The sequence below is a fragment of the Manacus vitellinus genome, unplaced genomic scaffold (genome assembly GCF_001715985.3).
Source record: "Manacus vitellinus isolate BGI_N305 unplaced genomic scaffold, ASM171598v3 scaffold_16_pilon, whole genome shotgun sequence".
In the NCBI taxonomy this organism is placed as follows: domain Eukaryota; kingdom Metazoa; phylum Chordata; class Aves; order Passeriformes; family Pipridae; genus Manacus; species Manacus vitellinus.
The window spans coordinates 3,495,816-3,761,379 of record NW_021939189.1 but is presented as its reverse complement, the minus strand read 5'-3'; the positions used below and the strand labels follow the sequence as shown (position 1 = coordinate 3,761,379).

Here is a 265,564-nt window from a genome sequence, read left to right as displayed (position 1 = left end):
AGGTGTTAGAATATGTGCAAAATGACATGTCTTTTAGTTACATAATTGAGAGGAATTGCAATAAAGGATGTAATGTTGGCACTTTTGTTCACTAAAGGGTATAATTATTAAATGATATTTTAAAATTCTGTACTCGTTAAGCCAGCAAAACATAAACGAGGGAATGGAACAAATTGTCTTGATGTTAAGGGATTATAATGGAGCTGGGCAGCTGGAGAGGAGCCCTTCTGGATTGAGGGCATTCAGTCTGGAATTTCGGAGGGAAAAGAACCCAGTGCCCTGGGCAGTTATTTTTCTCCTCCACAGTTCCTCTCTAAATCTGTAGCTGTCGTGGTCCAGCAGCAGAGGAGGATCCTCGGGAAAGGAGGAGAACCCTTCAGTGGCAGGGACAGCACAGCTCTGGTGCACATGGAGCCCTCTCTGTGCCTGTGCAGCTCATCTAAACCAGTTTTAATGTTCCAGCATTCCTGTGATTTATTTGTGAGCAGGCATTTACAGGTTATAGTGGGAATAAATGAGCCTTTAGCTTGTTCTGCTCCATTTTCAAGTGTGTCTTCAAACCCATGTGGTCACTGCTCCCCTCTGTGAGTGACAGGGCCCATGGAATGCTTTGCATAGGAACAGATTATGGATTTAAAGTCCTGTATTATGAGTTTCTTTCTCTTTGAAACCACAGCTGGAGAAATAAGTGAATGTTGAATTTTAGATAAATTCATCTTTAGAATTGAGTCACGTTGGACCAGAGCGATGAGAAGGACGTGGCCAATTGAAACCTGAAATAATTCTGGAGGATAAACCAGGTTATTATGGCAGAAGACTCATCTTACTTAGAAGCCTTCTCTGAGCTTTAGTGTGTGTGGTTTACCTTAAACTGGTTAATGTGGGCAGCAAGGATTTTCTGGGTTTATTTTAGAGCGTTGGCCAAGTTTCTCAGAGAACTTGTTGATGTCATTCCGCGTGTGCCGGGCCCTGGTGCTGCTCCGGGGAGCCTGGAGGCACCACTGCTGTGAGCAGGGCTGTGCTGCCTGGGCTGGAACAAAACACAGCTGATTAATTCTCCAACAGCAGGAAAGCAGTGAGGTATAACACTGTGCAACATGCAGATCTGTATTAGTTGGGGAACTCAAGTTTTCTTCCGAAATAAGAAATATTTCGAATTAGTAATAACTTGTGCCTTGCTTGAGAAGAGAGCTCTGTGGTTTTTATTTAAATTAAAAAAAAATTTTTTTTCTAAAAATTAACATTAGCACGTTTTATTCACCTCACCAAATTCCTAATTTTTGTTTCTAAAGGCTGCAGGATTAAATACTCTGTGTAAAACTTGGGCTTTGGGCCTATTCAGCCATGGCAGCAGCCTGGGAATGTGTGCAAAGCACCAGGAGCTGCTTTTCCTTCTCATTGAAGCAAATCTTACTTGGAATTAATTGGAACATCATGTGGCAGAGTATGTGCTGAGGAACTTCTTAATGCACAAATCACCTCGAATTTCACGTTTCTTGTGTTGGGAAGGCATTATTTCACATGGCTAATAATGTGTTCTTCAGTTGATGGAATAGAACAAAATCAAAATCTCTGTATGTGGCAATAGGGGTGAATTTGGTGCCCGTTGTCTTGAGTTCAGATTTGATTCCTTCAGCTCAGGTGGAGTAACCAGGGAAAACAAATGCACCATTCCCTTTTTCCTGTGTGCTTGGCTGTCCCAGTGCCATAATTACCTGAATGGACTTGTCCCTGTGTCACTGAGGTGGTGCAAATGTGGGGTCAGTTTAGCTCTTTCTCCTGTCAGTGAAATGAGTAAAGATTGGAAGGGGCAGTCAGGTCTGAAATAACTAAACACAGCTCTGGCTCTTCCCCTGGATGTTTGGGAGGTATTTTGGGTGTCTTAGGAAGTTTGTAACATGACAGGAAGACCTTCTTTTGCTTTTCCCCCCTAGGTCAGTTTTGTTGACCTTCCAGTAAAAAACCTCAGGAGTTTTTTTTTAACAGCTGATCAAAATACATTTTAGGTCATGATACAGTGTCCAGTTAACAAAACAAAATCCTAATAAGACAAAATAGTAACTTTACTAAGAGTTAAACCCAGCCTTGAGCTGTGTAACATGACAGTTACCCTCCCCCCCAGCAAGTGTTCTGTGGTAGGGCACCAGCTAATAAAGAACGAGTTTGTAGCCTGCAATAATGTATTTGGCTTTTTTTATATGAAAATAAGTATCTGATCTATCTTTCTACCTCTGACCACCCCCCTCATATGGTGCATTCTTATTTTAACACTTGATCTTTCAAGTTACTGCTGAGGGAGTGGAAAGGAAGGGATTTTTCTTACATATCAAGGGACTAATTTTTTTGATCAGTGCATTTTTTTGACTTCTGTTTGATGGTTCTGCAAGAGTTTTTCTAGATTTCTTTATATTTAATGTATAACTTTTTCTTTAGGGACATAAACCCCTGTACTCTATACTCTCATTTCCATTTGACACTAAAGAGGAATTAATATCTTGCAAGACAACTCTGTTCCTGAGATTTCACTCCTGCCCCTCCAGGACAGTCACTGAGTTGGAATATTTTAAATTATATATATGGTGTGTATGTATATCTATCTATCTTTTTCCTTTTATCTTTAATCTGAGGCTGCAATGAAGAATTAGGAATTTTATTAGAATCAGGCTAAATTTTATGAGCAGTCTTTTCTTAAAATTTTGATGCAGGGGCATATAGAGCCTTTTCCATGGAGAACACTGCTTTTTGTTCCCTGAGTGTTGTAGCAGCACAGACCTGCCTCTATGATGAGAAGAAAATACATCCTTCTTAATAAGAGTGTGATTAATTGAATTATTTTTCAGGGAATTAACTACTTTATATTCAAAATGTTAGTGATGCTTAATTAGGTAGGTCTCCCACTTATATTTGTCTCTGTCCCTGGAGAGCTTTTGAATTCTGCCAAAGTCCTTGTGGGCCAACCTGGAGACTTAAAAATGCATTGTGATTTCACCAGGAGTTACTCAGTGTGGTTGCATTCCTATTTTAAGTATAGTAAGATAAAAAGTAAGTGTTGGGAATTATCAGCCAAGCAGAGTTGTGGAAAGGTGCCTGCTTTAAGTGCCTGTGCACCAGGCATTGATGACAAAGCATCTTTTACTTTTTTCCCTAATCAAGAGCTAATTGACTCGGAGAAAAATGTGTTGTGGCCAGAGATCACCTCAGAGGGGGGTTAGAATGGATGGGTTTGTGCTCCTGATAATTTTATGATGATAACAGAGGGGAAGAAGGATTTTTTTTTTTTTTCCATTTACTTCAAACCCCTTTTGAGTGTTTTTGAAACTCACTTTCATTTGAAAATCAGATTGCATCTGACAGTGTAATTTAGGATTTCATGGGCTGGCCTAATGTTATTTTTATTGTTTGAAAGCTGACCTGTGAGAATATGTAAAGCAGGTGTGTCACTGTTACCTGCAGTGACACTTGCAGGCTGTGGTTGCTGTGGGTGTTGGGTGCTGGGCCAACCCACATGATCTCCTCATGTTCTGTGATCACTGACAGTGCTGGGAAGGTCAAGGGGGTTCAATTATTAGACTTTGAGCTCTGTAGTTGTGTAAGCACATCTGTCACTGAGCTGTGCTGTGGAACATTTCTCTCCTGAACACACTGGCACGGAGAGTCGAGAGAATTCAGAGGGGAGTATTTCAGTGTATCTGATGATATGGAAGAGTTACAAACAGTTGTAAGAGAAGAGCAAGTGAGTGGTTGAACCTTCAGAGGCTCAGAGACACACTAAAGGTGAGGGGTCACAAAGGGCAGAACAGCTGTGTCTTGGCAGTGTCCATTAGAGAAACCACTGGAAGGTGTCAGGATGATGTGACTTCACCCCCTGTATCACCCAAAATCTGCAATACTTGAGTCAAGAGCTGAGAAAGAATTGAAGTTTTTTTCCCCTCAGATACCAAAAGAAGTGACAGCGTTTTTAAGCACATCCTTCTCCAGATGTTTTGAATTGTATTTAATTGACTGTCTTATTGTGAAAAGCTTGTCTGGTAGAGCTCAGGAACATTGGGTGAGGTTATCAGCGTTAGGGACATCTTGTTTTTGGTATCATTCTTTCACAGCAACTGCCTCTTCCTGATATGACTGAGTGCATCCTGTTTGAAAGGCTGTGAGCTGACAAGAACAGCTCTGAAGTTGGTGTATAGGGCAATTAAAAAATGTTGCTTTTTCCAGTGTGAGCGTTCAAAGCAATGAGCCTTCTGAGAGTATCTGAGAAAATGGGATGGTCCCTCATCATTTTGCTTGTATTATCCTGTCAGGCACTGAGCTAAATTTTTCAGAATTTTTATTTTTCCTTGAAGCTATTAAAATTATTGTGTAATGATACTAGGTTTTAATTATAGTTCAGGTGTCTTAAATTTATGCTCAGAATCCCCTTGCTTTCAGGGTAAAAGAGGGGAAAGTCAAAGGTAGGGCACGAAATACCTTATTTTACCTGATGCCTACAAAAAGGGAGAGCACTTTCTGCTGGAATTTTTGAGCCTACAGGCTGTCAAATTGTGTTTGTTAGTCTGAGTTTAATAATACACATATTTACTTGGATAGTTGGCTTTTGGGATTTGAAACTTTTGAGTGGAGAAGGAGGATTTCCTCTGAGGGACTTCCTTAATATCCTCCCGTGTTTCTTTTGAAGTGTTGGGGTTTTTGTGGTTTGTGTGTTGTTGGGTTTTGTTACGTTTTGTCCTCTAGTTCTCCTTGTCTTTGTTCATAACATCCCAAATGGTGGGGTCTTAACTTTTTGTCAGAAATGTGTGTGAAGGTCTTTGATTTGAGAGCTGCTGGGCTCGACTACGAAATAAGTGGCAGCAGTAAAAATATTAATGCTGTCCATTAAATTAGAACTCCTCCTTCATGAGAAGGAGACAAAATCATGGATGGCTGAAGAGAGATCAGTAGACAGGTAGGAATTCACTGAATATTTGGGATATGAAATATGGGTGTATTTTCAGAAATTGCAGTTATTAACAATTCCCAAGGCGTGTGTGGAGCATGGAATGGCTTTGTTGGATATCACAGAATAATACTGAGTTTTAAGTAGGTGCTTGTTGTTTTCTTTGTCACAAATATGAAAGCTAACTGTCAAAAAGAAATGGGAAATTATCAATTGAATTAACTGAAATTTAAAACCTCTTTTGTTTTATCACTTGCTCTCAGAGAAGGACAGGGAAAGTCAAGAAGACTCCCAGGCTTTGTAATGGTCTTAATAAGAGCTAAAAGTGGAAGGGAGGGCAGAAACAGCAATCATAAGATAATTGTTAAATGATTTTCTTTTTCCTTAAAAGAAAAAGCTCATGGTCAGTGTTTCTGTTTATCATTGCTAACGCAGCATCTCCAAGGAACTAGGAAGATGTGGTGGTCAAATGATTGCCAGTTCTGGATTTTAAAACATAAGTGATTAATGTTCCTGAATACTGGAGTCGTTTAGATGCTTTATGCAAAATAGGAGGAAAGTACCTTAAAAGACGAATGATTTGTCCAGGAGGTGAAACAGGGTTATGGGACAGTTGGGAATTTCAGCTCCCGTTCGTGTCCTGGCATTCTGATGCTCCTGGTGACTCCTGGTTGAATTTTTTTCTTGGGCTTATCTACCCCGGAGCCTTGAACTGGCGGCAGGATGGCTGTAACCTGATATCCCCCGTTATCCCGCAAGCTGCTTTGCTGTAAATCTTCCTGCGGATCCTTTGCCCTCGAGAGGAAGCGTCTCCAGTTCCGTGGGTCCCTTCCTGCTCCATTTGTAGGTTCCGCATCTGTGTTTGCCGAGGAGTTGGACTCCTGGCCTGGCAGGTTAAGCCCGGTGCTGACGTGCTCGTTTTTATGGTTCCCTTTGGAGGATGCCCTGGGATTAGTCCTGCGCCCTGTTGTTGTCAGGTACTCCCGGATTTACAAGCAGTGTGCGAGCACAAGGTGCTCGTGTCAAACCCGCGCCAGAGCCTACAGGAAATGAGAGTCATTCCCTTGGGAAACGGCGGTGGGAGAGGGGATCCAAACGTTCCGGTGCTGAGAGAGCCGAGTAAAACGCTGCTCTTGTTCAGAGCTGCGGGAAGGGCTCGCCCCGTGCGAGGAGGTTGCGCTCCAGCCCCAGGTCCCCCGTGCAGCCCCTGCAGCTCCCTCTGCCGATCCCTCTGCCGATCCCTCTGCCGGTCCCTCTGCCGCTCCCGCCGGGCCCGCGCAGCGCTCGGGGTTTCTGGGGCTTTGGGATGAGCGGAACCCCCGGGTCCTGCCGCAGCCCCGAGGAAACACTGCCCAGCAAGCCGAGGCTGCGGCCAACCCGGTGTTACTCATGGGTGATTCTGGGCTTTGGTGCCTTTTATTTTATTTTTTCCCCTTCTTACCGTCTAATTTTTGTCTCGGGGGAGATGGGAGTCGTGAAGGGGTCTGTGGACTGCCCTGTTAACCCCGGCTCCAGGCAGCAGAACCAGTGCGATTGCAGGAGATAAAAGGATTCCAGCTCCATGCCTCGGTTGCTGAGGAGCAAGTGAAGCATCGTAGGGGGAAGAGGGAAGAACAAAGACAGGGTGTATATGAAAATTTTTATTCTGTGTACTAAAGCCCTTTTTGTTTAGGATATTAAAATATGTCTTGGAGAAATGGTGGAAGTAAATTTAAAAATAGTCTGAACAATAATAGTAGTTTTGCAGATAGTAGAACTTACAGAATTTCCACTTGCTTTTTTTCTCCCCAACTCTACTGTTATTCCCTGATCTTTCAGAGTATCCCATCTATACAGTGTATTTCCCTTCAGTTCTGGAAGTATCTTAAATGTTGTGCCAGCTGTGGGTGGGCGGAGTGCAGGTACCTGCTGCCTCTCTGGTCACTGCAGGGCACTGCTTTGCCCTGGGGGCTCTGCAATTGCCAGGGCAAAAATTCTGCAGCACTTTTATAAAATCTCAAAAATAATTGATACATTTGTTGTGGCAGCTGGTTGAAACTGGCCAGTTTAATCAGAAGCTTTTAATGAGGGAGAATAGACTGTGGTCACATAAACCTCATTTTAATAGAAAAGGAAGTTTAGAAAGCTGTGGGGATAGACAGTTCTGTCTTCAAGATTTTAGTGCCATCGTTGATAATGCCCGAATCTTACATCAGAAAACTGTTATTTTTTTATTTAATTTTATGAAAATAAAGGTAGGATGATTTAAAACTCTACACCCAGTTTTTTAAATTGCTTTGTTTTTAATTTTTTTTTTTTTTAAATCTAAATGTCATATTGGGCTGGGATTCATTCATTCAGCAAAATAAATGTGTCTTTATCTTGATGATGCCTGTTTGTAAGTGCATGGGAAGATGGTTGTGTAGAGCATTTGGGATTTCCTCCTGCCCAAAGTGTCTGGTCAGGAAGCTGTTTGCAAAATTAAGTGATGGTTTGGAGATTTTTGCAGGGAATTGACTGTCCAGCAGCATTTGTACAAAGGATTAGATTCTTGTGGTCTAGAATGGAAGCTCAGTGGGTTGTCACTGCAGCTGCCTGTCCTCTGCTTTTCCCTTCCCTCTGGACCATCATAGTTTGTAGTTTTGGTCTGGAGGTCGGGGAAGAGCTTTCTTTTTTAATATGTTTTTTTAAGGCTGAATTCTTCTGTAATAAAATGTATTATTTTCTTACATGATATACCTGAAGATACAGACTGACTAGTTCTCAAAAGAGGTTTCTACCTGCTTTTCCATCATGCAGCCCTTTAATGAAATGTTAATGAGAAGATGATCTGATAAACTTCTTGAAAACATTCTGTGCACCAAACTCATAATTGAGGATTTTTCTTCAGATCTGTTTCTTTTAAGACACCTGAGTTGGTTTCTGGAGCTGTCTGTCTTGCCTGCATGGAGATAATGCCTACAAGCAAGCCACAGAGATTTTGGTGTGTTGTTTTTTTGAGGCTTGAATGACTAATTTTCTGAAGGTGGAAGGAACAAGAGCCTTTCATGTGAAGTTCCTTTTGTGCTTGTTACAAGTGTTAAAAGCAGGAGAAAGTAAGCACAGGCTAAAATTCAGAGTTGCAGTCTGATGAGGAATCCTCCAGGCTTCTTATCTGGAACAGCTGAGATCATAATTCTTGCTTCTGTCTTACCTGCACTTTGCTGCCTTTAATTCTTCATGGTCTCTTCTGCTTAATCTTAGTGGCTTATAAGATTCTTCAGTGGCATAATTAGCTTATCTTAAAATAGTCTGATCTGTTGGGACAGTGAGGGGACAGCCAGCCCAGCCCTGGGTTTCAGGTATTGGCCCACAGGGATGTGTTTGGCCCCTGGGGAAGGAAGGAAGGAGTAGGTGAGAATGTTTTTGCAGCTATAAGTGGATTTTGAACATGAATCCTTCAGCTCACCTGTGCTGGGATTTACAGATGTTTTCCTTCAGGAATTTGACAACAGCCAAGTAAAGAGAAAGCAGCTTCTGCTTTGTTTCAACCAAGACACAAGTGGAATGAGGATACAAAATTCAGTTCCTTTGCTAAGGTGGTTTTTTGTATTTGTAGCTTTAGTGTGTCTGGCTCCTTTTTTATTCAACCCTTATGCTTGGGGGAGTGTGAGCCTCCTCATCTTACCTCAGACTCCTTGTTTCAAACATACCAGTGTTTCTGGTCTCACACCTTTCAAGAGTCCAACCATTAATGTCTGTACTTCCTCGAGACTGATTGTCTGGGTTTGATACTTCCTAAAATTGTCTTGTCTTCTTTTTCGTTTTTCATTTCTTTAGACAAATACAGATTTGGACAAGGACACAATGACATATATTAAAGAACAAGATTGTTGTAGATACATCAGTTCTGAGGGGTAACTCTGCATTTCAAATGTGTATTCTTGGAAGAGCTTGTGGTGGTTGTTACAATCATGAAGAAGAGAACTGAATACTTTTGTCCCAGTGCTGGGGAAGGAACTCCCTATACAATACATCCAGGATGTTGCTTGGAATGTGATTTATTCTGCATTTTCTGGAAGATGTCTTTTCATTTGAACTTTTGTAGAAAAGCACTTCTTTTTCTGAAGTCCGTAAAAACTTTAAAATTATGTGCTAAGTTGCCATGCTTTTTGTTGATTAAAAATGGATTTCAGCATTTTGTTTGCAATTAGCTATTTGGTGAAATAGTAGCTCAGTGGCTAATGCTGAGCATCCTGATACTGGCTGCTACTGACTTCAGGGAGAAAATGGAGTTCTTTTATTTCAACATGTAAAATGCTTTTTAGGGAAAGTTTGTTCTATTTTTGGATTGATAGCTTTGCTCATTCTGGGGTTTTATTAAACTTCTACGTTGATGCTTTTAGGTCCTGTGTTTTCATCTCTCAAACCCTGCAAAAAAACCCCTTGAAAGACATGTTTTGTCAGGTAGTGTTTGAGTTTGCAGACCTTCATTGAAGAACTAATTTGGACTCTGCAAGACAGTTCAAACATTACCAGGAGAAATTTTTAGTTCTGCTTCCAGGTGGATTTTATGGACTACCTGGGTGCAGGAAGTGAGAGAAGGAATTTTAACTGTACACGAATGTCTTTCCTACACTGCAAGATTCCTTGAGCCCTGGGCAGTAACCAGGCAAGTCCCACGTGTAGTTTAATGTTTAACTTTAGTTTTATTTTGCTGGTATTGCTGGGGCTCTTACTCATACAGATAGAGTTGCACTATAACTGAGACTGGGAGGTGGAACTTGCCTCTTCCTGTTACATTTTAGTACAGTTCAGTTTGTTACAACAAAATTATTCCAGTGAAACTTCCAGACCAGATGAGATGAAGTCACCTTACAACTGGGTTTGTGACATTTCTTGCAGCACTTGGTTCTTTGTGTTGTGACTGGAGTTGGGGTTTTTTCCCCCCTTTTCTTTTTTCCTGGTTTCTCCCACATTCATTACCTGTGCCTACAATGAGCTTGCAGTGAATCAGTGTCAGTGTTCCAGTGAAATCCTTGGCTGGGTTGATGACATGAGTGGTGGGGATCTTACTCTGTCTCCTGGTGTCTGTTAGAGCTATTTAGATGAAAATGCTGTAAGCTGACATTGCCTGTGTGCTTGTTCCCTGCTCTAATATTAATATTTATGTCTAAGAAGTATTAGTGGGGAAATTATTAGGAGAGGAAGTTTAGCACAGAAAGGCTTCCTGTGGATGACTTGCAGTAGTGGTAAATTCTGACAGGGTTCCCATGGCAGTGAATGTGTTTTCTTTAATACACATTAGTCAGATCTTGCTATTGTCTTCTTAATAATACAGCACTTTGGCTCTGTTGTCAATACACAAGTTGTCTTAGCAAAACCTTTTGAAGCACAATAAAAAATATGTAAAACCATGTTGGGCAAAAAAATGCTGAAGGGTTCTAATGAGTGTGCAGGGAACAGCCTTTTTCTCTTTTGGCATTTACATCAACTTTCTAATCCAAGTCTTTGTCTCCTTCTCCTCTGCCGTATTCCCATACAAAATTCAATTATTTAACTTTTATTTTAGCAATAGGAGACAATTTGAGCATAATTAATGCAACTGTCTAAATGAGTGATACCTAATTGGATTGTCATTGTTTGGAGAATGTTCACAGTCATTCATTGCAATCTGTACATTTCTCTTTTAGAGCTACAATAAATATTGAAGTCTCACTGTTCAATCTGATGAATGTAGCTTTACATCTGCACTTTCACTGCCACTCTCAATTTCCAGGGTGCTCCAGTGGGTTGAGATGCTGCTCTGGAATTCCTGATGTCAGCCTTACTACCCTGGGTTCATACCCTGCTCGTGGGAAGGTGCACTGGATCTAGAGATGCTGGATTATGTGGATGATGAGAGCAGATAACTCCCATATAGGTTTTTTTTTAAAGGTGTTTTGAGTTCTAGTGCTGTTTACCTGGTCTAAGGCAATTTATGTATGAAATCTCCTAATCCAGAAGGTTCTTTACCCAAACTTCAGACCTGTGTATCCAAAAGGTGTGTGCAGTGTGCTGAGGTCTGGTGCAAGCTTATAGGCCTTATGTACAGGCTTCATAGTTCCTGTGCAGCAACCTCTTGGCTTATCTTAACACTGTCATTTGAAAGACTTGAAACAGCATATGGTGGGAAAAATATTACTAATTAGATCTGTCTTCTGGGTTAGTCCAAATTGAGGAAGACACTGTGTGAGTCTGTTCAGCTGGAATTCCTCAGATCCCCTCTTACATCAGTGGTAATGTAAGACATACATTTTTGATAAATGTCTGTAGATAGATGTATACAGGGCACCTTTAAACTGGTTTAATGTCTCTGTCAGTCAGGGACACGTGAGGCAGCCACACTCAGAAAGCATTTCAGTTTTTATCATTTCACAAAATGCTCTTTAATTGTGGCACCTAAATGGGGCAGAGCTGTTTCTTGATGGAGTAAAAAAAGTGAAATCTTGTTTATATGTTTAATTTAGGTGATTAGACTACAATGATTGTGGCTTTCAGCAAAACTGGCTGTTCTGAAATTCGTCTGTGGTTTAGATTGATGCCTCTGTTCTGAGAGGAAAGTTTTGGCTTGTGTGGCCTTTCACAAATCAGGAAAGCTGGGGAGGCAATGATTTTATTTCATTTTAGTCTGTCCATGTGACACAGGCCTCTGAACTGCCCAGATACAGGTGGGGTGGTGTGGTAATGGTGGGATGGTGATGGTGGCAGTTTCTGTCTGTTGTAATTTGTAATTTGTAATTCCATCAGCTCTTGCTGGTTACAAGTATGGAAGGTAAAAAATTAGAAATAACTTTCTATTGCAGGTGCACTTTTGCATTTGTTTTCAGTTCTCCAGTTGATACCAGTAAATTAAATTGTGACCTGGAGAACTTTTGTGCCTCAGGCTTATCTGCTAATCCATTACTTCAACAGCAAATGTTATTTTTATTGGCAGACCTTGCCTTGTTTTGAGTGTTTTGCTGTTGAGGAAATTTAAGATTGGTGCCTTGCCTTTGAGTTAGTTTATTCCTCGCTGACCCTGGTGCAAATGCCTTAATCTTTGTCTGCCTGCCTGGGTGGTTGAACAATCTCTGCTGTTCTCTGTCAGTGTGACAGTGCTGTGTGCAGGAGGAATGGCCTGACAGGTGCCTGGGCTGAGCTGAAGTGCTGCAAACACTGTTGGTGTGAGGAGCTGCAAGAGTGAAGGTGTCAGACTTCAGCTGTTTTATTCTTTATCATTTTTTTGAGGTAGTTGCAAGTAAACAAATATTTCTACCACACCCAGTTCTTGTCTTCCTCTGCTATTTTTTTGAGCTTTCATTCATTTTACTTCCTAGTGGGTAGATGGTGAGATTTCTGTCAGATTTATCTACTCAAGTGCAAGTGGGTTTTCTCCTGAGAAAGTCTCGTGAATTCTACTCTCAGCAAGTATCTCCTTTTTTTCCTTATCTTAATATCTTTCCTTCCATTTCTGGTTTGTCATCTGATGTTCTCGTAAATAAAGCTCCAGATCACTCAACTGGGTTTGTTGCATGAACATGTTTTTATGTTTGGGGTTTTTTTTCCCACATTGAGTCTTGAAAAGCAGATGCTCCAAAACTGACCTGTTTTGTACCAACACTTTTGGAGAAACAAAACAATTACTCTGCTCTACAAGTCAGAGCATCTGCATAACTTTACATTATGCCAGCTCAGCTTTCATTGATAATCGTGTTGGGGAGGTTTTGATTTCTGTTGTTGCTGGGTTTTGTTTGCCTCTGAAATAAGAGTAACCTGTAGTACGTCACATTTGCAGATAATTTAATTCCAAACCCGTCACCAAGGTCAGTGGGGTTTTTTTTTTATTCTTTGAGCATTTATTGTGCTTACTCCAGACTCATTTGTGTGATCTGTGAGAGCATAACTTTTCTCTGTAGCCCCTTAATATTATTTACTTGCAGTACAAACACTGTTTGCTTAGTTTTTACTGCATTGATAAAACTTGGAAGCTGCATTTTTGAACGGTGCAGTCAGAAACATGTTCTTTAGGAAGGTGAAAAACATGTTTTCCAGAGACAAGTTGTGTTTATGGATTCCCCTTCCTAGTTTTGTCTTCATATTGAAGTTCATTGGTTCAGTTATTTCATTCCTTTAATGTGTTTTTTTTAATCAGCGTAGCTCTTGGTTTTAGTTCTGTTTGTTCTCTTTGCAAAAGGAGTCTGGTGCGTGTGTGTTAACTATTGAGTACTTCTAATTGTTAATTAATTATTTCTAATGTGCTGGGACTTCTGATGTTCTTCAGTGCTGGGACTTGGCTAATAGCAGGTCAGAATGGTTTGCAACTCTGAAATCATCAATATGGAAAAAACCCTTCAAATAAGATGTAGTGAAAAAATGGCTTCAGGTCTGATGCAGATAAAGAACGATGGATTAAATATCTCAGCAGTACCGAGTCAACTGCCAGGTTTGGGACGTGATAATTGGGGTTTGTGACAGCTCTGCAGAGGTGAGGATGGTTCCTGAGGAGGGGTTTTTGTCTTGGCTCCTTGCAGCAGTTTGTGGCTCCCCCCGGGCTGGGGTGGGGAGGGAGCTCTGGCAGGAACCTGGGAGTGCAGAGATGGCCCAACTTGGCCGGGAGGGCTCCAGGCAGCCTGAGAGAGCACTTGGGCCATGTGATGTTTGACCGGATGGAGCACCTCAGTCACGGGCTGCTGTGTGACACCGGGTGAATGCACATCCTGTGGGTCTCCTGCTTGGTGCAAAAAAATAAAACTCTGCTGTAGCAGACATGATTTTGTGCCTCCAACGTGATGCAGAAGCTCTGATGTCAAAATGAAACCTGGTCAATATATCAGGACTGTACTGTTGACTTTCTGTGGTTTGTACTTAACCTTTGAATGACTGAAATCACAAGTGTTAGAATAATTGTCTTTTGAAAAAATGTGGTAATCTGTGTCTTTCTGTCAGTGTATTATTTGATAAATGCTGGTGTGCTCTGCAGACTAATTAAGGAATGACCCGGAATAATGATCTAGTGTAAAGAATCATCTCAAAATCTAAGTATATCTGTACTCTGCCTCTCTCTGTTCTCTTGATGTGCCTGTGGCATATCTGTGTGGTGGATAACTTGGTTACCTGTTGGTAGCTCTGGTTTCCAGGTGTCCCCAGCCAGTGGAAAGGAAGGACCAGGGGTTTATGAACCACCTCATGAAGTTGTTTAAGAGGAACAGTGTCAGGATGAGCTTATGGGATGCAGCAAAGAAGGTGCAACAGCAGTTTAAGGAGGTGTATGAGAACTTTAATGTAGCCCCTGTGCATGTGGTTGCACCAGAGCAGCAGCAGTCTGAGATTTTGATGTGGGCTCTCTGCCAAAATATTTACCCAAGCTCTATGTGATTTCCTTACCTCCAACCTTGTGCTGAAGCTGATTGTGATTTCACCCCTATTGGGAAGTGTGTGAGGTGGGCTTTGCTCTATGCTGAGGCAACGAAAAGGGTTAATATGTGTTCTTCCACCAGAATACAGATAATTTTCTCATCTCTCTTGGCCTCTGTGATCAAGTCTCTTCCCTTTTTATCTTTATTCTCCAGGTCACCAATCTGAAGCCATGAAACACATGATCTGAAACATCCCCCTGTGTTAGTCCAGAGGCAGCTTTTAGGAGAGTTTTCCTTCCTTCCCCCATTAGGCTGGGATTCTCTGGAGTGTGCCCTTTCTTGTAGTGTGGCATAGGAAGATAAAATATTTTTAGCATGCGCTCCATTAATTTTGCCAACTCAGATTTGTTTGTGCTTTTCCTATGCCAGTGTGTGTATTTCTAGATATGTCAATATATGTGGAGACAACGTGTGGGGTTTTTTAATGTGTCACTGTCTTTTATGGAGAACATCTGCTATGGGATTGTTAGAACAATAGGCAGTGATGCTTATTTCAAATGTGTTCTAGGAGTTACCCTGTAGCCAGGCTGTTCAATAAACCAGTACAAGATATCAAATATAGTCAAATATCCTCCCCAGTTAATAACACTGCTTGGAATGTCATCAGTCTTGCATGTCACATATTACAGACCACAATTCTGTGACCTTTTCCTTCCATTTTCACAGCAAGAGACCACGGCAGAGCCGTTCGCTTCGGAGTTCTGGATCTTAAAAATTCATAATGTAGAGAACACAAATGCAAGGCTTGCATGTGTGTGTTAAAATAGTAAATGGGTTAAAGTGGCACAGGCATACTTAGGACTGTGTTGGCATAGTTCTCCCTTCAGATGGTAGTTTGGAATGTGAAGCCTCTTCCTCTCTCTGCTGTAGCAGAGCTGAACTCTAATGTCACTTATAGGAGAAATTTAATACAAGCAGCTTGTGCAGAACTGACCTGCTGCCATGGCAGCGTGGAGTATATTTAGCATGCATGTGTCTGCTAACCACAAGTGAGTAAAACAGTGAAACTCTCCAAAGTTAACGTTTCTCTGAACGTTTTCAGAGTTCTGTTGGTCTAATCAAATGTTATCAAACTATTTGAAGAGACTCAGTTTGTAACTGAGATGTAACCGACTCAAAATTCAGAATGCTGCAGCACTGTCTCCACAGATCAGTGTAAGAGAGACACGATTCAAAAGGAATTGGATTTTTTAATCCACCATAATTTTTTTTTTTTTTTGGCTGTTCTGGTTCAGTTTTCTGCTGCCACAAGGACTAAAGATTAAAGTTTAAATGAAATCTGCAAATAGCCATCTGATGCTCAGGTACTTCATCTTTAAGAAAAACCACAAATGTGAGTTTTTGGCAGTGCTGTTATGTTGTCAGAATTTCTTGGTATCATCTGTGCTTAAAAGCTAAAGTGTCAGCTCCATGCCTTCTGCAGATTTAATGGGACACCATTTGGGAGCTGATAAGCAGGGAAAAGTGCCACACATAAGTCTTCTCCCAAGACAACATTAAAAAGTGGATAATCTCTTTAATGGAATATAATCTCGCTTATGCAAAATCTTAATAAAGTTTAATATTTTCTCCACAGAAAGTGTGATATTGGTTTACATTGTAAGGGGTTTTTTTTGATGTCTTGTGCAGAGCAGGAGTGGGATGACTTGCTCATCTCCTGTTAGTTGCAGGATCCCATTTTCCATGGTGGTTCTTGCACAGCCGTGGTTCCAGACGAGGAAAAATGTCCTGGGTTGGACCTGAGCACCAGATGCAGCTTTAATGCTGAATATGGTGCTTCTGACAGCCCAATGCTGGGGGATTTACTTAGACTAAGGCTGCATTCCATAAGCTTGAAGATTCCAGAGGGTTCTGGATGCTTTGGCAGTTCCCTTCTTTCCCAGGGGTGGTCACAGGTTGTTCCAGTGAGTCTTGGCTGAAAGAGAGGAACTGAGGGTTCCACCTTCCCCCAGCTGTCATGGGGACTTGTGCATCTTCCAGCTGGGAGCTTTTCCCACCTCTTCCTCTTGGGAAGTCTGTGTAGGCATTTCCTTCTGGAGAATGGGTTGTTGGATTTTGGGGTTTGATGGTATTTTTCTGGATGCACTGTCATGGACCACTGAGCTCCTTCAAACATGGAAGATACTTCCCATCAAGTTCTGTAGTTTTGGGAGATGCTGCACTTGCAGAAAAATTGCAGGACAGCCCAGTGAATTTTTTTTGAAGTACTTGAAGGACACACATAGTAAGGCAGTGTTAAAATAACATTAAACATAAGAGAAGTGAATTTTATTCCATAAGGCATGACAGTGTGGTGTACTCAGAGCTCTGTACCTCAGCACAGCTGCCTTGTCCTGGCCCTGCACAGGGCAGTTGTGTTGGGAGCTGTGGTTGGTCGTTTCGAGTGTTTCAAAATATCAATAATCCTCCTGCCCAAGCTCCTGAATTAGTAACACAGGAAAACAACAAGTTCCATTTAGAATTCCCATTTTGTTTTTCCATAGCAGGGCTGGATCTGAGACACTGCAGAACCACCAGTGGAAACTCAGAGCTCTAGGAAAAGCTGCAACCTGTTTGTAGTGGGTTTGTCAGTGCTATTGGCAACTATTTATTAATTCCAGCTTCAAGATTTACCTTTCTTTTCCTTATGACTCTTCTAAGGAAATTTTTGTTGCAAGAACCAAGTCTTGTGCTTAATTGATTTCCCTTTCAGAAGGCCAAAGAATCCCATGTGCATCCTTGAAAGACCTTCCCTTAAGGTGAAATCCTCAAAAGTGAATGAGAACCAGTTTCTTTTTAATGTCTGTTTTAATCTACTAAATTTAAAAAGCCAGGTCTGTGTCTTTGTTCTACACTGTGTGGCATCAAATCGGATAAAATGTCACAGATAAAACTCCCTACAGATAAACTCTTCCTGCTGCTGTCCTCTGTCACACTCTTTCCTCTGCTTTTGGGGACTTGCTCTTCCCTTTAATGCTCTTCTTCCAGCTGTGTGGGGTGGGCACTTCACTGAAGGAACTCGACTCCTTCAAAAAAGAACAGTGAGACTTGAGAGCATCACACCTCCATATGGGAAGATTTTAGGGAATATTGCCATCCTGCTCAGGAATATTTTGGCTTCAGTTCCACCTACTGAAAGAGTTAGGCAAGGGCACCCAGTTGACTGCAATGAGGTTTTGAATCAGGATTCACTGGATGGAGTAAATCTGCCTTTCCAGGGCCCGGCAGACGGACTGGCCTGGCAGCATTCGGGTGTGAGAGCAGAAATCTTGGTTTGCTGTGTTTAAACCAAACCTCGGTGATGCTTTAAATGTTGCTGTTCCTGTGCATAGACCCGGCTCATGCATCTCTGACTGAACTCTGCAGTTGTGGTGGCCCGAAAATTTTGTGTAGTGCTGTTTGTGATGCGGAATATTAAGGGGTTTGTGTTTGTTTAAGCAAGTGCTGCATTCAAAGGGGAGCGGCTGCCGCCCCTGAAGGATTCTGAGGTTGTCAATCAGATATTATCATCAGAATGAAGCCATTCAGTGGCAGACAAAGAGGAAGGAAATCCACCCGAAGCTCTAGGGAAGAATCCCCACAAGTGTGGGGTTGATGTAACATGCTCGAAGTACAGGGTGAGCTTGTTTTGATCCCGATCTTCCTTTGAAAGCAGGAGTGTTTACAGTGCGGAGCGTGTCCCCACCCCGCCCCCGGCGAGCTGAGTGCCCGAGAAAATGATGACACTGGATGTTGGGGAATTCTTACAAATCTAAACATAGCCCATAATCATAGGTGTGTCTGTGCCGGGTGAAAATGTGCGAGCTCCGGAGGAAACCATGAGCTGAAGTTTTGACAGCGAGGTCCAGCTCAGTGCTCAGTATTCCCGGTTACACCAAGAAGTCTTTGTTTCAAATCTTAGTTTAAAAATCTGTTGGCTTGGCAGCAGGATGGAGTCTGCTAAAAAATCAACTAGTTCAGCTGGATGCAGAGGGAATTTCTGGAAAGTTCCGTTTCTCCCAGTGGGAAGACAGAACTTTGTAGTCTTAATATTTTGTTTTCAGTTTTCCTTAAATACCTCTGAATGCATTTCCTTACAGCTCCTGGATCCTACCTCAGAGCAGAGGAGATTAGAACTGAGAGAAGTAGAATTCAAATCATCAGTCGAGTTTCTTAATTAAAATCCAGTTCACTAATTCTTGCTTCCATTTCTCCTGTGCTGCCAGGAGTATCTCATATTTTGGCATCCAGCTGTTGCAGTGTTTGCTCTGACTGCTTAGTTTTTATTAAGCAACGTGTGGCCTCATGTGCAAGACTTGCAGAGCATCCTGTAAGAGCCTGGCAGGATGGAACTGGATGCTGAAAGCCTCTTGCAGCGTGATTTGTGGAGCTGTGTTAATTTACACCTGTGTTGCAATGCGGTTTAATAGATAATTCAGATTTTCAGGGTGGTCTAGAAAAGCAGGAGTGTTCAAAGGTGTGTTTGAGGGGAAAACACACCTCCAGTGCAGGCAAAAGCAGCAATATCAGAGATGAACAGGCCTGGTTCTGCTGCCCCTTGCAGGCCGTGCCTGTGCTGATGAGGTGAAATCGGAGCTGGAGCTCAGGGATGTGCTGTTTGCCAGCTCCCTGTCAATATTTATTGCTTCAGCTGCTGCAGGGCCTCCAGTCAGCAGGGAAAGGCTTTCATGTCCTGAAGGCCCAGAGTGCCCAACAATGAAGGTTTCTAAGAGGAGTTAGGATTTCTTGCAGGTGCAGGAATGCTTCTCAGCAGGTTCCTGAGGGCTGTGTATGAACTGTGTGCCAGTTTGGTTCATGTAACCCCATATGATCATGTTCATAGGTTATTTACCTAGAATAAATAAAATGAGGTCATGTAAAATAGTTGTTAGCATCTGATTCTGGTGTGCAGAATCCACTTTCAGGAATGTATTTAATATCTAATGTATCAGTGGTGTTTTTCTTAGGGAAGTAAGTACATAGGGGTTTTTTTCAGGGAGACAGAATGCTTTATTTATTGCCATACCAGAAAGGAATGGGAAAGGTTGCAGATTCTTGCTCGTGTTCTCAAGTGATACTGTTAGATAAAGAAAATAATTGCTATGTCTAAATAAGTCTATCACTTCACATGAGGCAGTTTAACACTGGTTTTAACCACTCACCTCCAAGCTGAAAGGTCTGAACTTACACATTGCACACCTTCCTCTCCCTGGGTTAGGGGCAGTATCCAGGTTTTATGGAGGGATGCAACTGCTCTGTGCAAAATATACCTTCAAGGAGTCATTCACAGCTGACTGCCGTGTGTTTGCTTTGCTCAGATGTGGTTCCTGGGGCTCTCAGCTGGGTTTTTGTCAGAGATGAGGCAGATGACAGCATGGGTGGAAGGGATCCAGCAGTGTGTGCAAAATAGACACTGTTCTGTGTAATTTTCTGAGCAGGTTTCAATCACTGATGCAATAATTAAATGCTGAGATGTCCACTCTGACCATGGAACAGTGCAGGAGATCATGCAGCCTTCTCTTCTGAGGCAGTTTCAGGGCTGCTTCTTTGTATTTCTGGCAGTTTCTTTGATAGTGAGGATAATTATTTCTCCTTTCTTTTTCTTTTTTTTTTTCCCATTTTTAATGCATAATTGCAGGTCTGGATGGGCAGCTGTATTTGTAGTGTCTGATTCCTGATGGATCCTGGTTATTGTCAGGTCTAGGCAGTCGTGGCATCAGATAGTCCTTGGCTGACTCAGTAGAGAAGATGAAGATGTTCCCTTGCACTTTCAAACAGCTCCAGTTTGCATCTAATGTTTCATGTCAAAGGTAAACCAATATACTTGTTTAAATGTAAGAGATTTTCAGGAGGGGAAGTCTACAATGATCTGAGCCTGTCCGGGCTTCTGCTTCAGATTCTTGGCTACTTAATGCAATTGAAACTAGGCCAGCTGCCCTTCAAATACATTAAGATCCAACTTGTGCAATATCTTGCTTTTCTCAGTATTCCTTGCTCTGGTTGGGCAGCTCAGTGATGCAGTGCTTTATTTGTGCAGGAGTTTCCCAGAGGGGCTCTGTGTGTTTGTGTGTGGGTCACTGACTGGTTCTTGCCTGGGACCTTGGTTCAAGTTTCTCTGGGCCTTCACTGTAACTGCTCTCAGCTGCCTCTTCTCCCTCAGACCTTCTTGGTGTCTCTGCTCATGTAACCTGTTTGTCAGGGTTTGTTGACAGGAAGAGAAATTGAGATGTTTTTGAAGGTTTGAGGATTCCTGTTTGTCATACAATAATGGGAACAAATGGATGAGAATGCTCTCTTCTATTTATAGTCATGGAGTCTTTCACTCCAGAAGCTGTTAAATGAGATATTTTGATACATCTGGCTCTCCACCACTTGAATCACGTACTTTGCTGTGAAGCAGTGATGTTACTTAGGGTCAAACAACTTCATTTTCTATTTGCAGCAATCTGCAAGAAAGGTGAAACAATTAGCTCTTATCATTTGCTCTGTCTTGCAGGTATGGCAAGTAATAGAGTTACTGTAGCAGCCTGAATTTCCACTTACCAACTAAACCATGTTAACTGTGTCTGCTCTTTTCTTGCCATTGCTAAGGAAAAAATAGTTTCAAAAGTTAACTTTTAGAATTAGGTGTCTATTCAGATTCCAGTTCTTCCCTGAAGAAGTCAATGTGCTGTTGTCAGTGTAGTTTAGGTGACATTTTTGCAAGAGAATCCAAGTGGCTGGGTTAATGTTAATGACATGTGAATGCCCAGACTACCAGACATCACCTGCCAAAAAAGATGATTTATATGCAGAAGTAGAAAACATTCTGAATAATTTTCTCACTTCTTTTCTTAGTAAAAATTCAGTTTACCACACTAAGTTTAAGTGTTGGGGTATTTATATTAATGTACTAAACTTCTGGTGTTAATGACTTGCCCTGTACTCAGTTTGGACAGTCTTAGCTTGTGACTGATTTTAAGAGTATAGATATCCAAATGGAGGGCAGTAACAGTGTTGAGAGGAGGGTTATGAGGTACCTGGATCAATACAATGTTTTGGATCATAAGGAGTTCCCCCCCAGTTTGCTTTTAAAATTGGCAGCTGCCACTGGGGAGCTGGTGGGAGTCAGACACGAGCTCTGCTCAGCACCATCCTCCCCAGCCTGTTGGTGTTGCCTGAGCTCTGCCTGGGTAATACAGCCAGCTTTTCAATATATCACAGCTGAGATGTAGCTGAGTGGCTTAATCTCACTTGTACATCATTTTATTATTTGCTACTTTGTCTGCCTTGGGTTCTGAAACCTTTGGATTATTTAGAAACTCTCTCCATGGATGTCTGGAGAGGACCTGCCCTTGGCTCTGCTGTGGCTCCCCCACCAACAGTAATGGGGATTTATTTTACTTAAATATAATAGGATTATTTACTTCAAAGGATTCAGGGAAGGGAGTAACCCATTGAAATTTGGTTTTAATATCTTACAAATACAGTATAGTTTAAAAAAAAATTATTTAGAAGTTTGAACTGGTGGCGTATCTGAGTTTTAACAGCAGAGATTGAGCTCTGCACAAAGGCTGTGGCAGCCCCAGAGAGAGAAACTTGCCACTGATCTTGGTTAGAAACACGTGGGCGTCTTTCTGGTTTGCTGAGTGTCTTTGTGAGCCTTGCAGGCTGTTTGAAGCATTATGTTGTCGTGTCTGTCTGGTTTATAATTGTTGCACTTCAACAATATGACTGCGTGCTGTCATTTAATCAGACGTGGAATAAATTATCAAGAAAGCTTTCTGGATAATTGTTCAGTGATTTAAAGCTTCTTATAGATTCTTTGATGTGTGATATCTTTTTTGTTTTTCTCAATTTTCTTGTCCTGCTCCTTTTAAAAGGGGGGTGGTGGTGCCTGTATTCCGTGGAATCCTCTGGAATACTGCAAATGTGTGTTTGGTAAGGAGGAGAAATGGTGTGGAGAGAATCTGTCACAGCAGGTAAAGAAAACCCAAACAGAAAAACCACAAATGGGAGTTGGGCAAGAATGTTGGAGCCTGCGGGTTGTGCAGGGCAGGAGGAAAGCTGATGTGGAGGATCAGGAAGAAGCAGATAAGTGAGGGTGAGCAAACCCTTGGGAAGAGGTTTCCCAAGTGTGAACAGGAGCACACGATGCTCTGCGTCACAGAGCCACTGCTGAGGCCAAACTTGGAAGCCAAACCCCTTCATGTGAGGGCTCGACGTGCACGAGGAAGAATCTTGTTTATAATCCTTCAATTTTCCATTCTCTCATCTCCTCACACTTGTCCCCTGCTGAGAACTTCCCTAAAATCTGGCACTGTTGGGTTGGAAGCCTGACTCGAGGACACTCTGTAGGACGAGGTCTAAGCCCAGAAAGCTGTGGCTGCCTCTGGTCCCATCCCGTTCCTGAGCTCAGCTGGAAGTGTTTGCTCAGGAACATGTGCTGAGGTTGCTGTCCTGCATTACCTCAGCAGTTTGTACTTTGGAGGCAGTGGACTCTTTGTAAAAAAGTAAGGAATAATTTCTATAAGTGTAGTCACTATAAGTGTTCAGAACTTCATGGAATTGTGGAACTCCTGCTCCACATCAGAAAAATCAGTTTGCTGAAGTACCAAGCTTTCTACATTAGGTGAACTCTGTGTTAAATAAGATTCCCTCATAATTTATATTCTGTGGGGTTTTTTTCCCATTAGGAGAAACTGAAAAACAGAGGCTAAAAAAAAAAATGCCTTTTCTATACATCTTTCCTATGGAGATATCTGCTCGAGTTTCTACTCTGGCCTTGGGAAACTCTGCTAGTCCCACACCAGTCAGTTCTGATACCCTGAGAACAGACACTGTTTTACCAGACTGGAGAGTTGCTTGGTTGGCTTTTGCTACAAGGAAACTGAAGTGCAGCCTGCAAAATTTGAATGCAATTTTAAAGAGAGTATTTGAAGGATAAGGGTAATAAATCTCCTAACGTTGCCCCGCAGCATGTGCTGTGGTCTGAATATTTTTTTCTGCTTGTCTTGATTTTTGTAAACCTAAGTCTTATGTCAGGATGGTGTTTGATTTATCTCCGTTGGCACCTCGTTTAATTTTGGACCATGTGTAAAAGTTGTACACTGTATTTGTGTTTTCCTGATGTTGCTTTCAGGTTTTTGGGTTTTTTTGCAAGATAATGTGGCTGTGATATGGGGTTATGGCAAATCAGAGCTGATATAGAAAGGGATATTTTTGTCTAGTTTTGGTTTATGAATGTTCAGTTCTTTGTATTTAGGTTATTTGTTGAAGTTCTAAATTATTGTAAAATAAGTACCTGCCCAGAAAAGCACACAGGAAAAACTTTAGGACTCCTCTGAAAAGATAATCTACTGAAATCATGTTCTCAGAGACAAAAAGGACAGTGCTCTTTATGGATGAGGATGTCCATGTAGAAATGGAATCTGGATTAAGGTCTGGATCCTGAATTCAGGAATCTGGATTAAGTTTGCTTTGACATTTTGCTGCTGATGTTTAAAGTGCTACTGCCACTGTATTAAAAAAAAAAATCAGAGCAAAACTTTAAATTGAATTATCTATAAAATGATGAAAACGGTGAGTCACCACACATACAAAAAGCCCCCACGTGAAGCAGCTTGTCTCGAATTTCAGAGCGATCTGAGCAGATGAAGTCAGGACTTGGGAGCTGAGCTGTGGAAACGTGTCCTGTCCCTGCAGAGCGAGCAGGGCCGGGGACAGCGAGTGCTCCGGGAGCTCTGCCGATCCCCCGCGAGATAAAGGCGATGTGGGACAGGGGTTGGGGGATTGCGAGAACCCGGAGATAACGAGCTGCGCCCCTGCCAAACGCTGTTGCTATGCAAAATACGATTATCTGTGTTCTCTGATCTGGTGATAGACTCACGTGGAGGTGGGAGAAGTCCCGAGCCCAGGCAGCTGTAATTAAAGCTGCAGTGTCACTGTGGCAGCTGATGAAATAGGAAGACTTGGGGAAGTAGATTTCCCAATGATAGTTTTCCTTAAAGCCGTGACTTAACGGGTATGAAACACGTTTTAGGTGTTATCTGCAGATGCATCAGTGAGCCTGAAGATTAATGAAGTGTTAAGATGTTGCAAAACCAGAAGAAAGTTCCATTCTGGTTGGTAAACACACAAATAGGAAACTGCACAGTCCTACACAGTAAATGCGTTTTATTTATTCTCTTACTGTAAGATGAAGAAAAACATGAAGATGAGCCTTTGAATTGATGACACTGTGAGGTGCTTGTTGTTGAGTTCATCACCAGAGCATGTGAAGGTGCCTGTTCTCACTCTTGGAGTGGCTTTAAAGAAAGAAAATTAATTTCCCTGCTGAGAAGAGCAGCGAGGTTTTGGTGATCCCCAGCCCAGGATTAACAGAAGAAATGAATTTGGCAGGGTTTTGTCTCCCGTGACAAAGGAGAGCTCTCCTGTGGCAGCTCGTTGTTGTGGGTGAAATGATGGATGATTTAAAGCCATCTCCGGTGGACATGTTCTTATCAGCGTTTTGGGAGGCACAGCTGGGGACTCGTTTGTTTGGGCAGAAAGGAGCTGGGACAACACAAGTGGCTCTGTGCCATTTTTTTGGCCACCTTGGAGCCGAGTTCCTCTGCCATTACAGGTTCCTGATAACGTCCAGGCAAATGCTTTGTGATCTCAAAAATACATTTAATGTATTTGATGTGTGCATTTTGCTTCAGGAAAGAACCCTTCCTTCTGCGGCTGGTGCTGCCCAGATGGCTCCGGGTTTAAAACCCGGGTTTTAATTCCTTCAGTGGCACTTTGAGCTCCTCGTGGTGAAAGTTCTGAAACACCTAATGAGTTCTAAACAAATTAAATACCTCCAAATGCCCTTCTGCTTTGTTAGGGAGCAGTGGTATCTAAACTGAAGTTTAGATTTCTGTATCTGATTTTTAATAGCACTAATTTTCCAAGAGCTGTAAATGGAAAAAAAGAAAAAAGGGTTTATCTGGTTAAAAGCTGTGATCAAACTGACAGAGTTGTAAAGGCTGTGGTTCATTCACTAGGAAATGAGGCTTTTTGGCCACAGCTTTTTAATGCTGGGGTTTGTTTTGTTAACAGTGTCCCAAATCATCTTTGTTTGTGGCTATTTTTGTATCCCATGGAAAAGTCACTTCTTTCAACAAATTACATGACAAATTAGGAACAAGTTTCTTGAGAAACTCTCTGGAGCATGTTTTCCAGACAGCTATTCAGTCATGCAGTTATTTTCTTAATCTGTTTGTAGAAGTCTGGCAACAGAATTCTTGTGATTACTTAATAATTTACATTCTGCTTGTATCTAAAATTGGGTTTTAATCCAGTATTGAAAGTTTAGTTCTCTTTCTGTGGTTTTTCCCCACTGTTGGCTCAGCAGTTCCCAGATCTTACTTTCTAACGCGTTTTTGAGAATGCAAAGATAAATTATTGTAGAAAATACCAGAACCACATTTATGGATGGGAATACTAAAATAGAATTTAATGTCACTTGAAAATACAGAATCAAGATGTATGATTTTTTACAGATAGCTTAGCAATGGCTGTTTTGTTTCTGGAGAGTATAAATTAAAAATGCTCAGAATAACATGATACATATTTTTTGGACTTCAGCAGTAGGACAAGAAAAAGTTCATAGTTTGAGGGTTGACTATTATTGAAATCTTAACCCATTTAATTGAAAATAACTGGAGCAGGATTCTTGGCTGTCCCTGATCCTGGACAAGGCCACTTCAGTCATGTTATCCAGGAGTGCCTGTGCTGTCACAGGTGATGCTGAGAGCTCTTGAAAACTGGTCTGTCAGCTCAGGAAAATGTATCTTTTTTAAAAAAATGTGCATTCTAGGAGTAATAAAACTCATTTTTGAAGCAGGCACTTGAATTTTAATCCATTCTTTCTTGCAGCTCAGATTTGTGTGGTTCTGTTTGCAAGAAAATACAGTCATTGCTCTTCATCTTAGGCAGGACTTGTTGCATGGAAGAGAATATCAGAAAAGGCCTTTTGAGCAACAATAGATCTAAATGGCACTTGAAGGTGCAGTTCTTCAGTAAGACAATATTCCTCAAAAATACTTCATGATTTTTTTTCTATTATGCTTTCAAAACTTCATTTGAAAAGCTGTGTAACTTAGAAACCAGAAGCTCCAAAATAGATTTGCTGTTAGTGTGGAAGCTGAGGACCATGTTTGGTTGCAAAACTCCACAAATCTCAGAAGTACAGTTTATTTAAATTGTCTGGTACCAGAGATGTGCCTCGTTCTTCCCAGCTGAAAGAAACAAGTGTTTTATGATGCATAAAACCAGAATATCAATAAAGAATTGTTTATGGCTTCCTGTTTTTTACGTTGTCCCACTTTAAAAAAAAGAAAAAGTTCTTTTGGCCGAGGGTTGTATTATTGTTTTATAACAATGCTTGTGTATCACTGGGTGAGGAGGACCTTGGAGCTGTGAGGCCACTCTCATTTACTGAGGCTCTGCCTGAGTGGAGAAGAATGGCTTCTAAACTGAGGATGGAAAAAGGATTTATTTCCTCAGATTGTGGTGCAGCAAGAAGGGAGAGATAAATGGCAACGTGTCCCCTTGTTTTGAAAGGGTGGCTGTGTGGGATTGTTTTACAGTTAGATCTGACATTCCTTAGAGCAATGTGTGGTGACAGGGCCATGGAAATGTGGCTGTAGGAAACATTTTCATGACTGTTTTTTGCACACCTCTGCAAAAACCCAGCCAGGGTCTGAGTGTGGTCTCTGTTCAGTGCAGACATAAAATACCCAAAGCCCCTTTGCTGGAAATCCTTATTTTCAAATCCAACTCCAAGTGGTGGCACTGGTTTCTGGAGCAGGGCTGGTGGAATGTGCAGTGATAACATCCCATGGCTCTCAGATCTGAGTGAATGTATTTGGGGTCATTAGTTTGGGGTTTAGGAAAAAAAGGTATCTGGACTTGTATAGTTTATCTGGGTTTGCATTCTCTTTGAGGTTCTGAAAAAGAAGTCTGAGAATGGGGTTTGACCTTGCTCCATGAAACCATTAACCATTGCATTAATTATTTTGGTGAAGACATTATTTGACTCCAGGTTTTTTCTGCCTGTTTCACTCAGTGCTGTGGGCAGGGCTGAGGGACAGGGACATGTTTGCAGGTACTACAGGAAAATGAGGTACTCTGTTAGTGTCCAGCAGTCACCACGTGGGCTGGACCTCATCTCCATGTTGCTCTGAATGGGAATATTTATGTTCTGGCAACATAAATGTGGAAAGTGTTGGAATAACCAGCGAGTGTCCTGTCCAGCCATGATTTGGGTGCCCACCAGTTCATGCTTAGGGGCCAAATCTACAAATCCATCTGCACAGGCTCCTCTAAGCCTAAAAAAAGACCTATTAATCTTGCTGTAAGAAAAATGGTCTGCTGTTTAGCACCATACCCAGGGCTGAGCAGGGGGAGATGCATCCCTGCAGATCTGTGTTTCCATGCAAATGCTCTGACGTCAGGACACTCATTTCTTTGTGTGCATTGCAGTAAACGAGCTGTGAGGAGACAGGGGCTGTCACATGAACCTGTAACCACCCAGGGAAAGGGAAGTTTCAAGAAAACAACGAGTCAGAGGGAAAGAAAAGGAAAATAAATGGAAGGAGCAGAATTCTGACACAGTTTTTCCCCTAACCTGTTCTGCCAGGAGGCTTCCAGACCTTGAGCAGCTTTGCACAGATATAATTTGTTTCCACTGAACCCTTGAAGGAAGCTTTTTAAATAGGTCAAATACAGTTTCCTTGCTTTAAAGTTACATCCTCTCTCAGCTTTATGGAACCATCAGCAAACCTGACAGTGAACTCATCTGAATTTCTGCAGCTGTGCAGTTGGGAGGGTGTATTTGTGTGTGTGGCTCTGCTGTCTGTCAACAATTAGTGGGGTGTTTTCACATGTGCTGGGGAAGGGAATAAATCCAGAAAATTTAGAATAGTTTACTTTTAAACAATAACAGAGGCTTTTACTTGGGCAGCTACAAATGCAATTTTTCTTGCTATTATTGCTAGCTGACATTATTTTCTGTTGGAAGCTCATCATGAAGCACATGGGTTTTTTTCCCTTTTCTCTGCTTAAAGTGTTGTTTCATAGATGCCTGAAGTCCTTCTTCAGAATAAAATAATTTTTGCTTTTGTGTGCCCAGGTAAGTAAAGCAAAGCAGCTCTGGTGGCTGGAATTGGATTCTGTCACTTAAGGAGGTAGAACTTTGCCTTCATCAAGGTTATTTCATGCTAGTTCCACGTTTACTTTCAGAAAAAATTGTGTGTCAATCTTTGTCTGCAAGTTTTCCTTTATTTGGGTAAAAGTTTGTTGATAATTTAGATTAAATGGCTTTGTGAATTAAGCACTGCCTGGTTAAAACTTTTGCTAGTTACATTTTTGGGGTAAGCATGTAGTGGGCACAGTCCTGTATCTTCTCACACGGATTTGTTGCCAGTCAGGATAGAAAATAAGCTGCAGCTCTGATCAAGGATTGGAAAATGGAAAAGTCATTGCTCTAAATGTCACATGCCTTTGTCATGGGGGTAACTTCCCATTTGGATGTTCTGAGCAGGAAAAGTGCCTTTTTACTGCAGTTTTCTCTGATTTTGCAGAGTGTCAAGGTCCTTTCTACCCTGAGCTCAGCCAAACTTGTGCTTCAGTTCTTAGCTTTGAAAATCACCTTGTGAGTGGCTGCAGAGTGACAGGGCTGCTGCCCCTCCTTTGGCAAATGCATTTCCAGGTTTCTGGTGTCCATGGCAACCTGTGGGAGAGGGAGCAGAGCTGGCCCTGGGCTGGACAGACGTGCAAATAGGAATTGGGAATTTCTGAGTGAGGAAAGCCTTGAAGGCTGAGGAAAGAAGATCTGAGAGGAGAGGGAAAGTGGACTGTCATAAATGGGAAACAAGTTCATACATTTATGCCTAATAGAACATACTCAAATGACACCCCAAAACTGTAACAAAATGTTGATGGAAATTACTGCCAGTTTTCCTGTTTGTAATGGAACATAGAGCAGATAATAATGTTTCTCTGCTACTGTTGCTTCCATTAGCTCATACCAACCATTTGTGCATCTCTTATTTTATATCCCTGGGTATATATATTGCATAATCTCTCATCATATTGATCTTCCTCTCTCCCTGTTCTCCCCTGAGTTCCTTGTTTTATTCACTGCATAGACTTGTTTTTGAATGTGTTGCAGAAGGCAGAATGACTCCAGAAGTTCCTGATTCAAAAATCACTTAATATGTGGAGAATGTGGTTTATAAATATTGCTTTGAAGTGATATGTGTATTATTACTCTGCTCCTCTGTTCTTCCTTTACTATCCCAGTGATGTTTGCTGGTAGCCAGGGATCAAATGCTGGACCAGATGGATCTCTGGTGTCCTGGGTGGTTGATATTACTGTGTTGTGATGGTGGGGGCTTTGAAAAAGCAAAGGAATCTGGCAGTTCTCTATTCAGAGAACTGTTTCAGGAATACATGGTAGGTTTAAAAAATGAAGCCCTGCACGAAGGAGAAAACCCATTTTAAGGGCTGGTTAGAGCCACCCTTTGATTAGGTGTGTTCAGGGGAGGCGACAGCCAGAATTTTGCAGAGCTAAATTTAATGTGTGATCGTAGCAGGGGCTGAGAATTCTTTTGTTTTCAAGCAAGTGTGGCAGCTGACTTGAGCTGAATGTCTTAGGGAATTGAAGCTTGGAGTGCAGTGGATATTTTTTGTGTGTGGTGTTTTTGTTTTCTTTTAAACAAAACCGGTATAAATCTATTTGCCAGCTGCTGCTTTCCCTGTGAAATATTTCCTGTGTGCTCTTGGTTGTGTAGAGGTCGGTTCATCAGCTCTTCTTCAGCTGTTAATTCTTTCTCAGCAGCACCTTGGAAGACATTTTTCCTGAAGAAGAGGTGTTTTGGGTTGGAATGTTAGAAAGGTTATCAGCTAACACTGATGTTTACCCCTTTTCATGAGCGTTAGGTGGCAATAAGATAAATAAGCTGCACCTATTTCATGCTTTTATGTTCTAGAGGTGATTTATTTTAAATTGTTGTTCAGTTTTCTTCAGCTGATGTTGCCCTGCAATTCAAGCAGTGTGTTTGGAATAAGGCTTAGCAATTTTTTTTCCACTGCAAATGCATTTGAAGTTTGTTAACTATTCCAGTCTGATGGCACACTGGCTTTTCAAGCTGCATGTGCCTTTATCTTTGTAAACATATAAAAAGGAACAGGTGCTGGACTGGTCCTGGGTATTGGCAGATTGTAATTTACAGGTTATTGTAGAGAGAGGAACTGTGTCAAAGTCTTAATTCTTCAGTGGTGTCTTGGTAGCCATGAAACAGTTTTGTTGCAAAGCTGTTTTCTGTGGTCTCTTTTCAGTAAAGAAATTCCCTGTTTCCTTCTCCCTCTTGCTTTCCAATGAAACCCCGAATATTGTTGCACAAAACGAGATGTAATTTAGTTTTAGGAACAGAAATTTGGTGTTCTCATGGCTTTGTTTCATTATCTTTATAATTTTACAAGAGAAACAGGAAACACAAAGTGTTTCTCTTTCAAGTTTCCTGAATTATTAAATGGAATTTACCAAAACTTAGTGGGTAAATGTTTGAAACCTCAATCAAAGCCTAAAGCTTAGAGTGATGAGCATCACCCCTGTGACAGCTATATTTTTAAGGCATCCAATTGGAAGTGTATGGAATTATTGGTCATTTTAAGTCTGTAGTTTGTAGGTAGAAAGCTGCCAACCAGTTGGAGTTTGTTTAATGGGAACAAAGTCTGTGGTATAATATTTTACTAATGAAAATACTTGATTTATCACTGAAATTCTATGATGCCCATGTTTTAAGACCCTACAGGTTTTTAATGGTGCTTCCCCCTTATTAATTTATCAATTAATTTTTTTCAATTCTTTTTTTTAGGTGCTTATAAGAAGAAGTAGGAACCGTTTCTCAAGCTGAAGACAGAGTAAAAGAAAACTGTATCATGTGTTAGAATACTGGAGAGGGACATTCCTTGGATTAGTACATTTCTGGCTTGCAAAGCAAAAGAAAGAGGAGGCCAAAAATGGGGAGGAAGAAAATACAGATCACGAGAATAATGGATGAACGGAACAGACAGGTGAGGAACAAGCAATCTGCATGAACAAGTTCATCAGGAGTCCTAAAAATTAGTGGAAAGTTGGAATACATTCTCTTCTTCTTAATTCATTGTTCTAGAGCTGAGCTTTCTCTTCATCTCTCTGTAGATACCATTGCCAGAATATGAATAGGAAATGTCTCAATGGTGCTGTTTGGGGGAAATTGTTCTTTATAAGTAATATCAATTACTACTTTAAATCATATTGACTGTAAAACTGCTCTTCCTGTTGAAGTGGTACCCTGGGCTGTTCTTCCAGTAGGCTGGAAGAGTGTGTGGAAACAGTCACCTCACTTGATCTAATTGCTGCTGGGAACTGCTGAAGACAGAGAAAGGATGGGGAATTCTGGAAGGATCTGGTGAAGGGATTTACTGCAGCTCTTGGGCAGAGGAGTTGACATTGCTGGGGCAGTGGTGCAGTCCTGAATTGTGTTACCATGATTCTTTTAAAAAGCATTGATTTCTATTTCTTGTAAGAGCTGTTTGCTACAAGAGTCTTCAAAAATGGTCAGTCAGAAGGGAAGAGTGCTCCAAAGGGAGTGTTTTGGGGAAAGCTGCTCTTGCCCTAACAGAGGGCTTGGCAAGTCCCAAAGGTTCATGACTCCAGCAGCAGTGTTTCCTCTTAACTTCTGCATTACTACATGAGATACCAAATACATTTCAGTTTTAAATTGAAATACACAGAGGGATATCTGGAAGCTCCCATTTTCAAGGAAAATTATCCTAGGAATGTGATCTTTAGGACAGTCCTGGTGGCCCAGACCGAAGGTGTCTCTTGTCCTGTGACAGTCCCAGGCAAATCTGTGTGGGCTGGAGGTGCACACGTTACACACTCTAATCCTCTTCCAGCTCCCAACTATTCTTAGCTCAGGGATTTCCTGAGCTGGATGTGGTTTCCGTATATTTAGTAACCATTAATGGATTTTTTGTGTTTGTTTTCCCTGCCCCCCCGCCAGGGAACTTGGTCAGTTCTCCTCTGAGCCCTTAAACCTTGCAGCATTTACACCTTTTGTCCAGAATTGCCTATAGGTCTGTTACCTGTTACTTCAAAAAACACCTTTTCATTATCCTTTGTCTTGGTTCTGCCAGTTCCTCAGTTATTCCACACTCTGGTGTGGAAGAGGCAGCAGTGACTCCCTGTATAGTCTGTCCATGTTCCTGTTGTTCTGTGAACTCTCCAACCTTTGCTTATTTTCTCTTAAAATGAGGTTTTCAGGCCTTGCTTCCTTAGTTGTTTTAATACAGAGTTTGTTCCACACCTCTTTCAACTTATCCCTAAACCTTCTGCAGTTTTACTGTGTTATTTTTGGTGGCCAAAGGGCCCAGAATTCAGGATCCATGGAAAACATGGACTTATGTAGTGGTGTACCCCTTCCTGCTATTTGATTTGCTTTTTTAACTTCTGAGCACCAACTTGTGTTGGGGCAGTGTCAGAATTCCATGAGACTCTCTCACTGCTGACACATCAGCTCGGAGCCCTTTGTTTTGTTTGTGAAATCAGGATTGTTTTCCTCCCTGTATCACTTTAAAGCAATGTAAACTCTGAGAAGTCTAAATATAGCAAGAAAAGTATTATTGGAGTTTGGGGGAGAGCCAAGTATTGTGTTTGAACAGCTTTAATCACCCAGTAACTGTGTGTTTGATGTAGATAAATGTCTTAAGTACACGTAGTAAAGGGAGATGAATTAATAACTTCAGTGCTTTTTGAATCTTGCTCTAAAATTTAAGGGACACTGAAGAGGTGGAAACTGATCCCTCTCATCCCTTTTTTTAAGTTTTTTGGTGTGAGTTGCACAACCTTGGTTTTGTTCAGCTGGAAATAGAAATGTCATTATATTCTACCCTGACTTTGTTGAGGTGTTTTTTTCTTTCTTTCAGGGGGATTTTTTTTTGGTTTTTGAATCTCCATCTCATTGTTCAGATTGAAACAATGGAGAGGAAGAGAATCAATGTATTTGTATCAAATTTTAGCCCACTTGTACCATTGCTGTGACTGAAGCAAAATATGCAGATTAAATTCTAAGTTTTGTTTCTGGCTGGTTTTTGGCCAACATCTTTTTGGGCTTTTTAATGACTAGGAAGAGGTTTTAAGCTGTAACTTAAAAATGGAGTTAGGTTTGCCTTATTTTTTTTTAATGTGGAAACTCAGAAATGCAAACATACTGCATCTTGTTTTTAAAAGTTTTTAAGGAGATTAAATAGGTTTTTTTAGTGGAATCTTATTTTTATGTGTGGAGGTATTGATGATCTTTAACCCCACAGGTGTCCCATGGTTTTGGTAACCACTATATGGAGTTTTAAGGTAATAAAACACCCTGATGCTCTGGGCATTTATAAGATATTTACTGTGAGATTTTTTTCATTGACCCAGATAAGGAGGGAATTTAGAGTTTGTTCAGGTGTGTCCTGTCAGGTTTTCTGAGGCTCATGGAGCTGGTGAGGAGTCACCCATGGACCTGCATGTGGTGTCCTGTTCGGGTGTTTATTATGATGTTTAGGGGTTTCTGTTGGAATATATAAGTAGGAGACAGAGCTTTGCCTGCAGAGTAAGTTCATGTAATTTATGTGGGAAGGAAAACTACTGTTTTCTCAGAAGCATCTTCTTTCTGAGGGACTGTATGTGAGCTCAAAACAGAATATATAGACCATTACTCCAGGGGATTACAATTTGTCAGGAGACTGTCATTGTATTATTAATTAAGCAGCCTTATCTGCTTGAATGAGCTGTAGGACATTTATCTTCATTAAGCTGAAGAGAATCCAGTGCAGTAAATTAGATAGCAAAGGAGCTCGATCTTGCTGCCTTTGCTGTCTCCTCCTCACCCATTTTTTTTGCTAAGGAATATTAAAGTAGTGCTGAGAAATTCATTGACCTGCAATAAAGAGACATATTTTTGCTTTTGGTGTGATCCTAAATGGCAAGGAAAAAAAATTTGCAGAACTAATTTCACTTTTTTTGAGTTCTGAAATGAAAATGGAATTTAAAATAATCCATGAGCCTTCAAGTAAGGCTTGGGGGTGCTGTGGTGGTGGGGTTGGTCCACACACAGCGGGAGAAGTTGATGCCAACTGAGAATGTCACAAGTAAAGCAGCCCTTCAGGAGGTGAGAGAGATACAATTTCAGGCAGGAAATGAAGAGCCCTTGTCTGGGGTTGTACAGTGGAAGTGAACCTTCAGTCCAGTGACTTCTGAAGTTGGTACTGCACACACACATCTCATTATTGGTGCCTTTTTCCTGGCAAACACTGAACAGTGGCACCTCTCTACACCTGCTCATACTCAGGTAATAACCTTTAGGTGTCAGAAGAAGAACAGCTGTACCTGTGCAGCCCTCAGACTGTTGGTGTGGTGGGAAGAAGAGTTTGTATTTCGTGTTATTGATAATATTAAAACAGTAACATGCCTGAGATAATCACCTCAGGGGAAAAAAAAAAGCCTTGAGGTGTGTATAGACAGAATTTTCTTGGTGTACACCTAAGTAATTAACATAAACCATAGGAACCCAAAAAACAGGTTTGATTGTTCCTTGTGTCTTACTTCATTCCTGTCTTGCAAAAGCACATTGAGTATTGTCTGTGAAATGTGGGGTGTGTGGGTCACTCATGCTCTGGGCTGGAACAAGGGGGTGTCACATGCCTTGATACTTTTATAGCCTTAACTGGTGTCTTGTGAAGGGAATAATTTTTTAAACCTTTTTTCTGTAATCAGTGATAACTTTTATAACTGTTTCCTCCTTCCCTGATGGGCAAATGCTCCTTTGTGATGGTCTGTAATGGATTTGTTTCCCCCCAGCAGTTCTAGCAGGACAGAACAATTGTGTTGTGGTGCTTCTAGGTGGCAGAAAATAAGTAAAAAATATAAGTGAATCTGATTAGATGATTTAATAGCAGCAAAATAAGAATATTTCGTAACTTAGCATAATTAAAAATCATATTTCATGGTGACAGTGTTACTTCATTGCTGGTGCTGTTTTCCTCAATTTTATTAGAATTAAGGTTGCAAGTACCACAGAAGAAAATTCTGTGATACTCAGAAATTTGCTGAACAGCAGGAAACGCAGGTAGAGAATCCTACCAAATTTAACTCTCTGTTCACCAGTGGAAAAATTAGGGGGGTGTAATTGTTTAGCTTAGTCCAATACAGATCACTGGGCCCTAAAAGTGACACCAGATGTTGCAGTCAGCTCTTCTGTTAAGCTTGTACACATGACAGTAGGAATAAGTAGTGTAGGCTCAGTATTCCTTGATGACCATCCTTCAAACCCTTGTCACGTGGTTTTACACAATAAACAAATGGTTCTTCTCTCTTCCCCAGGTCACCTTTACCAAGAGGAAGTTTGGATTAATGAAGAAGGCCTATGAGCTGAGTGTACTGTGTGACTGTGAAATAGCACTCATCATTTTTAACAGCTCTAACAAACTCTTTCAATATGCCAGCACTGACATGGACAAAGTGCTACTAAAATACACAGAATACAACGAGCCCCACGAAAGCAGAACCAACTCAGACATCGTTGAGGTAACAATTTGAACAGACCCGTCACTCTTATCTCCTTAGTTCATCAATGTAGAGCAATGGAGAGGATTTTTAGGATATTTTAACCAGATGTTCTCAAGTGATTTAAATACCTTGTCATAAGATGTGAACTGCTGCTTTCAGCCTGGTTTCTCTGAGGCAATAAGTTGTCTTTCCAGCCATGTTGTTTTCCCATCTGCCCTCCGCCCCCTGCCAGTTTCTGGGAAAGGTGTTTGGTTTCAATCACATTTGGCGGTGGAAATAGAGGTGTGAAAGATGGTTTTTCCTCTGGGGGTGGGAGGAGGAGAACTCTTCAAGGTTTTAATTGGGGAAAAAGGATCAATTGGATGGAGAATAAGGTCAAAAGAGTGTCCTCTCTGTTCTCTCTGCCCAACGGAAAATTAGGGTTGGCCCCTTTTCTCTTCTCAGGTAGTAGTGACTTTACCAGTCAAATCTTGCACACAGATCAAATCACCCACAGCCTGTTCAGCCAAGAAAAACCAAACCAAAAAAGAGAATCTATGGAACAAACAAAATGAAATGTGTCCAGTCACTCTTTGTGTGAGTTAAACCAGCAGCAGAGTGACTGCAGTTTCTGCAGTAATAGAATAGCATGAATATATTTACTCAAAGGTATTGGTTTCATCTACTTTTATAATGCTTGTGCTTTAAATAGAAACTCTTTTCAGTACATAATTTCTATATTAGGTGCAGTGGAATTCAAGGATTTTCTTGGCAATTGGAGCCTTGATGTACTGTAACTGCATTTCAGATCAGTCGTGTCTCCAGCAGTCCTGTAAATAGACCAAAACAGGTGGCTGACTTCAGGGTTTCATTTAAATTCTGAAGTTGTCTTCTGAACAAATGCCTTGCTTTTTAGGAATGATTTTGGAATAATGATTAGCCTTGTATAGCTGAAGAGCCTATTGCCAAGGGATCAGAGCACAGGGATATGATACTTGCTGATCTTGTAAATGAGTCTTCAGGCAAGAATTAGATTGACAAAACTGAGATCCACACAAATGCCTTATTTCTCCCTGAGAAGATTCTCTGCTGATTTGTCAGCTGTCTTTTATGATCAGAAAAAAACCCTCCCCAACTTCTGTCTTCAGCACTGAGTTCTAAGAGAGGGATAATACAAGCTGGAAAGAGTTGAAGGCTTATTACTGAGTTACTGGATTAGCATAAATAAGGGATGGCCACTGCAGAGAAGGGGGAAACCTGATTATTTCAGGATGAGCTTTTGATTGTGACAGATGTGAGCTTGAGACAGGGCTGCAAGTCAGGCTGAGTCTTGTTCTGCATCCAAGGCCTCTTTGTGTTGTGACTTGTGGTAAAAGTGCTTCTCCACACCACAAGGACTAAGGACTCTTTCAAAGTAATTCTGCACAGAGGCTGCCTGTATTTTTTTGGGTTCTTTTTGTTGGAGGGGCTTTTTTCCCAGTGTCAAGTGCTTGACCCCTGACAGCTCCATGAGAAGGGCAGTCAGTGCAGCAGTGCAGATGTGCTCGGGGGGAACATGCAAGGACTCATCTGCAGATTCTTTCTAATTTTCCTCTGTGGATTTTCTGTATTACACTAGTGTGGCATTTGGGATTTCATTCCCATTTTTCAAATATAGTGTAATTCAGGAGTGCATCTTCCTGTCTCTTCAGCTTAGCCCTGTGTGCTCTTTAGTCTGGCTGTGAAATATTTTGGTTATTTTTTTTCTTTCTGGATTGGTGGGTGCTTGGAGTGTGACAGAGGCTGAGTTACATCCCCAGCATTTTGGAAACATGCTGGAAGGACAATGTAAAATGGCTTCTCTTTATTGTACTTGTGTAGAAATTCTGCTTTAACAAATGAAAATTACTAAAAAAAAGCCTGAAATCTGTCAAATCCTTACTAAAGCAAGTTGGAATAAGTAATAATAAGGAGCTACAGCTGATGTCTAGATATCAGTTAAGAGTTTAGTAATTCACTTTCCTCCTTGGACGTGACAAATGGCATTTATTGGGATGGGGGCTCCCCTGGAACTGGTGTGGCCCCACTGTGGTCCTGGTGTGCATGAGGAGGGTGGGATTTTCTGGGTTGGAAGGAAAGCTAATTCCAGACAGCCCAGAAACCGTGGAAGGGAAGAAACAAATGTGCTGTTCCTTATTTTCAGTGCAATGTTGTAGATGATTAAGTGAAATCGCTGAGACAACTTCCCCTCAGAGTTGTCTCCTGCTCAGCTTTGGCAGAGGAATTGCTTTTATATGCCCAGAGCTTGGTGTCTTCTGTCGCTGCTGGAATGTTTGGGAAAACATAGTAGGAGGGAGAGCACTGGCATCTTAAATGAATACTATGATTTTTTTTTTTATACATGCCCTTATGTCTTTCACTGTACATGTTATTGTAGATGTGAATGCTCTGTTGCTGTCCTAGATCTATTCTTTTCTAACTTTTTTGTCCTTTGTATGTGTATTTATTGGTCTCATTTTTAATTTCTGTTAGTGTTTCCTTGTCCTCCTTTTTCCCCACTCAATTTCTAAGCACTTTACCCATCAATAAAATGGTGGTTTATTATAGAACCACAGACTGGTTTGGGTTGGAAGGGGCTTAAAGCTCCTCTCTTTCCAACCCCCTGCCATGGGCAGGGACACCTTCCACTAGGCCAGGGTGCTCCAAACCCCCTCCAGCCTGACCCAACCCAACCTCATTTCCTTACCTCTTTCATGTCATGGGTTTTTTCATTACAATTTTTTCCCTTTCGTAGCTACCTGGTACCTAATAACTGATATGGGTGTAAGGAACGTGTTTTTTAGGCAGAATCAGACTTCTGAATAGCTGGAATTGCAAATTAGAATTTAGTTTTAATGCAAGCTTAATTTTCTGATGTCAGTAGAGTACTTGGGAATACACCATTCCCTGTCATTTGCTACATTAAGGGAGAAGATCCTGTGACAGATGGCCTGGAATTTGTGTGGCATTTTGAGCCACATCTCAACCTCTGTGATCCTTGATTTTATTTTATTTTTCTCTGTTTGAATCTGTTTTACAGTGTTGAAAAAACCCACATGAAAAGGGTAAACAGGATTGTTTGAAACACCTCAAATCTTCAGAACATCCACATGTCTACGCAGAAATACTTCCTTGCTTGTCAGGATCAGGCACAATTGGTCTGATGGGTTTATTAGATTAGTTTCTGCATCCCTCTGGAATATGGGAGGTGAGCACAGCTGATACTGGTGAGGACTGTTGTTAGGATTGCTCATCTCCTGCCCTTTTAAAAGGCATTTACTCCAGGGCTGATGAATGTAGTGTTTTCTTTAAGCCTTGTGAAAGCAAAAAAAAAAGGTATCTTCTGTTAAAATTCCAAAATAATCCTTTTATGTGATTTCAGAAATATAAATTACCATTCAAAAAAATTATTTCATGTTTCTTGCTCTTGGAGAAAATGATACTTCTCACATCAGGTGAGAGAGTTTTTGGTCTCTTGTAAGGTTTCATTCATGTTATTTTTTCATAGTTATTTGCATCCAGGGCAGTGCTTTTGCACAGGTTAGATGGATCCTGTAGGGATATGGAAAAAAACCTGAGATTTTTCACTCAGTGTGTGCTTTGAATTCCTGAAATACCAGCATCCATGTATTTAGCTTTACAAACCCACCTTGGCACAGTTGCAGGTTGTTGCACTGAAGAACTGCCTGTGATTTGAAGGACTTGCTGTAGGTGTTAAAGCATTTTGGTGCTTTAATATTCATGGATTTTTTTTTTCCTGTAACAGATTATTCTTGACAAGTAATTATTTTTCCTGAAGAAAGTAGTACTTTTGCAGAGCAAAATGGGAATAGTTTCAGGTTTTATCAGGATTCTGTATCCATATGGTCAACAAAATGTTTTAATGTATTGAAGACAATTGAGATCTTGAGTGTTCATAATTTTTAAATCCAAAGGAAAACTGGGAGATGAACAGACACTTTCTTTAGCTTTTCTTTAGGGTGTGTTAAGGTTATTACAGCTTCGTACAAGGTACCACTTCCATTTTGGCTCCTTCCACCCTTCATGAGACTCTGAGACAGCAGCAGTTGCTCAGTCATTCCCTCTCTTCCAGCCTCCCTTTTCCTGGGAGTCAAGGCCTGAAGATGACTCTTCTTGCCTGTTCAGCTCAGCCTTTTCTCTCTTTTCCATGGTTTGATGTTCCCTGAGTGTTCCAGCAGAACAGGGCTCATTTCCCCTCGGTGTGGCCTGGATGGGCTGTGCTGGTTCCATCACCTCACCTCATCAGCCTGCAGTGAGTGGATTTTTAGGAGCCTGTCTAAAATGTGACCTACTTTTCCAGTTGGCATCTGTGCCCAGGAGAATTCCGGGTGGGTGTCAGTTAATGAGCCTCCTCTGTGCTCTGCAGTTTGATGCTGTTTGCAGTGTGGTGTAATGTGCTGAATAAGGCTGAGCTTGTACCCCAATTCCTCACAGCTGTCCTTGAAACAGGCAGTGATCTGGAGTAAAAACTGGAACTAAAACTATAAAAGAAACCTCTCCTAAACTGTATCATGTAATTATTGCAAACATACTCGGGACAGCAAGTGATTTGGGTGCTTGTGTTAAATATCTTACAATGACTGAGATGGGCAGGAACATTAGTGATGGCTCGGTGTGAGGGTGGTGGTGCCACAGTTCAGACAGAGAGCAGGTAGCAGGTGCTGGATTAGAATACAAAAAAGGGCATTTTCACCTCTGCCTTGTCACAAACTCTTAACCAGGAGCTGTTCCAGGAGCCATCCGTGTCCCTCAGTGCCAGCCATGCCGTGTCGGGGTGGGCTGGCGGTGAGCGGGGCGAGCTCAGCTGCACGTGGAGAGCCCGCAGCAGGAGGGAGCAGATGCATCTCCCCAGCCAGATGGAGCATATGCCAGGAGACAAGTGTGACAGCGTGGGGAGCATAAACACAAAAGTTGGTGTTGAAACACTGTGTTTATAAACCAAAAGCTCTCTGGGTTTTGTTTTTTTTTTTTAATCCAGCTTTCGCCACCTCCTCCCAGCGTTGCTGCTTTTCCAGGCTGGGAATAACCAATATGTGTATTTTGAGCTGTTATTGGTGTGTCACACACAGTGGAGTTTGTTTTGGTGGAATGTGAAATGGTTCATTACTTCTTTTTGTTTAAATATGGGTGGGCTTCCTATGAAATTGAAGATCTGGGAGTTGTATCTAAATATATATGTGGATTAGATGAGAAAGACCTTCAGTTAATTGATTTTCCTTCCTTGGTGGGTCCCTGATGTATCTCATCTAGATGTGGATTTGGCAAGCAAGTTGGGCTTCCATATTTTGCTATTCAGAGCTAAAAATATGATGGGGAAATTGGGTGAAATTCTTCAAAAATACTTAATTCTTTGAAATGTTTCAAAAGACAATTACATGGAAAGCTTTTAACTCTATTTTAAAAAGAAAGAGAATGCCCTACAACCAGCTTTGGTTGAAAATGAAAGCTGATGCTGAATGTGGGTGACTAAAACCTCCAAATTTATGTGAACTATCAACACAGTTTTATAGAACTGAGATGGTGCTGTGAGGTGGGACCAGGAATGCTGATGGTCAAACACACACTGGAGATTGTAGGAAGGTTGGCAGTGCTGATACATGGACATTGTTTTGCATTCCTTCCTATTTGTTGGATGGAGAACTGCCAGAAGTGGGCAAGACTTAAGGAGAGTAAAGAAAGAAAAAAAAGCAAAAAGCTTTTGGGCTGATAGAAGGACATGTATAAGTAGGAATATTATGTGTTTGTGTTGTTCAAACCATTTGACTTGGTCTCCAGTCACTGTGGGAATAAGTGTTACACATTTAAAAGAAGGAGGAAGCTTAAAAATGTTCTCGATGAAGTAAGGAAAGGACTTGGTAATCTGCTCATGATGCTGAGAAAGTGTAGGCATTATTGGGCTTGATTTGCTAAATGATTATGTAAATGTAATTATACTGCATATAACATTTCAAATAACTTGAGATGGCACACAAATGCCTCTGAGACATTTTAAGGAGGTGCTTGAGGAGGATTTATGGATGGTTAAGGACTAAAGTCTCTTTGAGCTTACCTTAAAAAGAGAGAAAATACTTGAAAAGTGAAGTGGTCTGGAATATGAGTCATCAAAAGCTCATATATATATGTATACACACACATTTTTATATATCTGTGTATAGTGGTTTGAATCTATCTTTTTTCTAGTAGAAGTGTTTACTATAAACCTGACTTGTAAACAGGTTATGCCTTGGGGTTTTAGTTCTCACTCCTGGGTTAGGAAGAAACACCTCTCTTGAAAAATTAAACTGTTGTCAAGGTAGCAAGTATGTGTTTTGAATATAGTGACCAAAGAGACCTGTGTATTTTGTACTGAACAGAACAGTTACCACTCCTGATGGTGTCTGTATCTTATTTCTGCCCCTCCTTTTAAATTTGGGAGATTACATTCAACACTTAATCCCCAAAGTAATTGTTCTGCTTTAAAATATTCTTTTAATTCTTTGCCTGTGCTGAAATTGCCTTGGACATACTGGTGACTAATGTTGACGTGCCTTTTTATTTATTTATTTTGAAATGACAGATTGTTGGTGACTTTAAGCAAGCTGACAGTGGTAGAAAAAAGTTCTTGTTCCTAGTAAATGTCATTTTGCATTCCTTCATTGCTGATATGTAAAGAATTGCCAGAAGTAGGATGGACTTTGATTTTTTTTTTTTGTTGCAACCTCTTTGTCTTACCTACAAATACTCTAAAGCTGCACTTTCCATGAATCTAAACCAGTGATTAAATTTAGTGTTTTAGGGTTAAGAATACAACATTTTTTCTACCTCTTATGACAGTGCTGGTGCTTTAAATTTACCATGCTCTGCTGTTATTCTGAATTTTGATGAATTCCAGATTTAGTCACTGCTTAAAGCACACAGACACCTGAAGTTTGTCTAGAAAGCAGCTTTTTATAGAAGTTTCTATTGCTAATAATGATTATACTTGGCTGGTGTTTTACCACCAGGAATTTTGTGCAGTCCAGGTTGCTCCCTGTCCTGTGGCATGACACCAGTGAGGTTATTGTACAGCTGGGAGCTGAAATTTGCTGTGGTGGTCTCATTTTTAATGAACTAATCCCTGAGGTGATGGGGGACTGCCTATGGGATCAGGTGGAATCAGGTGGCTGTGCTGCTGGCAGGACCAGAATCCCAAATCCATGTGAAACACTTGCAGAGGGCCTCTAAATGGTACCTGTCTCCCAAAAACTCTGCAGAATCTGCCCTGCAACAGGCAGTGATTCTCCTCTGTTATGAAATCCTCTATTTACTTCCCAGCTGTGCAAGTGATGTTTTCCCAACTGATTCTGCCCCGTGTTTGGAGAATGTTTTTATTTCTGAAATGAGGGCAGACACACAGAGTCCGGTTCTCACACCCACTGCTCAGGGAACACGTGTCCGAGATTCAGGGCTGGATTTAGCTGCTCTGCAGACCTTGTGTTAAGCAGGATTGAAAATTGACTCCAAGAAAATCTGTAACAGCTCAGAGCTTGTTAGTGCTGGAGTTCATGCAGGCAGCCACACAAAGACAGAATTATTGTATGAACAAGTTCTTCCAGCTGTGCTGGTCTCGTGTGTTCTGCAGCCCTTGTGTTGCTGCAGGATTTGGTGCTTTTGAAATCCTGCATTGACAGAAAAGTGTATTTTTACTGTGCAATTTCCAAGCAAAGACCAAGGCATCTGTTAATGAAGAGTGAGTGACTTTACACAAGCTGTGCCTGGAAAGAATAGCCCCAGAACAAAGCACCTCCTGCAACCACAGTGACATAAAGGACTGTTCTTTCTCGTGAGAGGCTTGATTTCAGTGCAGAGTTGATGTAATCCCAGCTTTCCACTTCCAAGCTCGTGGGTTAGGGAGTGTCTTCTGCCAGGGATTAACCACCCTGCAGAAGGGACAGCAGAGGTGCTGCTGCTTCTCAGTCTGTTCATCACTGTCAGAAGGAGGGACAGTGTCATCTCCAGCTGCCTTTTGGACCTCGGCATCTTTACAGGCTCTGTTCCTCTTGAAGTTCTTAATCCTTTGCTTTCAATTAATGTTTGGGCCTTAAACTGATGGTGCTTCTGCTCAGGGAGTGTGTGGTTTGTTCATTGCCAGGGTTTTACTGCAGGCAAACACTGCAGGACACATTTCCTGTTGATACTTTCACCTGGGATGTTTTGCAGAGTAACTGCAGCTGAATCAAGAAAATATTTATGGTGGTGGTTCTTGTGGTACAGACCTTTGAATCTCCCATATCATAACATATATCACTTCATATCGTGTCATTCTTGGTCTCCATAATACCTCTAAACCAACACACATGCAGGTCATTTTGTGACTTAGTAGGGACAGTTATTTCACCTTATGAATGTCCTGTCATGTGATATTTCATGTTGGAGCTCACACATCTGTAATTTATAGTGCAGACTGTGGAGTGCTAGTCAAGTTAGTCAAATTGGCTCTTAACTAAAATTATGTTTTACTGGAAATATTTATCAGAGAACTTCAGGATGAAGTGAATAACATTTTAAATTAAGAACTCTGAAATTTTTGGGGAATGTGGTGAAGACTTTTAAGATCAAAAAACCTGTTACACATTGTCTGACTGAAAGCTCTTCTAGAACCTTTAACGTTGCCATTTAAAGCCCTGCTTTTCCTGCAAATAACTTAAAATTCAGTACTTGCTGACTGCAGTAAAAAGACAAATAATCCATCACGCCAGAGCAGTTCTTTGTCCCATGCTGACATGAGTTACACATCATAAAGCTTACTCATATTTCACTGATTCCTGTACAGCCTTTTCTCTCTGTCTCAAGGTCCCACCTTTGATTTCCCACCCCCTTTTGTTAAGTCAGGACACCCTTCAAAGAGGTGCTTTGGCTTTTGAATAATTCACTCCAAGTGAAGGTTGTGCAAGGGAAAAAATATGAAGTGTGTTTGACACACAGCTGAGAAGTTCAGGATTCAAAACAGAAATTGTGACACTCTTGTGTCTCCAAGTCCTATGTTCTAATTATTTTAATTCAGTAAAAGTAGAGCTGTATCTGTTGTACCCTCTTTCCTTATTTCCTGCTGTACATCCTGATCTCAGCTGGGGTTTCCAGGTACCTGCTTTCAGTTGTCTTGTTCAACTTGCTCTTTTTTGGGGTGTTTTTTTTGTGAAACAAGATGGCAGTTCTATACAATATTAGCAGTAATTGAAGCTTGTTCTGGTAGACAGTGTAGCCACTTCCCATATTCTTACATGTGAATAGTATTTTAACAATAGTATAAATCCTTAAAATCCACTGAACATTTCTCTGGGAATAGTTGCTTATTTGTGTTGTAATATTTTGATAACACTCAGTTATCTTGGGCACCAAGACTTTGCAATAGTTTCTGTTATCCTTTCCAATTTTAAAGCTGTAAAGAACAATTCAGGACAAGAAATATTTGCAATTACAGCCCTGCATAGGCAGGTGGACCAAAAGAACCCCGTTCTTTTTATATCACAGAATTGTAATTGGAGTTTAGATTTTTTTTTTTTTCCCCTTGGCAAGCTATGAGTAGGAGATAATATTTTTTCCTAAAGAACTTCTAAAAGATTATGAAGGATATTATGCAGATGGATTGCTGCACTTGGAAACTTTTCATGTTCCATATGGCTTATCTGCAGTGCACTGGTGCTGAAAGGAGGCCTTCAGTCGGCTACTGCTGCTGCTGCTTTGGGATTTAACCATTGCAGGCACAGGAAGATCTATTTATTGGAGGATGTGTATGTATATATATGTTATCACTTGGATAAGGACTGAAAAAAACCATTTATGTACCATAAAATATCTCCTTGAATGTTCTGTGTTTTGCTCCGTTTTACCATTAATTTTGTCTGTTGCGTTCCCTGAAAGGACCACAAAATATATTTAATTTATACACTGAGGAATGGTTTCTGCTTCCTTAAGGTGAATATCAGTATATTCTGCCCTTGATTTTTAATAAGATTGAAAAAAGATCAACTTAAACTGGCAGTTTAGTATTTGCTAATGGGAAAATCTAGTTGATGGTACCAGGTAAAATAAAAACCTGCTCAGTGATATAAAATTTAATAATCTCCTGGGTCATATAGAAAGTGAAACAGGCAAATGCATCAGATATTGGACTTTGAGAGCCTGACTTAGCTGTCACTGTGGAAACAGTATTATCAGTGCTAATGGATTACTAATCATTTTAAGCCTCAAGGAGTTCATTTAGGACCGAGCAAAAGCCTGTTTGTGGGTCAGCTTTAGAAGGTCCCGAGTTCACAGATAATGCTTCTCCAAAATCCCAAATCCAAGCACAGCTGCCCTTCCCATCCCTCCTAGTCCAGGGCACTGTGCAATATTCTAGGGGTGAAAAGAAGAATGGGTTTTATAGCCCATAAAATTCTAATTGTGTAGTAATTGCTGGTGGATTATCTGGTTAAAATAACGCTTCGCAGCAAAGATGCTCCGGGCTAGAATTCGTGCCATAGCATGTCTGAAAAACCTTGTGTATGTGTTATTTTATATAAATGAGAGTTTGAATCCTGAGTGCCATCTTTATCATATCTGGGAGGAATTTGACAGCTCCCTCTCATGTTTGGCAGGCCAGGGATACATGTTAAAATTTGCCAGATGCTGGAAGGGCTCCAACATTTGAAACAAGACGGTGTCTTTTCTTGGAGTGGTTTAGAACAGGGACACTGATAAAATTTCAAATCATGAACATTTTTCATCTGTAAATGCTGAATACCTTTGCCTAAAACTGAACATAGAGCGTTGCTTAGAGGGCTCTTTGTATTTTATGGCCTAGTGTAAAGGCAGGCTTATAGTTTTTTTCCTTTGGAAAACCCTGGAGTAAGTAATTAATCCCAAACCTCCTGTTTTCCCTAACAAACTATAATATTTGCCCAAAAGTATAATAAATGTAGCTAGCCTTAAGTACTGCACTCAGAATTTTTGATATCCAGATATTTTTGCATAATATCCATCATTTACCTTTTAAATATCTCTGTTAATTGAGCTCAGGTGTGGAAAATGTCATTTAAGTAAGCTGAAAGCAGAGTATGTCCATTGTTCAGATTTTCTGTGGCGAGCACTGCTGTGGCTGGGGAGCTGCCAGGAAGGCTGGGGAGACCTTGTTCTTTAAGAAGTTAAGCTCTCCAAGTTGCTTAGCTCATGGAAATGTCTGTCATAATCTAATTTGGCCTCCCCTGCGTTTCAGGGAAGTTTTGAAAGCCGGGCACCACTCCTTGCCTGGGCTGGGCTGGGCTGGGCTGCCCGGCTTTGGGGCTATAATTAGAACGTGAAATCCGAACTGATAGCGTGGCAAAATGGGACTGAAAACGTGTCAGGGATCCTGAAAGGAGCAGTACCAGGGCTAAACTTAAGTAGCCTCCCAACTCTGAGGACAGGAAAGCACCTCCATAAGGAAATCTGCAGATGCTTCAGTGATTGGAGTTGAGAATATTAGTGGAGCCTGAGGAAAGTGTATCGAGTTTGTAAACATTACCTAGAACAATCCACTGCTTCTGAGTGTGAAAAAAGGAGTGTCAACTTACAGAAACAAATGTTGAGCTTCAAACACAGAACATTGTGACTGAGTTGATTGATCTGGTTTTTCTCTGGCTGTTCTCTTTGGATGTTTGTACTGTGCTTGGGATTCACTCCTGCTTTGGTTTTAGGCAGTGGTAAATCCGTGTGCCCAGCACTGCAGGGTCAAGCTCCAACTTTGCAGAGCCATGTTGTTACTTTAGAGAAAAGAACCAGAAAAGAACGAGGCTTCTGAAGCCAAACTGACCTGCAGGAAGTTTAAAAACTAAAAATAGCCTTTGGTGACTAAGAATACTCCTCAAATACTTGAATATGTTTTATACATAATAGGGGAGACATGCCTACATCTACAGGATGAGACACTGGGGTATTGTTCAGGCTGATGAAAAGGGAATATTTTGTCTTACAAAAGAAGAAAAACCCAGCTTGCTTTTGGGCTCAGCTTCTTGGCAATAATATGTATCAGGAAGCAAATAATAAAACAGTTGTCGTGGTTTCAGCATGAGTTTTTGCTGTATGTAAAGTGATTGATACATGTGGTTCTTGCCTGCTGAATGTCTCTGCTGTGGGCAGGGAGCTGAGCTGCAGGAAAGGAATATGCCCTGTTTTCTGTCTCTCATGTTTCAGGTATTGAGAGTGAAATCTGGTGCTGCTGTGACTGCTGTGTTTGTCCTTCATTTGGTGAATATCTCAGAAAAAAAGGTGTGGCTTGAAATGTGGGATGTGATTTATCAGAGGTGGCTGCTGCCAGAGAGGACAGGCCATTCCTTCTGCCTCCCCTGGTTCTGTGGTGCTCAGCCCACACCTTGGAAAACCACTTAGTCCTGCTACAACTGGATCCAAACCCAGCAAAAAAATAAGTTAAATAAAGAATGACCAAGGAGAACTTTCTATCATTTTAGTGAAGAAAGAAATGCTCTCCACTAGAGCATCAGGAAACTGTAATTGTTTATCCTTCTGATAGCCATGGTGGAGCTGCCTCCTGGAGCAGCAGTAATATTTGGCAGTACCTGGTAGGACCTTTCCGTTACTTTAGGCCCAAGGAATACTTACACTTTTAAAAATTACAGTATTTAAAAAGGGTTTACTCCAAATTTATGCTGCTTCACAGCTTTTCTGTGCTCCGACTGCAGGAGCAGAAGCAGAACCAGCTACAGGATTTAAGTGAAAGGTTTGCCTTTTCCAAGGGAAATCACTTCTCATTTCAATCTTAGTCAAATTTTGGACATGGTTTTCCTGATAATTTGGGATGAAACACCAGCAAAAATCCTGTTTGGCCAGCTCCAATAGTGAGTGCAAAAATAGAGCTGTTAACATGATCCATGGGAGCTCTGACAGCAGCAACCATTTCCTTTTTGTGTAATATTACAAGAAACCCAACACTCAATGTTTTGAGTGACCCGACACTTTTTTGCACATGAGGTCACCCCACATTCTTGCTTTAAGGCAGAAAAATATTGTTTCCTGATGTGACAATGAGCACAGTCAGATTCTCTGCAGCTCTGCCAGAGCTGGTGAGGAGCCCAATCCCCAGGAGCAGAAAGCTCCCCCTCAGTGGATCTCGGAGCCCAGAACACGCCGACTGCGCTCTGTGAGTCACGAGCAGCGTGTCCCTGGGATCCAAACCAGGAGCTGGGATGGGAGCACAGCTGGGGGTTGTCCTGCATCTCTGGCAGCAGTGATCCACCCCTGTGTGTTGGTTCAGAGTTCCTGGTTCCCAGAGCTGCCCATGCCCATGTCTGGATCCCCTGTGATCCTGTGGGGCTGGAACAAGCCCGGGGAGGTGATGACTTGATCTCACGCTGTGGAGGCTCAGCAGGCTCAAGGCTCCTCCATTTCCAGTGTCTCTGTTGGATACTGTGGAAGGAAGCTTATGCTAATCACACTCTGATGGTTGAGTATCATCTTTGCTTCCTCATGGATCAAGCAATAAATGGCTTTATTGTATTTTTACACTCGTTGATATCTGTATTATTGGTTTCAGTAAAATTTATGTTGAATTGTAGAGAGAAGCCAATTATTCCTTTCTGTTGTTGTTTTGCAAGAAGCTCTTCTGTTCATGATTCTGGCATGATTCTTTCCTTGAATTAGCAAAATGCAGTGCAATTAAAAAGTGCTTTGCATATGTGTGGGGAAGTTCAGGAAAATATTACCATGTGCTTGACTGCAATGTTTAAACCCATCATAGCCAGTCCAGCCTTTCTCATACACTGTTTTCTAAGCTCTGCCATTCAAATAAAAATAAATTAAATATTAATCCAATAGTTATAATATTCACATAATTCAGTTTTACACAGTGGAACAAAAGCAGTTAAAGCTTCAGGGTCGTTCTGCAGTATCAAGATGACCACACCTGTCTAGAACTTGTCACAGAGCTGTATTGTTGTATTTGCTTCATTCTTTTATAAAAAAGGTTTCACACTCGCCTTGGTTCTTCGTAAATGCTTTAAATCGTTTTCTGACTGAAATCAGTCCTTTTCTCTCCTCAGTGCAGTTAGTGCAGTCTGAGATCAAAGCTGCACAATCTCAGTTACTGGGGCACAGTGCAGTGCGTTGGCAAACGCGTTGGAACGATTTCCAGTAATTTCGGCTAAGTCTTAGAGGAAGTGGAAAGTAACAGAGATTAACTGAAAGGGCTGCACATTCCCTTAGATGATCTGGAAAACAAGGCTTCACACCAGAAGGTAACTGCAGTGAGCATCCAGTAGCAAAACTTGGAATTTAATGTTCTTTCCCCCTCTTGCTGTTGTAAGGAAATTATGCCCTATATTTAGTAGCCTCAACTGTAAAAACTCTTGGTTCTATTCTAAACAAGCTCATGTATCACAGCAGAGAAATAAAACTCTCTTCACATTACACAAATTATTTGGTCTCACCAACTGGCATTTTATTTCTCCGAGTCAGTAAAATTTCAGTCCCCACAATAATATCTTGGGAATAGCTCAGAGAGGCGACTGATTTACATTATTTGGAGAAATAACAGATTTTTAGCACAGGAGGATCTGGAGGGCGGGGTCAGCCCTTGTCGATGGCTTTCCCGGGTCCCAGCAGAGCGATTCCCAGCAGCGTGTCCCTCCTTGTTTTCCCTGGAGCAGGGCCTGTTATCGGTGAGAACCCGCGCTGGGCTGGCTCGCGTCCGCCTCGCCTGCCCGTGTGAACAGATTCCAGCATTCCCGGCTCCGCAGCTGGAATGTTTTACTATTGTGTTACTGGGCGCTGATAAACTTCGCAGGCTTTTTATGGTCAGGTCCTCCAAGTGGCACTTGGTGTTTTGGTGATAAGGAGACAGAGCTTTGGCGATCAGACCCGGCCTGATTATCTGTAACGCTGAGCCTGGCTTAAATCCCTCCACAATGACAGGAACCCCAGCTGGAGTGACGCTTTCCAGAGCCTGAAACGGGAGATACTGAGGCATTTTCCTTCCTCATGAGTCAAAGCAGAGTTAACCCCATTGTTAGTGACAATAAAACCGTGCAGTGGCCAAGAGGAAGGAGGTATTTTTGTATTTAAATCTCTTCCTTTTTGTTCCAAGTGGAGCGTAATTTTCGGGCAGATCGGGGGGATGAATTGCCATCGTTACACCTAAAAGCTTTCACTGGATTGCTTTAGACTGTGGAAAGGGGCTCTAATGAAACTCCTGGGCTGCAAGATTTAAATTGCTTTAAGGTGTTTATCAAAGGAGGAGAAGTAACAGTGCGTGGAGTTCTCGCAAGACCTTTGTGGCGTCTGAATCCAGCCGGTAATCGTGTCCCGGGTAAAGACATTTGGATTCTATTTCCAGCCTGCCGTGGGCTGCAGGGGTTAAGTGTAATCCAGATTATACAGTGTTAACATTTTCCCTGCTGATACCGAAGTGCAGCAGCCTGGCAGGCTGACTTGTTAGGAAGGGCTGGGAGAGAGGGAGAACAGGCTCCGACCTTGAGAGGCCGAGCCTTGTATGGCCAAGTCCATTCCCGTGTCCAGCTGATTGGTCGGGGCAGCGGCATCGGCATCGGGGCCGTGACAGGTGCTGGAGGAACCCACACCTGTTTTCCCCCATATGCTGATTTAGTGATTACATTTTTGTGGGAGTTCCAGATACTGTGTGGGATTCGCCGAGCGAGCCAAGAAACTTGAGAAGGAATTACAGCTTCTGGTGAACTGTGATATTAAAGAATTTCAGGCGGCGAATTGGATTCTCGGTTCCTGCTTGAAAACTGCAGGAGAAATAAGCGCTGTTTTGCATATCTATAAATAGTAAAGTCTTAGGCACTTTTTATTGTACTAAAAAATCGTTAGACAGTAAGAAAAAATGCTGGTGAATAGTATAAACTAAAACATTTTGCTTTAGAAATCAGAATTTCAGTGCGTTATGGAAACTGCTTTTATAGGAAAACGTGGAATTTCTTTATGGTGCTGGAAATATCAACTTGCAGATTTCTAAGATCTTTAGGGTTTTTAGTATAAAATTCATGGAATATAAATAATTTCTCACAAGAAGGAAACACACAACTCCTTCATGCCTGTATAGTCCTACTGCTGCCTTATGTACTGATAATGTGTGTCTGTATAAAATTTACACTGCTTTCCTTTTGAAGCTTTTAAAAAAGATTTTTCCACAGGTAATATTTTAAATCTTGTTTTGTTATAAACGAGAACTTGCAGAGAAAGATTTCTGATTGTGTAATAGATGGAAAAGAAAACCAAGAAATACAATTATCTCTTACACTTTGGTCACCAGACCCGTAGCTTCACATCCTTTCTCTGATGCCTGGATTGTAGACAAGTTTGCTTTTTTTTTTTTTTTCCAGGGGATGTTGGTGTGAGTTCTCCATCAGAAAACAGGAAGTAGCCCAATAAAGCAGTTGCATCAAGTTAGTCTGAAGGACTCTGAAAAAGCTTATATTTAGCAAACGAAGTCATTTTAGAGAGGGATTATGTAATTTCTTTTTATACTTTTTTGCAGTTGTTGTTATCATGCAGGATGACAGAAGTGCAGGAAGATCCTGCCTTTGTCAACTACAGAGAGTGTTACATGTATTAATGTCCTGCAGTTGTTGAATTGGAACAAAAATCTTAGCATTGTGTTTCTCAGAATTTTAACTGTGTGCTTCTTAAAATGTGAACATTAAAATTGGGGTGCTAAAATCAATTCATTCAAGATCCAAGATGTCCCTTGTCAGGCACCTTCACTCCATCAGCCAGTGTCTAAAAATGGTTTTCCAGGGAATGCTGGGGAGGTGAAGTGCTTGTAGCTTAAAGTTGCCTGTGAGGTGGCACCTGGAGGAACCTTTTCTCTCCGTGTCCTTTGCCCCTATCTCGAAGGACTAACCCTGTGTGCTGGACAGTGAGTTTTGCCTGTGAAAGTCTGCTGTAGTTTCAGGGGCTCGGATTGATTCAGTGGTGTACAAAAAAAAAAAAAAGAAAAAAAACAAAACTTCATGGCAAGTTAGTGTGATCTGTATGTGAATTTTCCAATTGTATTTCAGACCTTAAGAAAGAAAGGCCTTAATGGTTGTGAGAGCCCTGATGCTGACGATTACTTTGAGCACAGTCCGCTATCGGAGGACAGATTCAGCAAACTAAATGAAGATAGTGATTTTATTTTCAAGCGAGGCCCTGTAAGTACTTTTATTTTATCTCTACTTTTTATTTGTTGATCCTTTTTATTAACTTCATTATTTAGGCTCTGAACAAGAAGGAACACAGAGGGTGCGACAGCCCGGACCCTGACACTTCATATGTGCTCACGCCACATACAGAGGAAAAATATAAAAAAATTAATGAAGAGTTTGATAATATGATGAGGAATCATAAAATCGCAGTGAGTACTAAAGTATGGTTTGTGCTTCTCTTACATGCATGAGAATTTTCCTGGTGCTTGCTTACCACTGAAAACCACTTCAGAGGCAAGAGGATGTGATGACTTGAGAAGGGAACACATATTTTTGAGGAAAAATGAGATGCTGATACTTGATCTTGCTAAAATACATTTTATCTTAAAGAATAAGAAGAATTCTCTCTAGCTCCTGTTTTGCACTTATATCTTGTGAAGATGAGATAACATTTCTAAATTTCAGGAGCCTGGCTGCATTACCTAATCCTACCGAAAATACATTTATAAAGACAGATTTTTGTCGTGGGCTGTAGGATCATTTATTTACATCTTGTAGGTCTTTATCTGTCTGTTGATCAAGATTTTTCAGTCTGTTACAAGCAGGCAAATAAAATTGGACTAAATTTGTCATCTAATCAGTAGAATTTATTTTGTTCAAGTCTGGGTGTAGAAAGTCATTTAGGTATTTAGCGTTCAAGAGTGGTGCACAGTGAGGACCTCAAAAGATTGACATTCTAACAGATGCTTCCTTGGACACTGAAAGATCTTGGAGGATTTTCTGCCCCTTGTGCAGCCATAAGTCACTTGGCTCCAGAACTTCAGGTTGGGGATAAAAGCAGTGTTAATGTCACGTGTTTTTCATGGAGGTGTTCACGATGACATTTAATTCCCACCTACAAAAACCAATTAGTGTTGAGTATTACAGGGGAAGTATTTTCTAAGAAAACTAATACAGGGCTCTGCCACAGCCTTTGAATTTCTTAACCTGGCAAATCTTGCAGCAATTCAAGGAAATGGCCTGGCTGGGACATTTGAGTGGAAATAATTTCATTATTAGAGCAATAACAGCCATGACACCCACCATCACTTCTTTTAGCACTTTCTAGTTGAATGAAGCCAGTCTGTTTTGGTTTTTGCCTTACTTTGAAGCTTTTGATACCCAACATTTCTGTGCTGAGACATCCCCAGGCCTCACCTCCCAGTGTGTTCCAGCTCAGCTGCTCTCCCCTGCTCCTCATGAGCAGCCTCATGTCTGTGTGGACACGAGCAGCAATAAAACAGGCAGTGTTATTTTTGAGCTCTGTGGTTCTGTATTTATAACTTCAATTGGTGCTGTTCTCTTCCCATCCCCTGCACTTGTGGGGCTGTGGAGGAACACAGTTCCCCTTGTTCTCTGCACTCATTGCTGGCAGGGGACAGCAGTGAGGCAAAGCGTGAGGAATTCGGTCGTACCCAAATGAGCACCAGAGATGGGCAGGGACAGCCTTTAAGGTGTGGGGGAGCCTCTCACTCCTTACTTCTGGGTTGAGAAACCTACAGAAAAAATGTCCCAGCTGTTCCCTTCTGCCATTGTGTTCAGCACTTCAGGTATTTCCAGTTTAGTTTGAACTGCTGTTTAAAAACAACCTTTTTTTTGGTAGATACTGAATAGTTTGTTCAAGTAGTTTCTCCTGAAAACAAGCACCAGTGAGGGTTGTCATTAGTTAGATACTGTGAGTTGCTGATGTTACATCGCTGTGCTTCATTACTTTTTCCTTCCATCTGTGCCAAAAATTGATAATTATTCTTAGAATGCCTCAGTGGGGACATTGTTGGCTCTCACTAGTAAGAGATTTTGTTTCTTATTGAGAATGTATTCTGCTCTTTTAATTATATAGTTATTGTTATATTTCTAGTGTTGTCTAGATTTTCATACAGAACTATCATTCTAAGTGATTTTTAAGCTGTATGTGATGAAATTGCATTTTTTTAAGTGTACTTGGTTGGTCATCTATCTTTGACCTCTAAATCAAAACTATTATCTCTCTGTTCTGTCAATAAATCCTACTGAGTTCTTCCCCTTCAATTGTACCTGTCATGGGTTTGTTTCCAGTAATTATGAGAGCTGTGAAAGAAAATAGTCCCTTTTGTTTCAGAAACTCATCCCTGTCAAAGGATAGGAATGAGACAAAGGCCAAAGAAGTTAGTCATGACCAAATGAGTACCATAGATGGGCAGGCATCTCTGCTTTTGATTCAAATAGCTGCTGAATAACAAACATATAGACTGCACAAAAACAGCTACCTCCTAAATAATGCTGTAAAAATTAGAATGTAAAAAAATGAGATGTACAAAAAAGATGGGAGTGGTTATTCAAGCAGGGCTTTGTGGAACGTGAAATGTTTAAATTCAAGTGACTGAACTTTGTGACTTTCTAAAGATCTGTTTATTTTTTTTTTTTTAGTCTGTTGAAAAAGAAAGTTTTAGAGATTAGTAGCAATATTTTGGCAAGTTTATTAATAGAAAATATATATTAATAGAAAATGATGTTACTAACTTTCTCTTTTTTTGTGTAATAACTGACTTTTGTAACGTGCATGTTTATGCTTACATTTGGAAGGTACAAGTCATTGATTTGTAGACATGTTTAGCTTGTCATTGCTTTGTAATAATCCAGATTAACTGGTTAATTTGTTGTATTTATGGGCCTGTGAATTCACATGAATATTTTCAGTTTTCTGTATTTGAACTTGCAGTATTTCAGGAGTTTTGGAACTGTATTTATGTGATGTATAAGAATTTAACACCGTCCTTTACAACAAATGGATGTTTTAAAACTGTCTGCTTAAAAGAGTTTAAAAACTAACATAATTAACTTGTTTTTTTAAAAAAAGAAAACAACCTGATTACTCCTTGGCAAACTTTACTGTGTGTTTTTACCCTGTGCTGTTTCTGCAGTCGATGCTAACGGTGTTGTCTTTGTGTCCCTCATCTTGTCTCCCCCAGCCCGGTTTGCCTGCTCAGAACTTCTCCATGTCGGTCACGGTTCCGGTGTCCAACCCCAACACTTTAACCTACAGCAACCCCGGGAGCTCCCTGGTGTCCCCGTCCCTGGCAGCCAGTTCGTCCCTGACGGACACGACCATGCTGTCCCCCCCTCCGAGCGCCCTGCACCGCAACGTGTCCCCCGCCGCGCCCCAGAGACCGCCCAGCGCCGGCAACGCAGGTGAGGGCCCGGCGGGTTCCCCTCACAGCCCCGCTGCTCTTCGGGGTAAAACCCACAAACACACACCCCAAGTAACCAGTTCTGAGCGGTTCCTGTGCATTTGCACAGCTTAAGTACAAAATGAGCACAGAATCAGAGAATCAGCTGGGTTGGAAGGGGCCTCTGAGATCATCAAGTCCAACCCTTGATCCAACACTGCTGTGGTTCCCAGCCCATGGCACTGATGCCACATCCAGTCTGTCCTTAAACACCTCCAGGGACAGAGATCCACTCCTTCCCTGGGCAGCCCATTCCAATGGCTGATCACCCTCTCTGCAAAGAAATTCTTTCTAATATCCAACCCAAACCTCCCCTGGCACAGCTTAAGACCGAGCCCTCTCATCTTGCTGATCATTGTCTGGGAAAAGAGACCAACCCCCACCTGGCTACACCCTCCTGTCAGGGGGTTGTAGAGAGTGAGGAGGTCTCCCCTGAGCCTCCTCTTCTCCAGGCTGAACAGTCCCAGCTCCCTCAGCCTCTCCTCACAGCACTTGTGCTCCAGTCCCTTCCCCAGCCCTGTTGCTCTTCTCTGGACCTGCTCCAGCCCCTCAGTGTCCTTCCTGAGCTGAGGGCCCACAACTGGACCCAGCACTCCAGGGGTGGCCTCACCAGTGCTGAGTCCAGGGGAAGAATCACTTCCTTGGCCCTGTTGGCCACACTGTTCCTGAGCCAGGCCAGGATCCATTGGCCTTCTTGGCCACCTGGGCACACTCTGGCTCCTGTTCAGCTTCCTGTCATCCAGTGCCATAAGGGGACATGTTGGTTTAATGCTCTTCTTTTGCTCAGGTGGAATGCTGGGGACAACTGAGCTCTCAGTGCCAAACGGAGCTGGTACCAGCCCAGTGGGTAAGTGCAGCATCCTCCTGCCCGTGCTGAAAAATCTTGTGGTGCTTTCAGTTACTCAAAAGCATGTTTTTGTTTTGGTTGTGGGAGAACAAAAGGTTGTAATTTTTTCAGCTGCCTTGGAATTGTCAGGTTTTGTAAATTCTTAGCAGGCATTTTTAACTTTTTACTGCCGTGCCCTTTCCACTGCAGTAGTACTTGTGTTTTTTATTTTAGTGGTTTTCAGCAGCACCATGCTGCTCCTGCTTTTGTGTTTCTCTACAGGTGTAACTGCAGCATTCTAAAAAGATCTTCTTTTGCCAAATTTCTTATATTTGAAAAAGAGAGTTTTAGAGATGAGTAGCAATATTTTGGCAAGGTTATTAATAGAAAATGTTGTTCCTCACTTTTTTGTGTAATAATTTACTGTTTTGTAATGTGCATGTTTATGCTCACATTTTGAAGGTGCTTTTTATGAAGTTCTCTGAGCTTGCTAAACTATTGCACTAAAGACAACTCAGCTCAGTCCCCAGCTTCAGTATTTGCAGGACCTGGATGTTTGATACTGGTATTGGTGCCAATCAAAATGAAGCAAATACAGACTGTATTGTTTGTATTGCCATGTGTATCTTGCTAATTGTTTTCTAGCAGTTCTATGAAGAAAGCAATAAATCTTGGAAGCTGATAGCTGGGGTCTGTCTTCATTTTGGATGATGATCAGAATTTCTTTTGAAAACAAATTAGAGATCTTGCCAGAAATCAAATTCCCCGTATTTTTTGGTCTTCAGTAAAAAAATATGAGGGCACTTTTTCATTTAAATAATATTTTGTCTCCCCTAAATAAAATGTAGCACTCTTGAGAGAGGGCAAGGCAGCCATGGAAATTTAGTATTCCACAGAAAGACCAAATAAATGGCAATTCCCTCACTTTGTTCACGTTCCTCCTGTGACTTTGGATGTCTTGGTGCTGAAGGTCAGTTCTGCAAACACAAGTAACTCCCCTTGGAATGTGTTCATAGCAAGGAATTAGAGAAGCAACTGTTGACCTTTCAGGATTTGCCCACTGGCTACTTAGTGTGGCAACTGGGAAAAAAGTTCTTTGAACATGGGGTCAGGCAGTTGAATTGATGAATAAAAAATGCTGCAGCTCCAAGGCTGAAAGTGCAGGATTGACTTTCCACTCTTTCTCCATCCTTTGGCCGTGTGCAGCAAAGATATGAAATATTAAAGAGTGGTTTCCATCAGGTAAGCAGGATTTTAAATGGAGGAAACTTCCTCAGCTGAAAAAAACATGACTATTTTTAGAAACTGTGGAGGTCAGATGTTGATTGCCATAGTATTTCTCTAGTCAGACTAAATAACTTTATTATCAGGCTGTCTCAGGCCTCTTCTCCAAAATCAGGCTTTAGTAACAGCAGCCTCAGATTTAAGATTCCTCCTTTCAATAAGCAAATGAAACAGTTGTTTGCAGCACTTCTGCAGGGTACTAAACTCTAGAAATGCCCAGTTCCTGCAGCTTGGTGAACGTATTTAATGCAGTAAAATGTTTTCCTTCTTGCATTTATTAATAGTCTATGTAAAAAGTCAAAATGCATCACTTATCTCTTACTTTGCAGAACATCACACCCAAAATGTTATACATGTACCCACTCACTCCTAGAAAGGTTTGTCATGCAAGTGAGAGTTGGGGCTGTACCAGAACAGGGGAACATCTCTGAGAAGCACCTCCAGTGAAGCTCAAATACCTGGTTAACACCAGAATGCTGAACCAGAGAGTGCCCTGAGTTGTCAGAGCTCTACTTTCTACAAGTTAGGGCATGAAAACCTTTAAATAGTGACAGGTGCACAGGAACCTTCTCAATGGCAACCAAAATCAAGAAACCATATGTAACCAGATTGATTAAATCTGCTAATTTGTCAATTTGAGCTTGACAGCTGCTGTTGAAATGTATATCCTGTTAATTATGTCTGCAGACAATAATGGGTTTAGTTTCTCGCTGGGTTTATTGTAGAACTCACTTCTAAAAAAAACCCATTTTCTTCTTTTAGCTTTCAGGGTTTTTCTTTAAACTTCTCAGGAATGGAGAGTTCTCCTATGGATGTAGTGAAAGGTCATGTGCCAAATGTGCAGCTCACAGTCTATAGGAGTGATGTCAGAGGTAAAAAGCTGGAGTACTGGCATAGCCATATTCCCAGATATTCCCTTATAAGTAAAGGAAAAACCCATCTTCTACATGATGAAGTTTTTGTGCATTTGAGATTTTGTTCTCGTTTCCTTGAAAGACACTTAAATGCCTTTATCTCTGAGTAAAAAGCAAGTAAAGGTTATCTTGCTTATTTGGGACCCAGCTCAAACAAAGATGTTGCATAAAATGGCTCATATTGAGTTCACACGAGTCTTTTTCTCAAGTCCTGTGTAACTTGATTGGAATGGAAATGATTTGCTTTAGCAGTCAATCTGCCAACTTAACAGTTTTTCTGTGGAAAATAACTTCGAGTAAAAATATCTGCGTGTTGTAGCAGAGATTGGTAGGTGGTTTTTTATATCCAGAACAGAAAATTTTGTGATCACTTTATAATACTGAGAGCTTACTTCACATGCAGCTGTCACAGCTCTGAAAAAGCATTCTCATTTTTGTAATATTTTTAAAATCCTGCCCACCACATAAAAAACACTTGCTGAAGATTTTTACTTGGCAAATAGATCGGTTTTGAGAGGGGAAGAATGTCCAGCATTATGACAGTGCTTGCTTTTGAGCTAATTTATTTTTTCTGTTAATCAGAGCAGAGGTTTTTGAGGCAGAGCTTTGAGGATAGTGCTGCACAAAGTTTGGTCACCCTGAGTGCACAAAGGCTCCTGCTCTGTCCTGTCACTGGTGCCAAGGCATCGTGGTTTGCCCTCCTCTGATCTCTGAGGTTACACAGGTCAGTACAACAGTCAGGGTTTCACCCTTCTCCAAGGAAGGAGTTGAAGGATCCCCGAAGCACATGAGAGCAGCCTGTTCCCTCCTCCAGCTTCCCAGCTCTCCTCCTGGAAAAGGAGCCCTGGAAGTGGCCGCAGAGCAGCTGTTTGGCAGGGTGCAGGCTGAACCCTTCTCCTTTGCTGGACTGCTGTCAGCACATAACAAAGGTTGATCCATCCATCACCCTGTGATTAGATCAGCTCACAGATGACTGGCTGAAATCAGCATTAAAAACATGCTGGTAGAAGAAAGCATTTTAAATTGTAGCTGTTTGTCCTTGGAAACCACCCATCTGCATGAGGTCAGCTCAGCCCCTGAACTACCCTTGGATTTGAGTTGAAATTTCATCTCGTGTGTGTTCCTTACCTTACTGTAATTGCTGATTTGCTGAGAGGTCCACGACAGTTCTGGTTAGAATTTGCCATACATATAACAAGTTATTAATTTCCCAGCTGGATTAAAGTAATTATCAACATTTCTGTAACGTCCCCTTGCCCAGGATACAGTGCCACACATCCTCAGGTGTTCTAAACACACCACTTCTCCATCCTTGGCCATTCTTTACATGGCTTTGTGTAGACACACAGAAACCAGCAAGTTCAGAAACTAAACTCTTATTTAATTAGCTGTTAAAAGAGATCTAGTTGCCACTGCTCATGTTTCACATGGGCACAAAAGCATGATGCCTTTATTTAGATTTGCTGTTGCATCCTGAGTAATAACCCTGGTTTGAAGGAAGCCCGTTTAAATTCTGAATATCCTTGAAAATTCTTTCTCCTTTTATGTAGCTTCAGGCAAAAAAAATTTCCAACAACCTGGGAAATGAAGGTTTTTTTAAGTTTTGTAACATGAGTAAGCATTCCCTTGACATTTAGTCATGTGTATTTCTTTCTTTGCTGCCTTTTAATATCTAAAGTACTGCCTTAGAAGTATAAATCTTACATGTTAGACGTTTCAAGATCTTACATTACTGTCAAAGGTATCTTTTAATTCTGGTGGTATTATCTGACACATTGATTTGTGTAAAGATCAGTAGAAACACATTTATTGCAGCTTCCTTGAGATATTATCGTGAACTCTTTCCAGGGCTAACACAGAACTTGGGCTTCATGAAACAGTGGCAGAATCAGCAGTGATTGCTGTGCAGAGCCTGAAAATGGTTTTAATTTCTACTTAAATCTGTCCTACTAAACCCCAGAGTAAGCAGATTGAGCAGCTAATGCACGTAGAAATGCTGTTGTTGTGTTTGCTTGCAATATGTTCCCCCCGCCCGAGGTTTTACATGTTGATGTTTTCCTTCAGCAGATCTTATCTGCTCTCCTGATGCCTCCTGATGCTTCTTGCAAACCCAATTTTCAGTCCACTTCTAATGGTGTGATGTTTGTTGGGTCGTTATGATCTCATTGGAGGCATAAATATTTATCACCATCCTTATTTTTGCTTTACCTTAGGTGGCTTAGCTGCCTGCCCACCATTATTTTCCAAGGCTCTGTATAACTGTCCAGTTTCTCCAAAGGTGAACCACAAAAAAAAAAAAAGATTAATGGCATCAATGCCTGTAATTTATTCCTTGAGTAGTAATAAGTACATGGAGTACTTTCCAGCCACGTGTGTTCATTGTTTCAGCTGATGTGATTTATAGAGTGAAATATGAGTCTGGCTCATGTAATTGAATGCTGTGTCTTGGGCTGCAGGACAGTAAATGAGATTAAGCTGTATTATGTCTCTGAAGGCAGAAGATGCAGTTGCTGCAATGGGTGGGTTGTAACATTTCTCTTCAGAAAAGAAGTTGCTTCAAAAGTAAACACTTTGTGTCTGAGCAAGAAGTGGGTTAATGTGTGTTGGCAGGGTTTGTTATCATAAAATCTAATTAAATTGTGATTCATATAATTGAGAGCTTATCTTTGCACTGGTGTCTGTTTTCCAAAGGACTGTTTTGAACATGCTTTCACATCTGTTTTAAGGAATTAGAGTTAAATAAAACTCTTCCTACGGGAGTAAAAACAGTCTTATTTTCACACATAGGCAGGATTTTATATTCCGGTTCCATGTTCAGTTTGATAATGTGAAGTATTGTCTTTGGGGAAGACCTGCAGTGGGTGGGGTAGAAACAATTTCTGTACTATCCAAAGTAATGAGTAGAATTTATGGGGTTATTAAAGCCTCCCCTTGGCAAACAGCCCTGGAGTTGCATCATCCTGTGCTCATTATCTTTTTCTGGCTGCTGACCTTGCTCTAAGAAATACCGTGTGTTTGGTTACCCTTTCACTCTTAACTTGTAATTTGATTTTATTATTAGATTATTAAAAGGGAAAAAGGCTTGAAGTTTCATACTCAAACTGAACATTCTACAGTCTTATTGCAGCCCCAGCATATGAATCTTCAGATAATCAATAGAGACACTCCAGTGTTTGCTGAGTGTTCAGTGCCAGCTCTTTATCAAAGGGCTGCAATTGGGTTCATACCCACAGTGCTGCACACTTAGGGCATTATTTTGGGTTTTGTAATATATTCTAAACACTCCCTTTAAGAACTGCTCAGCCTTTTGTCTGACTAAATGCTCTAACTGTGCCCTGCTGCCCCGTGACACTGGGCAGAGGAGGCAGTGGCAGGGAGTTTGTTGTTTTTGACAGCACCACTGAAAGCATGAAATGTTTCTGTAGGATTGGCAGAGCCTTGGAATAAGGGCTCAGGAAATGACTGGATTGGGTGTGGGAGAAAGACACTGTCCAGATTTAACACAGGGGCTACTGGAATACTTGAAAACAGAGGACAGGAAATGGGATCATAGGATGGCCCAAAATGCTGTAAATTCTGTACAGAACCCCATTGTTTGCACAGAGGGGGATTGTTGTGCAGCTCAAACTCGGCCCAGGTCACCACAGCCTTGGCATGGAAAGGTACCACTGACAGCCCAGTGAGTAATAAAATTTGTTATTACATTGAAGCCCAGACTCTACTTCTGTTATAACAGCAAGTTCTTTAAATGTTCTGGCATTTTTGCCGCAAATGGGAGGTGCTGTAACAAAGCTTTAGATGTAATTTGGTGGAAATTATGCCACTTGCTAAGATTTTTCCTCCCTCATGTCTTTTTCCAGATCCATTTGATTTTTACCCTGTCCATTGTGTAAGATTCCTCTGGCACTCTGGTGCCCTGCAGGTTGTCTGGAACTAATGCTGCACTCTTTTAGGATGGACAGGAATCGATGCATAACTTTGTGTTGAACAAAATCAGGATTCTGCAAACACTGTCTCAGTTTCAGGAGCCTCAGGGGTAGCACAGAACTTCATTTCTCTTTCTGGCCAATTGTTTTTTCCATGTGACCCAGCTGAGGTGAGTTTTCTCCTACCAGTCAAGAGCATATTTAGCTCTAGTGTGTATTCTCAGCTCCATCAGCCACCCCAAGTAAATTTTATCACTAACAGGAGCATCTGAATGAATTCTGCTGTTTTCTGCTGAGGAATGTAGATACTTTAATCACAAAATGGGGTTTTGATGTGGGTTTTAATACAGAAAGAAGAATGCTGACATAAAAAACTTTTTCTTTTTTGCTGTGTTCCTTCTTTCCCCCCCATGACTTCTAAGTCACATTCCCATATCTCCTATAGAAATGCCTCAGGAAAGTTCTAAATTAGAATAACTCCTCATTGCTCTGCCAACCTTGGGAAACTCCAGGGACATCTCATTTTGTCCCTGTATGGTCAGGCTTTTGGCACAGTAGGAAGTCCTCAGAGCAAGGAAATCCAGAGGTTTCCTCACCATTATCCTGGTGAATTCACACTGAAGTTCTCAATGCACATGGAATATCCCAGTCACCCTCAGGAAGTGTTGTGCTCTTCCTGATCCATGTTATTGTTCTTCCTCCTTGCTAAGCTTTTAAAGGCATTTAAAATGTTGCTACAGGAGGTAGAATGTGACACTGACAACTTCCTTATTTTAATTGCTTTTAGATTAATATGTATTTAATGCAATAAAATTGGATTGGGCATAGGGGCCTATTCAAATTAAAATAATAATACAAAATCCGTGCCCGTGTGGCCCTACAGGCGATTAGGGGAGAATTTCCCACACAGTGAACTTTGTCTCACAGACTTTCCCCTGGTTGGGACTATAAAAGCTGCTTTCAGAACTGCAGTGTTGGTGCAAACAGGATCTCACTATGAATTGAGTTTATTTATACACACTCAGGTTCTGTAGGGTGAACTATGGGGTTCCCTGTTGCGAAATTCTCCTTAACAACTTTTCCTTTTTTATTTCCTATTTGCAGCTGAATAAGGTGTGTGTATTTGGGGGATTGTTGCTATAAATATGAATCTGTGACTGGAACGTGGCTTGAAATTTTTTTTCTGAGGGAAATGTTTTGGTTAACATGATTGGTGCTTTTGTCAGTACAGAAAAGTAGAATATTGGGCACTTCACTGATTTACTTCTGATCAGTTTTGAGTGTGAGCTGAGGCTTTGAGCATTTCAGTGCTGAAGCCCTGCTGGCTTTGGCTGGTCTAATTCCACTTAAAATGAGTACCAAGAGTAAATGTGTAAAACAAATTGATGACCATAAATGACATGTATAGCTGGAATGAACTTGAAGGGAGAGGATTTGTTCTCCTCCTTGTTGCTGAATGTAATAATCAGTATATACTGATGATCCCGAAATGAGTCCTGCAGATCTTGAAGACACCTGAAGAATGCATTGTAGAAACAGGCACTTGGAGAGCTGACTTCTTTTATTCTGACCAACCAAATCCAGTGCAGCTCCTGTCCCGTGGGGGTGGGGACCCAAGTGGGGCTGGGCAGAAGCCCCCACTTTTCTGCAAGCTCAGCCTGGAGGAAATTCAGAGGGCAAACCAGACCCAACGGATGTTATTAGAAACAGTTCTTTGGCAATTTGCTCTTCTCAGCATTTGAGCTGCCACAGCTGCCCTTGGAGTGATATTCCCTTTCCATATTGATTTCTGGGCAGAGCGCTCTGGGCCGCTTCGATTATTCGATGCGGAGCCTCTTGCGGGAAGTTCGTTATGGGAAGTTTTGCAAAATAAATATTTCAGAATGGGTACAAAAGCACCAGAACTCTGTGTTGTCGCCCCTTCCCCTTCACAGGTCATTTGTTTTTTGCCCTTTCAGGAAATGGGTTTGTGAACTCTCGAGCTTCTCCAAGTCTCCTGGGCACCGGTGGTGGTGGGAACGGCCTGGGCAAGGTGATGCCCACGAAGTCCCCACCTCCCCCTGGAGGAGGGAACCTGGGCATGAACAACCGCAAACCCGACCTCCGTGTGGTCATCCCCCCCTCCAGCAAGGGCATGATGCCACCTCTGGTGAGTCCAAACTTCTGAAGCTTTTGAGTTCTTTAAGTTCTGGGAGTGGCTTTGTGGAAATGGGGTGTTCTGCCTCCCCTGCTCACCACGGGCTGCAGGAGTAGGGAGGGGTTTGTGCTCTGAAACGGCACTGCTGAAAGTCCAAATTATAAATTGTGACCTGGGGAATTTGTTAAATTCATAAGCAGTTTTTTGAGGTGTAAAATAAGTCTGACCTAAACAGGGTTGGAGCACAACCCTAAAGACAGAGATTGAGATTTTGGTGGTTTGATCTGACCGACTCGGTACCGAGAACTCTGTTGGTTTGGAGGATGTGGGTTTTAAAAAGGGTTGTGCATTATTCTGTGGAGGATCTCAGTGGTGATGTGAGCTCTATTAACGTGCCCTGCAGCACATTTTGTACCTGTTTTTCCCGGGCTGTAATGGCTGTGGGATGTGAAGGATGGGAAGTGCAGCTTCAGTGGTAACGATGGTCTGGAGAGGCGCGTCTTTGATGTGGGGTGTTGGAACGTGACCTTGGGCGTCCTCAGTGGGGGTTGTGCCTTCATCCAGGGCATGAAAAGGAGCTGAGGTGCCTGTCAGAGCTGCTGGGCACTTTGGCATGTTGGCAGTGATGTTTGTCCAGCCTGGATTGGGAATAGCACACGAGTTTCGTGTCAGCCATGAGGCAACCACGGCCCTGGGCCCAGAACTGGTCTGTCAGGAAGGGTTAGTCCATTTTTCCTTTAATTTAGTTGGCCAGATCCTTTGGTCTTGGTCTTTTGCTGTCATGTAGAAATTCTCAACCTCTCTGTGTGTGGAAGAATGGCCCATAACCAGGAGGAGCAGGATATAAACAGCACAAGGACTCTCTGCATAATTCCTGTTTGTTTTTAAGCCACCACAAGGGCTTACATTTGTTACAGGTATTCATGGTGAATAATACCAAATTAATCCAAGTAACAAAAGCTGTAATTAGCCTCCGAGTAATGATTCTTGAAGTTTTAGGTTTTTCTAGGAATACTGAAGTGCAGGAGAGATAGGAAGTACACTGGCTGATCATTAAAATGGAAATTACACTTTTAATTAGAATCAGAAACAAGAAGAGGATCTTGCTCATGCAGGTCTGATGTTAGTGAGGTACAACACTTATTTACTGTCGTGTTGTGAAGAACAACAACATGATATTCAGCTTTGGTTTTGTCTGTGTTTTTGAGGGAACTGGGGAGGGATTTCAGAGTGGAGATGTTGGCCTGGGTTGGTGGTTGTATTTGACAAGTACTTTGTTGCTGAGCTGGTTTATTGGATCAGAGACTGCTCTGCTCCACCTCTACCTGTGTTGGTGTCCTTGTGTTCTCCAAGCTCTCCCTGCACTCATTTCCCCAAAGCCACATGTTCTTTTAATACACAGCTTTTATTTGACAAGAATTTCATGAAGTATCACATTTCTTGTTGCATTATTTACAGGTCTAGGTGTCAAATTCACATTATTAATTAAAATGACAAAAAATCCTGAAGCACAAATGTGATTTTTTTTCTGTCATTTGAAAAGCAATGCTATTTTTAGTAACTGTGTTATCCCTCTTGTTTGCTGAGTACAGTCGGAGGAGGATGAATTGGAGTTGGTGAGTTGGGGCTGCTGTTTGCTGAGAGACAGCAAGATGCTGGAAGTGTCTTTCACTACAGCTTTTTAACTGTAGTTTCATTACATATTTTAAATAATTCCAGTGTTCCCTTGGTAGCAGACAAAAATACATTTGTTTTATCAGACTCAAAACCCGACCAATTCAAGTTGAAAACACATCCAAAGTCAGCTCTTGCCATTTGTAAACTTGTATTATTTTTTTTTTCCTGAAAATGTTTCTGTTTTTCTTGGAGGGAACATTGGAAAAGAGCCTTACAAAGTAACTGTCCATGTGTGTAGGATATGTCCTGGCTTTTATGTAAAACATAAATAACCACTTCCCACCCCCTAAATTATTGGAATATTTTTAGCAAGTGGCTTCACTTGTGAAGTTCTTGAGATTGTAACACAAGCCCTGTGTTACTTCTCTTATTTTCAAGGAGATGACATCATTGCTGGTGAGGTCACCTTTTTGGAGGTTGGAATTATTTCATCCTGTGTGAGATTATCAAACCACAGGGGGGTGTTCCCTGTTTACCAAAAGGAACAGAGGATTGCAAATGAATAATTCTACCTTTTTTTCCCAGTGGAAAGATATTCTGCTTTTGAAAGGAAACTCTGGGGATTTGGGTATTTTTCTCCTCCCCCCCCCAAAGGTTTGAACATTTGGCATTCTGGCTGGAAAATCAAAGTAAGGCTAAAATAATTCCTGACTTATTTTTAGAGCCATTTGCAAATTGTTCAGCTGCTGTGGCACAAAGCAGGCAGAAGATGCTGCATCAGATTCACAGAGAAATCAGCCCATGGCAGGCCTTGATTTGTCTCTGAACATGGACCTGTTGCTCAGAGGAGGCTCTAATTGCATGGAAGCATGGAAAGTGTGGTGATTTAGATCAGTGCCGTGATTGAATGCATGCTGGTGGTTGATTGTTACCTTAAACACAGACATTGATTTACAAAAGTGAGGGAAAATGGTCACTGTTGAAGTTTTTATTGGGGTGATTTGCTCATGGAACAGTCAGACATGTTCCTCTCCCTTCAGGGGAGCGTCTGGTTTTCAGTGCAAGAAATAAAGCTCAGTGTCAAAACACTGAATCAGGATATCGCTGCAATTGGAATTAATGCAAATGCTGCAGGAATTCAGGTGTTGCTGCCTGCCCAAAATTGCCAAAACTGCTCTGCAGTGGGATGTAGCAGTGCCTGGGGCTGGGATCCCGTGTGGAGCGTGGGCCATCTAGTGGCTCTAAACCCTGGCTCAGCCGGAAGGGGAGGAACAGTCACACAAAGGAGAGGTGATGTGTCTGTCTCACAACGCTCAGGAGGCACCGACTGCACCTGCACTGCTCTGGTTATGGCAGTCCCTGCTGCCAGTGCCAGTGCTGGGCAGGGCCAGATCCTGTCTGTGAACACTCCTTCTGTGAGGTTGGAACTGAGCACTGAACATGAAAAACAGCCACAAAGGGCAGTGTAGCATAACAGAATAATTAATAAGATAATCAATAATAAATAAAAATAATAAACAATAAAGATACTGAATTTTTCCTGTTAGATTTGCACCAGCTAAAACAGTTAAAATATCCCGAAATTTGTCATGGACCTCCAAGTACAACCAATGTTGGGCACATCTAAATATTTCTTAGTGTTCAGCAATTATATTCAGAAATAAATTACCTCAGAAAACCACCTTTATTAGCCACTCAAAAAAAAAAAAAAAAAGAAAGAAAAAAAATCCCATGGGGAAATCCTTTGGTTTGGATTGTTTCCCAGTATATTCCTCTTTACTTTTCCATTATACAGTAATCCCAACTTTATAGGCTGCCATCCAAGAAAGCTTTGGAGAAAGGTCAATTCCTGACAGACACAAAAATCTGCTCTAATAACATCTCTTTGTGCCAGATAAACTTGGTCTGGGGGGGATTTTCAGAAGTACTAAAGTGATTTAAAGGGATCAATTACAGAAAATCGGTGGGACTTTCCCTGGGAGCTTTGAAATCTGGGAGCTCTGGAGCACAGTGGGCTCATCTGCCAGGGTGTGTGTTTGGCAGCTGATGCCAAAGAGCCCCCAAATCCTTGGGAGGCTCAGAGGTGGGAGTTGAGCAGCAGGAGAGGTGGGAAGCTGGGAGGCTGTGGCTCGTTTTAATGTGGAAGCTGTGGTACAAACTTCTTGCTTTAAATGGGAAGGACACAAGATTGATAACCCTCAATTCATCTTCACAAATCTAAGCTTAAAATTGATCACAGCCCCATTTCTGTACCTGCTCCTTCTCATATTAAAAAGGGAGTGATGCATTTTTAATGCTGCTCCTTCTCTCAAGATCAGAGTGGAGGAAAAAAAAATGGAGTGGTGCAGATCCTGAAATCCCAGTTTCTGGCAGGAAAGGGAAAGAAGTCATAACTTCAGTCCTGTAAAGGTGGGAAATGGAACCTGCCAAAGAGATGAAGGAAGAACTGCTCCTTTTGCAGCAAATATTTTTTCTGAGGTAGAGAGAGAGAGATTTGCCTTAAAAAAATATTTGCAGCAGATTGAAACCCAGCTCCCTGAACTGGGAATGGTTCTGGAGGAGTGGAGGAAGGCAGGGTGCAGAGGCTGCTGCCACTGCTGCAGGTACCACTGAACAGGGCAGAGCTGCCCCATTCTCTGTTCCTGGTAGTGCCTGGCCTGGCCAAACAGTGCCCAACCCCCTGTTCTGAGGAGCACTTGGTGCAGTGAGAGCAGCTTTGCTGGCTGCTGCTGTTCACCACGGGCTTTAATTAACTTTCTAAGCAGCAGATTTGGTCACAGCTTAGGTTGAGTGATGTGTTTGCTGCAGATGTTCATGGCAGTAAATGGGAAAGAAAGGCTGTTATTAAAAAGCGAAGTTGTGCCCACAGTTAGATAATGTGAGACAATCTAGTTTAGCTATTTTCCCTGTCAAAAAGCACAGTTGCTCTGTGTGAACTCCAGTGTCATTTGCTTGGAAACATTTCTGCATTATAACAAGTACTCTCTCAGTTTCTCAGGAACCATGGGAACAGCAAGATTATTTTATCACTGAAGTCTTATCAACACCAATTTAGAAGATCTCTGTGTTCCTTTCAGGACAGGTGTAGTCAGCACAGTGTCAAAACTGGCAGCTGAAATTTGGAAAATTGGATAAACAACTGTGAAGTGGGAGAATCTCTTCTGGTGGAACTGCACCTCACCATCTGCACTAAAACCCCCTTAAAACTCAAAACTCTTAAATCACTTCAGAACTTCTGAGAATTGTTGTGTGTATCCCTAAGAAATTGCATTTGTTTGTGTGTCCTTAACACTGTTGCAATCTGCATGCTGTGGAAGTGGCCCAGTGAGCCGTAATCAGTGTTTCCTTTCAGTTTGCCAAGATCATTTTTGGTTGCCTTGAAATACTTCAGCTTGTTTAGAAAATCGACCCTGATCAAAAGAGGGACGTATTTCCTAACTCAGAAACTCGGCACAGCAACACATTTAGGTGGAATGCTCCTTTGCTTTTCCATTGTTCTCCCTGGTGTCACAGTGGTGTTTTCCCTCCCTTGCAGAACACCCAAAGGATCAGCAGTTCTCAGTCCACGCAGCCTCTCGCCACCCCCGTGGTGTCGGTGACGACCCCGAGCCTGCCCCCGCAGGGACTCGTGTACTCGGCCATGCCCACGGCCTACAACACTGGTGAGCCTTGGGATTGGGATCTGCAGCACTGGGGAGGCTTGGGATTGGGGGATACAACACTGGGAAGGTTTGGGAGCAGGGCTGGGACTGGGATGGCCGAGGCTTTTTTGGGATTCATAGGCCCAGGAAATTCGCATTTCTGTGGCACGTGGGTTTGTTTTCCCGTTGGGTCCAAGTGAAGCTCTTGTTCAGCAAAACTGAGCCTTTTGCTCGTGAAATATGTAAATGTTGGGACTTCCATGGGGAAGGAGCTTCCAGTCAGGCTGCAAACCAGGGCCATCCATTGCCCAGAGCAGTGCCATTGCAGCCATCCAGCCGGGAATACTGGAATTCCTCACATTCAGGCAGTGGCTGGTTCTTCAGAGCTGCTGTTCCTGCAGGACCTTAAATCTGCCTTTTGCCCCAACTGGCTGTGATGTGAGGAACTGGGTGATATAAAAGTGATGAGTGGTTTGCTGGTTTGGGAAGTAGCTCCTGAGTGACAGGACAAGGGGAAACGGCCTCAGGTTGCACCAGGGAAGGTTTACATTGGATATTAGGAAAAATTCCTTCACCAAAAGGGTTGTCCAGCCCTGGCACAGCTGCCCAGGGCAGTGGTGGAGTCCCCATCCCTGGAGGGATTTAGAAGGCACATGGATGTGGCACTTGGGGACATGGGGGAGTGGCCTTGGCAGCGCTGGGGGAGTGGTTGATGATCCTAAAAGTCTTTTTCAACCTGAAGTGCCTCCTGCTTTTCTCCATCCCAATAGAGATAATTTTCCCTTCAATCTCAGGTTGTTTATTTGCCTGTGTGTAATCAGGGAAGGAATCTTGCTAATAATTTCCATGAAGGGCTCAGGTTGATGAGCACTGAGCTGTGCTGTGTAGTTGGATTTTCAGCTGCACCTGCAGAGAAGCTACATTGCAGAGAAGTGTCAATAAATCCTGTCAGTCAGAAATAATACCTTGGGGTTTAAAACTGAAAGGAAAGTGAAGGAAATAATTCCCCAGTTTGCTGTTCTTTAGATGAAGTCTGGTTAAATGTTCAGATGTAAGTGCTGTAATGGGTTAGAAGAGGAATTTTGGGAGGGGGACAGGGACACACCTGCTGCAGAGGTGGCTCCTCCAGGAACAGAGCAGGAGCTGCCCCAGTGCCAAACAGCTCCAGCAAGGACCTGCTGCTGCCCGAGGCTGAGCCCCCCTGGGATGGCATTGTTAGGAAGGGGTAAAACCAGCTGTGCTGGGCTGTTGGCAGTGACCTCGAGGTCTTGTTCTTGTGCAAAGGTTGGGACAAATCACAACAAACTTCAAGGTTTGTACAAAATGCCCAAAAGCTGAGTGAGAGGTTTTGTCGTCTTTGTTTTCTACAAGGAGGAGCATCACCAGGAGTCTCTGATTTTGGGACATGGAGTAGACAGAGCAGCCATTCTTTTATGGTCACTTCCCCCAAAAAAGATGGGATTTTATACATTTTTCTCCACTATTTTTAGCTTTGAAAGTCTTCACTGCAGTTTTTATTTTAGCCAGCCAAGCACCTCACTTCTTGTATTTGCCTTTGAGCTCATTATCTGGCAGTGCCCTGGGCAGGGCTGCAGCCAGGAGGGCTCAGGGACAAGGGACTGTGCCCCCCTCAGGGACAAAGGATTGTGTCCTCCTCAAGGACAGGGCTGTGCCCTCCTCAGCCAGGGCTGTGTTTGCACCAGCCCAGCTGTTGAACATCCACACAAATGTCTCTGCCCTGAGGGGGTGAAGTCTAAAGGGAGGCAGGAGCAGTGTCATGGACAGGGTGAAGATTTGTGACTTGCTTTGGAACCAAATTTCAGTGTGAAGTAGCTGCACATGCAGACCCAGGACTTGCCCCAAAGGTTGTTCATCTCTTGGATTTAATGGCTGTTCAAAGCAAACCCTTCTGGTCCCTACTCAGAAGGCCCACACTGAGCTTCCCCTGTTGCCTGACAGATCCCTCTGTTCCCTCACAGGCTGATGTTTCAGGAAGCAGCACTGGGTGCATCCCTCATCCAGAATAACCTGGAAGATTCACACATGCAGTGGGAACCTCAGGGAGCAGCAAAGACAGTGGAAACTGGTGTCCTACACAATTGGACAAGTGCTGGTATCACTGGGATGTGATTTTAAAGCCCAGCCCAGCCCATTTCCTCTGATAATGCAATAATTTGTGCAAAGCTTTCAGCCTTTAGTGGTTTTCACACACTTAAGAATCATTTCTATTAGACTGAGCCTTTCAAGGGATTTGCAGGACGAAATTTGATGTTGAAACCAAACTGTCATCTGGGGATTGTGAGGGCAGTCACCACGTACGTAGCAATTCCAGCCTTGCAGTTCTTTGCAGGACTGAGATAAAATTTCAATACCTAAATTGTTTTTCTGGATTGATGAGGTTTTTTCCTCACCCTGGCTGGAAGGGAGGGATTCAGCTCTTGGATCCTTAATTAAAGCACTGGGTATCAGTTTTCCACAAATATCCTATTTTGTATAATGTGCTTTGCTGGAGAAGTGTTCCCTCTGTAGAGAAGGGCCAGAACCACCTGAGTTACTGGTTCTAAAACATTCTAGAAATTAAAACAAATATTCAAACCCCACAGCTGAGCAGAGCACACCAGGCCATAAATTACATACCTGGCTGGGTCTGCCTCTGGGTTGGGGATAGATTGTGTTTTCCAGTCTCCATTTCAGTTGTGTTTTTTACTTGATGATGGTTTTTTACTTGAAGAAAAGAGGTTTCTTTTGTTTATTTGATATGGAGATGACAGTTTAGTCAGAGATTCAGGAGTGACAGTGTGTGGAGGGGAGGGTGTGATGTGTGACAGTGGGACTGCACTGAGGGGTCCCTTGGCAGTGCCTTTGGCCCTGCTGTCCCTCGGGCACCCGGCCCCTGTCCTGCCTTCCCAGAGTTTCATATTGAAATGTCCCTGCAGACAAAACCCTTCAGAGTGTGACCAGTGTTACTGTGAGGTGCACACCTAGATATATAAAATGCATTCATATGTTGTACCTGTGGTTTGGAAGAAGCTCTGAGCAACATGTAGGACCTGAAAGCAGAGTGCAGAAAAACTTGTCATTTGGAGGCTTCTGTCCTGTTAAGCTCCCTGTGAGGTTGGGAGGATTTCTCCCAGACTTCAGTTTCCATGTTTGGATTCCTGTGGATCAGGAATTGCCTTTATTTGTTTTGGGCAGAAAGCCTTTGCATGTGTGTGTAACACATAAACTCTTGTGTATTTATTCATGTGTGTGTATATATATAAATCTATAAATCACTCTTGTTTGTTTTCCCTTAGATTACTCCTTGACCAGTGCAGACCTGTCTGCCCTGCAGGGGTTTAACTCCCCAGGAATGCTGTCCTTGGGGCAGGTGTCTGCCTGGCAGCAGCACCACCTCGGTCCCGCGGCCCTCAGCTCCCTTGTGTAAGTACTGTGGCCCTGGGGGGCTTCTGCCTCTTCCACCTGCACCAAGGGTGTTCAGCATTTGACCCATTTTACCTTCTTATCTGTGCTGCCAAACCTTCCCATGTTGGGGTGTTTGTCCCTTTGGTCACCTCAGGCCTTGGCTGAGGTGTCCCTGCAGGCCCAGCTTCTTACCTGGGAGGCACCTGCTGGTGAACTGGAATGTTTGGCAGTGGGAAATACCTTTGTGCATTCTGAACTTTTGTAAATGCAGCTCAGACCTTTTTTTTCAGCGTTGTTCTGACTTCAGTGAGGTGCATTTGGAGGGTGCTGAGCCCCAAGAGCCCCCTCAGACACACGGGAATTGTCGCTTTCCTTCCGTGTTCCTTGTTTCCTCACTTGTGCCTTTCAATGCTCTCTCCCCAGCACTGGCAGCCAGATATCTCAGGGTTCCAATCTCTCCATCAACACCAACCAAAACATCAACATCAAGTCTGAACCCATCTCCCCTCCCCGGGACCGCGTCACCCCCTCGGGGTTCCCTCCGCAGCAGCCGCAGCAGCCGCCGGCGCCGCCCCGTCGCGGCAGGAGCTGGGGCGCTCCCCGGTCGACAGCCTGAGCAGCTCCAGCAGCTCCTACGACGGCAGCGACCGGGAAGATCCCCGGAGCGACTTCCACTCGCCCGTGGTGCTGGGGCGGCCGCCCAACGCCGAGGACCGGGAGAGCCCGTCGGTAAAACGGATGAGGATGGACACGTGGGTGACATAAACCCGCGGGGCCGCCCCGCCAGCCCGGTGTCCCCAGCACGAACTGTCCTGACATATCCACATTTATAAATAAGGACGTGACTAAGTATATTTATATGTATATACATACGTGCATATATATATCTCCACATGCATATATATGTGCTAGTGTGTGTAGCATACACCGATCATCAGGCACTTACGACAAACTCGTGTATAGCTGCAGATGTCCCCTGGTAAAGCAGAACAATCCCGTAGGTTTGATCTAGTCTGGCACTTCCCTGGAGTTGTGTTTGGCCCCAGCCGTTGGCAGAGCGTTGTCCCCGCAGTGTCTCCTCCTCCTCCACAGCCCAGGGCTCGCCTGTAGTACGTCCCTGTGTGTTAGTTCAGCTCATGGTTACTCGTAGTTAAGAAATAATTGCTTTGTAGCAGCAGAGCAGTAGAAAAGCAGGAAGAAGAAAGCAATACTGTACATAAACTGACCTTTTATTACCCAACCTGGCATGGGTCTCTATTGCAGAGGGTGCATGGAGAAGGGCTGATGCTATAAGAAATAAAAAAACATAAAAAACAAAAACCCTGTTTTGCACGTGCAAAAAAAAAAAATAAAAAAATAGTGTATTGGGTCAAAGAAGTGATTTTTTTAATGAGTGAAAGACATAGAGAACTCGCATGAAATATTCAGAAAATATTAGCCTAGAAAATAGAACATTAACAAAATAAAATTAATATATTAAGTTATAATTGGAATATGTTTGACAAATTTGTTTTTACGTTCATACCTTTGAAAAATATAGAAACGGATTTTAGCTCATGTATATTTTATATTAAAGAAAACAATACCCTAATGAATTGAAGACTATATATAAAGTTATATACAGTACTTTTGAACACATTCTGCTATGAATTATTTATATAAGCCAAAGCTGTATGTTGTAGCTTTTTTGTAGAGTATAGTTTTATCTTATTTTGACTTTCTAGTTTTTGCTTTCAAAGATGAAAAGGAAAAACTTGCAGGCGGAACCTTGGGGGAAAAATAAGCCATGAACACTTATATGTAAATTTAAATTTGAGCCAAACTCTTTGTGTATATAGCATCCTAAATATATTATCACCTTTGGTGTAAGTACCTATGTATTGTACGGTCACCAGATTAAAAAGTATATTTTTGTGGATTGACGCCAACTTGAAACAAGGCGAGGTCCTTATTAAGTAGAGTATTCACTGTTTAATATTTACTATTTTGTTAAATATACTGTACTTTCTTTGGATTTTAATTATTATTAATATTATTATCCAGATTTTTCAGAGGGTGTATAAAGGGGTTGGCCCCCTCACTGGTGGTGAATGTGTGCCGTTCAGTTGTAATCTCTGTGCTGTATGGTTAAGCTTCATTATACATTTTATATATATGTATATAAATAGCAAAGTGGCAAAAAAAAAAAATCCGGTGTTAAGTTCATCCTGCATAAATATAAAAAATCTGTTACAACACATTTTAAGGCATCATTTTAAAGCTGCCTCTTCTGAGGAGGGAGAAAAAAAAAACAGTGGAAAAACTTGACCTAATTTCTCATGATAGGGAAATGACACATATCAGAGGAGCACAAAAGGTTTTGGGAGTTGGCAAGTGGTTTGGGAAAAATTTGCTGCTTCCAAGAAATAGAAGGAGGGATCCAGATCCCCCTTGTGCTGTGAGCCCGGGCTGGGAGCAGGTTTGGTGTTGGAGTTGGGGTCACTGACAGGCTGGCGGTGCTGGGGAGGAAACTGCAGTGGGATTATCCAAACTTCGTGGTTATCCCTGATATTTATTAAACTTTTGCTTGGGCTTTATTTCTGTGTAATTCCAAGTCCCCCCATGCTGTGACAGGAGCTGGGAGAGGGGGAGCAGGAGATACCTGCAGCCTCCAGCCCATCCCCTGTCGTGGCAGCGGGAAACCCGCACAGGCTCCAGTCCCTTCCCAGCCCTTCCTTGGCCCTGGATCCCATTAGTTTGGGATGGTACTGGCTGACAGGGCAGGAGGGCAAAGGGGACTCGTTCCCCAGGCCACTGTGCTCCCCAGTGACCGAATTCACTTGCCAGCCCCTGCACCTTTTGCTGCTCCGACCAGTGGTGTGAGTTCCATGATTTATGCACCTGTATGACCTTTGCTGTACATCCGAGTGGGAGTTCTGCATTCACATTTACTGTCTATTTTCTTGTGTGCCTTATCAGATGGCTTTGCTGACTGTATCTCAATAGTCTTTATTTCTATGCAGGTTTTTAAACAGTACTATTACTGTTTTCTTAAAGACAAAGCTACACAAGGGTTAGAGTTTGTATTGAAATTGCACCAATGAATTAAAAAAGAGTATTAAAGAAAATCAGTTCTAAAGAGCTGGGCTGGGGACTGGCCCTGTGCTGCCCCAGCCACGGCAGAAATGTCCTTCCACAGCCCTCCCGTCTTGGGGAGCAGCTCCTGCCATCGAGGAAATGGGAATCCTGGTTTTTAGTAACAAGTAACTCACTTTGGAACATACTTTTTTAGAAATTGTAAAAAAAAATGTTTTATAAAAAAAAAATAATTATGACATAGCACAGATATTTCAACAGGTGAAAAAAAAAGATAGTAATACTTTTTTAAAATTCTCTCTCTGCTGACTGAAGTGCAAGTGGATCCAACCCTGGGCTGAACCCAGTCAGGTCTGAGTGATTTAAGATTTTTAGCTCTGTTGTGACAAATCACCTCCATCCTCGAGCTCTCACAGTAGTTTTGGGAACGCCACGTTGTCAGGGACTCGTCAGAACTGCTTTAGCCTTGCCCTCCCCTCAAGGACACTAATGCAGCAGGAACTCCGAGTTACTGTGCGCACAAGAAATACATAGTAAATAAGGAACAAAACAACTCCTAACAATTGATCCTGGGCAGAAGTGAAATCCGAATGTGAAAGAAAGACTTAACCAATGTAAACATTTAAATCTTAGTAGAACCTTTCTTCACTTTGCTGTGCAAGAGAAACACTGCTTTGCTATATTTAAAATGGCTTTTTTAAAAGAGATTTATGTATTTGGTAAATGTTTGTAGTCAACAGTTCACAAAGAAGCTGTTCACGGTTTAATGCTGATAAGCCGTTTGGCGGCACAAGCTGGACTTTGTTGCCATCCTTGAGACGAATCTTTTAAGAAAAAAAAAATAAGTTAATCTCAATTTTTTTTCCCTGAATGTGTTGTTTTTTCTTCAATATACAATAAATATTCTAGTGAACTTTTTATCAAATGGTTAAGAAAAAATGCTAGAGGTTGTTGTAAAATATTTGTATCCTGCATTCACTAAAGTAAAGATACTGGCTTTTACTGTGTACTCCGGCCTCTCTCGTGTTTGCAGAGCACGTGGTCCTGTCTGGCGTGTCTGTGCCCCCTCCAGGTGTCCACTTCAGTCATCAGCTTGTGCTTTTAAACTGCAGTGAAGAGGATTTTAATCAACAGGGATTTTTGGGGGGATATATACACACACTTGTTACTAACACTCAAGTCAAAAAGTTAATGCTTGGTAAGAACATTATAACAAAAAGAAAAGCCTGGGTCCAGCCCATCCTCCTGCCCCTCGGGACACTCACGTTTCCTTCTGCTGCTCCCACTCCTGGTTCCTGCAGTCTGTCCTGGGGCAGGTGCTCGGCACAGTGCAGTGTGGGAACAAAAAAAAAAGCACAAGTTGTGCCCCTTGTGCTTTTATTATTTCATGTGGCTTTATTTAAAAATGTAAGAAATCCCCCCCGCCCCCAGAACAAAGAGATACAGCTCTTCACAGAAGAAAAATACAAGTTTTTGTTCAGTATAAGATACTTTACAGTCCTCATTTACAAAATTAGGTTCCCTCAGGCTTTCCTGAGCACTTTTTTTGAGAGCTGCAGGAAACACAGGTTGTCATTGTAACATCACACAGTTCTGCTTGTGTGGGGTGGAAATCCCTTAGTGTTTGGTTCCAGGAAGGCCTGGAATTACCTCTGCCTGCAGGCCTGGAATTGATGAATCCAATTTCTGAGGCCAATTCTGCTCTGCAGCAAAGCTCCCAAAGCCTCCCTTGCTGCTCCTCCCAGCAGGCAGTGTTCAGTGTCTCTGAAGAGCACAGCCCTCTACCCTCTGAAGCTCCCCCACTCTTCCCTACACCCTCAGCAGCTTTTTAATGCACATCTGCAGGTCACAGAACGCTTCACAATCAGCTCAGTCCTGTCCTAGAAAGGCTTTACCCTTCTTTCTGTGCCTTGGACTTCTGCCCTGGACCTTGCACCCTGCATGGGACTCAGCACTTTGCTCCCATGAAATCTGCACACAGGGAAATCAAGTCTGTGACTGACATCGGGTGTCTGAGATGCACCATTATAGACTATTATTAGTATTTTTAACAAGTCATACTGACTATACCCCCCTGCCAACAAAAGAGCCCTTGAGAGGAGTGTGCAACTCCTCTCCCTGCTCTCACATCCTCCTCCAACACCCTCTGCCCACCTGCAGTGGCAGGGCTGGCTCTGGCTGCACCCTGGGGACAGCACCGAGATCCCATCTCTGAAGGATTTCATGGAGGGGAGAGGTCTGGGCTCATCCAGGGGAGGGGCTTGACATCAACCTAATAAACCCAGCTCAAAGGTTTGCTCAGGAGGAGGATGATGAGGGGCTGGCACACCCAGCTTAGAGCCATCAGTTTAGGGTTAAGCCAAAACCACCATGGTCTGCAAGAAATAAAAATGACAGCTCTGAGTGAAAGAGCCCCCCCTTCTGTATTTTAAAGTGTTTCTTTAAAATACAAACAACCCCCAGCTTTCCAAGCACATTAATACTGCACTCTCTAGCTCAGCAGCAAAGGATTTGCTTCCAGACACGGCAGTAAGAAATACCTGAAGCAATCACAATAAATTGCTACAAAGTACCTTCCCTCAACAGTTCCCCACTCTTAACCCACCTGCTCAGTGACCTTCATAAGCAACAAATCATCCTTATTTTTCCATCACAATCACATCACCTCACTTTCAGTCAAGTTCAGGATTCCATCATCAGCTACTTATAAAAATAAAAATTATCTGTATCATTATATCCCCTTAGATGCACTTGGGTCAGTCACGAGAGTGTGGGCACCACTGCTGGAGAGACTGGAGGGGTCTCCCGTTTCCCCTTAGGACTTTTTTCCTACCACTGAGCTTTGTGGTAATTTCCCTTCCAATCCAGCTGTTGAAACATTTGAGGTTACTGTTGTGTTGGAGGTGTGGGCCACCAGGCCTTGTGTTTTAAAATAGATGATATAAAATACTGGCAGCACAATTCCTATCAGGAGCATGATGAACACGGCGTTCCACCACTGGATCCCGCAGTCCGCACCGTTCCCGGTGTCCCGCTTCCCCGGCTCGGGCAGAGGCCTCTCCAGGGGCTCCCCACAGTACTCTGTGTTCAGCTGCACCTCCACCTGCACGGCGTCCTGGATGCTCTGGTCGATGTCCCTGAAGTAGTCGCTGAGGTTTTGGCCGTTGGAGGGTCCCCCCGTGCCGGGGTCGGGCTCGGGCAGCTCCACGCGGGTCAGCCCGGGCTGGGCCGGAGGGAGCGGCCGCAGCTCCCGCCTGCTCTCCGTGAGCAGCCCGTGTGCCTTCACCGGGATCTTGATGGACTTCAGCGCGTACAGGTCCTGCTCCCGGATGAAGTTGTTGACCCGTTTGATGTCGGCGACCTACAGAACCCAAAGGACACCGACGTTAGTGCAGGACAACCCGGGAACAAAGTGGGAAGCAGCTCCAGAGCCATCAAACAGCTGTCAGAGAATAAAAGCAACTGGCTTGGGGTTCTGCAGAGATTCCCAGCTGAGGGAGCTCCAGGTCCTGCAGGATAAAGCCAGTCCCCTGTTAAACCAGTCTATACCCTCCTCTAGTGCTCTTGTATCTGCTGTACTTTGCTTGTTACTGTTCTTCCTCCCCTTTGCTTTCTTTGCCTTCCCTCACTTACCTTCTAATCCAAGTTAAGGCAAGAAGAGTCTTTGTAACAGATCCTTTTTAAAACAGTTTTCATACTTTACACACCAATGTTTAAGGTGAGAGGACAACATCAGCACCAGCAGTCAAACCCTCCAGCTCAGAAAGTGCTTTCAGAGTGAAGAGAGCTCCATCTCTGAAAGCAAGGTCACACCTGGAGCACAGGTGAGCGTCTCCCACACCAGCACGAGCATCCTGTGCCCAGGCACCACCTCTCCTGTGCAGGACAGCAGCTGATCCAGCTCATTCCTGCACAGCTGCTCAGTGCTCCTCCTGAGGGGCAACACCCCTGTGCCCTGAGGTGACCTTTGGTGGTTCCTGTGCAGAGTTCCCCTCTGTGACCCATATTCCCACCAGCAGTGGGAAGAGCAAGAAAGAACGAGCCACACGTGCAGAGCCAGTCACAGGGCCAGTCCCAAAGCAAAGACAAAGGCAAGACAGTGCCTCTTAATTTAACATTAGATAAAAGAAGATGCTTAATTAATACAGTGCCTGCTCACAGCCCCCAGGAAGTGCAGCAACTTCTCAGCTGCCCTAAACCCTCTGTCAAAGACAAACAGGATGTCAACATGTGTAAGGTGCTCTCCACAGCAGCCAAGGAGATGTGAAAGAACCTTGAGGGAAAGGCTGAGGACACAAAACAAATCAGCAAGACCCCAAGCCAAAGAGAAAGACAACATAAACAGCTAAACCACCTCTGCTACATCACACCAAGGAGACACTGCGGGGACTGTGCCTTGCTCTTTCAGAAATCACAGTATGACCTGCATTCACTGGGCACTCACTTGAGGCTGCCAAGGAAACTGGGGAGCTAAAACAAAACCAGCACTTCACTTCCCAAGCACTCTGCTCCAAGGCAGAGATGAGATGGATGCCTCAATCTCATGCTTACTCTGCAAAGCTTGAGAACTCTGAAAACAGCCCATTTAATGCAGGTCCTGATCTGGGGCCCCCGAGGCAAAGGGAATCATCCTTTGCTGGTTCAGGCTCCTCACAGGCTGCCCCAGTGCAACCCCTGCACTTAAACCCTGCACAACTTCTTAGTTATGAAACAACAATCTCACCCAAAGCCTCCGAACTGAGGTGCTGCTTCAATTTCTGGGTTTGTTCCAATGAAAACAAATTAGTGGGACAGTAAATATCCCCCGTGGTGTCTGCAATCAAACACTGCAGTGCTGTGCTGAGGCTCTAGAAACAGAAAGTGGAGCAGCACTCGCACAGAAACAACAAACAGAGCTGATGGGAAGCTTTGAGAGCCTGGGCTGCACAAGCCATTTAGGCTTATTTTCTGTACTCATTTTTTGGCTGCAGTTTGTTGCTCTTGTCCCAGCTATGAACAATGCCAAAAGCAAGCCAGGACTATAAATGGTCAAGAGTAAAAATAAGGATTTTAAAGGGCTTTCCATCTCTGCCAAGTTATCTGTGGCACACACACACACAGAGCTATTTGTTGCACTGTCTTAATACCCCCTCCCCAAGCAGATTCTGAAACCAATGTCAAGTTCTCATTGATTTCAAGAAGAAGCTCGTCCTGGATTTTTTTAAACTCATTTGCATATGCATTTGTGGCTACAGTTCTTCCTCACTGCTGTCCTGGGGGCCTTTCAGGAGCTGGTTAACTGTGCAAACAAAACAAAACTGATCAGTGCCTGTAAACAGACAAATACACAAATCTCCTATGATAAAGATTTCTGTACCTCTCCAATTTAACTGGAACTAGTCAGGAATGCCCTTCTGGAAGGAAGGGAGGCAGCAGGACAGTTTTTTTCCCGAGGGAGAACACCTGACTACCTGGTCCCTCCCTACCAGCTTTCCCCCTGGATGGGCCCAGCAGCCTTCAAGTGGGGCAGGAATGGGGCAGCAGAGGTAGATGAGCAGCCACAGCAGGGACAGGACTGACTCCTCAGAGTTACAGTGCCAGAGGGCACAGCAGGACTCTTCGTGCCATAAACCAAAGAGCTGTTCAGAACCTTCCTCCTCTGAGCTCACAAACTGCTGTGATTGTGCCCAAGCGGCAGTGACACAACTGCTGCTGCGAGAGGAGTGCTCAGGCACAGCTCCAGAGCCAACCAAAGCTGCAGCTCTGCCTTCCTGGGCTCTCTTGGTACCAATCAAAGCCGATTCAAGTCCTCCCAGGCTCTTCTCCGCACACACCAGGCCCCGCAGCAGAACCTACACGGGCGCCTTTTTTGTTTTGTGTTTGTCTCTAAGGGAATGGGAGGGGAGGAATTGTTGCAATCCCTCTAAGCCCTCTTGCCTCAGCTGCACCAACAGCTGCTGTGTGGTTAAGCAAGACCAACTGCAAACAGCAGTGCAGCAGCAGAGCCAGAGCCGTATCATCATCCCACTCCAGTCACTGTCCAACTGTCTGCACCATGGAACTTTCTAATCCCAGCCTGCGGATAAAGGAGGCTCTAAAAATACAGCTCCAACTGCTAAACAACGGGGGGCTTCTCATCTTCAGAGCAGGTAATTAAACTTTTCAACAGTTTTTCTATGAAGTGCCCTGCTTTGGAACAAAGAGAAGATACTGGGCAGAGTGTTCCAACTCGGAGACAGCTCACCCTGCCCACCCCTCCCTCCTGCCCCCAGGCAGCTGATGGAGCACACTTTGGGCACGACAGCAAACAATCAAAACCCACACACAGACAGCACCTGGACTCTGGGACCTGAACTTTGGCACCTCTCCAACTCCACCCCTTACACTCAGACCTTCCTTGCAACATGTAAACTGATACCTTTCAAAGAACAACCCCAAATCCCACCCCAAGCCAGACCTATCACAGTGGTGTTTCTTTGTACTGCTTTATTTGCTGCAAAAACTCTTAAATGTTCCTTGAGAGCAGAGCCCTGACCCTCATTTCTGAGCTCAGCTTCCTAATGTTTGCCCTCACTTCAATGAGTTAGTACAACCTGCACTTAGTCACTCATATTAAACAGGAAAGCAGGTCAGGCAGGGTGTGAGGCTGACGACACCCTCCTCAGCTGTTGGCTGAACAACTCTTTTTTTTGTGTCTGTCTGGGAGTTTTTTGCCTTTCTCCAGTTTCACCCAGATATTGACCATTCATGAAAAACACAGTGTATTTTCAGCATCAAAACTCTCAGATACCAGGACAGTAAGGTACCCATGGAATACCTCTGAAGTGATAACCCCACCCAGAGAAGGCTCTTACTTTACAGCCGTACTGCAGGGCCAGCTTGTTGAGGCTGTCACCCTCCGTGAGCTCCCGCTCCAGAAGCACCACAGCTCCAGGCCTGTCCCGGGAAGTGCTGCCCCGCTGCTGCTCTTTCCCCCTGGGCCGCAATTCCATGACGTTGAGCTCCTCCTCCTCCGAGGACTCCTCAGAGTCGGATGGGCCATCGGGAAACACATAGACCTGCCTGCCCGGGTATTTGTGGACCGTGACAGCAGCCTGGAAGGATCTTGTCCGGCTCTCATTCAGCCTCATCTTCCACACCAGCACCTGGAACAAAAACCAGACGTTTTTAATTCCCTCAGTACCAGTGTTCAGTTCTCAGCATGTGAGATTCAGAGGATGGACAAAAAGCACAGCAGTGTGTGAACACACAATCCTTTCCTCTGTCCAAGGGTAAAAGTGCCACTCTAACAGTAATATCAAAAAAGTTATGTACAAACTGTAGCAATATATTATTATAGTAGATTATTTATTATTATTATTATCACAGTAGTAGTATATAATTTTTTTATTATAGTAGATTATTTCCCAACCTTTTCTTTTTTTGTCTACCTGTGGACAAAACACCTCATAAAACCACTTTGCACATTTTAAAAGACACTTCCTACAATTTCATTTAAAAAGCAAGAGAGTCACTTTGAGTGAAGTGTCTTTAATTATGGTCAAAAAATCCATGGAACATATCAGATCTCCTACCAAAACACTCAACTAAATTATCCTTTAAGTCACTTTTTCTGAAGTCCTTAGTTGTCTACACTTTGAGAACCCACATTTTAATTTCTTGGAAGTGTACTTTTTTTTTTTTAAATAAGGACAGCTCAAGCTACACTTAACTTCAACCTGACTGACAAGGCCATTTTGCTGCATAAAGACAAGAACCTGCCCAAGCATTTTAATTATTGCTCAGCCTGCAGCTGCAAGTTGTTATTTTTTGTTTTCTTCAATCCTCAGCTCCACAAACAATTTGTTCTCAGAGCTGGGTACACATAAGGAAACTTCGCATTCTCATGGAATCCCATTGACCTTAATATTCTCCCCCTACCCCTAATGGATTCTTCAGGTGAAACCACGACCATTTAATGGCATTAATTAGCACCGGGCAGGGCACCCACAGCTGGGGCTCGGCTGTGCCGGGTGACCCAGGACCGCACACCTCGGCCTCCCCCCACACACCGCCCTCTCCAGGGAAGGACAAACTCTTCCACGAGCCCCTCAGGGGGTCCCGAGCTCCCCCAGCGCCTCAGGGGACCCCGACCCGCTCAGCACTTCAGGGGGTCCCGATACCCTCAGCCCTTCAAGGGACCCCAATCCCCCCCATCCCCTCAGGAGTGTCCCAATCCCCTCAGGGGTCCCCGATCCCCCCCATCCCCTCAGGGGTGTCCCAATCCCCTCAGGAGTCCCCGATCCTCCCCATCCCCTCAGAGTGCCCGGCTCCCCTCCGCACTTCAGGAGTCCCCACACCCCTCAGAGGACTCCACTCCCCTCAGCATTTAAGGGGAGTCCAGGTCCCCTCAGGGTGTCCCCGTTCCCCTCAGAGTTGTCCTTGCTCCCACCCCTCTCCCCCGGCCCGCGCCGCCCCTCACGGTACCCGCCGCCATCGGCCTCTCACACGACCTGGCACACGCGGCTCACCACACTCCTCCAATTGGCTGGCGGCGCGAGGGGCGGGCCTCAGCGCCCGGCCAATGGGGCAGCGGGGAAAGAGGGTGGAGCGTTAACGCGCGGAACGCGGGGCCTCATTAAAGGGCCGCGCGGCCGCGGAGGGACCCGAGCCCGGTGCACGTTACACCGGTACAGGGGACATGTCACACACCTGTACAGGGGACATGTCACACACCGGTACAGGGAAATGTCACACACCGGTACAGGGGACATGTCACACACCTGTACAGGGGACATGTCACACACCGGTACAGGGAAATGTCACACACCGGTACAGGGGACATGTCACACACCTGTACAGGGGACATGTCACACACCGGTACAGGGAAATGTCACACACCGGTACAGGGGACATGTCACACACCTGTACAGGGGACATGTCACACACCGGTACAGGGAAATGTCACACACCGGTACAGGGGACATGTCACACACCTGTACAGGGGGACACATCACATAGCTGTACAAGGAGGAACGTCACACACCCAAACAGCCCTGGATGTGGTGTCACTGCCCTGGGGGATGTCACACGCCTATATGGCCCTGGGTGTGCACCAGGGCACGTCACACACCTGTACATTGGGGCACATCACACACCTGTACATCAGGGCATGTCACACACTTGTATGGCCCTGGGTGTGGTGTCACTGCCCTGGAGGATGTCACACACCTGAACAGCCCTGGTCCATGTCACACACCTGTCCCTGCATCACCCTTGGTTTTTCAAGCAGCAGCCACTGCTCCCTCACAACCCTCACCTGCCCACACACCTCTGTGGGCTGAGGGATTTCGGCAGGGCTGGAAGTGGGGTGGGAGACTGGCCAGGTAGGGCTGGGGCTGAGCCAGCACCCCATCACCAAGCAGGGATTAGGATTCCCTCCCCTCCATCCCTGGGCCAGTCTGTGCCATGAGCAGATGACTGAGGCTCAGCCAGCTCACACAGTTTTCTGACCCAACAGATATGGATTTAGGGTGCTAGAGAGGGCTCTGCAAGTGAGGGGACTAGATGAGACGTGCCAAAACTCCTTCCCTGAGCCACTTACAGCCTCCCTGTGACTATTCAAAGTTCAAAAGTTACAAGCAATGATCACATTTTGTCAAGCAAATCCAGGTCATTCAGGGTAAGCTGCTCAAAACTGGAAAACACAACTGCTGAGGTGATCTGGAAACATGGGGGAAACAACCAGGCTTTGCTGAGGGAGCTAAGTCTGGGCTTACTTGTCCTTGATAGTGCTTAACAAGAAATAACTGTTTTGTAGGAGTGCTATTCTTGGCTCTGGGTCAATTGTGTGGATGATGTCATCATTCCAAATAATTGGAATATTTTTGTTGTTAGCTGATAGACTGTGAGAGCTGCAAAGCCCCAAACAAGTGGAGTCTGTCTGAGAGCTCAATGGTTCAGTCATTATCTACATTCAACCAACATAAGGGTCAGACATGCCCTGAACTTCAGGAGGAAATCCTCCTACCCCTGACTTATGTCGGTGCAGAGGGCACCAGAACTGAGGAAGTCTTTCACTCAATCCAAGGGGCTGGGATGATGCTGGGCACCATCTGGCCTTCACACCCATGCAAGCTCCTTCCCAGGGCACAACAGAGTTGATGCCTTTGTGATAAAGAATGAAAACTTGATTCTTGGTTGGGGTCTCCACACAAACTAGGACAGGGCTCTCCTCAGGGCCCTGTGACTCCTTGAAGCTCTTGCTCAGATCCAGAGTTGCTGTTCTCCTCATCACTTTGGTTTTCTCCCTCTTTTTTCAGGCTCACTTCAGAAGCTTTCAAAGTGTCAGACACATAATTCTTGTGAGTTCCTTGCTTCTCTTTTTGCAGCCTTCTAAGCTCTGCAATAAAATCTGTAATTTGAATCTCAGATCACTCAGTGGCAGGCTGCTCTCCACCCTTGGGAAACGAATAAATTCATGTGTGACTGGCAGAAAGCAGCTCCTGTCCCTGTTGTGCAGGTGTTCCCTGAGCTCACCTGTGCAGAGCTGGGCCATTTCACACATCCCTGCACACCTTGTCATCAGTGCCAAGGGATACTCATGCTCCAGCTGCTCAGGATGGCACCTGACAGTTTCCAACTGTTCAGGACCAGCAGGAATAACAATTGCCATTCATAAATCACCAGGGCCATCATTAATGGTGACTTGATCCATAATTTGGGATTAATCAAAGCAAGACAGAATGAAATCATTCACCCTTTTCCTTCACAGCCATATGGGCCATTAACAATACAAATGTAGAGTGTACAGTGGATAAAAGATGAAGGAGGGGACCCCCACAAGCTGTGAACTCCCTCCTGATGCCACGTACAGCACAAGTTACAGAAAAATCTATTGAGCATCTGCTTAATATCAACTAATTATTCCTGTTTAGTTTAGCAAGTATAGGGGAAGGCTCCTATACAGCACTATAAGGCAACAGAAGTCTGCTAATAGTTCTGAGTTATATATATGTAAAAAGAGAAAAAGATGAGTATTCCTTTCTGTCTTCATTTCATTGTTTCCTAGTGGGAGACTGAAGCAAACCTCAGCCATGCTCAGGACACAGCATTAGAGAAATGATGATGCCTCTATTGCAAATAATGTATAAATGCTGGGCTTTGCTCTGGGCTAATGCAGCACAACCAACTTCAGTGAAGCCACCCCCGTGGTTAAGGCAGAAGTATGAGCCAAATACAGCAAAATAATCCTCTCCCTGGTGCCTGCAGTGACTAAGCTTATGTGGGTACTGTATGTACATCTGGTTGAATTATATGCACCATAAATCTAAGAGTTTGATACAGTGGGCACCCAACAGAGAGGAGAAAACCTCAGTTGCCCTCTCCAGGCAGGGCTCTGCTGTTGCTGACATGAGAAAAGGGATTTGTCACCCTGAGAGTCAGCTGTGAGGAGCTGGGTTCCCTGCACCTCTGCAGCAGTTCCTGCCCCACCCTCTCATGCTTTCCCTCCTGTCTGTAACAGAGCAGGTGTGATGACAGAGCCCCAGCTCATCATTCATCTCCAGCTCAGACATCAAATTACTGCCACCTACAAGAACTGCATTTGCAACTCTCTCACGTGTGCTGTGGCTCTGAGGAATGGGCCTTTTATCTCAGGAAGCAGGATGCAGATCTGAGCAGCACTGCTGTCTCCTGGAGGAGATAATGTGTCCCTGCTCAGAGCCCCTCCTTCTATCACACAGCACCACTTGGCAGGGGCTGCCTGGTTTGTGTGATAGCAGGCACTGAACTACTTCAGAAAAAGAGTGCCTTAATTCTTTATATAAAAACAAATGACTAATTAAAAGTGGGTTTGATTTTGTACTTCATATTTTCTTGGGACAGTGCCAGACTCTGGAGTCCACGCTCCACACCCTGTCCTTCTGGAGGAATTTGGCTGGGGAAAGCACTGTAAGATTTGTTCCCTTTCCTCTCCCTTACTCTTAAAATCCCTCCTCCCCCTTCTCCCTTCCTGCAACTGGTAAATTGTGAAGAACAGGAATGTTCCTGGGAAGGAACCCAGGCAGAGCTGCATTCAGAACAAGGCAAAGATTTCTTGCATAGCTGGAGCATGTGTTTGCAATCCCCGACTGCCAGAGCACGTCAGCCCTGCCAGGGAGTGCTGCTCCCTTCAGATGTTCTCACAGAGCTCCAGGCAGTGTCCAGGGCAGTCTGTGGACAATGCTTAGCTCAGGCACTGCTCCTGGGCCCATCTGCTAATGGTGCCAGGGGCAAAAAGGGTGAAAGGATGGCAAAGAGCCAACTGTTCCTTTCCAAGGAGCCGTGTCAGGGATGGTCAGAACTATCGAGCCACAAACTGGTTCCATGTGAGAGCTTGGCTGCTACTACCAACCTGTCAGCCCAGGCTCCAGGCAGCTTCTGGGACTGATGCTCTCCAGAACAATTAGCATGTGCTGCCCCAACAAAGGATTGCTCAACAGAGAAGGACAAAAGCACAAGATCCCAAACTGTAACTGCTGGGAAGCAGCAGATAGTCAATAACTACAGACTGCTCTCCCCTCAGCTTGAGAGGTGCCACTGATCCAGAGGGAATGTTACTGTGCCAAAAAAGTGTCCTTTAATGGCTCAAAACTGGGACCTGACAAGGCCAAGAAGGATGAGAGTTGGGGGCTGAGACACTGGTGGAGAAACAGGTTCAAAGTATCTGTGAGGAAGCTTTTGACCTTGGCACAACACAGAGCGTGGTACCCTACAGGAGCACAGAGTCAGTCCTTGCTCAAGCTGGTGCTGATACTACTGGGGAAAAGCAGGTTGATGAAAGCATCACTTGTCTTTCCAATGACCCTATCATGTGAGCTCAGCCTGCCAGGAGCTGTCTCTCTCTCTCTCTCTCTCTCTCTGTGCTCCTCGTGGTCTCAGCTAACGAGCCTGAACACGCTGTGCCAGTATCTGATATTGCTCACACTGCAGGGGGGTTGGACAAACATCCCCTCACGGGCTCTGGGGGTGCACACCCACCCCTTCAGAGCAGGATGATGACACCTCTGTGCTTTGCTCTGCCTCCAGGCTGTCTCCAGCTTGTCTAAATCCAAACATGTCCAATCTGATTTTGCAATTTTTAAAATATAAGGTGCCTGAGGGAAGGCCCTGAGCTTGAGGGAAGAACAGAAGAATCTTCCAAAGCAAGATCCTTGACCTCAGCAGCTGTGGGGCTGTGCTGGCTCCTCCTCATCCTTGCTAAGAGGGTTCCCACGTCTTTACTGGTGCATGGCAACAATAATGAGCAAAGAACACGTGGGGGCAGCAGAAGGCTTTGCTGCCTGGTATGGCAGTCTGTGGTTGTAGCATCCTCACAGGACCCCTGCAGAACTGAAGGGAGTCAATGTTTGAGGGTCACTGTGGTGGGCACAAGCCCAGAGTGACAACTACAGCTGATCAAACCCTGGGAGAAACATGTCATAGGAGAGAGGGGTTTTGTGGCCTCCTGGGACAGGATGTCAGCACTGAAACCTGTGCTTTTGTCATTGCATTTGGTCCTTCTCCAGTTCCTGCAGGCCCAGCCCAAGCACTGCAGTAACCAGCAGTTACAGCTTTGTCCACAATGGAAAAAATGGCTGGAGGGAAAACACAGAGTCAGATCCCACTGCACCTCACAAGATCCCTCAATCCCCCTCATCCCTTGCTGAGCTTGTTGTACCACAGGCCCAGGATGATCATTTCAGGGAGGTGAAGTGAAAAAAAGCAGCTCTTATCTCACTGCACTGCGAAGAAAGATGAAGGTTCATCTGACACCATTTCTTCTCTTGGAGACTCAGAATGTCCAGGTAATGGTAAAAAGCCTTGATCTTGGCTGTGGAGGTCTTCAAGATCAAGATTTTAGATAGGAACATTTCGGACAGGGAAGTGGCCATAATTTACACAACAAGGCTCTGAGGTTTTCTGGAAGGGCTCTCTCCAGGGCAGGGTGTCTTTTTTCCTGCTCTGGGTGAGCAGAACTTCACGAGTTGCATGTCCACCTGACATTTGCCTGATCACTCACATCAGTGCTTCCCATCGTGAGCAATGGGGTGTCTGGGTGGTGCTGGCCCAAGCTGATGCTGGAAATGGCAAAAAATAAAAAATCCAGCAAAAGCCCTGTTACCAGAAATGATGATGGATTAATTATGATAAGGGATGGGAAACAAAACAGCTCTGTGCTCCATGAGTGATTAAAAGAGAATAAAATCAGATAAATGCCCAGATAGGAAAAGCATTTTCTGTAACTGAAGCTGCTACTTTAATTGGAAAATGCTGTTAACACAACTGCCTGACTGAGGTGAGGGCAAGAGCACAGCAGGGCTGGTGCAGATCTGCAAGCAAACAGCTGAATTGCAACTCTCAGCCTCAATCTGCAAATTTCTGAAGCCAAAAGAACAGCTTTAAATGTAAAACTTCTGCTGGAACTCATGCTTCAATTGGGCTGTGTGCCAGGACATGCAAAGACTTAGGGCATTAAAAGTCTCGTGGAGATGAAAAGACAGCAGGGAGTCATTTGAGTTGGCCAGTAATGCACTAAGCTATGGCAGGATCTGCCTTCATTCCCTTTAAAACAGCTTGTGGGGAGGAAAATTGGGAAAACTGACATTTTACCAGTTGTAATTGTTACAGCAAAAGCTAAGTCTAAGCATGGCCCTGATACAACTCCTGTGTCCTGCACACAGCCCAGCAGAGGGGTCCCAGCCCCAGGCTGGCTCAGCCCTTGCAGCAACTGGGCTGTGAAGGAGCCCCTGAAAATGCCCCAAACCACACACTGACCACCTGAGAGAGGTATGAGCTGCTCTGCTGGCTGCTGTTTTCTCTTCACTTCAAACCATAATCTCAGGCAACCCTTAAACACAGAGCAACAGAACAGGTTTGCACTTACCCTTTTCCACCAAGGAGCTCAAAGTGCTTTAAAAACCCACAGCCAAGCAGTGCTGTGGTGGTTCCTCTGCTAGTGCAGTGGTTCTCTGAGTTACAGAGCAGTGAACTGGTTTACCCAACTTGCTGTCAGCACAGCCCAGATCCAGGGAAGGTGGGAGGAGCATCCATCAAGCAGGGAAGGATGTGCCTGCCTGTCAATAACGACCCAGAAAAGCTGCAGCTGCAAACTGTGAACAGCAGCAAAGTGACACAAACACGAGCAGTGTGTGATCACTGGGTACCAACAAAGCACAGCTGGCCAAATCCACTGCTTGTCAGGGAAAGGAAGAGGAGCAGAACAATGTCTGTCACTATGTGGGCTGTGTCCCTGCTGGTTAATGCTGCACAGGCCAGCCTCAGATGGACAGGCTGAGCATCATCACCAGGAGTCTGTGAAATCCTTGGCTTGGACTCTTCAGTGCCAGAAGCTGCTTTGCAGTATTCCCAACCATTTCCCCAAGTATCAGCTTGGACAAAATTAAAGACAAATTAATTCCCTTGGGTTTCAAGGCCACTGGGAAGTCACTAATCAGGCTTCCAGCTGGGTTGAGTGCAAGGAAGAACAAGGTTAGCAATAAACACAGACAAAGCTTCTCTAATTGGAGCCATGGAATGGGAATGTGCTTCTGGGGAAACCTTTGCCTTCCCTCAGGACCACATTCACCACGAGGAGAGGAGCCCCAGTGGGCAGTGGGGGCTTTTATCATAGTGCCAGGGACCTCCTCAGATGACAGGAGAAAAAAAAAGACACACCAAAAGCTTCACAAGTACTAAAACCTCCCCCACAGGGTTCTGCTCTGAAGGGCAGGGCAGCATTTCCAGCTGTTTTTTTGAGGCTGGTGCTGAGAAACTCCCCTGAAAGCCAAGGGTCAAATGCTGGTGTTTCTCTTCAAGAAACAATCCCAAGGAATGGGTCAAGGACACCAACCACACACCAACCACCCTGGACTTTGTACATCCAAGCCCTGGGTGCCAGGAGGGAGTTTCACCGTGGTCCCCTCCAGGAGAAGTTGGCTCCAGTGTCATGCCCACGAGGAGACAGCCAATGTGATATGTGGGTACATGGGAGCATGTTGGACATGATGCTTGGCCTTTAAATCTGCCAGGATCCCAGGGAAGCTGTGCCAGGACCCTGTGCTTGGAATGCTACAATCAGTGCAGGAGTGAGAAACAAAAAAAGAAAGGGAAGAGGAACTGTGAAAAGAATTAAAGGGACAAATGAGCAGATAAAAGGTGCAAAGGATCATCTTTCTTATCTTTGTGTTCCCAGGTGGGACTTTACCAGCAACCGAATGAATATCACACAGAATCAGAGGGCAGTGGATCAGGTAACCCCTCCCCTGCCCCATTCCTTAAAATTCAAAGCACCCAAACACTGATATCTTGCCCAAAGCAAAGAATTGCCCTCTCATGTCATTGTCACCTGTAACCCAGAGCCTGTGGATAGCAACTACAGCAAATTAACATGAGAAAGAGTGGCTGGATTGAATTTGCTAAGGGAGGAAAAAAAAATCACAGGCATGTAGCTGAGGAAGAATGAGCACTAATTCTGTTTATTCTGATTCATTTTGTTTGATTGTGCTTGGCCCCAGGAAACGTGAGAGCTGGTGGGGATCATATCAGCAAGGAAAATAGAAGGGCAACAAGCTGATGGCTTACAGGTCATGCAAACATTGGGCCAGTCACTGAACCAGAAGAAAAGAGCTGGCTCAGAGGCAGCCACTAAACTGAGAAAGGATCTACTGGTAAGATACTCTGGGGAAGCATCTCACAGTGACATGAAAGAGAGATGGGAAATGGTGCTGCAGAGCTAAGCCAAGGGCTCAGCAGAGAATATGGCATCATTTGGGTTTTTTCTTTGCTTTCCTCCCCATTCTCCCTCATTTATTACTAGAAGAAAAACTATTTTTGCCTGTACAAATCTTAGAGCCTTAAGAGGTGACACCGGGGTGCGCTCCTGCACCAGGGCTGAACTTCTGGGGAGCTTTGCTTCAACTTGCTGGAGAAAAATCCCGGTAAAACTATCATCTCTGGATCTCTGGATGATCACTACCTCAGCTTTAAGCACCTACACTTACAAACTCCTTGTTTGTGGGGATAAAATATATCAGAGTGGTTTCAACTCACCAGAAAGTCGCTCCCACCAGCTCCTCTCTGTGGAAGTGTCAAAGGAAGGAGGTGAAGTCCCAGGGGGCCAGAGAACACAGGCTGTGGCTGGGCAGGTGGAGAAGGTGCTGTCAAACACAAGGCATCTGGAGAGGTGAGGAAATTCAGGACAACTTCTTGGTCCAGCAAGTTCCCTGCCTTTCTTTACAGATGTGATGCGCTTACAGATGTTCCCTGAGAGGGGCAGTAGAGACCAAACCCACACGAGGAATAGGAAGAGACATCCTGGCCAGGGAGAAATAGAAATAAAGAGTGAGGATTACTTGCAGTGTTTCTTTTCCTGGGCATACAGAGGCTCCACCATGAGTCCATTCAAATAAAAACAAGGGGACCTATTTGGGCCAAAATGGGGCTGCTTGGTAGGATCTCAGTCCACTCTGAGATTGTTTCCTTCAGCTCCTGCCCAAAGGTGGTCCTGGGGGGTTACAGGGGTGTGTGTGCATTGTAGAGCTCTGTATAATGCACTACTGAACTCCTGGGTCACTACAGCAGCACAGCAGCCTTTGGGGTGGCTTGTTGGATGGGGAATTAATAATTTGGGAAAGGTTTACACTGTCAGGCTCATGAGTACCTACACCACAGCTCATCACTGGCACAACTCGGCTCCCACCCAACCTGGAGAGGAAAAGGGGTGCTTAGAGTATCAAAGTTCTCAACCATCCATGTTGGTGTGAAGGTGTGAGGCAGGGAAGCCCAACCTGGACCACCTTTACAATCTCTTCAGGCTCTTTTGAACCACTCAGAATTAATACTAGAGCTGATTCAAGCCACTGCCTGAAGGAAGAGGCACAGGGATTCACCTGGAGCAAATCCTGTAAGGTTTAGTTTTTTTAAGCCACTTACCCCAGCCCTGTCCCATTGCTTTATCCCATTCTCTACCATTGTCCATAATCCCCAGTGGGGAGGGTGATTTTGCTGGTGAGGATGCCCAAGAGCTCCAGCCACAGGCCAATCCAACAGGCACAAACCAAGCAGACAGCCTTATCATCAAGGAATTCCTGGCCTAAGAATAAAATCTGAAAGCTTGAAAGCAAGCAGGGTGCAGTGTGAGGTGAGAACCCAGCTCTCTGCAGCGGAGGAGCCGAGGCAGGAACAGCTTTATAAGGAAACCAAGAACCCTTCTCCAGTCCTGCTCTAAGCACAGCTCAGCACACCAGCAAATCTGGCTGCAGATTGAAATCTTGGCTCCCCCTGAAGCCAATGGCAAACATCCCACTGGCTTCAATGGGAGCAGGACTTGATGCCAGATCTCGTGCTTCCCATTCCTTTGCCGTAGCCTGAGAGCAAACTTCCCTTCCAAGGCTGTGTCTGCAGCTAAGGCCTTCAGGAGCACAAGAATGGCTCTCCTTGCAGCCTGAGAAGTATCAATGGGAAATGAGAGGCTCATTTTTAAGAGAAATGGTGATTGTCCTAGAGAACAACTTGCTTAGAGTTATGGTGCTCTCTGGAGCCCCATTTCTTTCTCTCTGAAAATCTTCCCTCAGGCATTAACCACCTTTTTTCCCTCAGGCTTTAGCTGCCCACAGGGTGCCCAGCAGCTCAAGCACACAGCCTTTGGCTGTGATGAAATCTCCAGTGGGGAACGTGGTTTGAGCTGGGTTATGCACCCACAACACTCCTCCCTCCCAGTCCTAACACCCCTCATCCATCCCGGCTCACACAGCAGCACCTACACACAGTGTGACTTAACAGCAACACAGCAAACAGGCAGGAGATGAAATTTGCCCATTCCTGCTTTCATCACGAGAGAGTTGATAAAGAAAGGTGAAGAAAGGGCTGCTGGAAGAGCTGTGCACTGACCATACAGAGCTCTACATTTGCTCTGGCACGAGCACCTCTCTGCCGAGAGGAGCATCCTGAGATCCCCAAGATATTTGTGAGGTGGCAAAGGTCAGGTCTCTGATTTCCTGCAAATCTTTGCTTTCCTTGGCAAAAATGAAGAATTTTGTCAGGGGAATCTTGGTGGGTGTTTTGTGATCAGTCAAGCACAGCAGATTACTCGAGGGTGCATACAGGACCTCTCGTCTTCTAGACACATGAAAATGAGTGTTCGTTCCAGAAATTCAGGAGTCACCAGCATGGTGCTGACCACCTGTATTGTTCCTTAGGTCATGTGGCATGTCTACTGGACAGATTGATGTCTGTACAGCTGACTGTTTGCATATCAGTTCTAGAGGCAAAGGAAATTCCTCAAATCCCAGAGCACAAACGTGCACTGCTACAGAAAAGCAGGTGGAGATGTGCCAAGTTACAGCTCCTTAGTTGCTGCCCCTGTAAAGAATGCCCTGCAAGGAAAACTAGAAAATATTTAATGAAAGAGCAAAGATAACACAAGACAATCTGGTAAAGGGTAGAATTTAATATTAATGGCTTTCCTTTAGTCACTGTATTTCCTGTTCCTAACTTAACCCTCTAAAATCAGCAATGGTCAGAGAAGGGCTATAGACTTTTGCACATCTAAAAAGTCTTTCACTGAAAGACCTCAGAGCACTTTGCAAATGTTAGGGACTGCTGAGGGATGGCTTTTCCCTGAGGAGACTGTCCATGTAGCCTATGGGCAGATGCTGCTTTGGCTGCTGAGGCCAAATACAGAAATTTGGCTTCTGTCCTACTCTGTAAGAACATCTTTCTTCTTTGTCTCCCAGGTTCCTGTCATCACAGGAACCCAAAAACGAGAGAAGCTGGGCTTCCCTTGAATTCAGTGTGAAAAAGTCCCTTCCTCATGGACAGATGGGTGACAGACACACAGCAGTGATGTGACTGGTGTCATTTCAGCCCATCAGCCACTTCAGGATCTCATCCCTGGAGGTTCTCAGAGCTACATGGAGACAGCTCCTGGCTCAGCTCCTGGTGTATCTGAACATCACCATTAAACAACAGCACACTGAACCTTGCTTCAAAAGGGAGTTGGACCTGCCCCACCTCCCCACCCTCCCCTGCCAACTGGTGCTTGCCTGGAGGAGTCCAAAATTAGCCAGAGCAGATAAGAGATGGACAACATCCCACCTCTGAGTCCCGCCGTCCTTCGCTCCGAGGGGATCCTTCTGTGCCACCCACATCTTCCTTCAACCTGGCAAAGTACCTGAATCACTGAGCTGACCTGCCAAGAGAGATTTAGGCTGGAAACATCTCTAGAAAGATGTCTCTCATTAAGAGCAGAGAGCTGGCTGGGGCACAGGGCAGGGAGAGGAGCTTCAGTCATCGCCTGCCTCGCGTGGGCCCTCCGGACAGGCTCCTCTCCTGGAAGATGCTCTGCTTTGCCTGTGTGACTGCTGGCAGAGCTGGCTGAAAGTTTTCCATCAAAACAGTATTTCTGCTTTGCCAGAAGATAGTTTAAAAATTAAGTGGAAAAATTAAGGGAAAAGAGCCTGGGTTTTGGCCGACATTGTTGGTCAAAAAATCCCAAACTTGAGATTTTTTAGCCAAAAATGGAAGTACTTGGGGAAGGCAGGGGAGGAAAGGGAGGTGCCTGGCAAGACTTAGCGATACCCTGAAAAACACCTACAAAAATTTTGACAAATACGAGGATGTTTTCGTCAATTTTGTCAATTTTTTTCCATACTTCTGCTTTTAGAACCATCCTATGGGGAGGCTGGAAACAAGCAAATATGCCTTTTTCCTCCTATACATATGGCTCTGGATACTCCATAGCTTTTGGTTTAAGCACAGGCAGCAATCCCTCAAGAGAGACACGTTAGAAAGACCAGATCTCTCCTAGGAGCTGCCCAAGAGCCTATTACCCAAAAACTGTGATTCTCAGACAGGGACACACAGAGAGCTGGTGCTGCTGTGAGTTTGTACAGCTGATGGAAAGCCTCGATAACCCCTCAGTTGCCTTGCACACAAATAAACCAAGCCATGGGGACAGCCAGGGAACAGGCACTGCCTGTGATGGATGGTGCTGTGCACACAGCTGTTGCAAAACCATCGTGCTGAACAGCCAAGCAGCAATGTTGTTACAGAGGGAATGGCACATAAATACCTGGGAACCCACACAAAGCTGTTTTCCATCTTGCTTACACAATAATGTGGTTTTTCTTTTTCCCCCTCTGAAATCGTTTCTTCAGCAAAACATGATTAGGAAAAAAAACCAACCAAACCCAAACCCAAAACTGAGCTGGAATCTTCCTTACCCTCTGGGAAATGTGGCTGTCAGCGTTTCTCGGGCTCAGTGTCACTGCTCCCTCCTCAAGGAATTGCTGGTGATGGGAAGTGATGTGGGGAAGAAGCTGTGAGCCAGTGTCAGGCAGCTCCAGGAGCTGATGATGCCTGAGGAGAGCACAAGCCCAGGACTTCAGCAGGACCCTCCTTCCTCCACACAAACCTGGGCATGAAGCAGAGCTGACAGCCCTGAAGCCAACACAGTGAAGTGGCACAGAAGGTGAATCAGCTCTGTGAGAAAACCAAGACGTGACATGTTGTTATTGAGCAGTGCGGAGCAGGGGAGGTTCGATTTATAGTGATTTCCTAAGGAATTAGACCATGACTCTGGACAGGATTTGTATTTTAAACAACACTTAATTTTTTTTGAAGGACTAATTCAATCTAGATGTGGACTTCATACCTTTTCCTTCATGAGAGCAGCAGCAGGGGAGGTGGGCTCAGAAGTCCTGACGTGTCCTGGCAGGGGCTCCACCTTGCTGACAGCCTGGGCTTGACTCTCATCCCACCACAGCCTGGAGTTACAGTCCCAGCCACTTTCACCACAGGCAGTTCTGGCTCGGAGCCCCCAAAGTGATAAAAGACTTCTTGTGTGATCATCTCAGGAGGGAAGTTCAGTGCCAAACAAAGCTGCAGTCTGGTTGAGTCTTTTTGTCATTAGAGACAAAAGTCAAGGGGAAAAATACAGAGCTGGGGGAAAAAAAATGGAAGCTGCAAAATGTTCAAATAATGTTTTTTCCAAGAAAATAAAATAAAAAAAAAATCCCAATGCAAGAATGGCTCGTCTGGTTTTGTTGGCCAGGCTGTGATTACACTGATCTTGGTGCAACCTGAAGACCCTGTTAGAGGATTCTCCATTTTTCCCCAATCCCTCAGCAGTCTGAGTAGTTTCAGTGCCTGTCTCCAGGAGTGCAGTGACCTTACAGAAAACTGTCAGGGATCTTTCAGCAGCTGCTGGTTTTTTGGGGTGGTGGAGCCAGGCTGTGCAGACTGGTGTGTTACCAGAGCTCTCCTGAGGAAAAATGAACATTTCCCTCCCTGCCAGCCCATGTGCAGAGCAGGGTCCTGGCCAGTTTCTGTAAGGGGCATCTCTGAAGTGATGAGAATTTTACCCTTGGTTACTTCCAGTAACAAAAAATATGTCTGAGGATATAAACCCAGTGGGGAATATCCCTTTCCCATCCCTTCCAGAGCAGTAACCACAGCACAGGCTCACTCACTCACTCCATTCATGCTCATCTCCTGCCTTTTCAGACTCCAGCTGCCAAGAATCCCACTTATCTCCTTTGGGAATTTGCCTTCTACCCCAGACCACCTGCAGTCTCTTCAGGGAAGGACTATTTCTTTGAGCATGGCCTTCCAGCATCCACATGTCCGGATGGAGACTCTTTAGTGCCACTGCACAAATAATACTGAATAATTAGAAAAGACCTCAGAACAAAAACCATTCAAAAAGCAACAGAAAGGGGAGTCACCAGACTGCTACAGGAGTATGATGAGGAAAATAGTTTTCTTCAGAGGGCTGAAGGAGGATGTAAAATGCACTTGAGCAGATGAGGGAAGGTATTTTGTTCAGACCCTTGAGGTGGTGAAGTTTCTGGTGGGTGCAAAGGCCTTGACATGACCCAGACAAGTCACACTGGAGGCTCCAGCTCTACCCAGGCCACAGAGGGATGAAAGGATGAAACACCCAAACAGGAGCCACTCAGAGCCAAACCAGAGGAGCTGAGGGAAGCCACAACTCCCAAGAAAGCCCAGCTGCTGCTCTGCAGCCCAGGGCCAAGGTGGACACCCAGCCCAGGCCATGTGGACACAGTGTCTGGGCTGTGGTAACACAGAGAACTCACAGGCAAGGTCCAGACATCAGCTGCAGGACTCTGCTAACTGGGACAGTCTGTCTGGGTGTCTGGCCACCATTTGGCAGACAGAGCAGATCTGACAAAGTAATAAATGTGGTGCAATGCACCTCCAGGCATCCTTCATGGGGTCTGTCACATCAAAGTGGCATGAAAGGAGACGAGGTGATGCAAGACACGTGGGGGTCAGCTTTGGAGACTCTCTGATCACCTTCAGGGTAGTTACTGCTAGGGGGAATTGGTGGTCCCTCCCCACTTACACAGTCTCTTGTTCAAACTCTCCTTTTATAAACAAACAATTCCTCCCATCTGAAATGAAGATGCTTCAGTCCTGCTTGTCCAGGGCAGTTCTGTTGTCGGGAAGTCTCTCTCCAGGCAGCCTGGCCCATTTCTAAAGAGTGCAAAGACAAGTCAGAGACATGACAAAAAAAAATGTGCACACAGAAAAGAAAACTGATCTTTGTGCATTGGCAGCACTTGAGGAACTCCTGTCTTCTTACTCACCTGCCTCCAAGTCAAGATAACCAGGAGGAAGCTGAAGTGCAAGTGGTTTAGAGAAGTGCAATCAAACGTGTTCAGCACAGGTCCAAGTTCTTGAAGAAGAAATGCTGTTCAGGAGCAGCTCCCACAGCCTGCCTGTTTCTGGGAGCACTGTATTCCTACAGCAGCAGGACAAGTGAGACAAACAACTTGCCAGCAAGGAGGTCACCAGGGCTTCTTTTCTTCCACTGTCAGAAGTGTGAGTGCATTGAATGTGAGCACATCTGGCACAGTTCTCCTCTGCCTGGAACTCCACAGCACATTGGTGTTTGTACTGACACTCCTCAGCAAGAAGAAAACATTCCTTTCCTGATGGAAATGGACCATGTGGTGTTGGGGGAAGCACAAAGGAACATGCAGTTTTCACTCTACCAGCAGAGCAGAGTCCTCCAGCAGCAGCGCTCCTGGTGAGCACGGGGCTGATGGCAGGATAAAGTGTTCCATATTGAGCCTTTTGGAAGGAAAGTTCCTCCCAGGGAAAGCAGGGTCCTGCAGCCGAGGCTGCCGTGGACACCAGGACTTGCAGGAGAGTGGAGGGAGCAGGTGGAGCTGGTGGAGGCAGAAATGACCTCTAAGGAGCAGAGGAGAGATTATACTTTCCTCCTGGTACTTCTATGCCAGAGCACTGGAGCCATCTGAGCCCACCTGCCCTTAGTGATCTTGGCTGAGGTGTCTTAAATAAATAAACCAACTGAGCTCACAGGGAAGGGCAATGGCTTGGGTAGGAGGTGGGGATTAGGAATAAGAGAAAAACAGCAAATGGCTACATGCAAAATAGGCAAACTAAGTACATAAGCCTACTGGATTTATAGATGAGATATTGGCACATACCAGGAACATTTCAAGCCAAATGTATGACAGCATTCCTTACACCCCTCCCTCCCATTGCCATATCCCAGCTTAATGTAAAGCCTTTTGGCTTCCAAGGGCTTGGAGCTACGTTTTATTGTTCAAACAGGTCAACAATTGCAATCAGATGTTGACTCCAGGCAATGCACAAACACGATGATCTGTTAATGTACAGCAACACTTGGATGGAGTTCCAGGATTTTTGCTGCTGTGAACAGTTGTGTGTGATGGCAGCAGGGCCTGGTGTCTCCTAAGGCTGCCTCAGAAAACCAGGAAGCTGATCCATGTAGTGCCATGACAAAGAAGCCAGTGTGAGATCAGTAAATGAGCTCCGTTATTAAAGTAAGCAAAGACTCCATTTCTGGAAGTCATTTTGGGAGGACTCTCACACCAACTGTGCTTTGGTTTGTTATAAAAGCACGGAATGGTTTAGGTTGGAAAAGACCTTTAAGATCATCGAGTCCAACCCTTAACCCAGCACTGCCAAGTCACAACTCAACCATATTCCTGAGTCTTTAAGGGTCCTTTAGGAAGATGCTGCTCCCATCTCCAAGAAGTGTCCTTTTAACAAGGATTGAGCTGGACTGGGACACAGACAATGGCATCTCTGGAATGGGAGAGGATCTTAAAGGTGTAGCTTTGTGCAGCTGTCTGCAAAAAACATCATTACCATGCTGGGGGGAAGTTAAACAGCACAAAGATTCCGCCTAGTGCCTACAACAAAGACACCCAAAACACTTGGCACTGGAGTAATTCCATTTATTTCACACCAGGGCAGTGTGCAGCCAGGTTACGGAGAGACCTTCCCAACAGATGGGACACTTTTGCTCCAATATAAATTTCCACATGCTCAGCACTGTTCATTATTAGGTGGTGCCTGTGGAGCTGCTCCCAACAAACACACAGCAAGGTGCTGCACACATGGAGAACCACCTTTCCCAAAAGCACCTCCAAAATGTCCCTCTCCCCAAGCGCAAGCTCCAGCTCAGGCACGCACAGGGATATCCCAAACAGAGCCTGGCCTGCTTTTTCCAGACAGGAATTTTCTACTGTTGTGTCACTGAGCACAGACCTTGCAAGGCATCATTCAGGTATTAACATCCCTGTGCTTTATTTTGCAGCCTAACCAGGACAAGACCCACCATTTCCTGATTTGTCAGCACACTGGGAACTCTGAGATGTCAGAATTTTACTGCCACATGACCTTTTACACTGACCACAGCTACTGAAGTTGGCTTAGATTTAACCAAATCCCAGTCTCAGTCCAGTATTAGACAGATGCACAATGTATTTACTTACAGCTTCACTCCTCTCTCTTAATTTTCATGCTGTTTGGTTTGCTTTGTACTTTTGTTTCAAGTTCAGAAACCTTATTAAAGTTGTTATGGAAAAAATAAATTTATTATACAACATACTTAATTTGTTCAAAATTGAATGATCCTCTTTCCTATTTTTTTGTTTTGGCTTTCATTTACAACTGGTTCCATTCAGTTTGACTGTTTTTATCTTTTCTATTTATAACCAGCACCAAGAAGAAAATTACCATGGATACAGTACATATGCAAAGTAGCTAATGGAAAAATATATACATTTCACTCTGTAATGAGAAAACTTACATGATATTATTGCCATGGAGAATATATCCCTGTATTATAATAAAATATCAAGCAATAATCGACTGCTAAGATTCTTTTCCACCAACAAAAAATAGCACCATACATGAGATAGTGAGAATCTACACTCAATAACACAATTGTGCAACTAGAAATGTACAGTACTTTAGTAACAGTACAGAGTATTGTTTACAATATGGAAATACCACCACTGTAATCAAAAGAGCATCAGACTCTTACCAACAACTAAAAAAAAGTATTGTCATAGATACACTGAAACAAACAGCTTTTCTTTTCACCAGAATGTGGTAACTGAGGGCAGAGCAGAGCTGTGAATTCATAGCAAAGCTCCTATAAAATGATACAAAACAGAAGTGCAGGAGTACTGAACAGAGTTAAATTTGTTATTGTTATTTTTCTGGCTATTATAACATGGGAAGGTTGTCACCATTATGATGTAAGAGAATGGAATAAAATGGAGCTGTGTTGTGCCACCAGTTTTTAATTAATGTTGGGGTTTGATTATAAAACATAAAAGGTTGATGCATGCTAATCTGTGAGAGCAAGGGAGGTGGTTTTTTCAGTGCTCAGACAGTCGAAAAAATTCCTTGTAAATTCATGTTTCCTTAGGTAAGACCCAGAACTCGGATCCAAATGTCCTTTGGGTCCAGAACCCAGGAGATGGGGACAGGCCACAGGTCTAACCAGCTTTGTATCCTGCTCTGGACAATGGCCAGAAGTGAATTATTACTGAAAAACAGAAGAACTAAGATCCTTCCTTCTCCTATGCACCTCTCCAGGAGCCCACCTTTGCCTAGAGAGGGTGACAGAGCAGCACCAGAAGGAAAATGTTCCCTGCTGTTGAAAAGCACCTTTGATCACCAGTAATGATAAATGCACACGTTATTCTGCCAAGACAGCAGAGAAACCCAATGGCAAATCCTTCACCAGCCCAACCTGAGTGTTCCTAATGCCACAAATGTTCAGCACAGGGGTGGCATTTTATTGGGCTGGGCCACTTCATGGGCAAATGTTGCCCATTAAGAGAAAAACAGCAAACTCCAAACTGAGTGAGGGATGTAAAGGGACCCAGAGGTGGCTGTGGTGGCAGGGAGGCAGCAGGGACAGTCCCAGAGTCACTGCAGGCAAAGGGGAAAATACTGCTGTGAATTACCAATATAAACCAGGTCCTCTGGGCTCTGATCTCTTGGAACTTTCTCCTTAGCAGTTCTTCTACCTGCTAATTTGCCCCACTGAACAACACCCCGGTATTGCCTAAATCTTCCCTGTCACCCCTGCCAGCAACATTTTCCACTGATTACTCACTGAGTAGTTACACAACCTCTGTGTTTGGGTGACAGGGTGGGAATAACAGAAAAAGGAGGTCTGATCCTGATTATAAGTCGCCAAAAAAACACCCAGTATAATAAAAACCAAGCTGGAATCATTTCCCTGACAGAGAAAATCATCTGAGGCATTGGAAAGCAGATTTGTTTGAGACAGGCACTCGAGAAAAAAAGGGTGTGCAAAGGTGCCTTTGTGCATCAGGCCAGCCCTGCTGTGCACACACACTCAATTTGCACTAATAAGCAGAAATGCAAATGTGAAGCCCACACTGTGTTAGTCTGTGATGAACATTATCCCCCTCCTGTGCTTGAAAAATTTAGCCCTTAATAAAATGCTAATAATGTATTATTGCAGTGAGGTCCTGGATATGGAAAGGACTGTCATAAGGAGGAAAAAGTTGCTCTAAAGATATGTTTGGTACTAAGAGTCTTTACCCCTCTTTGCACTGAAAAAAAGAGACAACAGCAACAAAGACAACCTGGGGCCAGGTGGGAGCTGCAATCCAGGAGCTGGAGGAGTAGCTGGGCTTGGTTCTGTGCTCAGATCCCAGGAGTAAAACAGTCCCAGGCAGTTCTAGAGCGAGTACAAAGCTGCAATTATCCAAAGGGCTCTGTTCCTGTCAGGAGGAGGGGCTGAAACTTGACCACGGCCCCACTGGCCTCGGACCCTGGCACGGGAAATGATACTTACTGGAGCAAGACGTGATAGGGAGACACTGATCTGTGTGACAAGGGAGGGGACAGACCCTGACCTGGGCAGAGCTCCTGTTTCAAGCCTCACATCACAGAGAGGAGTTTGGTTTAAAGTGCAGAGACGTGGAGGAGGCACTTGCTGAGTGCTCTGATAGCACCAAACCTGACAGCACCACAACAGCGGGACAGGGAGCATTCCAATCACTGAGGGAATTCCCAGCCCTTACTGAAAGCAATGGAAGTCTGAACCTTAGGGCTTTCAGGAGCTCCAAGTTACACTTTGAATGTCTTGTATCCCTGACTACTTTTGACTCAAAAGGCTACATAACCTCAGCTGTGCTCAAGAGCCCAGAGACAGGAGACACCTGCTGTGCTCCCCACTACATCCTTCTCACAAAGGTTGTTCCAAATCCAGTTTCTGTTCCAATTTTATCCAGTTTCACAGTCCTCATAAAAACCAACAAGTCTCATTATCTGACTGACTTCTAAAAGTTAGAATTAGGCCAAGCAATCCCTCACTGAGCTCTACTGGATGGAATGATTTCTGGCTGAAACGGTTCTTGTTTAAAAAAAACCAACTATCTATGGCTGTTAAAAAGCTTCCATCTCATTAAGCCCAGAGAAAAATTAGGTTTCACAAAAGAAACTCTATTATTCTGGGGGAAAGAGAGAGAGGATTGTTTTTTAAAATTAGAAAGAAAAGCAGTCCCTATTAGTGGCTCTAAAAATATTACTTGGAACGTTGGATATAATTATACTGAGTTTTCTGTAGGATTTTCAGAGATGTCCATCCTCTGCTATCAGTTTTAAAAAGCTTTTACAGCAAATCCTCTCTTTAAATTAAGCCTTTCATTTATGCATGTCCCTCCAAGCCCACCCTACAGAGGGATAACTGCTGGGAGTTGAAAACATCAGATGAAAGCCAAGATTAAAAGATTTAGTAATGTCTCTACCTTTGCTGAATTACTTTGCCAGAGGCCTTCCTCCATGGAGGTACCATATGTGATCACTTTGCAACTCTTGTCCTTTCCTTTTTATGGTAGCAAGCCATCCAGTGGCTGGTGATTTAATATATTAAAGTAAAAAGCACTAATGAAAAATGTAAGGATGTCAAAACACTCTAAAAGGATTGGCTCCTTGAGATGACCCTTTCTGGTTGTTGTTTTTCAGGTGGATGAGCAGATGACTTTGGTATCCAGTCTGTAGAGTTGGTTTCAAGTCTCATTGGGTTTGCTTTGGGATCCACCACGTTGTAGCAACTCGTGAAGTTCCAGTACTCAGACCTACTAGTCTGTGATTTACACACCAACAGCTGGAATACTCTAGGAAGTGGCACAGGTTCATTAACTCTTCTGCTGCATCTTGTTTGCATAAAAGTCTCTGCAGGTCTGGCAGCAGCGCTGGTACCACCGCATGTCCTGGCACAGGTTCTTCTCCCGGATCACCCTGCAGTACACTGTCCATTGGTCCCCCGTGCACTTGTAGGTGAGAGCAGCTTTGGGGGAGAAAACAGAGCACAAACTACCAGATTAGCCAGGGAACAGCACGGCAGGTGTGATCAAAACCCTGCACCTGAGGGAAGAGGGGGCCAACCTCGCTGTCAGCACCGCGGAGCAGAGGATGTTCCTGCTACTGAAGCATCTTGGAGGTGCTTCTTTCCTTCCTTGGACATGCAAACCTCCTTGTGTTTCACCTACTTTGTCTCAGTGACAAACAGGCTGGATGAACAAAATGACTAAAGCATCAGCCCAGATACAAGCCCATGAACTCCTCACAGCCAATGGGAAGCCGTGTGATGCAGCTGAATAAATTACACATCTTGTGAGAACATCTGAGATAGACCTGATGAATCTGAGACTTTATATAATAGAAACTGAGCCACAAACAAGGCTAGGACTAATATTTTAGAGGTCCAAAGTCCCTCAAAAGTTGTGAAGTAAGACAGGAAGCATGTGGAGGCAGTGACGTGGCTCAGGTGCCTGAGAGACAGGGTAAACCCCTTGGAATGTATCTTCACTGCGACACAGATGTAAAAGGTGAAGTGACCCCCCACATTTAAATCCTTCTGCAAATGTTACCCAGGATGAGAACCATTCTGGAATGGGGACAAGGCAGCATGGTTTTTGTAGACTACTGGAATTTTTTTCTGTGTAATTTTTTTTTTTTGGTGATGTTTCCATTGCAGAAAACAGAAAATCCCGTTTAAAGATAATCCAATTAGAATTGCTTATAAGCAAGAAGAGCAAAACACTCAATGGTATATCTTTCTGTTAATATCAAATATCATTGTTTCTGGCCCTGGTGATTCCAAGCCTGGTTTAGAAACAAAAGCCTCCTAAATTACTTGCAGATTAGTTTCAGCAGGGACTTGAGCCTCCTCAGTCTTCTAAACACGTGAGCGTTTTATTGCTTTGTCCTAAAACGTGAATTAGGATGGATTTCTTGTCTCATCAGTGTATCAAGGGCTTACTCCTCAAATGAAATGTTTTCCTTCCACTATGTTCTTAGTGCTAAAATATCTGGGAAGTACTCTCATATGCTCTTTACCAAAAGGGGTTAGAAGCCCCTCAGTGTGACTGAATTTGCAAGAACGATAGTTCCCATTTTTTTTTAAAAACATCTGGTAAACTTTTGGGAAACAAATTTCAGTTCAGAATCTTCAAGTCCACTCCTAGTTTGAGTGTTATTTAACACTGGACAGCGCTATTAGAAAATAGTTCTCTATTATTTAGCAGCTCTGTGTTTTCAGGTGTGTTAGAGGCTTCTCAGCCTACGAGACCAGCTCAGCTGTGAGGGAGGAGGTTGTTCTTTCTGGTAAGTTCTTACAGCATTGTTTACAACCCACACTCCTGCACCAAAATGTGATGGGAGGCACTGATGTGGCTGTGTCAGTGCAGCTGATTCATTAATTTAGCTTCATCTTACTGGTGATGATGTATGAAATGTAAAGAAACCAACTTGGTTCTCGGAGCTGTGGCTGAACACACAGGGATGAAGTTTGGAAAGATATTATTTTTAGTGTATTTATATTTGTATCCCCTTATAAACTGAGCAAATGTGATGTGGAAAATCATGGGGTTCCCATAAATTTGTATTAACAGAAGCCTTAACAAGTGACATTTTTTAAATCCAGTGTTAAGGTGTTTCAGGAAACAGATAGGTTATCACCATATTCCCACCTCTGCCAGGGACACAGGGGGTGCAGGAAGGGTGAGGAGAAGGACAGTAACAGAAAATCACAGGAAGAGGCTTGATTTGCCTCCCTGGGCAAATCAATTCATCAAACCACATTCACGTGGCAGCAGATGAAAGGAAAAAAAACCCAAACACTGGTGCTCTACCTTACAAGGTCATGTAGTTCCCTTGGGGCACCGATGAATAAATGATCACAGTTCACACTCACAGCACAGGACGAGTGTGGAGGTGTTTGTGAAGGAGGAAGGTACACCTGTCAGCTGCCTCACCTCTGTGATCAACCAACCAATCACCCACCATTTGTGTGCTCCTGGTGCCCTCTCCAGTGCTCTCTACCAAGTGCTCCAGCTTGGGCAAAGTCTAAGGCAGGGATTTGGTAAGACACACCCACACTAGACCTTCAGTCTGGAATCTGACTGGGGGTGCCCTCTCCTAATTTCTGGGCAACCTCTGAAGCCCCACTTTTATCACACCGGGCTTTGCCTGGCCCTTCCCAGGCAGCACCTTCCCCCCAAGACCCCAACTCACCGAGCCTGGGCGAGGTGATGGTGTTGACGTTGATCCTCTCGTTGCAGACCTCCTGGTGGCACTGCCTGTAGGCTGCTGGCTTGGACAGCACCGGGCACTCGCTGCCGTGGCGCCCCGTGACCTTGTGCATGCACTGCACCACCCGGGACTGCAGCCCCTTCCCGCAGGTGGAGGAGCACTGCGGGAGAGAGGACACTGAGACACGCACCGGGCAGAGGGTTCCACATCTTGCACACCACAGAAGTCACTGCCAGAGCTGAGTGTGCAGCAGACCAGCAGCTCACTGTGGTGCTGGGGACTCAACAACAGGGTCATGGTGTCAGCCAGGGACCTTCATACGGCTGCCGGGTTTGTCCAGAAGGATTCTGCACCTTCACGGGGAGCTCTGAGCAGAGGGACTCTGCTGGCACAGGGAAGGAAGTTGTTGTCTTTCTGTCTGGACTGTCTCTGACTGTCCCTGTGGATGCCCATGATTCAAGCAGGCAGAAATGCAATTCCCTGCACTGGCCATGAAGAGGCAAAGCTGGAAAATGTACACTGCTTAATTATGGACCAGAAGCTTCCGCCTCCCTCTCCATGAGGGACAGAGTGGTACTGGTTGTCTTGGTTTAAAATTTCTCTCCAAGACTTGGATGGTGTAACAAGGCTTCCTCCACAGACATGATGACCATGGCCAGGCACTGCTATAAGATAAATCCAGGATTACAGCAGAGGCTGGCAGCTCCTGTATGCCCAGACCTCTGAGAAGCTCTGCTCCACATAGAGAGAGAACACATCAGGTATTCCAGCATTCCCTCTCATCTGTCCCTGCTAACTGTCTGGCACTTGTCTGTCCTCCTGGGAGCAATTGCAAACTGCACTCATGAGTTCTGGCTGCCATTAGCCAGGAGGCCCAGGCAGTTTATATGCTCTCTTTGTTGTCCTACAATGGGAGTCCCTCCCTCTCCCTCCCTCTTCCTCTGGCTCAGTCATTTGTGATTTACAATGTCCTACTTGCACGCTGCTCAGTTTTAATAAAGCAAACACAGGGAGCACAGGGAGGTGCACCAGCTGGAGTTAATAAAAGAACCTTGTATTTAACATAAAGAAACAATGGGTTGCAGGACTTGGGTAAGATTCCTGTTTCTGCTAAAGCCACACACAAACAAATGATGGGGGAGAGGAGGAGGTGAGGGAACACTCGGGAGGTATCAATAGGATGATGTAAAAAAGATCATTTTTTTTCTGTCCTCTGCTGTTTCTGACCAAAGTCAAGACACTGGAGCTTTCTCCCAGAAAAACATCATCACCTCAGAGTGGTAATTCTCAAAAGGAGAATGCCAAACATTGAGGAGGCTCAGAAGATGAGCAGCACTGAGGCTGGACTGAAGTCCAAGTACAAAGGATGTGTGTGCAGTGTGGATGTTGTAAGACTGGTATCCAAGGGTTAAAACACATGAGGTGAGTACAGCAAGGATGTGGTCATTTTGTTCTGGAAGTATCACAAGAAACCCCTGTTGCTTCTCAAAGACCATCTGATACAGCAGGAAAGCTTTGCTCTTCCTCTGATTTTCTCCTTTAGTCACTCACATTAATGACAGTTTATTAAACACATTTCTTATATTTGGTGAACTCACAAAGTTTATATTTGCCCTTCTCTTAAATTTCCCCCATGCTCCACTGCTCTTTACTCTTATTTTTTTTCTCCCAGTGCCTTTCTCTAGGACTGAATTTCTCCATTTGGAACAATCTCTGGCTCAGACCCCTCGTGGACTTTGCCACTGAGTCATCCTGGGGTGCAGCTTTACCTCCATGTTTCCAGCTATGCAGCCCCCTCCAGGACCTGGAACTTTTGTATTCTGAAGGCAGCTGTTGTGCTATATTAAAATTCTACATGTATTTTGGAACTTATTTTTAAAAAAAATAAATAATTGTGGGGGTTTTCTGTTTACAATCTTCTTATTTCAGTTTAGGGTCAACTAGTTTATGACAGATATTATTGCACTTCGATTTTCAGATGTTGGATTTACATAGAAGTTTAGTCACTGTCTATTAATACCTCAACAATAGTTATGGATTTAGGATTATGCTGAATGAACCCTTCTCTTCCATTCCCTACAGTAAGCTGTTCCAAAAAGCAATTATTAAAGTCCCTTATTGAAATCCCCTTCATAACTTGAGCTTCTGCAGTGAGATCTGGGCAGTTCCTCAGTTTTGGGTGTCCCTCTGCTCTTCCCCAGCACCGTGTGCCCTCAGTGACTTCCACCAGCCTGGAATCCAGCCAGGCATGGCCACTGGATTTAAAGTGAACAGTTTTTATCCTGAGAAATGCAACTGTTAGGCCCTTCCACATCACTGGTCAAATACAACCTCTAATCCTCAGGATTTCAATGGCACTTTTACTCTTCTCAGTGCTTTACTAACCTTAATCCTCCCCAAACTCTTTGCAAGGGGAGCGAGTTGTACATCCATTTTACAAACAGAAAAGCTGTTACCACACAGGCATAAAACATCCCAGGCCATGGGGTTCCTTCACATGATTGGAACACAGTGAGTCTGAAACCTCTCTCTCTGCCTTGTAAGCACTCCCTGTGCTTACAAATGCTCTTAACAGAGGGGGACTGGGGGGGGAAGAAGAAAAAAAAAAGAAAGAAAACAGCATTTTTCTCATCAGGTGAATCAGGTTTTCAAATACCAACATACAAACACTCACCCACCTTTGTCTGTGTTCCTGTCTCTGCATTTGTTAACCAGCAAGGAGGGCAACCAATGAAACCTTTTTCCACAGACACTGCCAACTCCAGTCCTCAGACAAATAACAGCAGAGTTTTTGCCTGGAGCAGTTTTATTCCTTCTCCTGGGAGACTGGGATCATCACCTATGCTATGCAATTAGTTTTTCACAGCCAGGAAGACAGATTTTAACATCTTTCTTGAACTCTTTAGGGCTTGGCAGCTAAAGGAAGGTTGGACATCTGGCTTATTTTAAGACGAAATTTTCAACTCTACTTGGATAGTCTCTTTCCCAGGAATTTCAATAGGAAATAGGAATAGATACAAAATACATACAAAGGGGGAATTCTTACTCATGCTGCACTATGAAAAGAGGACATCATTATAAGAGGCATAAAAATCAAACTCCAACTGAACAGCAAATTCCCATAAATACCTTCCCTCCTCCTCTGGACAGCTAAAGGTATTGCTACAGGCTCTCTGTTCCCAAATGTTTATGGAGCAAGCAAGCAAATCCACAGAACAATTTTCAGCACTGGATTCACTAGGGAAAACCCATCAGCAAGCTGCCTCCTCTGGGAAGCTGGGACTTGGACAAGGGGTTGAACAGAGGTGACAAAAAGAAAAGTGGATTTTCCCTTCCTCCAGGCACTGCCAGTGCTGTCCCTGTCAGGAAAATGTACATGCAGAATTCATGGAGTTTAACCATAATGCCCTAAACTGACAATACAGCCATTGTAAAGTGGAAATCTACCCCCATGCAAAGATCAAAGGATTGCTCAGCACTGTAAAATAGAGAGGGTTAATGAACAGTTACAAAAAAATGGACCTAATGAGAGCCCCTGTAACTCCCAGTTCAAACTCGGCCTGAGAAGGCAAAAGGAAGACAAAAATGCCTCAATTCACATTCTTTGGCAGCAACATGCAAGCCAGTGGGGATATCCAGAAGGAAATAAACTCACAAATTGTCAAGGCAGCAGCTGCATTCATCAGCTTAAAGAAGATTTACTCACTGAAAAACTCCAACCTAAAGAGCAAGTTCTGATTTTTCGGCTGGAATGCTATTTCCACCTTAGGATACTGATCTGAAAGCTTGCAACCTACCAAAGGTGCTGACAGATGTCTAATTGCTTTGAAAGCAAATGCCTCAGGAGAATATTAGGTATTAAAATAGAATGAATTTACAGTAAGTGCTGAGATCTGTCAGGGCCTTCATCAACTCCTGATCTACAAAAGACAGACAGAGAGGGCAATAAGAATGTATGAAGCCAGGGTAGAGCTCAGGAACACATGAGAGAGACCAGTCCAAAGAATCCCTGTGTTGAGGCTCAGAGGGGACAGAAGAGGTACAGATTTCCCACCTCAGTCTGTGATCCCTTCAGGACAGGCCGCGATCCCCTCAGGACTGAGTGGGATCAGGAATCATTGCTCATGCCTTAGCTGAGGGCTGCTGGGGAGGCAGGGATACACTCAGACCACACATCACCTTTAAAATGTCACTTTTCTAACCTCTAAGGGACAGATGCTACTCTTTTTTTGTAAGAGACTTGCTTTTTCCAGAAGAAGGGCACAGCACCCCTTCAGCCAACCCCGAGCACACTCCAGTGTTTAGAAGGCTGATCTCCTGGAGGGAGACACAGTTCAGGATGACACTCACAGCTAAGCTGTAGGCAAGATGTTTTTTTCTTTAAATTCATCACTCTGCAGCCATCTGATGTTCAAAGATACTGGTTTGCCCCCAGTTTGCTGTAAGTTGCTGAAGCCAAGGATAACACTGTGGCTAAAGCTCCAATACTGAGCGATCCAGTCACGCTTTACTGACTTCAGAGTTCAACTATTTCAAGGCGTTAGGACAGGGCAGAGTGTTTTTTCCCTCAGGGGTCTTATTTCTTGCCTCTATGAAAGTCAGAAAGAAAGCAAGACAAGTTCCTATCAATAACATTCTAACCCAGCATCTGAGATGAATGACAAAAGGTCTGCAATTGCTCCATTCCCGAGACCTTAACAATACACATAAGTGTGTTTTGAAAGCCAGTGCTCCACACACCTTCACATCAGGCTTTTTATGAGTATCACTAATTTAAAACTCCACAGTTCTAGCTGAAAAGCAGTGTGCAATATGCTTTCATAAACACCAGGTCAACTTTCACCACGGCATCATGCTAAAGAAAGAAATATCTGCCTTTTCACTGATAAGATCTAATTAGCCCGAAGGAAACTGTAAGCTGTTTTTCAAGCTTCCTTGTTCTTTTATTTTTTTTTTTTCCCTTTCTTTTTTCTTCTTTTTGAACCCCAGATCTGTAAAAGAACATATCTGGTCTTGCTTACAACAAGCTTTCATTTGGAAACTTCTGTGAAATGACTGATTTGTTTAATTTAGCCATGGAAAAAAAAAAGCAGCATACCCTTCTGACTCAGTATGGGAAGAAACAATAAATTGTGGCAGCAAATGCTCGTGGCTGATGTCACAGTATCTTAGCAGGAAAAGGGAGAAGCAATTTTTGCAAACTGCCTACAGCTGTGCTTTCAAACTGCTCGATCCTGAGATCTGACCAGCGCATCCAGCTTGTCTCAGTGCACAGCTCAGCTCGACTCTGCCATTCTGAAAAGTTCCACTGTGTCCAGAGAGTTCAGAGATGAAGGGCTGAACACATGAATATTCTGGGTAGTGACAGTGTCCCCAAGTACTCCTGCAATGGAGCCCAGGTGGATGCTGATGAGGAAATGTCATTTTATCCAGTTTAGAACTCAGGCAGGACTTACTTCTCACAGGGTTTCAAAGTGGATTTCAAGAGCAGGATGAAGCAGAGCTGTGAAATGATGCAGTACTGCCCACAGGGTACCACAGACACCTGTAGCACATGTGCAATGTTTGGATCTGGGGAAGGTACAAAGTGGAAATACTCCAGAGCTTATTCCACCTGAAAAACTGCAAGGAACTGATGGTGAAAAACACCCAGTGTAAAAGGCATAATGAAGCTCATTTTAGTCTACCCAGACAGTAATGGACAGCCATGTAACCCTGGGATCACAGAACTCAGGCCAGGCTGGATGCTTCAGGATTCCCCCTGTCCCACAGCAGCATGTGCTGCTTGTGCTGAGCAAGGCTTTTAGGGGCTACCTGAGCTCTAGTCCCACCCTGAGTCCTGCCCCAGATGCGAGCCTGAAAGAGTATCTTGGGAGCCAAAGCTCCATTGAATGCATTATTAGTTATTATTAGTTATTCATCAGTTAATGATCAATGCTACCTCAATGCAATTTATTAAAAAAAGTAATTAAACCAAGGATTCCTTCAGGATTATTTAACTTCAGCAAGAGGCTGCTCATCTCTGCCACCCCAGTCCTGCCTGAGCATTCTCCAGACATGGAGCTACTCAGCTTTGACATGTTGCTAATTAACACAGCATTTCATCTCTCTGCACAGTCAACCAAGGGACCACCAGCAGACTGATACTAATTGCTCCTTAAAGGTGTTCTGGAAGACTGTCACCTTAATGGCTCAGTAGTCATTACAAATCTCAGAAGGCTATTGGAAAGACTGCAAAATTACAGCAGTCCCTGCTAATAATATATATGGTGTGCTGTAAGGATTCAAGAGGAAAATCCTCTCCATATATGTATTACAAACTTAAAATGCTGAATTACTACTGCTCATATTTTTAAAAACATGGTCCCAGACACTGTAACATCTCAGAGTAACTCAGAGAAAATGACTGCCAATACATTTGAACAGGCTTGTCTTTCACTCTTTCTTCTTTTCCCCATTAAAAGAAAAGAGTAAAATAGTCACGATGGAATTTCATTTCCAATCCACTGATCTTGGTGTGGAGGCTTTAACTCTCCATCAAAAAAATGCACTTAATGGACCAGGCTTTTAAATAAAAATATCAAAAAAAGAGAAGTTACTCTTCCAGTTAACAGGATCACTGGAGGCTGCACTGGAATATGAGACAGTAACACTGAGGCAGAACGTGCTCCACTTCAAACAAAACACTGATTGATCTAGTCTTTTTGTAGCACATTCTCCTTTACTAAGGAACCTTCAAAATAATTTGTACTATGGATGTTCCCAGAAACTCCAGCAGGGATGAGCTGTGCAATTTGTTGTGCAATGGAGGAGCAGTCACTGGCTTCTGGAGCCAACAGTGCCCAGGGGAATGACACAGCCAGCACTGCAGTTGGCACCTCTTCCCTTTCCATGCCTGGGTTTCCAACTAGAGCTGCACTGACTGGGGCTGGCTGTTAGACCAAGCCTAGACCAAGCTCAACCTTGCTCTGGTGCCATTATGCAATGTTTACACCTCTGATCAGAGCTGAAGACATGCCACAGATGTGGGGATAGAGAATCAAAGAGCAAAAGGGGTGGGATTCATCTCACTGATGACTTGTGCAAATTAAAGTCTTTGGCTGATATAACCAACTTTGGGCCATTTGTCCCCATCTCCTGTGGTGAGGGGTGTTTTGAGATCAGCTGTTGGCAACACAGGCTGTGGTTGCACATCAGTGACCACGTGCCAGAGGAACAAACCACAGGGAGCCACAGCTCAGAGCAGTCCATGGGGCAGGACTTAAGATTTAGGACACATTGATGCTCTGGCTCCTGGTCATGTCCAGAACCACAGAAGCAGAGGGTTTGAATCCTAAAGCTTGCTGGGTCCTCTCCTGTCACATCCAGTTCTATCACCTTCTGGAGAACAACTGATGTGCCCCAGTGAGGCCTGGAGACAACCTCCCAGTGGTGCTGAATGCACACAAATCATGGAGCTGTTTGCTGGGGCAGAGTGGCAGGGAAGGGTCTGTCAGCTCTGCTGTGCCACTGCAGTTTGAAGCCTCCATTCCTCCTGCACAGTTTTCTCTCGATTCAACAAGAAAAATTATTTTCTCCAAGGTAGAAGATGAACTTAGTTATGACCTTTACGAAGAATTAACAAGTTGTCCATGGTTTATCATAAACAGATGTTGGGTCAAGCCATGAATTTGTAATGAATGTTAGAACAAAGGGCAGTTTTGCTTCTATATTTATAACAGCTTTGAATACACCTCACAAACCACAGCTGTCCTTGATTTACTCTTCTTATCATGTAATGGGAATTAATCATTAAAAGTGAGGCATATAGAGGATTTTGTTGATGTTCCCAATCATTTGGAGCTTGGAAAATATGCCTTCCTGGCACTGGAAGATTGTAGAGTATTTTTGGAAAAAAACCAAACTCCAACCCCAACATGTTTTCTGGTGCACTGCAAGGCTGGGGGTTTATCTCTCAGAGAATAAGACCTACTGTAATCCTGCCAGAACAATTAATTTGCAATTACAAATCCTTGTTACCACCCACTGTGATGAATGACTGCTGATCTCCTGTATGAAACACCTCAAGGTCTGGCACAAAGCCAGTATTTTTCTTATAGGAAATGAGTTTTTTTTTCCCTCTCCCTATTGTTAATATTCTCCTGGGATGAAAATCCATAGCCAGGATTTCATAGGCTCAGCAAAATACTGTAAAGGAATTGGCAACTACTGATGCTCAGGGAGGACAGGTGGCTATAGGTGGTTTTTCAAATGTGCTTTATCACTACTGACATTATTTGGCAACAAGAATATTGTTTAATGTAGCACTTTGCCAAGCTGATCCTCACTAGTGCTGTCCAGTTTCTGGAGTGTACAACTTTTCTGAATGCAGTGAAAGTTGTGCCAGGGGGTTATAAAAGATGTAAAGTGGCAGAAAAAAGATTTCTCCTCCGCTTTCTCTCCCAGTTGAAGCCCAGTTTGACGTGTCACGTATTTATTTTCACCTCAGAGCACGAATCTGGGATGGTTCCTACCCAAAGATTTTGCACAGTCCATCAGGTCAGATCCTGCTCTGCGTGGCACGGGCACAAGCCTGTGCTAACTTAAGTGCCTGAATTAATCAGGATTTACACTAATGCAAGAGAGACTGATATCTGACCCACTGTGCTGAGTGAGATCCTTGGCTTGTGGCCAGTGGGTTGCAGAGAAGAATGAAAGACAGTTACCCTGGATTTACATTGGGTTATCTGAGATTAATACAGGCCTAGTATTTACAGAGCACCCACTGTAACTGCAAAGAAAAAATATGGCAAAGCCAACATGCTACAAGGCTCCTATGTGTCTTTCCTCTTCTAAAAATCTTTTCATTGGGCTAGGTAATATAATAGGTTAATGAGTTAAATTGTTGCCTGAGGGACAGAAGTTGCATGTTTAAACTTCCACCCACAGAGCAGAAAATGCCCCTTGTGAAAGTCAGTGCTAATGATGGAGTTTGTAATTCCACCTTCCTTGATATAATACCAGTTTAAAGGAGAACAGTAAAAAAAATATAACTGGGAACCCTGAACCATTCTGTGCCCTTGGCTCCAAATACAGCATTGCAGTCACAGGGCAGAATTAGAATATGTTGAGGTATGCAAAATACTGAGGCAATTAAGTGAAACTGGAAATGAAGAAAAATCCATAAAAATCTCATGGAGAATTGCTCTTGCTATATAATCTTGCCCCTCAATTATACCCTAGAAAGAGTCCAAAGGCCAGCTGGAGGAAAGGCACTCAAAAAATACAGCCTTGGCCTGTACTTCTGCACGTGAGTGCCTTCACAGAATCATAAAGGTTGGAAAAGACCTTCAAGATCAAGTCCAGCCTCTGACAGAACATCACCCATGGCACTGAGTGCCACATTAACTTGATTTTTTAACACTTCCAAGGGTGATGACTCCACCACTTCCCTGGGGAGCCTGTTCCAACTGAAGAAAATTTTCCCAATGTCCAACCTGAACCTCCCTTGGTGCAACTTGAGGCCGTTTCCCCTTGTCCTGTCACCAGCTGCCTGGGAGAAGAGCCCGACCCCACCTCCACACAACCTCCTTTCAGGTGGCTGTGGAGAGCAGTAAGGTCTGCCCTGAGCCTTCTGTTCCCTGCTACATCACTGCAGGACCTGAAGGGGAGAGAGCTGAGGACAGAGGGGGAGTGCTGGGTAGCCAAAAAGCAGCCCCTGGTGCTGTTCACCTTCAAGCACCACAGATCTGTCACCACCACAGGTAGGCAAAACTCCATCTCCCCCCAGCAGGCCAGCAGCGCATCCCACATCACGTGGGACACGTTCTCCATGACTCCAGTGCCAAGTCTGACTCCTGCAACTGCTCCTGCCAGCTCAGCCTGGAGAAGGGGAGTGGTGCAGCCCCGGGCTGCGAGTCCTGCTCAGCTTCCCAGAGAGCCACACACACATAAAGACACACTCTGTTCACAGGCTGCCTGCATTCCTCCCAGGAATGTAATCCTCGACATAAAGTTTGTCAGCAAAAATATAATTCATCATGAAAGAATGAACTACTGTCTTGCTAAAGCATCAAGAGGCACATTTTCAGCAGTCTGGGAGGCTGAGGCAAGTGTTGGGAAACTGAGCAACCTGTGTTTGTTCTTTTGACCAGCACAACTACAACAGAAATGCAAAAATGCTTCCAGCACTAGAACATTTAACAGCTCAGATTTCAAACAAGGAGGAACTATTTCAAAGTAGAATGAGTGTACAGAGATGTTTGTTTCTTTAGCTGAATGCAAACTGGATGTGGAATTTCCTCTTGGAAGAAAGGACTGAATGGGAGATGGCTTGGACTCCCTTTTCCATATTGCATCATATATAAAAAAGGATGATATAATGAATTGCAATTCTAAAGAATCTGGGCAACAATAAAAGAATCATTTCAGGTTAACACCTTCAGTGGGTCTTTCTATTTCATTCATAGACTGGGGGTCAGAAACAGTTTATTTATGAAATTTATAATACCAGTGCTGAGTTAAATATTAAAAATAATAATTATATCCCTTTAAGACAAGAGGTTTAAAAGAGAAGTGTCAGCAATGCAGAGAAGATGTGGAGGTTCTCAGTAACAGAACAACTCCCTGTCTTCAGAATTACAGTACAGCCTGTTAATCTCAAGCACTGGGCTAACAAAGACATTTAAATTAAGTTTACAGACCTGGCCTTACGTGTTTGCAAAGCAAAGGAGATATATCAGTTCCTTGTGCAACACCTGAAATATGCTGCAAATACATTGGGAATATACAAACATGACAGCCAGGACTGCTTCCTGAACCTGCTCAGTGAGCTCCAAAAGCTTTCCACAGCTACAGTACACAGTAAGGACCATCTGCAAATAAACCTGACAGAAAATAGAATAAAATTCCTCTCCCTCAGAGCATGGGCAGTGGCTGCAGAGCCATTGCTAAGGCCAGTGGACAAGGTTTGGGCTGGTGGGTGCAGGTTTCAGACCTGCATGGCCCTGCCTCCTGCCCTCACCTCCTCTACACAGGGTCTGAGAACATAAAACAACTCATCTGGCACAGGTTTGGAGCTTTTACTGCTGCCCATCTGCTGAATGCAACAGGATCCAGGACCTTATACAGGATAACCATATCCACTGCTGTCAGAAGTGAGTTATTTATACAGGGCTGGGAGCTGTCCTCTCACACACAGAGTCCATGTGTTCTACAAAACAACCACTACCAATATAAAAATAACACTCTGTCACTACCACCCAAACAGCCTGTTCTGTTTACAAGTTGTATCTGGACTTGAGTTTTTAAATGAGGGTTTGCCTCTTTCTTACATGACTTCCCAGCATCTTCAAAGGATTTTGGTTTGGGAAATTAAGGATCAGAGGCCAAATCACCAGGCAAGCTGTTTGCACACAAAGCATCAAAGCCCATTATTTTAATCTGTGATAATTACCACTGTTAGCTAAATCTTGCTTCCCTGATGATTCTTAACAATAAATAACAAATGCACAAGAAAATTAATTGCACAAAGTTGTTGCTTGTTCTGAGATCAATTTGTATTAATGGAAAAAGTTTCCATCTTAGTCAGCACAAAGCTTCCTCACAGTGATTTTTACAGGACTGGGAACAAATGTTTTACAGTGGAATTTTGCCCTGGAAGGATGAATTTTAAAGAGTTCACTATAATCTAACTGCTACAGACTTTGTGTTTCTCCTTAAAGGAGGAGCTGTTTTAAGCTGGAGTTGCTGATAGCTGTAAAGTCCCCCTAAGTCCAAGCCCTGCATTAAAGCTTCTGGATCCTCATGATGAAAATCCTCCTCTCAGGATTTGTGAAGAATTGAATTCCACACCAAACATTTCAGCTATCTGTGTTTCTGGAACAATAAATTCTCTTCTAAGAACTGTCCCTTCCCATACCCTTGTCTAGCAATCCAGTGGTGCCTTTTTTTACCCTTCTACTCAGAGAATAAGAATCTAATTGTGTGACCTAAGTGTCCAGTCAGAATTAACCAATATGTCTAGAATTTTAAATGCTCATTATAAACCAAATCCAAGTCCAAGAACATCCTGCTGGACTCACACAGGGTGAAATTCCTGGGAAGCAGAGCACTGGCACAAGCTCTCTGCAGACAGGAGGAGGACACATATGCAGCACATAAGTTTTTTGTGCCCTCGTGCACAGGGAAGATCCTGACCCTGAGTTAAGAATCACAAATAACAAGTGATTTTGCACTGAACCTGCCCTCCTCACATGCAGACATTAAATCTATCAACAACACTATTTACTGTGAGCAATGTACAACTGCAGCCTTCCCAGCAGTGAGCCAGGGTCTTTATCAGATTGGAACTATTCACACAATGCTGAACTATGAATCCATGTTATCAGTGAATACACAGTTATTTCATATTCCTCCCTACAAAGAGAATCTGGGGCAATTTGGCATGCCAAAACTTTTTAAAACTCCACAAATAAATAACTAAATAAATAATGTTATTTCACCTGTTAACACGTGGGGACTGTTTGTTTTGGTCAGCTTGCATGGACTCTGAGTGCCAGGTTATGAATAAAATAATGTTCAATACACTAAACATCTTGTGATACAAATTCCTGGCTCAGCATAAATACAGACACTTTGTATGTGACAGGTTCTTCCTGCATTCTCCAGCACTGACACCATTATATCCATGTATCTATGACAGGATAGATAAATAAATAATTGCAATTCCTACAAAAAAATGCAATCACTGATAAGCCAATTTGCCCATCCTGGGCCTCTGCTTCCTTGGATTTTGCCTGCTGGAGTTTGGGTTTTTGGAAAGCAAAGTGCAACTACTGTATCCCAGTGGTTTCTGCACATTCTGTACATTCCTGAACACAAAGTAGGCTTTTTTTTTAAAGAACAGGACAGTTAGAAAGATATGATGAAAACCAAACTGGAATATAATATTCCTGGGAAATTACAGTTCTCTATGCAAACACAGAGTCAGCAATGTAAAGGATGCTTTAGGAACAACATTGACAAAGGCTGAGTTTCTGACACTGCCAGGTCTCCTTCCCAAGCAAAACCAAGGATTACTTTAAGATCAGAATGCAAATACAGAGCAGACTCTGCTCTGGTTTAATCCACTGCATTCAGGAATTAATTCCACTGATGTCACTGCAGAAACCAACTAATATTCAGTTTTATCCTGCTTGGAATACTTTTCTCTAAAGTGATTTCCCTAAAACTTGATGGTCATGTTCATGAGCCTCTGTTGCAATGTTTGGTTTACAAATGGCATAATGGGTGTGTTTAAAGCCTAGCAATACTTCCAAAACCAGTTAAACCCTTCCTTTCCAAATTAAAATTTCAACTTTAAATTAATACAGACAGCTCTGTGAACATCTTTGCACTTAGAAAAAAACCACAGGTAGTGTTTGTTGTTAAATCTGTTGTTACCTTGGACCAATCACCCGTCTTCCACTCATAGCAGCCTGTGTGATCCTCACACTCCTCCTCATCTCTTGGCCTGGTGGCTGCATCACATTTGCCTTGAGAGTTTGTGCAGGTCACTGTTCTTTTCTGGATCCCCTTCCCACAGTCTGCTGAGCACTGCAAAACAGCAGGGATTTGGGTTTTGGTACAGGGTGTTTAGAAACAATAATTTTTACCTTGCTAACACAGCTCAAAGGAAAAGATGGGTTTGTGAACACTGAGGAAAACTGATAATCTGCAAGATTTTATTACAATAATCTCAGCCACTCATAAATGAGTAATTTGGAAAGCATTGTACCTGCTAGTGAAATATTTTACTTATGAAAAGAGGCAATTCTGGAAAACAAACCTTCTTTGAAAAATATCAGGTGGCTCTTTGCTGGAATTGGTGTTACAGATGAAAAAAACCACTAAATCTGGTGTTTAAGAGCTCATCATCCATACTGAGAAAGTACACACTGAGATTTACAGCACAGAACTGCCACATCCCTTGATGTATCATGGGATGCAGCAAGGGTGATAAATGGTGGTGATAAATGCAATTTTAAATCACAGTAGCCTGAGACCACTGTTATGTTTCTGTAGTACAGCTTGGACATATCATGGCAAAATCACAGTTTTCACGTGAAACACCTTCATCCATCCATCACCTTCACTTGTTGGTTTGTCACATGCTCATCACTATGTAAATTCTGAAGGATTTTAACAAACCAACATTCACGGGAGTGAACACAAATTACCCACAAATGATTTTGTGCCTGGGCTCTATGGAAGTAGCTTCTAAAGAGCAGGGATATCTGGTCAACCAGTTGTTATCTTTGCCAAAGGCTGGCTGGAAAATCTGTTTTAATGGAGAATTTGTCTTGATTTCCTTGACTGTACTAGGTGGGAAAATGACACTGGCACAAATGGAAACCAGATTTCTGTTCTCAATAACCAGTTTGGTAACAGAGCACCAGATCTGCTGATGCTGTCACAGCCTCCTAAATCCACGTCCCCACTCTGCCTGCTCTTCCCTCTCATGCCACTGCAGTGGTGAAGAGTGAGACATTTTCTTGCAGAGCCACTGGGGACAAGAAAAATGACCTATGTACCAGCTGAGATAAAAACCAACCTCCTCTGGCATGTCAAGTTTCTCCCCTTCAGGGGATCAGCAGGGAAAAGACAGTTGATCTGACACTGAATAAATAGCGAAGATATGAGATATTCTGTGAGGTCTTTTGAATGTGTTCCAAGAAGCTTCTCCATCCAGGGGGTCTGTGCTGGAAACAAGCATCAGCTTGATATAAATTACATCAAATGGACAAATCTCAGCATGCCTGTCTAACCATCTTAAAAACACAATCCAGGCAGCTCTGACCTGCTGCCCTTGTTAAGGACGTGAATGACAAGCGTTTATGAGCTGGCAAGCAAACAGACATGCCTTTAAATACTTCAGAGCACTACAGAGTGACTCCTTGGAAATCTGGGAAACCTTCCACTCCATCTACTGTGTGACCCCCCCACGGATGGAACATCTTTGTGACCAGCACAAGGTACAGTTCTGCTGGATGCATGGATGGATCCTTCCAGGCTTTGCAGGATTCCAGTAACCACTTTGCTGGGCTCCTCAGAGCACAAGACCTGCCAGAGAGCCCTAAATGGTACCTTAAAGCCATGAATTTGCCCCGAGTTGTACAGATTTTCCCAAATTATGTATCATTTTCCTCAGTCCCCAGGGCTGCACTCGTTCATCTCAAACTACAAAGCACAACACATAAAATCTTCCAAACAGTCCAATTTACTCCAAGTAAATCAAGCTGAAGTGGGAGTGCTTTTCACAGTAGGAGAAATCTCTAGGTGGGTTTTACAAGCAAGTCTGGGAAAAACACCAACTGTTTGTTCTTCCCACAGCTTTTAAGCTATTCACAGATTAATTCTGCATATACTTCCCTAGACAAAACAGCATGTGCAAGAAAGGTTTCCAACAGATCTTTGGTGGTCACATATAAATCACCCCCTTTAAGAGTGTTTTTACTTTCCTCAAGTCCTCCGTTTTCATGAAGAATTTTTTAATATAGAGATTTTACAGAGACTCCACAAGTGTGCAGTCCATCCACCTGAGATCATTATGTCTGATTTTATTAACAAATTACTTAGTTAAATACCCACGAGTTTTTTCAAAGGAGCAACACAATTTTGCTGTTAAAACACAGCTCCTTTATCTGAAGAAAATCCATATTTTTTTCTACTCTAGCTCCATAACAGTAGAAACATTCACCTTTTCCTGACAGCCTCTATTTTTGTCATTAAAAATGGGTTGAGCAGTACTTTGTCCAAAACAATCCCAAGTGTTTGGCAATACAAAGGGAACTTAATTTTTTCCACGATGAAGATTGCATTGGAATTTGCTTTGAAAACAGACATTTTTGACTGGGGACCAGATATCAACTGTGTTATACAACCAAGACGTTCAAAAACATACATCAGAAAATTGATTTATAAAATGATATCACTATTGTGATATTTATTCCACAACATCAGATTAAAATGCTAAGGAATAAAGTGATTATCACTGAAGAAAAGTCCTAGGTATGAGAAGTGTTCACACTGGCAGAGCATGAAATGTGTCCTGGAGTCAACTGTGCTACATAATAGCAGAAATGTGCCAGAATAACACATTTAAAAGCACAAGTGGACAATTATATCCCTGACAAAAGGTAAATAAATGTATCAAAGGAAAAGTAAACCAGTATTGAAAAAATTATCTAAAAATGTTGTGTATTTGCACACGAGTTACGTGGTCACAAACATGGAAGATTTCCACTCTGGATTTCCAACTTTTCTCTAACTTGACTTCATCCATTCCATAAAAAGGAGAGAGAAGTGCCTGGGATTGTTAACAAAAGACTCAAGTAAAAATTCCACATCTACAACAGGTAGGAACTGCCCCATCAGAACAGTGTCAGCTATAAACAGTTCAGCTGGTTTAGCTAAAAGAAATAAAGAGGGGAACGTTTGTGACACACAAAAGACCTACCAGACAACTTATTAAAATTTTGGTGTGTTTCTCCACATCTTTTCAAATGAAAGAACTCAGGAAGAACACGAATATCTTGCACAAGTGAACAGATCCAGCACCTCAATGAAAGGAAACGCTGCTCTCACTTAACTGTCATCTCTCTTGCCAAGCCAAGATTTCCTGCTCAGAAGGTGCACAAAGGAATCCCACTGTGCTCGTGAAGAGACACTGCTCCTCAGGATCCCTTGTATCCTGAGCTCCTGTGACTTTTAAGCCCATTTCTAACAATAATATTTTGCAAAAGCTCTTTGACAATGTTTTAAACAGGAGTTTAAAACTGTTTCAAACAGAGATGACTAACAAGGAATCCTTCTCACATAAAGGGCTGTTGCTGGACAGAGCTAGGACACAGCCAGGTTGGAATGAGCCTGGGAGAGCTGGAAGTGCTGCACCAGGAGTGAAAGGATCTCATCATTCAGAGAAGCCCAACAGATACAATATCAAAACTAACATGGACATCCTATCAGGAATGTTACTCACAAAGTACAGACAAAATTGCCCTGGATTAGCCAAGTCCTGGTCAGGAACTGCAGGCACATTCCCAGCTCACTTTGCTGCTAATCAAAACACAGTCTAATTGCCTAGGCCATTTATATCAGAAATGCATTTATAATACCTGGGGGAAAAAAATTAACTCTGCAGCTACTCAGAGATGCACCTTTTATACAAAGTATAACCAGCTTTTTCATGTTCCTGGAATTAGACAAAGGAAGGCTGGATAAGGCCCAAGGATTGTACATTCTCTGCAACATGCAGATGCCTGATATATCTGGTATTTGTTTCATACCACATTTAAATGGAGACAGAAGTCCTGGTGGGTTGCTACACTTCTGGCCTCAGGTCAGCGAAATGTTTTTCCTTCCTGGTCAGAGTTTTCAGATGGAAAGATGTAGTTACTAAAGCATATCTAAACCCTGCCTTAATAACTCATCCAGTATGGAAATCAAACCTCATCTCCACAAATAACAGTCCTACCCAGTGCTCCAATGCTGGGAGTTTGTTGACCACGAGAACACACAGAATTTTAAGCCCTCGGCTGGATTAAGGCAGAGCTCTGGGCAGTCTGGCTCCTTTCTTGAGTGAAGTTCCTACCTTTGACCACTCTGATGCTTCCCAGATGGACAGGCAGTCCCTTCCCTCACAGCTCTGCACCGGGCTTGGTTTGTTGCCCAGGCAGTAAAGGTCCCTCGTGTTGACGTAGGTGCCGTTCTGCAGCTGATAAACACAGGTCACCTCCCTGTGCTGGACACCCTTCTCACAGGTGGCAGAGCAGGGACTCCAGTGGCCAGTCACCCACCTGGGAAGGAGCCAGAGAAAAAATGTTAACAAACTGGTGTGATAAAACATTATGTTTCTCTTAAAACCAGTGAGAAATGGGCAGCAATTCCTGGATTCGTGGGTTCTCTCATGGTGCTGCGTTATCATCACACTGAGATCACTGATTACCTTTGGGTGTGCAAAGCAGGAGAGTGTCAGGATACAAGTGAATATTCCCTCCTGACTCCATGCCAGGCAGAAACAGAAACTCTGCATCACTCTCTTTAACCCCACTCTCTACAGTGTGGCTGTGTTTTTCCCTCAGATGAAGACAGACTTGTCTGCAGACCATTCTACCCCACAAATATTCCTGCCTTTGGGAGGTACCTGGGCTGCATCTGCAAGCACAGCATCACTGCAGAGACCCTACTAACAAGCTGGGATGTGCTATGGCCAGGCACCTGGCCCTACAGGGCTTTCCCACATCCAAGACCAGAACCAGCTTCTCCAGCCCTACATTATATGACCTCAAAGCATAGAAATCCTCTACATCCTGGACCTTTAGAATGCAAAGACAGCTCCTGCCTCATTTCTCAGTCACTCTCTCAAAGGTCACTGATGAGATTTCACTTTTTGTAGTTGGGCTTTCCAGGATGTTTAATTGGAATCTCATCTGTTTGAAGTTCATGGCACGAAGGGCTTCGATCCTGGCCAGGTTCATTCACTCTGGCCAGGTGCATTCTCAATTGCATTTAACTGCCAAGGCTCAAGAAGTATTTAAAAAGACAAGACTCCCCCTAGAGAAAGGATCCCACAATGTGGTTTCCAAGCTGCTGTAGCTCACCAGGATGTGCCACAACCCAATCTGGATTGGGGTGGGGGTGTTTCCCTATGACCATCATTCCTCTGAGCTGTGGGATTCATTCACTTTGTGAGCACATCTCAGCTTCCATTTCCTTCCCCTTTGATCAAAGTGTGCTGGGAACAAATACATGGCCTTTTTTTGTTGTTGTTTGCTTTATTATGTCTTTAAAGGCTCTTTAGCAAAAACCCAGCCCAATGCTGTGAGGTATTTGAGTTCCTCCGAAGTAAGGAACATATTGATGCCATGAGGGAAAGGAGGCATCCTCACCCCTCCATCTTCCAGCTCCCACTGACTCCAGCAAGTGCTGAAAGCACCACTGTGGTTAGAGCTGAATAAAATGTCTAAGAAGAATCTGGATTAGGAGGGATGTAGGGAAGGACACTTTTTTCCTAAGGAGAAGCAGCATCCATCTTCACACTTCCTGCAATCTGTCAGTGAGGAACATGTTCTCTGTAATTACAGGCATTCCTGGATGAAGGGAAGGACTGGAGCAATAACCCTGAGGAAGGCCATCATGCCTTTCTCACCAGGCAATTGACCTTCTAGCCTGTTATTTAGGGCTGTCATCTAGATTAGTATCCTTACATCATGAATCTTTTACTTGTCACCCAGTCCTGGGCTGTCTGTTATGAAAAGTGGCCCAAATAAGACTTCTCAAAAACAAGCCTGCTCAGAAATACTATTTCATTCTGCTAAAGGCTCCTGTAGCCCAGGCAGAACAACATAAGTGCTCAACAACTTATTAACCACATTTCTTTTGAAGCTGTCATGTAACTTCTCTGAAACAAATCCAACAACTGTTTCCCATCCTCCCATTCCTGAATGGGAAAAAATCAGTTCAGCACAACTTGAAACATCTTCACCTGGTGCAAGTGTCATGAATTAATTTGCAAATGCCATGACTAATGACCTGGTGTGACAGCACTGATGACTGAGCTGACAGGGAAGGCAAGAAGCCATTTGGTTTGAGCAGGACCAGGCCACCTGTCTTTTGTGGAACAGGGCCCCACTCAAATGTTTCTGTGCTTTAAAGCAGTTGACTCACACATCTGTGAATTCCTGTTGGCTAAAACAGCTGGTAAGACACCAAACCTGTTTCTCCAGACTGCAGTTTTGGTGCATCTCTGTGGCTCAGCAATTGGCACCTCCCTTATGGAACAGGAAAATGTCAGCTGGAAAATCGAATACTTGGGCTGAAAGTCTGACAAAAATAGCCCTGAAGTGCAGAAATCAGTGTTCATGAGAATTAACAGCCAGGCCCCCTTGGTATCAGCTGGGCTCTGCCCTGTCAGAGGTCCATCTGGGTGAAGGAACCTCTCAGCAAAGGCAGGGAGGGGATGGAGTGACTGTGCTTTACGAGCAGAACGTGAGTCACAGAGCCAGGAACAGGTTCTGTCCAGGCTCCACTCAACTAATACTCACTTCAGCACTGTGCTCTCCCTGTGATCTACAGCCACTGGCAAAAGAAAAAGGGAAAGGGACTGGAAGCAAAGAAAGATAAAAATACATTCTTGGCAGAGGCTGTGTGTGAGCTTGCATTTAGGATGGGCAGCACACAGCATGCCAACTATTCCCAAGATGCTTTAAGAAGCAAGGTTATGGCTTTCTTCTCAGGAAGGAGAATTCCTTCTTTAGTTTTTTTGTTGCTCTTGTGGAGGGGAGAGATCACCTTGTTTTCTACCCTTTTTGGTGGTGTCTAGCTGGTGCCACTCCAGTACAAATACAACAGGGAGTAACTGGAAAACTGGCACAGAAAACCTAAATATTATCATCATCATTGCACAGCATGAGCTGAAACCCAGGGTATCAGTACAAAGATGTGTTTGTGCTAAAAACACTATCTCCAAGTTTTTTGTTGGAGTGGGCAGCTTCAGCTGCCCATCCACTTCATCTATCCCTGATCCCAGCCCAGTGCTCACAAATAAGGAGGGGCAATGCTGGAAGGGATCTCTGAAACCTCACAGCCCACTCTGTCCTGCCTGTGACAACTGCTGCTAACATGGAATTGAAACACTTAGAAAGTAATGGCTCTTTTGAAATGGTGGGTTTAGTTTCATATCCAGGAGACAAGTGACATGAAATGTCTGCATAGTAATAATATCAGTTAAGTAGGTTATTTTCAAAGGCACCAAGGGGAAGATCACTTTGACCACAAAACTCCATCCTCTCAGTGGAATCTCTGCCTGGCTCAATGGCTTGTAAAAATGATCTGGCAAACAAGTAAAGGTGAGTCCCACGTGCAGCCCTGGCAGTGCCCTGACCCCCCCACAGCTCCCCCAAAGTTTCCTTCACAGGCAGCTGAAAATATTTTTGGTGCCTGTAACACAGAGAATCACTCCAGTTATGTCTTCACAACATCATTCACAACTAAAGTGGAAAAACAAGGGATTTATGGATAAAGTGATTAAAGATGAAAATTTCTGCCAGTTTCATATTTAGTAAGGAATGTGCAGCAAGGTATCAGCAGAATTACTATCTGCAAGTAATATACACATGGGGAAGAAAAATGTGATGCACAAATAGTATCACGTGATGGTTCCTATTAAATTACATCACAGGCAGATTTTCTGTCATTACACCTTTTGAACACCCCTGATGTGTTTAGCAATGAGACTTACTTATAGGGTGGGTTTTTTTTTTAAAAAAGGGTAAGTATTCTTCTTATGACAATGTAAAAAATAACTCCAGTGTTCTAACTCCAAACCCCAAGCTGGCTCTGTATTATTAACTAAGCCAATTAACTGCTGTACACTAAGCCCTGTGTGTATCATACAGTGCTCTTGGCTTCCAGTTACACTTTAAGCCTGTAAATTGATCTTAGGGATTGCTTAACACCAGAGCTTGTCTCACTTTGGTCTTTCCCTCTCAGGTTATAACCTGCCCTCTGTGGGACCATGGGAGAGCTCCAGCTGGAGTCCCTGGAGAGCCCCTCATTTTGCCAACAAGCCCTGATTTACGTGACAAACACACTCATCTTGCTCACAGCCACAGGGATGGCTTTCTCTGTGGTATTATTTTTTGTAATCTTACCTCTGTAGAAGACTCAAGAGCTAAAAGAGCCTGCTGGTGGTCAGATCCAGGGAGACAGTGATGAGCTTTCAAGCACAGATTTTAACCCAGCCAGTGGCTGTCTTTCTAGCTAAAAAATGCCCAGAAGGGTGTGATTTTCAAAAGCCTCAAAAAGCTGGGATGGGCAGGACATGCAATCTGAGAGGGCTGTTCAAAATCTTCTGAGTCTTCCTCAACCTTTGACCTCCCAGTATCTCTTCTGAGGAATTGGGAGTTCTTCTTCTAATCTGCTTTGGCAACACTCATCTGGCAGGCCCCTGGAGCAAACTTGAAATATCTTTTGGAGGTTCAGTTCATCATTTGATCTTTCCATGGTCAGGATTAGTCATTAACCTTGAATTATCTACACTACCTACTTGCCTACGACTCCCACATTTTCTAGGAAAAAAAAATTGTCTACAGCACTATGTACAAAAACCCAGGGGAGATGAGTGTCTGCAAACGAGGGCTTGTGGCTGAAGATTTGGGGAAAAAATGCTGTGAAGATAAAATGGATCAAGGGAGTTCAATAAAAAGACATGGGGTCACCTTTTAGCAATTTACAGCTTCTTATAACACAGAATCATTTGAAATTCTACGGTAAATATTGCAGCCCACATTTCTGCCTTGAGCCCTTCAGAAGAACAGTGTCTGCAAATGGGTTCTTTTCCACTAACTAAACATCCAATATTCACACATTCCTCACTATCTACAGGGATTGTGTTACTTTTGTTCCCTTCCCAATGCTACAGTGAAATTGTTTCCCTGCTTTCACAGTAATAGCTCAGATGTGACCAAAGACATGTTTGCAATAACACTTTTTTTTCTGTTATTAAACCCAATTTTTTTGGACTAGTTGTAGTTAAGAGCCCGTTCTACCACAGAGTAAAGTATCAGATGAAATCTGCTACAAAACAAGACAGCTTATCTGAAAAAATACCTGTGACAGAACCTAATCTAAAACCCCATAATCTGAGGGTTTTATTTCTAATAGATTTTATTGAATAACTTTTGGTTTAATGTACATTGTTGCACTAATGTACAGGTGAGGGAGGATAACCCCATGTCCAGTTAGCATTGGTTGTCTTTAGCACCAGTTTGTGATGCCAAAATCATGCCAAAGGCATTGAAAAGTTGGTTTTCTGAGGCACCTGTGTGAAACTGTGACTCTACTGATGTCAGGCAGAACTCAGACTGACTTGCAGCAGGGCCAGGATTTCACATGGGATAATTTTAGCAAGGAGAATTGGAAAAGGTTCCTGAGAATCAGTCATGTGGAACTGACAGTCAGATACACTTTGCTTACATCTATCAAACTCAGCTCATACTCAAATATGTAGAAGCAAGAAAACTCTTCTTGCAAAAGGACTCATGATTTCCACAAAATACACACTGGATCAACCTGACCCCACACACTTCTCAAACTCTCCACCACCCCTCTGCTGTACTGGGGTCAAAATAATCAGGTGAATCTTGTTTTTTGGGAACAGGTTGGTGCCACACCCAGTCACTGAAGGTTTGTGTTTTTGTTGGTTGTTTTTTTTTTTTTTGGAAAAAAGTACAAGGAATCTAGTAGAATAATACAGCTGCTGATGTCGAAAGTAGGACTCCAAGACTAACATTCCTGTCTGATTGCCTTTATAAACAGTGCTCAGTAATTTTCCAGTACAGTAGTCATTCTGCTAACAGACTTGCCAACTTTCACTCACACAGGTTTCTTTTTCTCTTTAGTGGTTATCATTTTGACAGGTTTGTTTTTTAATTTCCCACCAATAAGATCAGCCACGGGGACAATGTTTTATAATTTACATGCACCTTGGGAAGTTCCTTCTTTTAAATGGGAGCCATTGTTTTCTCCCTCCTCCCCTCCCAAAATGAGCAGATCACTCAGTTTTGGAGGACTCAGTGGGGTTGGTGTGAGTAGGTGTCCTTTTTCCTGGCAGCTGCCTCACTACACTAAGGGACAGAACATCAGCACTCCCAGAGCCCTTCTCAATGAGTTACCCCTTCCCTCATCCATGGCTGGGGTAGCTTTGATGTGGTAACTGGTGTCCAGCTCCATTCCCTCCTTTTCAAGGAAAACAGTGCCTTTTCCTCAGCTCCCACCACAGGTTGCAAACTGTGAAGAGCATTACAGCAGGCAGCAGTAGGAGTGGATTTCACCATTCAACATTTTGCTAGATTATCCTGCTAATATTTTTTTTTTTTTGGTGGGTTAGAACTGCACTTGGCCTGAAGAGCCTCAAACCAAAACAGCACAGATCATTTAACATTTTAAAACAGGGCAATGGTCAACCATAAGGTTGCTGAGTCAAACACTGGTACTGGGGAAAACAGTGAAATAAGGCAGCCTGGGTGTTCACACCAAAGCTAAGGAACCTGTCTCATGACTCCATGTGAAAACTAATGCCAAACTAACTCCTCCTCTACCAAGTCATCTTGGATTATTTGATGTAAACACATTTAGCAGTAGGCAATAAACCCTCCTCATTCTACTCTCTGTTCCCCAGCCTTCTCTTAGTTCTCTTCCAGAATTGCTCCATGGAGCTGAGTTGCTGGGTTTGCTTGAAAACATCTTTTTGTCTTTCAGTGGCTAATTAAGCACTGACCTGGTACCTGCTGACCTGGAACAGGTGACTTTGTGTCCTCCCCGTGGATGGGGATCCCCATCACCTGTCACAGCAAGACACCAGCTACTCCCTCACAAAGGTGCCCAGCAGTGTCTCAGGCCTTTTGCTCTGCAGGATTTTGGCCTCTGCTCCTGCATCCCAGGCTGGTGTCCCCGAGGAGCAGCCACCAGAGCGCAGCATTCCTGGCTGGCTCGGCCGCCCCGGCCAGCACAGTCCTGGCAAATTCATTAAGCTCCTACTGATTCTAGAGATCCCACCTCCAGCTTTGGGAACTACTTCAAAATGAGCTCCTACGTGGTGCCTCCTTGGATCAGAGGGTGCTAACATTGCTATTTATGCCAGATTTCCAGGCTAAAATGATTTGAAACTCTCCCCATGGCTGTTCCTTCTTTTTCTTTTTTTTTTTTCATGAAACCAAATCCAACACACACCAAAGATGTTCCTCAGCACAAGGCACAGACAAGGTTTTGATCTCATGGCCATTGAACCTTATGGATGATAAACACTTGCACAGCTCCCAAAAGAGCCTGACAGCATTAATGAAAGAACAGACTCATTTGGAACCATTAAATGTCCAGCTCAGTCCCTTCAGTTCACACACAGCCAAAATGTTCCTTAAGTTTAGTGTAATTTCCACACAGCCCTGTGAGCAATTTGCTGATACTCCCAAAAAAGTCTTCCATCACACTGTTCCCCCCAAATTCTATTTGCAAGTCTTTCACCACACAAGCTAAATTCAAAACTGTTCTTCTCCCCATCTACCTGCAATGAGAACACACATAAAATGTGGTGCAAACAGACCAGAATGGGGAAGCCAGACTGATTTCTGTGTTTTGTATTGGGATTTCTGTATTCTTGGGCTGTTAAACAGCACTATTACAGGTACATGGTGGAGTCTGAAGGGAGAGGAGGACTCTCAGTCAGCAGGGTCATATGGACACACCCCATGAGCTTAAATCAGACCAGGAATCAAAGCAATGGGCACTATCACTCACCCCACACCGAGGCACCATTATTTGGGCAGTCCCCAGCCTTTTGGATGGGCTGCTGAGGTGCTGAGCCAGCTTGAGGGGCCTTGGCTGGCTCTTACCACTGGCTTCATTTTTCCCCCCTGGGCACCGTTGTGGTGCGTGAGCCCTTGGAGAGGATGGAGTTGGATTCCAGCCCATGGATGGAAAAGTGAAAGTGGAATAGAAGAAAGAAAGAAGGAAGTGATCCATGTAACCACAGCCCTGACCTCAGCAGCGTGCCAGCTTTTACAGAGGATTTGGAGGGCAACAATAATCAAGGACACGGTGCTAAAAGGATGCAGGATGGGCTTCCTTCAGGCAAAACTCACTGGCTGCATTTCTTTGACTAAAATAACTGGGTTTGCAGACAAAGGAAATGTGGTAGATTTAATCTGTTTGGTGAAGAAGTCCTTTTGCTGCATGGGAAATGTTTACTGGTGATATGCTGGGAAACATGGATATAATTGTGCAATTCATATGGCAGGTGAGAGCCGGGCTCTCACTCACCTGTAGTACTGCAAAGGAGTATCAGGTATGGAAGGAATTTAGATTAGTTACTAGTGGACTTCCTGAAAGCTCTGTCCTGCATTTGATCCAATTCAGTCTGTTCATTAATGACCCTGGCACAGAGAGAAGAAAAATGCTGAAAAATTAGGGAAAATGCTGACAATACAAAGTGTAGAAGCACTGTCAATACCTCAGAGGATTAGGATGTCATCCAGGAAGGTCTGAATAACCTTGAGTACTGCAATAACAAAGATAGGATGGAAATTAATAGCACAGAGTGCAAGGCTGTGTGCTTAGGGACTAATAACAGGCATTTCTGTGTTAAAGGAGGGTTCATATGCTGAAAAAAATGAGGAGGAAAACATCTCCAATGACTGTAAGCCACAAATATGATGCAGCCATGAAAAAAAGCAGTAAGAACTTAAAGTAATGGATTTAGCCCAGAAAAATGATGGAAGGAGGAGATACAATGGTTTGCTGTCTCATATGGCACTGAGCCCAAGGCAAAGAGTAAGGGAAGGAAAACACTGTATAAGCAAAGGAGCAGAGCTGATGCACAGAAAAAAGGCTGAAAAATGACAATGACTAATTAAGGCTGGAAATAAAAGATCCTGACCCACATGAACAGCAAGGTCACAGCAGAGCCTCCCAGTGAGGGAAAGGAGCAAAATCAGTTTATGGAAGGGAGTCTATAACATGCTGCTGGTGGAAGCAGAAAACTAACCCTTGGGCTCAGGAGGTATTTTCAAGTCCTAAGCAGTGAAACTAAGGGCTCAGGTCTCCTGTGGTTTTTCTGCAGATGCAGGCAGGGATTTCTGGTGTAGGTTGAGTCCCTGGATGGACTCAACCTCCATGAAAATGCATTGCAGCGAAGAGCACAAAAATCCCCAGCGTTCGCTCACAGGCCATTCCACTGCAAGTCCAACAGTTGGGAAATTTCATGTGGTTTTGGTTCTTTTCCTGCACTGGAGGGGAGCAGTGTCACATTCCCAGCCCCAACCATGCATGCTGAAGTTGTGTGGCCACTGGCCGACCTGTGTTTTCAGTAATAACAGCTGATGTGATCTGTGATTCCTGAGCCCGGTGCCAGCCCCAGCGCCGGGTTTGCCGCGTATTTGGGTTGGTGCTCAGAGCCCTGGAAGCAGCCCATACACACCACATGCAGGAATCCAGATTCCATCTGGTTACAGCAGGGTTTTGTAAAAAATACCTAAAGAGCTAGGCAGAGGATTAGAATAAAGAGGTGCTAATAGGGTGCAGTTGGGACAGGAAAGGAAGCTGTAAAGAATTTAATGGAAAAAGAGGGTCAAGGAACATAAAAAATAAAATAGGAAGAAAAAGAGGCACTTTTTTTTTAAAAGGTGAAAGAGTAACAATAATAAAGAATGAAAGATTCTTTTATTTTTGCCAGTTTCAACAAAACCCTTAAGAAAATTCTCTTCTGTGACGTTTAATTTCAAAACATGTCAGCGTATCCCCAACCAATTTTTAAATCCTGCTTTGTTTTTCTCAGATGCAGGGTTGCACTTGGAGAGTTCTGATCTTCTCCTAGGCCTCATGAAACTACTGTCCCCTGCCCCACATTATTTGGCTCTCTCAAGAGGTGGTTGAAGTTCAAAGGGATATATAATTTACAAAGCACTTGGGGATTGTGGTGGAAGAAAGACACTGTTATTAATAACGTACCCTTTTTTTCCTCCTGATCACTTTATATAATGTAACTATTTTTTTTATTTTTATTACAATCTCAACTGCAACAGCCTCTTCCTCCATTTAAACAACATGATCTCAGCCCATCCCAAAGAGTTTGTAATCTGGGTCATACATGGATTGAGGGAGGAAACAAAGGGACAGTGTGGGATAGTGAATTAAAGTCACACAGCACATCCAAAAGTGAAACAGAGACTGAGCGTCCCCCGACCCAGCCCTGTGCTGGCCATGAGACCCCTCTCTAGAGATAAACACTCTGTAAGGTGATTCTCTTAAATTTTGAGTGAAAGTGTAAATGTAGTTCAAAATGCACAAAACAGAGCAGGTTTACCAGAGAAAGGAGAGCATTGTTCCTTCTTCTGAACTCAGGTGAAGGGCTTAGGTCTGAGTGGAAACGGGAAAGGACCTTATTGTAACAAGATGCTACAATAATTTTACTTGAAACCCTAAAACAAATTCAGGGCTCATAAAAAAAGCATTGACATGGTGAAAGAGAATGGTTTCTTTAAGATGTTCTTGGTCAGAGAATATGCTAAGCATGCATTTCTAATGTCTGGGTGGGCAAACGCAAGTGGAAATTTAAATTCTACAGAGGCACAGAGAATGTGCTTCTGAAAATGTTTCCAGTTAAAAGCATGTTAAGTGTGAAAGTGTAGCCTACACGGAGGGAGGGAGGGAGTGTGGTCTATCAGATCATCAGCAAGGATTCTGTGGCCTTTCCGGGTACTGAGAGCATTTGGTGTCTGCTGTCACTGCTCTGGAAAAAAGGACCAACAAGAGGAACACTGTGCCAGAGCTGATTGTTCCTGGGGAGAACTCTGCTAAATTGTGGCTGTAAACTGCCTGGTAACCCCACACAGAAGAAGAGATACCTTGGAATAAGGACTGGACCTGAATCTCCAAAGGAGACTCTCCAAATCTGGTTATAGGAACAGAGTAATCCTTTCTCAGGAGGCTCTGTGTGATTTATCCTGACCTGGACAGGCAGCAATGCCATGGTGGAAGTGTGCAGCAAAGAGGAGACATCCAGGGGCTCATTCAGGGTCATGGAATCCCCCTGAGAAATAGCCCTGTGGGTCTTGGGGCTATAGCAGACCTGACAGCCAGGACCTCCCTTTGCTGCCCTCCTGACAGAGGCAGAAGCTGCCCATGTCTTCTAGAGCTTTTTAAGTTGCTTTTCTTCATCTCCACCACCTGGATGCCCTCCAGGTACCTGCTTGGCCTCCTCCAGCCTCCTCACAGTGACTTCATAAAAGGCCTAGGAGTATTTCATGGCAGGGTACAAACAAAAGCAGATGCTTTTTGTTTCTGTCTGAGAGTGACACGACAGAAATCCCAGCATTCCTGGATTCAGGAAACTTCCTCATGGAAATGCCAGTTGTTTCCTCGAAGCCACTGGGAGTTTGGCTCTCCTTACACACCTGGAAGCTCAGGGGGCATCTCATTTTACCTTTCAGTACCAAAAGCTGTGTGGCCACAATATTGTACAGCAGCAATAACAGGCAGAAACTGAAACCTGAACCAGCCTGGCCTTATTGATGGATGACCTGACACTGGAGTTCCCTGCTCCAGGGCACTTTAATCAGAGTGCAGGTCTAATTAGAAGGAAGTGTGCTGTTTGTCATTTTCCCCATTGTTTCTGCAAGGAGGATTAGCTTTGTAGGAGCATTTCCCTGGCTTGTCTGAATATAAAAGATGCAACAGCCAGCAGGTTTGTTTGAATATGATTTTTAAGGTATTTTTCAGCTTTATTCTAAACTGATTTTATGTTATAACTACTATGAAAATTGGAGAGTCTATAGTAGCCTACAATGCTAAAGATTACTGCAGAGCAAGAGTGAACTTTTTTGTTAGCAAACAAACTGAACAAATTAATGTACCTTCCTGTGTTTCCTCATTTTGGCCAGAAAAGTCTTTTTTTTTACACAGTGCAGATCAAAATTAATTCAGCTAAAACTGCTTGCCAAATCAGAAAGAGAGCTTTTTATTGCTTTTAAGACTTATTACTATTAGATCTCTAATTACTCCTACTGAGGAGAAAAGCACTCTTACTGAGGAAGGCATCTAAAATGTGTTTCATCATAATTTCTTGAGTCCTTTTTTTTTTTTTTTTGGTAGCACTGTTTGACAGTTAATTATACCCTATTCTGTGCTGATTCAGGAAAGGAAAAGGTTAGATATGCAGTCACTGGACTCTTGTCTAACTTTACACTGCAAGTTGCTCTGTCTCCCAGGAGGCAGCCAAGGGGAAAAGAAAACCATCCCCAAACAATGCATGGAGGCAGCTTGCATGGAATCTGGCCTTGCTGGCCACAGATTAAATGGGCTTTGTCTGAGGTAATGAAAATCTGACCTGCCCAACAAAAGGAAATGAATATTACAGCTGCTTACTGTGGCTAACAATGTGTCCCAATGCTTTCAGACATTTTCACTGTGTTCACCAGATGGAGGCTTTGGAAATGGGTGATTTCTGAAGGGAAGGGATATTGGTTTGCAGTGGTTTTTAGCTCCTTACCGTGACTGGCAGGGGTGTGTGTTACATTTCCTGACCTGGGGCTCGGGGCGTGTCACTCGCTGGCAGTCACTGTCATTCACCAGTGTCATGGTCTTGTTAATAATTCGGGTACAGGACACAATGGTTTTCCTTTCACCTACGAGTCAAACAAAAAAGAACTCTGAACAAAACCCTGTCAACTCCTTAACCAAAACTCAGCAGCTTGGAGCTCCCTGTTCCCTCTACAAGACTGTGCCCTGCAAGCAATTTTATTCTCCACTTCTGCCTTACCGTTGTACTCTTTTTCCACCCTCCCAGAAAAGCTACAAATCTTTAGCCAATAATTCTGCAATTGACTCCTTCACAGGGACAGCAGGTTGGGCTTTCTCTTTCTAGTGTTTAACGTGGAAAACATCTTGAAAACAATTTGCTTTCATTTCTTGTTCCTCCCCCACAGGTAGCTGTGCCCTGTAATCACCTCAGACAGATGTGCTGATAACCACAGGACAGCTGCCTCTTGCTGCTTCCAGGCAGGAACAGTCGGGTTGAAAAGGAGTGATGGAAGTTCAAGAGAGATTAACTGGGGTCGGTTTTGTTTCACAAAGAGCTGAAATTAAACCTCCAAAGTAAGAAAATCTCATCTTTTGGTCCTCCAGATATACTGCTTTAAAAGCCCTGCTAGTAGGATACATCTCAGCATTTCTCACATAAACTCACATCAGGAGTGTCTTTCCCCAGGACACTGCAGTGTGGCCCTCAGGGCTCTGCCTTCCCCTGTGTGACCCCAGGAAAGCTGGGCCACAGGGCAGCATGACAATGACCACAGGTGACAAGGAAAATGCCACCCCTCCACAGTGTGACTTTGCCTCACTGCTAATTATTTTGGCTCCTCAGAGCCTCTTTCTAACCCTGAGCCTGCATCAAATGGAGTTTATTCATTCATGACCTGCAGCAGATAATAAAAAATAACTCAAATTCTGTAAATAAAAATTTTGTAAAAGTCTGTTTGGAAGGGAAGAAGAGAAAAGGCCCTTCCCAGCTTGGATAAGGAGTAACAGCATCTGGCAACCAAAATAAAAGATCAACTGTCAAGCTACCACTGGTAGGAGCCATGGTTGGCAGACACTGATTTTATTCAAATACATAGCAAGCTTGCAACAAAAAATAAAGCCACAAACAAATCTCCTACTCATTCATGTGAGGATTTAATGACTCAGAAATTATTATTTTAATGCATGAGTAAAAGTAAGTGTCTATTTTAAGATGAGTTCTATTTACAGAAAAAAATAAATCCATGGTTTCAGTGCACTGAGGGCAGTGAGCCTGCAAATGTGAAGATGAGCCCTCTTTCCTTCTGTCACATCATATCATAAATAACTGGGACTGCTGGTGAAGAAAAACCGGCCAGAATGCATGGAAATGATCTGTTTTCCTCAGGGAGCAACCTACTCCTTCCAGCACTGAAAATTCAATGGACAGTGGCTGACAAACCAGTCTCTGGTTTCACAGCATCAACTCCCCTCAGGGTTTCAGCAGATCTGTCTCAGCACATCGGAGGGATCCTGTGAAATCTGAGCTCTGCCGTGTGCTCCTGGACTCCCAGCACGTCCACCCTGGGACTGTCACAGCAGCACTGCCCCTGCTCCATCCCTGGGCAAGGAGGTGTCTCCTGGTGAACGTGCCTGAACACCTGGGAAGACTCTGCTCCAAGAACGTGAGGGGGGTTTGAAATATGGGGCTGCAGCAGAGCCCTGAGCCACCTGAGGAGCACAAATCCAGGTGTGGCTCCAGCCTATGGTGAGGAGCTGACAGAGCAAGTCCCTGCCAAAATCCCGGGTGAAAATTAACTGTAGGGGATGGGATGAGAGCTGGGAGAGCTGGTGAGAACGAGCTCTCATTTGAGTTCATTATGACAACATCCATTCCCATGGCCAGTTTCCATCCCCCTCTCTGATGCCTGGTGTCTGCAAACCCCGTACAGCGAGTCCCACCAAGCTTCCCAAGATCCCTACCTCCTCCACACTGCACACTGCATCCTTCCCATCCACTGTGTGTCCAGATGTACAAGGAATCCTGTTGCTTTTCTGGCTCACTCCTGTTTTCAGCAGTATAGTTTACAGGAATGGTGTATTCATAATGAATCCCATAATTCTGGTCATGAAATAACAGCACCTGGTTCGGCAGGAAAAGAAAGGCAGTTACAACACACTGTACTGGGAAAGCCAACAGACTGTGGAGACAGTAATGCTGGAAATGCTGGCTCAGGCCAAGGTTTCTAAAACATAAAACATAAAATATACCTTGTGAAAGGCAACCAAATCTTTACCTAGAAACCTGAAATTACAGTGGCATTGGTAAAACAGGGCACTGCGGGAGCAACAACTGCTTATGATTTGTGAATATTTAAAACAGCCATGGAGATGTCTAAACCTGAAATTCAGGGCAGAACTTTAAGCCTTATGTGCAATCAACAGGCCACTGACTACCCAAAGAGAAGCAGTAAGACAACAGAAAGCATTAAATCAACACTTTTCATACAGCAACTATTTTAATGAGCATCTATAGAGTTAACACATCTGAAAGGTCAAGGTGATCCTTCTCAGAGCAAAAATAGCTAATGCAAAAAAAGTCACAGATCTCCTGGGAAATGTGGCACTCACAGTGAGTGTGACTATTGCTGCTGACAAGCTGTGGCAGCAGGATTTTATTGCCTCAGAGGCCTGAGGAAGACGAGGAAGAGCCCTATCATAGAGCTGCTGGCAGCACGTATTTTCATAGCCTGCGTATTGCCAGAGGAAGGTGAAACCTGCTTCCAGCAGCAGGCTATTTCCCATGGAGTCACATGTGATGTCTCCAGTGTTATTACTCTAAAATTCACTATTAACAGAGGAAGAGAGAAAAATTTTTTCACCACAGTCAGATGAGATTTCTGGTCCTGTTTTGATTTACATGTTGGGCTTTGTTTGGATCTCACTTTCACTGGTTTGAGTCAGAAGTGACTAGAAAATATCCAGTGGAATGTGAGGTCCATGGAATCTGAGTTACCACACTATTAACAAATGCCACAGAAGTACTACTGTAATGCTGATGCTGTGGCTTTAGACTTACTCACACTTATTATCCCATAATTTCAGCAGCAGCATTAGACAGGTGAATTGTGCTGGCTTTTGACACCCACTGAAATGGAAGCAATGCCTTACCCAACAAGATATTTTAAGCAGGGCTCTCATAAGTGAAGCAAGCAGCTGCCCAATTAAAAAAGACAAATTTGCAAATGCTATTTTGTCCCAACAGTAATTGTTTCCCCTTCAGATTTGCACAAATCATTCCTGCTTAACCAATAATCTCACTAAAGCTGTCAGGTGCTTGTTTAACCACATAAATCACTATGTGATGATGTGGCAGCCTGTGCATGAGCACTGGGGGTGCACTACAAACTCAGCACCCATGAGCTGCTCTGCACCCTGGGCAGAAAAGCCTCTTCCAGAGGATGTGGGGAACAAAGATATGCTTTTGCTTCAGCTACAGAGGGAGCCTTACTACCAGGACTGAATACTAGTGCTCATCATTACAATTTCAAAGATAAACGTTGGTTTTTTAAACACAATTCAAACACCAGGCAGAGGCAGAGAGCTCCAGTCCTGCTCTGGCTTTCCTGAAGTGCACGAGATATAAACAGCTTGTTCTACAGAATTGATCCTTCAGCCTTGTCTAGAGATTCCTTCTGCTCTGGGAGTGTTTGTTGTGAGAGCAGGACTAGCACAGGCCTAGTTACACAAACATTAATTTCTCCAAGAAATCCACTTACAGCAATGCACTTGAAGAAATGCCTCAAGTATTAAAAACCAGCTCCTAAAAAGAAATCCTTATTATCTCAATATGAGTGCAAGACTAGTGAATCTAAAGGCCCATATGAAACCAATTTCATGCAATTTCGTAGCCATGTATAATTGGGGGGTGTGTGTACGTGTGGATAATTGGTTTCAAATGCAGGTCACAACACACTGACTGAAGCTTCTGGCTCCTTCTCAGCCCAGTGTATTCCACCACTGTTTGAACAACAGTTTTCTATTTAGGGGGAACTGGTAACCATCCTGCCTTTCTTGTGTTGAAAGAATGAAACCCACTACCCCGTATCAAGGAAAAGATTAGTATCTGATTTGAAGCAAAGGCTTCATCTGTGCTTTGTTTACCACTGGCAGGGATTTTAAGCCACATGTTTTTTAGTGGTCTGGTAATTTTTACTTTCCTCATTTTTAATCATTTCTGTGAGGGAAGGTGAAGAAGGAACATTTCCTCTGCTTATGTTTGCTGAAAGTGCCAGTCTGTACCTGGAAAGGTTCTCCTGGAGAACCTCATAATCACTAGTTTCTTATGTTAGCTACTTACTCCTTAACAAAGGGGAACTGAGTATTTCTTTAAAACCAACACTATACTGATGCTGAGGTTCACAAAATGCTGATAACCAGATTTTACTGCACCAGACCTCAACCAAGTCATGCCCCAGGAGGTTCCAAGAGCTGCCAAAGGAACCCTGCACAGCATGTTCACAAACGGTACCTGTGCAACTCCTTTTTCTCACAGGGGGTTAGGAAGACCTTGGCAGTACAAGATACTTTGTCAGAGTCCTGGTTTCAGGAGGGAAGACTTGTGTTAAGGCCAAAGTCAAGCAGAAGCTGATGTTTCTGGTGCTGAAGAAGGTGCCTGTACACACCTCCTTTGTGTGGGCAGACTCTGAACTACGTGGTCGAGTCAGGAAAGTGCTGGTGTGCCCAAACCTGCCCCCTGATCATTCCAGTTCTTGGAATCCAGCTTTACACTGGTCTGTGAACCTGGTAAACTCACTCATCTGAGAAAGTAAAGACAAAACACCCCATGTTCCTATGCAGCATATTTTGACACACAGAAAGTACTGACAAAGTGGTGTACAACTATTATTTTTTTTGTGTGTGTGAAAAGCATCTTTGGAGCTTTTCAAACTGGGTCAGGAAATGTTGCACAACGAACACCAGCAAGCCAAAAAAATCAGGTGAGGAAAGGGAGAAAGCGATTTTTAGCAGTGCTTACAGATGGCCTTCAGTGAATAAACGTGGCAAAAAGTCACAAGGAAAAGAAACAGCACAGAGAAAAATGCAAGTGGATAAAAAAGTAACAGGAAACAATGAACACATTAAAATATTCCATGTTTCTAAGTAAACCTTGCTATAGAAACTGCAAAGCTTTTTGCAGACTTTCAACTAGGAACACAGATAAGAGACAGGCATCATCATTATAGCTGTCTTATAGATGACAACATTAAGGTTACACCACTGTTAAGGGCCTGGCCCATGGGTCACCCCATCACCCACAGTGACAGCTCTGGGACTACAGTCCTGCTCTTCTCACCCCTGTGGACTTCTCACTCCTGTTCTCATACAGCAGCCATGAGGGTGTTTATAAAATGACAGCGTTAACAGAAGGACTATGTTGAACATTAGGGAAAACTTTCAAAAAACACCTTAAATTACATACAACTGAAAAAACAATATAAAGAAAACAAGGAACATTTCTGTGTGTAATTAAGTCACTGCTTAGATTCGAATTCACATGTATCATCTGCACATGCTAAATATGCATCTCTTCTGTTAGAGAACAGTGTATTAAAACACAGAATATATTCTGGCATAAGACGAGAAGGTATTTCAGCAACTATCCTTTTATGTGTGTGATCAGGCATGTCCATGAAATAAAAAAGGTCTCTGGGAACCTACATCCTCTGGAATGGATGTGTCACATAGTGTGACACACTACAGGGGTATCCTGCACTGGACATGAGTTTACTGGGGCACTGAATGTTCTCCCAGGACAGAGCATCACTTATTTTGAAGTAGGGAGCTGGGATTCTCCAGCCTTTGCAACAAAAAAGAGGGGCACTACAGCATACCTTGAAAACACTGTGGTGAGGGAGCAAACAATCAAAATTTAACTTTCAGCAAGGACATAAACCCTTTACGTTGCATCATTTAAGAAACACAAACAAAGGATATAAAGTTACCATCAAGTGCAGTGGTATTTTAGTTGGTCCTTTGGCAGAGATTTTCTCCCACAGACCCCTCCGCACGTACCGGACAGTAGTGCCTGCGATCTGAAACTCACCGGGAAGCTCAATTTTCCAGTCGCTGTTAATGGATCTCTTACTGGAATCTTTTAGAGCTGGAATGAACCAAACACCACGGAATGAAAGGCAAGCAAATTTGTAATTGCAGCACAGGCTATTGAGTCTTTGTCTGAGGCTACCTGGAGCACAGGATGCAGTAACTGCGTAACAGATCTGAGTTTAAATTAAAACAAAATACACTTTTAGGTGACTCAGTGTGTCTAACTTGGATATATTCTGTATTTCGGTTGATGAAGGTGTTTCAAGCATTAACACAGAATTCACAGATCACTTATCTCTAAACTCTCCTTCCAAATGCAACAAGACAACTCTGCAATTTAGTTCCCAAGCAGATTTTTTTTTTTAGTTTTTTTTTTAGTTTTTTGAGACCATATTTTCCTAAACTTTCCTTGAGAAAAAGATCAGTCAAATCTCCGTGCTGATACAAGATTTGCAAGTGCAAAATACAGTGATCCTGAGTTTGTGTGTGCTCCATAATTCAAACAGTGAACATGTGAACATTTAACTGTCACAGATGTAAAGAAAAGCCAGGTTACAAAGCAGAGGCTGGTCAGTGGACAGAAGGTGAACTTGGCCACCCCCTTTTCAGAGTCCATGAGCTGGAAACACATGCACAAGGTCAGGTGCTGTGGGATCACATCCATCCTGCCAGGCACTGCCTCTATGCATCAGTAAGGCCAACATGGAAAGCTCTACTGCTGAAGGAAAACGAGTATTGAGAAGAAAAGATACTTGGAGTATCTTTAGGAGCATGTCCTTTCTTCCAGCATAGCTATTGCATCAGGATCACTGATATCCTTCAAGCACTCAAAGACAACTCCAGCCACAAGGACATCCCATTGCTGCTGACTCATCAGTGCAAGCTGATTTAGGGATTGATGTGTTTTCTCCATTGGAACGGAAGCACAGTTATCCAGAGGGGCTGTGATGCACTGAGGGAAGAGAAAATTGGCAGCTCCTGTTCCAGCAGAAAGTGCCAGGCCCCTTTGTGGAGATCCATGACCGTGCTCAAATGTGCCCTGACAGCAGACAGACAGAATATCCCCTGTGTTACTGGGCTTCCCTAGTTCAAGGTTCACTGTGTCCTTTGGCTAAGCCTTTAACAAGGTGTTTTTTTAACCTCCAGCATTTCATGCCCATTTTATTCTCTTCCAGCCCAGAACACAACCTTGGCCCTCACTTAACTGAGTGTGATGCAAGGAGGTAAGAGGAGCTGTTTAAAGCCTTTGGAAGCCAACAGGGAATCTGCCACTGTCATCTCTTTGGATCAAGCCTCCACAGCCAGCAAACCCTCCTAGGTGTGCTGAGCATATACATATCATTTGTAGTGTCTGAGCTCTGGGGGAGTCTGGAGCAAGTGAAGGTCACAATGTTCTCTGCATCTGCATGTGCCGTTTTGAGGACCTGTACCCTGGGGAGCTACTGGAAAAAGGTGGAATACCTTTGTGTCCTGCTGCACACAAGCTTCCTGACAGCTCTCATGGTCCCATGAGAGGCTCCAAAATCAGGGTGAAGGGAAACTGCAGGTGTGGCTTCCCCAGGAGAAGTGGGATGTATGTGGGAGAAGGTTTTTTTCTGAGGAACGTTCTCTTTGGCACACAGCCTGGGGGTATGATGGTGTCCTGGTATTTGCATGCTACAGCAATAGAACTCTGTCTGCACCTCACTTCTCCTCCTGCTTTGTTCCTCCATCTACAAAGTACCTTCTGCAAGCTTCAGACAAAATTCTGAAGCAGGATTGCTTCCCTCTGCCAAAGCCTAGTGGCTTCCAGGCAGATCAAAGCGGCCATCAGGCCGCCCTGAGGAGCTGTGGACACGACTAATCAAAGCTGGGGATGAGATAAAGTTATTTCCATGGCTGACTAGCAAAGATATCCCAGCACATGCTCAAAATTGAATGACTAAAACCATGCTTTGGTTCCAGCTCCCCATCAAAGGAAGACAGATTCCTGATGAAAACCGAAACGTTTAATCTTCGAGAACCTCTTTTCTGGGTAAGGTTTGATTTTGATTGCTGCAGGCACCGCTCCCTCACTCACTGAGGAGATGGAGAAACAGACCTGTTCCCAAATTGAGGACTGCAGGAATTCTACTGGAGGCTCAGCAGAGCATCTGGGCCAAAGTGTTTTCAACACTGTTTGCCTTCATTGTACCAAGTGCCCCATCAGTAGAGATAATGTTGCAGCTGTAAAACCTCCATGTACCTTAAGACACAGAGAACTTCCTTTTTCTCCAGTGGCTTTTGTCACACACAACTATTGCCTGGCTCTGCCCAGCCCCAGAGGTGACAGAACTAAACTCAAAGCTGTGCAGTAGAAGAGCAGAAGGAATAGGAACCCCAGCAACAACCTGTAACTTCTGTTTTTCTTGTTGGCCGGAAGACAGGAACTGACCCATCTATTTCTAAAGCTGGCATCCAGTCAGATCTTTATATCCACCTTGGGTCTCTCCAGCTTGCTTCCCAGCCTGTGGACACAAACTGCCCAGGCATTTCCTGTTCAAGGTGGTTTTTCAGTGTTGCAGCCAGCCAAGGCAGCCAGCGTGGGTTGCCTGGAGGTGGAGGGAAATTCTTCAGGCACTGCTCCCAGCACATGGAATAATGATTCCAAATTATGCTGGGCTCCTTTCCAAAGTGCTGTACCCGGTTCTGAGTAGAAATAGGACCTGATTGGACTCAGCTTCATCAGTGTTATTGAAATAGAAAATTCTTCCATACACAGACCTGTATTCAAGAGACTTATCAGAGTGATGGGATTTTGTTTTCTTGGTCATCTTTATTGTCCTACTGGAACCCCATTACTGCTATTCTTCACCTTAGTTTAGCAAGACAATGGGTATCTTCTCTTTGTGTCCAGTGTCCCTTGAAAGAGAAAACCCTGGAAAGCTTAGAGAGGTTCTCCTGGCTCCTGACCACGAACCAAAGAGCTAAAAGCACTCAGAAGCTTTAAAATAGCCAGATTTTTATCTGTCTTTATGTGATGCACACAGGGCCAAGTCCTGCTCTCAAATATACACAATCCTAATCTTCACCACCCAGTGGGGAAACATCTGCTTTAGTCAAGGTTACGTTGTCCCAGTGAAGGGCAGTCACTGCACGTAAGACTTTGAACTCCACTATCTGCCAAAGCCCAAACCCCGGACAAATACCCTGTGCAAACCCCACCAAGACAAACAAAAAGGTTGGTTTCCAGAAGGCAGAGCATTTGCAAAACCCAAGGAAACACTGGCTCTCATTGTTCCACCAAGCTTTGCTATGTCAAACATGTTACGCGTAGGCGTAATCCCCTCCCAGCAGCCTGGCTACAGCACTGGTGGAAATACCAGAGGAGTGGTACGTGGCACAAATGGCAATGGTTTGGACCCAGGGGCAGCTCAGTGACATGATTTGCCCTCTTTTTCCCCCCTGAATCTGGAGTGAAAGACAGGGAACAAAAGCATCTTTGCCAGTGATATCACCAAGTTTGGAAGCATCTCAAGATGGAAAGCCAATGGCAGTAGACCTGAAATCCTAAGATACAGTCACTATGTAAATGTTTTCAGTGTCATCCTATATCCCAGTGATGGACAGTAACATCTCCTTTTGGCTGTGAGGATGGAGCATTATAAGCAAGAGTTGTGGAAATCAGAACCCAAGGGTCCTAGGTTGAGTTTTGCTACTGAATCCCCTTCAGAGAGTGACAAGCTTCGTAATCCTCTCAGAGTTCCTACCACAGACTTGAGATATCTCTGGAAGCAACTCCATGGCCATGGAGCTCTGAGTGTGCAAAGGACACTTCAATGTGCTGGGTGTTTTTCTGGATCTTGGCCAATTTTCCTTGAGCTTCCTGCTCTGCCACAGGCTCCCAGTGTGAATTTGGGGCCGTGGGGCATCAGCATTTCTGTGACTTGGTCTCCCTAGAAGTAGATGGGAGATAAAGCCCTTCATCTATTGCACAGTAATGACACAAAAAAGGAACATCCCAAACATTGGAGAGAAGAGGCAGAAGACCAGATGTTCAGTGTAGCTGACTGGATGCATTTTACAAATGCCTTTCTAATCTTTAATCTAAGAAATTAGTAACTGAACAACAAATTTGTTGACAGACTGCCCTACAACAACCTCACATGCAAATCTCAGCCTCACAGCCATGTCTAATCCTTTGTTTCCAATAGGAAAAGGAGGAGAGGAAGCCTGCTCCCCTCAAAAGGAATGCAGAAGTAGAAATGAGAAGAGGATTAAACAAATTGTTTGGCCTGAGAAAACAGAGCTAAGTGGAGAAGAGTCAGCCCATCTGCTGATCTGCAGGATCAGGTTTTGGGTACAGCATCAAGTGAACAACTGCTGCTGCAGGAAATGGCACAGGTAACCTCATGGTCACTTTATTGAGGGATATCATCTGCCCTGTCCTGCCTCTGCTTCAGCCTGAGCTGGGTGCCTTCCTATCTGTGTCTCTGCCATTTCTTTCTCCAAACACACTGTTCTCTTCCCTGCTCCCTCCCAAAGTGCTGTGTGCTCCTGGCAGCTGTGTCCAACCCACTGCCAAGTTCTGTTCAGGAACTCTTCTGTCTATATATAAAAGTATTCTCTGGCCCTTTCAGGTTGCACAGGGCCTGTAAGTGTCACAAACTATCACATCAAGCAAACATCATGAAACCAAGCCACAAAAGCAGAGACTGCAACAAGAATGAAATCAACAGATGCTTCCCTGGCAGCAACAAACCTATCTTCTTACAGGGCAGTTAGAGAAGGGTCATTTTAACAGAAAACAGAGCTGAGTTTGAATCTAAACATTCTTTTTTCTTTTGTCTTTTTACCCAGAAAACTGTGAGCAGGTTTATCCTCAACCACTCTGATGCGCCGGGCACCCGCAGGGATCACGGCAGCTTCGATGTAACCTGTGGCAACAGAGGAGAGAGGAGTGAGAGCAGGGCAGAGGCAGCAGCCATTCCATATCTCCCCGTGGAAAACTCAACTCCAGGCTGGGGACTGAGTGAGAAACGTTGCAAATGGGATCCCTGAGCTGGCAGCCAAGTTTCAGTGCCATGACATGCATGGTCCTGACTCACAATTCAGCCCGAGAAGAGGGAGAGAAACCCACGAGTGCTGCTCAGTTGTGACTCCAGGCTTGTGTTGGGCCTGATTTGATCTGCACCCTCTGAATCACCCTGGTTTTCCTGCAGGGATGCACAAGGACACTGTGAAGTGTCACTGTCAGGAGCAACACTACACAGAACAGACCTTTGAAATGAAGTTTCCAACAGATGCTCCTGTTTTCTCCTCAAAAAAACCCCCAACCCTAGTCAAGGTTGTGGTCAGTGTCAGGAAGGACTCACTTCCACAAAACATTTTCATGACACTAAAACTAAACAGTGAGAATTAGTGGAACACATGGGGGGAAAATTGTTATCACATTTCAGCCTCATATAAAAATTCTGGAGGATACAATGGCAATGGTCTCCTTGGTATCAGGCTGCTGAATGGAATTCAACAGCTTAAATTTAATGCAACAACAGAGCTGAAGGTTTCCAAGGCCTGACCACTGCTCACCTCTAAACAATTTTTCTAACAGCAACTCTGACTAACAGAATAACTGTAAGAATAATTAGGAGCTACAAGGAAATGTAGCCTATTTTCCCATGCTAAAAGACATGTGGAGTTACAGGCTTGTTCCATGGGGTGGAAGTGGTGCCTTTAAACTACAAAGCAGAGGAACACAGAGCCCATTTCAAAGGTCTGGGAGCCAGGCAGAGTTTTTCCATTGGCTTCATTGGATTTTGAATCAGTCCTCTGTAAATGACACTAATCTCATCACAACCATGACTTGATTCCTTCTAATTGGCCACCCAGTTTACTTTGCAGTGTATCACTTGGCACCTTTTGGGGGTTATTGCTGTCCCCTTTCTTTTAGATGTTAAGCAGCTTATTCTGTATGTTCTGCTTTAAAGGGCTCTGTGAAACTGTTCTGTGTCAGTGATGCCTTTATGGGAATTGTGGGAAGTTCAGAGCCATGGGTTAGAGAAATGCTGGCATGAAGAGCAGTGACTCCTCTACATTCAGCAGTGTTTGGGGAGCTATTTTAGGGATGTAAGTGCAGCTGAAGGGCTGTGCTGATACAGGGGGGTCTCAAAGGATGGTGACAGCCTTATGCATGTCAGGAGTAAGTGATTCTCTTACCATTGTGACATGGAGTGAGACAGATGAGGATTTCGGGTCTCAGGCTGTGGATTCACTTCCTGAATATTCACTTCATGAATAAGGCTTGAGCTCTTGGGTTTTATCAGGTGCATTGGGCAGATGACTTGGGAAAGACACACTCCCTCTTGTTGTATCTGAATGACACTTTCATCTCACCCTTCAGCTCAGTTCTCTTTGCACTTGTTCCTCCTTACTTACTTCTCCCTTGACTCAGGATATCTCAGGAACAGCCAGCCATCCCTTGCAGGAAAACCAGAGAGAGGGGCAGCAGAGCTGCAAACCTTGTCTGTGCACAGAAGCCAGAGCAGTGGCTCTCCCAGCTGCTGTTACACACTGGGATTCACCAGGAAAAATCATTACTTCCAGGGTCAATTTTTTAAAGGCAATACCGAAATCTGTTATGAAATCAAAGCAAACAGATGTTGGGTTTTATTCTAGACATTGCCAGGAGTTGGTTTTTCAACAGCTGAGATACCAAGTTACAGTGAAACCTGAGTGTTTCAGATATCAAACATCCCCACTGCACCCCATGCACCTGCATAAAAACCCACCCAACCACCACCACCAGACATGAGCACCCAGCAAAGGTGTGACCAGGGACAGTCTATCAAAGGGGAGCAGCCCCTGAGACACATCTGAACACCCCTCTTAGCAAACCAGTTTGGAACATGCCCAAGTTTCAGGTAATTTAATGTACCTACTGGGGGACTATTTATTTACTTATTTATTTTTTAAGCCACATGCCAGATACAAACGCCCAGAGCTAAATCATAAAGGGGTTGGAGACAAAGTTACTGTGAATTTAGTGGAAGCCAGTCACTAACTTAGTGAACTTTGGATCCATCCCCTGACCCAGCAGCAGCCAGGAGTGTGTCACACTGCAGAGGTGAGTGAGCAGTGGAGCTGTGCTGCAGGCTCAGCTCGAGCCATAAATACACTCTCATTTCATCACTGTGCCATGAGAGAAACACCACGTGGAAAAGTTGATTTTCATGTTACTTTTTACAATAGTAAAGAGTGAAGTGTGTGCTATTAATAGTGTATTAGTTCTGGGGACTGTTTAGTTTGGTCTTATACCAGATTTTTCTCCTCATGTAATTTCTAATCCTGATTGATGGCTTTGGGGGGTTGTATTCACAGCTCCTGAACAAGAAGAAGCATATTGTGTTAACTCACTGAGACCACGTGGCACAAACCTGCCTGCTGACCTTCCCTCTCCTCTTAGAGAACTGCAAACTGCTTTGGAGCTGTATGATCCAACCTGTCCTTTCAGAGGTGAAGCAGAACTCTTGGGCATGTCCCACTGGGAGCATCTTAACCCTCTCATTCATTGCCTCCAGCAATACTGTGTGAGTTAGTGGTCAAATCCTACTGCAAACAGACTAAATATCATCCATGCAAATCTGCCACAGGAACACACTCGGGTCACTACCACCCCTCCACTCTGGTCCTGGGAGCTGGTGTGAGGCTTCTGGTCACAGATTCCTGATCTTTGAGATAACTGCACCTGGAAAACACCTCCAGTGTTTTCCAGGCACATTTTATTAAGCAAACTGTAACTGCAGATTGCCAGAAAGATTATCAAGTGTCAGCTAGAAAGACCAAAAAAAGTCTCAGCGTTGGCCCCAAGCCAAGGACTCTCAAAGCTCTGTCAGGTCTGAGGATAACTGTCTGCAAGGCAGGGGTTTGCAAGGTTGGGCTTAAAGCTCTGCTTTAAATGAGGAACTGGTTAAAGACTGACGAGATTTGGCAACTATCAGGCAGTATTTTTAGTAATTTCACCCATAAATCAGCCTGTTAAGATGAAGCTTTGAAAATACAACAGGAGAACTTCATTATTTGATAATTTATAGTGCTGTATGCAGTATACTCCACCTTGGGAACAGTTACTTTGGCACACACCAATCTTTCTGGATAATCTGCATTACATCAGTGTCTCAGGAATGTAAGACTGTGATTGAAGCAAATCCTAGATACAAATTATATGGTGTAACTCATATTAGGAGAGACACCAGAACAAAGAGGTGGCTTTGTCATCAAGGAGATTAATATGTGAACAGTGGCTACTGTATCTTCATTTAAATGCTGGAGAGATTTGCGAGAGGAAAGCAGCCCACACAGAAAAATCCATTGTTAGCCATTGTTATTACTCCCAGAAAGAACAGAAATTTAGTGTGAACTTCAGAATGTCACTGATCTGCTACAAAACTGTTCTTCTGGTCCACACTGCAATGAAAGACGGATTCTGAGGTAAAGGAAAAAGTATCCCATGGCTGGAAGTCCCAATCTCTGACTACTGCACCTTCACATCCTATCCCTGTACACACCAAAATCAGGTGTGAGAAAGTCAACAGTGCTCACCCCAGCACTAAACTTCCCAGAAAAAGTGCTTTGAACAAAGATCTTGGGGCAGAAGCCAAGGAAATCAGGCTGCCCTGCCTCCCTTCCAGCCATGGCCAGCACAGCTTCGGGAATATTTTAGGGATAAGCATCAGCTGGGCATGTCAGTCTCCATGACTCTTCCCACCTTGCACCTTTTGCTCAGTGCTATTTGTTGCAATGGAGTGAGAATTAGGTCTCTGTTGTCTAAACAGTTGTGATGATTCTCACTTGCTGTCACCTTGAGAACAAATCCTCCCTCGGCACCTGAACACTTCCAGCCATGGGACAGCTCATTTGGAAGGAAACAATTTCACTGGAGAGCCATGGATAGATTTCAAAGCCTCCTACTATTGCTGTGAAGGTGGTTGCTGGGATTTCTAACTTGCATGTGCTGCTTAAACCCTTATAAGTTGATATATAAACTTATAACCCTCAGAGTTAGCCCTAGGGCTCTATTTTCTCATCATTTAGATGCAAATCCTATTGATAAAAAAAGACTTTTTTTGTGTGGGCTAAAGATGCTTGTAGCCAGCACTCCTATTCAAATTTCTTTCAAGTAAGTGCTGGACAAGCAGCATATACAATAAAAAGCCTGCTTTTCCACTATCTTAAAAAGAAAAATTGCCAGCAAAGATGTATTCCATCTTTCCCAAAATTACAACAACTGGCATATCTCACCTTACTAAGTTCTGCCATTAAAAAAAAATAAATCCAAATATCAGTGGTCCTTCTTTTGAATCATAAGCAAACAAAAATCTTGATGTGGCTGAGAAAAATCAAGAGAGAGATGCAGGTCTCTGAGCAGCCAAGGCAGAAGATGAATCAGCTCCTCAACAGACACAAGTCAAAGAGCTGTCCTTCATTTCTAGGTGCCCTGAACAGTGGCAGGGTGACAGAGATGGACTTTAGAACAACTCTGTGTTTGTTTTTGAAAAATTATGTCACAGAAATAGGTACAGGGCAAGCTGCCAGTCAAAAGGAAAGCTCAGTCTAAACAGTGCATTCAGCTGGGCTGCTGAGGACAGCCAGCTGCACACAAGTGTATGTGATGTTCAGCATCATAAATAAAGGCTTTTGACCTCCTCTCCAACAGAAAAAGGGAATCCATTTCCAGTTGGATCACCCTGGATCACAGGTGGTAAGATCTGAACTGTTGGACCTCCCATGAGGCACTTTGAACATTGCAATATCATCTCCCACCAGGGTGTCAGAACCTCTGGGACATTAAAGTCAGGAAAAAAAGAGAAATAGGCCTGGTTCTTTTTGCTGGGTTAATGAAAATTTGGCTTTCTTTCATGCAGGTTCTCTATCAGAAAAGGATCTGTACTTTGTATCTCTGACAAAGCAAGTGAAACAGTAAAAGGGCTTGAAGTTTATCCATGGCTTTTGACACCAAATTTCCCCAACTAATCCAACCAAAAGAAGACAAAGAACCAACACCAAAGGATGTCACCAACACCCACTGACACTGCAAACAGCATTCAAGTATCTTACACGAGAAACACTTGGGAACAGCCTTTGCCTTTGCCATCACACATGTGGAAACCTTCTTACAATGACTATTGGTTACTGAGAAACAGAAAGGGGTTGGCAGGGGTTATGTTCAGGTCACAGGGCTCCACAACATCATTTGCAACCCCAGGGCACAGAGGGACCAACCCTGCAGAGCTGCTGAGCATCTGGCCCAGGGGCTGCAGCTGCAATTCCCTGAACAGGTACCATCCAGAACAACCACTGTCCTGATGTTTGAGGTCTGTTCTCTTCTGAAATCATAAATTGGGGTGTTGGCCTTGACTTGGATTGCAGGAGGTTCGTGGGGATTTGCAATCATTTACACATCCAACCTTGGATCTGTTACCACAGAATACTGTGGGTTCTCCTTTGCCCCAGCTTCTGTCAAATGCTTGCATATATTTGTTACACTGTCAATTTAAAGAAAAAAGGCAATTTTTTCTTAAATAATCTCATGTTCACTTGTGATACCCCAGACCCAGCCCTGGAGCTCTGCCTACTGTATGAGATTCAGTGAGTTCACCTGAGGACCTGATTCTGCAAAACAGCAGTGTGTGAACAGAAACTGATGGGAGTAGATGCTAAATTTAATTACCTTTCAAATTAAACTAAAAAAAAATAATCAAAATATCTAATAAATGTTTATGAGATTATAATGGCAAGAAACCTAATTATCTTCTAGATAACGTGAGATGGGTAAAGGTGGAAACATTGCACTGACAAAGCAACATTTTGAAAGGTTTGTGATTCTGAGATGATCAGCAAAGAATCCAAATGCCTGAACACTATCCCTGAGCCAGTCAGGAATCCCTTCTGACTGGGCTCCAGGGCTCTGGGGGTGAAAGCTCCTGCAGTGTCCTGGCAGCCAGTTAAGGCTCAAACTGTTCTGTTCCAACAGCCTTGTAAAGTCACCACCCTGGAGCAGCCTGTCGAGCTGGAAACGGGAGCAACCTCCTGGCAGTGACCCAGAAATTTCTTAGTTATCTGCACAATATGTTTTGTGGACTCATTGGGAAAGATAAAAGATAGTTTCTCTTCAGGAGCATGTAAGAAGTTCATGAAAGCTCTACAGTCTGCTACAGAAATGGAGAATAGCTTTTTTTTTCAATAGAAACATGAAAATTTTCCCACCATTTGCATCAAATGTAAATGCCTTGACATAAGTAGGTGGAAAATAACTGGGACAAAAGAGTCAAAGGCACTAATGGCGGCCATTCAACAGATTGGCCAAGCAATACCACAGCACAAATATGCTCCAGAGAGATGTGGTGCAGGGGGAAATCCTACCTGCAGCTCAGAGGAGGAGCCAGATCCCAGCTGGCTCCAGAGGTAATGAGGAAGAGGAGGAGGATGCAGAGGAAGAGGTCAATAAACAAATCAGAGCCTCAGACATCAGTGCTGAAACCTCAATTAAAGGAAGCTGCTGAGCACTGGTCCTGCTTTGGTGACCAAACAGAATTGAGTGTGTGTTTAAAGAAGATCTTTATGTGCTTTGTGGAACTTAGTCCTTGAGTAGCACGTGTTGAATGTGGAAATTCTGTATCTACTGAATGTGAAATAATTTTTTTTCTGGAAAATTCCCTCCTCTTGGGGCAGCTTGCAAGTTCTGAAGGTGGCTTTCCCTGCCTTTGCCTGATTAGGATGAGTGATAACAGGTTTCTCAGAAGTGCAATAGAGAAACCCTGGAACAAAGACTAATTCAAACACCAAGCTGTACATACATTAATGTTTAACAAGAGAGGGAAATGTCTTAACTCCAAGTGGAAGCTCCTGTATCCTATACTGGATAGTACTGCTGGCAGGGAATCAGTAAAAACATTCAGAGGGGAGTGCTCCTTCCTTTAGCTGAGATATCCTGATTATAACATGAATCATGTACAACATGCAACATGCATCATTCTGAGCTCCCAAAGAGCTCCAAGACGGTGCTGAAATCCAACCTCCCTCCCACTGCAGAAGACACTGTGATTTTGTCTCTTACTTAAAATCATCAGCACCAGTAGCACTAAAAATGAGAAACACAGCTTCATCCTGAATTTCAGACAGAGGCAATGCCTGGTGTGTGAATAAGAAGCAGGCAGGACACCACATTTGAAGTGAGCTGGGTTTTGGGTTGTGTTCATTGTGTGTTCACCGGAGCAGACGAGTCCAATGTTATCCAAGAAGAGCTGTTACTACCACTCTAACTCCCCTCTGAGGGTTTACTCACCCATCCCCTTGGTGTGGTTGAAGTCTCCTTTCACCACCTTGCAGGTTTTCCCATCCCCACTGCAGATCCCACAGCGATCCTCCTTGGCAGCCGAGCCAATGATTCCATCGCAGCCGATTTTCTGGTGACAACAACCAGAGGGGCCCCGTTATTTTGTTTGCAAGGTTAGAGCAGATCTAAACACCGAGGTCAAGACTAAGATTGACATCTGACTGAAAGCCTGAATGGGAAGGAAACACTGTGAGTCAGGGGAGCACTCAGCTGGAACGGTGGTGAGTTGGTTATTCAGCAGCTCCCTCCTCTAACACTCAGAGCAGGAACTTTGATTCAGATTTAACTGGAGAGAGTCTCACAAACACTAGTTATTCCAGGTATCATCACAGATTTCACACTATCCCACTCTAACTTCCTTCAAACTCAACAGTTTCAAGTTTGTAAAGCAATTTCCATCTGAGGAGCTCAAAGACATCCCAGAGAAATGGACCATAGAGAGAACAGAAAAATGTGATTTCCTCAAATGAGAATAACCCAAGTAATAAAAATCCTGGTCATAGCCCTTCAATGCACAAAAATGCAGAGTAATTACAATTCCACTGAATGAGTTCTGTTTCGGATGGGGATCTTAACAGGAAAGGTAACATTCAGTTCTCTTTACACTTCTGCAATACCTGAAAAAAGAGCTCATTAATCAGATGGCTCAAAATACCTGCAATGCAAGAGCAGTTCAATGGAAGCAGGTCAGGTTCATATTTGGCCAATTCATACCATAAAATTGCTTACACAATAATGAAATTTTCCATGTGCTTGCACTGTATTAAGCATAGACATTTGATTGTAAAACAAATAATAAATTCTAACAATTTCACTTCATTTTAAATGGTATTTTTTCATCACTTTGTACACCTACCTAAACTTCTTCCAATAAAAACCTGAAGTTTTGCTTCCACAGATGAGAATTCCTAGAATAGTCACAGTATTCTCCCTGTTCCTATCGGGATTATCACCATAATATTCCTTATTCACAAAGCATTTGCAGGTTACGATGGTGAACATTCTACATCTGTAGATCTTGATGTTGACAAGACTTATTGCCATTAATCTACATGAATTGTATTCTGTCCATGTAAGACCCTCTAAAGAATCAGCAATTCCCTCTTTATTCATAAATTTCTCCTGAAATAAGAGTTGTCATTATGCAAATTATTAGCAGCAATTGCAGTATTAAAAATGAGTTAAAGTTTTATTCTGTGCAGATAAACAGTTTCTTGGCAAATGAATTAGCAGGACTGTCACTAATAAGACTTATTTGAATAAGGCTGTCGGGTCTCTCCCTTCTTTGCCTTGCTATAATGAAGCCAGGGGAAAGTTGGAGAGATATCTTAGGGAACGATCAAAACAACAAACATTTTGAAAAATAGGGTAAAGCAGGGAAATATTAAGAGGACTTGGGCTGTTTATCTGAGCCTGTCTGCGTGTAAGCAAAGTAATTTGGAGCTGAACTCCAACATTCCGCTTGTTTCAGGAGACACTGGCCACTGCCTGAGTCCAGATGTGCTCAGGGATCAAAGGCTGCCAGTGCTCAGACGTGTGCTGAGGCAGTTTGTCTGGGTAAATCATTAGAGGCAGACACATGCTGAGAAAGGCTGATCATCCCAAACACAGAGCAGGGAAATGCTGCTCATTAACCAGCACTGCACGTACGGGGGTGCAAAGAACTTCAGGGAAAAAAAACTCCATAAAGGGGAGTTGAAAAAGGTAAGAAGAAGAGTATGGAGTTCCTGGCAGTTGCAATTCTCAAGTCTTAACTTCACACCCTTGTCCAACAAATAATTTTGGGATATTGAATGTGATTCTGCCCCCAGAACAGAAGGATGTCCCAGCAGTTCTCCTTCCAGGAAAATTGGGATGATTTATTAACGGGGCTGCTGAAAGGCAGCTGGAAATAAATGCCTGCCTGCCACCCTGCTGGGATCCTGGAAAGGCTGTGCTTCATTTCAGGCTCTAGTGCTATCTTTTATTGTGCTGCATTGTTATTAGCACTATGTGAGCACACACATGAATAAAGGGAATATAATGAGTGTTGAACCGCACTTATTCCCAGTGCTCCAGGAGGAGTCTGCAGGGCTCTAACGGAGGCAGGGGAAGAATGGGGAGTTAGCAATCACATGCTTTGCATTTACACTGGAGTTTCCCAGATAATGGGAACCAGTGCAAGCCAGCAAAGCCTTGGGAAGAATGAATGCCCCTCCTCTGCCACTGGGGTACCAGATAAGCCTTCTCCTCCCACATCTACTTGGTCACTGACACTCTTGGACTTGAGAGACCCTCTCTGAGGGCATGGAAAGAGCATCCACTGAATTCACAGATATAACTCCCAAAACCTTTGCTGTTTTTTACCTTTCATCTTCACCCTAATTCCCTGTGAGTGAAGGAACTGGGAATGGTCCTTGCAGCCTTTCCTTCAACGGCACCATCTCTCCCATTCGCAGGGATTGATTTTCTTCAATCCAGGGCTTGAGGATTGAAGCCCCCAACAGATCTGGGCCAGGAAATGGCTTCTTACAAAGGAAAATCTTTCAGAGAACATAACACTTTTCTTTCTTGGCTTCAAGATGAAAATTGGTGCATTCTTGATACTTTATGGGGGAAAAATACCTTGGAAGCACTTTACTGTTGTCTACGTAAATATTAGAGCCCATTTCCCTCTCCCCAAGCCTTCCAACCATTTCCAAACTGAAAGTGCATTTAATAACAGTACATTTAATAACAGTACATTATGAAACAGCTTTGGTTAAGATTTGACAATGGATTCCAAAAGCTGTAAAGTCATTTAGAAACACATTACAGTGACCACCTCAGTCAATCAGATCCTTCGAGGACTTTCCACATGGAAAATAAAGTCACTCTTAAAACAAGGGAAAGAGACAGGGCTGGGAGAGCAAACCAATCTCTTCTGAGAGGAAAGCACCTGCCAGTCCTTGGGCTGTTAATTGAGAGATACTTCCAGGTTTCTCCAAGGTGTGAAAGCCTCTGAGATTCCAGCACTGGGTGGAAAAATTGGAGCCTCACCAAACCATCGAGTCTGTCCATCATCAGCTTCTCACCAACATGATGCTGTTTGTGTTTGACTGCCACTCATTAAACTACAGAGCTGTCCTCAACCTGCTGAAAGCCTTCCAAAAAGTGAGGTCTTAATTAACCACATGCAAGGGGAAAAATCCCAAGTTCCACTGCTCAAAAGTCAAGTTTTCATAGTGCAGAAAGAATTCCTTAAAACCCAAATGGTTCAAGGGAGTTGTTTGATCTTTACCATCTCTCACTTGCTCTGTGCTGCTCCCTGTACAGTCCAGTGCCAACCAAGGTAAGAGGATTTACCAAACTGAGAAGCAGAAAGGGGAAGCTTTACATCCTGAAGAAAGAAAGACCTTTTAAGTAACATCCTGTGTGTTTTCTGACCCAGGAGTTATCCATGAGTCCGTGGACCAGCCCATCCAACAAGAGCTGGATACTTTCAGTTCCATCAGCTTTGAATGGACTGGTGAGAAGGGAAGCAGTTTTAAAACATGGAAATGCTGGCAAGACACATAAAGATAAGTCTTTTGAGGGTTCAAGAACTCAGCATGGACAGTCAGAAATGTGTCCACAGGTTTCCAATCCATCCTCAACCCAGGCAGTCTCCTACTCTGACACCACATTTTGGAACTATTCATTGACCTATAAATTGGCAGGTAACTGCACATTTGCTGAGCCAAAGGCCTGAAATTAATTCTCTTTAAGCTGCTATCTCAGTCCACCCTTCCTTCTCTCCCTCCCCCTTCTTCTCATTTTTATAATTAAACATCTGAAAGTACTGCTTGTTGGGTGGTATTTCCAGCTTCAGTCATTGCTGGCTCCAGCATAGGAAAACTCCTCTTCTCTTCTGAATACAGATCATTTGGATTCTTCTGTGTGAACTACTTTCTGTATTGCTTGGCTATTTTTTAATGATATTTTTATTTGTATTTTCAATGGCTGTGCAAGAGCTCAATTGATACAGCCTGTGTGAGTATGTTTTGCTACATAAACACAATTATTTTTGTTATATACACCCACCCTGTGTAAGAAATGACATTGTAGGCTCACAAAACTGTAATGCTTCCCATATGCTGAACTAACTAGCTGTCTCAATGGATCAAATATAAATATTGATGCAATATGTGCCATTTTACAAATTAATCATGTACAGAGCACGCTGGTTATGACAGATTCACCCACACTGCCAATTCTTTTTGTCCATAATATCCAATGGCCATTGATACCTCCAGGGATGGACCACATGAAACAGGAATGTCCAAATGTGAGCAACTGAAATTCAGATCTGAGGGGAAGAGAATTCTTATTTTTCTGCTTTAAACACTTTTGCCCTTCTGGAGGGTTGTGAGTGTCTGTGAGGATTTGTACAAGATGTGAGTCCTGGTCCCTAATCAGGCAGTTACTTCTATTTCTGTTCCACAAGAAATTTTGGGTGATGGATTGGAGTCCATGTAGAATTTAGCTCAGGAAATTGTAATTGTAATTTAGCTCCTGTAACTTCCCAAGCCTTCAGATTTTACATGAGTCAGGGCAGCTGTGCTGGAACAGGAGCTGGACACTGCCTATTTTAAATTAGCATTATCTCATCTGCTTTGGATCTCCAGTGACACCTGACCATTGACTCTGTGCTTAGATCCCTCAGCAGTTCGTGGGGTTCTAGAAACAATAATTCTTGGTAACCCCTTATTCACAAAGAGAGACTGAAGGTTATGTGTCAAAACCCCTGTGTTCCTGAGAGAACATGCAAATAATACAAAGCCTTTTCCCATCCCAGGAACTCCTTTGCTTCTGTTCTATTTTATGCTTTTCATGGGATAACATGGAAGAAAAATAAGGGGAAGCAGCTTGTTTTACTTTTTTTCACACCCCACTGTAAAGTACACTTAAAAACTAGTAAGATATCAACAGTCTTGGTTTTGTCACTACACTTTACTCACCAAAAGCCCTGATACTCTTTTTAGCCCTCAGATTACAAGGCTACAGACCCAGAAATGGAAAAAAAAGGCAATTATACAACAGGTTTCTGTAGTTCAGAGAATCCTGGATTTTGTGCACATACACTAAATAATTTATCAAAGTACAATGCTAAGCCAAGTTGTTGTAGGGAGACAAGCTACCTAGTCTGGAACATCTTGTACCACAGTTTGTAGTGCAGGAATATGAATAATACACGGAAAATACTCAAGTGAGGAAACAAAGCCAGAACTGGATGTGTCAATCAAATGCAAAAAGTGGGTACTGAGTGTGTAGAAAACTGTTTGCCAGCAGCAGGTCCAGCAGACCACTCCAATTTCTCCTCTGCCACCTGTGGCCTTCTGCTGCCACTCTGCCTAACCAGTTTGCAGAAATTATTTTTGAAAATCTGTCCATTTTCCAGTTTATGCTCCCCTTTCACACTGTATGACAATCACTTTGGAAAGAAAGTAGTTCTATAACACTGTTGTTGTGCCAGGACAGTCCAGTATGTGGCTTATTATCATTGTGGATCCACCAGCAAGTTAAAGGAGGTGCGATATGACAAAATATCAATGAGAAAACCACAGACAGAGCCAAAACATCTTCACCTCTTCAACTGCTAAATCACAGCAAAGACTGCCCTTGATCTCCAGCCCAGTCCTGCTATAAAAGGAGGTCTCTCTTTTCAAAGAGACCTTAGATTACATCCTCAAGTAGACTCTGTAGCCCCCACTGGAAAGTTCTCATGCTATCATGAGTCTCAGACTAATCCTCCTTTGAGAAAAGCCAGCACAAAGCCCTGTGTGTCACCACCCTCAGCTGAGCAGCTGTTCTTCTCCTCACACTACTGCCCTGGCACATCTGACACTTTTTTTAGCTCTGCTGCTGCCTCAGTTTTGTGTCAACCTCAGCAGCACAGAGTGAAGGTCTGTAAGAGGTTAGAAAGGGCTCTGCTTCCACGAGTGTTGCCTCATGGAACGCACGCACAACAGTCTTGAAGAAGAACAAAACCCTCAGGGAATCCTCTCTCTGAAAGCCACTTGTCACTGGGAGAGAAATATGAGAAGATAAAGCCACTGTGAGCTGCAGGTTGCACTGCCCTGCCCTGTCTCACCAGGACTGAAATGACTGAGAAAGCAAACCTGCAAAGCCCAGAGGAGCCCTCACCCTCCTCTTGTTCTGCAGCCTGCTACAGATTTTCTGTGACTGAAAAATCCCTGGAGAAAGTAAATTTTCCTTGCTAGAGGACCATGTGCCCTTCAAGAAGGGAATGTCAAATCCCTATATCCACAGTGAACAGGGGTTCCAGTCTGCTCAGGAGGGGGTAAGGATAAGTGCATTTGAAATGTTCGACCTCAAAATCAACTCTAATAAATAAAGACATGACAAAATTGGAGGAAGAGCTTACGATTCATAGAAAAAACAAGGATTATAAAAAGTCTAGTTGATTTAGGAACTCCTATGCTAAATTTAGGGCTGACTTTGCTCTCTGGTGCTTCTAGGCTTGATCAAAGTAATAACCAAGTTTACTCACTCCAGCTGCCTTTAGGTGTAGGGGATAAATACAGGGATGATTTTGTTTCAGGGATAGAAAGGCTGACACCAAAAGGCTTCACTCATACTGTTTAAATCTGAGCTCAGCTCATGGCTTTAAAATGAAACTGTAATAACTTCCCGAAGTACAACTGAAGGAAAACTCTCTTCCCTTAGTGCCCAAATGCTTCAAAGAATCTGTTCCTGCTTTCCTTCTCAAAACCCTCCTCTCATTGCAGCAGTGTTTTCTCCGCCGTGTTCATCTACATCCATTTATCACCCAACAATGATGCATGAGTTCCATTTAGGAGCATCTAATGAAGGGAAAAGATCTATTACATTTCCTAGACTAAATGTTCACAGGCAATGGTTACTGCTAATTTGTCTGTTACACTGACAATGTGTCAATCCTGCCTTTAAGAGCCTTTAGCTGGAAGGATGACATAAGAAAATAAATAACAGTAATACCACCCTCTGATTTCAGCACTTATTCTCTTCTCCAGGCCCCCTGCAATGCTTGTTGCCAGGCTTTGTCTATGCTGGGTAAAGAAATAAGGAGAAGAGTAATTAAATGAATATGTCAATTCAATTGGTTTAACAGGCAGCTGGGGAGACAGGGATCTGTGGCAAATGGGGTGCACAGGCACATATGGCAAATCTCAGCACTGCACTGCATGGAAGGCAGAGGAGTGTTATAAATGAGTTCCCAAGGCTTTCAGATCTGCTCAGCTTCAGCTGATCATTCTGCATTCTTTCTCAGCCAGATGCAAATGGACTGACTGTTCTGAGCTGTCAGCACCTCCCTGCACAGTCCCAGGCAGTTGCCCCCGACTCAGGGTGCAATTTGCTTCTCGTGAGGTACCTCCAAGGCTCTGAGCTCACCAAGGAATTCATCTGGAGGGAGCTACTGCTCCTCCCTGCAAGAAGCAAACATACACTGCCATAATGTCTGATTTAGCACTTGTGGCTGCTCTGAACTGCTGGAGCAGTAAAGCTGGCCAGCCCAGAGGAATGGTCAGTGGCACACAGCTGGAGGTGCACAGCTGGCCCGACTATAAAAGGTTATTAATGGGTTTTTTCCAGTTTTTTTTTTTTTCAGATACAGCTAAAAACAGGGAAAAATTAAGTAATGTGGGATGCCCCATGAACCTGGCTCTATGCAAAGTACTTCGAATTATAAAGAATCAAACTTGTACTGGCTCCCAGACTCTTGCTGTTCAAATTAGAAAGACTGAATTAAAAATGTCTCTTCAGCAGCATTTGATAGGAAACAGTGGGAAGTGTCTCCTGCAGTAGTCCAGAATTCAATCCAAAGATTTTTCACTTCTCTACATTGCTATAAGTAAAGCTGCTTTGCTATAAGTAAAGCTGCTTTATGCCTCCAAAGCCTCTCTTACACCCAGGTGAATATTGTGCTTATCCATCTCCCTGCCTGGAAGGTTCGAAGCAATAAACTCAGTGGCTCTCAGTCCCTGTTCACAGAAATCAGAATAATGCCAGATTTGGTGTGCCCTGAACAAAGAGGAAGTCCTACCACAGGATACAAATCTAGATAAGGAGAAACTTAGAAGCAGAACTGCCAGGAATTATCCAGCACTGACAGGGTTGCAGTAGCCAAGTGAACTGTCTTTCACATCACTCTTGTGTGTGCAGCAAACTTTGAACACATGTTACATGATTAGGAGAGAGAAAACCCACGAAGTGTTTGCCCTGTCACAGTGTCTGTGACAAATGACTTGAACCCAACTGCAACACATCACTAGGAACACCCATGAATGACTTCCTGTCAATTATGATCTTTAAATAAACATTTTCCTCTCTCCCTTTCCTTGTCCAAACCTTAAATCTCCAGTTAGTATGGGTCTAACAACTCCATTAAATTTTCAAGGGACCTGTAACACCAGCTCTAAGAGATGCCCTCCCTAAGCATTCAGTGTGCTGTGTTACAGTCCCACTGCCCAGCAAAACAGGAGAGTTTTATTACAAAGATCTCCCACACCTAATTTTGGTTCTGTATGTAACTTAGAGAGAAATAATCATTGCAGTGGTTACAGGCCATCACACCTTCACTCTAAGGAAAAGAGAACCAAATCTGAAGACTCTGAAGAATCCTCTTCATTTCCATCCTTGACTTGTCTGACCAGAGGCAGAAGGAAAAAGCATGTTCAGGGTTTGGCCAGTCCATCCAAGGACAACCAAGGGGATACTGATTGTCCCATTTGCAGGACAGCAGAAGAAAACCTCCCCTAGATACTCTCTAGTTTGCTCTTTATGTGACCCAAGTGAGAGGCAAAAAACCCTGGCTTTGTCTGTGCTCAGAGCTGCAGGATCTGCTCTTCAAACCTGTATTCTCTAGGGGGGAGCTTTAAATCTAATTCTGTGGGAGAAAGGGACCCTTTTCATTACTGCAAGGGCAACAGGCCTTTTGAACAGCTTTGATGGGCCCCTACAGTAACTCACCTTGGCATCACAGAATAACAGTCAACAAAAATCACACAGGGGAAGCTACTGGCTCGAGCAGCTGCAGGAAACAAGGGGCAACTGGTATTGAAAAGCTTCCTCAGTGTTTCCAGGCAGGAACCAGGTGGACCTGAAAAGCATCACGATTCTGGCAACCTACCACATGTAACAGGGTAGTGACAATTTGTAATCCAGTTTGCAGCTCCAGTGTTTTTTTCAGTGATTCCTCTAATAGCCAAAAAGGAGCAGTTAAGCAGGCCAAGATTTCCACTCCCATCTGCTCCCCTCACAGAAGTCCCTTCCCACCCAAGCCATTTGATGACTACACGCAAGCAAATGTGATCACTGAACATTCCCAGCTGTTCAGCAATAATATCATAACTGGGGCATTTTAATTCTCAGCCCAAGACACAGGGTTGTGGAGCACTTGTAGTGGGTCTGATAAAACAGGGTTGTGCTTACCTCACAGACAGCCCCCCAGCCACCCCCAGAGAGGCTGCCCAGGCTGTACCTGACACTAGAAATAAAACAAGAGAAGGTTACTCCACCTGGCACTTGCCATGTACACAGAGGTCGGTCTCGTAGGGCCCACAGGGAGTCCCATCCAGGACTCTGTCTGTCACCAGCACGGGAGAATCCTTCCCCAGGGGAGAGCAGAACAGCTCACATGGCTTATCTGGGAAAAGAAACACAACATCTGCCTTTAGGAACAGCACAGACAAGTGTTGGAGGCAATGGGGATGCATTCTCTGCATGAATGGCTTTGGGTATCTCATCTTCGAAGGAACATCAGCCTGTCAATTCAGGCCTGGCATTTCCCCACTTCCAAATATCAATATTCAAAGGGTTACACTGATGAGATCGGGCTTTTAAGGTACAGAAAACCATTGAGTCAATACACTTTCAATGGTCTGAGAAGAATGATCAAGTGACTGTGTGTGTGTCTCAGGATACAGCCACTGATTTTAGAAGAACAAGCTCTCCAGTCCCTTTCTCCTCTTGATAGACCAACTTCTTGCATCAGTGTGCCAGTAAGAACACTTATATACCCACATGTAAAGCATTCTTGCATTCATATTACTTACTGTTTTCTTAAACTGGTATTTGTGGCCCATCAAACATTCCTGGCAGCAAACTATGCTGCTAGAACAGCTAGAGAAAGAACCCCCAAATAATTGCAAATACATCAGTAGAGAAAAGTTGTATCTTTCACCCATGCTAATGACAATCACTAGCTATTAAGACATCACTTTGGAAAAGCTATTATGTTTAGCTAGAGAAGGAGTTAAGTAAAAAGTCCTTTTCAAACATTTGTATTATTAACTGGCAGCATTCAGCAGTGTCAGGGTTTGCTGACTGCCTCTGCCATATGTTTAAGTAACAGATATTTAGGCAATATAATGTTTTTCCTCTGGAGCAGATTCTGCTACTCATGGACTTCATCCAAGGAAGAATCTACAGACCCTCAGCAGCCCATAGTTCCTGACTGAAAATGGAGAAAGGAATGAAACAACTCACCCCTGGAAAAAACTGGGAGAGTTTTCTGTGACTGAAATGAGTCCAGGAAGTAGCTCTGTATTGTGCATTCATCCAGCAAAACTATTTAGGAAGTGGGGTAGAGGGGAACAACAAGCAAAATCAGCCTGAAGGAATTGTGCTCTTGGAGGGTTTGCTGTGGGAACTGAAATGCTGCCTGTGCTCTTGTCCTGGCACCAGAGCTCATCTGTCAGTGCTGGCACAGGGAAGGGCTCATCCAGTGTCTGGTCTTCTGGTGTCAGTTCCAACACCACCCTCCCCTGTGCAAGGATGTCTTTGGGATGACCAAGTGAGACCAGCCTGGTGTGCTTTTCAGCAGAGTGCAGGGAAGGATGTTTACTCTTCCAGAAAGGACATTATTTCATATCCACCATAATCTGGTTGAATAGCAGATGAACAGCAAGATCCAGCACAGGAAGCATTAAAGGAATGTAGGTAGGACAGGCAATCATGCTGACAGGCCCAAAATTGACACATATCAAAAATGTCCCAGGGAACCCCTCTTTTTTTAGTTCCAAACCAACTTGAACTTTCTAATGTTTAAATGCCCAAATACCTGCCTGTTCAGACTGGGAATCAAGTTAAGGCACTTCTCTCCCAGCATTACAAAAAGAGGAGCAAAGGACTGACAGCTCTGTATGTTCTGTTAAGAAGACTCAAAGAACAGCAGGGCAGCACCAAGAACAACTCATTGTACTTAAGTCTTTCAGTTGCAGGTTAGGGGGACATTTTCTAACCTTCTTACCAACAAATGGGAGCCCTGCAGACGAAATCAAGATGCTGCAGTGAAAGAACAGCAAAAAATTCCAGAGGAAGATGAAAAAAACCTCACCATCAACGATGACAGCTGTCAGGAGGCTTTTCTTCTTGTTGGTGTACCTGTCATGGGCCTGGCACTGCTGGTCCCTGAAGCTTGGCACACCTTTGGGGCAGGGTAAGTTCTCACACACCGTGTGCTCCACGCTGGCTCCACGGCAGTTCTTCCCACCTGGCCCTGGGCTGTGGCAGGAAAGACAAACCAGGGTCAGCACCAAACACCCAAGGCAGAGGCAGCAACCCAGAACATTTCACCTTTCTCCTCCCACCATTTGCTTTGCCTCTGCCTCAGACACTCTTAATCAAGTCTGCTCAGCACGTGTCCTCTAAGGTTGTCTTCAGCAGTTTGAAATTAAGATAACACAGAAGCAGCTACAACCTGCACTGTAAACAGGGCACCCAGAAAAAAATCTGTGCAGCAGATAATCTCCACCCATGAAAACCATTCCATTTTACACATTTGTTTTCTAAACATGCAGGAAAGGCAACTACTCCAACATGGGGATTAAGCATCTGCAAAACCTATTTGTTCTTGTTTATGAATCCCCAGAGAAGAAGGAAAACTCAAACTCTCAACAATAGCCTGCATTTTCTTTGCAAAATAAAACAATACACAAAAAAACAAACAAACAAAAGAGACTGGGCCATCCTAACAGATAATTTCTTTAGCTACTTGCTGACACTCTCCTGAATTTGTCACATACCTATCTCTCCCCAGCTGTAATCAGTGAAGATGGATAAGGTCATGTTCTTACTCTTCTTTAACAGATGGCTATAAAAAGCAACTCCAGCCAAATTCCAGTTTTTAGCAGTAAGGCAGTTCATTCCAAAAGCTTCTCCCCCCTCCCTCCCTGAAGAGCAATGAACATCAGGTTATATCACTCAGCTAATTGGAAAGCAAGGCCCTCATTGTACATTATTTATTTGTGTCAGTGGTCATAGCAGGAGTTGCCCTGTTCATGTACCACTGGCCACAGGACTGGGCCTTTGATTTCCTACCTGTGCTGGCCTGGATGAATCCAGCATTTGGTGCAACAGAAATGTGTGAGTCTTCACAGAAAAGCTTAATGCCAAATCCCAGCCTAGATCAAATTTTTACAGTAGCTCCATTAATCCCAGAACGAGTGTTTGGGGTGTTTTTTAATGGAAATGCTGATCTCCAGTGACACTGGAACATCACAGAGTCACCAGCACAGCCTGGACATCGCCTGCATGCTCTGCTGACACCTCCCTCTGCCATGGACATGTGTGAGGCAGAAGCTGTGCTGGGAGTGCTGCAGAACCTTCTGGGAGGATTGTCTGTGCCTCAGACTGTGGGACAGACACTGTGTCCAGATGCCTGGGAGCACAACACAGGCTCCTTCCTACACAGACCCTGCACTCACATGAACACACCAGACACACAGACTTTGGTTTCAGCACCATCCCTCTGGCTACAGCAGAAGAGATGGAGCCACTGGATGTAGGTGACTGTGCATGTTTGTGGGTACAGGGAAAACACAACAACAAAAGGGAGCAGTCAGAACACCCAAAGAGTAACAGAGCACCCTCTCAAAAGCAGAGGATCAAGTGGATGGCCATGGAGCAGGAGACACAGCAGGACAACTATTTACATCAGCAGCTGCTTTGGTTTTTATCTTCAGATGTCAGTAATTCATGAGGGAATTCCCATGAGTTTGCCAGTGCAGACTGGAATCAAGCAGCTCTCACTGTTGGCAATATGGTCACTGGCAATACTAAAGTAGCAGCTAAATCCATCAGGAGAGGCACTTATGGAGCACCCACCATTCCCAGACAGTGGAAGCTGCAGGAACTCCAGGCCTTTTGTCCAGTGCTCCTCTGTTCTGCCCTTCAGAAGCCCGGCCTGTCTTCCCTTTCTAATTAAGGAGTAAAATGAGCTGCCTCCCCCAATGTAATTTCTCCCAAACTTCAAGACTTGCATGCACTCATCAGCCATAAAACAACAGGGCATCCTGCAGATCCAGGGCAAGTTTCTACTCCCAGTAACCCTACAAAGAAAACTGTATACCCAACTGGACCTTCTCATCTCAGCTCCCCTCTGTCCAACAGCATCATATATTTGGTAGCACACTGCTGCTTTCTACTACATTAACCCTTGCAAAACAGCAGAAGAATATCCAGGATTTATTCAAGGGGTTCATGACAAGCAGATAAACAGACATGGACAGGCTGTCAGAGAACTGGACAGCACACAGCTCTGCCATGCTCTGTCTGGGTTGGGAATATAGAATTTTTTATTTTTATGTAACTGACCTCTGGAATAGTATTTTGGTATCACAGGCCTTGAAAAAGGATCCTGAAGGTTTCATCATGCAAGAGGAACAGCAACAGACACTCTCTCTGGTCTCCCACAGACAATTACCAAGCACTTGTTCCTACACCTTTCTCTTCCTGCTTCACTTCATTTTTGTGTCCCTTCATCCTTGTGTCCCTTCCACCTTTCCAAATGCTGAGGCCACGAGTTTGGGCATTGGAAAAGAATCCAAAGGGAAGGATCTCTGTAATGCCAGGTCCCAAGCCCTGTGTACTGTGAGCTCAAGCACTGCCTGGGATTTCCAATAAACAGAGTAATTCCAGCCCACCTTGGCACACGCCTCAAACAGTGACTGTGTGAGATCTCCTGGTAGACAACTTCACAGCCACCTTCCACTGTATTTATGCCAAGAGAATCCACCCACTAATGGAACTGAAGAAATCAAAGCCCATTTATACTGCTGTGACCCTTTTACACGACAGGAGGGGACTGAAGAAGGTGTGGAGACCTCATTTAGATGTTCTCTTTAAGCCAGTGGTTTTCTCTTCAATCCCCCTGCACAGCAAGAGTCCAAAGCCCAGACAAGAGCAAGAGGCAGCACAGCTCCAAAGGCTGCACGTGCACACTGGCTCATGACACACTCCTTACAACCATGTGGAGGCAATGCATGTAAATGCTCAAAGAAATTACTGAGAGGAAAAACCAAATCAAACAGTGAAGCAACTGGTTGAAAAATACTGATAGTCCCACAGGCTCAAGAGTCAGCTGGCAGGAGTAAAGATTCCTGTTAAAAAAAAATATCCCAAGACCAAATATATATAAAATAAAAGATAAATCCCTTAGCCAATGTTTTTGGACAGTGAATAAACCAGCTGCAGGAGTGGGCTGATGCCAGGAATCTGAAGCAAAAGATCACGTGTGTATCCCCAGCCAAGAATGTATATGAGCAAGAGAATTTTAAAATCAGTGTGCAGTGCTGGAGGGAGCATTTCCTGTGATTGAAGGAACGATGATGAATGGATTAAGGTTTGGTCAGCACTGTAGCTGACAGCAAAGGAACCAGTTCAGATCCTTGTTCAGGAAAATCAGCTGGTAAAAATCAAACCTGGACATTACAGACATTCAACTGCAGCTCAGTGTTATATAAGGAGAGGAATAAACAAAAATATCCCTTTCACATGAATACAGGTCAACAGCAGCCAGTGTGAGCCTATCCATCATCCAGGCATGCCTTCAAAGGGACTGTGTTGTGAGCCAGAATTTCAGCCCCAATTTAAAAAGCAAAGCTTCCTGTGATTTTTCTGTGGAGAAAAACTTAAAATCTGAACAAAATTAGAGGTACAGTGCTTGGAGGGCTGCTCTCAAGACTGGGAGAAATTATAATGCACACAGACAGGGTGGGCAGTTAAATGGCACCATGGTAACCTGTTCAGGCCTCCCATATGAGAAAGAGACTTCCAGATGGGCCTCAGCTGACCTGAGGGATGAAGGACAACACATAGGAGATAACAACACTTCCATTTTCTCCTGAATTAGAAAAAAGCCAAGTAGAGAGCACAGGATTATTTGTAGTCACTGTTCAAGAGCTAAACAGCACCCATGGCACTCTGTGTGTATGAAAACTTCCCTTTTCTTATGCAGCACTTCCTGACATACAGAATAACTCAAGGTGCTTTACAAACACAGCTCTGGGACACTGAGATGACCAGTGTCAGCCACTCTTCTGCTTCCCAAGCCCAGAGCCAGCACTCCCTGCAAAGCTCATCTCTCAAGACATCGGCTCAGTTTGGTCTGCAGATCCAGATCAGCCTCCCCCCATTCACTGCAGTGCTGGAGAGCAAACACAGCACCACTTTTTCTGCCAAACTACATGTTTTCAATTCAATTTTATCTATGTTTGAAACGCTGCAATGGGGCCACTTCCAGCGGTGACCCTTCGAGCCGCCTCCACAAAACCCACTTCACTCCAGGCCGCTCCAGGACTCTGACCTGGGTTTTGCTGCTCGCGGAGGAGAAATCAGGGCCTTTGCACAGCTCTGCTGCCTGTTCCCTCCCTGCACTCCTGCAGCAAGGACTGTCCAAGTGCTACACGTGGAAAGAACCCTGAGGAAGCGGAGACTTACGGGGGGTTGTCGCATTTCCTCTGCCGGAAGCGCACTCCGGTGCCGCAGGTCCGGCTGCACATGCTCCACTGGCTCCACACGCTCCAGTCCCCATCCACGTGCTCAGGGATGGGGGTTTTACTGACACACTCCCCAGCTCGGCACCACTGCAATGGAACTGTGTTAGCACAGCCTGCAAAGGAGCCCCCATCCTGCAAACATTCCCGCTCAGGCGGACTTCAGAGGGCGTCTGAGGGGTTACGACAAGCCCGTGTTTAAGTTTCTAGAGGTTCAAGGTGAGAGGGAGGTGGGAGAAGGAGAAAGGGAGGAGGTGAAACACAGAAATTTTAAGTGTCACTCTCAACAAACCCCTGAAGGCAGTTCTGTCATTAAAAAAAATAATCACAGAATTGAGCCCCTTGCTTTATAAAGCAGATTATTATCTAAGTGTTAAGACTTAAAGCCCCACTATTCATAGAAACCCAGTCCAAGAAATCATCCCCCAAAGCAATGCCTTCATCAGCACTATTCCCAGGATGTACAAAATAATTGAAGTATTTTGGACCTAACTTGGCTAAAGCCCCAAACCTCTTTGATTCTAATAGGTGGCTGGCTCCTGACCAAGTAGCAAACTTGGCCTGTCCAGGATGTGATACTGCTAAGAGAGTCACCAGGACTTCTGTAGCTACAAAAACTCAGATCTAAAAACCTTTTGTCTCAGTTTCCTCGTCACGCTTTCCAGGGCCCAGCTTTTCTTTTCATTGTTTATTTGCAAGCAAAGTTCTTTAACCTTTGATTTCAGCAACAGCCTTTTTAATTTTACCCCTTCTTACCTCCCCAACCATACAATATACAAAAAATATTAGAGTCCAAAACCAGTTAAGTGGTGGGTGGCAGTTACCAAATCAGTCAAGTTCCAAAATATATACAGCAAATTATACCTCTGAAATAAGGGAACATCACTGAATTTGAGCTCAAACACTTTGAGCTACTATTAGAAACTATAAAGTTTTTAAGTAGCCTCTTTTTCTTTCCCCATCTTCCTCCACTCCCCAAATGCTCTGCACACTTTCTACCTCAAATACAGCCCAGAACACAACTAGCTCAGCTCACACTGAAAAACACCTCACTGAGGAAACCCCACCAGCAGCACTGAGCAGAGGTGACAGCAGGGAGTGCCCTCAGCAGCGAGCCCTGGGCTTCTCCTGCAGTCTGTGGAGTGCCCTGACCACAACAACTTCCCCACTGAAGCCTCCAGAAGCTACTGAAATACACTTAAATATAAAATCAGGAAGACTTAACCCAATCCAGCTGTTAATTGAGCAGTTTCTGTAACAGAATCAGTCAAAAATACAGGTTTATGGTAAATCCAGAACATCTTGGAAACATTATTCCCAATGCTGGAAAGCAAGAAGTGCTGCTGAGCAGTTTGATTACCTTGTCTGCGCCACACTCGGTGCCATCCAGAGGGGGGTCCAACTTGGTTTTACAGGAGGTATCTCCTTCCACCAGGCACCAGAGCCCAGCACACATCAAATGCTGCAATGACAAAGCAAGGGGGGGCAGTTATTCCTTCTGGAGATGTCAGCTATTGTTATGGGATACACTTCAAAGCTCAGGCAGACTTTCTCAAGTGAATCCAGAGGCATCCAGTTGGTTAGGGGGCAATTATTTTTTAAGGCTCAATTGGCATTAAGTGGTGGGGCTGGAAACATGAAAGAGTTTGATGGATGCCACTGACAGGAACCTACCCAAAACAAGGAGTGTGTTTTTCAAACAGATTTCTTTTCACAGGAATAAATCTGGTTCCTTAAAAGAGGCCAAAATGGGTGCCTTGGAACCACGCCACGTGCTTAGATGTCCAAGATGCTTAATTAGTCCTATTTTTTAAAGAAGATACTCAAGTAACACAGCCAGCCCTGCTGCACCTGGGTGGTGCTGCACCTTGGGGGAAGGGGCAATGAGAAAGAGGAAAGGATGTCATGGTGTGCTGTGCAGCAGAGGAGGAGCCAGAATGTGTGCAGGGATGTCAGTGCTGACCACAGCTCTGTGATCTGCCAGATCAACACGTTCTCAGAATTTGAGAAAAAGAACCAGCAAAAGGGGCCTTTGCATCGTTAACATTTTCCACAGCATCCACCGTGCTTTGCATTCCATGGAAGTGGATGATTTCAGTACAGTGCTACATAGCTGAGTATCAAAAAAAAATAAAGAAAAAAAATAAAAAGAAAAAGAAGAGTTACATTTCTTTCCACTATTGTTCACATTTCAACGTAATGGTAAAAAGATGAGAAGCCTGACTCCAGTGCCAGCTGGTCTTGTCAAGATTTATTGCACCTCATTAAATAGTTGAGTCAACACACTTCAACCTTATGGTTCTTTCCCAGTGTAATGTAAGAGACTGTGGGGGCATGTGTGTGTTTTGTGTACAGGCATGTTGGTATGTATATATAAAACTGATCATGTCTATATAAAATAGATCAGTACAAGAGAGGGTGCAGACGAGATAAATCCCAGTTCCAGTGATGATGTAGAACATACTGAAACAAAACAGTTATCCCAGCAGTATCTGCATCCTGATTTATTTCCACATTTCTTTCTGGAAAGAGGATTTTGCACTATTTAAACCCAAAATCTGGAAGCAGACGGCACAATTCAGTGACATCTGTATTAACCACAACACAGAAAGTCATCGTCACACAAACAAAAACCAGCAAATACACCAGGGAAGCCTAAACCAATGAATTTCCAAGACATTTTCCCTGAACTAATAGAGCATATGGGAAAATATCAGGCGTTAGTAATTTTGACTAAATGAGTGTGACTAATTAGTGGTTTACCCACAGCTCTGAAAGCACCACTTAAGCACCAATTAGCCATAAGGACATCACACAGTTTTATGGATAGGTACAGCCAGGCAGAAACATTGACAGGGCAGAGATTTCACAGCTTACTGAGAAATCCTTTGTTCCACACCAGAAATCTCAGATTCTGGAGAACCCTGCCTTCTGGAGAGGACTAAAATCCAAAAGTACATCAATTACTGCCCAAAAGTTCTACAGAAAGAACACTAATCTGGACAACAAACCACAGTGTGAAAGCACCACCAGCAAGGTCTCCTCCCAAATGGTGGCTGGGGAATATTGGTGTGTAAAATGATGGGAAGCTTTGGAGATCAAGGATGCAGGCAGCAAGTATTTCCACTTTTCCAAGCTTCAGTTCCTCTCTTTCATAAAATCACAAAGCATCAGAGCAGAATGTGAGGAGACACACTCCAGCCTGGTCTCTTGAATGATCCAGACAAAAATCCTGCCCCCAGAAGGAAACCCTCTGCTTCTGTTTTCTCTCAGAAAGACACCCTGGCTGAAGATGTAATGGAATTCCCTACATCCCTAAAGAAGTTGTCCTGGACACATATGAGCACCATTGCTAAAGAGCTGTGCATTAGGCAAGGCTAGTGTTTGTTAAGCTTCAGCTTCAAGCCCCTGGATCACAAACTGTGTGTAAATTAGGGTTAAATTCCCCTCTTTGATGTAGAAGGAGGTGGTGATGGAAACAAAAGTCATAAAAACAAAGCAGCTTTTTGTACAGTTTTAGTTAGCATGCAGAACTCCTCCAGAGCCCACGAGAACGTGGAAGGTGCTAAAGCCAGCTAACATTTCCCAGGTATGAGCCATGATGTGGGGATGCAATGGGCAGAGACTAACCCAAAAAGTGTGTCTGTACCCGCAGAACTCCAGGACTGGGCCCAGACTATGGATACAGAGGGTGCAAATATTCACACACATGTGTGTATTTGTGTATATACAAATATATATGTGTGCCTGTGCTTATATATATATACATATATATATGTATACACACACAGAATTATAGAGGAAAAAAGGAATCATCTCTCTCAGCAACATCAACCTTTCTGAAACTTCCCATCTTCGAGGTATGGAAAACATTGGATTTTTATAGCATCCCTATGTTTGATTCAGAATCCTAAATGCAAAGCATATTTCAGGAAACAGTTACAGAAAAAGCTCTGTGTTCTGGTGCCACACCACTACAAAGCTTCAGCCCTCGTTAGTGCAGTCCCCTGCATTTAATGGAGCTCTCAGATACCCCAGCAAAGATTAAACCATCAGCTCTGCTATTGTGTGTTCCCAAGATGTTTTATCATGTTAATAGCTCATTTCAAAAGAGATCGTGTATCCTCCTCGGCTACAATAGAAACCCAAACAAAACTCCCCATTAAACAGAGCTACAGGGAACCAGTCGCAGTGAGTGACTTTTTAATGGTTAAACAGCCAACTTTGTGGGGAAATATCCAAGGGAGAAATGGCAGGACTTGAAAGGAAGTTGTTGTATGTGAGTGGCAGTTCAGAGCTTACACTGATACAGAAGAAGCCATCAAAAGGACTGCATTACTGCTAATTCTATACTCAGCAAGCAGCTTTCAGATGGCAGGCCTCTGCCTGCAAAGCATTCAAAAAGTGCCAGTGAGGATTTTCCAATGATAGATATTTTGCACTGGAAAAATATTGATTTGTTGAATCTGTCTGTGGGGAAAGGTCATCTTTGGATCAGCTCCCAGTCTGAAATATTTCCAAGAGCAAAATAAAATTTTTTAAAAAAAGCGAGATGGCTGCTGAAAAGTAGTATTTCAATAAAAATTTAAAATTACTTGTTCAAAATAAAATGAAATGCTTTTTCAACCGAACCCTTCAGGAATTTTATACAGAGAGAAAATAAAATTTAGAAATTGAAATAAAATGAAATTTTTAGGAAGGTCTCTCAGAAACTCCTGGGAGATAGGAAAGCTTGTCTGCACAGCTGTTAAAAACCAGTCCTGAGGGAGGTCATGATCTGGAAACTCCCAAGCTGGGAGAGATCTGCTGGGTAGATGAATGACTTTCCAATTACAGGGGTGACAATGGCATCTATTTGACAAAGGGGCCTGCCTGTGCCAGGTGTTTTCTCTTCCTCAAAGAACTTGCAATCTAAACAGACTCCTGGGAGCTTGGAGATAAAGGAAGTTCTATCCTTCTGTTACAGGTGGAAAGATGAGGAACAGAAAGGGATTAAATGTTCCTCTGCTCAGTGTCACAGCTACCAGCTCCCACTGCCTGCTCCAGCTAAATCCAGGGTAAATCCAGAGACAACTCCTGGGATCCTCCCAGGAACATGTCTGGCTCTGGGCCTGCCCACCTTTCACAGCTTTCCATACTTTTTCCCCAGACAGGTCATTTCTGAAGAGGCTGTTTGCCTTCCCTGTGACTCCATCCCACGTGTGCCAGCGCGGACACGCAGCGCGCGGGGCTCACCCGGCTCTAGGGGAGGGATCTATTTTGGGTTCCTTAGCTCAGTGCTGCAGCTGGAAACGAGCAGAAGCCAGAATTAATCCAGCCAGCTCTTTGCCCACTGGCAGTAAGTCTCGAGTCTGCCTCTTTCCCAGCGATTGCATCACCACCACTGCCAAAATCTGTGTGATGCTGCCCCAGGACCTCACAAGGCCCACGATGCTTCCTCACCTCAAAGCCTCAGGTTATTGAGCCACAAGAAAGGGGAGCTCCCAAACCTCCACAGCAGAAAGGGAATCCAATGAATAAAGATGTCCTTCCCACCATGGAACAACTCTACAGAAGTTTATTCATTCCCTACACATTCACTCCTTCACCTTGTTTTCATGCAAAAACCAGAAACACTTATTTCTCCAGAGGATGAATTTGTTCCTGTTGTCCACTGGAGAGAGGAACCTCTTATTTCTAACAGCAGAATTAAACCACCATGAAATCAATTTTGCTGTCAAAATGAGGGGATTATGAATAAGGACTTAGGAAGAGCAAATATCTTTAAGGAAGAGGAGAAGCAGACCACATAATACACAGGCATGGCTAGAAACAGGCTTCCAATGAAGTATCAGGACTCCTTTATTTCACCAAGGTTTTGGCTCACCTTGAGAGAAAATGTGCTCATAAACAGAATCCTAATTAACACCTATCAGGTCCAATAAACACACAATTTACTCTCCCTTTCCTGTTCAAAACACTATGAAAATATTCCTGAAGCCTCACAGCCCATTTCTGAGGAGGAATTCTTTACACAACAAGGTGACAAAAACAATACTCCCAATTTCTACACCACCACTTTCTTCAATTTTGGGTGCACAAATAACCCACAACCTACAAGGGATCACAAGGGAGCCAAACACTTTTGTTTGATGGAGCTTCTTGCTGTTGAAAACAAGATGAAAAGTGTTCCAAACTGGAACCCTGTAAAATTGGAAGGCACTTTTGAAAAGGAGCCACCTGCTGTCCCAGACAAGATAACTGAGAAACTTGGATCCATGTGACAGTGGCCAAGCTGCTGACCTTTGCTGATATTCCAAGGAACAAGTGGTAGGTCCAATAAAGGAAACATCTGTCCAAATTACAGACCTGATCCAAAAGTCAGGGGAAGGTTTGAGGAAGAGTCACCATACAAGAATATTCAGGCAGCAGTTGATATCCACAAACGTTTCATTTTAACAAAACTGGACAACAATCCCACAAATGTGTGATTATATTCATTAATGAGAAAGAAGAATCAATCTCTTTACTGCCGGAGAGAAAGCACCTCAGCTCTTATTATAATAATCATGATCTCCTTAGATGCCCTAGAAAAGGTTTCTTAAAGAACATTTCCCTATTTTAACTACATGATGATCATCCTGTTTCTTCAGAACTTACAGAAACTCACGTGCACATTACGCTTCAGAGATGAACAGGACCAACAACTTGCCTGCTTAGAGCCAACACATTTAGAGCTGATTCCCCTTCATATCAGTTTTATCACCAGTGTGATTCCAGTAACTCAATGAGCAGCCTCTTCATGAACCCTTGCGTGAGTGGGAAGTCACCAACATCAGACACAAGTGTTCAGAACCCCAAGGATTGTTTGAACTCTTGTGGAAATGGCCCTTGACAGTTAAAGAACTCTAAGGAAATGGTCCTTGAGAGATAACTGCTTTCCTGTGCTGCTCCTTTCCTTGCAGAACAGGACAAAAATTCAACATACTCATTTCCCAGATTTGTTAATGTTCTGTATCAGAGCAAACAAAACTGTGTGAACCCAGCAAACACAGAGGGTGTCACACGGGGTTTGATCCTCTGACCTCGGTGACAATATCCATTCTATAAAACACACCCTTACCTATATGCAGTGATACCAAGGGTTTTTCTAACCTACAGTTAAAACATAAGATAGGCCATGATTAAAACTCCTTAACAGGCATCAGAATGAAAGGAAACGTGACAATTTGCAGGGACACTGCACAGAAGTGCAGATGTGAAGGGCTGGTGATGAAGCTGGACACCAGGAGTTCAAGAAACATGAAAGGATCCTGCCAGACAAGCAGTGGGAAACTCCCAAACTGCCAGGAAGGTACAAGGCAGTAGAAACAACTTTTTTAAAAAAAACCATACTTTGGGAAGCAAACAATGAAACAGGAAAAGAGAGTCTCCAGTTTTAGCAATTTCTGGTGCTCTCATGGCAAACTAAAAGCCTTCTCCAGTGTCTAAAGTATTTCTCTGCAAAGCACCTGTTCCATTTGATTTTTTTATGTATCTGGAATTAAGTTAAGAGTCAAAAGAGATTGGAAAGACAGCATTAATGAGACCACAAACTAACTGCATGGCAAAACAGCTTATGCTAAATACCCAGTGCCTTTAGGGCACCCCTGACACCAGCTACAGGGGGGGTATGGCATTCCCAGACATGCAGAAATTCCACAAGAAAAAGAGAGGTCTTATCCACTTTTCCACCAGCACACAACTCTCAGCTTTGCTGAGCCCAGTTTTCAGCATCTTAAGTGAGAGAACACAACACGTCCACGTGACACCAGCTGAAGAAATCATGGAAGTATCTTTCCATGGTCAAACCTGGAAGAAGTGGACACATGTGGAACAAGGCACTGGAACAGAGTCACTCCTGTGTAATTTGGCTCAGGAGAAGATCTGCCCGTGGTGAAGGAGAGCAGGAGCTTCGGGCAGGTTTCATCATCAGCCTGATCACTCCCCTCTAATGTTGTGTTTGCAACTTTAAAGCCTAAAAAATTCTGACTTTGCAACATCCATCCTGTGCTGCCTTCACTGAGAGCAACGTTCACCCAACAGCTCCCAGTGAACTCCCCAGGCCTGAACACCTGACTGCAGGAGATGCAAAGTACTGAATTTTTTTGAACAACAGGTAAAGTTGTCCATTAAAAAAAAAAAACAAACAACAAAACCCAAGCTAAACAACAACAAAAAAAAAGGAAATTAGAAGAATGAAATCATGGGTTCTGTTTCTTGGCCATGGGAAAAGAGAAGAAAGGGACAGTAAAATAAATATAGATATGTACACACACTGTTGAGATGTGGTTGTGAAGATTATGGGAGTTTTCTCTTGAAGTGTTTTGCAGATGGGAAGTTCCCAGAAGGCCAATGCCCTTCAAGCTTGTTATACACTATTTTCAGGCTGATACTCAATAGTATTTTGGCTAATTTTGTTAAGTTCAAACTTTAGCTGTAGATGCCACATCACAAGGCTACACTAATTCTCCCTCCCCTTGTCTCTTAGTAAGAAGTGTAAGATTGCCAAGCTCAAGTGTTTAATTCTTAATAAGCTCTCTCTATTATTGTTAAAAGTTTATTATGTTTATATTCTTAAATTTCCACGTTGTATTTTTATAATTTTATTTTGGTTCCCCTCTCTCTTTTTATTTTCCTTTAAACCACTGCACCAGAATGTGTTTTGACCACCTTCCAAACTGAAACACGTACAAAAATTTCTGAAGCATTCCAATAATTGTAAACTGGGCTGTGCTGCCCAGGCAGGAACTCTGCTTCTCTCTTGTTCTTTCTCTCTCTTAAATAAAAAGTATTTCCACTGAAAATAAAGAGAAAAACGTCTTTTTGCAACATACAGGAGCAGTGAAATAGGACACTTTGGTTTCACAGAGACAGGCAACATGAAAATAGTCTGAATTCTAACAACCTACATGAGGAAAACTATAAACTATACTATGGCAATTAAGCAAATTGTTACCTTTACTTCTCAAAAAACTCTCATTTTTTTTAGAATTGCCAGGCTCAAGAAAACCCAACCCATCCTCTTCCAGATTTATAAGTATTATTATGTAGACAAAGTCCCTGGTTGTACAGAAAATGACAATGCAACATATTATTTTCAGGATAAATCAGTTTTCAATCTAATTACCATGTTCCTGTAAATATTCTATACATTACTAAATAACAGGGCTCAGTATCATCCTTGGCATCTTGCAGAGAAAAGGCAGACAGAGGCCCATTGATTCCCAGGCACGGAGTCCAAGGGTCCACCCCACCAGTCCCTCTGCAAGATCAAGACCACAGAGAGACCCACAATTGCTAAATATATTCACCACCCCACCCTCAAATATGAAAACTGAAGGGGCACATAAAATCCATCTGATCATCACAATTGCTGCTCTTTCTTTACTTTGTTTTTTAGTTCATCTCCTTTTCCATATTAGCCCAGAAACCCAGTCAGTCTCCTCTGGCTTGGAATCAGCTTTGCCCCCCTGTTCTGTAGCTTGTAGATACTGGGAAATGCTTACAACTGTTATAAAACAACTTGAACTTAAGAAAAAACAGTAGAGCCAATTCTAAGCTGGTTTAATTTTTCTAAAAGCAGTGTCATGTCAAAATTCTCGTTCCCAGTTACATCCGAGCTGACAGTGTCCCTGCTCAGAAAAAAACCTCTTTGGAGCAATTCTGATCTCTTCCCGTGAGCCACTTCAGCCCGAGCCCAGTTCTGACTCAAAACAAAACACAGATATGGGTTATGTAAAAACCCGCAAAAATGTGTTAATAATAAATAAGCCAAAAGGCTTATGAAACAAAAAGCCAAACACGGGATAGAAGAGACAGAAATCCCTGGTTTTTCCCCATCAATAGGATTTCAGTGCAAAAGCCTCTGTTGGTGGGTGTGCCAGTCTGAAAATTAGTGATTAAACACGTGGTATCTTTTCATGTGAGTTTATGGTTGTGTTCTGATGCATTTCTGGTGCAGGTTGGGAAGGTATTTTGATGCATTTCTGGTGGAGGTTATGAAGGTGTTTTGATGCATTTCTGGTGGAGGTTATGAAGGTGTTCTGATGCATTTCTAGTGGAGGTTATGAAGGTGTTTTGATGCATTTCTGGTGGAGAAACATCTCTGCTCTGTGAGAGATTCGGTATAAACCACCCCTGCTCTTCCTCTCGGAATAAATCCAGGGAAGCAAAGAGTTAACTGCTGCTCCCTGCAGAGCCTCCATTGCCTGGCTGGGGTTGAACTTTCTGTTTCCTCTTTCACAGTGGTCAAATGAATTCACAATAGTTGATTCATAGCACAGTGTGGAGCTGAAGGACAGAGGTCAGACAGGTTGAATTGCCCGTAATTTGCACAACTGCTTCCATGTTAGCCCTGGACTCATGTCAAGGTTTAGCAGCCAAAATCCCCAAAGATCTTGGAGTTTGGGGGGCACTGATAATGCACTTTGTAGTGTCAAAGGTGCATTCTTGCTGAGCTTTTTCCACAATTATCCTGGTGTTGCTCAGAGCTTGAGAATGACACAGTCATCTATTTAATTCCTGCTAAAAGCAACTTGTCTCCCTCAAAATAAAGATCACTGTGCAACCTCTTGGGTGGGCCAAAGCTCTCCTGGCACTGCAAGGGGCATGGCTGGAAACAGGCAGCATGCCTGGCATGGCAGAAGCACATTTCTAAATCCTGACAGATAAGTATTTACATGGATCAGATAATGCCTGACATTTACAATGGGAAAGATTAACAGGAAGCACCATGAGAAAGCACTGGAGAAAACTGTAACTTAGATATGAAGGGGGAACTACTGAAGGGTCTTGAGAGATTTATTATGATATGTGAAATCACAGAATCACAGAATGGTTTGGGTTGAAAGGAACTTTAAAGATCATCTTGTTCCAATCCCCCTCCAGGTTGCTCCAAGCCCCATCCAATCTGGCCTTGGACACCTCCAGGGATGGGGCAACCACAGCTTCTCTGGGCAACCTGTGCCAGGGCCTCATCACCCTCACAGGGAAGAATTTCCTCTGTATAATTTCCTGATGGTGGGTAAGGACTTATCCATGCAATACTCAGGGTAAAGTTAATCCAAAACCAGGCACCTGGATTCATCTCAAACCAATTAAACTACAGGCAGAGCACACACCCAAAGGGACTTGTCTTCCCTCAAGGGCCTGGCAGGTTATCTTGCCATTTATTATTCATACTGTGTAATAACAGAAACAGTGCTTCTCAAATAAATAAAAATTGAAAAATTGATTGTTCCCTGCCTTACAAACATCCAGCCTAAAAGCTTGATTCACAGCTCCTCAAAAAGGTGACATGCACTAGTAAATCTGACCTAACCACTGATGTTACAGAACCAGATCCTAAATTACACACCTTGGAGGTCACAGATTACAAGAGGCTACGAATCCTCTGACTATCACACACTCACTCTGCTAATTAGTTCATTTTTTAAAATTTTAGTGCATTAAAATGTAGATGCAGTGTCCAAGCAAAGGAAGCAGGACTGTCAGGAGGTTCAGTGTATGTAAAGCTGAGCCTTCCTCAGACATTTTGATCTCTGTTCTGCACATTCGGAGCAGAACAGCTGCAGGACGGCTCGTCTGGCAAACTGAGCATTTTCTGAGAGCTACAGTTTTGTGGTAGGGCATCTGAGTTATCATTAAAAACAAAATGGAAGAAGAATTTTGGGGATGCAATCCCAAATATTCAGATGAGGGTGAATATTCACAGATTAACTATCTGGTTGGAGCGGTGTCGGAGGTCCAGGAGCTGCCAAGCATTCAGGCACCTGACTCTCTGTGAAGGCAAAGGAGGTTACATTCCTTCAAAAATTTGGGCTTTGATGCCTTTAAAGGAGACTCTTTACTGCACAGAAAGCCTCTGCAGTTTGTTGAAATTTTGGAATCATCTAATCTCTGAAATTTGCTCTAAACCAAAGTGCATGGCATTTTTGAACACAGGGCCTCTAGTTTGCCTGACATAATTATGGAGCTCAACTATCTCCAAAGAAATATAGTAATGTAGCTCTTTATTATATAAGAAAATAGTCAGTAGACACATGTAATCATAAAAAGATTGAGCAGGCTCATTTCCTGAAGTTTATTTCCTTTCTGTAACAAATATTTACTGTCAAATGTTTATTGCTTTTACATTTGGATTTTTTTAATACTTTATTGAATTAAAAATACCACATTACCATTGGCTAGAAGAGGAGACAGCTGTATTTGCCAGTAATTTCTACAGCTAATGCCAGTGACCAGTGCCAATTTTTTTTTTGGTTCATATTTTTGTAGACAGCTTTGAGACTTATGATACAAGCACTGTGCAGATGAGGCCTGAGAAACACAGAGGTGAAAAGAACACAAACTTGAGAGGTTTAAAAATCAAAAGTGATCATTTCCTCTAAAGAATTTCCTTTCATTGCCTTCAAAAGCCAATTCAGAGCAGCGTAACAGGATGCAAATATTTACTTAAATGAATGGCACGTGACATGACTGATCCAAGGCTTCACAGGGTGAATGCTCACTTTCAATGCACATCTGCAACAGAAATAATTCTAAATGACTGCAAATTGGTTTTAATCTGCTGAACTTCTACAAGGCTTTTCATGAGAAAGTACTGAAGTCCTCACAAAATATGCCTTTCTTGGGGAGACACTAAAGAGAGTGATGAAGCAAAAGAGCACAGTTTTCATTGTGTTCTAAAGGTGTCAAATAATAAGACTGGTGAAAAATCTTAGGAGGCACAAACACCTGCTGTCTGTATCTTACAGAACTGTGCCTCTTGGCACCTTATTCTGGCAAACAACATGTCCCTGAAGCAATTCCAGACTGGACATGCAATTTGTGTGTGAGAAAGGCTGACCACCTACCAGTGGGCTGACATTCTCATTAGGCACTGGAATATCCAGAAACAGAATGTTTTTTCATCCCAAGAAGGGAAATAGCAAATATCTCTTCCAACAGCAGTCAAGCTGGGTGACACCCACACAAGTGGAAGAACTTGAGTCATGCTGGGGAGATCTGGGGTTTTCTCCACAGACCTACACCACTTTCCTTCCAGTACAGTAGTCCTGGTGGTCTGCGTTTTCTTGATGGAGCTGGGAAATACAGCCTATCCAGATTCTTTTCTTATTGTTTTATATTAGCTAGTTTCCAAATCCAAAATAAATAAAACAGCTAATGTGAAACTAAGAGCACGTTCCCAGGACTTGCATGTGTTCAACAGTTTTAGTAATTTGGCACTTAGAAACCCCCAGTTATCGGCGATTATTATTTTATTTCCTAACACTGATCTAAGATCCCAGACTTGTTCAGAGTGGGAATGAGGGACAACTGAAGAAGACAAATGGCCAGTTAAAAACAGCAAGAAACTTGGCTGCTTCTTGCCTGTCTGTAAAGGAGGGGATGTTGGTGACCCAACACGGTGCTACATGACTTTCCTCTGGGTATCTTCAAGGCCACACTGGAAGTAAGCTCATCCCCAGTCCCTGCCTAAAGTGGGATGCAGGTAAGATATGCTCAGAATAAAAAGACCTTAGGAAAAGTTTAGCTGTCTAAATTCCAGAGGACATGTCACACAGCCTCATCTCAAATACAACCTACTTCCAGAGACACCAACAAGCAGTGTTTCCGTTTTGCCAACCAACCATGTGATATGAGCCACGCTGCACCCAAATCCTGATTAAACATCATGTTGCTTAGAAAACACACAGGATTCTGCACAAAATTCTAAATGGCCTCATCTAACAAGCAGATATTAATATTTTCTCAGCACAGAGTTAAGAGTCAGCTCCTAAGAGCACTGCAGTGGTCTGAAGGTGAAGTCTACGGAAAGATCCAGACAGTCATCTAAGCTGACTCTGTGAAAGGAGCCAAGCACTCTTGTGAGGAGAGGCTTTCACCTCAGCTGAACTTCCAGGAAAACAATCTCTGCTGAGTATTTCAGCAAAACAGTGTCAGGAGGGAACAAAGTGCAAACACCAGCTTTTCTGGGTCTGCTTTAGGAGATTAACAAGGGCAGTGTGGGGAAAAGAGGAGAAGTGTCTCTGAATGTGCTGCTGACAGGGAGGTCAGCGGGGGTTTGATTTTCTCTCAGCAGCGCTGAACACGCCGCAACTCCCGCTAAGCAGAGCTGAGGAAAGCACAGACCTCTTTTCTCCCTCGGTGCCTGACAGCTTTATTTCCACTTCCCACCTTGTTTCCAGGCCCAGCCCACGGGCTCTTACCTCCATGTTCTTGCAGAAGGTGGCGTTGGTCCCGAAGAGGATCTGGCACTGCTCGTCTGCGCTGTAGTGCATCCCCGGCAGCTTGTGAGGGAGCCGCACGGAGAACTGGCTCCGGGGGTCTGTCACCAGCAAACACGTGCTCACCTTGGACCTGGGAGGGCAGGAATTACAGAGCCTTTTAAGGGAAAACACCTCTGAACTGCAGTGTTAGATCCCTGCTGCAGAGAAGCTGCTGTCCTCTCTTTAATCTGATGGAACAGTGGAGATTTTTCCCACTATATATCTGGAAGCTTCTAAATAATTGAAAAAGGTCCTTGGGAACTCACTCTTGTCCACAAACCCCGAGGCAGAACAGACTACATTCACAACATTTTGGGTTAAACATTCATCTAAACTGTTCCTAGAAATCTCATGGAGACTCAGTTCTGCCCTCAGGTTATCCAGCCCAAAGCTTCACAAGCCTTACAGTGACAGCAAGAAAGTCTTCTGTCACGTCTCACCTGAATCCCCCCAGCTGAATTTTGAGTCCTTGACTTCTTTTCTTATTCATCACAGGCATAAAGGAAAGATTTTTCTCTTTGCCTTCACAACAATCTTTTACAAATTAGAATATCACTGTCATCTCTCCCATCTCAGGGACCAGATGCAACCAGGTGAGTTCAGATGCAACTTCTTTTTCAACTTCATGCCTTTAATGTAACAGTAGATATCCCATTTTCTTTCATCATTTTCCTTTCTTTGCCACCTCTAACGCCCAGAGTGGGAAATTTTCCATGCTGAACCCATTCTTAGCAACAAAAGCACTGGCCACTGTGCCAGGAACTGTTTGTCAGAGAGCTGCACTGTAGGTTTAAGAGCCCAGTCACAGAGTTCAGACAATTCCAGTGTACATGAGAGTTAACAAGTATCAGGACAGAAGTCCTTCCTGAATTGTTGAATATGATGAGCTGAAACAGTGGAAAATAAGTTTATAGTGGACCATTTTAGACCAACACTCACTGAAGAGTGAGAAAACATATCAGAATTACCTCCAGGTAAAATAAAAAATAAAATAAAAGCTATTTAATAACAAGATAGGCAGTAAAAGTCACAGCAAAAAGTTGCAGCAGAGATTTCTGCAGGCTACATACACACAGATTTCTGTCACTGCAAACATAAAGGGCAGTTTTTGTAAAATGAAGGTGGTCTGGAATTATATTTAAGAAATTATCAGCACATAATTCTTCTGCCTCTCTACAATCCTCAGTTTCAAAGGGGTGACTGTAGTGGAGACAGAATCCAACCTGCATACCCTAATGACACATGCACACATGCTTTTTTTTGAAGGGAAATCATTTATACTTTCACTTTCAAATAACATATTGCATTTTTGCCTTGCAGGATCTTTGATCCTCAGCACAATCCTTACTTTAGGAAGTTTTCCAGGTCGTCACGGCTGCACGAAGACCAGGAAAGGTCACTGGGGTTCCTGCCCTTCACCCACTCTCCAGACATAATGTGGGACCTCCCTGCACAGGGCTGGTGGTCATCATCGTGGCTCATCCCCATGCTGTTGGAGGAGAACAAAACAGGACAAAAAACCTATCAAGTTATGATGTGGGTTTCTCATTTCCCATTGCAATTAGTAATTATACTCTTAGCAATTAACAGCTCGAAACCAGGCTGCACATATAACACACAATCATTCAGCCATTGCTCTGGGCATCTGTTAAATTAACAAATATAAATAAACTATAGGTTGCTTTAGTTCATCCATTGTCTTAATTTCACAAGGGGTTTAGTGTTTATATGTTTGAAACTTTAAAATGGGCTTCTTATGGACTTTTCTATCAGAAAATGTGAAACTATTTGAGGTTCACGAGATGTGACCTGCAGAAGTGATGTAGCCCAGTGGAAGGATATCTGCTAGAATATTGAAGGTAATATCTATTGAAAATTTGGGATTGCTTTCCCAAATCTAGTGGATATGATCCCTATAATCACATTGAGGGAATGATCAAAATTAATACCAGATATGGGCCAATTCTGTTGTTGTGTCAGTGTGAATTTGGAATACACCATTAGGAAAAACATGTTTCTAAATCAGTGGTATTGTACAGTCTCTCATCTAACTTTGAAGTTGATCCTTCTTTGAGCAGTGGCTGGATCAGATGGCCTCCAGTGGCCCTTCCAACCTGAATTAGCCTCTGACTCTGGAACAGCAGTGCTCAGATTGGAGCCTGAGGCAGAACCAAGCCCCATTTCTCCAAGCACTGTCCAAAAAAGCACCAAGACTGCCCCGTGCCCATCCCAGCAAGGACAGAATGGGGCTGCTGCACCAAATCCTGCTCAGAATAAACCTCTGTTGCCTCTATGGGAAGGTGAGACTTGTCTGCTGCAGGTCAGCCTTTGTGAACAGGGATAAATGAGGTGACCAAGTTCACCTCCTGTGTCAGTGCCATGTCAGAAGCCTGACTCAGTCCTACACTCAGCCCATCCCACAGTGCCTGGTAGTGAAAGGTTAAAGGGTTTCCATCCCACTCTGAAATTATCATTAAACCCCTTTCTTAGAATCATGCAGAGCAGTAACTGTTTGAAACATTAACAGTCCTCCTTCAATTCCAAGATGAAATGGAAGATGAGTTTCAGACAAAAGGTGTCTTGTAGGGTCAGTGTCACCTGCTAGCAAAATGTCACCAGTTTGGGGCTGAAAACACAGATTAACAGGAACTCATTGGGTCTCCAGCTGGCTGGCTGGAGCAAGCCAGGGCAGTACCTCTAAATATGGAGTTGGACTCTTTAATCTGTGCTATTTCTCTGTAAATCAGAGGCTCCTGTTTGTTTTCTGACTGTGCTCTTGGCTTTGCTTCTCTCCAGGTGTGGGGCTTGACTGTTCAAAGCCCAAACATGACATCCATTTCTAGCTGCAGTGAACCAAAACCAGCTTCAGCAGTTTGATAATTATGGCTTAGATTAAACCACCATCTCTGCTATTTTTAACTTAAAGTGAAGATTATATGGTGCAGTCTATTATTTTAGGTTTATCTCCAGGGACATTATTATTTCTAGCAAAACTACACTTAATATAATTTTTCGACTCAGAAGTTCATAGTTATTCTTGTTTTCTAACCTTTGTGGGTTTTGAACACAGCAGAAACATTCACATCAAGCACATTTTGTTTGATGCATGCAGGACTAATCTAACAGTCTATTAGTAGCTCCAACTTCAAAACAGTAGAGAGTGAAATTCCTGCTCCACCGAAGTGAACGGGAGTTTTGCCACTGACTTCAGTGGAGCCTGGATTTCACTCCAAATATTTTACCCACGTTGTTTCTGCACACAGAGAAAACTCTTCACATGCTAGGAAGAAAGTTCCAGCAGTATTCCTCCAATGCAAAGAAGACCATCTAAAGATCCTATTCCTAAAAGTCAGGACAGGAAGGGCTCAGTATCATGAGTAAGGTATATAAGCTGGCTGGAAATCTTCCAGAGGGAAGTTTGCCATGAAATGCCAGTTTAGAAGGCTCCTGGGCACGCAGCAATCCTGTTAACTTTTCTAACGGAGATGAGACAAGGAGGTTTCCAAGGTTTCTTGCAGCTTGTCTGCCTTGTGCTTTCCCCAGTGCTGAGGCTGAAAGCTGGGTCCTTCAGGTTTCTGCTCTGTCCAGGCTCCTGTGGGATGGGATCTGGCAGCCACCCCATTCCAACAGCTTCCTGAACGGCCTCCTGGTCAGCACATCAGCTGTTCCACTTCAAAGGGGTGAAAACAAATCATCTTCCTGACTTCCCAAGTGGTTTAGGTTCCCTGATTTTATCCCTTCCACAAAACAATAGTGTTTGGTCTAGGGTTGTTCATTAAGAAATGCCTTAGCTTTCTGATAACTTCAATTATATTTTTTGTTAAACACGTTGAAAGTGGGGTTTTGCTGGTGAACAACAAGGGTAGCAGCTACTAATCAGTACATTCCTGTCCTTAACTTTATTTTAAACCTGACCTCACAAAAGGTCTGTGCCTGGGAGAAATGCTGAGGCTGCCAGTCGTTATTCAGCTTTGATTTTGCAGGGGGGTCTGAGGCAGATAAAATGTATCCTCTATAAAGACTGAGTCAGAACTCATGTCTCCAGTTATTTACAGGCTTCTTCTGAAATCTGTTCAATTTTTACATGTGTGGAAATCGACACCTTCCTGAACCATTCCAGGTTTCTTAACAGAAATCCTTTAAAAAGTCATAAAGTCATAAGCATAAAGGAATTGAGCCTGAAAGGAATACCTTTATTGGAATAAAGTAAAGGAGCTCTGCTAAATCCAGAGAACCAAGCCAGTTTATATTAGCCTAGGATCTGGCCTCAAGGTACACAGGCAGCCCCTCCTGGCCCCTCAGTGATGAGTTTCTGGTAGACTGAAACCAGCAACACCTTTGGAGCCTGTTTTAATTGGCAATGCAGAACTTTTCTCAGCATCTACTTTACCTTACAATGACTCACTTGAGAAAAGGATTAACTGACCTGCAGGACTCAGGCATACTCTAGCATGCTAACACATTCTTTTCTGAAGTTCAAGGGTCTCCAGCTACATCAAAGGGTCCAGGTTTTTCTACACGTAGTAAATGCAATGCCACGCTGATTCCTTTCACTAATGAACAGTCCCCCTCCTTTTAACAGAAATAAATGGGACACAGCAGTATTTGTTTGTCCTAAACAGCAGTGCAAATGCTGAATCAGGAGTTTGCATTTCCTTTGTGATCCCCTAATCTTACCTGCTATTCAGAATTCACATGGAATTAGAAGCAGGTAATCAGTCTCTTGAAATACTCTGCCTTAGGAAGGGGTTCTATTCTTACATGAACAGAACTTGAATAATGAGCTGATAGGAAAAGCTCTTAGATTAGAAGTAGGAATGTCAAAACAGCACTGCATTGCCCTGCAGACCCACTGCCCTCTGTGCTCTCCCAGCCAAAACTGTCCATTTTACCAGGAACCACAAACACGTGCTGCTGCCTCTTATCCTTTGCAAAGCCAGCAGAGCCACGATGGGTGAGCAGGACTCTCCCTCCGTGCTGTCACTACCGCAGTCACTCCTCCATTCTAACCCCAAGGTAAACCCCAGCCTTCAGTTCCTCTCATTCTCCTGAAGACAATGACATTCCACAAAGGCAAACAAGGACAGCTCAGACCCTCAGCTCTTAAACTCCTTTCATTCAATATTTATTCAGAGTAAGCACCCTGGGATCTGGTTTCACACTCCAGCTTCTTTCCAAATATAAATAATGCATTGGTTACTAGTCAAAGACACCACGGCCTCACCAGAGGAGTCCTGCAGCCTATTTATTGTTGCTCATCATATGTGAGTCCAGAAACAAGCTGGCTGACCCTTTTGAGTCCTGACTGTTAACATAATCACAGTAAGGCAAACCTTATCAGGAGTCACAGGGAGGCAGCAACAACAGATCTCTCTGATGCATTTTTTTGGAGAACAAGACTTTAGAGTAGCAATGCTATGAATAAAACACAGCATTCAGCCTCTGGCCTCCCTGCAGTCTGTGCTCCTTTCCAGGACATGCTCCCCCGTCAGCGTCTGTGCAGCGCCCAGAACTGGGTCAGGATGCCAGAATTACTCTCCCGGCCTGAGCTGGCCAATTCCTTGTGTAACTCTTTTAAACTAACAGCAATTATCAGCTTGTTTTCCCACAGCAATGCTAAACCGCTGCACTTGCTTTGTTTGCTTCGGTCATTAGCGGAGCTTCTCCTCTAGACAGTTAATGTAACTAAACTGCTCTGTTTACCCTTGGTGCAGTTTTCCAATATTTCCTGTTATTCTTCAAAAGCCTGAGCCAAAGTGCACCAAAGCCTGTGGAAAGCCTCCTACTGCCTTCAATGCACTGTGTGTTGCACCTCCAAGTCCTCAAGGTCATGTATACAAACCTTCATCAGAACCACTACGACTCTTGATGGGTTTCCTACTAAAAGCCCCAAATCCAAGTGAAAGGATAAGGCCAAGGGTTGGGGGAAACTGATGGAGGAGATGCTTAAAATTTTTCCAACAGCTGGAACTTGGTGGCTGGTAAGAGACCACTTGAGAAATCCCCAAGACAATTATCATACACTCCCCCTCTGGTGGGGAGAGATTATGAAGTAGGGACAAGAGGTACATTTGACAGAAAATACCATCAGCAGTAAAAGAAGAGCTTTTCTTTAAAAAAGGGTGGCAAGCGGAAAAAAAAAAAGTATGAAGGGGGAGAGCCTGAAAAAACCACACCCAGGAGGTTCTGTAATCCCTCTGTTTCAAATAATCACTTCAGCTGGCTGGTAGAACAGCCTTTTCCATCACCTCCCTCTGACAGTCAAACCATGCCATTTGTCTGCAAACAATTCAGGGGTGAGTCAAGCACTGGATCACTTTAGAAAGGAGTGACACTCATGGCTATCAAGCTGCCCAAGGTGACTTGGCTGTCACCTCAGCTGCTTATTAAACATGAGCTCAGCACACAACTGATTGCTTTCCACACAACTGCACTTACCTCAGTCTCCATTTCTCCAAAGGGCACTGAGGACACCAAGGAAATGAGGGCAGTGGGATGTCTCTCACTTCTACAGACAGAAGTCCAAAGGAGAGTCTTTCTCTTCCCAAAGAACCAACTCATAAAGGGTTGTAACTGGATAAGCTCAGCAAGACATTAAGTAGGAAGAGGTCCTTGGGGTCACCCCTTCAGACCAACACAGACTCAGAGAACTGAGCAAAGGGCCCATCACAGCCTTGTCCCAAACACAGAGGGGGACAGGAGAAGGCAGTGATAGCTCATGCTCCAAGTGAAAAGTTGGGGCCACAAAGGTTTTTACATTCTTGGCTGATATTTGTTTGCTGGAAAGCATGTTTCCTCTACCTGTGTATGGAGCAAATGTTCTCCTAAGGGCTCCATTTCTGTGGGGGAACAGTGCATTGCTGTGAGCTACAGGCAGTACCAGGGCACGTCACCACTGACCTTCTCAAAAGGGAATAGGAGAGAAGCCATTCCCTGTGACCCAGCTTGCCATGACTCACCCACAAGTAATCCAGCATTAATTGCAGAGCCAGGATTAAGCACAAGATTTCTTTCTAAACCCCACTGGAGAAATATAAATGCAAAGGGAGGGCAGACTGGACAACATCCTCACAGAGGGTGAGGGGAGGGAGAAGGGGAGCTGTAATTTATCCACTCTGGCATTTCAGTGTGGGCAGGATGACAGTGCCCCACGGAAGGACTGCTATTTAGACATGCTGTGGGCACAAATGCCATCTGTTTATCCATATGAAGGACACAACTGAATGACAACATTCCTCCCCCTTCCCAATTCCTATCAGGCCTGAGAAGGGAGTTCTGTCTCTACAGTCCATCAAATATCAACCACAAAGGAAGATGTTGGTATGGAAGGAGGTTACACAGGTTGACAGCTGAGAATATCAAACATGGCCATTAAACTCAAATCAATCCAGGTCACTAAGAAAAGAAGGTACATCAACAGTTCCCAGCAGCTCCTGCCCTTGGATTGGAACCAGGAGTGGGAGACCATCCACCACATCATCAGCCCGTGAGCCGTCCGGTCCAAAATTGAGTTCAATGTTAGGAATTTTTATTAATGTTTGAAATTGAAGCTGTGCCACTGGAAAGATGCCTATTCTGAACTGGTTCAACATGTTTAATGTTCCAATATAAAATGCTGGTATCTTGCAAGTTATGAGGTTTCCATCCAGTTGAGAATAAAGGCACAGCAGAGGCAGGAGTGAAGTGGGGGGGCTCATTAGAGCTGGAATTGTAACTGGAGCTGCAGTGCAAAGTGAGGACAGTAAGTCTGAGAGAGAGACACAGGAAGGTGATGCCTCTGCAGAGCAACCCAAGAGAGGCAGAGGGGTCAGAGGGGGTCCAGGTGGGGCTCGGATGAAGGGCAAACTAACAAATCCTGGGGAAACACTGAGGTGAGCTGAGCTCAGGCCGAGGGAGGAGGCAAGGAAACACCTTGTGCAACCTTCTTACAAAACCAACAGCCACCAAGGCTCTTGGCTTAATGGGAAACAGGCTTCTTCACCTTGTGCTTTGCAAACATGTAACCACTGTTTCTTAAATGCACCTCAACTATTCCAGAAGCTGTCAGAAGCACTTTGGGAAGCTGTGATGAAGAGAGGGAGATGACCCTACTTAAAGCATGTGAAGTAATCAAAGCTGGTCACTGTGTCCATGTGTTATCTAGAACAGGGGCATTCAGGACGGGTGCTGTACTTTTGGGATTTTTTTTTATCAGGAAAGACAATATCTAAAGGGAGCCATGACTACTGGACTCTTGTTTTCATAACCAAGTTTATGTCACTCTCCAATAATGAAGTAACCAGATATTTTATATGGTTATCTGCTCATCAAGCAGCCAAGAAGTCAACAACAGCGAGTGGGAACACACGATGTTATTCACCACGTGTTATTCACGATGGTGAATAACAGTGTGGAAAGCTGGGGTTTATTCAGCTGCAGGACAGATCCCAGCCCTTTATGATATGGTTTTCATTTAAAAAGAATTAGTTCTTTTGCCCTGGAATCTGGAAGGCAGCAAGTATGAGCTTGTGCCTCAAGGGACAGATAGCACATGGAGCCTGACATGGCAGGGATGGGCAGTGTGGCCTCTCACTCACACATTTTATCCAAAAGCTTGCTGCCCACACTGCCCTGGATACAGAACTGGCCAAAGCCCACTGGCATCAGTGTCAGTCCTTCTTGTGGTTTGATCAAAGTTTGTTCTTCAAAGGCCATGAAGAACAGGGTGAATCACCTACGATCTTCTCCCCAGCAATAAATGTTCACATTACTGACTCCTTTTTCCTGCAGACATTTGCCCATGGAATTCTCTCTCTCTCACCCTTGCCCCTTTCCCAGAGTGGATAATTCACAGCAGGGCAGGCATTGCCTGATGTATTCCAAGAACTCTGGTAAGATGAAGGAATCCAGCTGCAGTGCAACTGAACACCTGCCATTCCCATGGCCTGCCTCCACTGCTTCTGATTTGTGGGATGTGGCCCCAGCACAGAAACCTGTTCCTGCAAAAGCTTCACAGTGTTCTGGTAAGAGCTGGCAGGTTCTGAGGCTGCAGGGGGCAGTTTACCATGTGGTTAAAAAAAAGGAGTGCCCCACCAAATACAAAGTCCTAGAAAAAGCTAAAGTTGATCAATATATCTACAAATAAACTTGGCAGAAACTCAGCACTGAAGAAGCAGCATCACCTCAGGAAAACACCTTTCTTCTTACTGATCTCAAAAATCACTCCTTTCCAAGTCCCATGTAGCATCTAACATAAATCTCTCCTGGCCCCTTCACTTCCTTAAAGCACTACCCATCTCCATGCAGTCATCCAACCAGATGCTCAGCATTTCTAAACCCTTTCAGATGCTTTGATACACGTCAACAACACACAGTAGGTTTCTGACACAACAGCATCAGTGGGAGTCAAGGACTGCTTTAATTCCTTCAATCCCTGTCGAAGAAGTGAACACAGATACATCAAAAACCACTCATTGTAAAACATGGATCACTGGGAATCACTTGTCTCACACTGGCTACTTGTCATGATCACAGTTGAGCTGTGACCCTGAAGTAATAATAAAGTTATCTGAAGGCCAGGGGATAACATCCCCAAGAGAATGGATGTACTTAGCTGTTTCCTCGCCCTCCTCAGGATTTAATCCACTTCTTGGATGTAAAAAATTCTCTCCTTCTCACTTGCTTCAGTTTGCTTTCAGAAAACAAGGAATTGCTGCAGAAGGAGCACAATGACTATGACTGAACCAGCGGTGGGCAGAGAACAACTGCTCATTTCAGAGGCTGCTGTGCTCCATCTGTGGCTCCTTGTGTTTGGAAAGCACCCCGGGGCATCCCAGAGCTAACATGCCGAAGGGTAACAAGCTGCTTGCTTTCAGCACTGCCTGAAGTGGGTGAGAACGAGACCTTCTGAAAATGTGACATGCATTTCCTCAGAGGATGAAAAGGGAATATAAATTGTAGGGTGGAAAAAAAAAGACCAAACCCTGGGATAGCTGGGTGGGATTTCCCACCCACCAGGCAAGAGAGACAAAAGCTCAGTGAGCAGGCTGACAGCTCTGTCACTCACAGTGTCAGCAACCCAAGGGGAAGCTCTTGTGTTGCAATCACTTGAGTGCACTTTTCTCAAAACTCCTGTGAAACCAGTGAAAGCCTCCAGTCAACTGCATTAATGACCAAACCTGAATGAAGAGATGCAGAACGAGACACCCTTAAAAGAAAATCAAGGAGAAGGGAGAAATGGAATATTTGCCAAATATGTGCAACACAAGTAAGCACAGATGTCCCACACTCTGCCCCATCAGGAAGCCACCCACTGCTGAGAGCTGGGGAAGTGGGACAGCCTGGGGAATGCACTGTAGGAGTCAGGAATGCTGGCTGCCTTCCCCACACTGGGAGATGAATTCTCCATTCCTGGAGCTGGGAATGAGGAGATGGCCAACATCAAGAGACAAAGAGGTGTGAAGTAACCGTAGCATATATAAATTCTATCAGCATTGAGTCTTGTGCAGTCCCAGACAAGCCAGTGGGGATGTGTTTCATGGTTCCCAGAGCAGCAGAAGTCCTTTTCACAGAAATATTTTTCATCCTCTTTCTTTTATTCTTCTTTCCTCATCCAGGTTGTCAATCACTGTGGGTTCACAGATTCAGTGCAAGAAAAATCCATTCTATGTGACCCCCTTTTACTGATTCAAAAAAACCACCAGAACTGCCTAGAAAAAAAAGTTGCACAGGAAATGCACGATCCAATTCCATGATTTGCAGTTGTTCTCAGGCAGTAGATCAGTTTGCAGTACTTCAGCTGAAGACACTTGCTTTAAGGACATAGCATTTTCAGTGGTATCCCTGTCACAGTCACTTCCACCACTCAGGAGTGCTCCCCTTCCTCAGGGAAACTATTTCTGGTAGTGGTACTCCCGTATACCAGCTCCCTAAACTCTTGGGATTTTTCATAATGGTGCAGCTGGGAAATTAATTTATAACACCAGAACCATCTGGCCTTGGCTGTTCATAAATGATTTGAAAAGTTCAGGAAGCTATCTCAGTCTCACTCCTTTTATCAGCAGGGAGAGACTCAATATCAAACAGGAATGTTGCAAATTATGGCTTGGTATCAAAGCAATTGGGAAATGATATGTTCAGACCGATACTGGAGGGAAATTCTTTGGGTAGTGGGTGTGCCTGGTTGCCAATAAACCTCAAGGCTAAGTTTGATTTCATATTGTCTAAGGGAGTGACATGAGGAAAGTAAAAAGCAACTTGAAAAGAGACACTCTTGCTTCGAATAACTTTGGCTTGAACGTGTTGATGTGAAGACAAATTACAGATAAAGGAAAATAGTTTGTTATCTTCATAAGAAGATACCTCTTTAGAGGGTTTTTAGCTGATAAGAGGTGCAGGGTGCATATCATTTAACTGGTGGCAGCTTTCTGGGGACCGTGTCTGAGCTTTCTCATGTGATTCTGCTCATTTAACACACCTGGCAAACCTGCAAAGTTACTTCAACACACACCATAAACAGTTCAGAATGACCTGCAGGTAGGAATGGCAGTACTTCAGGTATAAAAAGTAAATATGAATATATTTTCCTAAACGAACAAGTTGGGCTTTTTCTTTGAATGGAGAGAAGCCTCAGGATCATATCTGGATTAGTACTGAGAAGGTAAAATAATTGAGAAAGAGGTAGAAAAATAAACCAAATGGAGATGATGACACTTCACATGAACAGATGGGAGGACTGTGCACACCAGTAGAAAAGCAGACAACAAAGTCATTATTATAGTGCTCCTGCAGGAAAACCCAGTTGGCTGCATTACTTTAAAGCTACTGAACGTGGTCAAATCTGCATTTTTATCACCGTCTGACCACTCCTGGCTGTGGTGGCTCATGATGGATATTAGGGAAGAGTTCTGCCTTCTTTGGCTGAGTCTATCCCATGTCACACAGCAGTGTTACACAGCAAGCAGCTTTACTTGAGATAAAGGAGGAACCAGACAGGAAAGAATTCCCCCATTGAAAAGTGCTGGCGGTTGTGTTTTCGGGAGGAAGAAAGGAAGCTGTGCTTTTCCTTTGAAGGAAAGATACTCTTCCTAAGTACAGAGACTACCTAAACTGAGAAGCAAACTGCTTCCAGGGAGCATTTCTTTATCCTGTCTAGCTTTATTGTGTGTGATTAAAATGAACATTTCAAACCTAGATCAGAAACCTGCCACCTCATTATCTGTCTCCAGAGCGATGCCGACAAGCAGCAGGGTGGGAGGAAGGGATCCCAGTGGGAAGCAGGGGGAAGAGCCAGGCAGGATTTGGACTGTCACTGGCAGGTGAGAAACAGCTACCAGAGGGTGGACATCAGAAATTCCTAAAAGGTCAAACTGTCCCATATGTGGGTAAGACCTGGTGTACAAGATGAGTGTCTCAGTGGGGTCTGGAGCGGAGAAAGAAGGTACAGTAAAAAATACTCATTTTTAAGGCTCAACTCCCTGAGCTAATTAGAGCCCAGCAGGAAGGAAACTTTTCAAGTAAGTGAGAAAAAACCACTATGATCAGATTCCTTTTGCTTTGATTTGTTTTACCTAAACAAGCACAAAAGCAGAAAACTGAGAAAACTGTGGGCTATTCTTCTCTTTTTCTGGAAAGTAGGGTTCAAGTAAAGAAGTAGATAACAAAACTCCCTGCTGGGTTGGATGCAGCAATGGGAAGAGGCCCAGCACCTGAGGGAGGGAGGATTTTGCAAATGGAAAGGGGTCAGTAAGAACAAAGCAGGCCTGTTTATTTCATTTCTCTAGTAAACTCTTTTTGCTGAATTTTATTTCCCAACACAACTGCTGGCCAAGAGGCAGCCGACCTTGTTGCACCACAGCATAGCCTTCCACTGACATAACGGTTCAAGGGAGCCACATTTTTAGAGGCAACAAGATTTCCACTGCTGCTGAGTTACTACTGAAGGCTTTTCCAAGTGACAGTCTGGGATTTATCACCTTCCCCAGCCCAGCAGCCATTTTTACCTGGAACCTGTGGAACTCGGCAGGCCAGGCAGACAGCACGGCTTACAGGCTATTGGAACCCAACTGTGAGTGGAAAAGCAAATATTTCATCCAGATCGCTGCCCTTGTATAAAAACAAATGATTATTTGGTAAATGGCACTTACAAACTCTAATATTTCCTGTGCTGGTGTGGAGTGAGAGACTGCACAATGGGGACTTGTCCTGTCCCCACGTTTTGGGTCACTGGGTGCACGAGGTCGTTGCCAGCAAAGCCAGTGGAGTATGAAACCAAAACTCTTGTAGCAGGAAGCAGATGCAAGATTTGCCAAATCATTACAGCCCAGCTACTTAACATGGCCTTGGCTTACTCAGCACAGTAAAGAAAGGCAGAGCTGGCAAAGCTACAAAGCTATTGATTAAACCAAAATTGTGTTCCTAAATGACTGTCACCCGCCTGCTTGGTGCAGTTTTATTATGTCAAGTAAAGCTGTACAAGATGCTCAAAAACAAAGAAATTAGAGGCACTGCAAGGGAATGTTGCTTCACTGGGGATTACATAGAGATCCTTCACAAAGCAGAGAGTAAAACCATAGAAATCCTTGCCCAGAACCACACTAGTGCTTCCCACAAGAGTGCAGAAAGCAACGGGAGGTGGACATTCCCACGCCCAGTTCCAATGGTATTGCATTCCAACACTAAATAAACTATCAGATTTGGAAGATATGAGGGTGAGAAAAGAAACTCATGATAGAGGGAAGGTGCCCCACCACCGTGCCAGGATCAGCAGGTTCAGTAACTGCACCTGGTAATATCTTGCAGCTTTACATAAAACTAAAAAAACACACCCCAAACCAGACCCATTATCCATAGTCCGGCACATGATACTACTCAGACCTCTCCATTCCTCCTCCCTAATCTTCTTTTTCTCTGAGTGATTTCTGTACCTGGTTTTCTTTGTGTGATTTTCCTCTATCCCACTGTCATTGCAAAAACAACCTGCCCAGATAAGGTTAATACAAAAAGGATATTCTACTTTTGGGCCTCCAAATAACTTACTTGGGTATCCTGTACTGCCTTTCATTGGGCAAACACATCTTTGTTTAGTGGTGCTCCACCACTACCTCTTCCCCAGGTCAAACCATCCTTGCTGGCAGAAGTGTCCACTGATTTTTTTTTATATGTTTAGATCTGTATCTGTCTTTAATCTCTGCTTCCTTTTGATTAACTTAGCACACAGTTTTCAGAATTCTTCTATCAAGCTACTTAGGTACATAATAACTTGTTTTGTCTAAAACAGACCTCTCTGTGCATTACCAAAGGGGGAAGAAGCATCTCCTGAAATTTTCAGATATACCTGGTTCTCTCTCCAAACCAGAATATGTTATTAAATCACTGCTTTGATTAGATCATACTAGTTCTGATGTACAAGAATATATGATGAAATAGGCAGTGTTCCATTGTGTCCTTTGGAGTTGTAACTCCAACTTAACTGTGAAAATGTGCTTGTAATTATCTGTGGAAGAATGAAACCTGGAAGGAGGGGAACACGAAAAGGGAGCCTGGGAACACAGAGAGAGAGAGAGAGAGAGAGAGAGAGACATTACACAACAGATTTACAACACAAATGGTAGAAAATAAAATTAGCAACTCCAGGGTGGGTACTGACTGCTGCCAGCATTTCTGGCCAGCCCCAGGGTATGTCTACACAGCAGCCAGTCACTCCCAGTATTCCCGAGACTGCAATATACTGGAACAGCTACGTATTCCTGTGGGATTTAAAGTGGAAAGTGCTGGCACCAGGAGAACATACTGGGGCAGGAACTCCCCAGCTACTAAGGAAGTCTTGGTGCACCAACACAGTCAATGGTCCTTGAGCTTGCTAAAGTAAAGCTTGCATGGGATTGCCTCTGCCTCTGGTCCTCCTGGGATCCAACTGACCTTGATTTTCCACCGCTACAAATGCAAGTTCCAACACACTGGCAGTGTGCTCAGAGCAGCCACACAGGGTTTATACAGGCACAGAGGGAACTGTGCCACAGCTGCCCACCACGAGGCAGAATCTACTCCCAGACTGCCAGCAGAGCCACTGGAGAGGTTTATCCAGGCACTGGCTGCATCCCTGAGCCATCCATAAATGGATACTACCCTACAGACCCATAAGATGGGCACCTCTTTGCAAGGTCTCTCTCTAGGAAAACATTAATTCACAGGAGTGAATAAGATGCCTGTGGGCATGTGTTAAGGTAAAGTCATTAACCACATGCTGAAATCCTACCCTGTGAATGGAAGTCTGGCCTCACTGGCAGGACAGAGGGACTAGAGTTAAAACTGAAGTTGTCCAGATAACCCTGAAACTGAGACTTTGATGCTTCTACATGGTTGATTCTACAACTGAAGCAATGTTGGTTTTCATACCTTTTGGGAGATAAGAAGTAACCAGGGGACACATTGCCCCCTGGCAATGAATTGCTGGATTTCTGCAACAGCAACAAAGACAAATTTTCCACAGAAATTCAGGTGGGGCAGAACCGACCTGATAAAAGTGGGACGAACTCGGAGGAACACAGCAGAAAAAGCAGCTCAGGTAGGAGCTTGTCTGAAAAACAGAGTTAATGTTTAAAGTCAGCCAGGACAGAAACTACACACAGATGCCTGTATCAGTAGAGCACGGAGTTCAAGGGTTAGACTATGGTGAGCTGCTCTAAAGCATATAAAGAGGGTTGCTGGTCTTTTTTCTATCAAAACAGCTTCTCAGCTCCCACATCCCATACCTAAATGTTATATTCCCAGATTAAAATGAGAGAAGTTGTAGCAGAGGGTCCTCCATTTCTACAGGGTTTCCAGAACCACTCTCCTTGCCCCATCACCATGGTTTGGCTGCCTGGCTCCACTGCTGACTGGAATCCCAGAACACAAACTGCTCCAGAAACACAAACAGGTTTCTATCAGCACAGTGGGCACTCAGCATCACTACCTGTCTGCACAGCTCTGGGTCCCATTTACTGGGGTGGTCCTCAGCTTCCACACAAAAATGTTCATTTTTAAAATACATTAGGACCAACCCTCTATAAACTGCAGGGCAGGGGAGAAGAAGTGGGACAGTTAATCTCCTCTTTGGTTCTCAGGAATTAAAGTTGTATGGCTGCACCATGCTGAGCTGGCTTTGCCAGTGTCAGTTGTTACAGGGTGCAGTTGTTCTGCACCTTTGGGATCTGCTCCTCCTCAGCCTGCAATATTTCCACATTCTGACACATTTGCATGAATCTCTCTGCTGGTGCTGCACTGCACAGATCAGGGAGGCAAGTTTATTCACAGGTCTATCAGCATAAATATCAGACCACAAAGGGAACATCCAGAGAGTGCTTTTCCCTTACCTGCAACATCAGGATTGCTTGAGACACACCACAAAGGCCATACTTGATCATGCAGCAAATAATTATGCACCCTAAAGTAATTTTAACCAAGTTCCAGCTATCAATACTTAACATCTAAAGCAAATATTCACACTGGAGAGAAACCTGCTGTTTCCAAACTCTTCTCTTGTCTGATTCCAAGCCCAGAGCTGTTTGGTTTGTGCATTAGGGGCTTTTTACCTTTGGACTCGTTTTTGTCCTCATCTGTTTCAGCTTCAAGTTTGAGGCCATGTGGTTTCAGAGTGTTGGCAACAGACTGCTCCTTGCTTATTGTCAGTTGAATTTAATTCCCTTTCTCAAGGGCATCTGACACGTTGTGGCTTCCAGCCATCCCACCTCCGGCTGTTCCCTCCCCAGCCAGGCAGTGCCAGGTTCCGCCAGCTCATGAATGGGAATCTTCCCTCCTCACCCAAGCCTGCCCCCAGCCCACAACAGGAAAGCTGAGGCTGTTGAAAGAAACAGGAATGGCAACAAAGCTGGCATTGTTGTCCTGAAAAACCACTGGCTGCAGCCCACCCGGCTCCGTTTAGGGGTAACGGATATAAGGATGAATCCAGGCTTTTGTTTAAAAAACTTATTTGCCTTTTTTTTTTCTTGGGAGAATGACTTGAAAATGGTAACAAAGGCAATGCTGTAGACAAAGAAAGAACCAGGGGAGGGGGAAGTGGCACTACTTTTCTAGAAGTGGGTTGTTCAGGGTGGTCTTTGGGGTGTGAATGTCAGATCGACTTCCCACTGGTGCAGCTCATGGAGGAGGAGGGAAGCACCACTCAGGATCCCAGTTTACTGATGGCCTTGCCCTGCTAGTCTGAGCAAAGAGGAGACTAAGAAAGTGTTCAGTGTATCATGTTTATAACATGAAGACCTTGCCCACTGTGATCTCTGTGTCTCTCCTTTTGTGTAGGTCAGAACACAGAACTTCACCCAGCAAACCCTGGATAAAACCCAACTAACTGTGGCTACGTTCAAGTGTGTTTAATAGGCATCCACTATTGACCCTGCTGAATAAAGGAATGAGGCTTGATGAGGGTCCTGTCTTGTATGGGAAGAAGGTTATGGTTTGCAGCCCTGCCACATATTCAGTGGGCTCTGAAAGCCTTTTTGTAAGAGTAAAATTCTTCTTCTGCATCCTTTTGTAGGACAAATTGTATCTAAACACAAATGGATGCTCCCTCTGCGTCCATGGACCAAAATTATCAACACAGATTGAAAAATTTAAATACAAGAAATAAAAGTCATGTCACTCACCCCATTATCAAGCAACAACAACCCTATAGGTTAAACCTGAGGATGAACTTTCATAGGACCTATTTATTCCTAATGGACCTATTTAATGATGTCTCCATGTTTTCACAGTGCAGCTGCCTGCAACAGTGTTTTTTGCAGTCAGTCCAAATGACATTAGTGGCAGATTAGGAATCTGACACATCAATTAGTAATCCATTCACTTTTTCCAAAGTCCACATCAGAAACTATCTGTGAATGCCAAACTGGGCTTGTGATCTCCACAGACATTTGTTAGTCTTAAGGAAAGAATAATAAATCTCAGCTTTTCTACACTCATAAGGAAATCAGACTTCAGTAAAGCTCACGGTTACGGCTCTCCAAAATTTATATTTTTGCCAATATGGATGTAAGTTTTGATCGGATTTTCTTTTAAAATTAAGAAACTTGTACCTAGTTTTCCTTGGTTTCCATTTTTCAAGCTCATGTCAGCTTCTTTGTGTTCATCTCTGCTGTGGGTTTCCTTATATTTCAATTAAAAACTGCAAGTTTGTAAGTAGAGTCCGAAAACATGTAAGTAGAGTTCTACTTACATGAGAGGTGCTAAACCAGGGCTGCTCAGAGCATCCTACAGCAGTTCAAAACCAGAAGGATAAGGAGAGGTCTCACACCTTGAAAGGTCAATGAAAGGATCCTGTTGATCTCCAGGTCAGAAAAGCACCAGTCAATTGACCAGTTTGAAATAAGTAACCAGACCACTGGGAGGTGACAGTACAGAGGGATGACTTTAATGCCCAGGTTGGATGGTGAGGGATGGTATTTTTCCCTCTCTGATTTGGCACACTGGGAGTTGACTATACATGGTTATGGTAAGACCCTCCACACCCCTGCAGTGCTCAAATATCTTCCCAATCCCTCTATTTCCAAAGCCTGTTCTCATTTTTTCTCTCTCAGGGAAGTGGTTCATGAGGCAGCTCTGTTAGAAAATTCAGCCTCCTTTGCCATTTGTCCTCCCTCACCTGCACTCTCCATTTGAACTCTCTCTCTCTCCTCACTATGAGATCTAAGCCTCTCCTGGAGCAGAAGGTGCAAAGAAAGGAAGGACATTATGGTCTCAGCACCAAAACTGCCCTCAGAAAAGCAAATGGAGTTTGCAATTTTGTGCACAGATGGAGCTGTATCTGAAAGCATTACATCCCCTGCTTATGGTGGGGATTTTTTTGCAAGGCATTATTGGAAGGAAGCTTGTCAGCTCTGCTGAGAAACTTGGCAAACACCAGGGCACACCAGTCTCACTCTTTTACACAGCTGGATTTTCTGCAGCTCAAGTATTTTTTCCCTCTTGCTCTTGGCCCATCCAAAGATGAGTGCTGAATTTCCCTTAACATTACCCACAGGTTAATTTGTTATTAAGTTTAGGCTCAGTTTAACATCTTGGCATGCAATTTAAATAAAACCAAAACCAAATGTCCTTCATTTCTGCAGAAACCACCCTCGGTTTGGCTCAGCTGCCTTTGGTGTCACTGGAGGGTGAACAGGAGATTCATTTTCGTCTTGTCATTTTTGGTAGTAACCTAAAAATCCTCCATGCAACTTTGAAATACATTGCCATAAAGTAATTGTCATGGAATGAGACTGGCCAGGATCTGAACATGCTACATTGACTCTGACTTAGCTGTGAAATACTCCTTACTCCAGGAAAGGAAGATGCAACAGGCACACAAACTGTTGGAGCCCAGAATGGAGCAGACAAAACTTGGGCACAGTTCCTTAGTACAGGAATGATGGTGGGATTTCCCACCTTCCATCCAGAGAAGCTGAAGGAAGGAGCACTTGAAAATCCCACGGGTACAGTCCTGAGCCCTGTGTAACTTTGTTCCTGGTCTAATTCTGTACCTTACACAGCCTGACTGTGACAAAGTTCAACCAGAGTGATGTCAATGGAAAGGGGGAAAAGCTCCTCAGTATTCTGAGTAAGTGCCTGTGACACTGAGCCTGGAGAGCAGGGAATGGGAAGCTGACCTTCGCTTAACTCATGAGCTGCACCAGGAGGATGCAGCTGACTCTTCCACTCAATTTTCTTCTGTCCAGGGGATATTTTCAGGCAGCTTTAAAGAGTCTTCAAAGTCACCTGCAGAGAGTACCCAGTAATCTCATCCTGCACATTTCTGTCTGACTTGGGGTTATCACGTTCTTTCCTGTTTTTTCCTGTGTGTTCAAAGGGTGTTCCTTAGGTGTGATTGAGCTGATAAATCAAGTTATATGATTTCTTTCTGCTGATCAAATAATAATGCCTAGGGGCATTTCTAAAATACTGATGTTTACCATTTCAGTCACAGCAGATTACTTCACATGCAGAGATGAAACCATTACCAAACTATTTAACTATTAAAGTCCTTGACACAGACACCTGAACTTCAGAGAAAATTTAGCAAGTTCAAAGACTTTGAAGTTGATGGTGGTTTTATGGACCTATTCTATGCAGTGAAGAAAAGTAGAATTTGTCTCTATTACCATCAATCATTTAAGAGAAGAGGCCTCTTTGTGCCACTCAGAATCAGAAGAGAGAGTAGAAAACAGGGGAAAATCAACTGGAAAGATTTATGCGTGCTGAAATGAATATTTATGTGAGCCTCCCAAAAATTAAGTTAGGTACCAATGTGCCAGATTTATGAAATCATAACAAACATGCCACACTGGTAATTGCACTTGTCTGGCTTTAAACAAAAGTGTGCTCCAGGGGCAGAAGGAAAGAAGGAAACAGAAGGACAGGTTCTTACTTGTGCCCAAGTTCATGTGCAATTGTAAAAGCCAGATTGAGACCATTGTCTTCAGCAAGAACACACTTCCTCTTGGCACTGCAGACACCTCCCAGGTAAGCGATTCCTGCAACATAAATACAGAGAATGGCCCCATCAGCATCAGTGGCTCAACCAGAATGACAAAAAATGCAACCGGCAGGAAAAACACCAGAGCAGTTTGCACACAAAATCATCTGAGTAGTTTGTTCATCATCCTATTGAAGAATCAGTCCAGAGTTTTGTCAGACAGGAAATAAGTTAAACACACCTTCACTGCTTTCCTTGGAAAATATATTTCACTGACTCAGAAATTCATCCAAGCTTGTCTATTAATGCCCTCTACTACAAGATGCAGTGAAGTATCCTGAATAAGCATTTAAATGGAGTTCTCCCAAATTTCAGAATAAAGTTGGGGACAGGGGATAAAACAATAAAGCAGAAACTCTGAAAAGATCTTACATTTCCCCATATTTTTATACTCAAAAGACAGCAAGAGTGTCAGAGCCAGAGAAGCTGGCAAACTGCTGACGGTGAGTCACAAAGCCAATGGAGGTGGCAGAAGTCCTCTATGGGTTGGTGGAATTTAGGATTTGATCCCATGCACAGGATTCTCCAGGCCTGTTTGTGTGGGCACCACAAATGGTTTGAGGCTGAAGCCAAAGAGGAATTCAAAAGTTACTGCATGAAAACTCTGCTGTGGAAGAACAACAGTCCTCAGATGCCCTTCCTGCACCCAGACTGCCCCCTCAGAAAGTGCCACTGGACTTGGAAATGCTGGGGTGGCATCACAGGCCACGCTCAGGACAAGTGGCTGCTGAGACTTTGTTTCATCTGCCACCTGGAAAACGCAGTTGAGCCACTGGGAGCTGGGCACAAAGGTTAAAGGCAGGGGGTTTTGTTCATACACTGCTAAACAAGCCCCTAAAAAGCCACAGAACAGCTCAGTGCACGCACAAAACAAGATTCCCAGATGGCACAGGGCAACCTAAACGTCCCTTCAGCCACTCCACACATCCCTCTGCCACGCTGGAAGCAAGGGAAGTGTAAAGACCTTCCCCAAATGCCTCTCAGTTTTTTCACAGTGGATATATTTGCTTGTATTTTTATTTAACAGACAACAAGAAATGTAATTCCTCCCCGGAACACTGTTCCCACGGAGGGGTAGCTGGGATCTGGCTGCCTTTAAAGAGCAGCCCATGACCATGCACTGGAGACACGGTCTCTGCTTTTTTCCTTTCTCTTATTTTCTTCCCTCAGAGCTGACAAAGCTGCATTTATCAGAGTGCAAATGTAAAACTTTAGACCTGGGGGAAGTCCAGCTCTGTTCTTATGAGTTTTGACAACAATAAGGATATGGATATTTGTTGCCAAGGGTATTCTGGATGGAATGAAGGGATGGGCAACAGCTTTTTACTTCAGCACGTGCAGCAGAGAGCGAAGGCAGAAATCAGACACTAACAGTTGCTTATTTTAAAAGTGCTGACTGTGAAAGGCCAGATTCATACCACATGCAAAAAATGAAGATTTAATCTTTTAAATCAATGGCCAAAGAAGGCTGGGTTTCAGCACTTTGATAAACTGACTTGTTTTTTACTCACAGAATAATCCTAAGGATGTCAAGGAATTGCTCAAGAAGTAACAGCCTTCTTTGAGAAAGATTTTTGAGGTTGCAACCTCAGTCCACACACCTGATGGCCTAAGGAATGTACCACATTTTGGTTAAAGGGAAGTAAAAATGTGGTATTAGAGCCACAGCAGCTAGAGATGAAAAGGAACCATTATGGCACTCAGCCAACCTTCTGCTTCTTTAGGTTTGCGCCTTTCTGCATTTTTGAGTTCTCAAACCCTCCTTTTACTGAATATTTTATTGAATGTATCAATATTTTGGTTCCCTCTCAGCAGATTCAGGTACAGCAAACAGCAATGACCAGAGCAGGATTCTTACCAGAAGTGTTTTATCCCTACTACTAAACATGATTATTTCACCTTCATCTTCCATTAACCTGTGCCAATATCACCTCAGTTGTAGCTGATACAGGAGGTTTTGACTGAGAAGCACCAAAACAGAACTGCATTTTCAGCTCAGGGTTCAATCAGTCAAGTCAGTTTAGCTGGAAATGACTCGTGCCAAGTTCAGACTTCATAAAATGAGGCTGAGTCTATGTTTGCCATCACTTGGAGATGGAAGGGGGCAATATTCCCATGTTTGGGAGGAGTGGTGCAGCAAAACAGCCCAGAATTCTATTAAAGAGGTTAAATACCAGTTAAAATGTCACATACATTACCTCAAACAGAAATTCTTCTCAAGTCTTTGTTTAGTGGCTCTAATCCCCACTGAACCTGGCAATAACACTGCTCTGTGCTAAGAGCCTCATTATTTAAAGGTGGAAAACTTAATTAAGGACTTGTACATCCACCACTGGTTGAAGAAGCAATGACTGTGGCTCAGTTACAGACCGTTAGTCATCTCTTTTTATTAGTTATTTTCAATGCTTAATGTGAATCCTGTGTGGCCATTTTATAATATTTGCAGTGATCAATAAAAAAAAATGTAGACATCTAAAATTAGTTTATTATTACAGAAATGGACTGGGCAGAGAAACTCATAATCCTGGAAGAGCAGAGAGCAGAAACCTTTGGAGCACATGGAATGAAGTCAGTAAGAAGTCCAGCTCATGAACTGCTGAGTGCTTATTAATAGGAGTCATTCCGGAACAGCAAGCCAGTTATAACAAATTGGTACAACATCTGAAGCCTGAAAAAGTTTGCCTCAGAAACATTTTTGAAATATATATTTTCTATCAAATGATTTCCTAAAACTCTAATTTTCTTTTGGACCAATACATTTCACCATTAATTCTTTCATCAGAACATAAATAGCAAATAAGTTATTCATCTGCAAACATAATCCAGTTTTTCAGCAAATATATCCAAACTACTCAGATAAACACAACTTTTTTGTGACCCAGTGCAATGATCCATATAATTGATATGCAGAGAAAAATACACCTTCAACCAACAGCCATAGTAGCACAATGCCTTGGTAGCTGCATTAATATGATTTATTTTCTTCACTGGGATGAATGGAAACTGCTGTTTGCCTCTTCAAATTTCCAGATTTCTATCTGAGCCTTTCAAGTCTGCAGAACTGGAATTCAGATATGTTTGTGAAAATCCTGGCATGCTGTGGTTCTACCAGGCTGGGAATGATATAGGAGGAAATTATTTTATTTGGTAATTTTGCTCCTGGTCCTGTTGGAGAGACAGGTGTGTGGAAATGAAAAATAGGAAGGAAAGCTGAACTGAGTTTTTTATTTTTAAAAAAATACCTCACACTTCTCATGTGCTTCTGCAAACACACAGACAGTGGGGAAGAAAGTCCTTATCTTTCAGATACACTGTTAGCAAATACCTCAAGTCTATTTTTAATATAAAAAAAGGTCAAGCAGGAGCATCAGTGGTAAAGGAAAGCCAAATACTATTTTTACTGTTCCCAAGCACGAGGGTTTTTTCCTTTCTCTCCTGAGAAATTACATAATTACAGGCCATAACTTCTGTGCTTGGGCTTGAACAGGCAGAGCTCTCTGCACTTCCACAGCAAACCCTAGGACACAGGCAACTGTGTAAACTCACTTTTTATCCAAAAAGTTGTCATACATAAACAGTTTGCAGCTGTTGGCCTCTCTGCCAGCTAATGAGCCCTCCACCAGCAATATCTCTGAGGGGAATGATTCCATTTATCCCACCAGCTCAGCGAGGCATTAGGATATTACACACTTGCCACAGGGATGGCCAAAGCTGGGAGAGCACAAGTTCTGCTGCGTGGGCTCCCATTCTGCCCTCTTTCAAACACCAGGGGCTTCCTCCTGATGCCTGGGGAATATTCACTCAGCAAGTGGTTTGTCCAGGTACTCCAGCTTTCAACTCTCTAATGTCTTGTTTTCATTGCGCTCCTAATACTTTAATCTCTTCTTTTGCCAACCACCTCTGGATACAGAACTTTTACTTGATTAAAACTTGGCTGGCTCTCCTCCTCTCAATGTATTTGCTGTTGGGAAGGGAGCCAGGCTCCAAGTCCTGAAGTCTGCTTGGCACAGATGGAGACTCCCTGCATATCCACATGCTCAGAGCAAACCTCCCATTCCCCATCATTACTACTTTGGTGCTGAGCTGGATGTTTTTCTCATCCTCCCACGATTTTCAATTTGTGCAGCTCACACATTGCCATCAATTACATTCCTGTAGCCTCTCTTAACATCCTCCACAAGGAAAACCAGGAAACCCTGAAGTGATTCATGCTCTGCCTTTCCATTCAATGGCAATGATATGTTTGACAGAGATGCCCTGCCTGTATTTACACACCAAGTCAGTCACCAAGGGAATCTTTCAGTGCTTATGATACTTAAAATGAAAAATGCTTCTCCTTCCTATAAAACCTATACAGAAAAGGTTCCAAAATTTAAAAAAAAAAACCCAAACATTAAAGTACCCATTAAACTGCCTCCAAGATAGGTAATCACACAATCCCTGTCCTACAGCTGAGTAAACAGAGGCCTCAAGAGTCAGCGGTATCCAGGTGAAAAAGAACAGTATCCATGGAAGGACCTCTCCAGCATGTACAACACAGACAGGCTGAGGCTGTTACCACTGTCCCACTGAGCCTCCAGTTCCAAATTTGGTTTACAGGGATCATCCACAGGGTGAGCTGTTCCTTCATTTTATGAGAATGTCCTCATTCAAAGCTGGACATGCAATTTTAGTGGCACAGATTAATTCGGCTGGGTAATCATCTCGATGCCAATCCTGTTAATCTTGCAGCATGGTTTCCATTAGAGTTTAATATTCATGCATGGAAACTGTTTTCCTTAGCCACAATTTTCATTGTTACTGTATTTAATGAAAACCACTCTGGAAACAATACACTCATCATGAATCACAAGTACAGAAATTACAGTACAACCACCCAATGCACGAGGGACAGCTACAGGCAGGTAGGAAAACAAGTCAATAATCACACCAAGTGCTGTACCCAGTGCAAGTCACAATATTTTGAACTCAGGTATTTATACAAAGAGTGTCTGATGCCATGGACCATCTGAGGGAATGGCTCCCAGGTACTGCAAGAAGTCAGCCCTATCCCTATTCCAAAAAGGATATAAGAGTCTCTCACAGTGTACCAGGGATGCCCAGACAGCTGAAAAGTCCTAGAGGATCAAGACCTCTCCTGACTTTAGGGGTAACTGTCCTCACCCACACCAGTAAAAGGCTGTTTCAGATACCAAATGCAGTGAGATAAGAAAGCTGACATATTCTAACACCTTTTTTGGCCTGGAAGACCCTTTATCCAAGGCCTACAAAAACATCATTCATAGTGGATTGTGCCAGCAAAGAGCAGACAACCTTCAGAAACCCTCCGAGGTTTGGCATGGGCATCTTTGGAAACCAAATTCCTTTCCAATGCCAGTCACAAGAATTTGTGATCACAAAAATATTCACCAGAGGTATGGTGTTCACTGGATTTCAAAGAAATCTGGAAACAAGCACACTGGTGAGCCTCATGGAGAGCTATCCATCAGGAATGACATGGGTACCACTGATCTTGCCTTGGAGCAAGGAAATGCATTAAAAGACCACCTGAAATTCTTTCCTGTCCTGATTTTCTAAGCTTTTATGAAAAAGCTCTGGGATCTGAGACATCAGCAGAGCAGGAGATAAAAAGAAATACCCTGTCTGTTTGACATCTGCTCTTTGTTCAGCATGACAACCTCTGTGCCATTAATGTGGCTCCTCCCTTGCAGCAAACCATCCCTCCCCTGCATGGCAGCACATTAATAAATCCTCCCCATCCAAGGTGACAGGAGGAGTGGCTTCATTAACTGGAGCAGAGGAAGCAGGGTCTCATCTCCCTGTTTACTCTCCTTTGATATGCTAACAGCCACATTCCAGACAGCTTCTCCCAAACACTCCCCAGCGACCAGAGCTGAGCTCAGGCAAACACACAGCTCCTTGCTGCAATCCTGTCTCTCTAGTGTAATATGAAGTTTGGGATATTTAGTCCAAATCAGACCACCATTCCTGGGTGTAGATTCCCAAAGCCTGGCAGTCAGTGTACCACCTCTTTATGGACATCACTGCATGGTGCTGAAAGTCTCCATGCTCACACACATATATGGAATTACACAGGTTTAATTACTCCAAGTAAGATATATTAGGACAGGTGTACTCCTGTTCAGAGGAAAGGCAGGAGAAGAGGTGGCCAGGTGGATCTGAGAGAGGGATTCCAGTTGGGGAATACTGGATGAGTTAACACAAAGTGCTGGGAAGTATACAGAAGCCTGGAATAATTCAAATTCAGTGAAGAAGGCAGGAAGACAAATGGGAAGAGATCAGGGAATGAGGACACACTGGGACAGAAAAGTAGCAAATGGAGATAATATGGGTTTTCCAGAAGGCTTCAAGAAACATGACTTTGATCTCCTAAGCAGCAGGGAGTCACTTCTGAGGGAAGCAGGGGTCAAGGAGGGCAGGAGATAAGATCAGAAGGGAAGATGAGCTCTCTGAGAACTTGTGTGTACTTACTGCTGGAGAAAAATGGGCCTCCAGCCCCGGGGGTCACGTCTCTGGAATTCCAGGCTCACCTGAGGAAAGGCAGGAGCTGGACTGCAACAAGACCTGGTGAGGGCAGGGAGGTGAGGGCAAAACCTGGCACTTGGCATAAGGGAGGGACAGCTGTTAGAGCTGGGACAGAAACAAGTGAGGGAAATGAGGGGGACATGAGCTATTGGGAGAAAAAGAGACAGGCACAGGGGACAAGGTTGTTCAAGGATATCTTGCAGCAGAAAGGAATCAGATGTGGCAGAAGTCAGCAGAGATCTGCTGCTTTTGAAAGCCTGAAGGAACTGTGAATTCAAAGAAAACATCACCAATGACTGTGAAACCAAACTGCAAAGCAGGATGTGGACTCTGGCCCTGGGGAGTCACCTCTCCTGGGGCTCCAGGGCATTTGGATTTGAATATCTTCTGTTGGCCTCACGCTGTTCAGTGGATGTTCTGTGGTGGCACTGCAGAGATGAACCTGCTGGTCCTTTCTACAAAATGCTGCACAATTAAGCAGGATTTTCCCTTCTCAAATGCTTTTTCATCTTCCTTTTTTCAGGTTAGTTCTGTGGCTTCCACTTTTGAATCTGTCAGTTTGTCCCTGCAACTCATCTGAGCCATCTGCTTCAGCAGAGGGGCTGAATTCAGAGGGAAGGAAGAAAACTATCAAATCAGAGCTTTTAATGAGCCTGCTAAACAAAGAACAACATGGAATTCACCAACAGGGATCTCAGAGCCTTCAAATTCCTTGGTATCTGCCTTTCAGAATGAAGAGACAAGATCAGACTTGGCAAGAAATCAGAAAAAATATTTGTAGTCCCTGTACCAAACAGCATCTGCTTTTAGAGTGAACAGTCAGGGTCCAGCATTCAGTTCCAGTTTTTCCTTCTTACAATGGCAAACAGTAAGAAACTCATGGAGCTTTGCAAATAAATTAAAAGATTCTTTTAAGAGTTTCAAAAGCATTCCTGAGCCGTGCCTATCTCAGCCTGCCCTGGTATTGGGTTCATGGGCAAGGATCAGTCCTGCAATGGTTAAACAACATTCAGGAATGCACAGTGAACAACATTTCACTGTCTGGAGAGCGTCAGCCCAGTCTGCTGAACGTTCTGGAGATGGCTGAACACCTGTGCTGCTGATGAATGGCATTCTTCCACAGCTCTCCATTAGATGCTTCCCATGTTCCTACAGAATGAGTAAGCAATTGTTACTCTCAGAAAGTGACTGAATCTACACTTTGGAAACATGTTAAGATTTGAAGTGTATTTTATTTTTAGGTGCTGTGTGTGTGTCAAGCTGCTCTCCTGGCCAAACCAGAGTGGCTCAGGAGACCTGCAGAGAAGGCCAGAGAACAGGATGATTCACAGTAATCAAACTCTGAACAGATGCCTTTCCAAACTGCTTCTGTGATACTTCTCATTTGCAGCTCCTCCATCCCGACTCCCAGGGCTGTCTAAGCTCCTGGCTCCACTCTGGCCAGCTGCCAATTAGCACAGCACTGATAAACTTCTTTAGCAATCCTTGGTTCAGCCCTTCTGCTCTAATTCTTTGCTGAGTGCTGGTTTAACCTCACAGCCTGACTTGACAAGACTGACAAACCTGGGGGCTGTGCCTGGTAATGTCAGTAGGGATGAGCTGCTCTGCTGGAGTCAGAACTCGGGTTGAAAAGCTGGTCCCCAGTTCCTCCACACCGGCTGCCACCTCTGCTGCCAGCAGGGAGTGAAAATGGTCCTTCCATGTCAGCAGGAAGGGGAGACTGAGGCAGTGCCATGGCTCTGCTTCTCTCCTCACACAGCACCACACTCAGCACATTTGTTCTGGCAGGGTTTGACAGTTTGGTGGGAGGGGAGGTGACAATAAATACAAAATCTCTAAACTTACTGCAAAATTAATGGCTTGGTTTCCTACACACTGGCACTGCCACTTGGGGTTCCTGATGTAAACGTGGGTGATGCAATTTTTCCCTCAGTGGCAGCATCTGAGGGAGAGAACTTTCTCCTCTATTCAGAAAACTTCCAAGAGCCCAGTATTTCTGAGATCCATATCCTCAAATCTAATTTAAACTGGCCAAAACTATTAGGGAGTGACTGTCATTGGGGTAGACACACAAGCACAAAGCACAAAGATCACACCCACACACTCACCACACCAGGTTAAACTATTTGGGTTGCATTTAACCCAAAGGGCCCCTCCTCTGGGTTCCCAAACAGAACTGTCCATCCCAACTTCCACCCCCAAAAAAGGGAATGACCCACATGGCAGTTTATGCAGACATAAACACATCACAGCACCAGCCTGACTGAAGAGAAGTAATGGCTAATTCCAGAGGTAAGTGGCTGGGGATATTTTTAATATGCCCTGAATCTACTTTTTTAAGTACCTCTTTCTCTAGATCACTCAAAAATAAAATGTCACCCTTAAAGTAACACCAGCTAGAGAGAAATTTTCACTACGAAAAAGAGCAGCCTGAGCTTTTCTCACACTCAATAAAAAGAAATCTCTCATGTTCAAACTCGAGCTCCTGTGAAAGAAAACACAAATTTGGATGAATCCTGCCGAGCTCCTTGTGCTGACTGACAGCAGCCAGAAGAGTCCCTGGTGCCTCACACACACAAGTCAAGGCACAGTCCCAGTCCTGAGGCCTTTCCAGTCTGGATTCAGGAATGACAGCACGGGAGGCTCACAGGGACAGCATCTGCAGCAGCACTAAAGAAAACTGTCCCAGACTCCTGCAGAGCCAAGGGACATTTCCATGCATGTGTTACTGCTCCAGGCCTTTGTGTTACAAAGCAAGGAAGTGCCTCTCCCAGTCTCATATCCCTTCAAATAAAGACTCCCAGGAAATTCAGAAGCTCCTTTACACCTGCCTGGGTGTGGCCCGTGGAGGGAATTTGCAGCAGTAACAGCTGTAATTCCCAGCTCCACAGAAAGGGTATTTTTGAAGATGGGAGCCCAGTGGCCTCCTCTCAGCTGCCATGAACGGGATGCATTTCCCAGCAGAGCCACCTGATTGATGGTATCATAACCAGCTTCGTGGCACCCCCAGCAAACAAGCTGAATGTGTGTCACATCTGCTCTAATTTTAACAGCATCGTAATCACCATGGGCTTGATCAAAATCTCACTGGCACCAACACAAGTATCACCCCTGGCTTTGGAGAAGGTGCATTAAACCATTTCATGGCCTCCTTTACTCAGTTCCCAGCCACAGAAGGTTGGTCTTTGTCTTTTTTACTTCAATGTAAAGCCGAAAAGCTTTATTTACTTCAGTGTTTAAACCACACTGTGGCTCAGACACTGGTATCTAAATACACCAATGCACTGAACAAATGCTCATTATTTTTCCCAGTTTGAAAATGCAACAAGTGACACAGATAAACATAGAAAAAAGGGATTGTTCTGAGATATTCAGTCATAAGTTATCACTTTTAGGTCTGTCAGTCAGAGAAGAAACCATCCAACCATCACAGCAAACACAGCTCTTGTGCTGCAGCACAAACTACAGCAAGTTCATTGTGGAAAGGACCAAATGAGCTGAGAGCATCAACCCCTGCCCTGCTCCACAGTTACAGAGAGATACCAACACGAGAGGGCTGTGCCTGGAACCTCTGCTCCTTACTTGGCTCCACACAGGGAGAAGGGAAATGGGAAGATCCAGGTGAGACAGACAAACACATGGAAAGAAGTCTGGGACAAAGCAGAGAACATTAAGGAACAAGGAATGAGATACCAGGGGGAAGAAACATGAAACTGAAACATAATTAAGTCATCAGACTCTCCTGAGGCACCAGACATCTCTGAAAAAAAACTCTGAAGCTTAGAACTCCAGTAGTCCTAAGCAGTATTTTTGTGTCAGAGGATCTCAGGCTCAGGAAAGCATCCCCACTTCAGAAGCTGCTTAAGTGTGTGTCCAGGTACAGAAGGTCAGGCAGGAATCACAGGGAAAACCACCTGGAAGGACAGAGCAACCCCAGGGAACAACAGTGCTTTTCTGAAGTCTGAGTCAACAGACACTTGTAAGAGTCACCACAGGGATTAGAAGGAGCAGAACACTTCCTCAGAACTGACCAGGAGTCAGGACACAGGTACAGTCAGGAATTTAATCCATACTTGGACCCAGCAAGCCCAAGCTGGAGATACCATCTTCTCTCTGACTGACAGATACGGCAAGAAACACAAACAACTGGAGCACAGAAGATAAGAAATGAGTGTACAGGGTTCTTAAACAGAGATATAAAATCTAAATGCTAATAGAAATCTAACTTTTCTGTCATTTCAAGAACAACAAACTCTGATGAGACTGATGGACTCATTTTCAACAAACAAAAACATCCACACGGAGCTTCTTAACTCACTGGCCAGTCTTCTTATAAATAACTGCAGTGTTTACACTGTTTGTCTACTGCAGCACAAATATTGCTGTACATGCTGGAGCCTGATGGATGACATTATTAAAACCAACAAGCAGATCCTCAGCAGAACATTCCTGTGTACCCAGCAGTCTGGTCGTGGCCAGGCAGAGCCTCAGTGCAAACAGCTCAGGCAAAAGGGCCACACAAACCCGTCTGACACAACCACACAAAACCAACAAACATCCCCAACCTGCTGACTGCTCATGACCACCAGCTACAGTAGAAATCCAAGGCTAATTCTGAGCTAAGCAAACACAGAAATCCTTGGCATTCGACAAATCATGCTGAAAAGAACAGGAGAAAGAGATTGGATGGGTTGAGTCTGGGGTTTTGTTAAATTATTATTTCAATAACTTCAATGTATGTCTATCAGTTGATCTAAAAGGTAAAAAGACTTGTCTAACTAATTCAGACAAAAACCTTGCAGATTATAGGATTTTGAACTCAGAATTTAAAAATCTATACAGCAGAACCCCTGTGTCCAAATAAAATTCCAAGGAATTCGAGTTCTTTTCAAAGGACAGTTTATACACACACACACACACACATAAACACAGATATATTTACAACCCTCAGTAAGAATTAGGCTAAAATTTCACCATCTACACTGACCTTCCTATCTGAATTGGCAAGAGTTTGATAAGGTAACCCCAGTATTTTCTGCAAGGGAGATCTGGTCAAATTCCCATGTGTAAAATTCGAAGTACTCTGCTGTGCATTTACAGTCATTTTTACTCCAGGATGTGTCTGTGCATTCTTGGGTCAGCTCAAATTTTCATCACCTTACCCACAGCACCTGCCATTAACATTTACAGCCACGGAGTGGGTTTGTGTTGGACCCCAGTTGGCTGGAGGACACTCCCTGCTGCATTTTCAGGGAAGATTTTCAGTGTCTGGTAAACACAGGGAAGGTTTTCAGTGATGCAAAGTGCTGTTACAAACCCAATTCCTATTTGTGTTGCACAGTCCCAACTGAAAAGCTTGGAGCTTGTGCTGAGGCAGTGGAAGTGGGAGAATTGTTACATAAATCCCAACAACATTCCAAGGATTTAAAGTGACTTTCAATCTATTGAGTGCATTTGGTGTAGCAAAATCCTTCCAGGACCAGACACCCTGCAAAATGGGTTAGGTATTATACCAGGTCATGTTACCAGATGGTCAACCAAAGCTGGAAAGAAAAAATTCTAGTGAAAAAAAATATCAGTGCAGGTCAAAGTCAAACTCCCTTGTTGGGGACGGGGAGGGAGAGTTTTATGCCCGTTCCCCAGTGTGGTTTTCTTGGCTATCACCAGTAAAATCTCATCTCCACGTTATTTAAAACTCGCTCTCAAAACTGCATTTAGCCTTGGCAGCTGCACGACAGAAGAAATGTAAAAGTACAGTAGGCAACTGTCCTTCATTTCCTTCCCTTACTCTTACATATCCTGTGTGCAACTGGAATGCTCCTATTTGATTATCCAGTGGAGCAAATGCTCCAATGAATGCAATCATGCCTTATTACCCTACATGTCTGCAGCCTATTGCACAGCTATGGACAGATGTTTTTACACAGCTTGGTTTTTTAGCTACAGGGTCTATAAAACAATAGGAACTATCTGAAATGTTTTCAAGCCAGCAAAGGATAAAGGCACTGTAAAGCAGTCAACTGGATAAGAGCCATCTATGTCTGACAGGAGGAGAAGAAAAACCTCAGAGGTTTCTCAGTTATAAACACGTCAGCTTTGTGGAAGGGCTGCAGTGAGCAGCAAACTGACCAGGCTGGAATGTGGGAAAACAGGGAAAAACAGGGACCCAGGCAGTGGAAAGGAGAAACACAGACCTCTGGCCTGTTGAAGGGTTCAGTTGTTATTTTACTGACCTGAAGAACTGGCTGGTGCCCAAGGAAGTGGAGCTGCCACTGGGAAGGCCTGGGAAGAGGTAGCCTTGCCTCCAGCTGAGGGGCTTGGACTGACTCAAGGCTGGGCTCTGCTCTGTCCCTTGGCATGTCCCTTCCCATCTCCAGGCTTCATTTCCTCACCACTACAATGGGGATCACCATTCTGATCTCTTTGTTAAAGAGCTGTGAATTTTACTGAGGAAAAGCCCTATTTACAAATTCATTTCCTTCTCCTCTCAGTAAATTCCTTGTTACAAATGAAATCAAATGCAAACCCCCCTGACTGTACTGGTTAATGGCACAGGTCTGTCAGGGAGGCACCGTGAGTTAACGGGGAAGGCACTGGGCTGGAAGGCAGGATGTGCAAAATCATTCCATGCTCTTGGATAAGAACCAGTGAGAAATGGTTTTATGAGTCCCATGTTTCCCCTGTCCACTGTATCACAGCAGAAAATCCTGCTTTCAGCTGCACAGATCCTTGGATTGGCATTTCCAGCCCAGATGGGTTATTTATAGTGTACTGACAGCAGGTTTGACACTGTGGAAAACAAACACTATTTCTCTTTCCACAGCCTTTTATTATAAAAAGGAAAGGAAGAAGCAGGATGAGCCATGAAAGCAGAACTGACGATTTTCTTTATTTTATGATCATTGTAGTGAGAATCCCCCAGAGAAACAAACCCTCAGCAAGGGGAAGTGATGGAGCTGGGGTGTGAAGCAGTGCAGAAAGCAATAAAATCTCCACTTCCATGCACAAGGCAAGAGACAAGAGCAGAAATACTGTAAACCCCAAAAGACAGAACTGCTCTGTCCACAGACCAAATATAATGAGCTTGTTCTGCTCGTGTCTGCCTCAAAGGCTGCTCAGCCTCACACACACAGTAGCCAGGAGCAGTTCCAGAGCTTTTCCTGACAGTTGTTTGGCAGTGGAGGCTTAGCTGGACATCAATTAGGCTCCTGCCTTCAGCCTGTCTGTTTGCAAACACAATGACCACTTTCTGAGATCAACAGCAGAGATTTCTTTAAATCATCATTAAATGCTACTTAGCCATAAGCAAAGCCTGGGTTCTCAGGCAGTGTCCCACAAATCATCTCTAATTTAGAAGATAATCGAGGCAGAAAACTGTCTAGGAGATAAAACTGTAACTCAGAAGTTCTAGCACAGTATATTCAAGTGAATCAAACCCCTCACCTATCACACAGAAGGAAAGGATATATTAAAATCTCATGCTTCTGGTTGTTTTTGACTCCATACTAACATGAAAATGTACTGAATGGCTTCTGAGGGAAACTGTATCATAAATTCATTGGTAACTGTTAGTTAAAACAGTAACAATGAGCCCTTTTTGATTGCATGTGAAAGCCCCAGACTTAGGAAGGAGGGTGAGGGGTACAAAGATGGGGAAAGGAACATCTTATGCAGGTATCTGCCCTTTAAGCTACGAGACAGAAATTCCCAGGTGCTTTGTGTACATGTCTCTATAATTTCAGACAGACAGAAATGGCCCTGGAGTGGAATGCAGGACATGTTTGCACCTGCACCAGTCAAACTGCACTATGATTTAGCACATAAAGTGATTTATGACACAGAGTTGAAACGAAAGAATGAAGTCAGAGTATCAGAATAAATATCAACAAAGTCATGGCAAATGTTTTCCCTCATGACTTACTTCTTTTAATAAAGTAACAGAAAGGAGCTTAGTTACCCACCAGTTTGAACATTAGGCTGGGATTTGGGCTGGAGTCCTGGATGCCTGATGGGAAAGTGCCACAGCACAGTTCTGGTAGCCAAGGAGTTTCCTGAAGAAAGCCAGGTTGGACAGGGCTTGGAGCAACCTGGAAGGTGTCCCTGCCCATAGCAGGGGGGTGGAATGAGATGATCTTTAGGGTCTCTTCTAACCCAAGCCAGTCTCTGGTTTTATGATGATTCTATGAAGATTTATTTCATTCAAACAATAATCAGCACCCCTCCTGCACAACACCAAGATGTGATGGCCTGAAGGATGTTTACTCAGTAACATGGTGCCTGGTAAAGGAATAGAGGTCCTTTCCACAGCATTCTACACAGGTGTTCCCTTATATTCATCAAAACCCATTCCCATGAACCATTAATAAAACCATGGGAGAAGGTAAAGCTTCCAAGCTCAGATAAGCTTAAACATCCTGCACCAACTCTGGGGGGAGCCCCAATAAGGAAGAAAAAAAGCTCTGTTGTAAAGTCTGACTGGAGGCTTTGAGTGAGCAACAAGAAAAGCAAGATTTAGGATCAGCAAAGACAAACAAAAGCAGGATGGTGAGCTGCTGAGAAGACTTAGAGTTGACAATGATATGTACATATTTCAGCTTAGGTATCTCTCACCATTAATTATCAACAGCAGTTTGATGGAGGAAATGAAAGGCCAGGTACAAAGCAGGAAGTGTGTTATTCCTCCCCACTGATAGTGTTTAGTTCCAACTCCCTGAGAACCAGCTTCAAACACACCACCACTGTTTTATCTTCTGGGATGGTGCTTACTAGGAAGACATACAGGCAGATAAATAATGGGAAAATAAAAGTGCTTGAAACACATTTTGGGGCTGCAAAAGGAGAATGATGTACGGAGGAGAACTAATAAGGAACTGCTGGAGGTTGATGAAGACTGAAGTGGAATAAATGTAGGGAAATTCTGTGACCTTGGATGGGCAAGTCCTGCAGCGACAGAGACAGACCAGCCAGGATCCTCTGGGAAGAGCAGCACCCTGGTGTCCAGCACCAGCTGAGCAAAGAGGAGATGGAGGAACTGAGCAAGAGCTCCTAAGAGCTCTGAACTGACCCCAAAGAGAAACAGACCCTTGGGAAAAAGGAAAGGGAAGGAGTTAATCATGAGAACAGTTGAGGGTCTATGAGACCAGCCAGGGACTGGAAACACATGGAGAAGGAAAAATGACAAACAAACAGAAAACCTGTCACTGACCCTCACTTCCCTAAACACTTCCATTTATTTTAAGTGTGCAAGGTAATTCTTTCCCCCAAGACATGAAAAAAAGAGAAAAGGAAGGAAAAAAAGTTGAGATAGCTGGAAATGGAGCTGATGGCACTCATAGACTGATATGATTCCAGAACAGAACAGATGGATCAATCACCTATTTTCTACAAAAACTCCTTGCAAAGGGACAATATGAGCTCCCAAATAAAGACAGTATCTCATGTTTGGCTACTCTGTCTTTTCCAGAAAGATAGACATTTTTCAGCTGAGGAGGCCAAGAATCCACCAGTGCCCTTAGTATATGGAATGAATAAAAACAAACCTAAACATGACTACTGAGCTGCAAAACAAACCCAAAGGCAAATAGAAGTCAAATGCTCTACTTTCCATAACAATAAAAAAAACAAAATAAGTCTCTATAAAATAGTATCAGGAGGGTTGCATGTCTCAGACAACACCTAAGAACGGGATCAGGGGTCTGACCCTCCCAAAATCACTAACAAAACTCTCCCTGAGTCTGGTGGAACCAGGGTTTTCCTCTGGTCTTTAGTGCACCTGGGAGGCAGCCTGGCTGAAGCCATGTCCCCAGAACAAGAAAGAAGGAAAAGCCCACACAGGACACTGGAGTGAGGAAGAGCAAGGGTTACTGCAGCAGGAATTGCTGATTACCTGAGTGGCTGTGCTCATCCCACTGCTTCTACTGAGATTGATGCAATCTCGGATTACACTCACTTGGCACACAGATTTTTAGTGGGAATCTGGCAGAGGAGGGATTGCTAGCTGGTGAAAAGGAATTGGAAGGCTCCTGTGGGCAGGGTGGAGCCTGGGAGACAGTAGGGATGAACATGCCCAATAGCACAGTCCTGCACTGTCTGGGCTGTGCAGCCCAGCATTTATTCCCTAGCAACCCAAAGGCAAGGGAAAAACTCTTCCACTGCACTGTACCACAGCTCCCTTTGGCTTCCCAAATCCAGCAGCCTGACTCCACTGCCCTACAGAGCCACAAGGGACAGGAATGTGTGGTGCTGCAAGGTCCCCTTCCTTCCCAAACCCAAATCCACTCGACAGCATTTCCTTACGGGACGTTTTAACCTCCAGTATGTTCATTTTAATGTATTAAAGTGTGTTTGGGTTTGGGCTGAAGGACAGTCCCAGCAAAGCTTTTGCTAAAGCCAGGCACTGCTGCTCTAATGAATTGTTTTAAGCAGCAGGTATTTCTATTTATTCTGGCATCAAACAAAAACCCGCCCTGGAATATACAGAAACATTCAACACCAACCACTATGGAAAATGTTTTTAATGTGAGAATTCCTTTTCTTTTCCACTCACAGCAAACCAGCTAGGCTTTTCCCTTTCCTTGGGGATGAATTCTCTGCTGTGACACAGTTAGGGGACTGGACTCAGTGTGACGTAGGGAGGAAGATGTAAATGCTCAGGACACAGTACAGGCAGGACAACCAGAACTGTCCCTTGCTGTGGACAGGCCAAAAACTGCAGAGGCAAAAGGCCAAAGAAAAGGTAAAAATGTGCAGTTCATTATTCAGGTGTTTTACATGGAATAAAATCACCTGCCTGGAGACTCAGACCCTCGTTTGCCAAACCTGGGCATATTTTGGAGCACTTTACTATGATAAACAGCCAGGAGATGGGAATGTTTTTCACAAAACATTGAGTCACTTGTAGAAAGAGTCTGGAAAACTACATTTCTCAATCACCTCCACTCTCTGCTTGGTTGTCTCCAGGCAGCGACTCCTTCAGCTCAGCCTGCCCCTCTGCAGTGCACACACTCTGCTTTCTTTTCCCCAACATCAAGCCACAGAAAAGCACATGTGATTGCAGCAGAGGTAAAGTCATTTTTAACCAGGGCAATTTAAGGATATTTAAGACACATTCTCGTTTTCCATTTCCCAATTCCACACTGCCCCCACTTTTTTATTATCTGAATACAGGGAAGCTTCAGCTTGGATCTGGGGTAACATGTACACCGAGGAACGAGGGCCAAGCTCTGCCTTGAAATATGCAGGATCATTCCTAACTAACCGTAAAGCTGCTTATTTGGCACCAGCAGTGGAAATACTGAAGGAAAGGGGCATTCTCAATCTGCTTATGTCACAGAAAGGTTGGATCCTGACACTGTGCAAGGCTCCAAACTGCAGCCTGATATTAATAGTGAGACATTAAACTTGCAGTTTGGCTGCTCAGAGACAGTTCCACTGGAACAAAGATTCTCCTGCAGGAAACGGCAGCTCTGGTTGGAGTCACAGCACGAGGGATGAGCCTGGAGCAGCCTCTGGAATTCTGAGTGCTGTGGGACAAGGCTGTGTCACACAGAGCAAACCTTTCTGCTCAGATTCTCAGAGGCTGTTGGAGCACCTCCTTTGGAATTCATCCCTTCTCTGGGCTGACTTACCCACCCAAGTGGGGCCATGAGCATTAAAAAACTATTTCTTACACAAATGTGGCTCTGTATCACCCCACAAAGACATACCTACATATTTTCCCCCATTTTTGAGCTTGTTTCAGCAATTATGTAACCCTTCCACACTGCCCTGGCAGCTGGGCCAAGAAAATTTGAACCAAGTCCCCAAAGCAACTGCTTTCAGTGAGGGGCCCCTGCCAGAATACAAATACAAACCTCCTGCTGCTGTTTTCTCTCTGTGTCTGCATGGCAGGCAAAGATTCCAGACAGGTTTTCCAATATGGATCTTTTAGACTACAAATGAACACCTCTTATGAGCCATTTAAACTTCATGATCCCACTTCCCAACAACAGCTGGGCCTCGGTGTTTCCCCCAGGAAAAGTTCTCCTTCTGGATTTCTCATAATGTAAAGAAAATCAAGGTATGGTCATTAAAAAAAAACCAAACACATTACCTAGAGCACTCTGAGCCCTCTTATTTCAATATACATAATTTAAGAGATTCCTTTCAGTCTCCTGAACATGACTGAGCAATATTAGATTCTGGACTTGTGTTGCATCACACACCCAAGACCACCACTCTCTTTTTACAGGAGACCTCCCTAAGCCATGCAATCTCCTGTAGCTTTGCACTCAAAAATCCCCATTTCAGAGAGGTAGACAGAAGCTTTCAGAATGTCAGTGACTTGCCAAATGTCACAGAGTGAGTCAGTGCCAGAGCTGGGAATAGAAATCAGGAGTCTAGAGCCCAGATTCTCTGCCTTATATAGAGCAGCAGCCTCAGTCTCACAGTTTAAGAGAGCTCCTGCTCACCAAAAGATGTTTCTTCCTTTACAGGATGGCAGTATTGCCACTGCAAGGGCCAACTTCACCCATGAGCAGGTATAAAAACACACAGTCATCTGCTGAGACCATGTTCCTCGTCTGTAAAAGTGAAGTATAAGGCAAGAAATGAAAGCAAGTTGCTGTTGTAGAGAACTCTGGGGAGTGCTGGAACCTCAGCATCACCATCAAGACCAAACACAATGTCACTCACTGGAGCAGTTTTCTTGCTTTCACAGGCAGTGCTGCTGATTTGGAGAGGACTGTCTGGGAGTTGGAGTAAGGAACAGGAATCTGGGAACAGTGGAGATGGTTGAAACCCAAAGATAAACCTTCATAAGCCATATGGAGTAGCAACGGGCACCTTCCTGCCTCGATTGTTGCACTCATTTTAAGCCCAAGTAAACACCCCACTACACTGGTGCTTAGATAACCCAGGTACATACCCAGGGCATAAAACAGTGCCTATTAAAAACCTATTTCTCTACAACCAACACCTGTTTTTCCCTATTTTGACTAAGGAGGGAAGTTGGAGAATCCTTCACAGGGTTAAAATTTAGTACTGCCAACACTAAGCACTTTCTCAACCGGTGCATGTCACAAAAGCACATTCATTATTTTAGTCTTCCTCCACTGTGAAAAAATGTAAATGGCACAACAAGGCCAAATGGGGCACAGAAAATGCATAAGGGAAGATACAAGTGCTTTGCTGACACATAATCAAACTGTCAGGGGAGAAGGAAAGTAGCACTGAAGAGAGCTAAGAGGCCAGACTGCTTTTGTCTTCTAAATTTCTTTCATTCACCTTCTAAATATCTTGGAAAACTATGCTGGAAAGAGCAACAAATGAGTTTAATCTTTATTTCTGTGGTCATTCACTTTCTTGACTGCAGCCACAGCCTGCAGCAAATCACTGCACAAGAAATAACTTGGGTATTGTAAGAACAGAAAAGAAGTCATAAAAATATTTCCTTAGTCATGCTGTCTCTGGTAATATAATTCCCTGAATAGAGACCTTCAACAATACTGTCTTGGAAAATGGAAAGAGCTCTGACTTTAGTCAGCATGTGTCTTCCATCAGCTTCTCTCTTTTCTGTTTTTTTTAACTTCTTTATTGTATGTCACCACAGCCATCTCCAGGTGCAGGTACACAGCACAAAAACCCTCCTCAGTGGAAGCCTGTTTTCCACAGAATAAATGCATTGTGAGGGATTCTGCCTGGAAAGAAAACCTGGGATGTGGAGGCCTGTCCTTGCTCATGGGTGTGTATATTCCAGCTCTGTGTTTTCTCCTTTCACCTGATCAGTCCCCACACCACAGAGAGGGAGGACCTGCATTCCAAGAGGAGCCTCCACAGGCTGTTCCAGAGCTCCTGCTGAAGGTACTTTCCCCCCATGCTCTTCATCACCCACTGTCAGCAGAGCAACTCCTGGGTCTGCAAGTGTCTCCCTGAAAATTAGGATCCATCCCCAGTTTACACAGAATTGTGGGATAAGGGGCCATTTGACTTTGAGGCAGTACTAAAAAAAAAAAAAAATCATGTGGTCACCATAAAGATGATTTTGAGCTGTGCCTCCAAACACTGCTGCTACTGTGGAGATTAAAAAAAAAACAGGAGAACAGATACAGGGAAGGTTCTGCTACCTGAGTGAAATAAATAAAGTATTTAATGTGTGACATGTAAGGACCCTGTGTATGCAGGGTTTGAACATGATTAAAGGTAGTTAGGAAGAAGGAGGAACAGGAGGCAGAAAAGAAGATTTAACTTGGCTTTCCCACAATGAGGGATTCTTCCCCAGAACCAGAGTTTGATCTGGGAGTGTCACACAGGTTCTCACAACGGGAAATACATTCCTCAGTTAGCAAATTCTTGGTTTAGGTGAGAGAGAACTGAAAGGAACATCATACAGACACACCAGCAGGCAGTTTCTTCTACACCCACTCCAAAGAAGATTAATTCCCGAACTCTGAGACCTCCAGGGTTTAGAAGGGGTTAAAATTTAATGGCTTATTCATAGTTCACAGCCTGCTCAGCTAACCCATATTTGTATCACAGAGGTACACAGATTGCAAAACCAACATTACAGCAAACCAAAGAATGAAAGATTGCCCAGAAAGCTCCTCTTAGCACAGAGTTGGCTCTCAAAATACCCTCCCCTGCTCCTTTGACTTACCCACAGTGTCACAAGGCTCGTCTTTGTGTACGCAGAAATCTGTCCTAGAAAGAAAAACAGAACAGAAGTGAAATGGATCCTGTGCCTCCAGACTCCAGGCTGGGAAAAGGCACTGGAGCATGACTCACAGACCAGGGGTGTTGAGGTTTGGGGATTTTTTTCAAGCTGCTGTGCAGTCTACAGGATGACAACACTGATAGCAGCTCTGATTGCTACTGGGGAGGTTATTACAAGCAATTATGTGAATCAGCTCCATACAGCACAGTCAAATTCAACAGACTTAAGATTTAGCACCTAAAAGAGCCCTGCCTCACTCTGTGAGATCAGACTGCTTCAGCAACCACATTAAAACTGAAGCTCTTCTTTTTCACAAGAGAATTGTAACAAAAAGAAGACACCCGGTGATGGAGCAGCACCATCAGAAGTGGGAGTAGGAGATGTGTGGGGCACTGCCTGAAGGCACAGAACTAAAAATGTATACCCCAAAATTCTCAGTTCTTCAGGTTTTTTTCTTGTTCTTCCACTAGAAGAGAAAAGGACAAGAAAGAAGCAAGACTAAACAGAGAATGACAGATGTTGACGTGGAACGAGAAAGAGAATTTCAGGATTTGCCAGGTAACAGGTGAAATGGCTTCAGCTAAACCTGCTACAGTCAGATTTGCCATTTTATGATTTGAATCCAACACAGAGAGGTTCAAGAGGCTTCATTTGGCCTCTGCTACTCCCCCATATCTCATCAAGGCATGAGAAGATACTACATATGACACATGCACCCACAAATCAACAAGGAATCCATGGAGCTGTGTTAAATAGAAACAGAATAAGAAGCCTTGAAACTCCCCATCAAAGCAAGGGCACTTCACGTGAGAAGACATGAGATTCCTCATGACAGAAAAACACCTGTGGGGGGAAAAGGTATTTTATAACTAAATTAATGGTTTGAATACATTTCTATAAGCACTTAGACCTAAACTTTCAGGAGCTCTCTTCACTAGCCCTGCTTTGCAGTGCAATCCACTATGAAGAGGAGCTGGAGAAAAACATCACATGTGCTAAAACATTTCAGAAGCTCCTTAACCCAAGGGGAGCTGAGGAACCATAATCTCTGTCATTATGGCTTTCCTCACCCTGTGGGGAGGCTGGTGAAAGAACCCTATTAGCACATTTGGAGTGTGCCTTTTGAAATGCCTGAATCCCCGTGGGATTCAGAGTTTAAGAGTCTGGTAGGAAGAAGATCAAAAATACTTTAAGATAAATACTTAGAAAAAGAAAATACTTAATATAAAAACAGATAAATATTAAAAATACTGTTTCCTTGAAGAAAATTATGAAACTAGGATTTATAGGAAAAGGGATTTAAGGCCCTGGACTGCAGCTGATAACCCAAACCCTTCACTACCAAACTCCTTTAAAAGTCACAAATCAAGTTGTCAAAGGCTTGGAAGGAGAGAAACAAACAGCCATTACCAGCTCTTGTTAAGCAGACATTGAAAACTAACCACGCTTGAGTGCAGAAAAACCATAACAACCATCAAAGTGTTAAAAAAATCAGACAGGGACAAAACAAAATCGGAAGCTACGACCACACACCGGCCCCAGCCTTCATTTTTCCCCACAGCCTGTGTCTCGACACCTTGGCATTCCAGCCTTTCCAAGGAAGAGTAATGACAGTCTCCTGACGGAGCTGGCACCAAGCTCCTGCTTGAGTTCCCAGAGCCAACTTGACGGAGGTTTATTTAAGGACTTATTATGTTATATAAACTGGTAAATCAAACAGATGCTTTTCTTGTGACAACAGATAGCTGAACTATTAGTAGATGGCACGAGGCCACTGCTAGAAAAGCCTCTCTCTTCAGGGGCCATCCAGCCCTGCAAATAACAGGCAGCAGTTCTGCAGTTCTGCTCCTCGCAGGCTCTTCGACACCAAAAGGCGTCTGGCACTTCCAGGCAGCTCCACGGAGGGATTGCCACTGTGCCATAAATGAGGGGGCTGTAAAGGATCCAGCACAACTTGCAGACACTCCTACAGAGGTAGAACAACCCTAGTCTGTGATGCTGTTTGGTCAGGGAAGGGCTTGAAACACGTCAGCAGAACTAAACAGCTGCCCAATTCATTGCATGAGGCACTCCAAGTATGAAACCCCCTCGGCCCATCCCTAAAGCTCCATAAACACAACTCCAAGGGACCCCATCCTCATATTCAATGACCTTGTACCAAAATGCCAGGCTTTAAATCATCCAGACCTTACCCCAAAACCCTGTGGCCAAACAGAAAAGCACATCCAAACCTTTAGTCACAAACGAGCCTGGTGGGTTCTCAGTCTTCTTCCAAAGGCAAGGAGCCATTCCATCACAAAACCTATCCCTGAAACTCCTACAGTCCTTCCCTGGCAATCAGATGGGAGACACGGCCTGGAAAGGGGTTAAGAAAGACCTGTCTCACCTGTGGGCCAGTCACAGCAGTGATTTCAGATGGCCCCATTCTGCCACCTGAAGCTTATCTGCTGTTAAAAGGGTTTCAATCACAGGTGTCTCTCTGGCACATTCTTGAGCTCAACTGCATCTGTATTTCTGAAGTGAGAGCTTGACATGACTGATACTATAATGGCATTCAATGATATAAAGGAGATATTTTAACATTCACTGCATGTGCAAAGGTCTCTTACCACAGAGACATAGTTTTGTTAGCAGAACCTTTTACTGAGCTACGCTGGAATAAAACTGACTCCAGGAGCTGCAGTTCAAATTCAACATCTGACCTTATCACACTGAGTCTTGGATAATTCTCTTCACCTCTATCCACCTGAATCAAGCAGGACACGTGTTCTCATCTTGCAGGGGCCTGTGAAATTCTCAGTCACTATCACGTGGAGCTGAGCAGAGGGTTTCCATTAGCAAACTACAACAATTCTTCTCAAAAAATGACAAGAAGTCAGTTGTTTTGTTCAATAAAAACAGCCAGAAGAGCTCAGAACTCCTCCTACAGTCACTCTTCCATCTGGCTCCCACCAACTGGAAAAAAATACCTAACTGTGCTCAGCTAAACTCTGCAATTCAAGTCCTTCCTGTAAGAAAGGAGGACAGTAGCTGAACTGTGCAACAGGAATAAGAAGTATTCTGTTAAATGGCCATTCCCAGCATCCTTCAAATGACATCTTTTGACCACTTTAACCCTGCAGGGTCATAAAGCTGAGGGACAGAGGAAACTGGTACAGTCAAAAACCTGCCAAAACAAACTTTCCACATGCATGTGTACATTCAGGAGCACTGTGTGCCCAGATTCCTCCATGCACAGTGAATTGCTCCATTTGCCCATTTAATGGAGAAATGTGGAAGGGAGGAGCAGGCTGCAAAAGGAATAAATACACCACCATGACAGGAGAAAAACCAAGTCTTTGCTCAATGACAGCTCTGAATCCTGCTCCTGTCAGTGTTGTGACATTCTTTGCTCTGCTATCACATGACCTGTGGTCTAACAGGTGACCCAAACACCTCCAGCCAGGAGCTGGGACAACAGCAGTGAGTCTGAAGATTCCCCAGGGAATGCCAAACACAGAGGATCAAGAGGGGGAATGTGCTTCAGATGAGACATGCTTCTAAAATCACTAAGATACAGACTCTGCAGACAGAAGTTATTCTGCCTGTTAAAATATGAAGTACATTATCCATAGATGCCAGAGATCTGAGTTTCTGCAGGTTCAGAAACAGAATCTGAACAAGAAATGATTATAGAGACCACAGCACTATACTCAGACCTTCAGGGCTGTGACAGGTTATTCCCACTGTCTCACTCATTTATTGAGCTGGACAATGGTACATCTTATTTCACAGACACAATGTGTCTCTTGCCTGGAGCTCAGGTGGATACCATGAAAATCCCAAACGAGGAATATTGGCCACCTAAATAATCTACTTTTGCATACAAAAGATGACATGGGGACCATCAGTTCGAGGTGGAGTTTCAAAAGGCAAGCATGCCTTGGTGCTTCAAATGAACCCAGCCAGATTGGAACCAGAGGGATTTCTTCAGAGCTTGACCCCAAAGAATCTGTTTCTAGTCCTAAAGCAGCTGCAGCTGCTGAAAATTCAGCTTCTGCTTTTTCTGGCTCGATTGCTTGTGCTGGACATGCTGCTGCTCCCATCTCCTCTACCACTGTCCATCTGCACAGTCTGGGGAGGGTCCAGGGACACACACACACACACACACACACACACACACACACACACACACACACACACACACACACACACACACTTCCAAAGCCAAGAGGAGAAAAATTCATTTCCCTGACACAGGAATCGGGTGCTGGGCCAGAACTCTTCCAAGCAATGCAGCATCCTCTGTGCAGCAGAAGCAGGGTGGGTTAAGGATGACAAGACACAGCAAGAAGGAAGGAGAGCCTACAAGTCCACACTGCTGGCCTATCCAACAGGAAAAATGCTCCTCTTGTGCACAGAAATGTGCTCTCTGGCCTGAACTTTCTCACCAAAGCTGAATCTAGTTTTTAACCCAACCAAACCTGTACTTCTCCACCCATTCTGAGTGCAAAACTCTGCAAATCTATTGAACAATTCCTCCTAAAATTTCTTTCTCCAGTTCTTCCTCAGATGCCTGAGTCCAGCTCATTTAGCCTGACATTATGCATTCAATTTTAAAAGCTGCACAGATGAAATGCTCTGCTCATTCCTTACACCCCACACTCAGAGCACATCAGAAGAGATTCTGTCTGCCTCACTTGTCAGGCAGGACAACTGGATGCCCAGATGAGTTTAACAAAAATGTTAGTTATTTATTTAGGCCCTGATCCAGTGAAGCACATGCTTAACTATAACCAGGATATGCAGCCCACTGACTTCAAAGGAACTATTCACCCTGTCTAAACTGTTAAATATCTGTAAGTGCTTGGTGGACTACAGTGAATACAGAGAAGAGAGGAGGATTTGAGGGAACTGTCTGTGCAGGTGCATCCTTAGGGACTCTGCTGGCCTCATGCCCAGCTCACCAGCTATTTTACTGAACACTCACCACAATCCCATGGATAGTTTGCATTGGGAATGGTAACAAAATAGATTATTACAGTCAGGATGGCAGTTTATGCAAAAACATATATTTCTGCTACATTGTTGGCAGAGAAAAAAGGTGAAAGAGGTAATACTGAACTGCAACACAGACATTTCCTGTCTCAAACTGGGGAAGAAGGGAGTAGGAAGTAGTGTTTTTCTAGCACAAGGAGCATCCATATTACACTATAATTTTGTGCTCACTTCAATTATTCAGAGATCACTTCTATAACAGTGAATTCTTCATTTACATCTTAAAGGATGCAAACAACTTAAAACACCATGGATTTGTTACTCAAAATGTATGGTAACTGTGAGGAACATTGTACTGTGAGGTTGAGCTCAGGTAGGTAGAGGAAAAAAGACTGTTGTCCCTACAACATCCTTTTTCTCTCTTTATCTGATGTGTTTGATACATCAATAAGTGGAGGAGCTCCAAGGTGCAAAGGATTTTGCTCAAGTATTTATACAAAGGTTATTTCACATCTGAAATAAATGCAGGAGTTTCCAGTTACACAAACAAATCAGGACTGACACCCCCTCCTCCATCTCAGTTCTGACAGAGGAGGGGTGTTACAGTGGTTATCTCCTCAGGCAAAGAGAGAGGAAATTAATTCAGCTTATGGTATTCATCTTTCATTTTCTTTAGGAGATAACTCCCTCACCACCTTCCCCACTGCTGACACACTGTCTGCTCCTCTCAGACTGTTCAGTTGATTCATTCCTAATTGCACAAAGACCACTTGAGCTCAGCTGTGCTCTTAATCCCACACTTTTCTTCTAGGAAGAAGGGCTCATGCTCCAAAACCTCATCTATTTCTTCCACTTATATCAGGTGGTGTGAGAAAAAAAGCATCTCCTGTCCTGCCTGATCCTGACTGTGACATGTAGCAGTGACCATGACCCTGACAACACTTAGGTGTTGTTACCATACCTGGTTACAAAAACAGCAGCATCCACAGGAGGGGTGTCATCCCTTGCACCAGGAACCTGGTTGTTACCAAGGTATTTTGCTCCACCATATTCTTCATTCTGCCACTGACAGAAGCTCTCCAGAGATCTCTCTCCATGATGCCCAATAGACAACTTTGCCTTTTTGGGGGAAAAAAAAGGTACAAGAGAACAATTATCAACCACAGTCTTTACATAAAGCATCAGATCTCTGATGAAAAATCACAGACTCAAAGACATAGATGTGACAGAGTGAAAAGTGTGAAACCAGCTTCATCTGAGCAGTGAACTCAGGACTGTGGACTTCACACTGACTTCTGCCAGTTGATCTACAGACCAAACTCCACCAGCTCAGCAGTCACAAGTTTCTAGTACAGCTCTACATTCAAAAGCCTCCCGAGTCTGGAATTTATACATCTGATACCAGAGCCATGTCATTTTTAATCTCTGTAAGAGTTAACTCCTGGGACTGGTTTACAACTACAAGCAAACAAAGACTTACCAGCGAGGATAAATAAAAGGACTCTAGTTCCTTTCACTCCCCCAGCCCCCTACACTTCCCACCTTTAGTGCTGCCTGGTGAAGTGTGACAGGCACCCTCACAATTTGTGATCCCGTGGCCAGACAGACCCCACTCCCCCCTCCCACCCTGCTCTGGGAGACACCACAGAACAATTGCAGCAGCAGGGCAAAAATGAGTTAGAACTCACAGGGCGGTTGTGGAGCAGGACTAGTTTGGTCACTCGAATGTTGACTTTAATTCCAAGGCTTTGATGCTGAAACATGTTGTACACCTGTCAAAATGCAAAGAAAACATCCACAGCATATCAGCAACGATACCTAGTAATAACTGAAGAAACTAATTGTGACTAAAGTTAGACATTTGTCCTGAAAAACTGACACAGAAAAACCCCAAATGAGTTGTGCTACTACATTCAGTGAAACAAAGAATTTTTAAGAGCTACAGTGTTACCAGCTCTAATAGTTCCACATACCACAGGGTAGCCACAACACTTGCAAAACCGGAGTAGGTTTGCTCCTACCTCCTGCACTGGGATTCCCCACCTGCCCAATTGGTCACAGACTAACCTGGGCAAGATTCAGCATTCAAGGATAAAAAACATTAAAAATAAACAAAAAAAAATACACAAGGCCAGTTGCTGAAAAAAAAAAGAACCCCAACTTTTAACTGGAATAGACAAGATAAAAATTAATGAAGAGGAGAAAAATATTCCAAAGGAACTCTATGAAACAAAGTCTCAGGAACATGGACATACGTTATGAAGCATCCAACCAACATGGATCTTCGGCATTTAAATATCAGAGATATCTCAATGCAAGATGAACTAATGGTGTGCTTTAGACTTCAGGAAATAGAATGGAAAAGCAATTTCCCTCTGTTATTTTCATATCTTATATGAGAGAATAGTAATAAGGCAGCACATGATGACACAAGCCTCAGGAAATACAAAAATAGCACCGGAAACTACCTTACTACTTTCTCCAGATTTTGCATTCCAGCTCAGATACTTCACCTCATTTTCAGAGGTTAGAATATAAGATTTTAATTGATGCCAGAATTTTACTCCCCCCATTTCTCCATGTACAAATGTTTTAACTAGACTATATAAAAAAAGTGAGGGAGGGGTTTATTTTAAAAAGGTGTAAAATACCACATAAAAATCACTGGATGAATATTGCATTCGCTATTTAGTCAAAAAAATAAAATCAAGACCACTGAAGAGAGACTCTTGACAAATGGGAGGCAGGATTTGGCCCCAGGTAAGCTGTATTCCTTACTCATTTGGCTACAAATATCACAGAGGCCCAGCTAACTTCCTACAACGAACCCAAGACATGAACACATCTTGGATATTATGTTTTCAACGCTTGGTATTTTTCCTATTTGTGCAAATACTCAGGAATGTGCTCAATGTAAGAGTGTTCTTAAGCTCTTTAGTGTTTGGGGTTGGATTTAAAGCACACACGTAAATGTTTCCTACAATTTAGGCACAGACTGCAAGACAGAGCTACTCAGTGTTTGACCCACTGACCTTCAGTATGAGCACAATGAGCCATTTATCTTCCCTGGGGCTGGTGTACAAATGCACACAAGTGCTGGTACTATTTGCTTAGCTCGGGGGTATGTTGGTAGAGCAGCTCAGGCCTCTCACTACAGACCTGGGGGGGATAAACTTGACACTTGCAGGGAAGGGCTCTGACAGATGACCCCTGTGTAAATGGAGACCTGGACGTTCAGCTGGGAGGGTCAATGGGGCATCAGGCTGAAATCGCTCCTGTACCACTACAGGGCCTGACAAACATTTGCCTGGGATGGATGCCTTTGGTTTGCCCAACCTGCTCTAGCTCTGACCCTCCCAGAAAGTTTCCACTCACGAAATGAGGGTAAGTACAGCAAACGTTCTTATCACTAAGCCTAATGGTGCTTGTCTTCCCATCAGAGCAGACAAGCTGTCTGCCTCCAGACCTAGCACAGACCATCCAAACACCACTGATTTCAAAAGGTAGATTTCCATGGCAAAACCAGCTGCTGGAGAGTTTAGGATGTCATCTTGAAGGCTGTCAGCCCTTCTTCCTTTTCTGTTGTGCTCTCTGTCCCAAGGATAACTTTGACTGCACTTGTATTTGCATCCATCAGCGATCTCAGAAGAGCTCAACCTACCAAGCAGCAGCAACAAGTGGATACTAAACCAAAAGGACACCAGGCATGCAAAAGTCTTCACTTTGTTTGTTTATTCAAGCTTTGTTTGCTTATTTTCTTAAATGAAGCCCAAAGAAGCTCCAGACTGATGACAGTTTGTGTTGCCTAGACCGAACATTAACCTCTCCCTCCAGAGGGAGATCACTTAACAATTACCATCACAGGCAACATACACTTGGTGAAAACTGAATTTGCCAACTAAAATAATTTGTATAAAGAGAAAGAAAGATGAATTAGAACAACTCACTGCATCCTATAGCTTTTCCTAGGCTCGACCTCCCTCCTCCATTCCTGACTCCTTCCCCCTCACCTGCAGCCATGCGGGGGGATGTGGAATGGTGGCTGTGGTGGCTTCATAACAGCTCCTCTCTGCTGCTCCTTCCTCCTCCTACTTTGCCCCTGTTGCAGTATAAATCCCCTCCATGGGCTGCAATTTCTGTCAGGAGAACCTGCTCCAGCACAGGCTCCTCTCCTCAGGTCACAATATTCCTCAGGGAACAGCCACCTGCCCCACCATGGTTCCCCACACAGGCCGCAGGGCAACTCTGCTCCAGCACCTGGAGCTCCTCATCCTCCTGCTCTGACCTGGGTGCTCACACAGATTTTTCCTCACACTTTTCCCCTCACTTTTTTTCACTATATAGGGTTTTTTTGCCCTTTTCTCAGTATGTTTTCACGGCGGCACCACCAGCTCTCCTGAGGGGCTCCACCGGTGAGGGCGGGAACTGGGTCTCCCCTCAGAGCAGCCCCTCAGCCCCCCCGCCAGCCGAGCCCCACACGCTGTCCTTTCCAATGGAAACCCACACTCAAATCACAGGTGGAAGGAACCCCAGTGAGAAAACAGGCTTTTAAATTACTTGGTAAAAAAAATAAGAGCCTGATCCAGCACAGGTTGTTCACAGTCATTTTGGCGGGACACAGCCAGCGTTAAACCAGGCCGCACCGGGTATGCTGTGCCCAAAGGAAGCACTATCACAGAATCCAGCCGTCTTTAAAATAAAAGAATTCAAATACAAAGGTCTTTCCTGCTCGGAATTGGGATTCCATCATGGAAGCAACAACCTTCTTCCCTTACTCACCCAGCCAACAAGGAAACCATCACCCGCAGACTTGGTGTGTCCAAGTGTCCCTCATCACCCTGTGAGCTAACCATGGCAAGAAAGGTGGTTGGGATAACTGGTACCAGGGGATTAGGAATGGGATTTCCCACTGCAGATGTTCTCAGGATTTCCTGCTGCACGGACAGCACGCATTAACAGAGACACTGACTCACAGCCACCTCCCTTCCCACTCCCAATACCATGGGCCACCCTTCCTCAAGCCTGCAATTGCATCCCACCCTTGAGGCTGCTGTGACCACTTGCAGCAGGGGAAAAATAAAAATATTTGGGGTATTTTAGAAACTTCTAATAATGTAAGGCAGCTGGGATCAGGAGTTCGGTTTCATGAAACCCGCTAACACACTGCCATGGAACAAAATACAAAGGTTGCTGGTTTAGGACATCACCACAGTGGCAGAAAGCAGCTTGGCTGGAAGACAAATGGAGTTTCTTGAACACTAGGCTGAAGGGAAGGGATGGGAAAAGTGGTCAATGTGACTCAAGTGTTGTGGTTGCCCTGCTGCAGATTAACTTCTTGTTGTATTGACTTCTCTGTGAGGAGTCATCAAAAGTAGAGTGAGCTTTGAAAACAGAGAGAGAGATGGTAAAAATTATCCAAACAGACAGAAAAAAATGGAAGGCAAAGTGCAGAAAAACGAAAAAAAAAATAAAGTAAAAAAAAAAATAAAGCTGGTTTCTGACATCTCCCTCCTTCATCTGCACTTCTCTGACAGAGCTTTACTGAACAGAATGCTCTAGAGATAAAAGGAGAGCTTGAAGCCTGGACCATCCTGCCCAGTTTGCATTCCTCCTGCCTTTTTTCCTCCTTACAACTTTGACGTGGATGGGGCAAAATAAATGCAGTTTTGCCATAAGCTGTCCAGGCCTGCCCCAGCATGCATAAAGCACAACCCAGACATAAGGAATTGGGCTGAGAGAGGAACTAAACTACAACATTTTAATTTTTTTATAATTCTCAAGAGCTTCCTCTGCAGGTGGACGGGGGGAGGGAGACGTGTGGGTTTCAGATGTTCTGGAGTTCAGAACAGCAACCCTGAGGGTAAATTGACTTTTTTCTTTTTCTTCCCTAAGCATTGCACTCGAGCAAGAGCCTTCCCATTGCCTTGGCTGCTGGACAAGGTTTGGACAGCAGGAGCATTAGTCAGGTTACTGAGGTTGTCTTTCACTTGTTTTGAAAAGTGCTATAGGATTTCTAACACCCACCTAAAGCCAAGCTTTCAAATTACTCCTTTAAACATTATGAAAAAGAACATATTCATGGCTCTTTATAAGATACAGTTGACATAACTCTTTCTCCTGGGGCTGCTGGAGCGAGAAATCTGTAGACAGTGATCAAACACTTATATCCTTCTCCCTTATGTCCCTGTTCCCATCATGAAAATTCCAGATCAGGATAAGGGAGCTGATTATCAGTGGCAGCTCTGGAGCCTCAATGTGCCAGCCCCCAAGAGCACAGATATAAATCCATCAATGTGTGCATGATAAAAATGATTTTATCCGCTTCTTTAACATAAAAAAACCCTCACAGGGGAAATCCAAAATGAAAAACAATCCGTAAAGTGTAAAATCAGGCTTCAGAGAGTAAAACAGTATCACTGCTAAAGAACAACATAAGAATTTTCCCTTTTAATGACATCCAAAAGATCACTAACTTCAAGTTCCTGCTTGCTGCTGCAAAGAGCTTCCACACTAATCTCATGGCTTAGAAACAGCTGCAGGAGAACTAACACTCACTGCAGTAACTTACCCCTCCACGTTGATTCTCTGAGAAAAAGGCAAGCTCAAAACCAAGCCACACTTGTAATTTATTCCAAAACCCCAAAAAATGCACTTAGGGCAGAAAAAAAAACCCCAACCCAACTCTTTTTTTTTTTTTTTAATGTTTTTAAACCCATAGAAAGCAGCTGTTGAATTACTATGTTGTGGTCTTGGAAATTCAGACATCTCTGTCCCTAAATGCTCAGAGGGTCAGTCTGGGTGGGACTTGGTTTGCAAAGTCAACTCTGCACAACTGTGAGGAGCCAACATGCACAAAGTTCAGGTACTGGCTGAAACCAGTCACTCCTCATTATTAAAAACATTCCAGCCATGGACAGAGCCTTCCAAAGGGTCTCATCCTCATCTATCATATGCTCCAGAATCATCTGAATCAGTTTTTTCCAGAAAGCTCAAAGCCTAAACCATGAAGACCAGCCAAGAAGAGGCCAGTGCAGTTTCTCTGTGAGGACACAGAATCTTTTTTCTTTCAGACGAGAAGAAGACACAAGAGGAAATAAAAGCATAAAACTCCTGCAAGAAAGAACATCCATCCAAACAGCTCCACATGGATGAAAAGCAATGAGAAATTACAGCTGCCAGATGTAGACTAACAGAATGGGTGAGCAAAATAAGCATGTTTTTAAGCATCTTTTACCACCAAGGCACTTGGTTTTGGAATTTACAGAAGTTCTAAACACTGGTGACTACAGAAGGGCATGAACAGGAGATGCTCTCAAGCCAAAGGATGCACAGGTGAGACAAGAACTGGAATGTAAACACTGCAACACTGAAAAAGCTCAATAACAAGGGAGTTTAACTTAGAAAAATAAATCAGCACCTCTATTTAAGTAGCTGGTTTTGAATTTCTATAGTTCTGCTGGTATCTCTCCTTGACAATGTCCTTACATTCCACATGCCCACAAACTCATTGCCTTGCTAAGGCTGCAGATGTCCATGGTGGCATTGGACAACAACTTTATCTCCTGTTTGGAAAATCGAGCTGAACCAAACACCTTGCCAGGAAACAAGAAAAGGTTTCTTTTTAGCAGTGGTGACTTAAAAAAAAATCAACTCAAATCCCTGGAGCCATGCTTGTTCCTACTCATACATCACAGAGCACCTTGGAGGGAAATTCTTCCATGATCTTGGAAAAATCTGTCTTACAACTTCAAATATTAGTTCAGTAAATGGAAGAATTTTCACCCCTGCAGTGACATTCACAAAAAACCAAGTACTTCTAATGTGAGTCTATTCTCTGTTCAGGGGCATGGTCAGAACTACAGAATACCATTAAAAACACAGCATTTGCTACATGAAGTACTACCTGCTATTTCTGGGTTCCAAAAAGGGTTTGCTGTGCTTTTTACCTGTTATTCTAGAGGAGGGTGGTGGGTTTTTTCCCCCCTAAGATTCTCATTTAACAAGGGAGCAATAAACCCGTATTTTGTAATGCTGACTTTTTTTCCCCCTTCAGAAATTCTTGTAACATAAATAGATATTAAATACTTTAAGGCAGATCACTTTATTTAAAATGTCCATAAATATAAAATGCATTAATAAGACCTCTTAATGCTTGTTTTGTGGTTTGACAGTAAACGTAATGGCTTACAGAGAGGAGTTAAGTTAATATACCCCTGACCAGTAATGTTCTATTTGCTTAAATACAAGCACCCAAGCCAAAATTAACATTCTGGTTTCTTTTAGAGGCAGCCTGCCATCCTGCAGTATAGCTGAATAAGCACTGCCTAGCATCATGGGGCAAATCCTGTCCCCCAGCTAACAGTCACAAAAGGCTGAGAGGGAGGCAGGGCAGGAAAAATCCCAACCAGCCAAGAGCTTGGCCAAGACCGACCTAAAGCACATAACTCACTCTCTGAAATAATGTTTTTCTGCATTATTCTTCAGCTTCTTTTGCTGGGATGAAGATCAGCTTTCATTATGCAAATGGAACATTAAAATCCCCTTGATTTTATCTTGTTTTACAGCCTCAGAATAAAGGATTTATGCAACAATGCCATCTATGTGTTTGCCTCTCCTTATTCCTCAGTATCTTCTGGTCTTGCCAGTCACTCACAACCAGTGTCCTCAGGGAAGCAGAGGCCTGAAAAATTATGTTCCTACGAGTGTGGGAATGTAGGTGACAAAGGAGAGAGACTCTTCCATTGCCCCCGTGAAGGCTGGAAAACTGAAACGTAAATTCAAATCTGAAGGCTAAAAAGGTAAAACATAAATTCAAATCCTATCAGACATGAGAAAAAACTCACATAAGTGAGACCCTGAGAGCAATGACTTAACAGTGGGAAGCATTTCAGCTGGACTTTGCACCTTGGGAGATGTCACATAACTGTGTTCCTCATCCAAGAGTCCTCTTCCATGTGCACTCTCTAATGTCCAATAAAGGGGTGAGCTCACACTACAGCATCAAAACCAAGCTTAAAAGTCCATCAGCTAAATCCATTGGAAACTAAGCTTCAATATTTGTGTAATAAATGGGTTTAGAGAACCCAACCCATCTATCAGCACCTCTCCACACGTGTGTTCACACCTGGCGAGATGATGTTGCTGAGATGTTCTGCAGCACCTCAGCCTGGACAGACAGCAGGACTCACAGCCACCTTTTAAGGCTTGGTCTACCAGTGTACTCATCCCTAACAATTTTCCTCTTTATCTTTGTGTAGATAAAGCCACACAACACAGAGATTCCCAATGGTTATGCTGAAATCACTGCCCTATTGGCATGAGGATCATCAAAACAAATGACTAGACATGTCTGAAAAGCTCTCACAGCCATAATGGCATGTCCCTGTGGAGCACAATGGTAGATTTTTAGCATTTCCCTGATGAATTAGTGCAGAACAGAGTTTAGGAGGACCCTTGAGTTGCCACTGCAAACAAAAAGCTTCCATCACCCCTCCCAAGGTCCCAAGCACTCAACACAAGGAAGAAATTCAGCCTTGGCATGTTACATGTGAATATGCATTTCTGTTAGTTCAAAAAGTGACTTGAGAAGCAAATTTGTTCAGAGCTGAACTTATGTTCTGTCTGCTCACTGCCAACCTGATATAAGAGTATAAAGTTGGAAGACTGTGGCTTTGAGAAGAATAAGGCTCTTGTGCCTCCAGCAAACACATCCTTAAACACAAGAGAGTGGGTAAGGAGATCCTGAAATGATGGTGACATCCATGGATTTGTTGCAAGGAGACATTTCCTACAAACCAAATAACTGCAGAGCCACAATGAAGCCCCATTAAGTGACCATTGTCACAGCAAATAAAAGGGAGCATTGGAAGCAAATAAAAGGGAGAGGAAGGGACACAGCAAAGCAGCTTGTTAATGGAAAAGACTAGTTAAACAAACTCCCTGCTTAATCAGCAAAGCAGTTCACTGCAGGAGAGCTCCCTCACACCAGTGCTTGATAAAGCAATACAAGACCTCTTAAAAAGCTGTTGTTCCAGAGCTGGTTTCTGCTGAGCATCCATCACTCAGCTCTTCACTGGGCAGGACCAGGCAATTACTGTTAAGAACTGTTATTTTTTCCCAAGCCAATTTGCTGCTCATGAACAACAACAGAGACACAGGGAGGAGAATGAGCTGTTCCTGGATATTACAATAGCATGGGCAGAGGAATAGGAGCTTCCTCCAAGACTTCCTTGTGCAAATGCCTCTGGAAGGACCCCTGCCGTCTCTGGGCAGAGTTTTCCATGTCCACATCCAATTTAGCCATTATCTCTTTACAGGCACTGCCAACAGCTGAGTGAGCATTCACTGAGGGAGGCTTTGTGTTCCCTTATCAGCTGAAGCAGAAGGCTTTACTACAAGGACAGCTAACAAATTAACACCCCCACTCCACAGGAGCCTGCAATTTCCAAGCATTCTCCTCCCTCCCGACAGATTCCCTGCAGAATTTCTAGAATGCTTCTAAAGCCCAACTCCATCAACTACTCGTAGGTATGATCAGCACCACTTCATGTAGCCCCAGAGGTTGCATGGGATCAGCTGGCAGTTTGGTGATAAGTTTTCCAACTGAAGCCACCATTTTCATTATGTAAAAATGAGAGATAAAAAGTGTTCTGGACATAAAGCCAGGTTTTCTGCTGGAAATCAATACGACTGCTGGCTTCAGTAACACTTGGACTGCCTGTGACACTGATCCACAGAGAAATCTCTCTCATTTCACCACGGAAATCTTTAGGAACCCAAGAAACATCTTGTCAGATACCACCATCTATCCACTCCTGGTCACTCTCTTCCAAGGCAAACCACAGCAGCACCAGAAACCTGGTAGAAAACACCACTACTGAACAATTATTTTCTAACTGAAAACTTGCAATTCCAGTTTAAAAAAAGGTTTTTTACTGTGATGCCCTTCAGCAAATACAAGGAATAGCACAGAGAAGAGGAGGCACATAACACACGAAAACCTTGCTCGCACCTCAAGGTCAGAACAATTCCCCATTTCTGCTATCAATTAAAGCAGCTTGAACCAACCCTGGATCTGATCTGCTTGCTCTTGCTGGTTCTTTTGAGAGTAAAGTGCCCACTTACCATATTCATGACTGTGAGGATGAACCTCTGGGCAGCCTCTGCACCGTGGTATTGGACCATGTCAGCATCTGCCACCACCAGAGTCTCCACCGTGTACTCGTTCGTGAGGCGAATCGCGTTCCTTCTCTCCCTCCAGTCACTGGTTGACTTCATTTTCTTCTGTCTCTTCTTTTCTAAAAGTCAAAATACTCCTTAAGGCTGGCAGATCATAATATAGCATTTATACCCCTTTCAACAAACATTCTCATGTTCAGACTGCAAGAACACTTTAATTAAAGTGCTCTTTGCTGGTCAAAAGGAGCGACCAAGAGGTTCCATTGCAAGCCCCTCTGCACGTCTGTGTGCAGAGTGTGTGAGACCACCAGATGACATGCAAATAAGGAAGAGGATGGGAAAAGAGAAGTTCAAAAAAGCCAGAGTTTAACTGTAATTCAAACCAAGAAGCCACGCTCTTGCAAAAAAATGTGAAAAACTGTTTGTGAAAGGAGTAACATTCCACTATAATGGAGCAAGTACTAATTAAGGAAAAGTCTGTTGAAGACAACTTTAGGATAGGAAACCATGCTTTGGGATGCAATGTACACTCTAGACCCTGCAGCTTCTCCACAGCCAGGGAAGTTGTAAGATATTCCTGGAGTCAGTATTTCCATCCACTGCATTTTTACTTGCTACCAGCACTACTAGAGCAGAGTAACAGAACATTAGATAGTCTCACAATTTTTAAATTAAGTGGGATTGTTTTGGAACACAGGTTACTGGCCAACTGCAGAAGTCTCTGGCTGAGACTCAGGAGTGCAGAAGGTCAGGTCAGATAAGACCTTCTCAAGCTCTCTGTGCTCATTTATTGCTGTTGGCCTGAGCAGCAGCACCAGCAGCTGCAGTCACGGCCACCTACGAGTAGAGCTCATGACCCAATTTGCTGGGGTGTGTGACCCAAAACCAGGGGACTCCCTACACCAGCTGAGTTATGAACTTCAGTCACAAGAACCCGTGACAAGGACTCAATATAAGGACTAGAAATCAAAGCAGGGATCAGCCACCATTAACACAAAAATTAAACCACACAAGTTAAACCTCCCTTCCTCCAAACTGAGGGACTGATGGATTAGTAGTTTGTCTTCTAAGCTGAAAGGTGAAATGTGTTTCACAGCTCAGAGGCAGATGTGCAAAGCAGCTGAGGCATGAACAAAGGAGAAATTAAGTTCAGATATGAAACTGAACCCGCTCACTTCGTTGCAGTCACAAAAAATGTGTTGGTGTTTTCAGTTGTAAAATGAAAGAAAAGCAAATGAAGTCATGAAAACAAATTTATTTTTGCAATAAGAAAAGATCTGCCAAGATTCACTGAAACTCTCTCTGCTTACTGCTCAGCCTGTGATATATGATGGGTAAGATGCTCACACTGGTACTAACGCTGATTCTTTTTCTTATGGAAAAGGGAACACACAAGCCCTGAAACAGCATAAACACAACAGTCAGTGCAAAAGTGACACGGGATGGACCATAATGGATGATCAGACACCTCTTATGTCACACAGCACGTGCTGCTCACTTCCCAGAGCAGAGAGTCACTTTTTAATTTTCTCTAGACTTAACCTGAGGCCCTCTCTGAGCCAAGCCCCACTGTGCAGCAGGCAGAGCTGAGTTAGCACTCACTCATCCTGATCTTCCACCACCTGTTCACCAGCTCCCTGACAGAACTCAGCTTTAATTTCCCTTCTTTCCCAGGTGATCAGTTTTCCCTGAGTGACTCTCCTGCATTCAGGGTGATAAACCCCATCAACTGGAAGCCTCCTAAGCCCCTGCCTTCACTCATTCATAATACATTTTCTGTCTTGTCAAGGTGCACATTTGCACGTGTCCATCCCACCTCCCTCTCCCCAGTTGTCTCCCAGCCATCCAGCACAGCTCTGCACGTGCTTTTCTGCCCAAGGCATTGACTGTCAACACTTGGTACATATTTTAAACCGAGAAAACAACCGTGAAATTTGATTTGATTTTTTTTCTTAACAGAGTTTGGAAATATCCCCCTGGGTCTAAAGAGACAGACAGGAGCCTATGGACAAGCAAAAAAAAAAAAAAAAGAAAACATGGGGTGATCATAAATAATGGAAGCTACGTGCCAGCACCAAGTTTCACGGCCTTTTTACACAGAGATCACAGGACAGCTACAGAAAAATGCACAATCATGACAAAACTGCCCCAGAGCAGGGGATTTCTATGCTTCTAAGTGCTTCAGAAAGGCAATAAAATAAAAAAGACTGACTATGTGAGAAAGCAGGAAAGCTGAAGGCACCTTTCATTTGCCAACTATGACACAGAGAGGACTTCACCAAACTTTTATTGAAAAGCTCCTGTGTTTGTGTTTATTCACTTCATTCCTTTCATCACCCATCCCTCCCTCTGCACAGCTGCACATCTTTACCTACAGGTCTGCAAGGTTGTCTTTTAAATACCAGGGGAGAAAGCAGAGAAAAAGGAATAGAAGGCAAATTACTCCAGTAAAAACATTGACCTTTTGGGTTTTGCTGCTAGAAATTAGAACCTTCCTGGAAAGAGCAGCACCTCCCCATCAAATTCTTATTTTGGTAATTCCCCAGGAAATTTAAAGCTTACAGCTGGTGTAAACCCCCTACCTACAGAGAAGTTGCTCTTAGTGGGGGGGCTGAGCCTAGACCCAACTAAGTCTGGGCTTGGCATTGAATGAGCTGTGTAAAAAGGCTTAAGTGGAAGAAAAAATGGGAGTACTCTGCATTTTCACTTAAAAATCTCCTTTTTGGTGGAACAGAAGACGAGGAGCAGGAGGAGCCCATTATGCTTGACTGTAGCTTGCCCTCCAGGGAGGTCATGCCATGGTCATTTGCCATGGGATTGCTGGCATGGTCCCTCCTCCAGAGGTAGATGAAGGAATTGGCACAGCTTTGCCAATCCAACTCGGCACCTCCTTGCAGAAGGCAGCTGCACAGAACTCTGCAAGGTGTGACTTCTGGAGAGCAGCAGCCTGAAGGGACTCCTGGCAGGCTGCTGGGTAGTCTTGGTTCACTCAAAGCCCCTGGCCCCCATTGCTCCATGAGTTCTGCTTGAAGCTGTGGACTGGCAGCTTTCCAGGGAGCAGTGGGGATTAGAGGCTGTGTGTGGAAAAGCAGCACCCCACAGGCTGCAGAGGCACAGCCAGAGCAACCTGACAGAGAGAATGTGGGCTCTCACTCTGACCCTCACCCTCAAGTGTCCCAGTGTAAGCTCACCTGCCCCTCAACCAGGCAACAAGGGCTCCAGGGAGCCCACAGAGAGCTCAGGTGGTCACTGAGGTACTTCCAGGACAGGGAAAGCACAGCAACACCAACTGCTTGAACAGAGGAGTGAGTGTGTCCCTTTCTTTTCCCTTTTCCTCTTTAATTTGTAGCTCCTCCATAGGGTAACTTTGCTAACTTTTCTTTATCCTTTCTGTCCTTGCTGAGGGCCACTTGCACAGTGGTCTCTCTTTGCACCTTCCTGCCCACCACACATGCCAACAGTTTTCCAGCATAATCAAGCACATGGAGAAGACAAGCCATTTGCATGGATGAACCCTCACAAGGAAAGAAAATACACACATCCCACACCACAGACATTTGGTGAAGAGGAGAAAAAGATCCAAAACCAACAGTAAAAATCCTCATAAAATGCATCTGCAGCTCATACCTGAGGTGAGTCGACTTTATGGAGGTATCCAAAAAAACCCCATCTCTAGAGCCTCACTTCAGAAACAAGTCAGCACAGAGAAGTCTCACTCCTGCCCTGCCAGATTTATGGACCGTGGGCAGAATCCCTCCATGAGTACATCAAACCCCAAACTAAAATAAACATCGGCCATTAAAACAGGGATTAAATGCTTGGTGGATTCTTCACTTGAACAAACTGATGTTACAAATTTTGTGGTGCAGATGTTAAGTGTTAGTGTGAAGGCATAAGAGGCCATAAACCACGGGCAGGAGCCTGTCAGAGGAGTTTACATTGTGGGGAGCACACAGAATCAAAGTGAGCACTATTTTAGGAGTCAGGTGTTCCCTGCTTAAGAGGTCAGAGAATTTCACATGAAATATGAGCTGAAACAGTCAATCTCCAGCACAGCACGTCTATGCTGCAGGTGACTGGGCACAGGGAACATGACTCTTTTGCCAGTCACCTTGACAGTGTGTTACACAGCCCACCTGGCCAAAAATTCCACAAAATTCAGGCCTGGTGGGTGAAGAGAGAAGGGCAATATACCTCCAGATCCTCAGTGTAAAATGGCTGTAACATTGCGAAGTTGGCTTTTATTTACAGGTTCTTACCTTCCCTTGGCTCATCACCTGCAAAGCAACACGATCACATCACGTTCTGCAGCCCAGCAGCCTTGAAATCTTCCTCAGAATGGAAAGAACCATAGTCCCTACTGTGACCAGGAGCACAACAGAGCTCTTCTGAGGCCTCTGTAGAAAACTCCTTATGTTTAGTGCTTTTTATGGCAACTCAACAGATGTACAATTCCAAAGCAACCGCCCCAAATGACCTTTTCCTATTACACACCAAAAGCACTGTCTAGCACTGTCTGGCTTTTGGCAGATTCTTGCTGTAACTGCAGAGTCCTTTCCTGTTCCTCCTACCTCCCTTCCAACAGTATTTCCCAGACTCATCTGAAAAGCAACCTCTTCTCCTACAGCCTTTCCACTTTTTTTCCCTCCCTAATCTTTCCCTTCGTAATTTCAGCTGCCTCATTCTAGTTAAACCCACTGACAGCTCCTGGATGCAGTTCAACAAAAGCCACAAATAAAAGTAAAATTGCAGAGTCCTTTCTGCAAGATTTCTCTCTAGAAGCTCTTTTCTGCTGCTGCCTTAAAAATCTTCTCCAGTTCTTCCTCCATAGCCCTTTGCTGACTTCCCTCCTCCCATGACCCCTGTAACATCTCTATACACCCCTGATGGAGGGCTAAGCTCTGTTTGATTGTATATTGTTACTTCAGCAGCATAAAAAGCAGGAGAGAAGTGGAGCAAACAGCTAAAATTAGTTCTCCCCAAGCCCCAGGAGTTTCTACAGAAACTTTTCCTGGTACTCACATTAGGCAGGTTTTATTAGTTTCACCTAAAAGTAAAAATCATCACCTCTCCAAAGGAAAACGAAGCAGATCCTGCACACAAACCAAGCCTAGAAATTAAAGAAAGGAAGTTCTAGGGGTATATGCTTACTGCTTAACCTAAAACCATATGTCAAGTTTGCTGAATTATCAGAGGGACAGGATGCCACAAAATTTCCCTGGTACCAGTAGTAGGATAGAAACACCTCTCACAAGGCCATCAATGCCAGACATGGAAACATGGAGCCCCCTTTCCCTCTGCCAGGATGCAGCACAAGAATTGTCCCTGTGCCCTGGCCTATTATACCTCCACCAAAAGCCTGGAATTTCAGGTTTACCACAGCCAGCTGGTGCCAGAGGGGCAGCCTGAAGTTCAGGAATTACAAATGGCTGCCCACTGAAACCACAGCTGATCACAGACTGAGAGGGATGTCCTCTCATTTTTAATGCCCTGTCCTACAAAATTGCACCTCCAATTTCCCTCTGACTGGAATGGCAGACAAAATCAGGCCTCAACTGCTAGGAAAAATTATTCCACAGCAGAATGAGCCATTACTCCCCTAATTCACCTTCCAAAAATGGTTTTGTTTGGCTTTGGGGTTTTTTTGTTTGTGGGTTTGTGTTTTTTTTCCCCAAACAGTCACTTTCATAACAAATCACAAGTTCATGACTATTTCTCTGGCACAGCAGCAAACAAGAATTTGAGACAGAAGTCATGAACTCTGCTGCATCTCAAAACACCACAGAGATTTTACTGCAAGGTTTGTTATCCAAGTTAGTCTGTGGCTTGGACACATCACTTAAAACCTTATTCTTCTGCAAAACATGCTCAGTCATCAAAACAACACATCTGTCTTCAATGGCAGGTCTGTGGGACAGCACAGGATAAGCACCATGATCTCTGTCTCCTCACTGGTTCAGTTTGTCACCAGGATTTCAAAGATTCCTGGTGACAAAGATGCTCCAAGTCCTGAACTATGAGCACTCCTCTCCTATTAAAAGGATACTTTCCTTGTGGGAGAAACAAGGACTCCCTCGTGGCAGACAAATAAGACAATTTTTTGCAGGCTCAGAGAGCAGGGCTTGAACTGGGGATAATTGTAATATGGAAGAAACAAAGACAGCTAAAAGGTGAGCAATATAGTTTAGTCTCCTTGGAGTCACCTGCCTGCATTTCCAGCCAGAATGACCACTGAAATATCCATGAATATCCCAGGAAAAGGACAGGGTACACTGCACACCCGAGCTCTTCACTGCCCACCAGGTTGGATTTCATTGGATTCCAATGGAAACCAACACTAAGGTTTATTGGGAACCAAGCAAATGAGCTGTACAGCTGCTCTGGGAGGGAAAGAAACCCACTGACTGTGTGTATTTACACATCCTCTTCCTGTGTCTCTTTGCACCTTGACAGTAGAGGAAGAAGAACCTGGAGCCCCTCCTGCTCCACATTATCCACAGTGCCCTCACTGAGGGCTCCACCCAGAACAAATCCAGACCAGCAATAAACCCTCACTTGCCACATGTGATGGAAAAGGACACTTCTGACTTCAGACTGCCCCAAAAGGCTGCTGGTTATCAGCCATGAGGAAACAATCACAGGCTCACAGGGAAAAACCAGACTCCCCATTTGGAACTCCAGGGAAGGACCTGGAAAAACCAAGGGATTTATCCACTCAAGTGAGACACACTCCTGTGGGTAAAGAGCTGAATTTCTGACACAGGGAATCCTTCTGTGCTTGCAAACACTTAATCACATTACATCTTCTGGAGAGCCCATTGTTGAAATCCTGCTTTAATTCTTCAACAGCTGCTTCCTAATATGGACTAATACAGGTTGCATTACATCTCTCTATTTTTAGTGCACGTGTTTTTGGCCATAACAACTGGTATTTCAGGCCAAGTCAAACCTGCAGAGAAAACACAGCTAAGAGACAATGATTAAGGATGGGGAAATGCAACATGTGTTTAGGATTTATACCTGTTCAGGGAAAGCCTTCCCTACATTTGATACCTGCACACCAGCACTTATTTAAATTATTACCAGCTTTGATAAATTGTTAAAACAGGTTGAAAAGCGACTATACACAGAAGCAATGCATTAGTTTGTGAATTAAAAAACTGATCTTCCCGTTGTTTCACTGTATGTGCAGCACCTTTGCATGAAAGGAAAACTGGTTCATTTAAACTGACATAAGGGTTTAAAGCAAACCCACATTTAAGAGTAATTTATGAGGTCTGTATCATAAACATGAAATAACAACCTTCCCTCCAAAGACAAGCTGCTCTCTCTCATGCTCCTGGACTGTATTTTATATCAAATCCCTTCTATGTAAGGAGACTTTAATACATCACCGGAGACCTTTGGAAAAGTTATAACAGAACTTACTTTTCCCAAAGAAACAGAAAGTTTTATGACACAGTTAGAGGAGATTCCTGTGCTTTCACAACATGGTTTGACTCTGTCTTTAACATTGGTATTTTCTCAAAATCAAGAAAAAAATGAATTTTTTTTCCCCATCTTTGATGGTATAGAAAATATGCAAAGTATGTGTCCAAATCTCAGTCAGTAGTTAAATTACTGTTGCTCCATGATAGTTAACATAGCTATATTTATTGCAGCTGAGGTTCTGGTGGATACTGTCACATATTTTAACAACAGTTTTAGTGTATATGATACAAGATCACAGAGAGACAGGGCAATGAAAGAAGCCCCATCTCAGGGGGTTTCTACCCCCATTCTGAGCTACAGGGGGTTGGGCACTGCAAAAAATTACAAATGATGCATCAGAAGAGATCCTTCTGTCCTGCCTGGCTCATCTGTAAAGAAAATCTTACTCATATGTACCAAAACCTACAAACACAACTCCCTGTGGCTCCGCTCTCCCCACAGAGAGACCCCTTCTCAGGGACCTTTGACAGGAAAGTTGTCAAATTGGGTCTTAAAATCAGAGCAGGGTGTGATGGCAGGTTTGCACCCCAGATGCAGCCCAGTGTCTAGAGATGAGAAGTGTCTCACATCACTGGTGTGAAGCTATTTCCCATGTTCCTCACGTCTCCAAGCTTCAGAGCAAGTGAAACCCAACCTTTCCTTCCTTCCCCCTCGCTGCCTGCGCACCTGGAAACCTTTTAATGGGTTTTCTGTTTGCCTCACAGGGGCTCATGTTCATGCCTGGGAAGAAATGTGCATTGTGACTTGAACTCCTTCTCTTGCTGGATGACAGGTGATAAAAATAATACACATATCATATGACTGACAATAGCACCTGGTCCGTGGTGATGGGATCCCTCCTCTGCCGCTGGAGCCCTTCGGAATTTAAACAAAGGAATTAAAACATCGGCCCTGGGATTTATTTTTTTTTTAACCCATTAGTGGACACTTTCAGACTCAAATCTCAAGGATCCAGTCATGCAAAACCTTAAGTACTTTCCCATTCCTGACTACAGCCAGATTAATCCTCTTACACAGATTATTCCAGGAGAAATTTGGCTCCCACAAAGTCCTTCTGCAGCTCTAAAAATAATTCTGAGTGCTGTAGGACATGTTACGCCACTTAGACTGAAGGAGTTGTTTTAGAGATTTCAACCACCACTTATCAAACCTTGCCCTGCCCCAGGGAACTGCTCAGCTCAGTTTCCCTGGGGTTTCCAGGGAAAACACCACATTTCTGGGTGGAACACAAGCTCAGTAGCACTTCGTGATCAAGGTAATTTTGCTTTCTTAAAGTGTTTTCCTCCTCCTCCTCCTCCAAATGCTCACACAAGTCATTACATCACCAACCATCTTTGTTTTACTAGTAATTAAGGTCATACATCAGGGGAAATTTGCCATTGAGCAATTTAGCCCTGTTTAAATTTTTATGACATGATCAGTAATTAACATCAAAAATTCAGCATCTGATTCTTTGTATTTCATCTGACTCCCAAATAACCCCAGATTATACCGGTTACCACTGAATTACAAGATTTTAAGAAGAAAATATGAACTGAGGTGATTCTTGCATGTTCAGAAAACAGAAGAACAGCAGCAAAGGACTGGAAAATGCCCAACCATGGCAGTTCTGTGCCTTAGAAAAATACTGAGTTTATACTGTATTTACACAGACATGTATTTTATTACGTTGTTCCACAGCATAGGATTTGTATCTAAAATATCCAGCACAGGAATATTCCCCATGTATTTACAACCTCCATCCCTTCCTGCCAAGCTTTAGCCTGGCTGAGCCAAATTACAAGTGGAAAACAACCTGTGGTGCAAATCTGATCAGTCCCTCACTCAGCCCATGTTGGTGAGTGCCACAGCAAAGAGACCTTTTCCCAGGAGAAACCCTGGAAGCACCCCCCTAGGTCATCACTTCCACACAATTTCATTAGGAATGGGCCTTTTGTCTGTCAGACAGGATTAATTTTTTTTTGTTTCTAAACTCCTTGTGCACGAAAGTTAATCCAAACCAGACAGGAGTCAATTAGGTCGTTAACGTGCTAAGCCTATTAACGGCCATGACTTACATTTCTCTCCAGCAACAATGGAAAACATTCAGGGTCTGCCTTTAAGTGGCAGAGCCCCTGAGCAATTGCATTATTTTATGCCAGGGCTCCTCGGGGCAGGGGCTGTTTGCAGGAGCAGCACAGCCCGTGGTGCACCCACAGCAGGGGGCTTTGCTCCCTTTTTAGCACAGCCAACTGCACCCAAGGGGTAGGAATTCTGTTCCCAACTGGTTTGCAAACTGCTGTGGGATCCAGGGCAGGGCAGGGAATGACACAGTCTCTGATTTTGCTCACCTAGTGCTGAGGGAGGGACTAAAGCTGTCCTGGTCTCACCCAAGGGTCAGAAGCCCCTGTTCTCCCCAAATCCCAGTCCTTGCTTAGCCCCTCAATTAGCCTCAGGTTGGAAAAAATCCATCACAGAACAAGATGAATAGCCTTAAATAAATTTTATATCAGACTATCAACCTCCCTCTGCCCCAGAACTCCAATACACACTCAGCCCAAGTGGCCTTGCCATGACCTGAGATGTGGTTGTAGTGTTTGCATGTATGAACATGTGTGTACATGTGTGCACGTGTGCCCTCAGCCCAAAAAACATGAAGGACTACAGCAACTTTCCTTGCAATAGGAAATCCCAGTTCCATGGATCAGGAACCTGACAGATAGGTAATTAATTCTGCTGACACAGATTTAGGTGCAGTCACACCATGCCAGACCAAATGCCCACCCAGCCCATGCCATGAGGTCCCCCAGGCTCTGATGGTCACCTCTGGCATCACCTGAGGAGGACATTCCCTTTGGACAAAGCAGGAAAGAGCAGTGGGTCCTCAGAACCCTTCAGGAAGCACTAGGTGCTACTGGAAACACTTTTTTGCAGTGTCTCCTTTTAGTATCTTTGCACTCACTCAACTCCTCTTCCCCTTTGTGATTTCGTATAATTTATTACCCAATGTCTCCCCAGTTTCCTTCCTTTAGTCCTTCTTCCCAGAGAGGGAATTTCAGCTCTGCCAAGGACAGGCAGCACTCTGCCCCTACACAGAAGGTCAAAAGGTTCAATGGCAAAAGGATGAGGGTGATTTCCTGCCCTCATTTTGGTTCAATTCAGCTTTTACCTAAAGTCTGTCTTATCTTACAGTGTAAGAATTCTGTAATGCATTTTCTATGACCACAGAGCTGCAGCACCTATGGAACTTGGCTGGGAAATCAGAGTGGTGCTGAATTCTGGTGTTTTCTCTAAAAAGAGACAAAGGGGATCTGTAACTCTAACCAGAACCAAGATGTCATACTCAGAGAATAAAGAGAGAAGATTGGCTTAGTCTGAACCCCTGAGAAAGATAAACCTGCTGAACTATTAAGAGCTCAACTCCACACAGGAGAAAATTAAAGTCCTGGCTACGGGATTTGCCAACAGCAGTGCCAGGCGGGACACAACTTATGAGCAAGGACAGGCCTGGTTAAACACAAGAACTGGGATACAAAACCTTAGAGACACAGGCAGGGATGTTCTCTTGAGCCACTTTGAGCTCACCTGCTACAACCCTGCAGTGCTCGTCGGGAACGTGTGGCTTCCCGGGATGGCCGGATTCCGGGGATCGTCTCCGCCGGATGAAATGTTCCTTCCCACTGAACGAGGTCTCAGATGAATTCACAGGCTGTATCAGCATGTGCTCTGATCCAAGCTGGATGTAGCCAACCTGTGCACAGAGGAGAGCAGAAATGCCCATCAGTTTGGTATCCAAACCTTGTCTATCAACCCGCTCTGAGCCCAGACCATTCCACTGCAATCACTATTTACAGTGGGGGGAAATTATTATGGTCGTTCTCAGCCTGTACAATACAGACTAAAGAACTTCATCATATTCATTTTTGATATCACTGAGTATTTAGAAACAGTGTGCACTGTACATGTACAAAGGTGGGGGGTCTTATCAAACACCTTTGCCATCCCTTCTCCCTCTCCCTCCAGGTACAGCCCCACTCCAGCTGGAAGCACAAACACGTGTCTTATGAGATGCTCACATGAGGACAAATAAAAAAAAAACCCTTTAAAATCACCTTTCCAATTGCCAGGATTGCACTGTTATCAAATGGCATTTACTGCCTTAGTGGAGCACAGAGGTGAGACTGCAAACAGGAGACCACCTCCCCGTGTCGCTCTGGCAGACAACACTGGGGGAACTGATGTCAAAGGGAGGACCTGCAAAGCCACACACAGTCTTTGGGGACCAAATACCTCTTCTTGGCTACATTATGGGCCACATGATAAGCACTGCTCTCCCTGCCAGCCATGGGTTGGGGTTCAGAGGTCAAGTCAGGAAAGGACTGTTTCCTCCATCCCTGAAATAAGTAACATAAGGAAGGCAAAGACCTTCTCTCAATAACTCCATAAGCTCCAGGTCAGAGCACTAAATCCCTGCCTTCCTTGCACCAAGTCCAGGCTTTACACCAGGGCTGGCAAGAGCACCTTTGGAAGCCAGTTCTGCCCCAAGACAGCCGTCCTCTGCTCCCAACCCAGAGTTTTAAAGGTCCTTTTATGCTTTTTCCACTCCTTTTCTGGTACAAAAAGAAGACAGTGAAAGTGAAGGTATCACCTTAAAACTTAACAAAGCCTCCAGGTTTAGTAATCAACACTGAGGTTATGACACACTGCACACAACAAGGAGTTCTGACTTCCTTTTCATTGCACTAATCCAGTGATTATTTATATTGCAATTAAAAGCCTCAAAGTGCATCTCTCCCATGCAGCCCCCTGAGAGAATACCACAGGTCTGATCCAACTTCTGCTAACAAGAGGCCTCATGGGCCTGCCAGGAGGTGCCTGTGGTGCACCTGAGAGGTAAAGGTGCCCACCAAGAGGTCCCAACACCAATCCTAGACACAGAAAAAGAAACCAGACTCCTCTGGTCCCCTCTCCCCACGTCCTGTGCCAGCCAGGCAACTCTCCAAAGAAACGCTCTGCACGTACATGCGAAGGCTGTATGTTCAACAGCTGACTGTACTAACATGATTTATAATATACATTACATTCAGACTGGATATCGTACATTTCCACCCCTCCCTGCCAAATCCAGTCCTCACGTACACCCAGGAAATCCCTTTGGCCCAGTATTTCCAGCAGGAGGAATTCCTGCCAACGGGAATGAGAGCTCCCCCTCTTCTGACAGCCACAAAGACTGAGTGAATTCAGGGGAAACCAGGATGGCTCAGAGAGGGGCACTGATTTCAAAAGTGCACTCAGAAAAAGAATAAAGCAATAAAAGTTGGTGTCTCCCTTTGCCACGGCTGCAAAGCACAGCAGCAGTCCTGTCCCTTGTGTCTAAAGAGACAAGAGACACCTCTTTTGGGGTCTTTCAAGAGAGACTTTGCCCTTGAGGCAAGGTCGCTGCTTAGAGTATAAAATGCCCTGACACCTCCCAGAAGGGCTCCTGTTTACACAGGAAAAAACTGACATTATTCCTTGGCCCTACAAACTGCACACAAATTTACAAGCCCCACTCTGCCCTGGGGTGTCCAAAGGGCTGCCTTTTCATTTCAGTTACAAGCTGGGCTTCGTCAGAATTGGTTCAGAGACAGCAAAAGCTCCAGTGACTTGTTCTTCCAGCCTCCCTTACGATGCTCTCCACGACTTCCCCTCCTTGTTCCAATCTTCCAGCTGGGAGGTAGCCCCAGCCCCCTTTTTTAATATAGGTTTTAATTATTTAGAAGAAGGGTTGTAAATCTGGTGCCATGGTACTAAAAGCCACACCAGAGCTCCTGAAAGACTGCCAACCATTTCAGCTGGTGCCAAAAATATGTAAGAAGAAGTCAGTTCCATCACCACCCGACATTATCCCAACTTTCTGGCATCAAGCGTGAAAATAATTTAAACCATTGGAAAGGACTTATGTTTCACATTTGCCTCGGAATTGTGAAACCTATAGAGGGAAAGAGCCATGAGTCTTCACCCTGGAATAGGTTGGGAAGCAATCTCAGACTTAATCTGACAAGGCAAATAGAGTTTCAAGCAGGAAGCATTTGCAGGATTGGCCCTGTAAAGTATTCCTAGGGAGGTAAAATTTTCCCTGGTCTTGCCAGTTGGGTTCTAAAGAGTCCTCAAACCTGTTGGTCCAGATGAGATTTTTTGGACCTGATAACTTGAATAGTCTGGTCCTTATTTTGCTTTTTCCATTAGAAATAATTCCTCATGTTGCTTCCCTCAAATTCCCCAGCTACCAGACCCTACACTGGGCTAATCCAGCATGAGAGACCAGACAGCAGCACTGGGCAAATACTCTGTGCTTTTCTTCTCTAGTCTGATGTTCAGGGACTGCAGAAAACTGGATTTTGGAGATAAAGAAGTAAAACAGACCAGGTGACTCTCAGAGCTATTTTTCCTACATCTCCAGAAATCATTCCAATTAAATAAAATGCTTTGGATCTGCCAATTCATGTTTGCTTGGGGAGATGCACATCAAAAGCTGGGATACTCCCTCTCATCCTTCTTCCTCTGTGAGAGTAGAAACAGGACCTACCACCGTTCCAGTCCCCAGGATTGCTGAATTTTGGGAAAAGCAGCTGCTGCCCAGCCACACCATCCAGGAGTCAGCAGGAGCCAAAAAATTCAGTGTAAAAGTTCATCATCATCTGCATTAATAATCTAACCTGGATTTTACAGCCAGTATGGCTGGACCAGGGAGCTGACAGAATCCTGCAGCTCAGCTAACGAGAAAGGCTGGAATGATTTCAGCCCCACAAGGCAAACTGACAAGTTGATTAAAACAAACAATAATCCACACTTCCCACTGCAGCCTCACTCACCACTGTGCTTAACAGTGGCCATATCCTTCATATTAAGGATATTCCACATCCTGAATTTAGAAGTCAGCTCAACATTGCTCACCAGCAAAAAAACAAAGGTCCTGTTTTCCAAAGCACCAAAACATTCCCACATGCTTTTATCCAAAGTTTTATACACACAGTGGTCACTCAAGCAAACTCTCTGATCTACTCCTGTACTACCAGTAGTTCACTTCTCTTCTACACATCATTTTCCTTGCCACTGGAGCTTTTCTCAGGCTAAATGACAGCAGGGGAAGGAGGAAGGTCCTCACACCACATCACTGAAATTACAGTGGTAACAGGAATGCTGGGGCAGAGTATTTGCAGTGACACTGCCCTGCTTTGCTGGCACTGCTCTGTCTCTGTCCCCTGGTAGTGCTGGTGGAGCCACAACAGGTCCAAACCTTCAGTGTCCTCTGCACATGGTTCTGGACCTTCCCACATGTTAATACTCTTCAACAGTTACAGTGTTTTTCCAGCCCTTTTTATTTTCACAACATCTTTGAAGGAGATCTGTGAAATGCTGAATCTTTAACAGATTTTTCTTTTGCTCCTCAGTGTTCATTAGTTACATACACAGGAACCCGCTGAAGAGAGAACAGATTTAAACATCTGACAAATTCCATCCCCTTCTCAATTTCTCAACTGTTACACTGTAAATCGTTGTTTAACCATTTCCTCCAAGTTAAAAGGAACTTCATGTTTAAAGTGAAGAACAAAACAACCCACAAACACAGCTTAATACACTTCATGTGGGTTTTAGCCCTATCCTTATTAATAACCATACTTCAGCTTTAGTTATTATTTACAAGGGCAATTCAAGCAGACTGAAAAGAAGAGCTTTAAGTTTTGTTCCATGTCATTTCAGGTTTACACTCAGTTATCAGAGCAGACCATCCCCAGGAATATCTGACTGCACCTCTGCCCTGGCCTCCAAGACTGCTAAACAAGGAAATCCCAGCATGTTCTCCCTTTTGTCCACTGTGGAAGAGGAAAGAAAATCCCAGCACACAGAAACCCAGCATGGTAATTTTAAGAGGTTTAACTTTTCAGCTCATGGCCCAGCTATGGATAAATGCCAGACAGCTCCTCTCCCAGACAAGGGAATTCAGCAGAGCTGAAGGTTTCCTCAGGGGAAATAGTATCATCATCTAATCCCAGCATGCCTGCACTGCCCTGCTTCCCACAGCAGAGAGGCTCCTGCAGTCACCTGAGGGGCAGCACTGCCCCACAGCACACAGAAACCACTCCCTGCCACTGGCCAGGGACTGAGCTGCAGGAATCTGCTCTAAACCAGCCCTGCTCCAGAGGGACAATTCACCAATCTAAAGTACCCAATAAATAGGAGGAACCTCATCTTCAGTGCTCACTCTATAGCAGACAGGCTATAGAACCAACAGGCTGCGGGTTCTTCCATATTCTTCCTCATTTTCCCAAGGATAGAGGAGATTTACCATTTCACCAGGAGTCCTTGGAGTTACTGCTCATTCCCTGGAGGCTGCAGTCCAACCTACACAGTTCTCTTTGTCCTGACTGGCCTCCCATACCAGATCCAAACCCACACAGAGACACCCAGGCCCTGTGTAGGCACTGACACCCACCTGGAAAGCAGTGGGAGCTCAGAGACCCTACAAGAAGTCCAGATGGATGCTCTTATCATCTCTCCTTGCCCACACCTGCCAAAGCTTGTCTACATCTACACCCTCACAAAGTTTAGGGGTGGTCCCAAGTGAACAGGGCACACAGGAATGAGGAGCCACCACTCAGAAATACTTTAACGAGCTGGAAGATTTGTCCACCAGGAGTTGCCTGAAGTTTAACAAAGGTAAATGTACATGAAGCTTGGAAGAAAAGCAGCTCTTTTCTTCTGTGCATGGATTGTGTGAGACAATACTACAAAATGTTCAGGGTTTCCCAACTTCCAGCATGCATTGCTTAAGGTATAGTTTCAACTAATTTATTCCATCCTGTAAAGAGAAAATTCACTGTTGTCATTCCATGAACCCTTGTAATGTGCATCACCCACTTCCACCAACCCAGTCTGCACAAGGAAGTCTTGCTGAGTTCAAAGGAGACAAAAATGGGGTGTGAAAATGTTATATGAACTGGCCTGAATGGAGGGGAGCCACAGCCCTTCTCTTACCACCACTGAGAATGACAATCCACTTTAATTACAAACAGGCCAAAGAACAGTCCTGAACCCAAAATCAGAGATTCTGGATTTTAAAATGGAAGAGAAGCTACTCAGAATTAAAACTCTGCCTCTAAATGCATCCCAGTGATTTTCAGCTTTCAGATATAGTTCCTGAACAGAAAAGAGCTTTCCAGTTCATTCCTAAGTCAAAACCTAACGTGCATTTTAACACAGATCCATGATCCTCTTAAAACTGCAGCTGTTTAAAAAATGTAGGTACAAGAAATATGAAAAGCCTACACCTGTTGTAAGGTACTGATGCTGCAGTCCAGCACTTCAGCAGTGACAGTGACTCTGCTGTGGCTTCACAAAGCTGCAACTTCCCAAAAAAAGGGGCAATTTGCTCTGCTGGCTACGCTTTTGTAGGCACAGGAGTTGCAGAACTTTGCCTGTGGGTACCCAGCACCAGGGAAGGGCAGTTCAGTCCTGGGGTCAGAATCCAAGTGTTTACACAACTGCATTCCCCACAGGACACAGTCCTGCCAGCTGGAAGGCAGCAGGGCTTTTCAGGAACACACTGCAACTGGCAAGAGGAACAGGAGGAGTATCCTCACCTGAGGTACTTTAGCTGGACCTAAATGATGAGACTCAGGGAACACCAGTCCTGAACACAGACCCAACACAGCTATAGGAGCACAGTCACCCTTCCAGGAGCAGTTGGAAGCCACAGCAGGAAGCTACAGCAGCCACACACTGGTTAACAGCAGCATCTGCGAGCAGAGTTTAAAAAACAGAACCCAACCTTCAGATGCCACACTGGGAATCTGATATCATCACCAGGAAGCAATTGCTCAGTCTGGCTGCAGCTCAGTTTTCATGCCACTGTGTCAGGGATTTTGTTTTTATTAGAACTCCACTTGCCCCGACCATTTTATATCACTTTTGCTATGATTTATGGCAGGGCTGAGGAATACAATTACAGCAAAGTCTGAGCCAGCTGGAGATCAGGATATAGGATAACTGCCCACTGTACCTCTCAGCAACCAGCCTTCCTGAATGAGATGTCCTGATCACCCAGTTCCAGTCCAACAAGCATTCCCATGCTGGAGTTTTCAGGAAACCTCCCACTGCAGCACTAGAACTGCTCAGAAGATAAATGCCAGGACAAACAGGCTGCAAGGTTTTCACTACCCAGGTCTTTCTTCCAGCCCAGCAGGCAGGTCTTGCCCATGTCCCCATCTGTGAAGCTGTGCTGCTGCTGAGGGCAAAGCCTTATTCTTCCTGTGGCAAACAGGGCTTTAGGAAGCAATGGGAAAAAACAAAACCCACTGTAGGGATGGTATTGGCATTTTAAATTGCCAGACTAGAAGGCAAAAAATTTGGGCTCTGGAGTCACCTGCTCTTAGTTCAACTCATGGATAATTTGAGGCAAAGCTTTGATTCCTCTGATCCCAGAAAACATCTTACCACTGCATTGCACAGCTTTCACCACAGCTATGCTGGTTAACATGGCCACTGCAAAAGGCTGTGTGAACACTGAAAGCAGCCTAAAATCTGATTTGTTTCATGTTTAAAAACAGATTTAAGCCAAAGGGGCCACTTAACTAGAATGAGGTGGTTTATCTACATGTGATGTGGATCAGTTTAAAGAAACTATTTCAAAAATTAATGCGGTTCATTTAAGTTTAGTTTCATCTATCTCAAGTTCAGGTTCATCCTAGACACTCAAGTTGTCTGTTCTCTAGTTTTGAGCTCCCAAGGGTGTTATGAACCTTAACTCACTCGAATGTACCATGCACCTGCTTTTAGCCCTTTCCCATTCCTGGTGATTATGTGAATGAAGAGTAAATGAATGGATTCCTCTAACAGGAAAGGAGTATCTGAACATGCAGAAACACAACACAGCTGCTCACACCACTCTCAGCACTCCCAGGACCAGATGCACAGACAAAGGCAAAAAGAGCTTTACCAACACTGTCACTAACACTGGGCTTTGGTCCCCAGGAGGTGCCACAAACCAGCAGCTCTGACACCAATCCCTTTTTGATCCCAAGTTGATCTAGCTCAGCTATGTCAATTTAGTCATTGCTTAGAGTTCCTATGACCCAAACAGATACTGCAACATTGCAGTTCATATTTGTAGAGTAATGAACAAAGACTACCTAGTCTTGCTTCTTTTCCAACTTTTCTACTGGGAATATCGCCAATCTTTTTCACCCCCTTCCTCCATTCCTTGATCTCAGGCAGTTAATACTGTGCCTACAGCTACATTCCTCTTTTTTTAAAGGTTCCTTCTCTGCCTGTTTGTGCTTTCCAGCTCCATTGGAGCAGGTAGCTTTGGAAGCCCAGCACTACATGAACAACATTTACAAAACATGCCTGGTGACAAAGGCATGGACCTGTCAGTGATTTAAAGCCTGAATTAGAGATATTGGTTTTAAGCCTCCTTCAGTGAAACTCAGCTCAATCTCCAGTGCCACTCAGACGCTCAGCATCTCTCAGCCAGTTTGTTGGGTTTTTTTAATCCTGAGGCACAGCGCCCTCAAATGGCTCAGGAGGAAAGGCTGGAGCCCTGAGGGCAGAGCATGAACTGCTCCTCACTGCAGTTTAAGGCTAAACCTCTATCAACAAGCCTGTCTCGAGCAGCACACCCCGGGACACACATCCCAGGACCACGTGCTGGGAATTAAAGCTTAATGCCCCGCTGACTTTCTGAAGTACTTCTAAGTTATCAACAGTAATTGCAAACTACTCATTGTCTCAGTCTTCACCCCTGAGAAACCTTCCGTCCCAGGCAAGATCACCTGCTCCTACCAGGATGCTCAGAGGAGAACCAGGCCCTGCAGAGCCACCTACAGCCTCAGGCAGAGAAATCCTGACGCTTGTGGCAGGAAAAACATTCCTGAGTGGGACAGTTCCTCCAACCACACCAGAGTACCAGGTGTCCTCACAGTGCTGCTCCCACCCAGTGCCCTGACACCGACGGCAGGAGCCAGGTGGGAAGGGCTGAAGAGCTGCACAGCTACTGCAGGAGTGAGCCAGGGGACCAAATCACCCACAGTGGGACTCAGCCACCTGTCCGACAGTGACAAAACATGTTCCCTCCGCCAGGACACTCCTCTGCAGCATCCTCAGGCCCTGCCACCCACCCACAGCGGAGCCGCGGGAGCTGAGACTGCTCAGGGATGGCTGAGGCTCCTCAGCGATGGCTGAGACTCCTCAGAGATGGCTGAGACTCCTCAGAGATGGCTGAGACTCCTCAGAGATGGCTGAGACTCCTCAGAGATGGCTGAGACTCCTCAGAGATGGCTGAGGCTCCCCAGCGATAGCTGAGGCTCCTCAGGGATGGCTGAGGCAGCTCAACAGCAGAGAGTCAGGGCAGAACACCCACCCTGGGACTGCAGCGCTGCTTGGCAGGGCCTGGGAGGGGAGGGGACAGGAGAGCCCCTGCGCTGAGGGGAGGTGAGGCAGGGGCATCCCTCATCACCCGGCTGATGGGAACAGCCCGGTGGAGGGGAGGGTGCCTGCACCGGGGGGATCGGGGCGGGACGGCAGCACCAGCCCCGAGGAGGGATGGCGGCCCGGGCCCGGCGGAGGGGAGCGGGGCGGGGTGTCAGTACCAGCCCTGCGCAGGTGCT

General features: G+C 43.9%; 3 protein-coding genes across 4 annotated transcripts; 1 reads left to right on the top strand and 2 right to left on the bottom strand.

Annotated features, from left to right (window-relative positions):
• Positions 1-19,930: 19,930 nt before the first annotated feature.
• On the top strand, positions 19,931-78,122 carry MEF2A (myocyte enhancer factor 2A). The gene is given in 12 exon segments (XM_018069641.3): positions 19,931-20,093; positions 31,173-31,371; positions 35,705-35,908; positions 52,918-53,049; positions 56,031-56,250; positions 57,076-57,135; positions 65,197-65,387; positions 66,968-66,991; positions 70,528-70,654; positions 73,930-74,056; positions 74,462-74,610; positions 74,613-78,122. Coding segments are annotated over 11 exon segments (1,479 nt in total). The 5' UTR covers positions 19,931-20,093; positions 31,173-31,317; the 3' UTR covers positions 74,804-78,122.
• Positions 78,123-78,485: 363 nt separating this feature from the next.
• LYSMD4 (LysM domain containing 4) lies at positions 78,486-85,579 on the bottom strand. 2 transcript variants are annotated; one of them, XR_001920261.2, is made up of 4 exons: positions 85,559-85,579; positions 83,947-84,237; positions 79,719-80,474; positions 78,486-79,488 (listed from the first exon to the last, which is right to left on the bottom strand). XR_001920261.2 is itself a non-coding variant. In XM_018069642.2 (3 exons), exons 2-3 carry the CDS (start codon positions 84,220-84,222, stop codon positions 79,929-79,931), a joined length of 822 nt encoding a protein of 273 aa, XP_017925131.1. In that variant the 5' UTR covers positions 84,223-84,237; positions 85,559-85,579; the 3' UTR covers positions 79,547-79,928. The 2 variants fall into 2 exon arrangements, 1 of the variants encoding a protein (XP_017925131.1); XM_018069642.2 differs by lacking the exon at positions 78,486-79,488 and having other exon boundaries at positions 79,547-80,474.
• Positions 85,580-105,398: 19,819 nt separating this feature from the next.
• On the bottom strand, positions 105,399-256,698 carry ADAMTS17 (ADAM metallopeptidase with thrombospondin type 1 motif 17). Its single transcript, XM_008934441.2, has 22 exons — positions 256,503-256,698; positions 245,394-245,566; positions 235,958-236,041; positions 235,231-235,388; positions 229,236-229,279; positions 207,950-208,055; positions 188,921-189,061; positions 187,513-187,663; positions 174,642-174,743; positions 173,226-173,371; positions 168,844-169,010; positions 167,024-167,151; positions 157,455-157,575; positions 155,228-155,302; positions 149,971-150,051; positions 145,054-145,211; positions 141,032-141,191; positions 139,041-139,176; positions 126,591-126,795; positions 122,402-122,554; positions 108,962-109,139; positions 105,399-106,733 (listed from the first exon to the last, which is right to left on the bottom strand). Exons 1-22 carry the CDS (start codon positions 256,696-256,698, stop codon positions 106,582-106,584), a joined length of 3,015 nt encoding a protein of 1,004 aa, XP_008932689.2. The 3' UTR covers positions 105,399-106,581.
• Positions 256,699-265,564: the final 8,866 nt, after the last annotated feature.

What these genes read in the sequence shown, in the direction of transcription:
- LYSMD4 (XM_018069642.2), bottom strand. Translation starts at nt 84,222, where the DNA reads ATGAGGCTGAATGAGAGCCGGACAAGATCCTTCCAGGCTGCTGTCACG. An exon ending in CCCTGCAGTACGGCTGTAAA is followed by an intron (nt 80,475 to 83,946) that starts GTAAGAGCCTTC and finishes TGGGTTCTGTAG; the next exon opens with GTCGCCGACATCAAACGGGT.
- ADAMTS17 (XM_008934441.2), bottom strand. Translation starts at nt 256,698, where the DNA reads ATGGGCATTTCTGCTCTCCTCTGTGCACAGGTTGGCTACATCCAGCTT. An exon ending in CAACCACACCAAGGGGATGG is followed by an intron (nt 155,303 to 157,454) that starts GTGAGTAAACCC and finishes TCTGTTTCTCAG; the next exon opens with TAACCAATAGTCATTGTAAG. An exon ending in AAGCATCAGAGTGGTCAAAG is followed by an intron (nt 122,555 to 126,590) that starts GTAGGAACTTCA and finishes GCTGTTTTGCAG; the next exon opens with TGCTCAGCAGACTGTGGGAA.